The following is a 243,793-nucleotide window of genomic DNA, read 5'->3' on the forward strand; positions in this document are numbered from 1 at the left end:
TGTTACCAATTATTGGTGTTTTTCATATAAGTATATGAAAATCAAGTTATCCTAGATAACCAAACTAGGATAACTTACAAATTTGTATGAACACTAATACTTATATGAAAAACACCAATAATCGGTAACAATCTACAATTAAACGTATATATATACAGGGTGTTTCAGTTAAACGTTTCAGAACTTCTAAGAGGGGTAGGGTACATCCTGACAACTCGAAATCATATAGCAATGTGGGGTCGGAAATGCTTTCCTGAAGCGGTGTTGTACACAAAAGCACCATAAAGAAAAGAGACCGTAAGTGAGAAATCGTTTTAATAATACATGAAAAGAAGCAAAAGGTACATGGATTAAAGTAAGTGTTCGAAGTTTCTTCCACGGGCTACAATGCACGCCTCACATCTCCGACGCATGGACATCCGAACATTCTGGAATACTCCAGGCGAATTTCGAATTTCTTCGGCAGCTACTGCGATTCTTGCAACCAGCTCCTCAGCATTGTCAACAGGGGTGTCATAAACTAGCGATTTCATATGACCCCAGAAATAAAAATCAAGACATGATAGGTCGGGTGACAACTTTTGAGAGATGAACAGATTTCTGCATCGACGCAACAGACAATGTGGTCCCAACACGATGGAGCCCCTGCCCATTATAGCGGAGATGTTCGTAACTACCTGGATGTCACATTTGGTCAACAGTGAATCGGACGTGGTGGTCCCGTGCGTTGGCCTGCTCGGTCACCCGACCTATCATGTCTTGATTTTTATTTCTGGGGTCATATGAAATCGCTCGTTTATGACACCCCTGTTGACAATGCTGAGGAGCTGGTTGCAAGAATCGCAGTAGCTGCCGAAGAAATTCGAAATTCGCCTGGAGTATTCCAGAATGTTCGGATGTCCATGCGTCGGAGATGTGAGGCGTGCATTGTAGCCCGTGGAAGAAACTTCGAACACTTACTTTAATCCATGTACCTTTTGCTTCTTTTCATGTATTATTAAAACGATTTCTCACTTACGGTCTCTTTTCTTTATGGTGCTTTTGTGTACAACACCGCTTCAGGAAAGCATTTCCGACCCCACATTGCTATATGATTTCGAGTTGTCAGGATGTACCCTACCCCTCTTAGAAGTTCTGAAACGTTTAACTGAAACACCCTGTATATATATAACGCATTTTTGGTGGTGGTGTGTTTGTATGTGATCCAAGGCAAGATCAATTACATGCAGCTCAGCAGTGGTGTATATGCTGCATTCGTCGGGAATCTGCTCAGATATCATAGCGTCTGGGAAGACAACTGCAGATTCAACACAGTTGACTTCAAAACGTTTCTGAATACTGGCAAGAAGTCAGAATGCTTAGATTGTTGTGCTGAGAAGAGCTGCAGGTAGACAGCAGATGGAGTACCCTTTCCCCAATTGTTGTGAGAGAAGTTGCAGGCAGAAATACGAGCATGCCAGAGTTGAAGGGATTTCCTAGATGATAGGGCAACATTACCATGATGTCAAAAGTTTTAAATAGAAATTGGATACGAATACTGAATGGACAATTCGCAGCCTGATGAATGTTGTAGACTTTCCCAATGTGACTCAAAAAGGGGGTGTCCTGGCAGGGATTTCAACTTGACAGCATAATGCAGAGACAACTGTTTGTGGAAAAGGGATAACGATGGTTCTTTAACTTCAACATAAAGGCTTTGGACAGATGTTCTGAAAGTACCAGTAGAAATACGAATAGCCCGATGGTGAATGGGGTCAAGCCACCAAAGGATGCTATTTCTGGCAGATGCATACCCCTGAGATCCAAAATCTAATTTTGATCATACAAATGCATAATACAGACAGAGCAAAGTGCACCGGTCTTCCCCCAAGAATTATAAGAGAGCACGAAGAATGTTCAGCCCTCTTGTGCATTTGGTACATAGTTGACAAATATGTTGGAGAAATGTCAACTATTTATCAAATATGAGTCCGAAGAATTTTGTCTCTGCTACTACTGGAATGGCACTTTGTCTAAGTTGTAATTCAGGTTCGGGGTGAACGTTATGCTGGTGACAAAAATGGTGGCAAACAGTTTTCGCCAGTGAGAACCTGAAACCATTGGCCAAAGCCCAGGAGTTGAGGCGCTCAATGGCTTGTTCCAGTTGTCTCTCAATAACCCTCATGTTGCATTACTGGGAAAATATGCTGAAGTGATCAACACCGAGTGTACTATTTATGGTTGGAGGAAGTTGTTCAGTAATGAAGTTCACTTTAATGGCAAAACTTAAAACAGATCCTTGTGGTACTCCCTCCTCTTGGCCAAAGGACCAAGAGAAAGTGGATCCTACTTTAACTTGAAACAGGTGACAAGTTAAATGTTTTTAATAAAAATGGGAAGGTAACCCTTTAGACCGAGCTTATAAAGTTGTCTTAAAATATCAAATCTCCAAGTTGTCGCCATGTTAAAAAAGATAGACACCAGGTGTTCTCTTTCCAAGGAAAGCATCTCAAACAGATGTTTCCAGGCTGGTTAATTCGACCAAAGTGGATTTCAAAAGCAGCATATCATTCGATTCCAAGTTCCATTCCAAGACGAGCATTGGCCATGTCTATAAAATTTTGCAGTTAGTCAGAGCAACTGGTCGGTAATTTTTTGTAAATTTAGGATCATTTCCTGGCTCAGCAAAAGCAAGAATAGTTGCCTTGCGCCAGGTGTCCAGAAACAGTTCTTCAAGGAAGATTCTATTGTAAAGGAAAAGCAGGTGGTCCATACATTTTGGTGAAAGAAGTTTAAGCATTGCATAATATATGTCTGGTCCAACGACACTAGCCTTCGTAAGGGCGAGAGCTGTTTTTCGCTTGTCAATGGTAAATTGCCCATTGTATGGGTAGACACACTTGGCTGAAAAATTGAAGGCTTCTTTTTTCAGTTTTACATTTAAGGAGCAGGATCTCTGGGGAGTAAGATGGTACTGCTGAGTTGTTAGAAAAAGTGTCCCAAAGAACATTGTCTATTGCAGTTGGGTCTGCTATATTACATCCATGACATTCCAGGACCAAAGAAGAGTGCTGGAATGCCATGGATGTAGTAGAGCAGACCCAACTTTTCATTTCTTGATTTTGTCTCAGACTACCTTAGAGCTGGTCGACTGAGTAACAGAAGATGTAAAACGGATCCAGGATTCTCTTAGACTGTGACATTGGAACAAACATGCATTGACGCATGTGCGTTTAAAAAAACCATAAGATTAGCTGTAGTGGGATATCATAGGAGTATCCTCCAGGCTGTTTTGCACATTTTTTGCTGCTGTGAATTCTGAATTCCACCATGGTTCGGGAAATGGTGGAAACCGGGTAGATGTTTTTAGAATGGAGATTGCAGCTATATGGACGATACTTTCTGTGATGCATGTAACTGCATCATTGATCAGCTCCTTACTGACTCTAGTGATGTCAAGAAATTTTTTTAGCATTAGTAGAGATGCAAGAAAGCAAGCTTATACAGCATCAGCCAAAAAATAAAAAAAAATCCCCTTGCCATTTCACTGATCCATTCATTCCAAATGTTTGTCTAGTTCTGCCTTGAATTTATTTAAGTTATCAACTTCCATCTGGAACGCTGGCTAAAGTCAAACTTCCGCACATCTATTCTACAACTGTCTTTCCTCAGTTTGAATCTATGCCCCCTCAGGTTTGTAATCTGAGCAAGAGGAAGAATCCCATTAGTATTAAGCCTGCTAAATTCATTCAAGGCCTTATACACCTCAATCAGATTGCCTTGCAGGTGCATAGTCTCCAGAAGCTGCAATTTGCAGACTTAAGCCTTTCTTCATAACAAGAGCACCCCTTTGTTCCCTTCACCAGTCTTGTGCCCTTCTTTGTACAAAATAAGTGGATTTGAACTGAGGAAGGAGAAAACAGCTGTTTACAATGTTACCACACAACTATCATAACCATTAAATTGCTAGATAACCATTAATTTGCTAGATGCTGAAATGCATTCCAGTCAGTCTGATCAATTTTCCATCACAGTAACCAAAAACGAAGACAAGGTCTTTCAATAGGTAAGCAGGTTATCACTTGCTGTTGTTGTTGTTTTGGTTTTTAGGAGCATTAGCAACTAAGGCCATATTGCTCCGGTGTGGTGGTCATTCCCTGACCTTTCCGCATCCTCCGTATTTGGTGGTGATGGGCTCGAACCCCGGTCTAATCAAGAAGCGTGTGCTACGCACTGCTGCTCGTTATCACTTGCATACGGGTTTTCCTCCCAGATATGTTAAGGGAGAAGGGGAGCAGATAGAAAGATCGTTGGCAGAAGACTTATGGGTAGGCATATGGAAGGAGTTAGTTCCCACATTAGGACGAGAGAGTCCATTGTCAGTGATCGAATGTTCTATTCAATCACTGACGGAGGACACATCCTCTTCAATTAATTTCAGCACTATCCCACGGTGTGTTATATCCATTAAAATCCCCAGGAAGGACAGGATAAGGAAAATTACCCCACAAGATAGGCAACTCCTCCAAGGGCAGGTCCATCTCCAATTCTGTCCTTACATATGAATGTAATATTATGAAATGATGGTTTTCATTTGCCTTTAAATATGTCTCCTGCAAGCAAAAGCAAAATGGCTCATGCTTTTTCACGAGGGTCTTGATGTTGTCAGCATTTCACCAGAATCCATGATAATCCATGAATCCACTGTAGGAATTTAGCCATTATTTTGGCTTGGTGGTTCCATCAGGCAGCTTCCGAAGTGCCGTGGGCTTACTTTTCTCAATCTTGGATTTCTCTCTCTTTTAGGGAAATATGCTGTCATGTGTAATGGGTTCCAAATGTAAAGTACTACATATGGGAAACAGCAACCCCAGAGCAAAGTATCAACTCTGTGGTACTACACTGACAGTGGTAGAGAATGAAAAGGACCTGGGGGTGGTTGTGCAGGCAGATATGAAGTTCTCTGAGCAGTGCAGACGGGCTGCAAGAGTAGCTCATGGTGTATTGTCAATGATATATAGGAATTTTTCTAGCAGGGATAAGGAGGTGATTATTCCCTTGTATAAGGCAATGGTCAGACCACACCTACAGTACTGTATACAGGCCTGGAGGCCTCATTTCAAGAAGGATGTAGAGCTGCTGGAACGAGTACAGAGAAGAGCAACAAGATTAGTGAATGGAACAAAGGATTGCTCTTACGAAGAAAGGCTTAAGTTTTGCAAATTACAGTGTCTGGAGACTAGGCACCAGCGAGGTGATCTGATAGAGGTGTATAAAGCCTTGAATGGTTTGAGCATGCTCAATGCTGACGGGATTCTCCCTCTTGCTCAGAATAATCACCTGAGAGGGAGAGGGCATAAATTCAAATTGAGGAAAGACAGATGTAGGATAGATGTGTGGATATTTGCCTTTAGCCAGAGGGTGGTTGGTTGGTGGAACAGACTTCCATCCCTTGTCGTGGAAGTTGATAGCCTAAATAAGTTTAAGGCTCAGCTGGACAGCTATTTCGAATGAACAGAGGGGTGAAGTGGAAGTGGTTATTTTTTTTTATTTTATTTATTTATTTTATTTTATTTTATTTTTTTTTGGCTGATGCTACATAAGCTTGCTTTCTTGCATCAAATGCCTCTACTAATGCTAATGCTAATAATTCCACTGTAGGAATTTAACCATTATTTTGGCTTGGTAGTTCCATCAGGCAGCTTCCGAAGTGCCGAGGGCTTACTTTTCTCAATCTTGGATTTATCTCTCTTTTAGGGAAATATGCTGTCATGTGTAATGGGTTCCAAGACTGAATAATTTGCCACCTCCTCCTCGACATCTATATTTTCTTGGGATCTAGAAGATAGATTTCTTCTAACCATGCTACCCTCACCCTAGACTTCCTAACTTAAACACCCTGTGAAAAGGTCATACAAAATTCATCCTGTCATTGACAGAATTTGAACTCAGGTCTTTTCCTCCCAGTGTGGGGGGGAGCATGGTGATTTTATCAACTGTGCTACCAATGAGGGCAGTCTCAAGTGGTTTAAGCATTAAGAGGGCAGAGTTGATGATACTTTAAGTGAAAAGAAAGAAACTGAAAATGGCTTATTGCCTGTAACTGGTGAACAAAGGGGACAATTTACTAGCAGGTGAAGGATAAAATGTAAACACTCAGATTTTAGCAAACCAGTTAAATGTGAATAAGGAATCAAATTTGTTCCACACTGTTTGAGTAATAAAAACACACACGATTGGATGCTCGCAAGGATTTTGTTCAAAGTGCTGATAATGAATCTAGTTTTCTAACTGGCATTATTAATGAGAAAAAAATTGCCAAAAAGAAAAAGTGCATGATGGGATCACAAAAAGTTCAAGACCAAAAACAGGTTCATTTCCTGAAATAATGTATCAAACACAGACTAATCATATTCTTCAATTACAAGAATATAATAAATGTTACCTAAAATCTCATCCTCGGAAAGAACACTGTCAATATCAAAGGCTGCAATTTTTTGTGGGGTTTCATGTGTTGTACTGATGTCGGTAAGAAACTTAGAAGTTAGAATTAATTTTCTCTGAGGTGCTGATTTCAAGAACTCTATGACTTCGAGATAATTTTTGGCAGCACACTGTGATGATTCTGATACTAACTAAGTGCTCATGTTATTTTTTTTGAGAAACATATGTTTTTGGTAGAGGCTGGAATTGGTTCAAAACAATTTCAATGAGGAAAAATGGAAAAACAACTTCAGATTTGCAAGTTTTCTTGAGCAGAAGCACACATATACTTTTTGAGTGCAGTTAGTTTTAACCCCAGGGGCTCACATTTGATGAATATGGGCTTGGCACACCCAGGGTCTTGAGCTGGATATCATCATTTTTCTCTTTCTTGGTGATTCCCTTCTATTTCTGATGCTCTCTCTCTCTCAGGGTAACTCAGAAATTTTTTTTTTGGTTGGTGTAGCATAAGCCTCAGGCTTCCTTGCACCATATGGCTAATAATAAGTCTTGAGACTGTCTGTCTATTCTGCACTCTTGTAGCTCAACTTGCATTTTTAATTTTTCATCTTCTGTTAACCTGAATGATTGTGTTATAGGCCTAGTGAATCTGATGGGTATAATAAGCAATTGTGCAGAGAAATTGAATGGGCCAGTAAATCAGAATGTCTTATAATGGGGTATTTTAACTTTCCAGATACTGACTGGAACTTGTGAGTTTGTCACTCGCAAACTAGCAAGACTTTTTTGGATTTATTGGATGACTATTTTCTACAGCAACATGTTCGAGAGGCAACCAGAGGGAGTAATACTCTTGATCTGATTATCAGCAGTGATTATTCATGCATTAAGAATTTGCAGATAAAGGAACCACTGGGTGACAGTGATCACAATGTACTGATATGGGAATTACTTAAAGATATAACTACGATCAAGGGTAAAGGGAAGGGCTTTTGCTTTCGTAAAGGTGACTACAGGGGTCTCAGACAGTTTTTAAATTCTGTACAGTGGGATCAATTGATGATGTTACCAACATTGAATTCTAAATGGGAAGCCTTCAGGGACTTAATCTTGGAGGCTACTAGGCTTTTCAATCCAACTAAGAAATGTTCAAGGTTCAGGTCTAAATGGATGTCAGATGAATTAATAAGGCTCGGGGCAGAGAAGAAAAATGTATGGGATGCATATAAATTATCAGGTGACACAGAAGACTATAGCTTATATCTGCTATATCTGCTGTAATCTTATACATTTATCTTATACATATATCTTATATCTGCTGTAATCAAGTCACAAAGGAGGTTAGGCAGGCAAAGGCAGATAACAAAAAAAATTTGCAAAGGATGCAAAGAAAAGCAGCAAAGAGTTCTTTACTTATGTAAACTCTAGAAGGAAAGGGATGAATCAGACTGGACCACTTAACATAGATGGGATGACTACTGATGATCATGACAAGGTAGCTGATCAACTGAATGAATATTTTGCATCTACATTCACACATGAGGAGTTATTCAATGAGGGGGATGCCAGAAGTTTATCAAAATCTAACAGGGAGCTAAGTGATTCTCATCGTAGACTAATGTCATTAGTGGAGTCCCTCAGGGCTCAGTGTTGGGTCGATTATTGTTTTCTGTATTTATAATTAATATTGATGATGGTATATCAAGCTTAATGTCCAAGTTTGCAGACGATACAAAGGTTGGCAGGGTTGTCAAGGACACTACTGACACTATGCTGCTGCAACAGGATCTGGAAAGGTTGAGCAGATGGGCTGAGAGGTGGCAAATGAAGTTTAACATTGACAAATGTAAAGTACTACACATGGGAAACAGCAACTCCAGAGCAACGTATCAACTCTGTGGTACTACACTGACAGTGGTAGAGAATGAAAGGGACTTGGGGGTGGTTGTGCAGGCAGATATGAAGTTCTCTGAGCAGTGCAGACGGGATGCAAGAGTAGCTCATGGAGTATTGTCAATGATATACAGGAATTTTTCCAGCAGGGACAAGGAGGTGATTATTCCATTGTATAAGGCAATGGTCAGGCCACACCTAGAGTACTGTATACAGGTCTGGAGGCCTTATTTCAAGAAGGATGTAGAGCTGCTGGAACGGGTACAGAGAAGGGCAACAAGATTAGTGAATGGAACAAAGGGGTGCTCTTACGAAGAAAGGCTTAAGTTTTGCAAATTACAGTGTCTGGAGACTAGGCACCAGAGAGGAGAGGTGATGTGATAGAGGTGTATAAAGCCTTGAATGGTTTGAGCATGTTCAATGCTGATGGGATTCTTCCTCTTGCTCAGAATAATCACCTGAGAGGGCATAAATTCAAATTGAGGAAAGACAGATGTAGGATAGACGTGCGGAAATTTGCCTTTAGCCAGCGGGTGGTTGGTTGGTGGAACAGACTTCCATCCCTTGTGGTGGAGGTTGATAGCTTAAATAAGTTTAAGGCTCAGCTGGACAGGTATTTTGAACGAACAGAGGGGTGAAGTGGAAGTGGGTTTTTTTTTTTTTTTTTTGGCTGATGCTGCATAAGCTTGCTTTCTTGCATCAAATGCCTCTACTAATGCTAATACTAATGCTAAAATGCTAATAACAGAGAACAAAGTGGATGAGAAATTGTTGAACTTAAACATAAGGAAGGCACCTCGGGTGGACGGAATCTATCCAGTTATATTAAAGGAGGCAGCAAAGGAAGTAAGCAAACCCTTAGCCATAATTATGAGTGATCTTCTACTAATGCTTCCTTGGATTCAGGGGAGGTCCCCATGGACTGGAAGTGTGCAAATGTATCACCAATTCACAAAGTGGGTTCAAAAGGTGACACAAGTAACTACAGACCTGTTAGTTTAACCTGTGTTCCGGGGAAAATAATGGAGTCACTGGTTAAAGAAGCATTGCAGGATCATCTAGACAAGACTGCAGTAATGGTTAAGACACAGCATGGGTTTGTTAGAGGGAGGTCTTGTCTGACCAATTTGATTGGATACTATGATATGATCAAAAAGGAACTGAATGTCAAAAATAATTTTGATATCATATACTTGGATTTCAGAAAAGCTTTTGATACTGCAGCACATGGAAGAGTGATGTACAAATTGGAGAGTTATGGCATTAAGCGTAAGTTGCTACAATGGATAAATGGATGGTTGAGTGGGAGATGACAGAGAGTGGTAATCAATGGACACTGCTCTTCGTGAACAAATGTTATTAGACAAGTTCCCCAGGGTTCGGTGCTGGGCCCATTGTTGTTTCAGGTATTCATCAATGATATTGATGAAGGTAGAACTCCAGCCATTATCAATCCACTGCAGGATGGAAGCCTCCTCAACAATTCATGCTGAGGGAAATGGACCATAATCTGCCACGCTGGTCCAGTGCGGGTTGGCAGATTGATCGTATTTAGCAGTTAGGGGCTTGAACCCCGGTTTACTCAAAGAGCATGTGCTACTGTGCTTCCGCTCCTGACCACTCTGCTATGGAACCCGTTATTGATGAAGGTATATATCAGAATTAATGTACAAGTTTTGCAGATGATACAAAGGTTGGCAGGGTTAGTAAAGACAGTATGCTACTCCAACTGGATCTATATAAGTTGGGCAAATGGGCTGAGAAGTGGTAACTGAAATTGAACATTAAAAAATGCAAAGTACTGCATATGGGTAGCAATAACCCAATAGAAATGTACCAACTGTGTGGTACTACACTCAGGGAAGTGGAAAGTGAAAAAAACCTGGGGGTAATCGAGGCTCCATGACCTGCCAGGACAGGTCATGGAGTATTGTCAATGATATTTAGGAATTTTGCTAGCAGGGACAGGGAGGTGAATATCCCATTGTACAAGGCAATGGTCAGGCCACACTCAGAGTACTGTGTACAGGTTTGGAGGCCTTATTTTTGGAAGGATGTAGTGTTGCTAGAATGAGTACAAAGAAGGGCAACAAGATTGGTAAGGGGAACAAAGGGGTGCTCTTACCAAGAAAGGCTTAAGGTCTGCAAATTGCAGTGCCTGGAGAATAGGCACCTGCGAGGTGATCTGATTGAGGTGTATAAGGCCTTGAATCGGTTCAGCAAGCTGAATGCTGATGGGATTCTTCCTCTTGCTCAGATTAAGAACCTGTGGGGGCATAGATTCAAATTGAGGAAAGACAGTTGTAGGATAGATGTGCAGAAATTTGCCTTAGCCAGCGGGTGGTTGATTGGTGGAACAGTTGTTGTTGTTGTTGTTGTTATTTGGTTTTTAGGAGCATTAGCAACCAAGGCCATATTGCTCCGGGTATATGTGGTAATTTCCTGACCTTTCCGCATCCTCCGTATTTGGTGGTCACGGGCTCGAACCCCGGTCTGATTAAGAAGCGTGTGCTACGCACTGCTGCTCCTACCCACCTGGCTATGAAGGCACCTGGTGGTGGAACAGACTTCCATCTTTTGTTGTGGATGTTGATAGCCTAAATAAATTTATGCCTGAGCTGCTGGACAGTCATTTGGAACAAATGGCAGGGTTTTTTTCTTTTTTGGCTAATGCTGCACAAGCTTGCTTTCTTGCATCGTATGCCTCTACTAATGCTAATGCTAACTGTAACCATATGCTTTTAGTCTAGCAGAACATATATACACAATACTGTGCAGATTACATTCAAAAGTAAACAGTGCCAAAATTAGAATCTTGAATTGCTCACACTGGAATAGAATATCTGACATATGTGATAAGGAAAGGTGACAAATATCATGCCCCATTACTACCTTTCATTTCCACTGAGCATGGTCCTGTGTTGTGTCTTATGAAGGGAGGCACTGAACATTAGTTAAACTCTGCCATGGTACACTGTGATGTATAACTGTAAAATTTCCAAAAATGATATACTGCTCTGTTCGTGCAGTGCGTGTAGTGGCAGATTAAGGCCCATTTGGGTTCTAGATGCCAAGATTTACTTTTCCAGAAGGGATAAGGTGATTATCCCATTGTATAAGGCAATGGCTGGACCACATCTTGAGCACTGCACACAGGCTTGGAAATCTCATTTTAGGAAGGATGTGGATCTGGTGGAATGGGTGCAGAGAGGTGCAATGAGATTGAGGGGAACAAAAGGGTGCTCTTAACAGGAAAGTTTTCAATCATGCAAAATTCAGCATCTAGTGTAATGCCTTGAAAGGAGATCTGATTGAGATCTATATTTAAGACTTTGAATGGATTGAGTAAATCCACTGCTGTTGTATCACTTCTCTTGCTCGGACTACACACACATAAGGGTGAATAAATTCAAATTGAGGAAGGACAGTTGCAAGATACATGTGCAGAAATTTTCCTTCAGCTACAAGCAGCTGAATGTTGAAACAAAAACAACCTTCCACCTTATGTTACATAAGGGTGTTATGTTACATATGTTATAGTATGGATTGTTCGAATAAATTCCAGGAAGAACTAAAACTTAGAAGGGATGGGCAAGTGATACAAGAAGTGCTGTCCTTTTCTGTGTGATGCTGTATAAGCTTACTTTCTTGCATCAATTGATTTTCATTTCTTTAGAATAAGAAAAAAACAACAGTATTTTTATTTATTATATTTGCTTTTAGTATAGAAAAATAAAATACTGCCTCTACAAGTCAACCTACAGCAGTGAGGGCCCATATGCACATGTCTACTTTTGAGGGCACAAAAGGTGATATAGTTGTACACGTTGGCACTAATGATATCAAGAGTAGGAGACCGGCAGAATTTCTTAACAAGTACAGGTCACTGTTGAAAAAAAGCCGTGAAATAGGGTTGAATTTGAAAGAGTCTGCAATTCTGCCCAGACACGATAGGAGGGAGTATATGATGAGAGCCTTGTCGATCAATTTGGCCCTGGAAAGATTGTGCAAGGCTCAAGGGGTAGAATTTTTTTCAGCCTGGACTGTACTTGTTAACAGGAGAGATTGCTTCTACAGGGATGGGATACACTTAAATAGAAAGGGTGCAAGAATATTTGCTGATGCTATTGAGGCAGTGTTAGGTGGGTCGGAAAACTGCTAGCTTGGGGGGAGACAAAGATGTTATTGTTATTTGGTTTTTAGGAGCATTAGCAACTAAGGCCATATTGCTCCGGGATATGCGGTGGTCATTCCTTGACCTTTCCGCATCCTCCGTATTTGGTGGTGACGGACTCGAACCCCGGTCTAATCAAGAAGCGTGTGCTACGCACTGCTGCTCCTTCCCACCTGGCTACGGAGGGGCCTAAAAAGAGACAAAGATGAATAGATTAACAGTAGCCACTGGCAGAGGTGAAAGAGATTCTTGCACTGCTTCTATTGGAATGAGCAGAAGCCTGAAAAACAAGATGCAGGATATTTCAGAGACTGCTGGGAGTGTCATTGCGGTACAAGTAAACACATGGGTTGTGTTAGGGTAGCTAAGAATAGAAATAGGTGCATGTATAGTTGCGTGTACACCAATGCTAGGAGTTTAGAAAATAAATTTGATGAATTTGAGGTATTGCTCAAAACATCAAAGGCAGATATTGTTGGGATATCAGAGACGTGGTGTCACACAGATATAAGGAATGCAGAACTGGAATTTGGGGAGTACAACGTCTACAGAAAGGATAGACTGGATAGGAAGGGAGGAGGGGTTATGCTATTAGTTAAGAAATACATAAAATCCAAAGAAGTGAAGCCAGTGGACATCGCTGGACAGTGCAGTGTCGAGTCAGTTTGGTGTGACATAAGCATTGGGAGATCAAAATTGAGAGTAGGAATGTGCTACAGGCCTAATGACTCTGATGAGTATAATAAAAAACTGTACAGGGAAATAGAGTGGGCCAGTAAATCAGAGAGTCTTATAATGGGAGATTTTAATTTCCCAGATATTGACTGGAATTTGGGGGCTGGCCACTCACGCACTAGCAAGGCTTTTGTGGATTTATTGGATGATTGTTTTCTACATCAGCATGTTCGGGAGGCAACTAGAGGGAGGAACACTCTTGATTTGATTATCAGCAGTGATTCTTCATGCATTAAGAATCTGCAGATAAATGAACCACTAGGTGGCAGTGATCACAGTGTGCTGAAGTGGGATTTACTCAAAGACGTAACTACCATTAGGGGTAAAGGGAAGGGTTATTGCTTTCGTAAAGGCGACTACGATGGACTGAGACAGTATTTAAATTCTATACAGTGGGACCAACTGATGATGTTACCAACAGCAAATGCAAAATGGGAAGCATTCAAAGAACTTATCTTGGAAGCTACTAGGCTTTACATACCAACTAAGAAATATTGTTCAAGGTTTAGGCCTAAATGGATGTCAGATGAACTAATGAGGCATATGGCAGAGAAGAAACATGCATGGGATACATACAAATTAACACATGACACAGAAGCCTATGATAGATACAAGTTGATCTATAACCAAGTTACCAAGGAGGTTAGGCAGGTGAAGGCAGATTACGAGAAATCTTTGGCAAGGGATGCAAAGAAAAACAGCAAAGAGTTCTTTACTTATGTAAACTCTAGAAGGAAGGGGATGAATCAGATCGGTCCACTTGATATCAATGGGTCAACTGTTGATGATCCTGCTCAGGTAGCTAACAAACTAAATGAATATTTTGCATCGACATTCACACATGAGGAGTTATTTAGCGAGGGGAAAGCCAGAGGTGTATTCAACTCTAGCAGTAAACTAGAGAATCTTGTAATAATTGAGAGTAAAGTGGAGGAGAAATTGCTAAAGATAAACACAAGAAAGGCACCCGGGGTGGATGGGATCTATCCAGTTATATTAAAGGAGGCAGCAGAGGAAGTAAGAAAACCCTTAGCCATAATTATGAGACCTTCCTTGGACTCAGGGGAGGTACCCACAGACTGGAGATGTGCAAATGTGACCCCAATTCACAAAGGAGGATCAAAGGCTGACACAAGTAATTATAGACCTGTGAGTTTAACTTCTGTTCCAGGAAAATTAATGGAAGCACTAGTTAAAGAAGCACTGCAGGATCATTTCGACAAGACTTCAGTTACAGCTCGGACACAGCATGGTTTTGTTAAGGGGAAGTCTTGCCTGACCAATTTGATTGGACACTATGATGCAGTCACAAAGGAACTGGATGCAGGGAATAACTTTGATATTATATACTTGTATCTTAGAAAGGCTTTTGATACTGTTGCACATGGAAGACTGCTGCACAAATTGGAGCAGTGTGGCATTGGAGGTAAATTGCTGCTGTGGATAAAGGGGTGGCTGAGGGGGGAGAAGACAGAGAGTGGTAATCAATGGACACTGCTCGTCGTGGACTAATGTTATTAGTGGAGTCCCTCAGGGCTCAGTGTTGGGTCCATTATTGTTTTCTGTATTTATAAATGATATTGATGATGGTATATCAAGCTTAATGTCGAAGTTTGCAGACGATACAAAGGTAGGCAGGGTTGTCAAGGACACTACTGACACTATGCTGCTGCAACAAGCTCTGGAAAGGTTGAGCAGATGGGCTGAGAGGTGGCAAATGAAGTTTAACATTGACAAATGTAAAGTACACATGGGAAACAGCAACCCCAGAGCAACGTATCAACTCTGTGGTACTACACTGACAGTGGTAGAGAATGAAAGGGACCTGGGGGTGGTTGTGCAGGCAGATATGAAGTTCTCTGAGCAGTACAGACGGGCTGCAAGAGTAGCTCATGGTGTATTTTCAATGATATATAGGAATTTTTCTAGCAGGGATAAGGAGGTGATTATTCCCTTGTATAAGGCAATGGTCAGGCCACACCTACAGTACTGTATACAGGTCTGGAAGCCTCATTTCAAGAAGGATGTAGAGCTGCTGGAACGAGTAGAGAGAAGGGCAACAAGATTAGTGAATGGAACAAAGGGGTGCTCTTACGAAGAAAGGCTTAAGTTTTGCAAATTACAGTGTCTGGAGACTAGGCACCAGAGAGGAGAGGTGATGTGATAGAGGTGTATAAAGCCTTGAATGGTTTGAGCATGTTCATTGCTGATGGGATTCTTCCTCTTGCTCAGAATAATCACCTGAAAGGGCATAAATTCAAATTGAGGAAAGACAGATGTAGGATAGACGTGCGGAAATTTGCCTTTAGCCAGCGGGTGGTTGGTTGGTGGAACAGATTTCCATCCCTTGTCGTGGAAGTTGATAGCCTAAATAAGTTTAAGGCTCAGCTGGACAGGTATTTTGAACGAACAGAGGGGTGAAGTGGAAGTGGTTTTTTTTTTTTTTTTTTGGCTGATGCTGCATAAGCTTGTTTTCTTGCATCAAATGCCTCTACTAATGCTAATGCTAATGCTACAGTGGCTATTAGATCATATAGCACTGTTGCTATCTATTTGTTTAAGTTCCATCAAAACTACACAATCTTCTTTGAATGAATCTTGCATTTTGATAGGAAACAAGAATGTTTATTTTGGAAAATGAGAATCTGTCTTTTTATGCCACCCAAATGTTCAAATTGTGTTTTGATAAATAGTAAACAAAAAAATTCATTTGGGTTTTGGTCAGATGATCAAAAATGAATGCTGAAGTTACAAAAAACTTGAACTGACCTTAACCACAGTGAACATCTTTGGGATGCACTGGATTGTTTATATCTGACCAGAAAAACGTGATCACATCAGCAGCTGAAATGAACTAACCACTGAAGGAGGAATGGACTAAAATGCAATTTTCCTGAGATCATATTCTAAAATAATCAAAATCAAATCGTAAACAAAATATTGGCTGTGTAATTAAGGCAAAAAGGGCAGGCAGGGTATTAAACATTGTATCAAAAAAAGTATCTTTGAAACATACGTGTCCAGTTACTTTTGACAATGTTAATGATATATATAACGCCATCTGCCATGGTGGATTCATCACTGCTTCATGGAAGGACGATTAAAGGATGTGTTTGACTCATTCCACTGACTGAAGTGTACTCAGGGCACTTCATCTGGTCAAGGAGCAGGTTAAAAATTCTTGTCTATATAGCAACATCATGCATCGATCCACACTTTCTAAAAGTGTGGATTGATGATGGTTGCCATAAGTAATTTTGGTACGTGGATTGTTTCCTTAAATTAGATATAGATATAACTACTATCAAGGGTAAAGGGAAGGGATTTTGCTTTTGTAAATGTAATAACCTTTTTATACTTACTAACAGATATTGTTTAAAGTTTAAGCTTAAAAATTAAGACCATGATAGTCACCTTTACAAAAGCAAAATCCCTTCCCTCTACCCTTGTCAGTAGTTACATCTCTAAGTAAATCCCACATCAATACACTGTGATCATTGCCACCTAGTGATTCGTTTATCTGCAGATTCTTAATGCATGAAGAGTCACTGTTGATAATCAGATCAAGAGTATTGCTCTCTCTCGTTGCATCTCTAGCATGCTGGTGCAGAAAACAGTCATCCAATACATTCAGAAAGGCACTGCTACTTTGTGAGTAACCAAACAAGTTCCCGTCATTATCTGCAAACTTAAAATCCTGGGTGCAGTAGCTTAAATTCTATGTGCTTCTTAACCAGCAATACACGAGAGTGTATAACTCTTCCAATCCCCATACCCTTTCTATACATATTGTACTTGCCATATTCAAATTCTGTATTCCTGTGTCCAAGTGGCAACATGTTCCTGATACTGGTCTTAGTCATATAATGCAAGGAAGTCACATACTTTTGCTGCACCATGCAAAAAAAAAAAAAAAAAGGAAGAAAATATAAAATATAAAATGATAATAAAATAGAAAATTTATGTGTTTTCCTCCTCACATTGGAATGTCTTCAAAATTTCAGCCTCAACTACCTGCAAAGGCAACTTGTTCCGGTAACCAACACCTCGCTGGCTAAAAGAAAATTTCGTACAATCTAGTCTAAATTTCTTCCCCTGTAATTTCAATTTATGGCCCCCCCTATTACTGAAATTATTTATAACAGAGTATAATATATTGTCTGATGAATGGTGGCACCTGGAATGTCAGTTCAACTCTGCTGTGTTTCTCTGTGGTGATACAGACTCTATAGAGCCAATGTGTGAGTATAGTGTTGTTTGTGTGATTATGAAGTGTTTTGTTGTTTGGATTGCCAGCCACCAGAAAACAACTATCACCAAGAAAGCTGCTTCCCACGAGGAACCATGTCTCTACAATCACTGTCCACCTAGGAAAGGCAAAATATCCTGCACCTGCTGGAGGTAGTGCTATACCTGTGGGTGCCAGCAATATCCCACATCCTGAGTTGCCCGGACAAGGGAAACTAACAGGAAAAAAATGAGGGGTTAAGGGAGTTAAGTGGACAACAAGAAAGGTAGGCCTAAACAAGACAATCCTGAAGGTAGAAATACAAAAGAAAACGTTTCAGTTTAAATTAGGATTACAATATGAAGGAAATTTTGATTAGATTATAATTTTCTTTAATTTAATAATAGAGGAACAATTTAGAGATAGATAACCTGAAATAGTTAAGCAAAAGCATCACTCAAATGTCTTCAACAAAAGGAAATATACAGAAAATTACACAACCTTCTACAAATAGTAATACAAACTGTTTTGATTCTGTTTGCAACAAAGGAAATAATATATATATAGAAAATTATACAAAAGAAATTATTACATATTCAAAAAAAGAGAGAGAGAAAAAAAAAAAAGGAAATTTCATTTTAATTATTAAAGTAATAAATGTCTAGTCCAATTAATGTCCAATCAGTCCAAGACATAAACAGGTGTTCAACAAAATGAATTTTTCAATATAATGATACAAGTTATGTCTTTGTCCATGAGAGTTCAAGTTTTGATTAGAATCAAATAAACATTGAGGGTGGTAAAGAGCATACTTTACCACAGAATCTAAAGAGAACAAAGGCATTATTTAAATATAAACTTAATCACTATTTACAAAACACGAACATATTTATGAAATGTCAAATATCACAGTAAAAAGAATATGGAGCAAACAGTTGAGATGAACGATGAAGTTTATACAATTTGTACTACCAGGCTGATAGCAACAAGTAAATTTTTGTATGAATTCCTTAAAATTAAGAATTTAACAAATTTAGGGGGAAAGCTTGGTGAGTCCATGGTTCTGAAAGAATTTGGGAATTATACATGATTTAAGTATAGGTATTGATTGATAAACACAACATAGGTTTATAATTTAGACAATAGCTGTTGTCTTTTAAGAAAAACAGAGCGTGAGAAATTCTGAAAGAACTGAAAGAAAGTAGAGAAGGAAATAAAGATATTATTATTATTATTATTATTATTATTATTATTATTAGCCTTATGGTGCAAGGAAGCCTGAGGCTTATGCTGCACCAGGCAAAAAAAAAAAAAAAAAAAAAAAATCTAAATTACCCTGAGAGAGAGAGAGAGAGAGAGAGAGAAGTAGAAATGAATCAACAAGAAAGAGAAGAATGATGATATCCAGCTCAGGACCCTGGGTGTGCCATGCCCATACTCACCAGATGTGAGCCCCTGAGGGTATATTCCTGACCAGGAGTAATAGGACCAGTGAGACAATAACTGTGAATGAAATTCAATGTAATTAAGGAAAAAGAAAATAACTGAGTAGAATCCTCCTCGACAGAACCGCAAAGACAAATTTCAGAGTTGGAAAGATGGAAAAAGGCAAGTTTAAAATTTAAGGAATTATGTCCTATTAAAAGAAAGATAGAAAACATGCTGAGAGAAAACCATTTATGAGTGTTTTTATAAACAAATGCAACTTCTGGAATAAATAATTTTGTAATTAAATGTTTTTGGTAATCAGATGAGCAAAGTTTCAAAAGATCGTGAAGAATTTGTAAAATTTTTTGTTGTTTTTTTTGTTTAGGACTGGAGAACAAGTGAATTCTGCTGGAAGGTCTTTACGAATAAAATAAGAAAGTCCATGGTAAATTAATTAAGTCTATAGTTAGTGAACCAGAAAGAACTTGTAGGGCAGAATTTATTATAACAGTGAAAATTTCACCTTTATTCATTTTATTAACCCCTCACACAGCCTTATAAACCTCAATCAGGTCCGTTCTAAGCAGTGCCGGATTAACACATAAGCTAAACAAGCTACAGCTTAGGACCTCGTATTACAAGGGCCTCGCTCCACCTTAAAAATTCTTTTTTAATATTGTCACATTGTCATATAGTGCCGGATTAACACATAAGCTAAACAAGCTACAGCTTAGGACCTCATATTACAAGGGGCCTCGCTCCACCTTAAAAATTCTTTTTTAATATTGTCACAGTGAACTGGTGAAGGGCCTCATACATGTTATAGCTCAAGGTCACAACAAGTTTAAATCTAGCTCGGCGCTGCTCTGCTTCTAATGTGCTTATTTGCCAAGCTCTCTAGCCCACTAGCCCCAAGCTCTCTAGCTCTCTCTTAATCAAAGTCTTTCTTCGTATGGTCACCTTTGCAAATCTCACCCTATGAGTTGCCTGTCTTTGGACTCTTTCAAGAAGCTCAATATCAGATGATATTGACAGATGAGGTCTCCATACTTGTCTCTGCGGGCTAGTGTTTGTTTATGATCTCCCTGTTTCTACAGGCTATTGTTCGATTATGACATCCAAATCTCTACAAGCTACTTTACTAAATTACTTTACTTCAATAAATCATCAATAGCACACATGAGCTTTCTTGGTCACCTGTTTACACTGCTCAGAGAACTTCATATCACCCTTATAATTCCCAGATCCCTTTCTTCCTCTACTGATTTTAATTCAACCTCACCAAGTGTATAAGTTATTTTGGAGTTGTTATTCTCTGAAAGACCAAGTATTTTGTTGCATTAAAACATAGCTGCAACTTTTTCTGGCCATTCTTGAAGCATGTTTAAGTTATCCTGAAGAAGTACTGATTATTAATTACTCTCCCCATTTTTTTTTACCATCTACAAATTATTAAATCACACCCTCATCAATTAGTCAATGTCATTTATGAAAATCAGTGGTCCAAGAACCGATCCTTGGGGGACCTCACTTCTGATGTTACACCAATCTGAAGAATATCCATTAATCACAAGCCACTGCCCTTCTACCCTACAGCCATCTTAAAATCTTGCCAGTAATGCCAACATGTTACAGCTTATACAGTAATCCTTCATGAGGGACTGAGTCGAATGCCTTGCTAAAATCCACTATGTCGAAATTGTTCCCTACATCCAGGTCATCAGTAACTGTGTCAGAATAGATTTCCAGGTTAGTTAAACATGATTTTCCCTTAACAAAACCATGTGTGTGTCCTTCAGGATGTCATTTCTGTCTAAATGTTCCCAAATTACACTCTCAACCTAATCATTGTCTCCAATATTTTGCCTACCACTGAAGTCAGACTAACCAGTTTGTGGTTACCAACTTCACTCTTTGAATTGCCTTTATGTATTGATGATACACTGGTACTTCATCCAAAGGAATCTCTCCCAAGTCCAATGATGCCTTCATAATATAATCTCAATGGTTCAATGCACTCTCTAGCTGCCTCCCTAAAAATTACTGGGTTTGATTTTGATTTTGTAGTTGTTGGCGCATCGGCTTCTGTGGCCATATTGCACCTCCCAAGGTTTTTGCAGTACTTTGATCCAAGCCCGAGGCGGGAATCGAACCCGCGACCTTTGGGTTGCCGAAAAATTACTGGGTATATGCCATCAACTCCAGGAGCCATATCTGCCTTTAGGCTTGAAAGATTTTCTAATAAAGTCATCTGTAATTTCAAAATCACTAATTTCATATTCTGAGCTTCACTCACATAGCCTGTCTTCATGTCAGTAAAAATCTATGTGAAGCAGCTATTGAATTCATCAGTAACATCAGCCAGGAATTATCTAAGACTTTCCCACACCCATTACACAAGGGTTCAATCTGATTTGTTTTCTTCTTCTTTTTTATTCACATACATGAAAAATTCCTTTCCCCCATTCTTTGCTCTCTCTTAGTTAGTGCTTTCTCATACTCAGCATTGGCCACCCTAACCTTTTCTGTGGTACTATTAGAGATCATCTTGTAGCTGTTGTAGGCTTCAGTACTTTTCATCACTGTAATTTTCCCATGGTGTCCTTTTCTGTGTTGTTAGACTGACTAGCTTTGCATTCATCCATCTTGGCATCCTCCTCGTGCTATATTTCCTTAATAGTATATATGCATTTGTGGCTTCTTGCTTTAAAGATATTCCATAAGTCTATATATTTGCCCTCCCTCTGCAATTTTCTCATTTGATTGCTGCCATGTAGCATCTCAAACTGTCAGTTCCCTTTCCTGAAATTAAAACTCATGCCTTTACTGCGACATCTTTCTTCGTTTTCCAACTAAAGACTGCATAATCACTACCTGATATTGGTTCTTTGACTGAAAGCCCCGTGATGTCATCTGATTAGTGAGTAATAATGAGGTCTATAATATTCCTACCCAGGGCCAGACCAAGATATTTTTGCGAACTGGGCAGAAAGATTTTTTGGTGCCCCTTTACTAAGGATATACAGGGTGGCCATAATTAAAGTATCCCTATTCAGAGCTCTCTGTAGCTCTAAGTAATAAGCAGAATACCACCAAAATTAGTAAGTAGACTATTCAAGGCATAGGGAGATGGATCCCATGAAAAAAAATTTAGTAAGTAGACTATTCAAGGCATAGGGAGATGGATCCCGTGAAAAAAAATTAGTTCCAAAATCTGCTGATAGGGGATAATATGACACTGTACAAGAGGAAAGACATAACAAAGTACCAACAAATAAATAACTAAGACAAACCTTAATGAAATTACAAATTTTTATTTGTGCTCTGCAAAAAACAAAAAGAAACAACTAAACTTCCAGAGGAAATGGTTTCACAGCTCCAAACTCACTCACAAAGTTTACTCCCGATGGTGGTATTGGTTTTTGATGTAATTACCATTGTTCTGGACCAGAAATTGTATTTGATGAACAGTGTGCTTGACTGCAGAATGCAACATCTCTGAAGTAACGTTCCGCACATGCTGTGTTATGTTGTCCTTTAAGACAGCCAGGTTAAGGACACTTCCTCGATAGACATTGGCCTTGAGGTGACCCCACAGTCAAAAATCACATGGTGTAAGGTCAGGCAAACATGGTGGCAATGCAATGGGAAATAAATGACTAATGACTCTCTCTGCAGTAAAGTGATGCCAGAGAAGCTGCTGTACTGGTCATGCGATACGAGGAGTCCCATCTTGCATAAAAATTGTCTCATCCAGGCATCCTCTTTGCTGCAGCTGAGGAATAATGAAACTGCTCAGCATGTGATGATATCTTTGTGCTGTAATGGAACAGATGGCTGCAATTCCTCGAAAAAGTAAAGAGGAGGAGTCCCATCTTGCATAAAAATTGTCTCATCCAGGCATCCTCTTTGCTGCAGCTGAGGAATAATGAAACTGCTCAGCATATGATGATATCTTTGTGCTGTAATGGAACAGATGGCTGCTCCTGCTGGGTGCAATTCCTCGAAAAAGTATGGCCCTAGGATGAAATTTGAAGTCACACCACACCAGATGGAGATTTTCGGCGAGTGCAATGGGATTTGCTGAATAGCATGCAATGCTTCTGAAGCCTATTTGACAATTTTGAGTGTTGACAGTCCCATCGAGATAAAAATGGGCCTCATTTTCCCAAAGAATGTTCTATGGCCAGGCATTATCCACTTCCATTCTGACCAATAATGTTAGAACAAATCCCATTCATTTTTCAGGATCATCTCTTTGCAGCTGCTGCTGGTGACTGATCTTGTATGGATAATAGTGGACTAGTTTCTGAAGAATTTTCCACACAGTGGAATATGGCACATTCAATTGCCTCGCTACTCCACTTGCACTGCTACTAGTTCCAGCAGCTGTATCCATGGATCGGTCGATGATAGCCATTGCAGCTTCCTCTGCTACCTGAAGTGAAACAGGCTTCCTTCCTCCTTCAGAATTAACAACAAAGGACCCAGTTTCCTCAAAAATTTGTTAATCATCCTTCTAACTGCCGCAGCTGATAAAAGATCTTGACGTAAGTTCTTACTGCATTACATCCATTAATGTAGAAGAACTTTGCAATTAAAGCACGATCAGGCAGAGTGAGACACATTATTAATAGCAAACTTACAGAATATGCTTGAGATGTTTGCGCCATGCCTTTATAGCTCTCTGCTGCTGGGAAAATTAAATGAACTCATATTTTTGCAAATTTTTTGTTCTCTTAGGTGTCTTATTTTTTAGTTTGGATTTAAAACTTTAATGCAATTCAGTTTCTTTGTTTTTTCGCAAAGAGCACAAATAAAAATTTGTAATATCATTAAGGTTTGTCTTAGTTATTTATTTGTTGGCACTTTATTATATCTGTACTTTGTTGTCTGTTATGTTGTTTGCCATGTACTTTGTTGGCACTTTGTCAACACCTGGGCCCAACACCGAAACTTGAGGAGTTTGGTGTTGAGAACATTGTTGTTTTGTATATTTATCAATGATATTGATGAAGTTATATCAAGCTCAATGTCAAAGTTTGTAGATGATATAAAGGGTTGGCAGGGTTGTTAATACGCTGCTGCAAAAGGATCTGGAAAAGTTGAGTAGATGGGCTGAGAAGTGACAACTGAAGTTTAATGCAAAGTACTGCATATGGGTAGCAGTAACCCCACAGAAATGTACCAATTGGGTGGTGTTGCACTCAGGGTAGTGGAGAATGAAACACACATGAGGGGGTAATTGTGCAGTCAGATATGAAGTTTTCTGAGCAATGCAGACAGGCTGCAAGAGTAACTCATGGTATCTTGTCAATGATATACAGGAATTTTGTGAGCAGGGATTATTATTATTATTATTATTATTAGCTACATGGTGCAAGGAAGCCTGAGGCTTATGCTGCACCAGCCACAAAAAAATTCCCAAGTTACCCTAAGAGAGAGAGAGAGAGACGGAAATCACCAAGAAAGAGAAGAATGATGATATCCAGCTCAGGACCCTGGGTGTGCCAAGCCCATACTCACCAGATGTGAGCCCCTGGAGCAAGGAGGTGATTATCCCCTTGTATAAGGCAATGATCAGGCCACACCTTGAGTACTGTGTACAGGTCTGGAAGCCTCATTTTAGGAAGGATGTACAGTTGCTAGTACGAGTACAGAGAAAGGCAACAAGACTGGTGAAGGAAACAAAGGGGGTGCTCCTATGAAGAAAGGCTTAAGTTCTGCAAATTGTAGCTTCTGGAGACTAGGCATATAAGGCCTTGAATGGATTGAGCAGGCTCAATGCTGATGGGATTCTTCCTCTTGCTCAGATTACAAACCTGAGGGGGCATAGATTCAAACTGAGGAAAGACAGTTGTAGAATAGATGTGTGGAAGTTTGGCTTTAGCCAGCGGATAGTTGATTGCTGGAATAAACTTCCATCTGTTGTTGTGGAAGTTGACAGCTTAAATAAATTCAAGGCAGAACCAGACAAACATTTGGAATGAATGGATCAGTGAAATAGGAATAGGTGTTTTTTTTTTTTTTTTTCCGCTGATGCTGTATAAGCTTGCTTTCTTGCATCATGTGCCTCTACTAATGCTAAATGTCTTTCCTCTTGTACAGCACCATATTATCCCCTATTGGCAGATTTTTGAAAAATTTTTTTTTCATGGGATCCTTCTTCCCATGCCTTGAATAGTTTACTAATTTTGGTGGCATTCTGCTTATTACTCAGAGCTACAGAGAGCTCTGAATAGGGTTACTTTAATTATGCCACCTTATATATATATATATTTTTTTTCATGATTTGTAAAATTTGACACCCCTTAAAAAACAGTGCACAGGGCGAGAGCCCTGCTAGCCCATGCCTCAATCTTGCACTGTTCTTACCCCTAGTATTTTCTGTATAATGCTGGTACATATAATAATCATCTAGTTTATTTATACATTTTGTTCCCAATGGTATTTTCCCTCCCAACTGTTCCAATTAATTAGTGGCAAATTGAAGCCACCCATAATAAGATATGCACACTTGCTTGCCCACTCCATCTGCATGGAGTGGGCAAGCAAGTTTGAATGTCTTAATAGCCTTGCACGTAAAGACTCTCATCGTATCTTCCCAATTTTTTGGTCTGTAGATTGCTATCACTCTTATTATACCTTTACTTCCAACTATCTCACACCACACAGGTTCTATGGTGGCAGAAAAATTAACAAGTAAAATCTTTTCGTGGTTTAGGCCACTTTTGATAAGAAGTACGACCCCCACCACCCCATCTATCATAAATACATTGTACATACGATAGAGGAACTCATTATCCCCAATTTTTGGGTGACACCATGTTTCCATTAGCCTTATTATGTCAGCATGAGTTATCCTAACCAGGAGTTTGAATTCATCCTTTTTATTTTTAACACTTCTGACTTTACTTTAGATTGACACATTTATGACTAAGTATGCTTGTATAGTTTACAACCCCAATACAAAACCAGTGCAGTTATTTACGTTTGTTTCCATATCTTTATCTTCTTGCTCATTTTTGAAATATTGCCACTCTTAGAAAATCTTGCCAACATTGGCTATTGCAGCAATAAACAAGAATTCTTGAGATGTGCACAAGTATTACTTTGACCCATATCATCAAATAAATGTATGTCTAAATTGCCCCACCACCCATCTCGCCGTTTTCCTGAACCTTTAAGGTATCCTCAATGATACTGGCAAAAACCTTTCTGCCTCCTTTGTTCAAATGAATCCTGTCAAATGAAATAATAAAAAAATTCCCCCCTACTAGAGTCTTGCAGAATCATTCAAGTCTTGAGGTCAAGTCATAAGGCTTTCAGCTTATAATTCCTCCTAACATATCTTCACAGAATTGTTCTGACCTACATGTTCTGACCTAACTCGTGGCACTTTTTCAGCATGGTTTTATATTTATCCAACAAATTATTAACTCGTGTTCATTTAATATTAGTTCCTGACACAAATAACAATGCTCTTTATCCATCCCTTAAAATCTGACAATCTTGGTAATATCATCAAATGTTGTTCCTGGAAAACACCCTATTTCTGGTCCACCTATTTTTATTGCAAACAAATGTTATCCATTTCTCTGACAATAGTCTCCCAATAAAAGTAAATCTTCTTGAACTAAAGCTGCACTTGATTATTCTGTTCTCAGATCGAAATCAAGGGTGCATCACTTGGCAGGTCAGTCAAGATATTTGAGTCCCTGACAAGCTCCCAGTTACATTTGTTTTTAGGGCAAGCACCCATTTCTTCAATGAAACATACCTACAATGTCTGAATTTGATGACTTAACCAATATCCATCAAATTTACTTACTATAGTCCAAGCATTAGTGTACAAGCAGATATATGTGTTTATATATGTAGGTATATGTGTTTTTGCTCTTATTAATCAGCACTGTCCATTTTAACTTTCGTAAGCGGTCTTCCAGTAGTCCCACTGCTTATTTTTTAGGCCACTTTAAAAAATGTCTCAATAGAAGCAATGCAAGAATCAATTACCACTACTTGCACAGGTAAAATATGCAGAATGAAAACTATTATCTGTGTATCCTCCCAACTAGCAGTTTTTATACCCACTTAACATGGCATTGATTGCATCAGCAAATATTCTATCAAGAACTGTTAGGGGGGTTGGAAAACTGCTAGTTTTGGGGGGAGGAAGAACACAGACTAATTTTTTAATGGCAGCTGCAAGCAGAGGCAAAACTGATTCTTGCACTGCAATTATTGGGACTTCATTCTCAGCAGCCTGGCAAACAAGGAATGGGAGACTACTGAGTCTATGGGGGAGGAATTGTCATGGGAAAAGGAAATATATGGGCTGTGTTAGAGTTACCAAGAGCAAAATCAGGCATGCATATGTTTGTATACTAATTCTAGAAGTATTGCACTAGGGAGACAAGAATGAGGGTAGGAATATTAATAGGTAAATGATGCAAAGAGGAAAGCTTATATAGAATATCAGCAAACAAAAGACTACCTACCTCGTCTCTCCATCCCCTCTAATAATGTATAATTCTTCCTTAAACTAATACACACTATCCACGTCCACAACACCATATGGAAGTTTGTTTCAATAGTCAGTTACCCTCTGGATGAATTTAAATTTATACCCTCTTATGTGCTTAGCTTTCTGAGTAAAGATGGCATCAACATTTGGCTTATGCAATCCATTCAAAGCCTTAAATTTCTCAATCGGATCTCTTCGCAAGTGAGATGCTCAAATAGTCCAGATGCTCCAATTTTCAGAAATAAAGTCTTTCACAGTAAAAATACCATTTTTTGCTACTTACTAATCTTGTTGCACTTCTTTGCAGCAATTCCAACAGATCTACATCCTTCCCAAATTGAGGCTTCCAGATCTGTCTGCAGTAGTCAAAATGTGATGTAACCATTGCCTTATACAGCAGGATAATTACCTCCCTTCAAAGCATTGACAAAACTCTGTGAGTTGTGATAGTGGTCTGCCTTGGTACATCATTTTGGGTCCGCATTACCCAAAATAATGCAGTACCTTTCATTTTTTTTTTTTTTTTTTTTTGGACACCACAGGCTTTCTTGGCCGCCTGTTTACAATGCTCAGAAAATTTCATATTTGCCCATATCAAAACTCCCAGATCCCTTTCTTCCTTGACTGTTTTTAATTCAACCCAATAAAGTATATGTTATTTTAGGGTTGCTATTTCTCAAATGCAAAACCTTGTATTTCATTGAATCAAAACATAGCTGCCACTTTTGTAACCATTCTTGAAGCCTATTCAAATCATCCTGAAGGAGTCCTGCTTGGCACTGATCATTAACCACTGTTCCAGTCTTTATGTCACGTGAAAACTTTGACATCACACCTTTTATCCCTTTGTTGATATCATTTATGAAAAATCAGAAACAACAGTCACCCAAGAACTGATCCTTTTTGGGGAGGACCCCACTTCTGATTTTGCACCAATCTGAAGAATATCCATTAATCACAACCCTCTGCCTTCTAATCTGCAGCCACCCTGCAATCCCTCTTAGAATCTTTCCAGTAATGCCAACATGTTCCAGCTTATATAGTAACTCTTATGAGGAACTGAGTCCAATTCCTTGCTAAAATCCAAATAAACTATGTCAAAATTGTTCCTAGTTCCAGCTCATCAGTAACTGTGTCAAAATAACTTACCAGGTTAGTTAAACATGGTTTACCCTTAACAAAAGTATGTCTTTCAGCATGCCATTTATATTTAAATGTCCATGGATTACGCTCTTAATCATTGCCTCTAAAATTTTCCCTACCACTAAAGTCAGACTAACTGGTCTAATTACCGACTTCACTCTTAGAACCACCTTTATGTATTGGCCATACATTAGTATTTCTTCAATCCAAAAGAATCTCTCCCAAGTCAAATGATGCCCTCATAATTAACCTCACTGGTTAAAGACTCCCTGCCTCCCAAAAAATTACTGGGTAAATACCATCAACTCCTGGAGTCGTACTTGCCTTTAGGCTCAAAAGTTTTATTAATAAACAGTCATTAATAATTTCAAAATCACTAACTTCATATGGCTTAGCCTCACTCGCACAGCCTCTCCTCAACATGAAAGATCCTATGTCAGTAAAAACTGATGCAAAATACATATTCAATTCATCAGCATCATCAGCTGGGTTATCTAAGACTTTCCCACATCCATTATACAAGGAACTTATCTGATTTGTTTTCTTCTTCTTTGTATTCACATACATGAAAAATTCCTTGTCCCCCATTCCTTGCTCTCTTAGCCAGAGCTTTCTCATACACAGCCTTGGCCTTCCTAACCTATTACAGATCAATTTGTAGCTGTTGTAGGCTTCAGTAGTTTTCATCATTTTGCAACTTTCCCATGCTATCTTTTTCTGCTGGCCAGCAACACATTCATCCATCTCAGCATTCCCTTCATGCTATATTTCCTTTTTTTTTTTTTTTTTTTAGGAGCATTATCAACTAAGGCCATATTGCTCCAGGAATATGCGGTGGTCATTCCCTGACCTTTCCGCATCCTCCGTATTTGGTGGTGACGGGCTCGAACCCCAGTCTAATCAAGAAGCATGTGTTACGCACTACTGCTCCTTCCCACCTGGCTAGCTAAGGAGGCGCCTCTATATTTCCTTAATGGTATATATGTGCTTTAAAGGTACCATAATTCTAATGTATTCGCCCTCCCTCAGTAATCGGCCCAATTAATTGGGCCCATTTGTTATTGTTAAACTTCAATTGTTACTTCTCTAGCCTATCTGCCAAATTTGTCTAGATCTTTTTGCAATAGCATACCATAATTACTGCCATTAACCACTCTGCTAACCTTAGTATCATCTGCAAACTTAGACATTAAGTCTGATATGCCTTCATCAGTATCATTAATAAATATTGAAAACAACAATTTACAAAGCAGTGGAGGATTCAACCATTCCTTCATCAATAGCAGTAACTTGCAACTAAATGGCAACTACTCCAATCTGCACAGCAATCTTCCACATGGAATCAAAAGCTTTTCTGAAATCTAAATATATGGTTCTTAATTATTTTCTGTATGCATTTCCTTTGTTACTGTCATAATATCCAATCAGATTGAACAGATAAGATTATACCTTCACAAATCCATGCTTTGATTGCCATATAACTATATTCCTGTCTAGACAGTCCTACATTACTTTTATACCCAGGGACCACATTATTTTCTATTTAACTGGAGTGAAGCTTACAGGTCTGTAATTACTCACTTCATTCTTTGCCCTCTTTGTGAGTTTCAGGGGGCATTTGCAGATCAACTATCTATAGGAATTCAAAAACCTTTAGCTGTAATTATGAGAGAATTCTCTCATAATTACAGCTAAAGGTTTTGCTTGCCTCGTTTAATATAATTGGATAGAGCCAATATGCCCCAATTCCCTTATTTACTTTTCTCTTTCATTTTGCACTCTGCTGTCACAAAATCATTTTGTCCCAGTTAAAATTTGATATGTTTGGCATTCCCATTCCTAAAAAATTCTTCGTATATGAATGTAAATACAAAATATCAAAATATCTATTTAGTTTGTTAATAACCTGAACAGGATCATCAACAGTTGCACCATTCAAGACCAATGTGAGCCATCCTTTTCCTTCTACTGTTAACTTAAGAAAAGAAATCTTTTCCATGTTTCTTTACTTAGCAACCTCTTACAATCTGCCTTAATTTTCTTAACCCACTTTGTGATCTGATTGCAGACTAGTTTATACTTACTATCAGTTTCTGTAGCCCCTGATAATTTATATTTAAGCCATGCATTTTTCTTCTCTGTCACTAGTCTCATCAGTTTGACATCCATTTGGGTATAAGTCTCAAACAATATTTGTTAGTATAAGAAGCCTAGTAGATTCTAAAATTACTTCCCTGAATGTACTAAGAAGTGTTTGTAACTGGAATAGGCAGTACCTTTAGTTTATATCAGTTGGAAGAGACTCCACAAACTTTAATTTGTTGGCATATTGATCACAATGACAGCACAGATAAAGCCAATGGGCTTGGACTATCTGCAAGATTTTCTTCCTCTGTGCTTTTTTCACAATTTTTTAATACTTTAAAAAGGATATTGGGTCAAGTCAAGTCCCCACCGGACGGGAATACGGTTAAAGAATATTGGGTCAAGCCTGAATTTTGCTTTGACTTTGTTATACGAATGCAAAGCACCTCACTTCGTTGCACTGAAGGTGGTTGGCTGTTTTAGAGAAGGCATTTCATTCAATGACTACGGTCATAGTGCACCAGTTCATATTTACTTTATCATATGTCTGTAAGTGTGTGTGTTCATGGACTGATCTGCATGTTATGCAAGCTAAAAATATTGGCCTGATTCATGTAGATTTTACTGTGGGAAGAATGCCTAAGCCTATTCACAAAAAGTCCAGGATGTCATCTAGTACTATATCTACCACCCAGTGGTGGTATCATCCTTACCATGGCTGTCTACAATCATAGAATTTGAGGAAGTTTATTGCTAATGATCTATCCTTCAAATATTCTTGAAAGATAGCACATCACGATTTACTTTTTTTTTATTTCCTATAGCACTATCAGCATAAGTACACAATTCTTAGTTCGTAATAGCAAACTACAGTAGTAGTGTGAACGGCACTGATTTAATTGTATCTCATATTGTGACTACCTTCACGAGTTACCATGTATTGCACTACCGCATTTTTTTTTATTTAACAACTACAGTACAAACTCAACATACTGCACCTCTTTATACTATACTTTTGGATATACTTTGTTTGTTATTTGGATTTTAGGAGCATTAGCAACTAAGGCCATATTGCTCCGGGATATGCGGTGGTCATTCCCTGATCTTTCCGCATCCTCCGTATTTGGTGGTGATGGGCTCGAACCCCGGTCTAATCAAGAAGCATGTGCTATGCACTGCTGCTCCTTCCCACCTGGCTACGGAGGCGCCCGATATACTTGGGCACGAACATGTTCTCCAAGAACATGTTCATGTAGCTTTTTTCCTATCTACGTCAGAAAAAAAGCTACTCTATTTGCTTCTGTGGTATATATTCATTATAGAGAAAATTATTATATGAAGTCCTGATCAGTATACAGAAAAAAAAGACAGTTATCAAAATCAGCACTTCAGTTTACTTTATTGCTTTTTTCCTTATCGTGGTTTATGCACATGGAGTGGAAGTGATTATGTTACATTAGCATTAGTAGCGGTATATGATGCAAGAAAGCAAGCTTATGCAGCATCAGCCAAAAAAAAAAAAAAAAAAAAACCGCTCCCCATTTCACCCCTCGTTCGTTCCAAATACCTGTCCAGCGCAGCTTTAAATTTATTTAGGCTATCAACTTCCACAACAAAAGATGGAAGTCTGTTCCACCAACCAACTACCCACTGGCTAAAGGCAAACTTCTGCAAATCTATCCTACAACTGTCTTTCCTCAATTTGAATTTATGCTCTCTCTCAGGTGATTATTCTGGGCAAGAGGAAGATTCCCATAAACATTGAGCATGCTCAAACCATTCAAGGCTTTATACACCTCAATCAGATCACTTCGCAGGTGCCTAGTCTCCAGACACTGTAATCTGCAAAACTTAAGCCTTTCTTCATAAGAACAAACCTTTTATTCCATTCACTAGTCTTGTTGCCTTTCTCTGTACTCGTTCCAACAGCTCTACATCCTTCTTAAAATGACCTGTATCCTTCTCCAGACCTGTATACAGAACTCAAGGTGTGGCCTGACCATTGCATTATACAAGAGGATAATCACCTCCTTATCCCTGCTAGAAAAATTCCCGTATATTATTGACAAGACACCATGAGCTACTCTTGCAGACTGTCTGCGCTGCTCAGAAAACTTCATATCTGCCTGCACAAAATAATTTAAATTTAATAAAAAATAATTCCTCTCCACCTTGAAAATAAAATGTTATTTTTAATCCCATGTCATCAGTTAACTTCATATCTTTATCTAATAAAACACCATTATGCTTTTCAAAGTTAATTACTTGGAAAGCTTTTTTGTAAAACAATATGTTCTTTAGCAGATACATAGAATGGGATAGAATATGCTTTCAGGTATTGTAGATTTATTGCATTTTTATCAAAATTAGGATCAGATATTTTAATTATGCATTTCCCCATTGCATCATAAAATCCACTGGAAATAGATTTTGTATAAAAATCTATTTATTTCAATATAGATTTCAATATTAAAATAAATAGATATAACTATTTATATCTATTTATTTTATTTCAAATCAACATAAGCATTATTGACAGCATTAGAATCCTCTTTAGGATAGCCTACTTTAATTATTCTTTGCATTAAAAATTTTGATATAGGTATAAAAGAAACTGATGCAAATAGAAAAAAAAAAATCATAATTCTATATCATTAGGATCTTCAGGAGGATCCTAATGATGCAGAATTATGATTTTTTTTTTTTCTATTTGCATCATAGACATTATTTTTAACATTAACACATTCTCCATTTTAAAATTAATAGCCTTGTTTAAAGTTTCTTGATCAATTTTATTAGTGTCTAATGATTTTATGTCCCTCTCAAGATTAGTACTTTTATCTTGCAGTTCACTGTTCAATGTTTGTAATTTTTTATTAGTTTCTCTGTTATTATTATCTGTTGACTGTACTTTTTTACTATTTGATTCAATATAAGTTTTAAGGTTTAAATTCACATTATTAATTTCTTGTTTAAAAGGATCTTTCTGATTTTTCATTTCATTATTCAGTGAATGCAATTTCTGATCATCCTCTTATGTACAATTCAATATTCAACTTAATGCTATCAGTGCTCTTATTTGTGTTTGTTTTATACTTCTGAAATTCCCTATCTGATTTCTGGTTGTCTTCTGCAAGTTATTTTGTAATTTACAAAAAAGAAAAAGTAACTTTTTTCTCTTTGTATTCTTTCTCTAATATAACTAATGTTCATCTATATATTTTTCAGTGGTTGAATCCAAATCATGCTCAGCATTTTTTTATATTCTTTAATTGCTTATTATCAATATTAAAACTACCATTTTCATTCTAACTTAAAACCTATACCAGGATAGTAATATGTTTTATAAGTTTCACATTTTATGAATTGTGAAAAACATTTTCTTTCTTTGAGGAAATAATTCATTATCATCAAGTATACCAAATTTTCTAGAAAATATCTGCCTTTCTCTTTTATCTCTAATTCTTTCTTCTCTTTCATTCATTATAAATTCAATTAAAGCTTTTCTTTTTCTTGTTCTTGTATAGCATTCATATCGATTTTCCTTACAATAATTTTTCAATTCACTGATACTTTTATTTTCAAGAATATATTGAAGTTTATTTCTTAGTAAGTCTATCTATTATGCAACATAAATTAATTAAATTTTTTTTAAAATTTGTATATCCTATAAATTTACAATGTTTACAAATATATTTTAATTCCTTAACAGATGACTTAATATAAAGTAGTTTCTCACTTTATATTAAGTGAGAAAAAAAATTTTTTCAATAAAAATAAGTTAAATTAATTAATTTAATGTGATTTTTCTCACATTTTTAATGGTTTAAACGATCAAAAATTTCATCATTAATTACTTGGTTTTCTTAAATTTTCATTAATTTCTCAGATTTTTGATGAAGATTGATTCTATGCTATTCTGATTTTCTTTGATTATATATGCTTAATTACAAACTTTCTTCCCACAGTCACAATCTACATCATACTTGTTAATGAGATAATTTTTTTGCACATTCTTTAGATACTGTTCGATAAATATCACACTTTGGATATTTTGGAAACTCTAAAATAGTTTTTATTTTTCACTTTTTTGCATACCTTTCTTCCTTTTAGTTCCATAGACTTCTTATATGCAAATCTGATTTTCTATGCCTACTAAAATAAGTTGTTTGTACTTTTCTTTCACATTGACATTTAATGATTTTTCGATGTTCATCTAACTTTCTACAATTATAATTTGTGAAAAACATTTTTTTTTCTTTTAGGAAATAATTCATTAGCATCAAGTATGCCAAATTTTCTAGGAAATATTCTTTTTTATATATTTTATTACAATCTTTACAATGAGGATGAGGGATGTTAAATTCAGTTTCATCTTTTTCTAATATACATTACAAAAAAACACATTTTTTAAAAAAATTAATTTACTTTTAATACTTTACATTTTAATTTACTTTAAAAATAAAATTAATTTACTTGAAACTTTCGAGTTAAATAAGGCAAAAAAATTTATAAAAAAAGTTAAAAACAATGTTTATTTATAAATGAAAAAAAGACAAAGCAATTGGTCAATTTTAGCTAACTCCAATTAAAATAGTTAGATATTGATACTCCTTATTCAATAAAAGAATTTAGTAAAATAATAAGAGGAGTGCATAGAACACTTCCGTATGATACCCTCCTTTCTGGAGGGTATCATATGGAAGTGTTCTATGCACTATATTGAGGTATACTCCTCTTATTATTTTACTAATATTATTATCAACGTAGAACATATTGAGTAGTACAGCTCTGATTCATACTATCTGATAAAAGAATTTAAAAAAGAAAAAACACAATATGGAGACTGTTACCTTATCTGATGACAATAAAAATACTTTAACTCCAGGGGCTCACATCTGGTGAGTATGGGCTTGGCACACCCAGGGTCCTGAGCTGGATATCATCATTCTTCTCTTTCTTGGTGATTCCTTTCTACTTCTCTCTCTCTCTCTCTCTCTCTCTCAAGGTAACTCTGGAATTTTTTTTTTTTTTTTTTTTTTGGCTGGTGCAGCATAAGCCTCAGGCTTCCTTGCACCATATAGCTATAATAATAATAATAATAATAATAATAGTATTTCTTTCAGTAGATTCACAACAGAAATAACCAAGGAAGGAAAATATTTCATTACTTAATAATAAATTAATTAATTTATAAAAGTATGAAAGATGTTGGAAAAAATAAATCAGTTTATATGATTGATTTCAATTCTGAAAATAGTTAATTTATAAATATACTATTTTTATTTTTAATTATAATGATGATTTTATAATCACTTGAGCTGAAATCTACCTTATTTTGATAAAAATGTAAATTTTAATTTTGTTTTCAGTAGTTTATTTTAGGAAAAATGAACAATTTTAAGGGAAAAGGAGACATTTTTAGATCATTTGTTAATTGTGTTTGTAAATGTGTAAAAACTTTCCTAGAACCTATATTTTCTATAATACTCACAAATGTGATACTTGCTCACCTTCTGCCCAAATCTTCAGTTTAACTGAAGATTTGCGCAGAAGGTGAGTAAAGTTAAACTGTCTGAACAAACCAAATGAAAAAGATGTCACTTCAGCAATATGATGGTGTAGGACTTCACTGATGTTTTGATCATTTCACAACACTGATAGGAAACTGCTTTTTTTTTTTTAAAGTAAAAGATTCATGAAACCTATGAAACCAACTGAAAACTTTTTTTCTTTTTCATTACAGCACATCATCTCTATGAAATGAAACAAGTATTTCATACGTGTCAGTGGCTGACTTTCCATATTTGTAACAAAATTTAATGTTTGCACATTGTTCAAATCCCATCATTGTTCAGTACAAGCAAGAAATGAGAAAAACAAATTTTCACTCAAAGCAGCTTTCCACTAGTGTGTGTAACAACAATAAGTTAAAATTTGGTGTTTGCATGCTCAAAAGATATTGTTGGAAGCCGACTTAAAATCTTTTAACTGCTGTTATGAGTTCAAGAATAATATGATCATTTACTAAACTTTTTGATCCAACCTTGTAAAATGGATCATGTATCAACAGAATAAATAAAATTGTTGTTATTTGTTATTTGGTTTTTAGGAGCATTAGCAACTAAGGCCATATTGCTCCGGGATATGCGGTGGTCATTCCCTGACCTTTCCGCATCCTCCGTATTTGGTGGTGACGGGCTTGAACCCCAGTCTAATCAAGAAGCTTGTGCTACGCACTAGCTGCTCCTTCCCACCTGGCTACGGAGGCGCCTAATAATAATAATAATAATAAATAAAATGTACATTGAATATTCACCTTTAACTGTTCATATGTTTCATTCACAGTGTACTCATATAATAGTACTCACATTAGTTTATACTTTTTTATTCAAGTTAAAAGTTACCAGCCAAAATCCATAATTTATATCATGGTTGTACTACATTTTAATATGTTTACAATGTTTTAGATTGCATAATGTTGGAGCCTCTGGACAGTTTCTTATGCTTAAATCTTAATGGTATTGCATTAAGTAACTTATCCAGAAAATGCAATAATGGTTAAACTAACTCACCTTTAAGAAAAAAGGCAAGACACACCCTAGCTTAACTGTATCCCTTCTCTATGTAATAGAATTCACAGGGCTTGGGCAAGTAACTATGGAAGCCAGTATTTAAAATGTTGCAATAATTTTCAATAATGAAAAATGTAACAGACTTAGTTAGCAGTCTGTCACAATATCAAATTGTTTTCTGATTATTGAGAATTACTGCAAATTAGAAGTGAAGTTGTAGTTATTTGTACATACACATATATACACCCACACACAAATACAAAATGTAATCATATATTTATGCAGGACTTTATTAATTGGTATTCATTGACACAAACTTCACAGATGCACCTCAACAAAAAATAATTAATGCAAATTATAATTTATGGTATTGTACAGTCATTTCTCAATTTATATAGCAGATATATTCCTGAAATGCATCACAAATTAAAAGAGTATAAATTAAGAGCTAATTTCCCCATTAGAAATAATGGAAAAATTAGGTTCTACATGCAAAGGCAAAGCCAACACATGGCTGAGCTCCCACATAACAGATAATTATAGATATTTATTCATGTAAACACATGAATTTTTTAAACACATATTGTTCACTAGGAGATTAAAGTTATATTTATTATATTACATATAACATAAATTATAATGTTCATAACACAGGACTGGTATCTATTTTGTTGTTGGATTTTATAATTTAAGTGTTTACTTGATACTATTCCTTCATTGGGTTTTATATGGTTTATTTTAAACTTCTTTTGACATGTTAACTCTAAGGCAAGACAAAGTGTAGAATACAACAAGCATGTGAGTTTTCACCTCTCAAAGCAACATGTATATTAATAATCAAATCCATGTTTCATATGGCTGTACAGCTTATCGATAATCAGTGGTCCTTGCTAATTAAACAACTTAGAAATCAAATGTCCTTGCTGGCACTCAAATCTTACTTTGATAGAAGAATGCCATTACTAAAGTTTTTACAAGCATTTAGAAGCAACAGACTGCTGTCCAACAAGTGTTCTGTTGTTGTAAATATCTTATTTACACACAACACAACATTTCATTATTATTAAAATAAACTTTTTTGTTAACTGTGCTTTAATATGATTAGCAAGAAAGCAACAATAAACCAAGCACTAAGGCATCCTAAATTGGAAGTGGTATATAATGTTTAGCCACATTAAACTGAAAACATATACAGTAGAACTTCAATTGTCTGGCACCCTATTTACCGTAAGTCTCTATTAACCATCACTTAACCTCACTATGCCGTAATGCATTGTGATATTGGCGCCTTGTGTAACTCAGTCTTTGTTTACAACTCACTGTACTTTAAGCTCTTGTTTCATATTTTAATAATTTTTATTTAGTAAACCCATTGAAATGAGAGAGAAATGTAAGCAAGTAGTATTGAGATTATCACAAAAAATTTAAATAATCAATCGTCTAAGAAAAGGTGAAAGTGCTACAAGTATAGCATCGGTTTATGGAAGAACAATAGTAAATGATATAAAGTGTGATGCAGACAAAATTGAAAACGCGTCGAAAAGTGAAACCACTGACGGTAATGTTAAAAGTCGTAAAACAATGAAGCTTGCTAAAAATGAACAATTGGATACTGCAATGTTTCAATGGTTTGTTCAAAAATGTAGCCAAGGAATTCCATTGTCGGGACCTATAATAATCGAAAAAGCCATTGAAATCAATAAAAAACTAGGCAGATCCTTCATTTAAGGCCAGCATCAGATGGTTGGACAAATTTAAGTTTTGCCACGGTATCCAACAGTTACCAAATATACAACTGCGATGAGACTGGCCTTAATTGGAAGGTGCTACCTCAAAAGACACTGGCCTCAATGACTGAACATATGGTACCGGGATATAAGATCAAAAAGATCGCATCGCTATAATGGTATGTGCTAATGCCAGCAGTAAGTCATAAATTGTCTTTGGTTGTTATAAGAAAACCAAAAAAGCCTAGATCATTTAGAAATATTAATTTAAATGCTTTGCCAGTTAAATATTTCTCACAAAACAATGCGTGGATGAGCCAAGGTATATTTCATGATTGGGTTCATAAAATATTTGTACCATGTGTAAGTTCACATTTAGCTTCAAAACGTTTACCACAATATGCAATCCTACTGATGGACAATGTATCTACTTATCCCATACATGTATGTGATTTAAAAAGCGATGATGGCAAAATATCATGCCACTTTCTGCCAGCAAACACAACATCTCTCATTCAACCGATGGACCAAGGCATGAACTGAGAGTATGAAACATCGTTATCGCAAAATGTTCATTCAAAAACTTGTTTTGGCAGAAAATAAATTAGATGTGATAGAGTTTTGGAAAAGCTACACTATAAAAGATGCAATTTTCAATGTCACGAATGCCTGGAATGATGTTCCAGTTCAAACAATACAAAGAAGCTGGAATAAGTTGTCGCCGGAAATATATTCAACTGATACAGAAACCATGAGGTTATCACAGACATTCTCTTAGAAATGCCAGACAAGCTGTCTTGCTACCTGGGAGTCTAAAACGCTGATGGAACTGATATTTGAGTGACATTCAAGTCAAGTAGACCCAATTTCGGCAAACGGTCTGTGACAGCCAAATCCTCTGCTTGCACCTTCACGATGGTGGGACTTGTGCATGGAGGTTATACCCAGTAATCCTGGGTATAACCTCCATGCACAAGCACAATGTGGGTGACCATCCAGGTATGAACCAATGTAAGCAGGGGTTGAGGTGTAGTGCCCACACCACATGGAGGAATGCCACCCCCTCTGTATTACCAGGCAATACTAGGTGGTAGATAACTCTCATCAACCGGTGCAATACCACCACTTTGCTTATTGAAGGCTTGAAGTGGTGGAACCCATGTTTAGTCTCCAGAGTAGGTTCCGGTCAACCCTTCCTCATCTCTTCCATCATGCAGTATGACTGATGACTTTTGAGGTTATGATGAACATCATGGCGAGATCTAATCTTCCTTACATTTCGAGGGTACAGCTCTAAAACAGTGTTTGCAGGCTGGCCGCTAGTTAGTACATCGGACCGAACCTATTGGTAACTCTCTAGGAGGCTTCCGGATCAGCTAGTGTATAATCTTGCTACCTCTACTCTGCCAGATGACGGGAGGGAGACTGAGTAGTGTGTATGGGGGGGGGGGGCATTGTCGAGGCCACGTTATGTCAAGGATCTGGGTATATTCTTACCATGTGTACGTCATATCCAAAAATTTCATTACTTCATACATGTCCCCCCAACTTTTTCTTACTATTGAATACACTATGAATTGTCAAACTAATAGAGTAAGCTTACCTGCGAAAAGATCTAAACCTTCCAAACACTTCCTAGTTCATTTCACAAATTAACATGGTCTCAATTCCAATCACAACGATGTCCATTTCCACTTGCAGTCTGCCAAACCCCATGTACTTTTTTCTGACAGAATCTCAGTTATCAGTTGATTCAACTACTGCTCATCTCAGTTGCCCAAATTATTCGCTGTATGATTTCTTTCGCCTCAAATGTAGTACTTGTGAATATGTCCATTCTGATATTCCCTGTCAGAGACATAGTAATTTGGAATCTCCTCTTTTCGATCTTCTCTGGCTTAAAATCTCTCTACCTCATTGTGTCAAATTCATCTGTTGTCTCTACCGTTCTACCAACTGCACTAATCACTTGGAGCTCTTTAAGTGCCTCTCTTTGCAACTTTTCTAACAGCGGGGTAATTTTCCTTGGTGATTTTAATGTTCACAATTCCAGCTGGCTTCCATTTTCTAGTCACACTGACCCAGCTGGCCAAGATGCTAAGGCTTTTGTAATTTCTAATGACCTTGCAAAGATTGTTCATTTACCTACCAGAATACCGGACAATCCTAATCATACAGCCAACACACTTGATCTTTTTCTCACAAACCCTTCTAAGTACACGGTCGAAGTGAGTGGTCCTTTAGGTACCTCAGATCACAACTTGGTGATTGCCTCTTCTCCAATGGAGCTTTTATCTCATGGCTATTCCCAACCTCGTATTGTTTGGCATTACAAGAATGCAAAATGGGATGACCTGTGAGATTTCTTTTCTTCTTTTCCTTGGCCGGATTACTGTTTCAAAACTTCTGATGTCAATGTTTGCTCAGATCGTGTCAATGAAATTATTCTTGTAGGAATGGAATCCTTTATTCCACACTTCACTTTAAAATGTCATCCTTTATCTAAACCTTGGTTTTCCAACAAATGTGCTAAGACTGTTCAAGAGAAGAACGTTGCATATCGTAATTGGCTTGTTTCCAATTCTTCAGTTTCATTTTCTGCCTACACCAAAGTTCACAACAATTGCAAAGTAGCCATTAATCATTCCAAACTAGAGTTTGAACAGGCTAAGAGTAGAAAACTTGTTTCTTGCCCTAATAGCAGCCAAGCATTCTGGTCTCTTGCCAAAGCTATTGGCCGCAACTTTTGCCCATCTCTGCTCCAACATCTGTCAAAACCAGATGGTTCTGTAGTCACTTCAGCCAAGGATAAAGCTGACCTGCTTGCATCCCATTTTTCTTCCAACTCATGATCTTGGTAAAACACCTCCCACCATTCCCAACATGCTGCATTCAGTGCCTCCTGTGGTCTTCTGTCAAAAGGATGTCAGAAGCATTTTGACGAATCTTGATGCTAAGAAAGTTCCAGGTCCCGATGGTATTTCTCCACTTGTTCTCAAAACCTGTGCTCCTGAACTCACTCCTGTTCTTTGCCGCCTTTTTTCACTTTCTTATTCCAAAGGTGTTTTTCCTTCTGCTTGGAAATTTGCTCATATCCAGCCAGTTCCTAAAAATGGTGACAAATCCCTCCCATCCAATTATTGTCCCATTGCAATTACTTCTACTTTTCTAAAGTAATGGAGAAATCAATTAACTGCCAACTCTTAAACTACCTAGAAACCTTCCATCTGATCAACGATCGCCAGTATGGATTCTGTCAGTGTCGATCCACTGGCGATATTCCTGCTTATGTTACCCATTTATGGACTAATTCAATGGAAAAGTTCGGTGAAACACAAGTAGTTGCTCTAGACATCTCAAAGGCTTTCGATCACGTTAGCATAAAGGTTTTCTAAACAAGCTTCCATCTTATGGTTTGCCAACTGTTTTTTGTAATTGGTTATCCAGTTTTCTCTGTGGCTGCTCACTGAGGGTGATGGTAGATGGCTCTGTCTTCTAAAATTTTATTGTTCAAGGTTTTGGCCTAAATGGATGTCAGATGAACTAATGAGACATATGGCAGAGAAGAAAAATGCATGGGATACATACAAATTAACTAATGAGATATATGGCAGAGAAGAAAAATGCATGGGATACATACAAATTAACACGTGACACAGAAGCCTATGATAGATACAAGTTGATCTGTAACCAAGTTACAAAGGAGGTTAGGCAGGCGAAGGCAGATTACGAGAAATCTTTGGCACGGGATGCAAAGAAAAACAGCAAAGAGTTCTTTACTTATGTAAACTCTAGAAGGAAGGGGATGAATCAGATTGGTCCACTTGATATCCATGGGTCAACTGTTGATGATCCTGCTCAGGTAGCTAACAAACTAAATGAATATTTTGCATCGACATTCACACATGAGGAGTTATTCAGCGAGGGGAATGCCAGAGGTGTATTCAACTCTGGCAGTAAGCTAGAGAATCTTGTAATAACTGAGAGTAAAGTGGAGGAGAAATTGTTGAAGATAAATACAAGAAAGGCACCTGGGGTGGATGGGATCTATCCAGTTATATTAAAGGAGGCAGCAAAGGAAGTAAGCAAACCCTTAGCCATAATTATGAGAGCTTCCTTGGACTCAGGGGAGGTACCCATGGACTGGAGATGTGCAAATGTGACCCCAATTCACAAAGGAGGATCAAAGGCTGACACAAGTAATTATAGACCTGCGAGTTTAACTTCTGTTCCCGGAAAATTAATGGAGGCACTGGTTAAAGAAGCACTGCAGGATCATCTAGACAAGACTTCAGTTATAGCTCGGACACAGCATGGTTTTGTTAAGGGGAAGTCTTGCCTGACCAATTTGATTGGATACTATGATGCAGTCACAAAAGAACTGGATGCAGGGATTAACTTTGATATTATATACTTGGATCTTAGAAAGGCTTTTGATACTGTTGCACATGGAAGACTGCTGCACAAATTGGAGCAGTGTGGCATTGGAGGGAAATTGCTGCTATGGATAAAGGGATGGTTGAGGGGGAGAAGACAGAGAGTGGTAATCAATGGACACTGCTCATCGTGGACTAATGTTATTAGTGGAGTCCCTCAGGGTTCAGTGTTGGGTCCATTATTGTTTTCTGTATTTATAAATGATATTGATGATGGTATATCAAGCTTAATGTCCAACTTTGCAGACGATACGAAGGTTGGCAGGGTTGTCAAGGACACTACTGACACTATGCTGCTGCAACAGGATCTGGAAAGGTTGAGCAGATGAGCTGAGAGGTGGCAAATGAAGTTTAACATTGACAAATGTAAAGTACTACATATGGGAAACAGCAACCCCAGAGCAACATATCAACTCTGTGGTACTACATTGACAGTGGTAGAGAATGAAAGGGACATTAATGACCTTCTTCCATTGACTGGAAATCCTATCCATAGTTTTGCCGATGATAGCACATTGCATTCCCCTCTGCATTTTGAAAAACCTTGCCCTGCTCAATCAACTTAAACTTCTCGAATATCTGCTACCAATTCCTTAAATGTCAATCTCCAGGTAATTCTCCAGTGGGGCAAAGACAACTTAGTTGATTTCAATCCTTCTAAAGCTCAGTCTTGTCTTATATGTTGTTGTTAGGTTTGTTGGTGCATCAGCAACTGTGGCTATAATGCACTTTGTCTTATATATCTCGCAAAAAGGATTCTTCTGCTCCTATGCTTATCTTTGGTGACACTCCGATTTCTAGGCAAAATGATATATATTTCTTTTGGGGATTACCCTGACTTCTAATCTCTCTTGGCACAAGCATATTACAAATATTTCTTCCTCTGCATCTAAAAACCTTGATTTTCTCTTTCGCTCTCGGCGTTACTTTTCTTACAAACAGCTGTTCATTCTGTACAAATCGCAAATCCGCCCTACTATAGAATATTGTTCTCACATCTGGGACGGTGCCCCCAAAACCTCTCTCAGGCTTCTAGATTCCATTCAGAAGAGGGCAGTTAGGTTAATTAATGACTCCTCTCTAATAGAGTCTCTCCACTCTCTGTCTCATAGATGTACTGTTTCTGCTGCATGCCTTTTCTACAGATACTTCCATGGGCAATATTCTTCTGAACTGGCTTCTATAATTCCCACTTTCTCTTTCAAAACAGTCCGAACACATGTGCCGCCACCAGCCAACATCCATTTACTGTCCAACTTCAAACTCACAGAACTAACTTTTCATCTTCCACGTTTATTCATTCAACTGCTGCTTTCTGGAACAACCTTCCTTCGTATGTATTTCCTGAAAATTACAGTCTACAGAAGTTCAAGTTTAATATCAACAAATATCTTCTTTCGTCTTCTCAACCTCAACCTCAAACTCATGCACAGTACTAAGTACTATAGGTTCTAATACCTCTCGTGTCTGGGGTTTTCATTAAAAAAAAAAAAAAAAAATGGAAGTCAAAATATTAAAAATAGTTAAGTGTGTAGATATCTGTACTATGATATTTTGATGACCTGGTAAAAAATAAATAATAATTAAAATTTTATTAAATTTCATTAGGTTATGTATTATGTAATAAAATAAACAAGTTAGATGACCCGGTCTATTGTATGTATAATGTTTTTAATGTACATATTTCATTATCAGTCTATTCGATTATCTGTCATGGTCTCGGTCCCATACCCTGACGGATAATTGAAGTTCTACTGCAAATGAAAGGCAAGTAAATTGAGAAATGACTAATTAAAGATAACCAGAACGTACACAACTGTTATACAGAATTAAGTGTGGAGAATTATATCTTTAAATAAAGAATATTAACATGTTATAAAATATTAGTTTTTCTATCCTGCAACTTTGAAAATTTAAATTAATGCCATCAATTACATAATGAACAATTACAACTGCCTTGGTGAAATGAATTTACATGCAAAATGTCTGATCTGCTATTTATGAAATCCGAACCCTTCCTTGGATGATAAGGTTACTTTGATAGTTTTGTTGTTTTTTATTTAAAATACAACAAACTATAAGTAAAAACATGGATTACAAGTATGAAAATAGATTATTTTTTGATAAATAAAATGTTTAAATTCTTTAAAGTTAGATATTATACTGTATTTCAGAGAGTATCATATAAAAATATATAGGTTCTATAAACTTATAGTGCAATTATAAGTTCCCAAAGATGTTTTCTAAAGCAGAACTTCCATAAATGAGTATTTTTTTTATTTACACTAATCAAATTAATAATGCTCTTAGAACTATAGCAAAAACCGTAACTATTTACAATTTATAAACTACAAATATGAATTAGCACTTGTATATGAGAGTATTATGCAAGTTTATAGTACTTAGAAAAATACAAAAATATTCCTTTGAAAGTGAAAAGGTTCATAAAATACACTGGATAGTTTGTAAAATATATTAACATTTAATCAGAGTAATTAAATATGTGACTAGTTGTACTTCAGATTGTGTAATATAGTACACAAAATTTGTGCATTAAATACAGTATTTGACTTCAAATAATTGTTAAATTTATATCTTAAAAACAGCACTCAACAAAATATCAACAAAAAAAAAAAATGCTAAAATTATATATCAGTTTTCATTGGTTCTGACATCCAGACACTGATCACCTTAACATTCTGGAAAACTTTTCTGGGTAGTTTAAGAACAAGAATGCTTTGGGCTTAATTTTAAAAAGTAAATTTATCAGCCCGAATAGTGTTCTGATCCAATTTGAGCACTCTTTAAGAAAGCCAAAAAACAGAAAATAAAATAACACTGAGAAGGTAACCAGTCCATGTTTCTATTTATTCTAAGTGACAACAATTATAAAAATATATCAATGGTATGGGATTACAAATTTCTGAAGAGGTGTAGTAAAAAGGCACAGGTGACAAGTGGATATACTTTGGGAGAATGTATCAGCTATCTATCTTCATTGGATAGCTGATAGGTAACAAAATAAAGGGGAGGGGGAATACAAAATACTGATTTTCAACTTAACATTAACCCTCCACTTCACATACACCAAAGTCACACAAGTAGCAGCATTTTTGGAGGTGAAAAAAAAAAAAGTGCAATAAATAGTTGAAAATAGTGCCCTCTGTAATTCTTTTCTAACAACACAATGGATAATAAGAAGAGATAATATATTTAGTAACAGTTTTGTACAACAAGAGTCCTTATAGAATTTTTAAAGCTGTATTTTTCCAATCAAAAAAATCAGTGCTGCAGATCAAAATTGAAGACACATTGGAGGTATATCAAAATTCATTCTGATATAATTCCAATTGATATTTTAATTTTTAAATCAAATATGTTGTGCTGAAATGGGTTCAAAAGTGCACCCACTGCTGGATTAAACTAACTGTGGTTTGAAGCTCTTATCTCACACGTGCCATCTGCTACAAATACTCTTGGCTCTTATTTATTGACATAATTCTAACAGATACATATATAAAATTTAAAACAATTATCTATCAGAAATATTCAAATACAATTTATAAATAACCACAGTGGCAATGTGTGATATATGTTAATGACTCTGTTAGATAAAAACAGGGACATACTTCTATAATTTGAACCTTACAAAAATTGAAAAAATTATGATTATAAAAGGAAAATGACAAAGAATTACCATATAAAAACTTAAACAATAAGCCAATTCCACTAGAAAATGGTAATCTATTTAGATAATTAATAGGTAACTTAATTAATGCATAACTGAAAATTTTAAATTTTTTCTAGCTTAAACAACAAAACTTTACTTATTTACTTATAAAATTAACATTTTATTACATTTGTTTTTTAGGGTTTATCTGAAGTAGTGTAATAGTAAGGCAATGCATTACAATAGTGGGGTGTGCACTCCTAGCTATTAGTAAAAAAAAAAAAAAAAAGCAGGAAATTCTCAACTCACAAAGAGGATGTTCTGAAAGTTCACTTATAAGTCAGTTGCTTGGAACTCATAATGCACTTTCCCACAGAAACAATATTCTAAGTGATAATTAGGTTCCAAACTAGTCTAAAAAAGGCTATTTAACCCAAATATGGCCAGAATAATAAACATTTTCAATGAAAAATAGTTGAAAATACTGCTAAGCTGATTAGTAATTAACCCAACTGTAGTGCAGTTCTTTTCAAACTGTGCGATGTGTATTAGGTAATATGTGGGCAAACTTCACTTTCTATCCTTGAAATGCAAACAATAAATTAGAGTTTAAATTAAAGTTTCTATGACTTGTTTTAATCAACATATGTCAATTCTTAAAATTTAAGTTGTGTCACATCCATGTGCAGAATAAAGCTGTCTTTCACTTTCAATGTTTTTATGTTTGTCACCCACATGACCTGCCTCACTGCATTGTAATAACTGAACAACTTAAACTATTGCAATGTAACATTCTTCTGTAATTCTTCTAATATTCCCCACAAGCCTAGCAGGGATTATTAGAAGGATTACAGCAGACTGCCTTGCTATGACTACAGACATTATTGTCTTGTTCACATTGCAAAGGTTTTGTGAAACTGCAAACTTTCTTCCTCCAATGTCTTAGTCTCTTCAGGCACTTGCAGATATAAACAAGCCTAGGCACAGGGTAGCAATATTATGTCGGTTTGCTACTTGCAAGACCCAGACAGCACAGTACTCATGAAGCCATTCTTTAAAAAGAAGAGGTTGGGTTTAAATTAATGAAACACAAAAAACCAAGCTTAATTATGAACCTGTCTTATTTCATGGGGCATGTTTCTTAATTTCAAATCCTCTCACTACAAATATATTCTGTTCTAGTGGCTAATCTTCAGTTAGTCCAACTACCTACAACGAAGTTGTGGGTAGTTGTTACCAGTACCATAATAACATGAATAGTGTTTTACACCAATCTGCTTACTACGCACTGTTGAGGGGTATATAAGAAATGAAACTTATGTGACATTTTTGTTTCAAATAGGAAAAAACAACAAAATTTACAATAAAAACCATGAAAGATGATGAAAATACATACAACTGTATTGATAGCTAGACCAAAGCTATCACAAGTCAGCCTCTGAGTAAAATAGAATCAATTTCAACCCCTGTTGAGAATATTATTCCTACATCTTCCATGGTATTCCAGCGGATCTGTGATTCGTACAGGTTGAACAGCTGTTCGGAAGAAAAGTAACACACAGAGCAAAAGAGAAAACTCAGTTTTTTAGATGAAGAGGAAGCAATATTTGTAGTGCGCTTATGCCAAGAGAGAGATAAGAAGTCAGGGTAATCCTCAATAGAGATATATGATCTTGCCTAGAAATCTGCGTGTTATTGAAGATAAGCATAGGAGCAGAAGAATCCTATTTGCGAGATATAAGACAGGTATGAGTTTTAGAAGGATTGAAATCAACTAAGTTATCTTTGTCTCACTGGAGAATTACCCGGAGATCATCATTTAAGGAAGTAGTGGCAGGGCTGGCTTAAGACACGGTCAAGCAGTTCCCCTAAACAGGGCGCCAAAATTTAGGGGGTGCAAAATGCATCAAAAATTCACTGATTTGCTGTAAATTTCAAGTTGGAGAGGGTACACCAAAAAATCTTGCACAGGGCACTGACAGACCTGGGGCTGCTTCTGGGTAGTGGATATTTGGGAAGTTGAAGCTGTTTGTGCAGGGCAAAGTTTCTCAAACTGGAAGGTGGAATGCAATATGCTATCATCAGCAAAGCTATGGATAGGATTTCTGGTCAATGGAAGAAGGTCATTAATATAGAAGAGGAAAAGAGTGAGAGAAAGAACTGAACCTTGGGAAACACCAGCATTAGTGGAGAAGTTAGAAGACAGGGAGCCATCTACTACCACCCGCAGTGTACAATAAAAGAGAAAACTGGACACCCAATTACAAAAAACAGTTGGCAAACCATAAAACAGAAGCTTATTTAGAAGACTTTTATGGCAAACATGATCAAAAGTCTTTGAAATGTTAAGAGCAACTGCTTGAGTTTCACTAAACTTTTTCCACTGAACCTGTCCATAGATGGGTAACACAAGCCAATATATCACCAGTGAATCATCAACACTGGCGGTCATTGATTAGATGAAAATTTAATTTAATTTTCTAGTTAGTTTAGGGGTGGCAGTTGATAGATTTGTCCATTACTTTAGAAAGAGTAGAAGTAAGTGCAATGGGATGATAATTGGATGAAAGGGGATTTGTCACTCTTTTTAGGAACTGGCTGGATATGAACAAATTTCTAAGCAGAATGGTAAACACCTGTGGAATAAGTAAGTGTAAAAAAAGGTGACATAAGACTGCTCAAAAATTTTGAGCAGCCTTAATGCCATGAAAGCACCGGTTCCTAATGCATGTTCTGAGTACAAGTGGAGAAATATCATTAGGAACTGGTGCTTTCATGGCATTAAGGCTGCTCAAAATTTTTCTGACATCCTTTTGACAAAAGACCACAGGAGGCACTGATAGGAGTGGGACTGGACTGGGAATGGTACACTCCATTCAATGCATGAGTTAGAAGAAATGCTGAATGCTAGCAGGTCAGCCTTATCTTTAGTTGAGGTGGCAATGGAACTGTCCAGTTTTGACAGAGGTGGGAACAGCGATGGGAAAAAGCTGTGGCCAATAGCTTTGGCAAGAGACCAGAATGCTCAACTACTATTTGGACAAGAAGCAAGTTTTCCATTCTTAGCCTGTTCAAAATCTAGTTTGGTCTGATTAATAACTGCTTTACAATTGTTGTGAGCTTTTATGTAGGCAGAAAATGAACCTTGAGATTTTGATGTAAGCCAATTGCTATATGCAACATTCTTATCTTGAACAGTCTTAGCACATTTATTGGAGTAGTAACCTCCTGAAAAACAAAAATTGTAGTGAAGAAAATGCGATACCAATTATTAAATGGGAATTTGCATCTATAGAAGATGAATTGTAACCACTTTTTTACAATGAAACACTTTCTAAGCAATCAATGAAGCCCTTTCCTTAAGATTTAAAACTAAGGATGTGGCAAATACATCTACTGATTTCTTTTCCTAGAAAAGAAAAGGGAACTAATGAAAGAACAAACCCAGAAGATCAGCAAAAAAACTCACAATATTGCTGATGAATTCCACATGCAGTGGAAATAACTTCAAAAGATTCATAAAGCAATTCCATCTTCTAACAACACTATAACAGAGGAGAATCAGGATATGGCAGTGACGTTGTTGATTAGGTTGTACAAAAAAATAACCAAGTAGTTTTCTATCCAATTGGAAGAGAGTATAGCTATCGTGAGTGAGATACACCTGTTGACTTTTTTTGGGTTCCCAATTCAGATGACATAACAGAAAAAGCCATTTTCTTTCCATTTTCGACTCCATATCAACCTCTATGATGTCATATTTCCTAATATGGAATCCAACCTTGAGCCAGCAAATATCATTCCAACAAAATTGCTCACTATTTAAAATCTCTACTACCAGCTCTGTCATCTCAATCCACCCAAACAATTGTCTCATTTTATTGGTAAATACTATCCTCAAATAATTAATTAAAACTTTGCCTTATCCATTATTTTAGAAATCTTGTATTGATTTTGTTTTAAATATAATAAAATAAAAGTAACAGTTTAAATATAATCATTTTGGATTGAATAATTAATGAGTTGTGGTACATACCTTAATTATTTAAAATTTAACCAATTATTCACTATATGAGATTTTTGTTTTAGAGAGGGTTATCAGGAATGCAACTGTTGTATATGATGAGGAACTCCCCCCCCCTTGTATATATAAACAGACAACAGTTAAACAGAAGGAAATTACTAAAAATAGTTTTCAAAATTAATTTAAATGTCATCATAGTTAATGTCATTTGTAAATATAATATTAATATTTTTAAAAGTATGCATGTATATACACATTTTTTATGTAAGGGAATAAAGGAATATGAAAATATATATATATATATATATATATATATGTTTAATGTTCTTCCTATGTAGTACGAACAAATTACATATGTATATGAACTGATTCTCTTGAAACTCTAAAAGACATGCTACTCTCTATCCACATGTCTCACCTCTTTTGTTTATAAGTAACAGTAAAGTAGCCATTCTCATATTTACAATAGTTTCAAAAATCAACACAGGATGCTGTACCCCCAGTAGATCTCAAAGTGGGTGCCACTTACTCTTTATAGGGGTGCCGCGACATCAAATTTAGCATCGGCTTACATCATGGCCATCACTACAAAAGGTCGTTGATTTTCATGCAACTGTGTAAATTAGAAGTCATCATGAAATAATTGCTGACTACATCACAGTGTTTATGTACATACACCTCCATATACGGAACAGCCAAGCCAAGTCATCCATCGCGTACACTGTATTTGAAACAGCACAGCACCGCTGCGAACGCTCATACTCGCTTAGCGGATCTTAGCACTTACTTGCATTCCTCCTTTGGGGTATCAGTGTGCCTAGTTGTGCATGTTTTGCACATTAAAGTTTTAGTTAATACAGTAGAACCTCACTAATTAGTCACCTTCGGGACCAGAGGGGTGACCAATTACTGAAATAGACCATTTAGTGAGGGAGTAAATAAAACGTCAATTTGTAACTGTAAAAAACTAGGAATTATTGATTTAGATTAAATTTTAATACATATACAGTAATTTAAAAAAATTACATACATGTATATTTAAGAACACTTTTAACTTAATAAAAAAAAAAGAAAACATTTACATTACAGTAATTTGAAGTTGTACATACATAATTTATTTGCTTAAACAAAAATCTGTTATTTTTGTTTGTTTTTGGTATTGTCGATGTTTTTCAGTAGCCAAGTTATAAATTTGCCGTAGTAAAATTATTTTTGGCATTTCTGCTTTTTCTTGGCATTCATACCAATTGATTATATCTGTCAGGGATTGACTGGCTTCCTTATGGGAAATGGTAGATTTTGTGGGCTTGTCATCTTCTTCATCTACTACTTCAGTAGATCCCGCAGAAACATAGGAGACAATTTCATCATCCGTAAAAATTTCGTAACCTATATCCGTTGCATCTATTATTATTATTACTAGCCATATAGTGCAAGGAAGCCTGAGGCTTATACTGCACCAGCTAAAAAAAAATTTCCAAGTTACCCTGAGAGAGAGAGAAGTACAAGGGAATCACCAAGAAAGAGAAGAATGATGATATCCAGCTCAGGACCCTGGGTGTACCAAGCCCATACTCACCAGATGTCAGCCCCTGGGGTTAATATATCGCACCAATTTTTGACATCATCTTCATTTAAGTTTTTGAATATTGGCAAGGATCTACAAATTTCTATTAAAACTGGTGGTGGTGGTGTGAGACCAGAATCTTCTTGTTCTGCAGAGTCAGGTTGTACTGTTTGAGATGGCTAGAGCTTATTCAAGGCAGGTTTTAGCATCTTTTCAGGAAGAACACTTTGCCATGCATCAGCTGCGTTATAGATAGCATCCCTTATAGTATATTCCTTCCAGAACTGTTCTACCTCTAAATCGTTTTCACACAGTGCCAAGTTCTGTAAAAATAATTTTCTATACTGCCTTTTAAAACTCTTTATAATGCCCTGGTCCATTGGCTGTAATAAGCTAGTTGTATTAGCTGGAAGAAATATGCAATGAATGTTGTTATGGGATGAAAATTCTTCTAAATCGTCAAGGGGATGGATGGGCAGGAGCATTGTCCATTATCAAAAGGGCTTTTTCTGGGAGTTTTTTTTGTTTTAAGGTAAGAAAGAACTTGGGGACAAAATTCTTCTGTAAACCATTGCTAAAAAATTTCTTTGTTCATCCAGGCATTATTTTGGGCATAATATTTTACAGGCAGTAAATTGTAATTCATGTTCTTAAAAGCACATGGTTTTTTTGCCTTGCAGATTACTGCTAATGTCATTTTGTGGCCCCCACAAGAATTGGAACAAACGAATTGTTAAACCCTCTTTCCTTATCTTAAATCCTGGAGCTGAAGATTCTGACCCAGATGCCGATGTTTTTTGCGGAAGTGCTTTCCAGTATAATCCTGACACGTCATAATTATACACCTGCTCTGCACACAACCAAGATCACTAATATGGGCACTTAGTTTTTTGCGATAACACACTAGGATTTCAATTGTTAGCATTCATCTTCTCTCCTTCAATCCATAGTTGCCGAATACCATGCCACTCCTTAAACCTATGGAGCCAACCTTGACTTGCTTTAAAATTTGGGTCACCATTCAGTTTTTGATTCATTTGGAGCACCTTTTCAATGATAATTGGTCCACTTAATGGAATCCCTTGGGAGCGCTGCTGTGCGAACCACATAAACATGGCTTCATCCAATTTGTCGAGTGTCACTGTAGTCAGCCTTTTTCTTTTCGAAACGTTTCCATCAGCAGCCTCTGTTTTGCACATAAATTCTTCAATTTTGTCCTCATTCTTTTTTATATTATTAATCATGGTACGTGAGACACCGTACATTTCCGAAAGTTTGATGCACTTTCACCTTTACGAAGACGTAAAATTTCATATTTTTTTGGCAAATCCAGACTTTTATGAGTACGTTTAACAGACATGACTTAAGTCACTCAAACACACTTAGAAACTTGAAATTAAGAAGGACTATGTGACCGCGAACAGTTCTAATGGAATACATACTGACTAATTACTAAGTCACAGTGGAAGGGGAGGAAGAACTTCTACGAATTAGCTCTAAACAGCCAGCTAGGAAACGATCACCCTTGTTTTCTGTTTACTATTCGAGGAAGGATGGTTTTACTGAGATATGTGTTTGAATCACTATTTTTCAATTGAGTTCTGAGGAACACGGTAATGACTTTGTTCCCTGTTATTTTATTTCCTGCCCACTTCCTACTCTATCACAAATATGCATTAGATTTGGGAATCAAAAAGATATCAAGACAATTCCAGAAAAAAAAAAAAAAACTGGTCCTCCAAATGTGACCAATTACAGAGGGAGACCATTTAGCGGGTGACCATTTAGTGAGATTCTACTGTATTTCTATTTCAAATACTTTAAAACAGTGGCCATGGAAAACTTTATTATTAAAAAAAGAAAAAATCAAGATAGTAATGAACATTTGAATCAAGAAATAGTGGCATACAACAAAGATACTTCACAGAGCATCAGAAAAACTGAAGTAAGCACAAGTTCGACTACAAAAAAGAAAAAACTCGTATGTATAAGACAGTTACTTAGAAATGGGATTTACATGGTGTGGTGATAGTTTTTCACCTAATTCTATATGTAATGTTTGTGGAGTAATATTAGCAAATGACACTATGAATCCAAGCAAATTATCATGATGTTTCACTACAAAACATAGTAACCTTTCTAATCAGACACCAAATTACTTAAAAAAATTATTAAAATTGCAAGGAAAATAAAGTGCTAGTTTTATAAAAAAAATTTAAAGTTGATGAGCGAGCACAAGAAGCCAGTTATTTAGTGTCAGAAATAATAGCCAAAGAAATGAAACCGCATACTATTGCAGAGAAACTAATTCTCCCCGCATGTGCAGTAATTTGTAAAGCAATGTTTGAGATAGAAAAAGAAGAATTAAAGAAAATTCTTTTGTCTGATGATACAATTTGCAGACATATTTGTGATATGTCAGATAATATTGAAAAAATTGTTCCTTCTAAAATTAAAGAATCTCCTATATTTGCATTACAAGTAGACGAATCTACAGATATTGGAGGTAAAGCCCAACTACTGGAATTTGTTTGTATTACTGAAAATGATAAAATAATAGGACAATTTTTATGTTGCAAAGAATTAGAACAAACCACGACAGGTAAAGATGTTTTTAACGTTTCGAATGAATATTTAAAATCTATAAATGTATCATGGGAATCGTGTGTGGGAATATGCACAGATGGGGCACCGTCCATGGTTGGGTCATTAAAGGATTTTCTATCACTAGCCAAAAGAAAATAAGAATATCATACTACTCATTATTTTTTTATATCGACAAGCTTTAATCGCAAAAACACTAGGTTTGTTTTGTTTTGTTTTATTGGCGCATTAGCAAAAACACTAGGAGAGGAATTACTAACTGTCCTGAATGAAATAATTAAGGTGGTTAATTATATTAAGAGCAGGCCTCTCAAATCATGGTTGTTTGCAAAACCATATGAAGAACTTGGATCTGTGCATTCGAACCTTCTTCTTCATACTGATGTCAGATGGCTGTCCAAAGGATGAGTATTGAATCATGTTTAAGAATGAAAAGTAGAACTACTCACTTTTTTTGAACAAGAAAACAAGCATGAATTTTGTCAATTGTTGAAAAATGATTTTTGGTGTGCAAAATTCGCTTATATAACAGATAAATTTGAACAATTGAATAATGTAAATTCCAGTATGCAAGGAAGAGATGAAAATTTTAAAAATCTTCTGATAAAATTGCCACTTTTAAGGAAAGGGTAAAATTTTAGAAAATTAAAGTTAACGAAGCCAACATGAAAATGTTTTCAAAGGCAGCTGCAACAAAAAATAAAAATATAAAGAAGTTAATTTCTGAACGCTTAACATCACTAGAAGAACAGATTTGTCATTATTTTCCTGATATATATCTATCGACAGTTTTGATTGGATATGAAATCCGTTTGTTGAATTGACATCTAATAAAATGGAGTTAAGCCTTAAAGAAGAAGAGGGATTAATACAAATTTGCAATGACCGTACATTGCAATTAAAATACTCTGAAATTTCACTCGAATCTTTTTTGGATATTAATTAAGAAGGAATATCCCAACATACGAGCCAGAGCATTTCAAGTTTTGGTACAATTTTCTACCTCGTACTTGTGTGAACTCTGGGTTTTCTACATTAATATCAAAACTAAAAAGAGGGAAAGACTGAAGTCGGTTGAAAATGAAATGCAAGTATGTTCATCTAAAATATGCCCAAATATAAACGAACTATGTAAATTGCATCAAGCACATGATTCACATTAATTGTTTTATGTTTTGTTCTCTTTTTAAGAATATATTTTTATTGTAATAAGCATTTTTTTCTAAAATTAATAAAATTTCAATATAATTTTGTATTGTTAGTTTTTGGATATAAATTAGAAAATGTGCTTGTTGTTCTAAAAACATTAAAATAAGTTTGAAAAAACAATCGAATATTATTTCTTTACTTTAGATTTTTTCATACAATTTATTATTCTTAGAGATATAGAAATTGTGCATAAAATGCAGTATGGGGCCAATTTTTAAATAAAAAAAATTTTGTGTAACAATCCTGCACCAAAAGCCAAACTTTTTTTTTTTCATGCATTTTTCAAAAAAAAATTCCCTCATTGCCCTTCCACATGTACCACCTTACAAAATATTCTGCCAGCACCCATGCATCTGGTGCTGGGGGTGCCAGGAATTTTTCATAATGGATTTAGGGTGTCTTCATATTAAAAAGTTTGAGAACCACTGCTGTACCCTTTCAACAAGATTTGAGACGATGAGGGCTTACATACAAAATCTTGAATTACCCTCTAGAATTTAGCAAAGCACTTGACTCAGTCCTGTAAAAGAAGTTACTGTACAAGCTGTAACATGTTGGAATCACAGAGAAAATCCTTAGATGGATCACAGGGTAAGAAGAAGATGATTGTGATTAATGATTACTCTTCAGATTAGGCTAATATAAGAAGTGGGATTCCCCATGGACTGGTACTGCTGTTATTTCCAATTTTCTTAAATGACATCAATTAAGGGATACAAGGGGATGATGCCAAGATTGGTAGACTAGTTAATGATCAGCATCAAACAGAATTTTTTCAGGATGACTTATATAAAGTTCAGGGATGGTCAGAAAAGTGGCAGCTATGTTTTAATGCAGGTAAGGTCTTTCTTTCTAAGCTAAGGTCTTTTCTTTCTTGGGAAACAGTACCCCCAAAGTAACTTATATGTTTGGCAGGGTTGAATTAAAAACAGTGAAGAAAGAATGGGATTTGAGAATAATAATAAGTTGGGACAAATAATGTTTTCCAAGAAATGCAGGCTGGCAGCAAAAGCCCATGGTATCCCATTGATGATTTATCAAATCTAACTGGTACAGATAGGGTGGTCATAATCCCATTGTATAAGGCAATTTTAAGGCACTGAAAGGAAAAAGTAAAACGAAAGGTGAAATTTTCACTGTTATAAATTATTCCAAAACTAAAGGATATAAATTCAAATTATGGGGGAGGAGATTTAGATAGGATTACTGGAATAAATACCTTCGTGGATAATTTATTTAAATAATCCTATTGTTTGGGGAAAGTCAAAGGTCAGTTGGATAGGCACCTACATGAAAAGCCTAGGCTTTGTTTTTTCTTTTCTTTCTTTTTTTTGGCAAAAGTATGGGGCACCATATAGCTAATACTAATATGCTGTATAAGCACATCATATGCCTCTACTAATGCTAATGGATCCAGAATTGGTTTAAACTGAATAAAGTAAAACATATATAAATGAAGTGAATATTGTTACAAAGAAAAAACATAAATAATGACAGGTTTTTATTTTTTTATAATTTTAATATTTTTTGATTATTAACCTGTTTTTTTTTTTTAATTTCTTGAAAACATATAGCTCACCTTTGTGTGTGTGTAAAGGTGTGGGTCTAAATCTATTATTTACTGGCTTATAACTTTGGCTGTATTTGCCCCATACTTAATATTTTTAAAAATTTTTAGATACTTACTCCTTCCACTTTCTTTCCATTTCTACTTCTGTCTTCATTATTTATTTCCTCACTCATTTTCCGCTTTTTTTTTCTGTATTACTTCTATATATTATGCGACGTGTTGTTGGATATTGGTCATGCATCCACTTACATTCACGGTTATCTTTCTTTATTTTTACTATTAAACATATTAATTTTACAGTTGTATTTCTAATGGTTGTAGTGAGTGCTAGATGCTTTGCACTGCTCATATTTCCCTCTATAATCTGGTTATTTTATTTGTTATTTGGTTTTTAGGAGCATTAGCAACTAAGGCCATATTGTTCTGGGAATATGTGGTGGTCATTCCCTGACCTTTCCGCATCCTCCGTATTTGGTGGCGACATGCTCGAACCCCGGTTTAATCAAGAAGCGTGTGCTATGCACTGCTGCTCTTTCCCACCTGGCTATAGAGGCAGCCCAGGTTATTTTATGTTTCAACTTCATTTCTTTCATTTTTGCACCAGTATAGTCTAGCGGTGAGTGCTTAAGCTTTTGTATTTTTACAGTTGGTGCAGCAGGGCCTCTGTGATGTGATTTTATTGCTTCGGCAGGCTGGCATTTCAGTGAATGTCTAACTCTATCTGTTGCATTAAGTTCAAAATGTAGTAACGTTCACAGCTGTTGTATCCAGGGTCCTCCAACAAGACTAGATGCAATGGTCATCTATTTTTTGTTCCTTGCTTTGTTTGTCCTATATCTATTTTTCTTTTTTGTTTGGTTTATTGTATCATTTTAGTGACATTTCACTCAGCATGGTCACGTGGTGCCATTCTAAATTTATTATTTATTGGCTTATAACTTTGCCTGTTTGTCCCATATTTAATATTTTTCAAAATTTTTTTATGTACACTGGACTCCCGCTAGTCCGAACTAATTGGGACCGAGTCCTGTTCGGATTAGCAGAATTTCGGATTAGCCGAATAACGTACCCCAGATTTTAAAATGAATAAGGAGTGAGTGACGTTGATAGCTTGAAGTAATGCTTCAGGAAATCACAAGCTACCTTTGATGATCATCATTAAATCAGCGAAGCCAAGAGCGCTTTTAAAAATATGAACATTAACAATCTTCCAGTTCATTACAAAAGTCAAAAAAAAGCTTGGATGAACGGACAGCTTTTCATTGACTGGTTTCATAATCAATTTGTCTCAGCAGTGAAACGTTTCAGCAATGAAAATGATTTGCCACCTCGCGCCATTCTCCTCATAGACAATGCGCCATCCCACCCAGACGTTTCCGAGTTTACATCAGGGGATATAAAGACAGCTTTCTTACCGCCTAATGTAACACCGTTATTACAGCCCATGGACCAGGGGGTGTTACAGTCTATCAAGCTTGCATACAGAAAGAAATATCTTAGGTCCTTGATAGAAGATAACACCAATTCACTTTCTTTACATGAGAAAATGAAACAAGTGAACTTAAAAGATGTTGTATATTGGGTTGCTGAGCTGTGGGAGAGTGTAACCGGTGGCAAAACATAGCATCTTCTAATCGATTTTCATCGTTATGTCAAAAGAAATTAACAGAGTTTTTTCAGAAGTAAAAATTAACATTTTTACTTCTGAAAAATGGCTTTTGTTCCTGTTTTGGTGTATAAGTATTGATCTGTAGTTTTAATAGGCCATGTCAAACACTGATTTATTAATTTTGTATTAGTACAGTACTACAATAAAATACAATTTTTTTGTGGAATTCTAAATGTCTTTGTACCATTAATACCATTTAAATTTAACGTATTTAACATATATTTTGCGAACTAAAAAATTTCCTCTCCACTGACCGAAACGTGTTCGGATTAGGCGGACGTTCGGATTATCGGGGTTCGGATTAGCGGGAGTGCACTGTATATTCTTTCCACTTTCCTTCCATTTCTACTTCATTCATTATTTATTCCTTCATTCACTTTCCACTTTTTTTTTTTTTCCATATTAGTTCTATATGTTATGCGATATGTTGTCGGATATTGCTTCTGCAGCCATTTACATTAACAGTTATCTCATTTTTTTCTTTTCTTTTCTTTATTTATTTTTACTATTAAACATTATTTTTACAGTTTTATATATGTGTAATATATATACATGCATGCGCAGACAAATAAAAGGAGCTACAGAAACAGACACAAAGATGAGAGAGCATTCTGCTGATGTGTGCACTGCATCTAAGAAAGAGTCAAAAGCCAATAACATGAGATGACACAACAGTCTGTGAAATTGAGCAATATACTGTGGAAGCTATCATAGTTGAAAATACACAAAATGAGTAATAGCAAAGAATAAAAAAGAACTTTCCTTACACTCATGTAATCAAAGCAAAGTAAAGAGCTCAAAGTACTGGGAAATGCTCTGGCTTGGGGACGAACTGCCGAGGACAGTTCTCATATGAATCAGGTCTTTACAACGTGCCCTAATTGCACATTTAAAGGCTTTCTATAGTGGGAATGATATAGCCAAAGAGGATATCTTTAGGTGTTTTCATTGTAAAGAGTGTGAGGATATTAAGCAAAAATTCAGTGTTCTGATGGGTGAATGAGTGCTTGAAGAACAAGGTCTGAAGCCCTCAAAGGAATTACATCAGGGGCCCATCAAGCACTCAGCTGCCCAGCTCTATGCTTGTGCAACAGACAATACACTGGCATCCACAAAGGCAGAATGCACTAGCCCCACAGGAAGCAGTTATTTTCGATAATTGTATTTAAAAGTTACAGCTGACAGTTACAGGCTCCGCAAAAACGATAAGTGTTTGCCTTTTATTTACATGATTGTTGTTTTATATTGTACTTAATACGTAGTCATATAGTTATAGTTACGCTGGTTATTTTTTATTTTAATTTAGATAGAGAGTTTTTGTGGATTTTACTTACGATAGGTAAAACCGTTATTTTTGTTCGATTTTTGTAGCCATTGTTTTTTGTATATAGGGAATTCAAAGTTTTTGTAGGGAATTCAAATTTTTAATTGAGGTAGCTCTAACGCATAATTATATAGTAATACGCTTCACTGTTTCTATTTCATAGTTTCTATTCAAATACTACTGACATTTAATTTATTGATTTTATTAATTTAAACTACCATGCCCCGAACTAGAGCAGCAAAGCAACGGGCACAAAGTGGCAGGAGTGTTGTGACTTGGGGGAGAACTGAGGGGGGCGATTCTCCAACGCGTCACAGCCTAAAAAAATGTGCAGCTTGTGAAATGTTTGCCGAACTCTCTGGAACGGAACATGATATTGCCATGGGGGATGTCTTTGTGTGTGCGCGATGTAAGGAGTGTAAGGAAATCAGGCGACAACTCAGCGTTGTTATGGGCCTATATGAGAGTTTGAAGGACAGGGTGGATGCCCTCGAAGGAAATAAATTGAGGGGCCCATCAAGCTCTCAGCTGCCCACATCAACGCCAGAGCTTGCACTTGGTCATCACGCAACACAGCGGCAACCCCCAAGGCAGAATGCGCTGGTCCCACAGGAACTATTAGTTGTTGGTGACTCTATTGTCAGGGAAACGGGGAACATGCTATGTAACAAGGATAGGTGGAACAGGACCAGGGTATGTCTGCCAGGGGCAAAGGTTGATGACGTTGTAGAGCGGATATCATCTTTCAAGGGCACAAAAGGTGATATAGTTGTACACGTTGGCACTAATGATATTAAGAGTAGGAGACCGGCAGAATTACTCAACAAGTACAGGTCACTGTTGAAAAAAAGCCGAGAATTAGGGTTGAACTTGAAAGTGTCTGCAATTCTGCCCAGACACGATAGGAGGGAGTATATGATGAGAGCCTTGTCGATCAATTCGGCCCTGGAAAGATTGTGCAAGGCTCAAGGGGTAGAATTTTTTTCAGCCTGGACTGTACTTGTTAACAGGAGAGATTGCTTCTACAGGGATGGGATACACTTAAATAGAAAGGGTGCAAGAATATTTGCTGATGCTATCGAGGCAGTGTTAGGTGGGTCGGAAAACTGCTAGCTTGGGGGGATACAAAGACTAATAGTTTAACAGTAACCGCAGGCAGAGGTGAAGGTGATTCTTGCACAACTTCTATTAGAATAAGAAGCGACCTGGAGCGAGGGGTGTTGGGGGTTTCAGGGACGGATGGCAGTCATCATGGAATAGTTGGGTATATGGGATGTGTTAGGGTAACAAGGAATAGGCATAGGAGCATGTATGCTTGCATGTATACCAATGCTAGAAGTATAGTAAATAAATTTGATGAATTTGAAGTGTTGGTCAAGACATCAAAGGCGGATATTGTTGGGATAGCAGAGACGTGGTGTCACAAAGATATAAGGAATGCAGAACTGGAATTTGGGGAGTACAATGTGTACCGAAAGGATAGACAGGACAGAAAGGGAGGAGGTGTTATGCTGTTAATTAAGAAAAACATAAAATCAAAAGAAGTGCATCCAGTTGATATAGATGGACAGTGCACTGTTGAGTCAGTTTGGTGTGACATAAGCACTGCAAAAGCAAAAATAAGAGTAGGAGTGTGTTATAGGCCTAATGACTCGAATGAGTACAATGAACAATTGTACAGAGAAATAGAGTGGGCCAGTAAATCAGAATGTCTTATAATGGGGGATTTTAACTTCCCAGATATTGACTGGAACTTGTGGGTTGGTCACTCACACACTAGTCAGACTTTTGCGGATTTATTGGATGATTGTTTTCTGCAGCAGCATGTTCGAGAGGCAACCAGAGAAAGTAATACTCTTGATCTGGTTATCAGCAGTGATCATTCGTGTATTAAGAATTTGCAGATAAAGGAACCACTAGGTGGCAGTGATCACAGTGTGCTGAAGTGGGATTTACTCAAAGAGGTAACTACTGTCAGGGGTAAAGGAAAGGGTTTTTGCTTCCGTAAAGGGGAGTACAGTGGTCTCAGACAGTTTTTAAATTCTGTACAGTGGGATCAACTGACGATGTTACAAACAGTAAATTCTAAGTGGGAAGCATTCAAGGAATTAATCGTGGAAGCTACTAGACTTTTCATACCGATGAAGAAATATTGTTCAAGGTTTAGGCCTAAATGGTTATCAAATGAACTAATGAGACTCGTGACAGAGAAGAAAAATGCATGGGATGCATATAAATTATCAGGCGATGCAGAAGCCTGTAGCAGATATAAGCTAGTCTGTAATCAGGTCACAAAGGAGGTTCGGCAGGCAAAGGCGGATTACGAGAAATCTTTGGCAAAAGATGCTAAGAAAAACAGCAAGGATTTCTTTACTTATATAAACTCTAAAAGGAAGGGGCTGAATATGATTGGTCCACTTGACATCGATGGTTCGACTGTTGATGATCCTGCTCAGATAGCAAACAAACTGAATGAGTATTTTGCATCTACATTCACACGTGAGGAATCATTACAGTTTGAAAATGGAAGAAGGTTATCAAATTGTAGCAGTGTGCTTAATGATTTTGTAATAACTGAGGGCAAAGTGGAGGAGAAATTGTTGAAGTTAAACATAAGAAAGGCACCTGGGGCGGATGGGATCTATCCAGTTATATTAAAGGAGGTGGCAAAGCAACTAAGCAAACCCTTAGCCATAATTATGAGAGCATCCTTGGATTCAGGGGAGGTTCCCACGGCCCGGAGATGTGCAAATGTATCCCCAATTCACAAAGGAGGTTCGAAGGGTGACACGAATAATTACAGACCAGTTAGTTTAACTTCTGTTCCGGGTAAAATAATGGAGTCACTGGTTAAAGATGCATTGCAGGATCATCTAGACAAGACTGCAGCAATAATTCAGACACAGCATGGGTTTGTTAAGGGAAAGTCTTGTCTGACAAATTTGATTGGTTATTATGATGTGGTCACAAAGGAACTGGATGCAAAAAATAATTTTGATATCATATACTTGGATTTCAGGAAAGCTTTTGACACTGTTGCGCATGGAAGACTACTGTACAAATTGGAGCAGAATGGTATTAAGGGTAAGTTGCTACAATGGATAAAAGGATGGTTAAGTGGGAGAAGACAGAGGGTGGTAATCAATGGGTGCTGCTCTTCGTGGACTAATGTTATTAGTGGAGTCCCACAGGGTTCGGTGTTGGGTCCACTGTTGTTTTGTATATTTATCAATGATATTGATGAAGGTATATCAGGCTTAATGTCGAAGTTTGCAGATGACACGAAGGTTGGCAGGGTTGTTAATGACAGTAATGGCAGTGTGCTACTGCAACAGGATCTAGATAATTTGGGCAGATGGGCTAAGAAGTGGCAACTGAAGTTTAATCTTGACAAATGCAAAGTACTGTATATGGGTAGAAGTAACCCCAGAGAAACGTACCAACTGTGTGGTACTACACTTAAGGTGGTAGAAAATGAAAAAGACCTGGGTGTAATTGTGCAGTCAGATATGAAGTTTTCTGAGCAATGTAGACAGGCTGCTAGGGCAGGTCATGGGGTTTTGTCAATGATATATAGGAATTTTGCTAGCAGGGAAAAGGAGGTGATTGTCCCTCTGTATAAGGCAATGGTCAGGCCACGCCTTGAGTACTGCGTACAGGTCTGGAGGCCTCATTTTAGGAAGGATGTAGATTTGCTTGAGCGTGTACAGAGAAGAGCAACACGATTGGTGAGGGGAATGAAGGGATCCTCTTACCAAGAGAGGCTTAAGTTCTGCAAATTGCAGTGGCTGGAGACTAGGCACCTGCGCAGTGATCTGATTGAGGTCTATAAGGCCTTGAATGGGTTGAGCACGCTGAATTCTGATGGGATCCTCCCACTTGTTCAGAATACGAACCTACGGGGACATAAGTTCAAATTAAGAAAGGATAGATGTAGAATAGATGTGCGGAAATTTGCCTTTAGCCAGCGGGTGGTTAATTGCTGGAACAAACTTCCATCTGTCGTTGTGGAAGTTGATAGGTTAAATAAATTTAAGGAGGAACTGGACAGGCATTTGGAGGGTATGGTGTGATTTTTTTTTTTTTTTTTTGGCTGATGCTGCATAAGCTCCTACACTTGCTTTCTTGCATCAAGTGCCACTACTACTACTACTACTAATTCTATTGTCAGAGAAATGGGAAATATTTTGCACAAAAAGGACAGGTGGAATAGAACTTTTGCAAAGGGCAAAAGTTAATGATGTTGTGGAACAGCTATTATCTTTTAAGGGAAAATAAGGTTATACTGTTGCACGCGTCTCAGTACTAATGATATTAAGAATAGATGATCTGAGAATTTACTTAACAGAGCAATGTTGAGAAAAAATTATGAATTAGGATTGCAATTGAAAACGTCTTTAATTTGGCCCAGACATTAGTGGTGAAAGTATACAATGAGGGAGCATTGTTAATCAATTTAGCTCTGGAGAGACTGTGCAATGGGGTAGAGTTTTTCTCGGCATGGTCTATGCTGATTAATGGGAGAGACTGTTTTACAGGGATGGGATATACTTAAACAGAAGATGCACAATGATTTTTGCTATGCTGTTGAGGCACTGTTAGGTGGGTAGGAAAACTGCTACTTTTGGGGATAAACAGGTTAATAGCATAACAGCAGCCACAAGCAGAGGTAAAAAGGATTCTTGCACTGTTTCTATTAATACATGCAGCAGCCAGGAAACCAGATGTGTGTGCATGAGTGTTGTGGGGGGGATTACAATGCTTGCTGGGGATCCTCCTGAGACAAGCAAATATATGGGCTTTGCTAATAAGAGAAAATACAGATGCAATTATATACATGCTTGAATACTAATTCTAAGATAAATTTGATGAATTTGAAATACTGGTTAAGTCATCTAATGAAGACATTGCAGGAATATTGGAAGAATGGGATGGTCATTCATAGAGTAACAGAATTTTTCTGGATTTACAGGATGACTGTTTTCTACACCAGTGTGTTTATTGGGTTAAAAAGGTAATCTAATAAACATGCTGGTTAGAAATGCAACAAAAAGTAATCTCCAGATAAAGGAACCACTGGGTTCCTTTATCTGAAGATTCACTGGTGTACTGGTGATCCCTGTTAACTGATGTGGGATTTACTTAAAGATCTACATTCAGACAGAAATGTAGAATTTGAATATGGTGAGTACAGAAAACACATCCTGTCTCTGTATTTTTTTGACCTTTGAATCTCTCTAAGCAGTCATCCTCCACCACCCTTGGAGGCAACCTATTCCAAAATCTAGTCTAAACCTCTTGTAAAACTGTAATTTGAATTTATGGTCCCTAGTTCTGGACTCATTTATAACAGTGAAAATTTCATCCTCATTAATTTTACTTTCTTCCCTTAAAGCCTTGTGCACCCCAAATCAGGTCTTTTCTAAGGTGCCAAGTTACTTAACTCTGCAGCTCACACATACAAAGTCATTTGTCAAATGGACATCCATTTGCGCTCACTAGGCATGTTACCTGTCTTTGGATTCTTTCGAGAAACTCAATGTCTTTCTTTAGGAGCAGGCTCCATATTCAAACATAGTAATCTCCAGATAAAGGAACCACTGCGTTCCTTTATCTGAAGATTCGCTGGTGTACTGGTGATCACTGTTAACTGATGTGGGATTTACTTAAAGATCTACATTCAGACAGAAATGTAGAATTTGAATATGGTGAGTACAGAAAACACATCCTGTCTCTATATTTTTTTTACTTTGAATCTCTCTAAGCAGTATTCCAAGCGTAGTCTTACAATTTCCTTATACAGGGGGATTATAACATCCCTAACTCTACAAGCAAAGGTATGATAAATTGATAGGACACCACAGCCTTCCTTGCTGAATGTCTACAGTGTCTGAACTTCATGACTGATTGTAACATAACTCTCAAATCGCTTTCTTTCTCTATTGATTTTAGTTTAAGGTGGTAGATGACTCTCATCAACCGGTGCAATACCACCACTTTGCTTATTGGAGGCTTGAAGTGGTGAAACCCATGTTTAGTCTCTAGAGCAAGTTTCCGCCATCCCCCCCCCCATACTTCTCCTTCAACCCATGCACGGTACTAAGTACTATAGGTTTTGATACCTTTCGTGCTTGGGGTTTTCATAAAAAAAAAAAAAAATTCAATCACAACAAATCTATAATTTATTTTTGGGTTAATATTCCCCAAGTGTAATGTCTAATAATGAGGAATTTTAACTTATACTACATATACTAAATATGAGTACATATCATTATATTTGAGAAATTGTTATTAATTTATTTACATGTATAGTTTAATATATTAACCCCAGGGGCTCATATCTTGTGAGTGTGGGCTTGGCACACCCAGGGTCCTGAGCTGGATATCATCATTCTTCTCTTTCTTGGTGATTCCCCTTCTTCCTCTCTCTCTCTCACTCATTCACTAACACACTCACAGGGTAATTCAGAATTTTGGCTGGTGCAGCGTAAGCCTCAGGCTTCCTTGAACCATATAGCTAATAATAATAATAATATTTTTTTAAGCCCATAGTTTCCACCTGAAATATAGAAGTGGTCCATATCTGAAAAAAGGTTAGGAAATGCTGATCTAAGGTAATACAATCAGTTAATATGTGTGGCCAGTGTGACATTGAGTCAGTGTGGCATGACATGAACAGTGGGAAAACATGAGAGGAGGAGGAGTCTGTTATAGACCAAATGACTGTGATGAGTATAACAAAAAAACTACACAGACAAATAGAATGGATGGTCATTCATAGAGTAGCAGAATTTTTCTGGGTTTACTGGATGACTATTTTCTACACCAGTGTGTTTATTGGGTTAAAAAGGTTAACTTAATAAGCATTCTGGTTAGAAAGGCAACAAAAAAGTAATCTCCAGATAAAGGAACCACTGGGTTCCTTTATCTGAAGATTCACTGGCGATCACTGTTACTGATGTGGTATTTACTTAAAGATCTAACTACTGTCAAGGATAAAGGGAAGGGAAGGGAAGGGATATTGATTTTGTAAAGGTGATTACAATGGTCTTAGACAGTTTTTAAATTCTTTTTAGAGTGAGAACAACTGATAATATTAATAACTGCAAATTCTAAACGGGAAGCTTTTATACCAAATAAGGATATATGCAGTTCAAGGTTTAAACCTAAATGGATTCTAGATGTACTGATGAGACTAAACTTTGATGTTAGCCAAAAGGATGAGACTTATGGCAGAGAAGAAAAATGTGTGGTATAATTATCGAAGGACACATCAACAAGCAAGGACAAACAAGTCTGCAATCAAGCCACTAAAGAAGTAAGGCAAGCAAACCGGATTATGAAAAGCCTTTGGCTAATAATGCAAACATTTCTTTGGTTATGTTAACACAAGAAGGAAAGAAATGAACAATATTAGCCTACTGGATGGCAAACTGAATAAATATTTTGCATCTATATTCACATATGAAGAAGTTTTTAGAGATGGAACACAAGAAATATACCAAGTTATAACCAGGAGCTAAATGATTTTGTGATAACTGAAAATAAAATGAAAGAGTAATTGCTGAAATTAAAAGTAAATAAGGCACCTGGGAGCTGATAAAATCTATCCAATTACAATAAAAGCAGCAGCAAAAGAGGTAAGAAGGCCTTTGGCCATAATTATGAGAACATCCTTGGCTCTAGGGAAGCCCTCCCACCCCATGGACTATAGATGTGCAAATGTCTCTTCTATTTACAAAGGGCAAAGTGAATAATTACAGATCTGTGAGCTTCATTGTTCCAGGAAAAATAATAGTCAGTGTTTAAAGAAGCAATCTGGAATCATCTCAAAAGGAATGCAGTTACATGACAATTGCAGCATGAATTTTTAAGGAAAGACCTTGTCTGACCAATCTGATTGGGTATTATGATATAGTAATGAAGGAACTGGATGCAAAAAATAATTTTGATATCATATACTTGGATTTCAGGAAAGCTTCTTACACTGTTCCATATGAAAAACTGCTGTTCAAATTGAAGCATTGTGGCATCAGGGGCAAGGACAGAGGGATGATTAAATGGTAGAAGACATATTCGTAGGCATTGCACTTCTTGGACTAATGTTATTAGTGGAGATCCTCAGTTTAATTCAGTGCTGGGCCACTTAAAGTTTTCAATATTTAATGATGAATACTTATCAAACTTATTGTCTAAATTTGCAGATGATGCAAAGGATGGCAGGGTTTTTAATGACCGCCATCAAGACATATTACTGCAACAACAAAATTAGGCAGGTGGGCTGAGCAATTGAAGCTTAACACTGATAAATGCAAATTACTACATATAGGGGTAGCAATAACTAGCAGTAATCCCAGAATAACATACCTTTTTGCTGGTATCACCCTCAAAGATGGTGAATGACAAAAACAACCTATGGATAATTGTATAATTCGGGTGCTCTTACCAAGAAAGGCTTAAGTTCTGCAAATTGCAGCACCTGGAGAGTAGCCACCTGCGAGGTGATCTGATTGAGGTGTATAAGGCCTTGAATGGGTTGAGCAAGCTGAATGCTGATGGGATTCTTCATCTTGCTCAGATTAAGTACCTGAGGGGGCACAGTTTCAAATTGAGGAAAGATAGTTGTAGAATAGATGTGCGGAAATTTGCCTTCAGCCAGCAGGTAGTTGACTGGTGGAACAGTCTTCCATCTTTTGTCGTGGAAGCTAATAGCCTAAATAATTTTAAGGCTGAGCAGGACAGGCATTTGGAATGAATGGGGGGATGAAATGGGAGGGTTTTTTTTTTTTTTTTTTTTTTTGGCTGATGCTGCATAAGCTTGCTTTCTTGCATTAGCATCAGCATTAATTATTAATGCTAATGCTAATAATTTGACATGAAGTTCTCTGAGAAGTGTGCATAAGTTGCTAGGACAGCTCATGGGGTTCTGTCAATGATGTACAAGAATTTTGCCACCAGGGACAAGGATGTGATTATTCCACTGTATAAGACAGTGATCAGGGGTTTAAAGAGATCTTTAAAAGTTGAAGAACTGAGATCTTTCCAAGAAAGATCTCAGTTCTGCAACTTTCAATGTCTGGAAACTAACCATTTGCAAGGAGACTTTATTGAAATGTTTCAAGCTTTAAATATACTGAGTAAACTAAATGTTGACGACACCCTTACTCTTTCTCAGACAACATAAGGGGTAATAAATATAAATTGAAAAAGGATGGTTGCAGGACAGATGTGTCATAATTTGCTCAGTCAGAGAGTAATTAATTATTAAAACAAAGTTCCATATGGAAGTGGATAGTCTGAATAAATTTAAGGGAGGATGGGGCAAAATTGTGAGGGGGGTTGCACAGGTGATTTTTTTTTTTTTTTTTGGTTGAAGCTGTATAAGCTTGCTTCTTTGCATAATTTGCCAACACTAATATTACTACTAAGTAATATTTCAGTAAGTTGAAAACTAACAATTAAAAGTTGAACTAAGGTAGGCTGGGTCACTGGGAAATTTCCCAGTGGGTACCTAACCCATGGCTCCCCCAAGCAATTGAAAGTATTAAATATACATAATCACTCAAATTTTAAACTTTGCATATTACACTGATCTGAAATTTTTTATATTACTAAATTTATTACAAATTTAAAAAAGATAACTTCTGAAATATGATTTTTCTGAAAATTTTTTAAGTAAATTATTAATAATTTTATTTTCAAGATACCCTCCCTCAATCTTTGCTACTTTTACCTCCTTACTTTTTTTTCTTATGTTTGGCTCTTTCTTTCCAGGGCCCAGCTAAAGGGATGAGAGTTACAAGCCTGTTTTATCTAAATAGCAACTGCCTATAGAGAGAGTATTAAAAACAGAGTATTAAAGTTGCTCTGCCACTTTAATACTCTGTTTTTCTGTTCCTGTGGGCAGTCCTGCAGTGCCATGCACTTTAAAATATTTTATGGTATAGTTTGTTTACATTGTAGAAATCATTTCCAGTGCTCATGATGTTTGATCATTTTATATTTAATCTGAAGCTTTGATGGTAGTAGGACTACTCTTTACAACTCAATGTCTAGCCATTTATTGTTGCACTTGCAAAGTCTCCTGAGCTTTTTTAAAACTGAATTTCCTCATTGCTTTCCTTGCTGGCATAGAAATCGGTGTCTTTTTTATTTGTGTGTGTGTGTGTGTGTACGATCAACACAGTATCAATAGATTTAATTAATTATAGCATTATTATTATTATATTAATAGATTTATTAATATATTTATCATGTTTGTAATACTCAAAATGCTTAGTATAATTTATAAGATTTTTTTATAGCATGCAAAAAAAAAAACCTTAAAGATGCATTAAGTGTGCAGGTTTTCAAATCACATAAAAACTACCTTCATAAAGACTACAAAAAAAATCAATGTTATCCACTAAAATACTGACAAAATGTGAAAAACAGCCTATAAATAGTGGTTTTACTTATGCTTTCCCGCTTAAAGTGCTCTTTTAGGCTAATTTTCTAAAGAAGCTTAGCCGCCTAAAAGGCTAAGCTTCTTTAGAAGATTAAAGCTTAGTCTTTTAGGAAAAGGAGATTAAAGAAGATTAGCCTTTTAGGAAACTTCCATTATAAGCTTAGCCTTTTAGGCTAAGCTTATAATGGAACTTTACCACATATACATTTTTTTGTCTGATCACCTCATTTCTGCTTTCTAATTCTTATTTTTGCTATTTTTCAAAGCTATTAATTTATTCAAGGGTAAGGAAGTATTCTTCTCTTACTTATTTCCCCTATTTTAGCTACCATAGCTACCACAGTATGCCCCTTTGATTTGAATGTAAATTGGAACATACAGGTGTGTCGTCTGTCTTTGTGACAACTTTCATATTAGTGTATTGTTGGGATTAATTAAATTTAACTGATGCTGTAAGTTAGTCTCTGGTGACAGCATCTTATCTTATGTTACATCTTATGTTACAAAATGCTATGGCACTTTCCTTGAAATTTACTTTCAACTATTCTATTATCAATTAACCAAATTGATGCATTCTCTGCTAATTGCTCTGTTAATATGTAAATTTTTTTGTTGCTACTGTTGTTGGCATTAACACAATTGAAAACTTTCAGAGTAAAGTCAGGTTTGATGATTACTGAACATTAAAAAAACAAACTGAATTCCTGCTTTAAATCCATCTAGGTAATAAAGAAAAAAATTATTTCATATCTGACTTATAGATAACAATTGTGATTAACTTAAGTCTTATAAAATGGATGGTGTTGGGAATTTGATACAGTCTTAATTAACAACTTAAGATGATATAACTTACTCCCATCCAAATTTCATCACTATTTTCAAGTATTCATTGTACTATAAGATTGACATCACATAAATCATATCTTACTCAGAAAAATATTCCAATTAAACTTTTTTTAAAAATAAATGAATTTTATAAATAAATAACTAAGTAATTCATCAGTTTTTAAATGTTTCACAAAATGATATTTTATCTTTCTTCTGTTTACTTATTAGAAGCAGCAGAGAAACTAACATTCTACAATAACTTTTTCATAAGTTATTGTAGAGTGTTAGTTCTGCTTTTTTTTTTTTTTTTTTGTTATATTTTTGATAGTTTTGTAAATGAAAAAAGTGTGTAATAAATATCAATTACAAAATTATCAAAAATATAACAAAGCAGCAGATATACACAAAAAACTACTACAAATTAATACAAATATGGCAAATTAATTTGTCTCTACAAGGCCTAATCATGCCAAGAAGCAGAAATATGGCACATTACTTGGTTTCTGTAAGATATAACCTTGCCAAGAAGCAGAAATATGGCACATTAATTTGTTTCTGTAAGGCCTAATCTTGACAATATCATCATCTTTCTCTTCTGGAGGATCTGCCAATATACCTTATGGACTATAGAAAAAAAAAAAAAAAAACATCACCAATAAGTGTGTGTGCAAGCAAGAACATGCTTGCAAATATGCACACACACACACACACACACACACACACACACACACACACACACACACACACACACACACACACACACACACACACACACACACACACACACACACTCCATGACAATATAATGAGCTTGCACTGCTTTAGAGAAGTCTTCATGGAAATTCTATCAGAATTAAAGGACTTAGCATTAGCATAGGCATTTGATGCAAGAAAGCAAGCTTATGCAGCATCAGCCAAAAAAAAAAAAAAAAAACCCACTTCCACTTCACCCCTCTGTTCATTCAAAATACCTGTCCAGCTGAGCCTTAAACTTATTTAGGCTATCAACCTCCACTACAAGGGATGGAAGTCTGTTCCACCAACCAACCACCCGCTGGCTAAAGGCAAATTTCCGCACATCTATCCTACATCTGTCTTTCCTCAATTTGAATTTATGCCCTCTCAGGTGATTATTCTGAGCTAGAGGAAGAATCCCATCAGCATTGAGCATGCTCAAACCATTCAAGGCTTTATACACCTCTCAGATCACCTCGCTGGTGCCTAGTCTCCAGACACTGTAATTTGCAAAACTTAAGCCTTTCTTCGTAAGAGCACCCCTTTGTTCCATTCACTAATCTTGTTGCCCTTCTCTGTACTCGTTCCAGCATCTCTACATCCTTCTTGAAATGAGGCCTCCAGACCTGTATACAGTACTCTAGGTGTGGCCTGACCATTGCCTTATACAAGGGAATAATCACCTCCTTATCCCTGCTGGAAAAATTCCTGTATATCATTGACAATACTCCATGAGCTACTCTTGCAGCCCGTCTGCACTGCTCAGAGAACTTCATATCTGCCTGCACAACCACCCCCAAGTCCCTTTCATTCTCTACCACTGTCAGTGTAGTACCACAGAGTTGATACGTTGCTCTGGGGTTACTGTTTCCCATATGTAGTACTTTACATTTGTCAATGTTAAACTTCATTTGCCACCTCTCAGCCCATCTGCTCAACCTTTCCAGATCCTGTTGCAGCAGCATAGTGTCAGTAGTGTCCTTGACAACCCTGCCAACCTTTGTATCGTCTGCAAACTTGGACATTAAGCTTGATATACCATCATCAATATCATTTATAAATACAGAAAACAATAATGGACCCAACACTGAGCCCTGAGGGACTCCACTAATAACATTAGTCCACGATGAGCAGTGTCCATTGATTACCACTCTCTGTCTTCTCCCCCTCAACCACCCCTTTATCCATAGCAGCAATTTGCCTCCAATGTCACACTGCTCCATTTTGTGTAGCAGTCTTCCATGTGCAACAGTATCAAAAGCCTTTCTAAGATCCAAGTATATAATATCAAAGCTATTCCCTGCATCCAGTTCTTTTGTGACTGCATCATAGTATCCAATCAAATTGGTCAGGCAAGACTTCCCCTTAACAAAACCATGCTGTGTCTGAGCTATAACTGAAGTTTTGTCTAAATGATCCTGCAGTGCTTCTTTAACCAGTGCCTCCATTAATTTTCCAGGAACAGAAGTTAAGCTCACAGGTCTATAATTACTTGTGTCAGCCTTTGATCCTCCTTTGTGAATTGGGGTCACATTTGCACATTTCCAGTCTATGGGTACCTCCCCTGAGTCCAAGGAAGCTCTCATAATTATGGCTAAGGGTTTGCTTACTTCCTTTGCTGCCTCCTTTAATATAACTGGATAGATCCCATCCACCCCGGGTGCCTTTCTTGTGTTTATCTTCAACAGTTTCTCCTCCACTTTACTCCCAGTTATTTCCAGATTCTGTAGCTTACTGCTAGAGTTGAATACACCTCTGGCATTCCCCTCGCTGAATAACTCCTCATGTGTGAATGTCGATGCAAAATATTCATTTAGTTTGTTAGCTACCTGAGCAGGATCATCAACAGTTGACCCATCAATATCAAGTGGACCAATCTGATTCATCCCCTTCCTTCTAGAGTTTACATAAGTAAAGAACTCTTTGCTGTTTTTCTTTGCATCCCTTGCCAAGGATTTCTCGTAATCTGCCTTCGCCTGCCTAACCTCCTTTGTAACTTGGTTGCATATCAACTTGTATCTATCATAGGCTTCTGTGTCATGTGTTAATTTGTAAGTATCCCATGCATTTTTCTTCTCTGCCATATGCCTCATTAGTTCATCTGACATCCATTTTGGCCTAAACCTCGAACAATATTTCTTAGTTGGTATGAAAAGCCTAGTAGCTTCCAAGATAAGTTCTTTGAATGCTTCCCATTTTGAATTTGCTGTTGGTAACATCATCAGTTGGTCCCACTGTATAGAATTTAAATACTGTCTCAGTCCATCGTAGTCACCTTTACGGAAGCAATAACCCTTCCCTTTACCCCTAATGGTAGTTACCTCTGAGTAAATCCCACTTCAGCACACTGTGATCACTGCCACCTAGTGGTTCATTTATCTGCAGATTCTGAATGCATGAAGAATCACTGCTGATAATCAAATCAAGAGTATTACTCCCTCTAGTTGCCTCCCAAACATGCTGATGTAGAAAACAATCATCCAATAAATCCACAAAAGCCCTGCTAGTGTGTGAGTGACCAGCCCCCAAATTCCAGTCAATATCTGGGAAATTAAAATCTCCCATTATAAGACTCTCTGATTTACTGGCCCACTCTATTTCCCTGTACAGTTTCTTATTATACTCATCAGAGTCATTAGGCCTATAGCACACTCCTACTCTCAATTTTGATCTCCCAATGCTTATGTCACACCAAACTGACTCAACACTGCACTGTCCAGCGATGTCGACTGGCTTCACTTCCTTGGTTTTTATGTGTTTCTTACCTAATAGCATAACCCCTCTCCCCTTCCTATCCTGTCTATCCTTTCTGTAGACGTTGTACTCCCCAAATTCCAGTTCTGCGTCCCTTATATCTGTGTGACACCACGTCTCTGATATCCCAACAATATCTGCCTTTGATGTTTTGAGCAATACCTCAATTCATCAAATTTATTTACTAAACTCCTAGCATTGGTGTACACGCAAGTATACCTGCACCTGTTTCTATTCTTAGCTACCCTAACACAACCCATGTGTTTACTTGTACCGCAATGGCTCCCAGCAGTCTCTGAAATATCATGCATCTTGTTTTTCAGGCTTCTGCTCATTCTAATAGAAGCAGTGCACGAATCTCTTTCACCTCTGCCAGTGGCTACTGTCAATCTATTGACTTAAATAGGAACTATGGAAAACCCTCTTTAATCAAGGTTTCAGTCATTTTATCTCAGGAATAAGAAATAAGGAGGGTTTTCTCTGTGAAATAAGGTTCTTCTCTGTGCATTGTAAGATTCTCAGTTTGCTAAATGTATAAATTAGCATTTGAACACATATATATATATACAGGCATAAATAAATTTCTGCTTTTTCTTGAGATGGTAAAGGCAAGAAGAGTACGAAACACAATAATCCAAGTGAACTAGCATAGTATATAAACAAATGCCAACATGGTAAAATTTCCCAAACAGAACAGTATATATATATATATATACTGTTCTGTTTGGGAAATTTTACCATGTTGGCATACACGTGTGTGTGTGTGTGTGTGTGTGTGTGTGTGTGTGTGTGTGTGTGTGTGTGTGTGTGTGTGTGTGTGTGTGTGTGTGTGTGTGTGTGTGTGTGTGTGTGTGTGTTTACCCGAGAAGCGTTCAATAAATTATCTACCTAAGGTATTTCCCATAGTTGTATTTCAATGATTCCACTATGCATCAAATTATGGATTTGCTGAAATTGGAGCATCGTTCAGTCATCAAGTTTCTTGCCAGAGAAGGAAATGGGCCAAAGGCCATTCATGAAAGGATGGCTGTGTATGGCAACAGTGCATCTTCACAGTACCAGGTGAAATTCTGGCCAAAACAATTCAAGTGGGGTAGAGAGTCCATCAAAGATGATCCACATCCAGGAAGGGCTGTGACAGCGACCACTCCAGAAATGTGCCAAGCTGTGGAAATGCTTGTGCTGAATGACATGTTTAAAGGTGTCCTAAACCTCTAGGAAATGAGATATATCTAAGGTAACAGTCATAACCATCCTCAATGATCATTTGGGGATGACTAAAGTCAGTGCAAAGTGGGTCCCCAGATTTTTGACCCCTGTGCAGAAGAAATTCAGAGTACTGTGTTGTGAGGAACAGTTAGAGCTTTATGGAAGTGATCCTAAAACTTTCATCTACAGAATTGTTACAGGTGATGAAACATGGGTTCATCACTGGGATCCTGAGACAAAGAATCAATGCAATGGAAGCACAAGAGTTCTCCCCGTCCCAAAAAATTTTGGACATAACCTTCAGCTGGCAAGATTATGGCCACCATTTTTTGGGATGCTGAGGGAATTTTGCACATTCACTACTTGGAACACAAGCAGGCAGACACTGGGGAGTCATATGCATCTCTATTGTACAACCTAAGGGATGTCACAGAGGAAAAAAGCCGTGGAAAACTTTCAAGAGGTGTGCTGCTGCTTCTTCACGACAATGCACGAGTGCACAGGTCACATGCTGTTGCTGCTACTTTGAGAGACTGACTTTACAGAACTTACCCATCCACCTTACAGCGTGGATCTGGCCCCCAGTGACTATTTCCTGTTTCAACACCTCAAGAAAAACATATATGGATGTCGCTTTGCTGATGATAATGAACTGAAGTGTGCTGTTCCTGCATTCTTTGATTGACAGGACAAAGAATTTTATTTGTCTGGTATTTCCTCATTGCCAACAAAATGGAACAAGCATACTAAAGTTCAGGGGAGTTACATTTAAAAATAGAAACAGATTTTTGCCTCTATCTCTCATTTCCTTCATAGATAGATAGATAATTTATTGAACACCCCTTGTATATATGTATTACATATATTAATATCGCTTCTCATTACTTTCTTCTCATTACATTTCTCTTTCATAAAAATTTCACCCTCCATCTGATGCATGCTATTTTATTGTAATCATTTATTAATCATTTATTTTTACTTTTCCTTTGTAACTTCATTCCATTTAATTGGCTTTCTAATTCAGCCTTTCATTTCTTATAATTTAATGCTTCACTTAGGTTTTTCACCTTTCCCTGTCATCCACCCCTAATACTTCTCTTTCTATCTTTTTCCTACTAGTTTGGTACCTTGTGCCCTTTACATTTCCATCTGTCAGTTCTTTCTTTTGCTTAATTATTATAACTTTGCTTATATACTTTTGCATCCTTTGTTGCTGCCTCGTACACTTAGGTACATTTGCTATATACCTATAATTAAATACTTATATCCCCACTATTTCCATATTATATTGTGTTAATTTTAAACTTAAAAATCTAAACTTTATATATATACACACACACACACAGTGTCAGTCAAAAAAAAATTGCCTCACTTGCAGAATTCACCGAATTTCTGCAAAATTCGGCAATATATCATATATGTTTTGTAATAGCATTACCCTTCGGCAATATATCATATATGTTTTGTAATAGCATTACCCTTTTGCATCATTCATCTCTATAAAGCTCTCTTAGATGATGTCATGTGCTGAACATGATTGCATCATCTTAGCTGCAGTATAAATACAGTGCGTATGCCACGAGCTCAGTATTCTATACTATTGCAATGACTAAGTTTGCACAATTAACACCATGTAAGAAAAGTGTTGCTGCTGCGTTGAAAGCAGAGAGACATTCTACACATGAAATAGCTAAAAGGATCCACTGTAATCAATCAACAGTGGCACATTTATTACAAAAATTATCAGAAACTAGCAGTCTAAACAGAAAGAAAGGAGGTGGATGTCCACGAATATCTTTTGCAGCAGACAGATTTCTGGTCCATCCGTGTGCCGAAATAGAAGATCCTCATTGACAGTTCTCAAAACAGCATGGGTTTTGAGAGCATACAGGGGTAAAGGCAAGTACAGGAACTCCTCGACTTATGTAAGGGTTGTGTTCTGCAGAATGCTACATAAGTCAGAATTTCTCCCATGCTTGTGCAGCACTCGCAACTATGCTAGCTGAATTGATTGAATCAAAAAAGAAATGTTTGATGTTCATGTAAATGGAATTATTTATTGTATTTATTCAATTTTTTATCTCATGTGCAGGAAAAATTACAAAAGCATGCAATTTGAAAAAAATTCAAAATTAAAAAAAAAAGAGAGGAGACATGCATGTCAGTAAGTTTTACCTCTCAAGCATCGTTGCCAGAATCAATGTCTTCAGCTGATAAGTACGCTGCTGCAGAGGTTGAGGGCTGTGGAGATTTAGAAGGGGTTGGCCGCTCAACTTTTACAAAAGAACATATTAATGGAATTTTTTCTTTTCATTGTAGATTTCTTTGTAGCAAGCAAGCATATCATTCACCCCTTTGTTAACTTTTAAGAATCGTTCACTGTCAGGATCCATCTTCTGAATCCTCACCATTGCCGATGCAATTTCACGAAATGCCATTGCCATCTCTCTGGTGATGAAGCATCTCGGCTCCTCAATTGGTTCACCTTGAGCTTCATCAGCATTTTCTTCTTTCACTATTGCTGCCTGCAAGTCAATAAGTTCTTCATTAGATAATTCCTTCTCTTCTTCCTCTATTAACTCCTCTGCATCTTTGGCATCAACCTCCAACTGAAGTGGCTTTGCAACCTTTACAATCTTATCTGTAACCTCTTCGTATGATTCATCTTTTTCAAATCCTTCGAAGCCTTTTACGTGTGCCATGGGCATATATTCTTCTACGCGCCATTTAAACAACTTTTAGTAATTTCCGCCCAGGTCTTATTAATGTTTAAGATGGCGTGGTAAATATTGTAAGATTTCTCCAAAAGTCTCTTAATGTAAAATTTTTCTCATCGTCTACTGCAGACAATGCCTGAGTAAATGTTGTGCATAAATAGTATGCTTTTAAATTCGAAATAACACCCTGATCCATACGTGTTTGACGGTAGAAATATGACTCTGACATTCAAATTGAAATCATCTAGATGTGTAGGATGTCCAGGAGCATTATCTAGTAGAAGCAAAATCTTTAAAGGAACGTGGTTGTCTTTACAATATTTTTCAACCTCGGGAATGAAGCAGCATTTAAACCAATCCTCAAAGTGAGATATTGTTATCCATGCTCTCTGGTTTGATCGGAAATGCATGGGTAGAGTGGCTTTATTGATGCCTTTAAATGCACGAGGATTTCCAGAATGGTACACAAGCAGTGGTTTTAATCTGCAATCTCCCGCTGCATTAGCCCCAACAAAAGCGTGGCCCTATCTTTTGATGCCTTGAAACCTGGCATTGTATTTTCCTTTTTGGCAATGTACGTTCGATCCAGCATTTTTTTCCAATACAGAGCAATCTCGTCAACATTAAAAATTTGCTGCGTTTAACAGACGCCTTCATCAATAATTTTTCTCAACACATCATAAAATTTCTCTACAGCTGCAGAATCGGCACTGGCAACTTCACAGCAATACTTGAATGTTGTGGAAACCAGCGCGATGCTTGAACCTGTTAAACCATCCGTTGCTTGCCACGAACTTTGGTTGGGGATTGCCGTACTTATCCTTAATATCTTTATAAATACTTGTTACTTTTGCTTGAACGGTCATTAGAATCAGGGGCACTCGCTTCTGAATCTGATTTTCCATCCATATTATTAACAGTTGTTCCATCTTCAATATAGTCCATGAATGCTATTTTGTGATCACTATTGATCTTGAGTGCATTGATCCTTTGACATGTTCTTTTATACACACACTGTCCTATAAAATAGTATTCACTGTTGAAGCAGCAAGACCTAATTCCTTTGCAATAGATGAGAAACTTTTTCCTGATTCGTACTCCTTAATTATTTTCATCTTCATTTCTAAATCAATTTTGTTTTGTTTCCTGGCACTACCACCACTTGCACTTTTCGTTGGTCGCTTTCCCTTCATCATTGTAATATGTAAATAGGAATGTAGAGAAGTTTCTGAAAACTTGCTCTTTATATGATTGAAGATTTCAGTGAAGGGGAACACATTCACCATAATAGCATAAAAACCCACACAATTGCAGTTTATCAAGTTTACTACCCGTTTATAATTAGATGCACTAACAGAAAAGCTAAATAAACCGGAAAGTGCAAATTGTTTTTATTATTTTTTGGTTGTGGCCTCCAGAAACATGCTTTAGAAAAATATCACAAAAGGCATTGATTCTTATAACTGAAACATATGATAACGATGAAATGGTAGTGCAATTTCCATTATAAATATGACCTTTTAGAGAAATAATTAACTTAGTAATATAGCGAAATTTTCAACTTCCAAGGACTTGGAATGAATTACAAAAAAAAAAAAAAAAAAAGAAAGAAAGAAAAACCATGTGTTATTGGGTTCACATTACGATATTTTCACGATACCTCCATTTATTCTTACGGGATGTAAAATATGTTTCCATGATTTTTTAAGTTTGCGCTGGCCAGCAAAAACATGTAAAGTCGAATTTTCGTAAGTAGAGTATTACGTAAGTCGGGGAGTTCTGTACTGCTATGCTATGCAGACGCCTTTTCTCATTGGGATTAGTAGCACATTGCTCAAGAGAAAAGCAACTTTTGACACAAAAAATGAAAGCCCAGCACTTAAAGTGGGCAAAAGAGCACACTAGTTAGTCTGAGGATCAATGGAAATGTGTTATGTTCTCTGATGAATCAAAATTCAACTTGCATGGATCGGATGGACAGCAGACTGTTAAAGGAAGAAGAATTTCATATTGACTGTATTGTCTCTACAGCGAAACATTCTGTATCTCAAATGATATGGGGCTGTATTTCACAGTTGGTTATCTTTAAATTGTGAAGGGTACACTGAATTCTGAGGAGTAAAAGGACATTTTTGAGACAAAATTAGTTCCTACAATTAGAGATCACTATGGAGATGTTACCAATTGCATTTTTCAGGACAACTCTGCTCTGTGTCATAGAGCTAAAACTGTAAGTACTACTTCATAAAATTAGAAAAATATTTAAATTTTTGAAAGATTTAAAATGTAAGCATTCTTGCTTAAATAAATGTAATTTTTTTTTGCTGTCTTTACTGTCCACAGGTGCAAAAATGGTTGAAAAATAAATCACTTCACACAATAACATGGCCTGGGAATACTCCAGACCTCAATCCAAATGAAAATTGTTGGAATAAAATGGGTGTTTCACTAATGCAAAAGAAAACAGAGAGCAGCATTAATCTGTTTGGTAACATGACATTTCCCAGGCACTAACCTGGGAAACATTCAGAACCTTATCCAGTCATTTCCATGATGATGTGCAGCAGTCATAAAAGCAAAGGGCAGGCCAATGAAATATTAATGTGCATTTTGTTGTGTTTTTTGGTTATATAGACTGAGCAAAGTAATGAAAAAAAACCACTCCTTCAGAGAATTTTTGTTATTATATGAACCATAAGTAACATGCTGTTATTGTGGAGAAAAGTATTTATTTCACTGTATATTTGCCTATAAGGCATAAAACATAAAAGTAAATTTTTCTGCAATTAATAGTTGTTTCATATGTGCATTGTGCATTGCTATTACTTATTTATGTTCTTTCAGCTATTTCTAAAGTATTAGCTGCCAATGTAAGGTCATAACCTAAAAAACAACCTAAAAATTTAAATTTTTTTAAAAAATAATAAGTTAGGAGAAAGAAGGAAAGAGAAAAAGAAAAAGATGACCATGAATGTAAGGGGTTTCCAACAACACATCATGTAACATTATATATATATATATATATATATATATATATATATATATATATATATATATATATAAAGGGGGAATGAGCAAGGAAACAAATAAATAAATAAATAATGAAGCGAGAAGTGGAAATGAAAGATATGTAGTAGGAATATGCGCTGAAAAAAATTTATAAAAATAATAAATATAGGGCAAATATAGCCAAAATTATAAACCAATAAATAATAAATTAGACTGGCACAATGACTGCACCCAAGCCAAAAAGGTGTAAAATATCACTAAAATGACACAATAAACCAATCACAAAAGAAAATAGATATAAGAGAAACAAAACAAGGAACAAGAACAAATGACCGTTGGATACAACAGCTGTGAACAGTACTGCATTTCAAACGTAATGCAAATTATCGCAAGAGACAGAGACAGACCTTAAATAAAATGCCAGCCTGCCAAAGCAACCAAATCAAATCACACCACAAAAGCCCTAATGCAGTGATAGTAAGAAAAGAAAAGCTTAAGCACTAGACCAAACTACTGCCAAAAAAAAAAGAATGAAACTGATAACAGAAAATAAAAAGATTATAAAGGGCAGTATGAGCAGTGCAAAGCAACTAGCACTCACTACACCCATTAGAAATAAAACTGTAAATTAATAAGATGGGAGAAAGAAGGAAAGAGGGAAATGAAAGAAAGGAAAAGAAAAAGATGACCACGAACATAAGTAGCTGTGTAAGCATTATCCAACAAACACGTCAAGTGACATATTGAAGAAATATATATATACACAATATATATATATATAAATAGATTAGAGCAGAAATGGAAGAATGCTGACCACATCAGAGGTATTAACAATGGAAAAAATAAAAAGGTACCTGTAAAATAAAAAGTAAATTAAAATAAAAATACATATAGTATTTAATGCTATAGATCCAATGATTTTAACTTCGTCATCAAGGATCAGCAGCTAAAACCAATGGAGATATAACAAGAAGCAAGGCCTCTGTATCTGATATGATATAGCAAGAGGCAAAATAGTAGGCTGACATATATTTCATAGCTGACCTGACAGAGACCAACAAGGAAAGGAATGAAAACCAGATCAAATCTAAAGTAAAAAGAATAAAAATAAAATAAAAAATTAAGATAAGATTAAATAAAAAGAAGTAAAATTAAATAGCAAGCCACTAAAGAGGAATTTAAAAACAAAAGTAATGTAAAAAAGCAGATGAGATGATATTGACAAAGGCAGACAACTTACGGCGGTGCCAAGCAGGAGCTGGTGAAATGGACTGAAGGAAGCGAACATCAGCCAAGCTGTATAGGTGAACCAAAGGAGTTAGCAAATTATTTCTCAGCATATTTATAACATGCTAAAGTAACCCAATGGATGGGAAGGGGAGAAGGTGTAAACAGGTTCAAGTTACCCATGTAGTTGGGAAGTCGGCAATTAAACAAATGAAGCATAAAAAGGTATAGAGGAGAAATATCAAACTGACAAAGTAGAGAAAAAAAAGGCTCTAAACTTTGTTGGAGGTGAAAAAAAGTGAGAGATAGCAGAAGAATAGCATCTCGAGTATTGCTTTTGGTTAACCTAATCCTGCACGAGAAATAAGAAATAAAGAGTGTAAGAACAGCAAAAAGTAATTGCAAGGGGAATAACAGTGGTGTTTGGGTAGCCCGGGGGTAGCAAACCCGTACCTGTAGTAGGACCCTGGACATAGGTCTGGGATTATGCTTCATGTGTTTAAGTCAGTAACGTTATAATATTATCATAAAAATATGCCAAATAATATTTTTAAAAAAAAACATAAAAAAATATATTGAATTTATTATTTTATATATTTTTATGTCTCTATGTCTACATACTTTTTATGGATTGGCAACTTACAAGTAACATACTACACGGGCAGAGTAGTACAAATTTGACCATGGGGGCTTATGCTCTGTATAGCTCCTTGACACATTCCTCATATTTAGGAAATTCACATTTAACACACACACCACACAGAGCAAACCAGCATCTAATGCTTCCAGCCTGAATGATGTTCAGTTTACAACCTCATAATCTGATTATCCCCATTCCTACTTAAAATTTAGTAAATGCTCCAACAAACTTTGTCTTACATGCATCCTCAGCATGATACCAACAATTCAGATGAACCTATTTTCTGCAAATGCAGCAAGGTGGTTTACTCATTACATGCCTTACCTTTAACATGAAATATGTAGGCCAAATTCATTGTGTCAAATTCATCTGTTGTCTCTACCGTTCTCCCAACTCCACTAATCACTTGGAGCTCTTTGATTTCCTCTCTTTGCAACTTGACTTTCTCCAGTCCAACTTTCCTAACAGTGAGGTAATTTTCCTTGGTGATTTTAATGTTCACAACTCCAGCTGGCTTCCATTTTCTAGTCACACCGACCCAGCTGGGTGAGATGCTGAGGCTTTTGCAATTACTAATGACGTAGCACAGATTGTTCATTTACTTACAAGAATATCGGACAATCCTAATCATACAGCCAATGCGCTTGATCTTTTTCTCACAAACAACCCTTCTAAGTACACGGTTGAAGTGAGAGGTCATTCAGGCACTTCAGATCACAACTTGGTGATTGTCTCTTCTCCAATGGAACCTTTATCTCATGGCTATTCTCAACCTTGTGTTGTCTGGCATTACAAGAATGCAAAATGGGATGACCTGCGAGACTTCTTTTCTTTGGTCGGATTACTGTTTCAAAACTTCCGATGTCAACGTTTGCTCAGATCGTGTCAGTGAAATTATTCTTGCAGGAATGGAATCCTTTATCCCACACTCCAATTTAAAATCTCGTCCTTTATCTAAACCTTTGTTTTCCAATAAATGTGCTAAGGCTGTTCAAGAGAAGAATGTTGCATATCATAATTGGCTTGTTTCTAATTCTTCAGTTTCATTTTCTGCCTACACCAAAGCTCGCAACAATTGTAAAGCAGTTATTAATCAGTCGAAACTAGAGTTTGAACAGGCTAAGAGTAGAAAACTTGCTTCTTGCCCTAATGGTAGCCGAGCATTCTGGTCTCTTGCCAAAGCTATTGGCCGCAACTTTTGCCCATCTCTGCTCCCACCTCTGTCCAAACCAGATGGTTCTGTTGTCACTTCAGCCAAGGATAAAGCTGACCTGCTAGCATCCCATTTTTCTTCCAGCTCATGTATTAATGATCTTGGTAAAACACCTCCCACCATTCCCAACACGCTCCATTCAGTGCCTCCTGTGGTCTTTCGTCAAAAGGATATCAGAAGGATTTTGATGAATCTTGATGCTAAGAAAGCTCCAGGTCCTGATGGTATTTTTCCACTTGTTCTCAAAACCTGTGCTCCTGAACTTACTCCTATTCTTTGCCACCTTTTTTCACTTTCTTATTCCAAAGGTGTTTTTCCTTCTGCTTGGAAATTTGCTCATATCCAGCCAGTTCCTAAAAAGGGTGACAAATCCCACAAATCCAATTATCATCCCATTGTAATTACTTCTACTCTTATTATTATTATTATTATTATTATTAGCCATATGGTACAAGGAAGCCTGAGGCTTATGCTGCACCAGCCAAAAAAAAAAATTTCCCGAGTTACCCTGAGAGAGAGAAGTAGAAAGGAATCACCAAGAAAGTGAAGAATGATGATATCCAGCTCAGGACCCTGGGTTTGCCAAGCCCATACTCACCACATGTGAGCCCCTGGGGTCAATTTCTAAAGTAATGGAGAAATCAATTAACCGCCAACTCTTAAACTACCTAGAAACCTTCCGTCTGATCAACGATCGCCAGTATGGATTCCACCAGTGTTGATCCACTGGTGATATTCTGGCTTATGTTACTCATTTATGGACTAATTCAAAGGAAAGGTTCGGTGAAACACAAGTAGTTGCTCTTGACATCTCAAAGGCTTTTAATCGTGTTTGGCATAAAGGTCTTCTAAACAAGCTTCTATCTTATGGTTTGCCAACTGTTTTTAGTAATTGATTATCCAGTTTTCTCTCTGATCGCTCACTGAGGGTGATGGTAGATGGCTCTCTGTCTTCTAACTTCTCCACTAATGCTGGTGTCCCCCAAGGTTCAGTTCTTTCCCCCACTCTTTTCCTCTTGTATATTAATGACCTTCTTCCATTGACTGGAAATCCTATCCATAGTTTTGCCGATGATAGCACATTGCATTCCACTTTCCATTTTGAGAAACCTTGCCCTCCTCAATTAGCTTCAACTTCTCGAAAATCTGCTACCAATTCCTTAAATGCGGATCTCCAGGTAATTCTCCAGTGGGGCAAAGACAACTTAGTTGATTTCAACCCTTCTAAAACTCAGTCTTGTTTTATATCTCGCAAAAAGGGTTCTTCTGCTCCTATGCTTATCTTTAGTGACACTCCGATTTCTAGGCAAAATGATATCTCTTTTGGGGATTACCCTGACTTCTAATCTCTCTTGGCACAAGCACATTACAAATATTGCTTCCTCTGCATCTAAAAAACTTGGTTTTCTCTTTCACTCTCGGCGTTACTTTTCTTCCAAACAGCTGCTCACTCTGTATAAATCGCAAATCCACCCTGTCATGGAATATTGTTCCGAAATCTGGGGTGGTGCCCGCAAAACCTCTCTCAGGCTTCTTGATTCCATTCAGAATAGGGCAGTTAGGTTATTTAATGATTGACTGAATCATTAATTAACCTTATCTTGTGTTTCACATAACCTTTCCATTGAATTAGTCCATAAATGGGTAACATAAGCCAGAATATCATCAGTGGATCGACACTGACGGAATCCATACTGGCGATCGTTAATCAGACAGAAGGTTTCTAGGTAGTTTAAGAGTTGGTGGTTAATTGATTTCTCCATTACTTTAGAAAGAGTAGAAGTAACTGCAATGGGACGATAATTGGATGGGAGGGATTTGTCACTTTTTAGGAATTGGCTGGATATGAGCAAATTTCCAAGCAGAAGGAAAAACACCTTTGGAATAAGAAAGTGAAAAAAAGCAGCAAAGAATATGAGTAAGTTCAGGAGCGCAGGTTTTGAGAACAAGTGGAGAAATACCATCGGGACCTGGAGCTTTCTTAGCATCAAGATTCGACAATTTGCTTCTGACATCCTTTTGACGGAAGACCACAGGAGGCATTGAATGGAGTGTGTTGGGAGGTTCTTTACCAAGATCATTAATACTTGAGTTGGAAGGAAAATGGGATTCCAGCAGGTCAGCTTTATCCTTGGCTGAAGTGCCAAAAGAACCATCTGGTTTGGACAGAGGTGCGAGCAGAGATGGGCAAAAGTTGCGGCCAAAAGCTTTGGAAAGAGACCAGAATGCTCGGCTACCATTAGGGCAAGAAGCAAGTTTTCTTCTCTTAGCCTGTTCAAACTCTAGTTTGGACTGATTAATAACTGCTTTACAATTGTTGCAAGCTTTGGTGTAGGCAGAAAATGAAACTGAAGAATTAGAAACAAGCCAATTACGATATGCAATATTCTTCTCTTGAACAGTTTTAGCACATTTATTGGAAAACCAAGGTTTAGATAAAGGACGAGATTTTAAAGTAGAATGTGGAATAAAGGATTCCATTCCTGCAAGAATAATTTCACTGATCACGATCTGAGCAAATGTTGACATCAGATGTTTTGAAACAGTAATCCGACCAAGGAAAAGAAGAAAAGAAATCTCGCAGGTCATCCCATTTTGCATTCTTGTAATGCCATACAACACGAGGTTGGGAATAGCCATGAGATAAAGGCTCCATTGGAGAAGAGACAATCACCAAGTTGTGACCTGAGGTGCCTAAAGGACCTCTCACTTCGACAGTGCACTTAGAAGGGTTGTTTGTGAGAAAAAGATCAAGCGTGTTGGCTGTATGGTTAGGATTGTCTGGTATTTTTGTAGGTAAATGAACAATCTGTGCAAGTTCATTAGTAATTGCAAAAGCCTCAGCATCTCGACCAGCTGGATCAGTGTTACTAGAAAACAGATGCCAGCTGGAGTTGTAAACATTAAAATCACCAAGGAAAATTTCCTCCCTGTTAGGAAAGTTGAACTGGAGAAAGTCAAGTTGCAAAGAGAGGAAGTCATAGAGCTCCAAGTGATTAGTGGAATTGGGAGAACGGTAGAGACAACAGATGAATTTGACACAATGAGGTAGAGCGATTTTAAGCCAGAGAAGATCGAAAAGTGGAGTTTCCAAATTACCAAGTCTCTGACAGGGAATATCAGAATGGACATATGCACAAGTACCACCTTTGAGGTGAAAGGAATCATACAGCAAATAATTTGGGCAACTGAGATGAGCAGTAGTTGAATCAACTGATAACTGAGATTCTTTCAGAAAAAGTACATGGGGGTTTGGCAGACTGCAAGTGGAAATGGACATTGTTGAGATTAGAATTGTGAATTTCACGTATATTTGTGAAATGAATTAGGAAGTGCTTGGGAGGTTTAGATATTTTCGCAGATAAGCTTACTCTATTAGTTTGACAATTCATGATGTATTCAATATTAAGAAAAAGTGGGTGTGACATTCTGTATGAAGTAATGAAATTTTTGGATATGGTGTACACATGGTAAGAATATACCGAGGTCTTTGACTTAATGTGGCCTCAACAATGCCTCCCGCATACACACTACTTGGACTCCCTCCAGTCACTATTTGGTAGAGTAGAGGTAGCAAGATTATACACTAGCTGATCCAGAAGTCTCCTACAGAGTTACCAATAGGTTCGGTCCAGTGTACTAACTAGCAGCCAGCCGGCGAACACCATATTAGAGCTCTAACTGCAAAATGTAAGGAAGATTGGATCTCGCCACGATGTTCATCATAACCTCAAAGGTCATCAATCATACTGCATGATGGAAGAGATGGGGAAGGGTTGACCGGGTCTTAGCTCTGGAGACTAAACACGGGTTTCACCACTTCAAGCCTCCAATATGCAAAGTGGTGGTATTGCACCGGTTGAGGAGAGTCATCTACCACCTAGTACTGCCTGGTAACACAGAGTGGTGGCATTCCTCCATGTGGTGGGGCGCCACAACTCGATCCCTGCTTATTTTGGTTCACTCCTGGGTGGTCACTCACTGTATGCTTGTGCATGGAGGTTATACCCAGGAGTACTTACAGTCCCACCATCATGAAGGTGCAAGCAAAGGATTTGGCTGTCACAGACCGTCCAGACTTCGCCAAAATTGGGTCCACTTGATTTGAGTGTCACCCAAATATCAGTTCCATCAGCATTTTAGACTCCCAGGTAGAAAGTACAGCTTGTCTGGCCTATCTGAGAGAATGTCTGTGACAACCTCAAGGACCATACCTCAAGGGATGGATAGGTAAAATGGAAATTTTTTTTTGGCTGATGCTGTATAAGCCATTTTTGGATCATTTGACACTATTAATACAACACTAAAGTCAGGGTCTTCTCTCTATGTAGAAGTAACTTTCATTTATTCCAATTGATGCCTCCCTAGCCAGGTGGGCAGGAGCAGCACTGCGTAGCACACGCTTCTTGATTAGACCGGGGTTCGAGCCCATGAGCCACCATATATGGAGGATGCGGAAAGGTTAGGGAATGACCACCGCATATCCCCAGAGCAATATGGCCTTAGTTGCTAATGCTCCTAAAAACCACATAACGACAACAAAATTTATTCCAAATTTAAGAAATAACTTCAGAGGAGGAAATTTGCATAGGATTCTGCTGTGATGGACCCTGTGGCGGACGGATGGTTGAATAGCTGCAAACCACAAGAATTTTTTTTTGTTAGTAATTAAAATCTTGGAATGGCATACGGAAAATAGTTGACTGTGTTGAAAATTAAAATACTTTTGTTGTTGTCCAAGGAGTGATCAAGCTGCTCTACCTGAACAACTTGATCACCCCTCATCTATGTCCTTTATGAACAATGTAAAGGTACTCATGTCTACCTGTAAGGGTTTGGGTAAAATGTGTCCCTAGAAGATTTTGTCGGATCACAGGAAATAGAGTAAACTTCCATTATATACTTCTACTTGTAGTGCTGTCCTGCTTTTAACTCGTTTTTTTTTTTTTTTTTTGTTTCTAGTAACATGGTCAATTCTGTGAAGTGGTATGCATTTTTTAACTGCTATAGCACTCCCATTTATATGATCTCTCTCTTATATCCTCCTTTTTTTATAAGCTCAACTGTCCTTCCCTTTATTTCTGACTTTGGAAAAGGGATGATAGAAACTAATTCAAAGAATTTTTAATCATGCAGTTTGTTTACTTTGTAGAAATCATTTCAATGCAGGTGACATTTGTTTATTTCACATTTAACTCAAACCTTTGAAGGTAGATCCATTCTTTACAACTCAGTGTCTAACTACTACCTGTTGCATTTGCAAGCTCTCCCCCCCCCTTTTTTTAATTCAATATTATTTGTCCACTTTTCTTACTGGTGCAGTAATTAGTATCGTGTGTGTGTGTGTGTGTGTGTGTGTGTGTGTGTGTGTGTGTGTGTGTGTGTGTGTGTGTGTGTGTGTGTGTGTGTGTGTGTGTGTGTGTGCGTGCGTGCGTGCGCGCGTGTGCGCGCGTGTGTGTGCGTGTGTGTTCAACATGGCATGGCATCAACAAATTTCACTAATAACAATTATTATGTGAATACTAAATTTATCACATTTATATAGTAATACTCAAAAGATATTTAGTTTAATAAAAAAAATTTTAATTTTTTTATTCTTTTCAAGTAAACAAAAAGGTGAAGAGGCTAAAAAACAAGCAAGTGTTACAAGTAATTTTAAATGTACTACACTTGAACTTACATATACATAGTGGCATAGTGTTTGGTGAAAAGAGCCACCTGTGGTTTCCCACATCTGCACCATGGTACTTTATGAAAAAGTACAGAATCTCTGTAAAAGCCAGAAAAAGTGTAATGTCTGGTTTCTGTCAGAGTAGCGTTATGTTTTGTTGTTGTGTCTCTGGCTGCTTGGCTGCAGAGCCCCTAATGGGACCCCATGTTGCCCACCACCACCACTGGGAGGTGAGCCAGGCTGCCCATTATACTCTGGCTGGCCTTTGCCAGGGTTGCCTGAGCTTCCTGACAGATGCCAAGTTAAAAAAAAAAAAAAGGGAAACATAGAACAGGGTACAGGTTAGAAGGAACAGAAAGAGGGGAAAGGAGGGCGGACTGAAGTTGAGGAGCAGTCCGCTCTTTGTGAGGTGAAAATAGAGGTCAGGAAGTGGGAATTAAAGAAGCAGGGGACAGGTGCCCCTGTATGTTTACCAGAAGTCAGTGGACTGTGTATCCTGCAATTGTATAGTGCCAGGAGTATAAACCCTGGTGGGTTGGAGCTTAAATCCCGCACTCAAAAGTTATGCAGAGTGCCAGCAATCCCGCATCAGAACGATGCCGGCTGATCCTACTCTATAAGGGATTTGCAGCAGTATCCCGCACTCTATGAGTGCAGCAATCCAGCACCAGGATGGTACCAGCAGTGTTGCTACCCTTAAAGGATTAGCAAGTTGTCAGGGCAGTGTCCTCTAGCAGAGAAGGAGCTAACCCATGCCAGTCTGATTCAGGCCCTGGGCAGCATAATCCAATGTTGTTCTCATTTCAGTAATCTTGGCTCGCCTCAGTGCGAAGATTTCCTGCACATACACAGTTAGTGCCCTGTACGTGTTTTCATCGAGCAGCAGCAAGGACTCTTGATTACACGTATTCCTTTGAATTGGGCCTATTATGGGCGTTGTTATGGGCCTATATAAGAGTTTGAAGGACAGGGTGGATGCCCTCAAAAGATCTAAATTGAGGAGCCCATCAGGCTCTCAGCTGCCCACATCAACGCCACAGCTTGCACTTGGTCATCACGCAACACAGCGGCAACCCCCAAGGCAGAATGTGCTGTTCCCTCAGGAACTAGTAGTTGTTGGAGAGACTATTGTCAGGGAAACGGGAAACATGCTTTGTAAAAAGGATAGGTGGAACAGGACCAGGGAATGTCTGCCAGGGGCAAAGGTTGATGACGTTGTAGAGCGGATATCATCTTTTAAGGGCACAAAAGGTGATATAGTTGTACACGTTGGCACTAATGATATTAGGAGTAGGAGACCGGCAGAATTACTTAACAAGTACAAGTCACTGTTGAACAAAAGCCGAGAATTAGGGTTGAATTTGAAAGTGTCTGCAATTCTGCCCAGACACGATAGGAGGGAGTATATGATGAGAGCCTTGTCGATCAATTCGGCTCTGGAAAGAATGTGCAAGGCTCAAAGGGTAGAATTTTTTTCAGCCTGGACTGTACTTGTTAATAGGAGAGACTGCTTCTATAGAGATGGGATACACTTAAATAGAAAGGGTGCAAGAATATTTGCTGATGCTACCGAGGCGGTGTTAGGTGAGTCAGAAAACTGATAGCTTGGGGGGATACAAGCACTAATAGCTTAACAGTAGCTAGGTAGAGGTAAAGGTGATTCTTGCGCAACTTCTATTAGAATAAGTAGTGACCTGGAGTGTGGGGGGTTTCAGGGACGGATGGCAGTCATCCTGAAATAGGTGGGTATATGGGATGTGTTAGGGTAACTAGGAATAGGAGTAGGAGCATGAATGCTTGCATGTATACCAATGCTAGAAGTATAGTAAATAAATTTGATGAATTTGAAGTGTTGGTCAAGACATCAAAGGCAGATATTGTTGGGATATCAGAGACGTGGTGTCACACAGATATAAGGAATGCCGAATTGGAATTTGGGGAGTACAATGTTTACAGAAAGGATAGACAGGATAGAAAGGGAGGAGGTGTTATGCTGTTAATTAAGAAAAACATAAAATCAAAAGAAGTGCATCCAGTTGATATAGATGAACAGTGCACAGTTGAGTCAGTTTGGTGTGACACGAGCACTGCGAAAGCAAAAATAAGAGTAGGAGTGTGTTATAGGCCTAATGACTCGAATGAGTACAATGAACAATTGTACAGAGAAATAGAGTGGGCTAGTAAATCGGAATATCTTATAATGGGAGATTTTAACTTCCCAGATATTGACTGGAACTTGTGGGTTGGTCACTCACACACTAGTCAGACTTTTGTGGATTTATTGGATGATTGTTTTCTGCAGCAGCATGTTCGGGAGGCAACCAGAGAAAGTAATACTCTTGATCTGGTTATCAGCAGTGACCATTCGTGTATTAAGAATTTGCAGATAAAGGAATCACTAGGTGGCAGTGATCACAGTGTACTGATGTGGGATTTACTTAAAGATTTAATTACCATCAGGGGTAAATGAAAGGGTTTTTGCTTCCGTAAAGGTGAGTACAGTGGTCTCCGACAGTTTTTAAATTCTGTACAGTGGGATAAACTGACGATGTTACCAATAGTAAATTCTAAGTGGGAAGCATTCAAGGAATTAATCGTGGATGCTACTAAAAGTTTCATACCTATTAAGAAATATTGTTCAAGGTTTAGGCCTAACTGGTTATCTAATGAACTAATGAGACTCTTAACAGAGAAGAAAAATGCATGGGATGCATATAAATTATCAAGCGACTCATAAGCCTATGGCAGATATAAGTTAATCTGTAATCAGGTCACAAAGGAGGTTCGGCAGGCAAAGGCAGATTACGAGAAATCCTTGGCAAAAGATGCTAAGAAAAACAGCAAGGATTTATTTACTTATATAAACTCTAAAAGGAAGGGGATGAATCTGATTGGTCCACTTGACATCGATAGTTCGACTGTTGATGATCCTGCTCAGATAGCAAACAAACTGAATGAGTATTTTGCATCTGCATTCACACATGAGGAATTATTAAGGTTTGAAAATGGCAGAAGGTTATCAAATTGTAGCAGGATACTTAATGATTTTGTAATAACTGAAAGCAAAGTGGAGGAGAAATTGTCGAAGTTAAACATAAGAAAAGCACCTGGGGTGGATGGGATCTATCCAGTTATATTAAAGGAGGCAGCAAAGCAACTAAGCAAACCCTTAGCCATAATTATGAGAGCATCCTTGGACTCAGAGGAGGCTCCCACGGACTGGAGATGTGCAAATGTATCCCCAATTCACAAAGGGGGATCGAAGGGTGACACGAGTAATTACAGACCAGTTAGTTTAACTTCTGTTCCGGGTAAAATAATGGAGTCACTGGTTAAAGATGCATTGCAGGATCATCTAGACAAGACTGCAGCAATAATTCAGACACAGCATGGGTTTGTTAAGGGAAAGTCTTGTCTGACAAATTTTATAGGATATTATGATGTGGTTACAAAGGAACTGGATGCAAAAAATAATTTTGATATCATATATTTGGATTTCAGGAAAGCTTTTGACACTGTTGCGCATGGAAGACTATTGTACAAATTGGAGCAGAATGGTATTAAGGGTAAGTTGCTACAATGGATAAAAGGATGGTTAAGTGGGAGAAGACAGAGGGTGGTAATCAATGGGTGCTGCTCTTCGTGGACTAATGTTATTAGTGGTGTCCCACAGGGTTCGGTGTTAGGTCCACTGTTATTTTGTATATTTATCAATGATATTGATGAAGGTATATCAGGCTTAATGTCGAAGTTTGCAGATGATACAAAGGTTGGCAGGGTTGTTAATGACAGTAATGGCAGTGTGCTACTGCAACAGGATCTAGATAATTTGGGCAGATGGGCTAAGAAGTGGCAACTGACGTTTAACCTTGATAAATGCAAAGTACTTCATATTTGTAGAAGTAACCCCAGAGAAACGTACCAACTGTGTGGTACTACACTTAAGGTGGTAGAAAATGAAAAAGACCTGGGAGTAATTGTGCAGTCAGATATGAAGTTTTCTGAGCAATGCAGACAGGTTGCCAGGGCAGGTCATAGGGTTTTGTCAATAATATATAGGAATTTTGCTAGCAGGGAGAAGGAGGTGATTGTCCCTCTGTATAAGGCAATGGTCAGGCCACGCCTTGAGTACTGCGTACAGGTCTGGAGCGCTCATTTTAGGAAGGATGTAGATTTACTTCAGCGTGTACAGAGAAGGGCAACAAGATTGGTGAGGGGAATGAAGGGATCCTCTTACCAAGAGAGGCTTAAGTTCTGCAAATTGCAGTGGCTGGAGACTAGGCACCTGCGCGGTGATCTGATTGAGGTGTATAAGGCCTTGAATGGGTTGAGCACGCTGAATTCTGATGGGATCCTTCCACTTGTTCAGATTACAAACCTAAGGGGGCATAAATTCAAATTAAGAAAAGACAGATGTAGAATAGATGTGTGGAAATTTGCCTTTAGCCAGCCAACTGCTGGAACAAACTTCCATCTGTCGTTGTAGTTGATAGGTTGAATAAATTTAAGGACGAACTGGACAGGCATTTGGAGGCAATGGTGTGATTTTTTTTTTTTTTTTTTTTTTGGCTGATGCTGCATAAGCTCATACACTTGCTTTCTTGCATCACATGCCACTACTACTACTACTACTACTACTACAGTAACAAATTTGATTCCACTGTTGTCATAGGCAGGACACTCATACACGAGATGCCCCCAGGACTCTTCCTCTCCACAATGGCACTCTTTCAATCCGCATAGCTGTAAGTTTCTGATGGAAGGGGCCGTGTCCAGTGATAATAAATGTCATGTGCAGACCAGGCGAGAACCAGGGAGGGGGCTCTGGGTGAGTTTGGTTTATGGTTGGGAGGAATCGCCTCATGATGTCTCCTTTCTGCGTGGTTTCCCAGCTCTGTTGCCATATCGCTTGTAGGTGTTGGTTGATTCTCCTCTTCTCTATCTTGGGGTCATTTGCAAGATCCAGCTGGAGATTTACTATTTCAGCTGGTGTTCCTTTCCTAAGGTGGTAATATAGGCCTTGACTGACTACTTTTAGGTAGGGTGGCTGACATCCTGTTAGAAATTGCAAGGCAAGGGTGCTAACAGTGCGGCATGCCCTGCTAATTGATAGCAGCATGAACCTTCAAATTGTATCCAGCTTCTGTTTGTTTTTTGCTAGTGTAGCTTGTCTGTACCGGTTGGAGGCACCACAGTGAACTATACTGTTTTGTATATGAGTGTCAGAGCTTTGTGCTTCAGTCGGCTTTCCCCAGTCAGCTCTGCTCACCCTACTGATCATGGTGGCATACTTCCAGATGGTGGCTAGATATTTAGCATTAGCATTAGTAGAGGCATTTGATGCAAGAAAGCAAGCTTATGCAACATCAGCCAAAAAAATTAAAGTAAAATAAATAAATAAAAAATAACCACTTCCACTTCACCCCTCTGTTCGTTTGAAATACCTGTCCAGCTGAGCCTTAAACTTATTTAGGCTATCAACTTCCACGACACGGGATGGAAGTCTGTTCCACCAACCAACCACCCACTGGCTAAAGGCAAATTTCCGCACATCTATCCTACATCTGTCTTTCCTCAATTTGAATTTATGCCCTCTCAGGTGATTATTCTGAGCAAGGGGAAGAATCCCATCAGCATTGAGCATGCTCAAACCATTCAAGGCTTTGTAAACCTCTATCAGATCACCTCGCTGGTGCCTAGTCTCCAGACACTGTAATTCACAAAACTTAAGCCTTTCTTCGTAAGAGTACCCCTTTGTTCCATTCACTAATCTTGTTGCCCTTCTCTGTACTCGTTCCAGCAGCTCTACATCCTTCTTGAAATGAGGTCTCCAGGCCTGTATACAGTACTCTAGGTGTGGCCTGACCATTGCCTTATACAAGGGAATAATCACCTCCTTATCCCTGCTAGAAAAATTCATATATATCATTGACAATACACCATGAGCTACTCTTGCAGCCCGTCTGTACTGCTCAGAGAACTTCATATCTGCCTGCACAACCACCCCCAGGTCCCTTTTATTCTCTACCACTGTCAGTTTAGTACCACAGAGTTGATACGTTGCTCTGGGGTTGCTGTTTCCCATATGTAGTACTTTACATTTGTCAATGTTAAACTTCATTTGCCACCTCTCAGCCCATCTGCTCAACCTTTCCAGATCCTGTTGCAGCAGCATAGTGTCAGTAGTGTCCTTGACAACCCTGCCAACCTTTGTATCGTCTGCAAACTTGGACATTAAGCTTGATATACCATCATCAATATCATTTATAAATACAGAAAACAATAAAGGACCCAATACTGAACCCTGAGGGACTCCGCTAATAACATTAGTCCACGATGAGCAGTGTCCATTGATTACCACTCTCTGTCTTCTCCCCGTCAACCACCCCTTTATCCATAGCAGCAATTTGCCTCCAATGCCACACTGCTCCAATTTGTGCAGCAGTCTTCCATGTGCAACAGTATCAAAAGCCTTTCTAAGATCCAAGTATATAATATCAAAGTTATTCCCTGCATCCAGTTCTTTTGTGACTGCATCATAGTATCCAATCAAATTGGTCAGGCAAGACTTCCCTTTAACAAAACCATGCTGTGTCTGAGCTATAACTGAAGTCTTGTCTAGATGATCCTGCAGTGCTTCTTTAACCAGTGCCTCCATTAATTTTCCAGGAACAGAAGTTAAACTCACAGGTCTATAATTACTTGTGTCAGCCTTTGATCCTCCTTTGTGAATTGGGGTCACATTTGCACATCTCCAGTCCATGGGTACCTCCCCTGAGTCCAAGGAAACTCTCATAATTATGGCTAAGGGTTTGCTTACTTCCATTGCTGCCTTCTTTAATATAACTGGATAGATTCCATCCACCCCAGGTGCCTTTCTTGTGTTTATCTTCAACAATTTCTCCTCCACTTTACTCTCAGTTATTACAAGATTCTCTAGCTTACTGCCAGAGTTGAATACACCTCTGGCATTCCCCTCGCTGAATAACTTCTCATGTGTGAATGTCGATGCAAAATATTCATTTAGTTTGTTAGCTACCTGAGCAGGATCATCAACAGTTGACCCATCGATATCAAGTGGACCAATCTGATTCATCCCCTTCCTTCTAGAGTTTACATAAGTAAAGAACTCTTTGCTGTTTTTGTTCGCATCCTTTGTCAAGGATTTCTCGTAATCTGCCTTCGCCTGCCTAACCTCCTTTGTAACTTGGTTACAGATCAACTTGTATCTATCATAGGCTACTGTGTCACGTGTTAATTTGTATGTATCCCATGCATTTTTCTTCTCTGCCATATGCCTCATTAGTTCATCTGACATCCATTTAGGCCTAAACCTTGAACAATATTTCTTAGTTGGTATGTAAAGCCTAGTAGCTTCCAAGATAAGTTCTTTGAATGTTTCCCATTTTGAATTTGCTGTTGGTAACATCATCAGTTGATCCCACTGTATAGAATTTAAATACTGTCTCAGTCCATCATAGTCGCCTTTACGAAAGCAATACCCCTTCGCTTTAACCCCTAATGGTAGTTACCTCTTTGAGTAAATCCCACTTCACAACACTGTGATCACTGCCACCTAGTGGTTCATTTATCTGCAGATTCTTAATGCATGAAGAATCACTACTGATAATCAAATCAAGAGTATTACTCCCTCTAGTTGCCTCCCAAACATGCTGATGTAGAAAACAATCATCCAATAAATCCACAAAAGCCTTGCTAGTGTGTGAGTGACCAGCCCCCAAATTCCAGTCAATATCTGGGAAATTAAAATCCCCCATAATAAGACTCTCTGATTTACTGGCCCACTCTATTTCTCTGTACAGTTTCTTATTATAATCATCAGAGTCATTAGGCCTATAGCACACTCCTCCTCTCAATTTTGATCTCCCAATGCTTATGTCACACCAAACTGACTCGACACTGCACTGTCCAGCGATGTCGACTGGCTTCACTTCCTTGGATTTTATGTGTTTCTTAACTAATAGCATAACCCCTCCTCCGTTCCTATCCAGTCTATCCTTTCTGTAGACATTGTACTCCCCAAATTGCAGTTCTGCATTCCTTATATCTGTGTGACACCACGTCTCTGAAATCCCAACAATATCTGCCTTTGATGTTTTGAGCAATACCTCAAATTCATCAAATTTATTTACTAGACTCCTAGCATTGGTGTACACGCAAGTATACATGCACCTGCTCTTCCTCTTAGCCACCCTAACACAACCCATGTGTTTACTTGTACCCCAATGATTCCCAGCAGTCTCTGAAATATCCTGCATCTTATTTTCCAGGCTTCTGCTCATTCCAATAGAAGCAGTGCAAGAATCACTTTCTCCTCTGCCAGTGGCTACTGTTAATCTATTATTCCTTGTATACCCCCAATCTAGCAGTTTTCCGACCCTCCTAACACTGCCTCGATAGCATCAGCAAACATTCTTGTACCCTTTCTATTTAAGTGTATCCCATCCCTGTAGAAGCAGTCTCTCCTGTTAACAAGTACAGACCAGGCTGAAAAAAATTCTACCCCTTGAGCCCTGCACAATCTTTCCAGGGCCGAATTGATCGACAGGGCTCTCATCATATACTCCCTCCTATCGTGTCTGGGCAGAATTGCAGACACTTTCAAATTCAACCCTAATTCACGGCTTTTTTTCATCGGTGACCTGTACTTGTTAAGAAATTCCGCTGGTCTCCTACTCTTAATATCATTAGTGCCAACGTGTACAACTATATCACCTTTTGTGCCCTTAAAAGATGATATCCGCTCTACGTCATCAACCTTTGCCCCTGGCAGACATACCCTGGTCCTGTTCCACCTATCCTTTTTACAAAGCATGTTTCCCGTTTCCCTGACAATAGAGTCACCAACAACTACTAGTTCCTTTGGGACCAGCGCATTCTGCCTTGGGGGCTGCCGCTGTGTTGCGCGATGACCAAGTGCAAGCTCTGGCATTGGTGTGGGCAGCTGAGAGCTTGATGGGCCCCTCACTTGTAATCCTTCGAGGGCATCCACCCTGTTCTTCAAGCTCTCACATAGGCCCATAACAATGCTGAGTTGACGGCTGATTTCCTTACACTCCTTGCATCGCGCACATACAAAGACATCCCCCATGGCAGTATCATGTCCCATCAGTCCTGACTGCTCCGCAAACATCAAGCAAATAGTGCATCTTAAAAGGCTGTGATTCAGAGGGCAACTGCCCCCCTCAGTTCTCCTCTGAGCCACAGCATTCCCATTAGCTTGAGCCTTTTGCTTTGCTGCTCTAGTTTGAGTCATGATTTCGATTTACTTTCAATAAAAATTTCAATTTCAGTACAAAATTAAATCCTAAACTTGTATCTCAACACAGTTATAACGCTATATTTATGTTTCAGTAACGAGTGTTATCTACGAAATCTACGAGTGTTATCTACGATATATTTGTTTCAGTAACGAGTGTTATCTACGAAATATTTATGTTTCAGTAACGAGTGTTATCTACGAAATATTTGTTTCAGTAACGAGTGTTATCTACGAAATCCCTTTATATAACTTCCGTATCAAGTTATGTATTAATTATTTATTTTTACTAATTATTTATATTACGTAACCTAAGTGGTTATATGTATAGTTAAAAGTACAATTTAATTGCCAATGAAGTTCGACAAGATTAATAGATTTTACTGATTAATTTTCGCGTAGCAATGGCGGCTATTTACGATCGGTAAACACGTGGATTTGATACCCTTTCCGATACTAAGTAATACCTACAAAATCTCTATCTAAGTTACTTTAAACTTAAGTACCGTAATAGGAATATAAAGCTACTCTAGAAAATAAGTTAATATGTCAATTTAAACTAATAAAGCAGAAAATAAATCAGAAAAAACTTCTCTGTTCCAAGAGCGGCAGAAAGGCACGTCCGCACAGATTTCAGGTGATTTTGGAAAGTAAGACCTGAGTCAATGAAAATACTAAGTATTTAACCTCTGTGTACAGTCAGATGAGAGTGAAGTTTAATTTCATCGTAGGTGGTCTTCTAATTTGAAGTTTTTTTAAAAAATAGGAATGAAGAAATATCTTTTAGATCAAACCACGCACACCATCAGGCATCTCTCATATTGTGGAGTTATACTTCATAACTGGGTTATCACTATTGCAACAACAGGGTACCTGCCCACCCACTGATGAGAAGCTAATAAGCTTCGAAATGGTGCCATCTGGGTGGTGGTATCTGCCGAGAATAAGTAATATTAGTCTTCTCCATAGGTGAAGCATTACTTATTTAAGGTAGTGCAATACCACGGCTATACATTTAAACTACCTTGGTAGTAGAAATGATGTGTGTTCATTACCCATGCATAAATAAATTCCTTCATACTTTTAGGCATTTAGCCAAGAAATATCTTCTAAATGCAATTTAAGTTTGTTTTATCCAATAAAGGAAATTTTTAAAATAACCTATTACCTTTTACTTAAACACTTTTTACTGGAATTCAAGATATATACAAAAAGAATAATCATTAAAGAATAATCATTTATCCATTATTATAAACTTTGTTTAAAAAAAAAAAATCATTTAATGTTTTGCACTGTTTATTGCAAATAGAGTGTATGAAGATTTGACAGTGAATTTGGACATAGACATGCCCTCGTGGTCCTTTGTGAACAACGAATTAATGTTCACAATGAGCCAATGAAGGAAAAAATATCGGACAACAAATTAAAATATCAGGTACTTTTAAGAACATATGGACATCTTGATGACCCATTCATTCACAAAAGATACCTCTAGTTCAAAGTATCTTAGACCACAAGTGAGGCAATCCAGTGAAGTTATATCTAAAATCCTTACACATAAAAAGAAAAATTAAAATGAATTACAGGTAAGTAGAAACTTTCTATATAATCTTTGGATTCTCACAAACAAAGTTTTAAGTCACAAATTATCTGAAAATTACAACAAAATGTTAGCATACTTCATTGTAACTTGTATTAAAGTTAGTTTGTATAGGTGTATATATGTGCATATGGCTGCTAAATGAAACTATTAGAAAATATGACAAGGCAACTTAACATATAAATTAATTATAACTTATAATTAATTTAATTAACAAATTAATAAACAAATAAAGAGTTATCACTATACTATTACAGTAAGCACTTGATTTTATGGACTTCGTATTTAACAGGTGAGAAAAAAAAATTGTCCTGCAACAGAATCACAATAAATTATCTTATATTAATTATGTATGACCATTGCATCAACTAATAAATTAAGATAAATAAAAGCATGTTTTTTATTGTTTAATTTTATTTCAGTGTTTATGACACACAAAAACACACCTATCTTATATATAGTTGTTTACCACCCTTTTCCTCATATCTCTACAATGTAAGTTACTTTTTCCATTCTTAGGTTCACTTAACGTGTTTTTCTGTTAGAAATTTCTAGATTCTGGTTCAAAATTTATTTCCAGGTGCCATTTTTGTTTAGTTTTAAATCTATATTTCATTTTTTCTGCAAGATGTTGCTTGTGATTTTGCCTAATGGTTATCTCAAGTCAAATCTCTTTACCTTAACTTGAATCAGATTAATATGTTATATGTCCCTAGAAATTTCTGTTATCAATTCTAGTTTTAATTTCTCGTCTTTATAGTATCAACTGTAAAGTTAACAGGAGAGACTGCTTCTACAGGGATGGGATACACTTAAAGAGAAAGGGTGCAAGAATGTTTGCTGATGCTATCGAGGCAGTGTTAGGTGGGTCGGAAAACTGCTAGATTGGGAGGATACAAGGACTAATAGATTAACAGTAGCCACTGGCAGAGGTGAAAGTGATTCTTGCACTGCTTCTACTGGAATGAGCAGCAGCCTGGAAAATAAGATGCAATATATTTCAGAAACTGCTGGGAATCATTGGGGTACAAGTAAACACATGGGTTGTATTAGAGTAGCTAAGAAAAAGAACAGGTGCATGTATACTTGCATGTACACCAATGCTAGGAGTTTAATAAATAAATTTGATGAATTTGAGGTATTGCTCAAAACATCAAAGGCAGATATTGTTGGGATTTCAGAGACGTGGTGTCACACAGATATAAGGAATGCAGAACAGGAATTTGGGGAATACAATGTGTAAAAAAGGATAGACAGGATAGGAAGGGAGGAGGGGTTATGCTATTAGTTAAGAAATACATAAAATCCAAGGAAGTGAAGCCAGTCGACATCGCTGGACAGTGCAGTGTCGAGTCAGTTTGGTGTGACATAAGCATTGGGAGATCAAAATTGAGAGGAGGAGTGTGCTATAGGCCTAATGACTCTGATGAGTATAATAAGAAACTGTACAGGGAAATAGAGTGGGCCAGTAAATCAGAGAGTCTTATAATGGGGGATTTTAATTTCCCAGATATTGACTGGAATTTGGGGGCTGGTCACTCACACACTAGCAAGGCTTTTGTGGATTTATTGGATGATTGTTTTCTATATCAGCATGTTCGGGAGGCAACTAGAGGGAGTAATACTCTTGATTTGATTATCAGTAGTGATTCTTGATGCATTAAGAATCTGGAGATAAATGAACCACTAGGTGGCAGTGATCACAGTGTATTGAAGTGGGATTTACTCAAAGAGGTAACTACCATTAAGGGTAAAGGGAAGGGTTATTGCTTTCGTAAAGGTGACTACGATGGACTGAGACAGTATTTAAATTCTATACAGTGGGACCAACTGATGATGTTACCAATAGCAAATTCAAAATGGGAAGCATTCGAGAACTTATCTTGGAAGCTACTAGGCTTTACATACCAACTAAGAAATATTGTTCAAGGTTTCGGCCTAAATGGATGTCAGATGAACTAATGAGACATATGGCAGAGAAGAAAAATGCATGGGATACATACAAATTAACAAGTGACACAGAAGCCTATGATAGATACAAGTTGATCTGTAACCAAGTTACAAAGGAGGTTAGGCAGGCGAAGGCAGACTACGAGAAATCTTTGGCAAGGGATGCAAAGAAAAACAGCAAAGAGTTCTTTACTTATGTAAACTCTAGAAGGAAGGGGATGAATCAGATTGGTCCACTTGATATCGATGGGTCAACTGATGATGATCCTGCTCAAGTAGCTAACAAACTAAATGAATATTTTGCATCGACATTCACACATGAGAAGTTATTCAGCGAGGGGAATGCCAGAGGTGTGTTCAACTCTGGCAGTAAGCTAGAGAATCTTGTAATAACTGAGAGTAAAGTGGAGGAGAAATTGTTGAAGATAAACACAAGAAAGGCACCTGGGGTGGATGGGATCTATCCAGTTATATTAAAGGAGGCAGCAAAGGAAGTAAGCAAACCCTTAGCCATAATTAAGGGAGCTTCCTTGGACTCAAGGGAGGTACCCATGGACTGGAGATGTGCAAATGTGACCCCAATTCACAAAGGAGGATCAAAGGCTGACAAGTAATTATAGACCTGTGAGTTTAACGTCTGTTCCCGGAAAATTAATGTAGCCACTGGTTAAAGAAGCACTGCAGGATCATCTAGACAAGACTTCAGTTATAGCTTGGACACAGCATGGTTTTTTTTAAGGGGAAGTCTTGCCTGACCAATTTGATTGGATACTATGATGCAGTAACAAAAGAACTGGATGCAGGGAATAACTTTGATATTATATACTTGGATCTTAGAAAGGCTTTTGATACTGTTGCACATGGAAGACTGCTGCACAAATTGGAGCAGTGTGGCATTGGAGGCAAAATGCTGCTATGGATAAAGGGGTTTGTTGTTGTTTGTTATTTGGTTTTTAGGAGCATTAGTAACTAAGCCAAATTGCTCCGGGATATGCGGTGGTCATTCCCTGACCTTTCCGCATCCTCCGTATTTGGTGGTGACGGGCTCGAACCCCGGTCTAATCAAGAAGCGTGTGCTATGCACTGCTGCTCCTTCCCACCTGGCTATGGAGGCGCCTGGATAAAGGGGTGGTTGAGGGGGAGACGACAGAGAGTGGTAATCAATGGACACTGCTCATCGTGGACTAATGTTATTAGTGGAGTCCCTCAGGGTTCAGTATTGGGTCCATTATTGTTTTCTGTATTTATAAATGATATTGATGATGGTATATCAAGCTTAATGTCCAAGTTTGCAGACGATACGAAGGTTGGCAGGGTTGTCAAGGACACTACTGACACTATGCTGCTGCAACAGGATCTGGAAAGGTTGAGCAGATATGCTGAGAGGTCGCAAATGAAGTTTAACATTGACAAATGTAAAGTACTACTTATGGGAAACAGCAACCCCAGAGCAACGCATCAACTCTGTGGTACTACACTGACAGTGGTAGAGAATGAAAGGGACCTGGGGGTGGTTGTGCAGGCAGATATGAAGTTCTCTGAGCAGTGCAGACGGGCTGCAGGAGTAGCTCATGGTGTATTGTCAATGATATATAGGAATTTTTCTAGCAGGGATAAGGAGGTGATTATTCCCTTGTATAAGGGAATAATCACCTCCTTATCCCTGAGTACTGTATACAGGCTTAGAGTACTGTATACAGGCCTGGAGGCCTCATTTCAAGAAGGATGTAGGGCTGCTGGAATGAGTACAGAGAAGGGCAACAAGATTAGTGAATGGAACAAAGGGGTGCTCTTACGAAGAAAGGCTTAAGTTTTGCAAATTACAGTGTCTGGAGACTAGGCACCAGCGAGGTGATCTGATAGAGGTGTATAAAGCCTTGAATGGTTTGAGCATGCTCAATGCTGATGGGATTCTTCCTCTTGCTCAGAATAATCACCTGAGAGGGCATAAATTCAAATTGAGGAAAGACAGATGTAGGATAGACATGCGGAAATTTGCCTTTAGCCAGCGGGTGGTTGGTTGGTGGAACAGACTTCCATCCCTTGTCGTGGAAGTTGATAGCCTAAATAAGTTTAAGGCTCAGCTGGACAGGTATTTCAAACGAACAGAGGGGTGAAGTGGAAGTGGTTATTTTTTATTTATTTTTTTATTTATTTTTTTTTTGGCTGATGTGCATAAGCTTGCTTTCTTGCATCAAATGCCTTTACTAATGCTAATTTCATTTCAAAAGTTCACAAGCCATTTTCTAAAAAACTCCCCCTTTTAATTCTTGTAATTTTTATTTTGTTTATCAAATTTTATTTTCATTCTCATTTATTTTGGTAACAAAATTTTATTCTCATTTTTATTTATGTTTATGCTTTTTACACTTTGGCTTGTGATTTACATCAGAAATGAAGACACATGTTGCTATTTACAATCGTGGTCATTGACACCTGATGAGAGGTCAGTTTTGTAAGTTGTGGCAACATTCTTATTTTGTCATTTTTTAATTATTTTATTAATTTTGTAATTATGTATTTTTTATTATGCATATTTTATTTGTTCTCTTCACTCTCTATCTCCCTCACTTACTTCCTTATTACTTTATTTTTATTATCCATATTTTATTTGTTCTCTTCACTCTCTATCTCCCTCACTTACTTCCTTATTACTCCCTATTAGTCCATAAAATCAAGGGCTTACTTATTCTGTTAAAAGCAATTAAATATCAAGATTGACAAAAATTACAACTTCATACTTACTGCTCATTTTTACTAGGCCATGCTGGATGTAACGCAAATATAACAAGAAATCACATACTGCAATGATCTGTAATGATTAATTTATTTAGCTGTAAAATAAATTATAAAATCTGAAAGTTCCATTTAAAGTTAATAACAAATTAATGTTATTAGTATACAGAAACCTTTTCATTGAAAAAATATAGATATTGCAACATGTGAATACCAATTCACAAAATATTTAATTCCTGTTCTTGATTTAATACATTAATCACAGTCACAAATTTTGGATTTTTTTTATTTATTAAATATTTTTTGATTGAAAGAAATTATCTTTCAGTTCTTTCTTATTATTTTTTCACTTCAGTTAATTTTTTATTTGGGGATCTGCCTTCTCTTCTTGAGATGGATTACTTCAGTATTTTTGCACTTTTGTTGGGTGAAATTATAGGTTAAATCAGAACTGCTAATTTGTATAAGTTACCGAACTTCCATTCATAAATAAATCATGGCAATTTCCCTTCTCACTATGTCCTTTACTCTACTCGGTGGGGGGGGGGGTATTTCTACAGAAATTGACTTAAAGTTTGTGCGCACTAGAGTACCAACAGGTTCTATGAAATTTGGTGTCATAATAGATAACTATAATAATGTATATACTCTTTGACTCTCTAAAGGTTAAACTTTATATATTTTGATATTTACATAATTACACAGCAAACCAAATAAGAAAAATTGAGCATTTCACTGAGATGCTAAGCATTTTAAAGTAAGGTTTCATGTGGCTAATAGCTAAGCTTAAACAAAAGTAATTTCTAATACAAACATTTTTTAACTGAACTTACAAAGGTTCATTTTTCTTTATATCCATTGAAGAATAAATGCTCTGTGAACCAAACATTCCAATTTCAATAAACACAGGTTCCCTACTGCCCAAAGTCTTATAGAGATTTAAGTATACTATTGAATATAGGAAATTCTTTAGAACATTGGATTTCTTCAAATTAGATGATAAAACAAATTTTATTAAATTTTAAAATTAGCAAAAGCAATAGGTTGGACAATCTTACAACCTTTAAACATCTTGCTTGTTTCTCATAATCAGCCTTTCATCATAACAATAGTATCACCTTCCAAACATTACTGGAGAGATACACTTTAACTGTCCAGAAATTTGCCTTTAGCTAGCAGGTGGTTGATTGCTGGAACAAACATCCATCTGTCATTATGGAAGTTGATAGCTTAAATAAATTTAAGGAAGAACTGGACAAACTTTTGGAGCAAATGGATAGGTGAAATGGGAAGTTTTTGTGGCTGATGCTGTATAAGCTTACTTACTTGCATCATATGCCTCTACTAATGTTAACTAGCATCCTACAATATTATTCTGTTATTTTTCTCTTTTTTTTTTTTTTTTTACAGAACCTCTGATGGATACATGTATCTGCAAGTATTACATGCGTCAAATGCAAATGAACAGCTTATTTATAACATTTAAAATCGTAATATCAGATAAACTTGCAAAATATCATTATTTAAAGTGTATTAAATCAAAAACTAACTTTGACAAAATCTATATAAATGAAATAAATATTCTAAATACTGAATTACTGTATTTCCCCATGTATAAGATGCACCTTTTTTCTAAAAATTTGGGGTCTAAAAACTGGGTGCGTCTTATATAGTGGTTGTAGATTTTTTTTTTACTTGCATTTCCCGCTTTTTCGCGCTTGTTGTCTTTGCACTCATTGTTTCGCACTTGTTACCGGTATATTAGGTTACGTTTTGCCACGTTCTGCCCAGAAATGGCTCAGAAAAGATTTTCGTACAGTGCTGAATTCAAAGTGGTCCAATTTGCAAAAGTGAATGGAAATCGTGCTGCTGAACGTAAGTTTGGTCCTCCTCCAACTGAGAAAACAATCCGAGACTGGCTACGGGAAGAAGAAACCCTACTGAAAACACCACAGCAGAAGAAGGCCATTAGAGGCAAGTCAGCAAAATGGCCTAATTTAGAGAGGGAATTGAAGATATAGATTGAGGAGCAAAGGGCAATTCGAATTCCTGTGTCCACAAAGATGGTTCAGCATGAGGCAAGAAGAATTGCTGATGAAAAAGAAGTTACTGATTTCAAAGGAGGACACAATTGGTGCTTCAGATTCATGAAACAGAATGGACTAAGCATGTGTACACGCAGCAGACTTGCCCAAAAGATGCCTGAAAGCTATGAACAGAAGGTCCTTGAATTTCATCGTTTTGTCATTCAATGTCGGAAGACACATCAGTTTGAGTTGGGACAGATTGCAAATATGGACAAAGTCCCCCTTCAATTTGATGTCCCAAGTAACAGAACTGTTGATAAGAAGGGGGCAAAAACTGTAACTGTGAAGACAAGTGGACATGAAAAGAGCCATTATACAGTTGTTCTAGCTTGTTGTGCCGACGGAACCAAGCTGCCTCCTACGCTGATTTTCAAACACAAAACAATGCCAAAAGAAGACATTCCTCGAGGAGTGATTGTCCACGTTCATGACAAGGGTTGGATGGATCAGGATGGGATGAAGATCTGGTTTGAGAAAGTTTGGAGCAGGAGACCAGGTGGGCTCTTATGTAAACCTGCCCTATTGGTGCTTGATCAGTTCAGGGCACACATAACAAAAAATACAAAGAAGATTGCTGCAGAGCAAAAAACAAAACTTGCCGTCGTACCTTGATATCCCAGCTCCAACCACTTGATGTCAGCATTAACAAACCCTTCAAAGCTGACATGAGAGACAAATGGAACCAATGGATGAAGTCTTCTGGGGACAATTTGACGCCAGCAGGAAGAGTGAAGAAGCCAACTATAGGGAAAGTTTGTACCTGGGTGAAAAGATCCTGGGATAATATCAAGATTGAGATTGTTGTCAGGTCATTTAAGAAGTGTGGCATTTCGAATGCCATAGATGGAACTGAGGACGAGGCAATATATGAAGACAAGCTAATGGATGGGAGCTTTGACAGTGATGAGTCGTATGAATTTTATGACGAATAAAACTTTAGTTCAATAACTTTATGTAATACTTTTTTTTTTCAAATTTCGGGCCCCAAAATTAAGGTGCGTCTTATACATGGGGAAATACGGTATTTATACTTTTAAGAAATGCTAATTATAGACTACAATGCTGTATATTGGTATCTCAGTTTAAGATAAAATTAAGAAGACTTTAATAACTCAATGGATGGGAAAGTACAATACATTAATAAAGCATTCACATACAATATAGCACTGACCATATCATCATATCAATCTCATGAAAGACTGAGGGGCTCTTCTTGTGGTGAAAATAGGTTTTCGTACAATTGTATAATTTGGATCCTGGTCACTTTTTTTAAATTTTTTATTATTATTATTTTTTTATTATAATAAATGCTTTGGTTATTTGTAAACATCTGAGCACATTCTCCTAAGTCAACGATAATGCATTTACAGGATAGTCAATCTTTGCAATGGTTTCTACCTGTATTGAGAAACAGCCTTTTTTTGTTTGTAATGTATTCAAGTCTGTTCAAACTTCAACATCAGCACCTTCAAGGATTAAAATGGTTTAATGGTTTCCATAGCATAGGTTAATCACTGGCATGCCATATTAGGTAGTTATTGTAGGTCCTGTGGAGGCAACTGTAGCATTATTGCTGATTTAATAATCACAGCAGAGAAGAGAAATTGGCTGTTCCAAAGAAAGACCACCATTCTGATAACTATGAATTCTGCTGCTTTATGTTCAATATTATATGTGAATTTGATTTTGAACTTTAGACACTGGAATGCTTAACAATAAATCTATGAATATAGACTCTGCCTAGAATACTATTATAAGGCCTGAAAAACATTAATTGGGACATCATCGTTTTATGTGAGATTCAAAGAAAAGGTGAATATTTGGTCAAACTAGAGGATGGACACTGGCTGTACTACAAAGGAACAAATAATGGATGGTGTGGTGGAATTGGGTTCCTGATCAATAAAAGAGTAATGTATTTATATGTATTTATAAGTTATTTATATGTTTACTTTATTTCCATCACATTATACATTTATAAATATTACTTAGATAAATATAACATAAACATAAATATAAATATAACATAAATATAAATAAATAAGCAAATTCTAAATAGGAATCATTCAAGAAAGTAATCTTGGAAGCTACTAGGCTTTTTGTCCCAACTAAGAAATATTGCTCAAGGGTTAGGCCTAAATGAATGGCAGATGAACTAATGAGACTCATGGCAGAGAAGAAAAATGCATGGTATGCATACAAATTATCAGGTGACACAGCAGACCATAGTAGATATAAGCTAGTCTGTAATGGAGTCACAAAGGAAGTTAGGCAAGTGAAGGCAGATTATGAGAAATCTTTGGCAAAGGATGCAAAGAAAAACAGCAAAGACTTCTTTACTTATGATATCGGTCCACTTGATATTGACAGTTCGATCGTTGATGAACCTGTTGAGTTAGCTGACAAAATGAATGAGTATTTTGCATCTACATTCACACATGAGGAAGTCTGTAGAGAAGTGTAGGCCAGAAGCTTATCAAACTCTATATTTTGTTTAAATTTTATAACTCTATAACTGAGAGCAAAGTGGAGGAGAAATTGTTGAAACTGAACATAAAAAGGCACCTGGGGATCTATCCAGTTATAGATCCCCATCTCACCTGAGTCCCCCCCTTGGACTCAGATGAGGTCCAAGGAAGCTTTCATGGACTGGAGATGTGCAAATGTGTCCCCAATTCAATGGGTGACTGGAGTAATTACAGACCTGTTAGTTTAACTTCTGTTCTAGGGAAAATAATGGGGTCACTGGTTAAAGAAGCATTGCAGGATCATCTAGACCAGAGCTTCCCAACAGGTGTGCCGCAGAAAGATTACTGGTGTGCCTCGAGAGATTTAATTTTATAAAATTTTCGTATAGTTAGGGAAGGAATAGGAAACAGCAAATTCAATCTGTGATAAGAAAATAGAAGAAGGAATGAAAAAACCAGGAAAAGAAAATAGACCAGATACAATCCCTCCAGTCCATCAGAACCAGAAGCATGGTCTGATGATGGGTATCGATAAGATCCTGAACCAGTCTGCACACAACCTTGATGTCCAGAGTAGGCATCCACTACAGAAGAATCCCGGATCCACGATACAAACTTGGCACCAGTAGCATGGTCTCATGATAGGTATCGGTAAGATCCTGAACCAGCCTGCACACCAACCCTGATGTACAGAGTATGGGAGAAAAGGTCACCCCAGGCTTCCACTACACAAGAATGCCGGATCCAGGATAAAAACTTGACACTATCCTATTAGTCAATGGAGTTAATCCATCACCTATAAATTAACTGTTGGCACTGCCTCTTACCTGTATGCACATAAGGTTTCTGGTAGCATCGGCAAGAGGAGTCTGTCAGCAGGTAAGAATTTAATCTTTTTAATATACATATTTACCTTATGTTTCCTGTTTTATATTGTAAGGGCAATTCAAAACTTATTACTTTAGAATCGTAATTTGCAAACTGTAATTGTAATATTGATAATTATCATTGTAATTTAACTGTAATATTCTAAAATCAGTGGAACACTTTAAATATATATAATAATGTTTTTTCTCTTATCTTTGATAAAAGTCCATTTTTTATATGAAAATTGAGTTTGATATTATGCTTAAATGTGAAAAACTGAGATTTTACTCACATTAGTCGCGATTTGTTTTTTGTTTTGCCTATTGGTTTTTTCGAATTATTTTGGACCAGCGTTCACATTTTTCTACTGAAAAGATATACGTATAATAAGTTATTTCTTACTTTTAAAAATAAAAATCAATGTTTATATCTAAAAACAAATAATTACTCAAAATATATTTATTAAATTGCTTCATTAAGTAGTTTATATTCATCCAAATTTAATTTTTGTAGACATTTATTTTCCACCCATAATGGAAAACTTTTTGAAGAGAGCCAGAAAGTCATCAGATTCAGGGGACAAACAAAGTAGTCCACAGAAAACGTCAAAGACAGTATTTAGGCAATGTAATGAAGAATATATCGAATATGGATTTGTATGCTCTGACAATTTGTCTCTTTCTCGATCCATATGTCTTATTTGCCTAAAAGAGTTGTCAAATGAAGCAATGGTCTTAAATAAACTATGCCACCTTACCACGAAACATTCACCATGTGCAGAAAAAGATTTGAATTATTTTAAGCATCTTAAAATGCAAAGTAGGAAGCAAAGTTGTTTTATGAATTCGATTACATCGAGTTTAAGCTCAAATCGAGCTTAAGAGGCTAGTTATAAGGTCACCCAATTGGTGGCCAAATCCGAAATGGTTCTCACAATCGCAGAATTGCTTATTTTACCAGCCTGCATTGAAATTGTTAACACTATGCTTGGGGCAAAAGAAGCAAAGGAAATTGAAAGTGCTACTTTCGAATAACATTATTAGTAGATGCACTGAAGATATATCAGATGACATCGAAACAAAATTAATTCAGAAAATTATCGAATCTAAAAAATTTTCATTGCAAACTGATGAATCTACAGACATTAGTAACTGTGCTCAATTAATAGCACTAGTTAGAATCATTGAAGAGAAATGTTTGAAAGAACATTATTTGTTCAGCAAAGCACTGCCAAATCACACTACTGAGGATGAAAATATTCAAAGTGGTAAATGAATACTTTGAGACAAATAAGATATTATGGAAAGATTGCTTAAGCTTGTGTAGGTGCAGCTGCAATGACCGTAAGAGTTAAAGGTGATGGTGCAGCTGCAATGACCGTAAGAGTTAAAGGTTTTACATCAAAAGTTCATTCTGAAAACCCAGAAATTCAGGTCATACATTGTTTTATTCACAGAGAAGCTCTCATATCTAAAAGTTTGCCTATGGATCTGAATTCCACATTACTTGATGTTATCCAGATGATGAATTTAATAAAATCCAAGCTGTTAAAAGGCACATCTGTTTTCAGCTTTGTGGGAAGAAATGGGATCGGAATATCACTCTCTGCTATTTAACACTGAAGTAAGTTGGCTGTCCAAAGGAAGAATTTTATCAAGAGTTTACGAGCTAAGAGAAGAGGTGAAAATTTTTTTGTGAATAATTCTTACTTTTCTGATTTAACAAAGGATAGTTATTGGCTCCAAAAACTAGCTTACTTAACTGATATTTTTGAGCATCTGAATGAGCTAAATTGAACTTTGCAAGGATCGCATGAAAACATACTAATGTGTACAAAGTTTATGGATTCAAAGAAAAAATTCAACTTTGGAAAAATGAGATTAAAAATGGATTACTAATAATGTTTAAATGGTGTTATAATTTAAATCCTAAAGAAGAATTACTGGGATTAGTAGAGCAAAATTTGTGTTTGCTTGAGGAAAAACTTCATCACTATTTGGAAATACTTTATGTAAAAAAATTTAATTGGATTCGAAATCCATTCACATTATCCCTAGAAATTCCAGCATTACATTTATCAATGAACGAAAATTGTTGTTGTTATTTGGTTTTTAGGAGCATTAGCAACTAAGGCCATATTGCTCCAGGGATATGCGGTGGTCATTCCCTGACCTTTCCGCATCCTCCGTATTTGGTGGCTCACAGGCTCGAACCCCAGTCTAATCAAGAAGCACGTGCTACGCACTGCTGCTCCTGCCCACCTGGCTATGGAGGCACCCATGAAAGAAAAAGAAAAGCTGTTAAAGAAATGGAGTTATACAAATTCTGGTTAATGGTGAGAAAAGAGTTTAGTTCAATCAGAGAAAAAGCAATCGACACTCTTCTTCCATTTGATACCACCTATTTGTGCAAAGTTTCTCATCGATGGTGACTATCCAGACTTTTTAATGATCTCTTCGAATTCTTGATAGTCACCATCGATGATCTCTTCGAATTCTTGATAGTTATCGATGGTGATCATCATTAAAAAGTCTGGATCAGGAGTTACGCGTAGCCATTTCGAGAATAAAACCTGATATAAAAATGTTATGTTCACAAAAGCGAGATCAAGTTTCTCATTAAAAAATTTGAAAAGATTTCATTTTGAAGTTTTGTATGAATTTAGTATTAAATATTTAATATCTTCCATAGTACAGTAATATCTCAGTTAACAAATCCTCTGGTAATGAAGCTCCTTTATAACGAAGTCGGAAAAAATGCCCTAAGGTGCATGCGAAAGTTTGTAGTAGGGATTTTTGATGTACCTAGCTCACTTCATGATATACGGAGCAGTGGTTAATTGTCATTGATATTGTGCGTACTTACTGTAGTTGTTTTAATATATTTTATTAAATACGTAATTAAATAATAATTTCCCAGTATGTCACAAAAATGTAAAAAAATATCTTTAGAAACCAAAATGCAGATTATAAGGAGGATAGGAGCTGGAGAAAAGAAATGCCATGTAGCACAATCAACTTTAAAAACAATTTTAAATCTAGCTGATAAAGTTAAGCAGTCTGTGCTAAATTGTACTGCTATTACTGTGTCTAAATTAACACACACATGTAGTAGCATAATAGAAAACATGGAAAAAAAAAAATGTTTGGGTAGATGATATGGCACAGCGTCATATGCCAGTCACCCAGGCAATAATTCACCACAAAGCATTAAACTTATTTAACCATTTAAAGACCCAGGAAGCTGAGGAAACCACCGAGACTTTTGTGGCTTCTCGTGGTTGGTTTGAGAAATTCAAAAAACATGCAAAAATTCAGTGTTAAACTGACAGGCGAGGCCACAAGTGCCAACATCCAGGCAGCAGCAGAATTTCCTGCACAACTGCAAGCTGTAGTAGAATGAGGAAAATAACTGCAGAATTTGGTATTCAATGTGGATGAAAGCAGGCTATTCTGGAAATGCTTGCCTTTCAAAACTTTCATCTCCTGAGATGAGAAAAGAGCTTCCAGATTTAAAGCAGCCCAAGGACTGATTAACACTGTTGTTTGGTGCAATTGCATCTGGGGATATGAAGCTAAAACCAACTTATTTACCATTCCAAAACACCTCAAGCTATGAAAGGATTTTCCAAACCTAATTTGCCGGTAATATGGAAATCGAATAGAAAAGCCTGAGTGACAATGGACTTGTTTACTGACTGGTTTGTCAACTATTTTTGTCCAACATTACTGTGAACAAAATAATTTTGAACCCAAGGCACTTTTGCTACTGACAATCCACAAGGTCATCTTTCAAATCTTGGCTCACTTCAAACATGCATTCCTGTTGAAGCACTGTTTCTCCTGCATGCCAAACACAACTTCGCTGCTACAACCAATGGATCAGAGCATTATAGCAGCCTTTAAAGCCTACTATCTGAGATGCACTTTTAATCAACTGATTGAGGCTAATGATGAAACACAACAGTCGATCAATGATTTCTGAAAAATTACAACATTATGAAAGCAATCAGCAATATCAAAGATGCCTAGGATGAAGTGACAGATCAGTGTCTTAATGGTGTTTGATGACAAATATGGCCCAATGTTGTTAAAGAACGTGATGGAGTAGAATGAAAAAAAATTCTTGCAATTAGCATGGAAGTTATACAAACAACACACAAAATAGGCTTTACAGAAGTCAACGTAGCTGACATTCAGGATTTATTAAGTAGCCATGGTGAGACACTAACAAATGAGGAATTCCAAGAGTCAACGGAGCAACAAGTAAACAGTTCAGAAAATGAAAAAGAGGTTCCCTCAGAGAGGATATTAACAACACAGACCTTGTCTAATTGTTTAAATGAAGTGACTCATGTGTTAGATGTCTTATCAGAAAATGATCCTGATTTTCAATGAAGCTGCATTGTGAAGAGATCCATTTTGAATGCTTTAACTTGTTACAGCGAGATGCTACACAATCATAAGAAAAAAGCAGCCCTAGATGCATTTTTGAAAAGTCATAAAGTGAGCACTAGTGTTGTTTTGTGTTATTTTTCATAAACGTTTACTGTTTTACTTGACTCTTGTGTAGTTTTCTTGTATAATATGTATGTTCTCATTTCAAATAAATTTATTTTGAATAATTTGTACCTCTTTTTTTAAGTTGTTTGTTTGTTATTTTGGTTTTTAGGAGCATTAGCAACTAAGGCCATATTGCTCCGGGGATATGCTGTGGTCATTCCCTGACCTTTCCGCATCCGGTGGTCACGGGCTCGAACCCCGGTCTAATCAAGAAGCGTGTGCTACGCACTGCTGCTCCTGCCCACCTGGCTACCGAGGCACCAGCCTTTTTTAAGTGTAGGAACATATCTACATTCTTGCTATGGTATTTCTACCTCCAATAATGAAGTTTCTTATAACGAACTAAAGTACTGGGACACATCTACTTCGTTAAGTGAGGTATTACTGTATTTATATTTTACTTTTCTTATCATAATTACATATAATATAATACAAATGTAATACATTTTTTCACAAAGTCCTTATAGACACCTCAAAATCCTCTCCAGTTTATATCTGTGTGCTGTACAAAAATTATAATTTCGCAAATGTGCCATGGTGCGTAAAAGGTTGGGAAGCACTGATCTAGACAAGACTGCAGTTATAGTTCAGACAGTGTTTTGTTAAGGGAAAATCTTGTCTGACAAATTTGATTGGATACTATGATGTGGTCACAAAGGAACTGGATGCAAAAAATAATTTTGATATCATATACTTGGATTATAGGAAAGCTTTTGATAATGTTGTTGCACATGGAAGGCTACTGGATAAATTGGAGCAGTATGGCATTAAGGGCAAGTTGCTGCAATGGATAAAAGGATGGTTAAGTGGACGAAGACAGAGAGTGGTAATCAATGGGCACTGCTCTTCGTGGACTAATGGATGGATGGCTGAAATGGGAAGGGTTTTTTTTTTTTTTTTTTGGCTGATGCTATATAAGCTTGCTTTCTTTCATCATATGCCTCTACTAATGCTAATGCTAAAATTATTAGTGGAGTCACCCAGGATTCAGTGTTGGGCCCAGTGTCATTTTCTGTATTTATCAATTGATATTGATGAAGGTATATCAAGGTTAATGTCTAAGTTTGCAGATGATATGAAGGTTGGCAGGGTTGTTAATGATAGTATACTACTGCAACAGGATCTAGAAAAATTGAGCAGATGGGCTGAGAGGTGGAAATTGAAGTTTAACACTGACAAATGTAAAGTACTCCTATGTTCATTTGTGATGACACTCAGATTTCTAGACAAGAATCTCTATTAAACATTACCCTTACTTCTAATCTTTCTCGGCATAAGTACATCACAAATACTGATTCTCTGCATCAAAAAAAAAGTTCTCTTTATTGTTCTTGGCCTTACTTTCTACTAAACAACTACTCACTCTACAAATCTCAAATTTGCCCTACCATGGAATATTGAGGACAAAACAGACAGCTTTCTCAAGCTTCTGGCCTCCATTCAAAACAGGGCAGTCGGGTTAATTAATAACCCATCAAAAATCTCTCCATTCTGTCTTGTAGACATTCTGTTTCTTCTGCATAGATACTTCTTTGGGCTCTGTTCTCCTGAATTGGCAGCTATAATTCTCCCACTCTCTTTGAAATCAATTCAAATACATGCTATAAACAGTCAGCATCCATTCACCATCCAAATCAAAACTCACACAACAAACTTTTCCTTTTTGTGTATTTCCCAAAAATTATAATCAACAGAAATTCAAGTTTAATGTCAACACGTATATTCTGTTCTTAGCTTTCAACCCATACATGGTACTAAGTATGCAGGTTCTAATATCTTTTGTGTTTGGGATTTTCATTAAAAAAAAGTAATCACTTCTGAGTGGTGAAAATTACTATGGCAAATGGACATAGATGTTCTGTATTAATTAAGTTTCCCTTACATTACATTTTTATACCCATTAGCTTTGATGGCTGATTTATTTAGATGTAATCAATACAAAATACTGTGTTTATCTACTGAGACATAAAAATACCATTTGAACATAATAAACTAGTAGTATACATATATATATATATATATATATATATATATATATATCTATTAATCAATGGAATTTGAAACATTTTCTTAATATTAAGAAATACTTTCAGATTATTGACAAGCAATTTTGCATTCTTACCCTATTTCTGCAAAGTTCAGATATGTAATACCATTCTCCATTTCCTAAATTCATCCTATATTTACAATATCGTGGAACTTTTAAAAGGCTGCACATCCTACCAAAAAATAAATTAATTAAATAAATTAAGTAAATAAATACACAGAATGATTGGAATTTACAATATTGTGGAACTTTTTAAAGGCTGCACATCCTACCAAAAAATAAATTAATTAAATAATTAAGTAAATAAATACACAGAATGATTGGAATTAAAGTGTCATTTGGCTACCTATTGATGGCAAATCATAAATCACCCCAGAGATTAAATTTGGAATTAGACAGTCTCCAGATAGTGTAAAAACTAGGGGGGGAAGTCACTTGGCACTGTATGCAGGCAATAGGAAATCTCATGACATAATTAGTAATGCATGTGTAATAGGTGTAACAAAAGTAGTGCAACCCAGTAGCAAGCAAATGTAAACATGGCAATGAAAATGGAATGTACAAAAATTATAATTTCACTTTGCTAGTAAATGTTCTTTTACCAAAAACACAGTAATACCACCTACACTTTGCAAATACTACAGTTCAAAAAAACTTATGAACCCCAAAATGAATTGAGCAAGATGAAGAAATCCACATGATCCCAACAAAAGTAGTTACTCTGCTCTGCGGCTTCTGGATGTGATCTTTTGAGTAAGCAGTGGTGTGAATACTTGTAATTGTCAAGTATGGGGAACATCAACTCCATGTTATCAAAGAAGTTTCTCTCTAATGCCCATGAATTATTTTTAGTGTAGGTTCAAGCATACTTTCATAACTGGATCATTCTTCTTTGAGGAAGAATAAGGACATTAGCATTAGCAATTAGCATATGATGTAAGAAAGCAAGCTTATACAGCATCAGCCAAAAAAAAACCAAAACCCATTCCCATTTCACCCATCTGGTCACTCCAAATGTTTGTCTAGTTCAGCCTTAAATTTATTTAAGCTATCACCTTCCACGACAACAGATGGAACTGTGTTCCAGCAATCAACTAGCCCACTGGCTAAAGGCAAACTTCTGCACATCTATTCTACAACTGTCTTTCCTCAATTTGAATCTATGTCCCTTCAGGTTCATAATCTGAGCAAGCAGAAGAATTTCATCAGCATTGAGCCTGCTCAAACCATTCAAGGCCTTATACACCTCAATCAGATCACCTCGCAGGTGCCTAGTCTCCAGGTGCTGCAACTTGCAGAACTTAAGCCTTTCTTGGTAAGAGCACCCCTTTGTTGCTCTCACCAATCTTGTTGTCCTTCTTTGTACTCATTCTAGCACCTTGATATCCTTCCTAAAATGAGGCCTCCAGACCTGCACGCAGTACTTAAGGTGTGGTCTAACCATTACCTTATACAAGGGGATAATCATCTCCTTGTCTCTGCTAGCAAAATTGCTATATATCATTAACAAGACTCGATTACCTGCTCTGGCAGCCTGACTGCATAATTACCCCCAGGTCTTTTTCATTCTCCACTTCCCTGAGTGTACTACCACACAGTTGGTACGTTTCTCCTGAGTTACTGCTACCCATATGCAGTACTTTGCATTTGTCAATTTTAAACTTCAGTTGCCACTTCTCAGCCCATCTGCCTAACTTTTCTAGATCCTGTTGCAGTAGTGTACTGTCTGTACTAACAACCCTGCCAACCTTGTATCATCTGCAAACTTGGACATTAAGCCTGATATATACTTTCATTGATATCGTTGATAAATACAAAAAACAACAACGGGCCCAGAAACAAACCCTGGGTGACTCCACTAACAACATTAGTCCACGAAGAGCAGTGTCCATTTATTACCACTCTCTATCATTTCCTTGACATGTATCAGCATAAGTGAACGTTCTCTAATACGACATGATTCTTACCCTTCCTGTAAAAAATTAGGCATGCACACACCTAATTTTATGCAGGATGTAGCTCTACCACACATTGCTTGACCGAAAAAAATAGTTGCTTCAAGCTACAATGGCCACCACTACTTCCATGAATTTTGCCAATACTTGGCCATGTCATTTTCTGGATCTTAACCCTTATGATGGATATGTAGAAATATCTCAGGGCCAGGATTTATGTATCATAGCAATATTCAGTCTAGCTGAACTGAATGAAAGCATCACAAGGCAGACTGCCAACGATTTCCATGATACATTTTGCACTACAGCTGACTATGCCATACTGTTTTTCCCATATTTACAATAGAAATGACTATCATATTACAATTTTATCTTCAGAACCTGTAGTTTTCTGATGCTGTACTATAAACATTATCAAATAAATTGTATCAATGTTGGCCATGTGTCTCCATGCAGCACCAAATGCACCCCGATGCTAATTTTTTGGGGCAATTTTTGCTTTCTTCCATTCTACTCGTGGTTTGCTACCTACAGCCATTCAAAGTGCAAAACTTTAATTATAACCACCCTGTACATACCAAATACAAATAGTGCAACAAATTTCATTACAAACTAATTCATTTAAAACACAATCAATTCAAAACTGTTTTTAAGTGTGCAGGTAGTGTCCCTCCCAGTTCAGGACATACAAGAAGTATGTCCTAAACTGGGAGGAGGAGAGATTAAAAAATCTCAAAATGACTTATCAAAAGAGAACCAAACCCTGAATCTAATATTTATTAACGTGCTCAAATTTTAATATACTTTCATACAAAGATAGTAGAGTGAAATGCAATCTTTACTGCCATTACTTTTGCTTAGCAAAAGTAACAAACTAAGAAAAGAATTTTGTCTAAGATTCAATAAACACTTGAAATTCCAAAAAATTGGAAAAGCACATACTACTACTAAGATGACCAGTATTGTTATAACAGACTTCACTTCTTCAATCAAAGCATTTAGTAATTGCCATATGGTACAAGGACCACCCGCACTGGACCAGCGTGGCAGATTATGGTCCATTTCCCTCAGCATGAATTGTTGAGGAGGCTTCCATCCTGCAGTGGGTTAACAATGGCTGCACGTTACATTTACAAGGAAGCCCCAGGCTTTTGCTGCACCAGCCATAAAAATAATAGTAATAATAAAATAAAATAAAGAAATAAAATGCCTATGTGATTCCCTCAACACATAAGTACCTATCCAGCTGACTATTTGAACTTCCTCAAGCTGTCAATCTCCAGACCCAAGGAGAAATTTTTCCCAATAATTAACAACTTACTGACTAAAAGCAAACTACTTTTAATCTAGTCTAAACCTTATTCCCTGTAATTTCAATTTATGGATCCAGCTCTGGAATCATTTATAACAGTAAAAATTTCATTCTCATTCATTTTATGTTAGAGATTTTACATTATAGTCTTTTAGACCAAAAGTAGGTTCTCTCTAATCCCCCGCTCCCAAAAGTGCCTAATTACCAGGTTCTGTAAGTCCACATATTTAATATCTTTCCTCGTATGGATGCCCTCTTATCAATCTCATAAGGCATGCTCATCGCCAGATTCTTTTAGGAAACAAGGTCTTATTTTTAGGTGCAATTAGCATTAGTAGAGGCATATGGTGCAAGAAAGCAACCTTATATAGTATCAGGCAAAAAAAAAAAAAACAACACCCTTCCCATTTCACCCATCCATTCACTCCAAATGCCTTGAACTTGCCTTGCCCTGAACAGATGGAAGTTTGTTGCAACTATCAACCACCCACTGGCTAAAAGCAAATTTCTGTACATTTATTCTACAACTGCCTTTCCTTAATTTGAATTTATGTCCCCTCAGGTGAGTAATCTGAGTAAGAGGAAGAATCCCATCAGCATTGAGCTTGCTCAATCCAGTCAAGGCCTTACACACCTCAATTAGATTACCTCGCAGGTGCCTAGTCTCCAGACACTGCAATTTGCAGAACTTGAGAGCCTTTCTTGGTAACAGCAAGCCAATGTTCTACTCACTAATCCCGCTGCCATTCTCTGTACTCGTTCCAGCAGCTCTACATCCTTTCTAAAATGAGGCCTCCAGACCTGTATGCAGTACTCAAGGTGTGGCCTGACCACTGCCTTATACAAGGGGACAATCACCTTCTTATCCTTGCTAGCAAAATTCCTGTATATCATTGACAAGACACCATGAGCTATGCTTGCAGCCTGTCCGCACTGCTCAGAAAACTTCATATGTGACTGCACAATTACGCCCAGGTCCTTTTCATTCTCCACTACCCTGAGCGTAGTACCACTCAGTTGGTACTCTGGGGTTACTGCTACCCATATGCAGTACTTTACATTCGTCAATGTTAAACTTTAGTTGCCACCTTCCAGCCCATCTGTTCAAATTTTCTAGATCCTGTTGCAGTAGTGTACTATCATTACTGTCATTAAAAACTCTGCCAAGCTTCGTATCGTCTGAAAACTTAGACATTATTCTTGATATACCTTTATCAATATCATTGATAAATACAGAAAACAACCATGGGCCCAAAACCGATCCCTAGGGATCTCCATTAATAAAAAAAAAAAAAAAAAGAAAGAAAGAGGCCTCCAGAATGCATGCAGTACTCAAGGTGTGGCCTGACGAATCTTCCATACTTGAACATAGCACAGTCTCGCAATTGTTTTACACAGCGGGATTATAACCTCCTCTCTCTACAAGCAATGTTCAATAAATCATTGACAGGACACCGTGGACCTTTCCTCCTATCTATAATGTTTGGAGAACTTCGTATCCAACTATAACACAACTCTCAAATTCCTTTCTTCCTCTACTGATTTTAGTTCAATTCCACCAAAAGTATAAGTTATTTTATGGTTGCTATTCCCCACATGTAAGACCTTGCATTTTGCTGCATTAAAACATAGCTGACACTTTTCTGATTGCCTCCAAAGCTTATCTAAGTCATCCTTAAGAAGGTAATGATCAGTGCCTAGCACTGATCATTACCTAATTTTCAGATCTTGACATCATCTGTCAATTTTGACATCTTGCCATGTATCCTTTCATCAATCATTTAAGAAAATCAGAAACAGTAGTTCCAGTACTGATCCTGGGAGGGGCACATTTTACACAAGTTCAATATCAAGATTAACAATTAATCACAAAACTCTGCCTCCTTGAACTGTGAAATCCCAACACGTTCTAGCTTATATAGTAACTCTCATGTAAGACAGTCAAATGTTCTGCTAAATTCAAAATAAAACAATGTTGATATTTCCTAATCTATCTCACAAGTGACTGTCAAAATAGCTAGCCAGGTAGGCTAAACATGATTTTCCCTTTACAAAACTGGGCCGAGATTCCTTTGGAATTCTATTTCTGTCTAGATCACCCTAATTGCACTCTTGATCACTGCTTCCACGATTTTTATTCCCTGACCATTTATAATCATCTCATGAATTTTTCTTTCCTCCACTAAGCTCATTAGTTCATCTGACATTCAGTTATGTCTAAATCTTGAACAATATCTTTCAGTTCATATAAAATGTTTAGTAGCCACTATAATAAGGAGATTTAACACAAGAAAAATAGAACAAGCATTAAGGGAAAACAAAGGACTTAAATCAGCAGCCATGAGCAGAAATACAGAAAGACAAATGATACTGAAACTGAAGAACAGTGATGGTGTACTCATAAATAGCAAAGAAGGTATAATTCAAATAGAAGAAGACTACTATAGAGAATTATACAAGGAGAGAGGGAATGATGCTTCATTTTCTTCAACGCATGTTCTACTTCATCAGGAAGGATATCAGGTGTCATATGTGTTACTAATTTGCAGTGGGGAAGATGGACTGCAAATTAGTAACACATATGACATACCTGATATCCTTCCCGATGAGGTAGAACATGCGTTGAAGAAAATGAAGAATCAGAAAGCCCCAGGGAAGATGAAGTTACTGTAGAGTTGTTAAAATTGGGAGGAAGAGACATGGCACAAAAACTGGCAAGACTCTTCACAAAATGCATTAGAAAAGGTGTGAAGACTAAAGAGTGGAATAATGCAATCATAGTTTTGCTGCATAACAAAGGAGATAAATCAGAAATTGGAAATTATAGACCAATTAGCTTGTTATCCCACATCTACAAGTTGTTCACAAGGGTCATTACTAACAGATCAGAAAAAATGAGAATCAACCAAAAGAGCACGCTGGCTTTAGGACAGGAATCTCAACTATGGATCACCTTCACGTAATATCACAGCCAATGGAGAAAGCAAATGAAATAAAACACCATTATGCCTGGCATTTGTGGATTATGAAAAGGTGTTTGACTCCATACAGCATAAGGCAATGTTTCAGGCACTGGAAAGACAAGGCATAGATACCCCATATATTATGATTTTGAAGAAAATATATGAGAATGCCACCCCTTTATTAGAATAGACAAAGACAGTAGCAAATTTAAAATTGAGAAAGGAGTTCGACAAGGAGACACAATATCTCCGAAGTTGTTTACTGCTGCCCTTGAGGAAGCTTTCAGAAGATTAGATTAGTCGTAGAAAGGAGTCAATGTGAATGGAGAGTATCTAAACCATTTATGTTTTGAAGATGACATTGTGGTCATAAGCCACAATCCCAAAGATTTAGAGGAAAATCTTAATCAGTTATGCAGAGTTTTAAGGATTTTGGACTAAAGATGAATATGGCTAAAACAAAAGTAATGATGAACAAGTATGCCATAGAAAGGGATATAATGATTGAAGGAGCAGTAATTGAAAAGGTGGAGTCATATAGTTATCTGGGACAAGTCATCAGCTGTAATAATGATAAATGGCTGGAAGTCAAGAGACAAATAAATTTTGGATGGATAGCATTCAGGAAATATAGTCACATACTGAGGAGCAATATGCCAATTTGTCTGAAATGTAAAATAATGAACCAATGTATACTACCCACCATGACTTATGGAAGTGAAACTTGGGCACTCACCAAAAGAATGGAAGAGAAGCTGAAAACTACACAGCGAAGAATGGAACGAATTATACTGGGAATCAGACTGTTAGATAAGAATAGAAACACATGGATTAGGCAGCAAACTCAAGTAAAGGACATTCTTATCAAAACTAAAGAACTAAAATGGTCTTGGGCAAGACACATAGCTCGAAGACATGATGACAGATGGACTAAGAGAATAACAGAATGGTACCCAAGAGGATCTAGAAGAAAGCCTGGAAGACAAGGACGGAGATGGACAGATGAAATTCACAAGTTTGTGGGTAGTAAATGGATGGCCTTTGCACAAAACAGAAGGAACTGGAAAGCTGCTGGAGAGGCCTTCATCCTGCAATGGATTGAAAATGGCTGCTGATGATGATGATAATAATTTATGTGAACACTTTTAACATTTGACATTTAAATTGTTCAACATGATTAGGTTTGTTTGTTGTTTGTTATTTGGTTTTTAGGAGCATTAGCAACTAAGGCCATATTGCTCAGCATGATTAGGTGTTCCAATTGAAAAGAATTTTAAAAAATGTCTAGCCTGTTATATCACCATTTCAAAAATAAAAACCTTTTCCCTTTATCCCTGACAGTAGTTATTTCTTTGACTAAATCCCACACTGATAAGCCTCCCCACATACCCCTTCATGATTTTTCAGGTTAGTGTATATCAAATTAGAATCAAGCATGAATAAATTTCACCTCTGCTTGCAGCTTCTGTTAAATTATTAGCCCCAAGGACATTCCTAGTGTATGTGGCCACAGGGTGCCAATCACAATTTGGTGCCTGGGTTCCAATAGAAATCTGGTGCCTTGTTTAAAATTTTCTTTATATATGTATGTAAGTTTCAGGTTTTCATGCGCTCCTTGAATGTTGGTGCCCGGGTGCACTGCACCCCTCGCACCCTCGGGATGGCTCACCCCGATATCCCCTCTCCACCACAAACTACCATTTCGATGCCCATGTGCAGTGCACCCTCTGCACCCTCAAGATGGCCTTGCCCTTGATTAGCCCATATATCCACTCCCCACCACAAACTACCAGTTTTCTGACAACCTCACACTGCTTTGATAGCATCAGCAAATATTGTTGCACCCCTTCTATTTAAGTGTATGCCATTCCTGTAAAAACAGTTCCATCTGTTAACAAGCACTGGCTGTGACAAGAAAATTCTACCCTGTGAACGTTGCACAATCTATATACAGCCAAATTGATTGACAAAGCTGTCATCATTAACTCCTTTCTATTATATCATGGCAAAATTCCAGACACTTTCAAATTCAGCCCTATATCATGGGTTTTTCTTAACATTAGTTCATACTTCTTAAGTAAAGTCTCAGTATTCTGAGATTTACTTAAGACTACTTTACTTACACTTTTTAAGAACACTGGGCTTAAGACAATGATTTCCCTAAAATAGAAAGGTCTGTGGCACTGGGTTCCATGGATAAGAAATAATAATTCAGTACATCCAGTATAAGAAGTAACTAAATATTTAATAAATTGTTAACGGAAACTTTTGAGATAACAAACTTATTAATTTAAAATATCATGCCCTAGACCAGAGCAGTAAAGCAACGGGCACAAAGTGGCAGGAGTGCTGTGACTCGAGGGAGAACTGAGGGGGGCAATTCTCCAATGCATCACAGCCTAAAAAAAATGTGCAACTTGTGAAATGTTTGCCGAACTCTCTGGAACAGAACATGATCTAGCCAAGGAGGATGTCTTTGTGTGTGTCAGGTGCAGAGAGTGTCTAGAAATTAGGCATCAACTCAGTGTTCTACTGGCGCCTATGAGAGCTTGAGGTGTAGGGTAGATGCATTTGAAGAAATTAATATGAAGGGCCCGTCAAGCTCTCAGCTGCCCAACTCACCGCCAGAGCTCACTCCTAGGCATCAGGCAACACAGCAGCAATCTCCAAGGCAGAATGCGCTGGTCCCAAAGGAACCAGTTATTGTTGGTGACTCTATTGTCAGGGAGACGGGGAATATATTGTGTAAAAAGGATAGATGGAACAGGACCAGGGTATGTCTGCCAGGGGCAAAAGTTGATGATGTTGTAAAGCATATATCATCTTTTAAGTTTGTTTGTTTGTTATTTGGTTTTTTCGGAGCATTAGCAACTAAGGCCATATTGCTCCGGGATATGCGGTGGTCATTCCCTGACCTTTCCGCATCCTCCGTATTTGGTGGTGATGGGCTCGAACCCTGGTCTCATCAAGAAGCGTGTGCTACGCACTGCTGCTCCTTCCCACCTGGCTATGGAGGCACCTCATCTTTCAAGGGCACAAAAGGTGATATTTTTGTACACATTGGCACCAATGACATTAAGAGCAGGAGATCTGTAGATTTACTTAACAAGTACAGGTCAATGTTGCAAAAAAGTCGTGAAATAGGGTTAAATTTGAAAGTGTCTGCAATTCTGCCCAGACACGATAGGAGGGAGTACATGATGAGAGCCTTGTCAATCAATTAGGCCCTGGAGGAAATGTGCAAGGCTCAAGGAATAAAATTTTTTTCAGTGTGGTCTGTGCTTGTTAACAGGAGAGACTGCTTCTACAGGGATGGGATACACTTAAATAGAAAGGGTGCAAGAATATTTGCTGATGCTATCGAGGCAGTGTTAGGTGGGTCGAAAAACTGCTAGCTTGGGGGGATTCACAAACTAAAAGGTTAAAAGTAGCCGCAGGCAGAAGTGAAAGTGATTCTTACACAACTTCTATTAGAATAAGTAGCAACCTGGAGCGAGGGGTGCTGGGGGTTTCAGGGACTGATGGCAGTCATCGTGAAACAGGTGGGTATATGGGATACGTTAGGTGGAATAGGAATAGGTGCATGTATACTAATGTTAGAAGTAACGTAAATAAATTTGATGAATTTGAAGTGTTGGTCAAGACATCAAAGGCGGATATTGTTGGGATATCAGAGATGTTGTGTCACACTGATATTAGGAATGCAGAATTGGAATTTGGGGAGTACAATGCGTACAGAAAGGATAGACAGGATAGGAAGGGAAGAGGTGTTATGCTGTTAATTAAGAAAAATATAAAATCAAAAGAAGTGCATCAAAAGAAGTTGATATAGATGAACAGTGCACTGTTGAGTCAGTTTGGTGTGACACGAGCACTGCGAAAGCAAAAATAAGAGTAGGAGTGTGTTATAGGCCTAATGACTCGAATGAGTACAATGAACAATTGTACAGAGAAATAGAGTGGGCTAGTAAATCAGAATTCTTATAATGAGGGATTTTAACTTCCCAGATATTGACTGCAACTTGTGAGTTGGTCACTCACACACTAGTAAGACTTTTGTGGATTTATTGGATGATTGTTTTCTACAGCAGCATGTTCGAGAGGCAACCAGAGAGGGTGATACTCTTGATCTGGTTATCAACAGTGATCATTCGTGTATTAAGAATTTGCAGATAAAGGTACCACTAGGTGGCAGTGAGCACAGTGTACTGATGTGGGATTTACTTAAAGATATAATTACCATTAGGGGTAAATGAAAGGGTTTTTGCTTCCGTAAAGGTGAGTACAGTGGTCTCCGACAGTTTTTAAATTCTGTACAGTGGGATCAACTGACGATGTTACCAAAAGTAAATTCAAAGTGAGAAGCATTCAAGGAATTAATCATGGAAGCTACTAAAAGTTTCATGCTTATTAAGAAATATTGTTCAAGGTTTAGGCCTAAATGGTTATCAAATGAACTAATGAGACTCATGACAGAGAAGAAAAATGCATGGGATGCATATAAATTACAAGCGAATCAGAAGCCTATGGCAGATAGAAGCAAGTCTGTAATCAGGTCACAAAGGAGGTTAGGCAGGCGAAGGCAGATTACGAGAAATTTTTGGCAAAAGATACTAAGAAAAACAGCAAGGATTTCTTTACTTATATAAACTCTAAAAGGAAGGGAATGAATCTGATTGGTCCACTTGATATCGATGGTTCGACTGTTGATGATCCTGCTCAGATAGCAAACAAACTGAATCAGTATTTTGCATCTACATTCACACATGAGGAGTTATTAAGGTTTGAAAATGCCAGAAGGTTATCAAATTGTAGCAGGGTGCTTAATGATTTTGTAATAACTGAGAGCAAAGTGGAGGAGAAATTGTTGAAGTTAAACATAAGAAAGGCAACTGGGATGGATGGGATCTATCCAGTTATATTAAAGGAGGCGGCAAAGCAACTGAGCAAACCCTTAGCCATAATTATGAGAGCATCCTTGGACTCAGGGGAGGTCCCCACGGACTGGAGATGTGCAAATGTATCCCCAATTTTACAAAGGAGGATCGAAGGGTGACAGGAGTAATTACAGACCAGTTAGTTTAACTTCTGTTTCGGGTAAAATAATAGAGTCACTGGTTAAAGATGCATTGCAGGATCATCTAGACAAGACTGCAGCAATAATTCAGACACAGCATGGGTTTGTCAAGGGAAAGTCTTGTCTGAAAAATTTGATAGGATATTATGATGTAGTTACAAAGGAACTCGATGCAAAAAATAATTTTGATATCATATATTTGGATTTTAATTTGTTACAATGTAAGTTGCTACAATGGATAAAAGGATGGTTGAGTGGGAGAAGATAGAGGGTGGTAATTAATGGGTGCTGCTCTTCGTGGACTAATGTTATTAGTGGAGTCCCACAGTGTTCGGTGTTGGGTCCTCTGTTGTTTTGTATATTTATCAATGATATTGATGAAGGTTTATCAGGCTTAGTGTCGAAGTTTGCAGATGATGCAAAGGTTGGTAGGGTTGTTAATGACAGTAATGGCAGTGTGCTACTGCAAGAGGATCTAGGTAATTTGGGCAGATGGGCTAGGAAGTGGCAACTGAGGTTTAACCTTGACAAATGCAAAGTACTGCATATGGGTAGAAGTAACCCCAGAGAAATGTACTAACTGTGTGGTACTACACTTAAGGTGGTAGAAAATGAAAAAGACCTGGGAGTAATTGTGCAGTCAGATATGAAGTTTTCTGAGCAATGCAGACAGTCGGCCAGGGCAGGTCATGGGGTTTTGTCAATGATATATAGGAATTTTGCTAGCAGGGAAAAGGAGGTGATTGTCCCTCTGTATAAGGCAATAGTCAGGCCACGCCTTGAGTACTGCGTACAGGTCTAGAGGCCTCATTTTAGGAAGGATGTAGATTTGCTTGAGCGTGTACAGAGAAGGGCAACAAGATTGGTGAGGGGAATGAAGGGATCCTCTTACCAAGATCTGCAAATTGCAGTGGCTGGAGACTAGGCACCTGCACGGTGATCTGATTGAGGTGTATAAGGCCTTGAATGGGTTGAGCATGCTGAATTCTGATGGGATTCTTCCACTTGTTCAGATTACGAACCTAAGGGGACATAAATTCAAATTAAGAAAAGATAGATGTGCGGAAATTTGCCTTTAGCCAGCGGGTGGTTAATTGCTGGAACAAACTTCCATCTGTCGTTGTGGAAGTTGATAGGTTAAATAAATTTAAGGAGGAACTGGACAGGCAATTTGGAGGGAATGGTGTGATTTTTTTTTTTTTTTTTTTTTTGGCTGATGCTGCATAAGCTCATACACTTTCTTTCTTGTATCACATGCCACTACTACTACTACTTCCTCAGCCATAGGAGTGTGTTGTGTTGTGTTGTGTTGTTTGGTTTTTTGGAGCATTAGCAACTAAGGCCATATTGCTCCGGGAATATGCGGTGGTCATTCCCTGACCTACCGCATCCTCCGTATTCGGTGGGTACGGGCTCGAACCTCGGTCTAATCAAGAAACGTGTGCTATGCACTGCTGCTCCTTCCCACCTGGCTACGGAGTCGCCAGCCATAGGAGTACATACATACATAAATATAAAATATAAATATAAAACATTATGAATGGAATGCGCAGAGTGTGGTAATGTTAAGTAAAAAGTGTGCACGAGTATGCATGAATGCTGAATCATTTAGATTTAGGTGATTGTTGCTGGTACAGGATGCGTATATGGGCTGACTGCTGGCGTTTGTCATGTTGTAACACTACAGACTCTAAGACTGGGTAGGTGCCTCCGTAGCCAGGTGGGAAGGAGCAGCAGTGCGTAGCACATGCTTCTTGATTAGACTGGGGTTCGAGCCCGTCACCACCAAATACGGAGGATGCGGAAAGGTCAGAGAATGACCACCGCATATTCCCGGAGCAATATGGCCTTAGTTGCTAATGCTCCTAAAAACCAAATAACAAACAAACAACAAACTAAGACTGGGTGTAGTTGTAAACCTCTCTATTGTGGTTTAAAACATTACAACTAGATATGTATAGTGACTCTAGCCACAGATGGTGAACATAGCGGCAGGATTGGTCAACCACCTCGGTATTGCAACTGGGATTGAGGTTGTGTTGCATCAACCAAAAATGTTGTGCAACTGCTGAGTGTAGTCACCTAGCCGAATGGCTCTTTCATGTTCCATGAGGCGGTCCTGGAGCCTTCTCGCAGTCTTCCCCCCCCCCACATAGCAGCTGCCACAATTGTGGCAGCTGCTATGTGTGTGTGGGGGGGGGAACTGCCAGATTATAATATAGTGTGATTATAACCTCCCTAACTCTGCAGGATATTGTTTGATAAATCATTGATAGGACACCATGGGCTTTCCTGGTCACCTGTTTGCTCAGAAAATTTCATATTTCCCATATTGTAACTCCCAGATCACTTTTATCTTCTACTGTTTTTATTTCGACCCACCAAGTATAAGACTGCATTTTGCTGCATAAAAACATAGTTGCCAATTTCTGCTATCCTTGAAACCTGCTGGAGTAATCTCGAAGGAGCACTTCTTGGCACTGATAAAATAAAATAAAATAAATTGTTAACAACTTTCCCAATCTGTATGCCACTGCAAATTATTTTAACACCATGCCCTTTATCCTTTCATCGATGTTGTTTATGAAAATGAAAAACAACAGTGGTCCAAAAACCAATCTGACATGACATCAATCTGAAAAATATTCATTAATTACAACCCACTGCCTTCTGCCTTGCAGCCACTCTGCAATCCATATTACAATCTTTTCAGTAATCCCAATATAATTCCAGCTTATACAGTAACCTCTCATATGGCACTGTGTCAAATGTCTTGCTAAAATACAAATAAGCTATGTAAATTTTTCCCTACATCCAGGTCATGAGTAACTGTGTCAAAATAGATTACTACATAATTTAAACATGATTTTCCCTTAACAAAACCATGTTTCATCTAGAAGTAGCATTCAATCTAATTCTACCTAAATGTTCCTGGATTTCACTCATGATCACTGCCTCTAAGACTTCCCCTCTCCACCACTTCAGTGGTGGGGGGGTGAAGGGTCCAAGACAAGGGTCTATAGTTACTGACTTCACTCTAAGAACCACCTTTGTTCATTGGCAATATACTGGCACTTCTCCAATCCTAAGAAATCTCTCCTGAGTCCAGTGATGCCTTCATAATTAACCTCAGTGGTTCAATACACTCTCTGGCTGCCTGCCTCAAAAATTACTGCATACAAGCCATGAACTCCAGGAGCTTACTTACCTTTATGTTCAAATGTTTTTATAATAAACAGTCATCTGCAATTTTGAAATCACTAATTTCATAATAAGGGGTGTTTTGTCAGTAGAGATTGATGCAAAATACCACTCAATTCATTAGCAACATCTGCTAAGTTATCTAAGACTTTTTCCCAACAAATAGACAAGGGTCCAATCTGATTTGTTTTCTTCCTATTTGTGTTCGCATACATGAAAAACTCCTTGTCCCCCATTTTTTGCTCTCTTAGTCAGTGCTTTCTGATGCTCAGCTCTGGCCTCCCTAACCTTAACTGTGATACTATTCACATCAAATTGTAGCTGTTGTAGGCTTCAGTACTTTTTATCCCTCTGTAACTTTCTCATGCTATTTTGCTCTTCTCTATTAGAATGCCCAGCTCCATATTCATCCACCTCGGCATCCTCCTCGTGACATATTTTCTTAATGGGACATATGCATTCATGGCTTCTGTGATTATTGCTGTACAGGTATTCCATGATTCTAATGTATTAACAACTTTCCCAAACTTTATGTTGCTGCAAATTATTTTAACACTATGCCCTTTATCCTTTCATCGATTTCGTTTATAAAAATGAGAAACAACAGTGGTCCAAAAACCAAATTAATAGATGCCATGTAGCACCATTTCAGAAATTAAATCCAGTTCCTTCAACTGCTGCAACATCTTTCTTCATCTACCAACTAATGACTGTGTGATTGCTACCTGCCAATAGTTCCTGTACTTTAAGCCCTGTGATGTCATATGATTCGTGAGTAATGATGAGGTCACGAATACGCTTACCCCTAGTATTTTCCCTAACATGCTGGTACAAATAATAATCATTTAATTTATTTAAAAACTTTGTTCTCCATAGCGAGTTTGTCTCCCACTTATTCCACTCAATTATGGGCAGATTGAAGACATCCATAATAAGACATTAACACTTTCTTGACAATTCCATCTGTGTGTAAAAACTCTCATCATACTCTGAAAAATCTTCTGGTCTATAGATTACTCCCACTCTCATTACTTCTCTTTGCTTTCCACTAACTCGTACCACACAGATTCTATGTTGGCAGAAGTAATTTCAGACTCAGCAAAATATCTTCTCATGCTCAGGCTGCTTTTGATAAGAAGCATGACTTCTTATCAAAATCATCCTTCTATCATCCCTGTCTTTCCTAAATACATTATACATACCAAAACGGAACCCATCATCTCCAATTTCTGGGTAGCACATCTCTGTTAGCTCTATTATGTTAGAGCTAGTTGTCCTAACCAGAAGTTCTAATTCAGCCATTTTGCACTGTCCATCAATGTCAACTGGATGCACTTCCTTTGATTTTAGGTTTTTCTTAATTAACAGCATAACCCCTCCTCCCTTCTTATCCTTTCTGTACACATTGTACTCCCCAAATTCCAATTCTGCATTCCTAATATCTGTGTGACCCCACGTCTCTGATATCTCAACAATATCCGCCTTTGATGTCTTGACCAACACTTCAAATTCATAAAATTTATTTACTATACTTCTTTCATTGGTATACATGCAAGTATACATGCACCTATTCTTATTTTTAGTTACCCTAACACATCTGATATATTTATTTGTTTCATGATGACTGCCATCAGTTCCTGAAACCCCCAGCACCCCTTGCTCCAGGCCGCTGCTTATTATTCTAATGGAAATAGTGCAAGAATCACCTTCACCTCTGCCTGAGGCTACTTTTAGCCTTTTAGTCTGTGAATCCCCCCCAAGCTAGCAGTTTTCTAACCCACCTAACACTGCCTCAATAGCATCAGCAAATATTCTTGCACCCTTTCTATTTAAGTGTATCCCATTCCTGTAGAAGCTTGTTGTTGTTGTTGTTGTTTGTTATTTGGTTTTTAAGAGCATTAACAACTAAGGCCATATTGCTCCGGGGATATGCGGTGGTCATTCCCTGACCTTTCTGCATCCTCCATATTTGGTGGTCACAGACTCGAACCCCGGTCTAATCAAGAAGCGTGTGCTACGCACTGCTGCTCCTGCCCACCTGGCTACGGAAGCAACCCCTGTAGAAGCAGTTTCTCCTGTTAACAAGGTGTGCCTGCCTAAGAAATAAAGGTAATGGGTTTAAATCCTGCCTGCAGTATGGGTGTTGTTGATTGTCCAATATTTTTTAATTTCAGTATAAAGAGTATAATATGATTTCCACAATTGAATTGCCTTAAAAATTAAACACATACTACGGTACTGCTAAGTACTATGCTGTGAACTAGTACTGAATGTCTTGCAAAATGAATAATTTTACATATTGCAAAAACATAAAAAGAATGATGTGCAGTGTGGGAAATAAGTAAAACAGAAAGAAACTGTGACATGCAAATTATTAATGAAACAATGCATAAATCTAGTAACTGCAGTGTTTTTTTAAGGCAGCTTGTTTCCCCTCTGCTCTTGGAAAGTTGACTACCTCAGAGAAATATTCAAAAAGTGTTAGATTCTTAAATGTTCAATTTATAAGGTTCTACTGTATATTAATTCTTTTTTACTTTTACTGTATATTAAAAGAAGTTGAAAAAAAAAATGAAGTGGTATTTAAAACTTCAGCCACAATAAGGAGGGCACCTTTGGATTCAGAAGTACCTGAAGACCAAAGATGTGCAAATGTATCTCCTATTCATAAGAGTGGATCAAATGGTGAAGTGAGTAATTACAGTCCTTTAAATTTGACCTCTGTGCCAGGGGAAAATAAAATAACCAAGAATTAAAAAAGTAATGCAAGATGATCTCAACTGGAGTAGAGCCATAAGGCGATCATAGCACGGATTTGTTTTGTTAAAGGTAGATCATGCCTGAGTAATCTGATTAGCCACTTTGATAAAGTAACAAATGATCTGGATGCAAATAATAATTCTGATGTCCCATACTTGGATTTGGGTAAATTCTTTGATAGTGTATCATATACATAACTTGCTATTATGAATAAAGGGAAGGTAATTTGGTAGGAGACAAAGAGTGGTTATAAATGTTGAATGCTCTTCATGGTATTATGTGACAGTGTTTCTTACTGCTTTTAATATTTATTAATGATACTAATTTAGTTATTTCAAGTTTGGTGCCTACGTTTGTTGATAACATAAAGATTGCCACTAGTTAATGACAGCAATTAGTATATATTACATCAAGAAGATATAGATAAACTAAACAAATGTGCTGAAAAATGGCAACTGAGATTTAACAGTGATATAGGGAAGATAGTGTATTTCAGTAGCAGTAATTCTAGAATAACTTACCAATTGGGTGGTACCAAAATTTCCAGCAGGGACAAAGAGTTGATTATTCCATTGTATAAAGTAATGGTTAAGTCATATCTGAAATACAGAATACAGGTTTGGAAATCTCATTTTAAGAAAGATGTAGATCTGTTGGAAAGGATGCAGAGAAAGCAAAAGAATATCCTATTTTTGGCACAATAGGATATTCTTACCAAGAAAGAGTGGACTTCTGTCAATAGCAAATTCTAAAAAGTAAGGAAATGCATGGTGTCCTTATTAAAAGGTATCAAAGATAATTGGTTATTCAACATTTTGGCATTTAGCTAAAGAGTAATTGGTGGTTCCCCAACACTAGATGGAAATATTTCCATATAGTGTTGCAGAAGTGGGGAGTTTGAATAAATTTATAGAGTTTGGCCAAATTACTGGAAGGATGGAGCAAATTATTATTTTTTTTTTTTATTATTTTTTTTTTTAATTTTTTATATGGCTGGTGCTGTATACGTTTTGTTTCCTTGCATTATGCTGCCAATAATGGCATCATTCTGTTCTGTCTTCAGTAACAATGCCACCAAATTTTCATAGCATACAGTTTTGCCTTAACATTCAGGATGATAAGCAACATAAGGCAACACAGTCCATTTCATATAATAATCTGAAAGTAATAATTATAACCAATGGTTTTTCTTTGTATGGTATGTAATCATAATTTTTTTTTTTTCATGTTTATATTGTACTTACTTGGAAAACTTGGACTTGTCACCAAGCAATTCAATTAGTATGTTGTTATTCTCAACAGCATGAAGAACTCTTTCTGAAAGCTGAAAAAAAAAAAAAAAAAACAATGTTCAGAATATCATTAACAATTTTTTTAAGAACATCGTGAAACTGCATGTAATTACTAAGTGAGAAAAATCAAGCCAAAGAACATTTGCAAAGGGCTTTTTCTCCCCATGAAAAGTACTATGCAGTAGAACACAAATCAAAAGTTAGTCAACTATTATTTCAGGTCTCATTCTAATAAGAATAATTACACTGACTACAAAAAAAAAAAAAAGTATCTCGGGAGCAAAGGTTGCAGATTCTAAAGGAAACTGATCTGCTGATTCCAAAAATTGTGTAAAAAGGATAGGTGGAACAGGACTAGGGTATGTCTGCCAGGGGCAAAGGTTGATGACGTTGTAGAGCAGATATCATCTTTTAAGGGCACAAAAGGTGATATAGTTGTACACGTTGGCACTAATGATATTAAGAGTAGGAGACCGGCAGAATTACTTAACAAGTACAGGTCACTGCTGAAAAAAAGCCGTGAAGTAGGGTTGAATTTGAAAGTGTCTGCAATTCTGCCCAGACACGATAGGAGGGAGTATACGATGAGAGCCTTGTCGATCCATTCGGCCCTGGAAAGATTGTGCAAGGCTCAAGGGGTAGAATTTTTTTCAGCCTGGACTGTACTTGTTAACAGGAAAGATTGCTTCTACAGGGACGGGATAAACTTAAATAGAAAGGGTGCAAGAATATTTGCTGATGCTATCGAGGCAGTGTTAGGTGGGTCGGAAAACTGATAGCTTGGGGGGATACAAGGACTAATAGTTTAACAGTACCCGTAGGCAGAGGTGAAGGTGATTCTTGCACAACTTCTATTAGAATAAGTAGCGACCTGGAGCGAGGGGTGTTGGGGGTTTCAGGGACGGATGTCAGTCATCGTGAAACAGGTGGGTATATGGGATGTGTTAGAGTGGCTGGGAATAGGAATAGGTGCATGTATACTTGCATGTATACCAATGCTAGAAGTATAGTAAATAAATTTGATGAATTTGAAGTGTTGGTCAAGACATCAAAGGCGGATATTGTTGGGATATCAGAGACGTGGTGTCACACAGATATAAGGAATGCCGAACTGGAATTTGGGGAGTACAATGTGTACAGAAAGGATAGGAAGGGAGGAGGTGTTATGCTGTTAATAAAGAAAAACATAAAATCAAAAGAAGTGCATCCAGTTGATATAGATGAACAGTGCACTGTTGAGTCAGTTTGGTGTGACATAAGCACTGCGAAAGCAAAAATTAGAGTAGGAGTGTGTTATAGGCCTAATGACTCGAATGAGTACAATGAACAATTGTACAGAGAAATAGAGTGGGGCTAGTAAATCGGAATGTCTTATAATGGGGGATTTTAACTTCCCAGATATTGACTGGAACTTGTGGGTTAGGCACACTCACACACTAGTCAGACTTTTGTGGATTTATTGGATGATTGCTTTCTGCAGCAGCATGTTCGAGAGGCAACCAGAGAAAGTAATACTCTTGATCTGGTTATCAGCAGTGATCATTCATGTATTAGGAATTTGCAGATAAAAGAACCACTAGGTGGCAGTGATCACAGTGTACTGACGTGGGATTTACTTAAAGATTTAATTACCATCAGGGGTAAAGGAAAGGGTTTTTGCTTCCGTAAAGGCGAGTACAGTGGTCTCCGACAGTTTTTAAATTCTGTACAGTGGGATCAACTGACGATGTTACCAACAGTAAATTCTAAGTGGGAAGCATTCAAGGAATTAATCGTGGAAGCTACTAAAAGTTTCATACCTATTAAGAAATATTGTTCAAGGTTTAGGCCTAAATGGTTGTCAAATGAACTAATGAGACTCGTAACAGAGAAGAAAAATGCATGGGATGCATATAAATTATCAAGCGACTCAGAAGCCTATGGCAGATATAAGTTAATCTGTAATCAGGTCACAAAGGAGGTTCGGCAGGCGAAGGCAGATTACGAGAAATCCTTGGCAAAAGATGCTAAGAAAAACAGCAAGGATTTCTTTACTTATATAAACTCTAAAAGGAAGGGGATGAATCTGATTGGTCCACTTGACATCGATGGTTCGACTGTTGATGATCCTGCTCAGATAGCAAACAAACTGAATGAGTATTTTGCATCTACATTCACATGTGAGGAATTATTAAGGTTTGAAAATGGCAGAAGGTTATCAAATTGTAGCAGGGTGCTTAATGATCTTGTAATAACTGAGAGCAAAGTGGAAGAGAAATTGTTGAAGTTAAACGTACGAAAAGCACCTGGGGTGGATGGGATCTATTCAGTTATATTAAAGGAGGCAGCAAAGCAACTAAGCAAACCCTTAGCCATAATTATGAGAGCATCCTTGGACTCAGGGGAGGTTCCCACGGACTGGAGATGTGCAAATGTATCCCCAATTCACAAAGGGGGATCGAAGGGTGACACGAGTAATTACAGACCAGTTAGTTTAACTTCTGTTCCGGGTAAAATAATGGAGTCGCTGGTTAAAGATGCATTGCAGGATCATCTAGACAAGACTGCAGCAATAATTCAGACACAGCATGGGTTTGTTAAGGGAAAGTCTTGTCTGACAAATTTGATAGGATATTATGATGTGGTTACAAAGGAACTGGATGCAAAAAACAATTTTGATATCATATATTTGGATTTCAGGAAAGCTTTTGACACTGTTGCGCATGGAAGACTATTGTACAAATTGGAGCAGAATGGTATTAAGGGTAAGTTGCTACAATGGATAAAAGGATGGTTAAGTGCGAGAAGACAGAGGGTGGTAATCAATGGGTGCTGCTCTTCTTGGACTAATGTTATTAGTGGAGTCCCACAGGGTTCAGTGTTAGGTCCACTGCTGTTTTGTATATTTATCAATGATATTGATGAAGGTATATCAGGCTTAATGTCGAAGTTTGCAGTTGATACAAAGGTTGGCAGGGTTGTTAATGACAGTAATGGCAGTCTGCTACTGCAACAGGATCTAGATAATTTGGGCAGATGGGCTAAGAAGTGGCAACTGAAGTTTAACCTTGACAAATGCAAAGTACTGCATATGGGTAGAAATAACCCCAGAGAAACGTACCAACTGTGTGGTACTACACTTAAGGTGGTAGAAAATGAAAAAGACCTGGGAGTAATTGTGAAGTCAGATATGAAGTTCTCTGAGCAATGCAGACAGGCTGCCAGGGCAGGTCATAGGGTTTTATCAATGATATATAGGAATTTTGCTAGCAGGGAAAAGGAGGTGATTATCCCTCTGTATAAGGCAATGGTCACGCAACGCCTTGAGTACTGCATACAGGTCTAGAGACCTCATTTTAGGAAGGATGTAGATTTACTTGAGCGGGTACAGAGAAGGGCAACAAGATTGGTGAGGGGAATGAAGGGATCCTCTTACCAAGAGAGGCTTAAGTTCTGCAAATTGCAGTGGCTGGAGACTAGGCACCTGCGCGGTGATCTGATTGAGGTATATAAGGCCTTGAATGGATTGAGCACGCTGAATTCTGATGGGATCCTTCCACTTGTTCAGATTACGAACCTAAGGGGGCATAAATTCAAATTAAGAAAAGACAGATGTAGAACAGATGTGCGGAAATTTGCCTTTAGCCAGCGGGTTTTTAATTGCTGGAACAAACTTCCATCTGTCGTTGTGGAAGTTGATAGGTTGAATAAATTTAAGGAGGAACTGGACAGGCATTTGGAGGGAATGGTGTGATTTTTTTTTTTTTTTTTTGGCTGATGCTGCATAAGCTCATACATTTGCTTTCTTGCATCACATGCCACTACTACTACCACTACCATAATTATGACAGATTCTATCACGTTTCCACTGAATTAATGAATTTCAGTAAAAATACTAAAATTTTAATAACATGTGGACAATTAATTTCTAATATCATGATAATACATTTTAAAAATGAGTCATATTCAAACATTTAATGTACTACACACATTCCACTTCCGTAGAAATGGTTGCCACTTTGAGTTTTTTATCGTCCATTTTGCTTTCCCTTTCACAAAACAGCTAACCTTGCATTATGACAGTATTACAGCGACCTTTACTGCTTTTCCATAGCAGATAGCTCCTGATGATGCCATTCCCCTTGTTCAGTGCTTATATCTCCCAAATTTTGAGTGAAAAAAAACTGAGATGGGAACAAAAAATATGAATTTTCAAAGAAATTTGGCAGCACCTATCTTTATCACATCGTAAAAAAGTTGATACCAGAAATTCATAATTATCTTCTTTTATTTTTCAAGAAATCTGCTCACAACTGTTTTAAATAATCACCAAGCTACTACATCAGTATCCTGTAGCTTTCTCTCAAATGTATTATCTTTGAGGAGTTTCTTTAATGGAAGCCAAAGAAAATTCCTTCCTTTGGTTTGTATCTGATAAATTGGGAAGCACTTCCCTCAGGTAGCAGAATCCACTTCCTTCTTTATCCAGAACCTTAATAAAATTCTAAATTAATCTACGCTTTATATACAAAGTTGGAAAATGAACCTTTTTTTTTAGTTCAACCACTGGGCCATATTAGCATTAGCATTAGCATTAGTAGAGGCATTTGATGCAAGAAAGCAAGCTTATGCAGCATCAGTCAAAAAAAAAAAAAAGCCCACTTCCACTTCACCCCTCTGTTCGTTCAAAATACCTGTCCAGCTGAGCCTTAAACTTATTTAGGCTATCAACCTCCACCACAAGGGATGGCAGTCTGTTCCACCAACCAACCACCCGCTGGCTAAAGGCAAATTTCCGCACGTCTATCCTACATCTGTCTTTTCTCAATTTGAATTTATGCCCCCTCAGGTGATTTTTCTGAGCTAGAGGAAGAATCCCACCAGCATTGAGCATGCTTAAACCATTCAAGGCTTTATACACCTCTATCAGATCACCTCGCTGGTGCCTAGTCTCCAGACACTATAATTTGCAAAACTTAAGCCTTTCTTCGTAAGAGCACCCCTTTGTTCCATTCACTAATCTTGTTGCCCTTCTCTGTACTCGTTCCAGCAGCTCTACATCCTTCTTGAAATGAGGCCTCCAGACCAGTATACAGTACTCTAGGTGTGGCCTGACCATTGCCTTATACAATGGAATAATCACCTCCTTATCCCTGCTGGAAAAATTCCTGTATATCATTGACAATACTCCATGAGCTACTCTTGCAGCCCGTCTGCACTGCTCAGAGAACTTCATATCTGCCTGCACAATCACCCCCAAGTCCCTTTCATTCTCTACCACTGTCAGTGTAGTACCACAGAGTTGATATGTTGCTCTGGGGTTGCTGTTTCCCATGTGTAGTACTTTACATTTGTCAATGTTAAACTTCATTTGCCACCTCTCAGCCCATCTGCTCAACCTTTCCAGATCCTGTTGCAGCAGCATAGTGTCAGTAGTGTCCTTGACAACCCTGCCAACCTTTGTATCATCTGCAAACTTGGACATTAAGCTTGATATACCATCATCAATATCATTTATAAATACAGAAAACAATAATGGACCCAACACTGAGCCCTGAGGGACTCCACTAATAACATTAGTCCACGATGAGCAGTGTCCATTGATTACCACTCTCTGTCTTCTCCCCCTCAACCACCCCTTTATCCATAGCAGCAATTTGCCTCCAATGTCACACTGCTCCAATTTGTGTAGCAGTCTTCCATGTGCAACAGTATCAAAAGCCTTTCTAAGATCCAAGTATATAATATCAAAGTTATTCCCTGCATCCAGTTCTTTTGTGACTGCATCATAGTATCCAATCAAGTTGGTCAGGCAAGACTTCCCCTTAACAAAACCATGCTGTGTCTGAGCTATAACTGAAGTCTTGTCTAAATGATCCTGCAGTGCTTCTTTAACCAGTGGCTACATTAATTTTCCTGGAACAGAAGTTAAGCTCACAGGTCTATAATTACTTGTATCAGCCTTTGATCCTCCTTTGTGAATTGGGGTCACATTTGCACATTTCCAGTCTATGGGTACCTCCCCTGAGTCCAAGGAAGCTCTCATAATTATGGCTAAGGGTTTGCTTACTTCCTTTGCTGCCTCCTTTAATATAACTGGATAGATCCCATCCACCCCGGGTGCCTTTCTTGTGTTTATCTTCAACAGTTTCTCCTTCACTTTACTCCCAGTTATTTCAAGATTCTGTAGCTTACTGCTAGAGTTGAATACACCTCTGGCATTCCCCTTGCTGAATAACTCCTCATGTGTGAATGTCGATGCAAAATATTCATTTAGTTTGTTAGCTACCTGAGCAGGATCATCAACAGTTGACCCATCAATATCAAGTGGACCAATCTGATTCATCCCCATCCTTCTAGAGTTTACATAAGTAAAGAACTCTTTGCTGTTTTTCTTTGCATCCCTTGCCAAGGATTTCTCGTAATCTGCCTTCGCCTGCCTAACCTCCTTTGTAACTTGGTTGCATATCAACTTGTATCTATCATAGGCTTCTGTGTCATGTGTTAATTTGTAAGTATCCCATGCATTTTTCTTCTCTGCCATATGCCTCATTATTTTATATTACTTCTCCCATATAAAAAATTCCTTCCTCTTTTCCCACTCTTGAACAATATGTTTTATTGTTGCACGACTGTTCCATAAGAATAGAAAACTATTTTGTGAACACACCTTGTAGAACACTGAATAATCCAATTAGCTTAAGATTATCACAGCTAATTCAAGCAAAGCCATGAAATTAGTATTTTGTATTAGTAGTGGCAAATTATGAAAGACAGCAAGCTTATACAGGTCCACAAATATGGAAACAAAGTAATTTGTGAATGCTTTCTGTACAACACTGAGTAATCCAATTAGCTTAAGATGATCATCAGAGACAATCCAAGCAAAGCCATAAAATTAGTATGTAGTATTAGTGGTGGCAAATGATAGAAGACAGCAAGTTTATACAGCATCGGCCAGGGGAGGAAGCCCATCTGACATCATTTATCCATCCTCTCTTACACCTATTTGAATTTATGCCCCCTCAGGTTCGTAATCTGAGTTAAGCAGAATAATCCCATCAGAATTCAGGTTACTCAACCTATTCAAGGCCTTATTATACTTCAATCAGATCACCTCGCAGGCACCTAGTCTCCAGCCATTGTTACGAAGGCCTCCTTCGTTCCCCTCATCAATCTTGCTGCCTTTCTCTCTATAAGCTCAAGCAACTCTACATTCTTCCTAAAATGAGGCCTCCAGATCTGTATGCAGTACTCAAGGTGTAGCCTCACTATTGCCTTATAAAAAAAGGGATAATCACCTCCTTTTTCCCTACCAGCAAAATTCCTATACAGAGTGATTCACTACCAGTGCGACAAATTTGCAGGAGGTGTAGGGGGCACAAAGATGAATCAGAATCACATAGCATTGCAGGGTCCGAAATGCCTTCGTCATGCGGTAGAGGATGTTGAACGGGAGGTCGCGTGAACAGCGATCCCGCTGGAAGTCAGCATTTGCAAACCAGTTCCCGAAGCAGTAGGATGGACGAGTATTCAAACATTGAACTGGCCAACATGCACCTCGTGTATGGAGCTGCGGACTGTAACAGATGCACCGCTCTGCGCTTGTACCAGGAACGTTTCCCGCACAGGCGTGCTCCTCATCATACGATTTTCGCACGTGTGCACAGAAGGTTACGTGAGACTGGTTGTTTCATGAGAGGTACCATGAATCGAGAGCGAATGACGAGGATGCCAGACAATGAGGAGAATGTCCTATGTCTTGCAGAAGGCAATCCGAGTACAAGTACTCGAACGATAGGCCAACGATTGGGTATTTCCCAATCCACTGTATGGAGGACACTGTCAACAAACCAAATGAGTTCATACCATCTGCAACGCGTCCAATCATTGGAGCCTGCAGACTATCCACTCCGGAGGACTTTTGCTACTTGGTTTCTTCAACAGAAACAGTTCGCAGATGCTGACTTCCAGCAGGATCGCTGTTCATGCGACCTCCCATTCAACGTCCTTTACCGCATGATGAAAGCATTTCGGACCATGCAATGCTATGTGATTCCGATTCATCTTTGTGCCCCCTACACCTCCTGTAAGTTTGTCACACTGGTAGTGAATCACCCTGTATATCATTGACAATACCCCATGACCTGCTCTGGCAGCCTATCTGCATTACACAGAAAACTTCATATCTGACTGCACAATTATTCCCAGGTCTTTTTTCATTTTCTACCACCCTAAATGTAGTACCACACAGTTCGTACATTTCCCTGGGGGTTACTTCTACTCATATGCATTACTTTGCATTTGTCAATGTTAAACTTCAGTTCCCACTTCTCAGCACATATTCCCAAATTTTCTAGACCTTGTTGCAGTAGCACACTGCCATTACTGTCATTAACACCCTTGCTAAACGTGGTATAATTTGCAAACTTCAACATTAAGACTGATATACCTTCAACAATATCATTGATAAATTAAAAAACAACAGTGGACCCAACATCGAACCCGGGGGGACTCCACTAATAACATTAGTCCATGAAAAGCAGCATCCATTGAATCACACTCTGTCTTTCTCCCACTCAACCGCCCTTTTATCCATTGTAGTAACTTACCTTTAATGCCATACTGCTCCAATTTGTACAGTAGTCTTCCACGCACAACAGTGTCAAAAGCTTTCCTGAAATCCAAGTATATGATATGAAAATTATTTTGTGCATCCAATTCCTTTTTACATCCTTTTTGCATCCAGTTCCATCACAGTATCCAATCAAATTTGTCAGACAAGACTTTCCCATAACAAACCCATGCCATGTCTCAATTATTACTGCAGTCTTATCTAGATGATCCTGCAATGCATCTTTAACCAGTGATTCCATTATTTTCCCTGGAACAGAAATTAAACTAACTGGTCTGTAATTCCTCGTGTCACCCTTAGATCCCCTTTGTGAATTGGAGATAAATTTGCACATCTCCAGTCTGTGGCGACTTCCCAAGTCCAAGGATGATCTCATAATTAGGGCTAAGGGTTTGCTTACTTCCTTTGCTGCCTCCTTTAATATAACATGATAGATCCCATCCACCCCAGATGCCTTTCTTATGTTTAACTTCAACAATTTCTCCTCCACTTTGCTCTCAGTTATTGCAAAATCATTAAGCACCCTGTTACAGTTTGATAAACATCTGACAATTTCCTCTCTTAACTCCTTATGTGTGAATGTAGATGCAAAATACTCATTCAGATTATCAGTGATCCGAGCAGGATTATCAAGAGTCGAACCATCGATATCAAGCGGACCAATCTGATTCATTCCCTTCCTTCTAGAGTTTATATAAGTTAAGAAGTCTTTGATGTTTTTCTTAGCAACCTTTGCCAAAGATTTCTCATAATATCAGGGGCTCACATCTGGTTAGTATGGGCTTGGCACACCCTAGGTCTTGAGCTTTCTACTTTTTCTTGGTGATTCCCTTCTATTTCTATTTCTCTCTCTCTTTCTCTCTCTCTCAGGGTAATTTAAAAAAAAAATTTTTTTGGCTGGTGTAGCATAAGCCTCAGACTTCCTTGCACCATATGGCTAATAATAATAATAATCTGTCTTTGCTTACCTAATCTCCTTTGTGACTTGAATACAGACTAGCTTATATCTGCCATAGGTTTTTGTGTTGCCTGATAATTTATATGCATCCCATGCATTTTTCTTCTCTGTCACAAGTCTCATTAGTTCATCTGTCATCATTTAGGCCTAAACCTTGAACAACATTTCTTAATTAATCAGTATGAAAAGCCTAGTATCTTTTACGATTAGTTCCTTGAATGCTTCCCACTTATAATTTCCCATTGGTAACATCATCAGTTGGTCCCACTGTACAGAATTTAAAAACTGTCTTAGACCACTGTAGCCACCTTTAAGGAAGCAAAACCCTTCCCTTTAACCCTGATGGCAATTATAATTTTAAGTAAATCCCACATCAGTACATTGTGATCACTGCCATCTAGTGGTTCCTTTATCTGCAAATTTTTAATGCACGAATAATCTCTGCTGATAACCAGATCAAGATTATCACACTCATTGGTTGTCTCTCGAACATGCTGCTGCAGCAAGAGGAAGAATACTGTTAGTAATGGACTTGTTCAATCCATTTAAAGCCTGAAACACATTAATCAGATCACCCCATAGATACCTAGTCTCCAGATGAGCAATTTTCAGAAATGAAGCCTTTCTTGGAAAGAGTACCCATTTGTTCCCCTCAGAAATCCCATTGCCCTTCTCTACACCCATTTCAACTGAGCTACATTCTCCCTAAGATGAAGCCTCACTCCAGACCTGTATTTATTAGTCAAGATGAAGCATAACCATTGCCTTGCAATAGTATAATCATCTCCTTACCTCTGCTAGCAAAATTTCTTAATATCATTGACAAAACCCCCAGAGATCACGTAACAGCCTGTCTTGAATGCTTGGAGAATTACATATCTAAGTGCACATTTACCTCAAGTCTTTTTTCATTTGACACTATCCTGAGTGAGCTACCCAGATGCGGTACTTGGAATTTGTCAATGTTAAACTTCAATTGTTATTTCTTAGCCCATTTGTTTAATTTTTCTATATCTCATTGCAGTAGCATACCTAGATTACTCATTAACTACACTGCCAACCTTTGTATAAACTTCAAGCTTAGACATTAAGCCTGATATACAGTCGATTCCGGTTATTTGGGACACATCGGGACTAGTGCATTTTGGCCCCATTAAGCGGATACCCCAATTATCCGAAGTTTCATGTAAAAAAAAGTTAAAAATACAATGGACCCCCGCTTTACAATTGGTTCACTGTACAATCAAATCATGTTCCGATGGAGTCATCATAGTAAAGTACCGTTCACTATACGATGTGTAGTAAGCGCCGGTCATTGTGATCACGTTTGTGAATTGAATTTTAATTTTATTAAACAGTGATTCTAATTAGCGAAAATAGGAGGAATATTATCCACAGGCTATAAAAGTAAAGATATATTAAGCACAAATTTACCCTTTGTTATCTTACCAATTTAAAAATTAAATGATACGTGAAAATCGGAAGAATATACGGGATAATTAATATGTACTGTAATATGTACATACTAACTAGTTGACATTTCTGTTCATTGACAATTGTGGGTGGGGGTTAAAATTTAAAACAGTAAAAAGATAAGCAATCAATAACAAAGAACACAAATTGCAAGTAACAAGATACGAGCAAGTGAGAACGGAGTAACAAGTTATGAAGCTTTAAAAACAGGTATGAAGAGAAGATTCTGAAAATTAATTTTTTTATATGATTGAATATTTTATGGAAGTGTAAACGCATTTCACCAAAATAACCCACAGAATTCCAGCTGTCGGTATTATTGCAAATTCAATAAGATTGAGTTTACTATCCGTTTATGATAGATTGCACTAACAGAAAAGTCCAATAAACAGGTAACTGCTAATTGTTTTATGGTTGTGACCTCCAGAAATCCAACCGAACCATGTGGTACGGTCGGAGAAAATCGTAGGGTAGTCTCCAGTGCTGCGGTCTCCTGCCCCGATTAAACAGCATGTTGTCCCAATTAAGTGAAGTAAACCTTGGCTATTTTCTCGATTGGGTTCTGTGTTTTAAGATTTGCCTCAAATAAACGGCTGCCCCGATTAACCGGTGGCCCAAATAACCGGAATTCACTCTACCTTCATCAATATCATTAATAAATATCAAAAACAACAATGGATGCTGCTCTTCATGGACTAATGTTATTGGTGGAGTCACACAGGGTTCGGTGTAGGGCCCACTGTTGTTTTGTATATTTATCAATGATATAGATGTTTGTTGTTGTTATTTGGTTTTAGGAGCATTAGCAACTAAGGCCATATTGCTCCGGTATATGCGGTGGTCATTCCCTGACCTTTCCGCATCCTCCGTATTTGGTGATGACGGGCTTGAACCCCGGTCTAATCAAGAAGCATGTGCTACGCACTGCTGCTCCTTCCCACCTGGCTACGGAGGCACCAATGATATAGATGAAGGTATATCAGGCTCAGTGTCGAAGTTTGCAGATGATACAAAGGTTGGCAGGGTTGTTAATGACAGTAATGGCAATGTGCTACTGCAACAGAATCTAGATAATTTGGGCAGATGGGCTAAGAAGCGGCAACTGAAGTTTAACATTGACAAATACAAAGTACTGCATATGGGTAGAAATAACCCCAGAGGAATGTACCAACTGTGTGGTACTACACTCAGTGTGGTAGAAAATGAAAGAGATCTGGGAGTAATTGTGCAGTCAGATATGAAATTTTCTGAGCAATGCAGACAGGCTGCAAGAGCAGGTCATGGGATTTTGTCAATGATATACAGGAATTTTGTTAGCAGGGAAAAAGGAGGTGATTATCGCTTTATATAAGGCTATGGTCAGGCCACGCCTTGAGTACTGTGTACAGGTCTGGAGGCCTCATTTTAGGAAGGATATAGATTTGCTTGAGCGTGTACAGAGAAGGGCAACAAGATTGGTAAGGGGAATGAAGGGGTCCTCTTACCAAGAGAGGCTTAAGTTCTGCAAATTGCAGCAGCTGGAGACTAGGCACCTGCGAGGCGATCTGATTGAGGTGTGTAAGGCCTTGAATGGGTTGAGCACGATGAATTCTGATGGGATTTTTCCGCTTGCACAGATTACAAACCTAAGGGGGCATAAATTAAAATTGAGGAAAGACAGTTGGAGAATATAAATTCAAGGAGGAACTGGACAAAATTTCAGAGGAAATGGTTGTATGAATTTTTTTTTGTTTTTTTTTGTTTTTGGCTGATGCTATATAAGCTCATACGCTTGCTTTCTTGCATCACATGCCTCTATTACTATTACTAACTACTCCGTCTACTTCCAATCAGCAGTCCCTTTAACCATAGCAGTAACTTGCTTTTAATGCCATTGCCCCAATTTCTATAGCAATCTTTTTTTGTGCAACAGTGTCAAAAGCTTTTCTGAAATCCAAATCTATGAAATCAACATGACTTTTTTTTTGCATCCAGTTCCTTTGTTATTGCATCTTAATATCCAATCAGATTGGGCAGACAAAATCACCTCTTCACAAACCAATTCAGTGACTGTAAATAACTGCACTCCTGTCTAAATGGTCCGACATGACCTGTTTAACCAGCGACTCCATTATTTTCCCTGGAAAAGAAGTTAAGCTAAGATGCTAAGAAAGCTTCAGATACTGATGGTATTTCTCCATTTTTTTCTCAAAATTTGTACTCCTATTCAGTGTCAACTTTTTTCACTTTCTTGTTCCACAGGTGTTTCCCCTTATGCTTGAAATTTTCCTCACATCCAGCCAGTTCCTAAAAATGTGACCAATTCCTCATGGAGGTCCTTCTGTTCTGGGGAAAAAAATAGAGTCACTGGTTAAAGAGGTGATACAGGATCACCTAGATAAGACAGCAGCAATAGTTCAGACACAGCACGTGTCTAAACTATTGCTGCTGTTTTGGGTTGCTGTTGTTTGTTTTTTTTTTTTTTTTTTTTTTTTTTTTTTACGAGCATTAGCAACTAAGGCCATATTGCTCCGGGGTAATGTGGTGGTCATTCCCTAACCTTTCCGCATTTTCCATATTTGGTGGTCACAGGCTCGAACCCCAGTCTAATCAAGAAGCATGTGCTATGCACTGCTGCTCCTACCCACCTGGCTACGGAGGCACCATTTTGGGTTGCAGCTGTTAAGAGGAAGTCTTGTCTGCCCAATTTGATTGGATACTACGATGCGGTCACAAAGGAACTGGATGCTAAAAATAATTTTGATATCATATATTTTGATTTCAGGAAAGCTTTTGATATTGTTGCACAGGGAAGACTGCTGTACAAATTGGAGTGCTATGGCATTAAGGGAAGGTTACTGCAATGGATAAAGGGATGGTTGAGTGGGAGATGGCAGAGAGTGGTAATAAATGGACGCTGCTCTACATGGACTAATGTTATTAGCAGAGTCCCCCAGGGTTCAGTGCTGGGCCCATTGTTGTTATGTGTATTTATCAATGATATCAATGAAGGTATATCAGGCTTAATGTCTAAGTTTGCAGATGATACAAAAGTTGGCAGGGTTGTTAATGACACTAAACACAGTATGCCACTGCAATAGGATCTAGAAAATTAGGCAGATGGGGGTGAGAAGTGGCAACTGAAGTTTAACATTGACAAATGGAAAGTACTGCATATGGATAGCAGTAATCCATGAGAAACATACCAACTCTGTAGTACTACACTCAGGGAAAAAGATCTGGGGGTAATTGCACAGTCAGATATGAAGTTCTCTGAGCAGTGCAGACGGGCTGCCAGAGCAGGTTGCAGAGTTTTGTCAATGATATATAGGAATTTTGCTAGCAGAGACAAGGTGATTATCCCTTTGTATAAGGCAATGGTCAGGCCACACCTTGAGTACTGTATACAGGTCTGGAGGCCTCATTTTAGGAAGGATGTAGAGTTACTAGAACGAGTACAGAGAAGGGCAACAAGATTGGTGAGAGGAACAAAGGGGTGCTCTTACCAAGAAAGGTTTAAGTTCTGCAAGTTGCAGCATCTGGAGACTAGGCACCTGCGAGGCGATCTGATTGAAGTGTATAAGGCCTTGAATGGTTTGAGTAGGCTCAATGCTGATGGGATACTTCCACTTGCTCAGACTAAGAACCTAAGGGGGCACAGATTCAAACTGAGGAAAGACAGTTGTAGAACAGATGTGCGGAAGTTAGCCTTAACCAGCAGATAGATGATTGCTAGAACAGACTTCCATCTGTTGTTGTGGAAGCTGACAGCTTAAATAAATTTAAGGCTGAACTAGACAAATATTTGGCGTGCCGGATGGGTGAAATGGGAAGGTTTATTTTATTTTTTTTTTTTTGGCTGATGCTGTATAAGCTTGCTTTCTTGCATCATAGGCCTCGACTAATGCTAATGCTAATTTTCTGGCTTGCACAAGGTGGGGCAGCCTTTGCTCACCATGACTATTGATAAGGCATGGGCACCCACCATTGGCCCAGTGACTGCTGCTCTGTCCACTTACCTATCCACTCTTGGAACACCTTAATTACAGCATTCCACGAATAGCCCACAAGATTTTCAGTTTCTATAACAGTCACCCTTCAACTGATTATTATTATTGTTGTTCATATTATTTCTCCTTGATTGGGGGATTCCACTCTGTGACGGGTATTGCTACCAAGTACACAGGGTGGTTGTTATGTCTGGTGTTACTGTTGTTTGAGGAACTCTCAGACTATCCTACAGGTGTTCAGAACTATGACTTTCAGGAGTTCCTTGCAGGTGTTCTCTGGGATATCTATTGCTGCTAGGCTGCTATATAGTGTCTTTGGCACCATACTGGTGGTTGACACGATGATTGGGATGGTCATTACTTCTTGCATATGCCACATCTCCTTGACCTCATGTCTCAGGTTCATTGACTTTATAATTTTTTCCTAATGAGTTTTCTGGACATTGGTAGTGTTGGGAACCACTATGTCAATCATGTAGGTAACCTTTTCCATCTTGTACACAAGGGTTATGTCCGGTCTGTTGTGCAGGATGGTCTTATCCGTTATTATGGAGCAGTCCCAGTACAGCTTGTGGGTTGGGGTCTCTAGTACTGCCTGCAGTTCGTACTTGTAGTATGGTACACTTTCTTTGGTCAACAGGTATTTCCTCGCTAGCTTCTGATGTATTATCCTGGCTACCTGGTCATGTCTATGAGTGTACTCAGTCTGGGTGATCACCGGGCATCCCCCTGTCATGTGCTGGATCGTTTCTGAGGCCAGGTGGCATCGTCGTCATCTGACATTTCGGGCTCCTTTGCAATGTATTTTCTATAGTTTCTGATGTTTATTACCTGGTCTTGGATGGCCAGCATGAATCCTTCAGTCTCGGGGAAGAGCGTCCCTCTTGTGAGCCATGCATTGGAAGCAGTGTTATCGATGTGATCTTGATGGAGGTCATTGTAGTGTCTGCCATGGAGTGTCTTCTTTGCCCATCTTTCTAGCTTCGTTTCTTGTGCCATCTGGGGAGGGAGAGGGATCCTCGCTTAGGTTGAGTTGGGTATACCACTAATCTATGTTTCTTATGGCCTGGTGGAGTGGTGTTGCATTGTTCTTGAAGTAATCCTTCAGGTTAACTATCGCTGTTTTCTGTTGCTCTATTAGGTCCCTTCCCCCCTCTTTCCGAGCTACTGTTAGTCTCTCCACTGCTGACTTTGGGTAGTGTTGGTGGCTCTTGGTCATCATTGTCCTTGTCTTTCGAATGATATCCTCTAGCTCGGCGTTAGTCCAACATATGAGCCCAAAGGAGTATGTTAGTAATGGAGCTGCATAGGTGTTTATGGCTTTATCTGTGTTCCCTCCATTCAATTTTGCTTTCAGCAAGGCTTCTGAGTTTCTCATGATATTTTTCGGTCAGGCACTTCTTCATTTCCTTGTGCTCTAACTGCTGACCCTGCATCATCTCTAGGTATTTGTAGGTCTCTTCTTCTGTCATAGCTTCTATCTCTTTACCAGTCAGCAGCTGGTAGTTTTGTCTGGCTAATTTTTCCTGGTACAGTGCATGGGTCTTGCGTTTGTCTAGACCAAATTCCATCCTGATATCCTTGCTGAATTCTTCGGTGATCTGGAGGAGTTGCTGGAGTTGCTTCTTGGTTGCCGCGTAGAGCTTGATATCATCAGGTACATCAGGTGGGTGAGGGTGTACTGGTTCTTTCTTCCTTCTTTGAGGTTATATCCTTACTTGCTGTCATTAAGCATGGTGGATAGTGGGTTGAGTGCCAAACAGAACCACAGTGGGCTCAGAGCATCTCCCTGAAAGATTCCTCTTCTGATGGGGATTGGTCTGTTGTGATGTTCTCGACCTTAATGGTGTAATGGTGGTACTCTATTTCACCACTGTTGCTCCTAGGAAGTTTGCCACTATCAGATTGACCTTGTAGATCTTCAGGGTCTCTATTAGCCGGCTATGAGGTACAGAGTCGAAAGCCTTGCGGTAATCGAAGTAAGCCGTGTATAGGTTGTGGTGCTTCTTGTAGGCTTGCTCCATAACTGGGGCATCTATGGTTAATTGCTCCTTGCATTATTTCTGCTGTTCGGCCATTACACTGACACTCTAAGTAGTCTCATATCTTCTTGGTTATGCAAATGGTCAGGATCTTGTACATTGTTGGGAGGCAGGTAATTGGCCTGTATTTTGTCAAGTTTCTTGTATCTTCGTCTTTAGGCTTCAGATATGTGACTCCTTCAGTGAGAAATTTCGGGATTGTCTCTGGGTGCCTTATCATTTGAGTGAACTGCTCTGCTAGGTGCTTGTGTCTGCAAGTGAGCTTCTTGTACCAGTAGTTGTGGATGTTATCAATTCCTGGGGTTCGCCAGTTGTGGGTGTTCCTGATTGACTGTTTTACTTCTTCTCGAATCTCCCACTCTCTCATCTGTTGTACGTCCTTGGTTTTCTTTTGTTCTACTTCTATCTAGGGGGCTCGGCTGTTACGTCTTACTTCACTGCTCCAGATATTTCCCCCAGAATGCCTCAATCGTCTTCTTCTCGGGTGGGCCGTTTCCTGCTTTCTCATCTTCTCCTAGTTTCCTGTACAGGGCTCTTTGGTCCTTATCGAAGATTCGGTTGTTTATTTTCCTCTGGGAGCTCTCTTTGTTTTGCCGTAGTCTCTTGCTGAGTGCAAGGAGGTTCTGCATCAGTGTGCCCAAGTATTCTCCAATTCTCTGATTTCCGGTCTCATGCTTGTTGTGGATGCTGATCTGGAGATCTCTCTTGAGGATGCTCTTCACTTTTCCAAAAGGTCAGGGAATGACCACTGCATATTCACAGAGCAATATGGCCTTAGTTGCTAATGCCCCTAAAAACCAAATAACAAACAAACACTTTTCCAATCAATTTCTTACTTCTATTACCCTGTTGGTACTGGGTCAACTGACCTATATTGACTCTTAATTCTTCTATCTTCTGCAGAAGTCTTCTTTCCCAAGCTGGTGGTTCCTTCTGTTTTCGGTTCTTCTGCTGCTGGTCTCTCGTTTCTTTTCTATTAATCCTAGTGGCTGCTATGGCAGCTCAGTATACAGCTATGTAGATCGCCTCCAGTGTTGCACCATTGTTTTCAACGTAATGTGGTATTATTTGCCGATTGAGGTGGTCTGTTACTCTCCACAGGTTTTATTTGGCATCTGCTCGGGTATCTTAGCATTAGCATTAGCATTAGTAGAGGCATTTGATGCAAGAAAGCAAGCTTATGCAGCATCAGCCAAAAAAAAAAAAAAAAAAAAAAAAAACCCACTTCCACTTCACCCCTCTGTTCGTTCAAAATACCTGTCCAGCTGAGCCTTAAACTTATTTAGGCTATCAAACTCCACTACAAGGGATGGAAGTCTGTTCCACCAACCAACCACCCGCTGGCTAAAGGCAAATTTCCGCACGTCTATCCTACATCTGTCTTTCCTCAATTTGAATTTATGCCCTCTCAGGTGATTATTCTGAGCTAGAGGGGTCCATTCCTTGGAATTCTGTTAGGGCCTTCTTCCACTCATCTCCTATTCTGGATATCATGACCATCTCTTTCCACTTCAGCTACTCTGGGTTGTATTTCTTCTTCCTCCTGTGGTTCGGTGGTATGCTGTTCCTCCTCTGGTTGTTCCTCCTCTGGTTCCATATTGACCATATTCTTTGTTCTTTGTAGTTGATCACTCACAACATCCTGCTCAATGTTTTCCAAGATTGCAGGAGCTATTAGGTTCTTCATGACGATGGTCCTTCTTTGGTCTGCTAATCGCTGTTTGGTGACCTGGATATGCAGAAATTGTTCCAACCACTTGATATGTATTCACAACCTGTATATTGTCATATCGGTCTCTAGCCTGGTTATTTCATAGTATGCTCGCATGATGTACATATTCATTTCGAAGCTCCACTTCATACGTTGGCGTCTTCTTCCTTCCTAGGTGGTCACTAGTGCAGTTGTGCAGGAAGCACTTCCAGTTGGTGGGGCTGGATGGTCTTGCCCTTCTCTTACGGTAGCCATAAGGGGGAACAGTGCCATTTGCTCCACTGTCTTGCTCAGGAGACTGTCTCCAACTTTTCGAGCCGACCCCTCTGCCTAAGGCCCAAATGTGAGTGACTTTATCCTGCATCACACTCGATGCAGTATGATTAATATTTCTCTGAAACATCGTCCATCTATGGAGGTAGACTTGTTTTAGCCTTGGCTTATGTCCATGACATTTAATTCTCGTGAGTGATACCAGATGGCGCCACTATCTGCCTCAGCCGTCGCTCCGACATTGGGGAAGGCAAGTCCAATGGAGCAACTTTCGCAATGTTTTTTTTTTTTTTTTTATTATATTGATCTTCAAGCATAATAGGGCCACATTCGCTTCTGCCAAAGCGGGATTCGAGCCTGGATCCATCAGGCTGGTAGTCCAGTGTCTTAACCACTGGGACATCGTGCCCCCTATTATGATTATTACTAGTATTAGCCATATGGTGCAAGGAAGTCTGAGGCTTATGCTGCACCAGCCAAAAAAAAAATTTCTGAATTATCCCGAGAACCAAGAATAGAAGAATGATGATATCCAGCTCAGGACCCTGAGTGTGCCAAGCCCATACTCACCAGATGTGAGCCCCTGATACCTGACAATCATCCCTTTTTCAAAATCCATCAGATCTCATCCCTTCCCCTTGTTAATAAAGTACTTCATATGGACTGCATGCCATGACCCTACATCTGCTCAGTATCACATTTACCAGTTCTCACTGCAACAAGGGTGCTACTAGGCAGGGAGGAACAGCCGAATGCTAAAGCACAGGATAGTCATGTTTTGACTGGACAGTTATATACATATGCAATCTCAAATGGATTAATAAGGCTTTCTGTAAATTATTTGAAAAAAAAAGCATGACTAAGGGTATTTTCATAGAAATTATAGTTATTTTAGCCACAGGATTGCAATTTAAGAATGAACACAAAACCAGAAACTAATAATGATAGGGCTGGCTGTGGTAATATGTGAATAACATACATGAATGCAAGTGTGAAAATTGGCCGGTTGAGTATGCACTAACACAACAAGAAAAAAAAAAATGCATGGACTACTTAATAATTGTACTATTTCATCAGCTGCAATAAAACAGTTGTTGTTGTTATTTGGTTTTTAGGAGCATTAGCAACTAAGGCTATATTGCTCCAGGATATGCGGTGGTCATTCCCTGACCTTTCCGCATCCTCCGTATTTGGTGGTGACGGGCTCGAACCCCGGTCTAATCAAGAAGTGTGTGCTACAAACTGCTGCTCCTTCCCACCTGGCTATGGAGACGCCTATAATAAAACAGTTACAATGATGATGTAAATTCCTCTAGCAATGGTAACCATAATGAGAGTAAACAGAAATTATATTAAATTCACTTGCTCGTAGCTTATCTCAACTTAAATTTTTAAGAATGCTGATATTAATTCAAATTTTAAGGAGCTAAAGTTTGTCCATATGGTTATGAAACATATTATAACTGTAAAATAAAATATACCTTTTCATTTGGGAAAGTCAAACATGGTAATATATCTTCTTCATAAATACGTAGCAGAAAGGGATGGATTTTGTCAAGTTTGGGTTTCTGTTTCCATTCAACAAATTCAACATATGAAACTGGATCAACCTAAAAATAAAGTGATCACTTTTAAAGTTACATTAAAATTCAAACAAACAGCTAAAACAGACTTAGAAATTCTGAAATTGCTCTTAAATAGACTACTGGATGGCTGTGGAAGATGTGGAAGTTGACCATCTGAATCCTCCTCTTTCAATTCCATTTGCTGCTGCCATCAAATCAAATCCATGCATCTTTTCCTTGTCCAAAAAACTCCAAATATCTGCTGAAAAGGCCTCAACAGTTTTGTTGTAACGTAGGGTAATATCCACACCCACCCACCCACTCACCTTCTCATTTGTTTATCTTTATATATTTCATTGTATTGTTTATTTAATTAATTATTCTTATTTAGTCATCCCCATGCAATGCCCCTCCATCTTAACAGAATTGTATTTTGCTTGGTGCTGCAATAAACTAACCACTATTCAACCTGTTATACTTTAAGGAGTAGTGTCTGACATTCTGTAAATTTCCCTCCCAAATCACACAGATTATGTTCCTTTGTTCAAACCTTCCAAAGTTATGTTATGTTTAGCATTAGCATTAGTAGAGGCATTTGATGCAAGAAAGCAAGCTTATGCAGCATCAGCCAAAAAAAAAAAAAACCCACTTCACCCCTCTGTTCGTTCAAAATACCTGTCCAGCTGAGCCTTAAACTTATTTAGGCTATCAACCTCCACCACAAGGGATGGCAGTCTGTTCCACCAACCAACCACCCGCTGGCTAAAGGCAAATTTCCGCACGTCTATCCTACATCTGTCTTTCCTAAATTTGAATTTATGCCCCCTCAGGTGATTTTTCTGAGCTAGAGGAAGAATCCCATCAGCATTGAGCATGCTTAAACCATTCAAGGCTTTATACACCTCCATCAGATCACCTCGCTGGTGCCTAGTCTCCAGACACTGTAATTTGCAAAACTTAAGCCTTTCTTCGTAAGAGCACCCCTTTGTTCCATTCACTAATCTTGTTGCCCTTCTCTGTACTCGTTCCAGCAGCTCTACATCCTTCTTGAAATGAGGCCTCCAGACCTGTATACAGTACTCTAGGTGTGGCCTGACCATTGCCTTATACAATGGAATAATCACCTCCTTATCCCTGCTGGAAAAATTCCTGTATATCATTGACAATACTCCATGAGCTACTCTTGCAGCCTGTCTGCACTGCTCAGAGAACTTCATATCTGCCTGCACAATCACCCCCAAGTCCCTTTCATTCTCTACCACTGTCAGTGTAGTACCACAGAGTTGATATGTTGCTCTGGGGTTGCTGTTTCCCATGTGTAGTACTTTACATTTGTCAATGTTAAACTTCATTTTGCCACCTCTCAGCCCATCTGCTCAACCTTTCCAGATCCTGTTGCAGCAGCATAGTGTCAGTAGTGTCCTTGACAACCCTGCCAACCTTTGTATCATCTGCAAACTTGGACATTAAGCTTGATATACCATCATCAATATCATTTATAAATACAGAAAACAATAATGGACCCAACACTGAGCCCTGAGGGACTCCACTAATAACATTAGTCCACGATGAGCAGTGTCCATTGATTACCACTCTCTGTCTTCTCCCCCTCAACCACCCCTTTATCCATAGCAGCAATTTGCCTCCAATGTCACACTGCTCCAATTTGTGCAGCAGTCTTCCATGTGCAACAGTATCAAAAGCCTTTCTAAGATCCAAGTATATAATATCAAAGTTATTCCCTGCATCCAGTTCTTTTGTGACTGCATCATAGTATCCAATCAAGTTGGTCAGGCAAGACTTCCCCTTAACAAAACCATGCTGTGTCTGAGCTATAACTGAAGTCTTGTCTAAATGATCCTGCAGTGCTTCTTTAACCAGTGCCTCCATTAATTTTCCTGGAACAGAAGTTAAGCTCACAGGTCTATAATTACTTGTGTCAGCCTTTGATCCTCCTTTGTGAATTGGGGTCACATTTGCACATTTCTATGTGCAATTTTGTCTATGGGTACCTCCCCTGAGTCCAAGGAAGCTCTCATAATTATGGCTAAGGGTTTGCTTACTTCCTTTGCTGCCTCCTTTAATATAACTGGATAGATCCCTTCCATCCCGGGTGCCTTTCTTGTGTTTATCTTCAACAGTTTCTCCTCCACTTTACTCCCAGTTATTTCAAGATTCTGTAGCTGACTGCTAGAGTTGAATACACCTCTGGCATTCCCCTTGCTGAATAACTCCTCATGTGTGAATGTCGATGCAAAATATTCATTTAGTTTGTTAGCTACCTGAGCAGGATCATCAACAGTTGACCCATCAATATCAAGTGGACCAATCTGATTCATCCCCTTCCTTCTAGAGTTTACATAAGTAAAGAACTCTTTGCTGTTTTTCTTTGCATCCCTTGCCAAGGATTTCTCGTAATCTGCCTTCGCCTGCCTAACCTCCTTTGTAACTTGGTTGCATATCAACTTGTATCTATCATAGGCTTCTGTGTCATGTGTTAATTTGTAAGTATCCCATGCATTTTTCTTCTCTGCCATATGCCTCATTAGTTCATCTGACATCCATTTTGGCCTAAACCTTGAACAATATTTCTTAGTTGGTATGAAAAGCCTAGTAGCTTCCAAGATAAGTTCTTTGAATGCTTCCCATTTTGAATTTGCTGTTGGTAACATCATCAGTTGGTCCCACTGTATAGAATTTAAATACTGTCTCAGTCCATCATAGTCGCCTTTACGGAAGCAATAACCCTTCCCTTTACCCCTAATGGTAGTTACCTCTTTCAGTAACTCCCACTTCAGCACACTGTGATCACTGCCACCTAGTGGTTCATTTATCTGCAGATTCTTAATGCATGAAGAATCACTGCTGATAATCAAATCAAGAGTATTACTCCCTCTAGTTGCCTCCCGAACATGCTGATGTAGAAAACAATCATCCAATAAATCCACAAAAGCCCTGCTAGTGTGTGAGTAACCAGCCCCCAAATTCCAGTCAATATCTGGGAAATTAAAATCTCCCATTATAAGACTCTCTGATTTACTGGCCCACTCTATTTCCCTGTACAGTTCCTTATTATACTCATCAGAGTCATTAGGCCTATAGCACACTCCTACTCTCAATTTTGATCTCCCAATGCTTATGTCACACCAAACTGACTCAACACTGCACTGTCCAGCGATGTCGACTGGCTTCACTTCCTTGGTTTTCATGTGTTTCTTAACTAATAGCATAACCCTTCCCCCCTTCCTATCCTGTCTATCCTTTCTGTAGACGTTGTACTCCCCAAATTGCAGTTCTTCATCCCTTATATCTGTGTGACACCACGTCTCTGCTATCCCAACAATATCTGCCTTTGATGTTTTGAGCAATACCTCAAATTCATCAAATTTATTTACTAAACTCCTAGCATTGGTGTACACGCAAGTATACCTGCACCTGTTTCTATTCTTAGCTACCCTAACACAACCCATGTGTTTACTTGTACCGCAATGGCTCCCAGCAGTCTCTGAAATACCATGCATCTTGTTTTTCAGGCTTCTGCTCATTCTAATAGAAGCAGTGCAAGAATCTCTTTCACCTCTGCCAGTGGCTACTGTCAATCTATTGGTCTTTGTCTCCCCCCAAGCTAGCAGTTTTCCGACCCACCTAACACTGCCTCGATAGCATCAGCAAATATTCTTGCACCCTTTCTATTTAAGTGTATCCCATCCCTGTAGAAGCAATCTCTCCTGTTAACAAGTACAGTCCAGGCTGAAAAAAATTCTACCCCTTGAGCCTTGCACAATCTTTCCAGGGCCGAATTGATCGACAAGGCTCTCATCATATACTCCCTCCTATCGTGTCTGGGCAGAATTGCAGACACTTTCAAATTCAACCCTAATTCTCGCCTTTTGTTCAACAGTGACCTGTACTTGTTAAGTAATTCTGCCGGTCTCCTACTCTTAATATTATTAGTGCCCACGTGTACAACTATATCACCTTTTGTGCCCTTAAAAGATGATATTCGCTCTACAACGTCATCAACCTTTGCCCCTGGCAGACATACCCTGGTCCTGTTCCACCTATCTTTTTTACAAAGCATGTTCCCCGTTTCCCTGACAATAGAGTCACCAACAACTACTAGTTCCTTCGGGACCAGCGCATTCTGCCTTGGGGGTTGTCTCTTTGTCATGCGATGCCCAAGTGCAAGCTCTGGCGTTGATGTGGGCAGCTGAGAGCTTGATGGGCCCCTCAATTTAGTTCCTTCGAGGGCATCCACCCTGTCCTTCAAGCTCTCATATAGGCCCACAAGAACGCCGAGTTGTTGCCTGATATCGATACACTCCTTGCATCGCGCACACACAAAGACATCCCCCTTGGCAGTATCATGTCCCGTACCCGATTGCTCTGCAAACATCAAGCAAACAGTGCATTTTATAAGGCTGTGAGTCAGAGGACAACTGCCCCCCTCAGTTCTGCTCTGAGCCACAGCGCTTCCATTAGCTTGAGCCTTTTGCTTTGCTGCTCTGGTCTGAGTCATGATTCTATTAATTTATTAAATAATTATAATTAATTATGTTATGTTATTAATTATGTTAAATATAATTAATTATATTACGTTTGTAATCTAAGTCGTTATATGTATTTATTTAAACGTACAATTTAACTGCTAACGAAGTTCAACTAACGCTATCTAGTACGGCATACAACTATGTATCACAATGGCGGGAAATTTACGAACGGTATCGGAGTTGAAACACGTGGAAACCTTTACCGATACTTTTATGCAATTACAAGGCCGAGTAAAGAATAAATACACCAAGTTAATCAGAAAATCACAAAATAATGTTATACTACTAAATTTAAATCAAAAGTTTTAGAAAAACAATAATTTCAAATCAATAAATAAGAAAAATCCACTTAGCGGCTTGGAACATGACCGTCTCTAGTAGCCTCGTCAGCAGATCTTCAAGAAGTTTGAAGGATGAAAGATCATCCTTCAAACTATATATCATGTCTGAAGTAATGTGATATATGAATTTTGGGAAAAAATGAGGAGGATCAAGAAATAATTTAAAATGGGAAACTTTAAAATTTTATTCTTAATTTTGTCACTACTGTATAATAAGATCAAAATCATCATATAAACAAGTCTTTGTCTTCTATCCAAAAAATATATATACATATTTCCTAACTACTGTACAGCCAAATCTCAGGTGAGCAAAGTGGATGATAAACAAAGTGGAAACTTTGTTTATCATCCACTGTGTTGTGGTCCTTTACACAGTTTATAACTCTATGTAAAGGACCACAACAAACAGGTGTGTTTTGTTGAACATGGTGGCATAAAGAATTTTTTTAAGGCTAATATATACTATACTAGAAGAATATTAAAATACACAATGATATAATTCTAATAGATATAATTGTTTTATATTTATTTACCATTGTATTATAAAAATAACATGGCAAATTTTCATTATTGTAGGATTATAGATTACACGAGCATGCACTTTGCTCACAATGGGATGCTGTGCTCCACTTCTTGAAGGAAAAAATAGTAAGTTTATGATTTACATCTGTACTTTTTTTGCTAACCCTGCATTTACTTCTAAAATAAACTTTGTTGGGCTGAACTTTGTTTGGTAGCAACCTTAAGTTTAATCTTGCAACTCTAAGATGACATGAAAGCAGTGTGCTTTGCTCACAATGGGTAATTCAGCTGCAAATGCAAAAACCTGATTTTTGAGTGGTATGCAGTGTATTTTAGACATCAACACATGGAGAATGATAGTTTAACACTGTTCTTATCTAATTATAATGAAATCAATGATTCAGATTGAAAATCAAACCAATAAAGAAGCAATATTAAAATTCGTATCATATCACTTTACTAGATATTTTAATTTTTAAATTAAAATTTTTTTGGTGTATGAAATACAACAGCATATCAAGTTAGGAGTAAATACTTGAAAATTAACAGTAAATTATACCAAACCTATAATAGTCCTTTTTTTGAGAGGTCAGGAGTAAAATACAATAAGTATTTTTATCACTGCCAGACAGGATATGTAACTGAAAATTTTTAAAATAATATAATAAAGTTTGACCACATAGTATTGTATCAGTAGCAGCAAACACAGGCTTTCAATTTTTTTCCCCTTAAATTTATTGAATTTTTTCTTTGTTTGTGATTATTAGAAGTGAAAAGTAAATATAGCGGCGAAAGTAAAGAAAGCCAACACGAGAAAGACGAGAAACGTTGGATAACTTATGCAAAAAATTAGTTTCCCGATACGCCACTCTAGCGCTGCTCGCTTGGTAAACAGACGGTAGGTGTTACAATCTGCAGCAAAGTTGAGAACAATATACTGATTGACAGGTAGGCTTTGCAAACTATGTGCTGATTGGTGCGCGAACACACAACATTTGTTTAGTATCATTTTAGTAGCTAATGTTGTTGTTATTTGGTTTTTAGGAGCATTAGCAACTAAGGCCATATTGTTCTGGGGATATGCGGTGGTCATTCCCTGACCTTTCCGCATTCTTTGTATTTGGTGGTCACAGGCTCGAACCTCCGTCTAATCAAGAAGCGTGTGCTACGCACTGCTGCTCCTGCCCACCTGGCTACGGAGGCGCCCACTTTAGTAGCACTCAGAAGCACTAATGGTAACTTGCCCTAATGAACACTTTTCATAATGGTGAAAAAAAAAAAAAGGTCAGGTTACCTCCACTTGAATCCCAGGGAGCTTGAACCCCTCCTGAAATGGAGGGGATAACATAACCTTTTTTCTTTAGAATCATGAATGGACTAGTGCATAAATTGTTTATTAACAAAATATTAATTTTTTATTACTGTACTTTTATTTTTAAAGACACTCGTGCGGATACACATGTATCATAACGTCAATCAACACCTCAATAGCTATTCACTATATATATAAAGAATCTTTCTTTCTTTTCCTCTTTTCCTATTATTTCCTAACCTACCATTTAAGGTCAGGTTACAAAATATAACGAAACCTTTTTCTTTTTTCGTAACCAAACCTAAATCAACAATATAGTAAAAACACTCATGAACTCCAAAAATCTGATTTTAATAATGAGAAAAAAACATAATGAAGAACATAAAAATGAATGGAACGAAACTTTTATTAATTTAGTTTTCATCAAAAAATCAACCAAAGTTTTATTTTCCTTACAAATTTCTTCCATCTTTAAAAGATTCATTGCTGCTATTATCTGTTTACTGTTCATCACAAAACTATTATGCACCATTTTTTACTCATAAATATACATTATAATGCCAACCAATGACTACACAGTAGCTTGTCATCTGTCGTGCCCACCACCAATCATTATATCCTTCTCGATTTCAGCTCCAGACCGATAACACCTACTGTCTGTTTAACAAGCGAGCAGTGCTACTAGAGTCCGGTGTCGGGAAACTAATTTTCCACATAAGTTATCCGACTTTTCTCGTCGTTCTCGTGTTGGCTTTCTTTACCTTAGCCCTCTAAACTTTAGTTGTTCAGTTTAATTACAACTGTAAATATTTATTTCTCTTCTCCCATATAATCTTTTATTTAATTCTTTTTTCTCCCCATATCTATGTACTCCTCAAAAGTGACACCACATTCACGAGTCTTGCATAACAATACATGCGAAGTGTGCACAGAGTGTCTAAAAGCTAACAATGTATTACTCCTCTGACCGTTTGGTCGTCCCGGAGTATAAACAGAAAATTTATTTATTTATTTATTTATTTATTAAAACTACATTTAATCTATGATTTTTTTTTTTTTTTACAATTTGTATGCAAAGAAATAATAACTACTGTAATTCTATTTGTTCCATTTTAATTAAATATAGGATAGCTCAACAAATCTTCCTATATGATTCAAATATAAAATTTCATGAAAATCCATCCAAAATGTACTTTTTCTTTTTTCTAAGTCCAGCCAGCCTATTTTCCCTCCCTTGTATACATTGACTTCTTATATTCTGCCTATTTGTCTTATGATTTTTTTTTCACTAACTTTAAAGAAATCAATATTTTTGATAAAGTTACAGTTGTTCTGTTTTTAATAAAACAGAAGGACAACTTTTAACAACTTTTGTAAATTCCAAATAACTATTTCTTTCATTAATTATGTTTCTGCCTCTGCAGTATTTTGCTTTTACTATCAACATTTTATCTCTCTCTACCACTTCTCTGAAGGCTCCTAACCATATCAGTTTCTTTAGCAATTTCAGGGAAGAACGGATATCTCTTAAATGCTTATAATATTTAATACGAGTCTTGCAATATTCTGATATGATATGCCGTTGTAGTCGAGTAAATCAGAAAAAAAAATTATGTAATTTACTTGTGGTCAATCAAGACTTGATTGACCACAAGTATATATTAACCACAAAACATATAAAATAGAAAAACTAAAACATTTTTATGAAATTGGTTTTGTTAGAAAGTCTATATATAATACACTACATAAATTATGCTATTTTTTAAATAATTGCTAAAAGAAAAGGCAATATCCAGGATCATGGTGTCAGTTATCTGTGAGTTTGGATAGCTCACAAATAACTGTCATTTTTTTTTTTTAAACTAAGTTCTGTACTTTCAAAAAAAAAACTCTTAATACAGAGAAATCTTCATGTCATTTTTTACATCTCCAAACATAACAGGATTTATTTTTTGGAATGCTGTGTAACTGAAAATAGTATTCAGACTGAAAACAAAAATAACTAATTACTTACTAGATTTTCATACACGGTAACACAGTTCTTTTATCAAAGCATACCTTCTGAAATTTAAATACATTTATTCTTTTCACTCTTATAAAAATAAGCAAATTCTGTAACAAATTTTATAACTATTCTAGAAATGATGTTCTTGTCAACAGATGTAGACTTTGTTTAACAGAAGTATCAGTAATGACTAGGAGCAACCAATGATAAAACATGCTTTACATAAATTAATTACCAAGGAACAATCCAATAACATCATACCATCATTAGCATTAGCATTAGTAGAGGCATATCATGTAAGAAAGCAAGCTTATGCATCAGCAAAAAAAAAAAAAAAACTCCCATTTCACCCCTCCGTTCGTTCAAAATACCTGTTCAAAATAGCTGAGCCTTAAATTTATTTAGGCTATCAATTTCCACAACAAGGGATGGAAGTCTGTTCCATCAACCAACTACCCGCTGGCTAAAGGAAAATTTCCACACATCTGTCCTACATCTGTCTTTCCTCAATTTGAATTTATGCCCTCTCAGGTGATTATTCTGAGCAAGAGGAAGAATCCCATCAGCACTAAGCCTACTCAAACCATTCAAGGCTTTATACACCTCTATCAGATCAAATCACCGGTGGCTAGTCTTCTCCAGACACTGTAATTTGCAAAACTTAAGCCTTTCTTCGTAAGAGTAATCCTTACGTTCCTGTATATCATTGACAAGACATCATGAGCTACTCTTGCAGCCCATCTGCACTGCTCAGAAAACTTCATATCTGCCTGCACAATTACCCCTAGGTCCTTTTCATTCTCTAACACTGTCAGTGTAGTACCACAGAATTGATATGTTACTCTGGGGTTACTGTTCCCCATATGTAGTACTTTACATTTGTCAATGTTAAACTTCATTTGCCACCTCTCAGCCCATCTGCTCAACCTTTCCAGATCCTGTTGCAGCAGCAGCATACTGTCAGTAGTGTCCTTAACAACCCTGCCAACCTTTGTATCGTCTGCAAACTTGGACATTAAGCTTGATATACCATCATCAATATCATTTATAAATACAGAAAACAACAATGGACCCAACACTGAACCCTGAGGGATTCCACTAATAACATTAGTCCACGATGAGCAGTGTCCATTGATTACCACTCTGTCTTCTCCCCTCAACCATCCCTTTATCCATAGCAGCAATTTGCCTCCAATGCCACACTGCTCCAATTTGTGCAGCAGTCTTCCATGTGCAACAGTATCAAAAGCCTTTCTAAGATCCAATTATATAATATCTAAGTTATTCTCTGCATCCAGTATCCAATCAAATTGGTTAGGCAAGACTTTCCTTTAACAAAACCATGCTGTGTCTGAGCTATAACTAAAGTCTTGTCTAGATGATCTTGCCGTGCTTCTTTAACCAGTGCCTCCATTAATTTCCCTGGAAGAGAAGTTAAACTAACAGGTCTATAATTACTTGTGTCACCCTTTGATCCTCCTTTGTGAATTGGGGTCACATTTGCACATCTCCAGTCTATGGGTACCTCCCCTGAGTCCAAAGAAGCTCTCGTAATTATGGCTAAGGGTTTGCTTACTTCCTTTGCTGCCTCCTTTAATATAACTGGATAGATCCCATCCACCTCAGGTGCCTTTTTTATGTTTATTCTCAACAATTTCTCTTCCACTTTCCTCTCAGTTATTACAAAATAATCTAGCTCACTGCCAGAGTTTACTTCACCTCTGGCATTCCCCTTCCTGAATAACTCCTCATGTGTGAATGTAGATGCAAAATACTCATTTAGTTTGTTAGCCACCTGAGCAGGATTATCAACAGTTGAACCATCAATATCCAGTGGACCAATCTGATTCATCCCTTTCCTTCTAGAGTTTATATAGTAAGGGTAATTATAGGTAATTATTTTTATCGTAATTTTCAATTGCGATAAAAATAATTTTAATGTTAATACTGTGCAAGATTAATCACAATGCAAACTGCAATGCAAGGATCAAAGAGAGGAAATTCTGGAAACTGGCAACTGCTGCACCTTATGATTTCCAGATAACAGGTCATATGCCTGTGTGCAAACATGCAAGTATGTGTTATAGTGCATAACCATGAATACTTTATTTTGACCTACGAATCAGTTTTATCACATGCATATTATTCATTAAACCTAAAATAATTAAACCAAAGAAGGGCCAATGTGTACTAAGGGAACATCTTAGTTTCCTCAAAACAAAATGATTATATTGCTTTTGGTTGAATCCAAATCTTTTTCTTGTCCTACACTATTTCTGTCTCCCTCCAACCAACCCATCCACCCACATACACACACACACACCACTCTCTTTGATTCCATGGCTCAAATGAGCAAGGAGAATTATTCCTTTGTATACATTCAGTTAATTCAAAAGGGCTCTCCCCCCCGCCCCAAAAAAAACAGTTTCTCTCTCTCTCTCTCTCTCTCTCTCTCTCTCTCTCTCTCTCTCTCTCTCTCTCTCCCTCCCTCCCTCCCTCCCTCCCTCCCATGCAATTAATTATGGATTCTGAGACACAGTCTGTATTTGAAAAACAATGTTAGATAGATATAAGCAGGCTTTACTTTGTTAAAAACACAAAGTACTCAAAATCATTACAAACAAAATTAACATACCTCATAATTAATTTTATAGCTATTAGTGGTGTAAGGCACTTTATTACAATTATTCTTACACACTGTATGCAGTTGGCACTTTTGAGTATTTTCTGCAGTCTGATGATTTTCTGGGGAACAAATGTAATCACCTGATAAGCAAGAACTTTGCAGCATATTCTTCAACATTAAAACATCAGCTTCAAGAGCTGCTACCTATAATAAAAAAAAAAAAAAAACTTTTTTTTTTTTTGAAAAAATAAAATGACACTGAAACAAAACAAAACAAAAAAAAAATTAAGTTGAATGAAAAATCTGAATGTTGAAAGAGGCTACATGAAGTCTAAAAATACCGAACCTAAGAAATGGAAGGCTAACACAGTAATAAGAGAAAAATATGATGAGCAGAAATAATGAATCCACAGCTAACTAGTCTCGATTTGAATTTTTTATTTTTTTCAATATGAAAAATTATAATTTGAAAATAATGTGCATTACAATTAGAAACGACAACAAGAATAACCAAATGATTCAGTCTAATGGACTGTTGCTAATGCACCAATAAAACCCAACAACCATCTAATGGACTGTCTTGTTCCTTTATACATTTGTCAAATAGTAGAATTTCAATTGCTTTAAATGAGCAGCAGTATCTTAATACTTACTGAAAAAAAGTAACATTGTATAACAAAGAGCTGGCCATAAAATGTATTGAAGGGCAAAACAGTTCTCAAATTACTGAATTTATTTCTAAGACCATACAACCTTAGTGGCAAATGATGCAAGAAAGTAAGCTAAAACAACATCAGGAAAAAATAAAAAACACTTCTCACACTACCTTTCCATTACTGCTAATAATCTGTCTAGTTCTTTCTCAAATTCATTCAGACTTCGAAAACATCAGATAGAAGTTTGTTCCAACAATCAACTACCTGTTGGCTGAAAGCAAATTTCCATACATCTATCCTACAATTGCTCTTCCATGATTTAAATTTATGAACTCCCCCCCATGTGTGCTATCTGAGTAGGAGTAAGGATGCCATTAGCATTCAGCTTAATCCATTGAGTAACTTAAAATCCATTAAGTAAAGTTGTTAAATCCACTGATATATTAAATATCTGAAGATAACATACCCCCAGGGGCTCACATCTGGTGAGTATGGGCTTGACACACCCAGGGTCCTGAGCTGGATAGCATCACTCTTCTCTTTCTTGGTGATTCTTTTCTACTTCTCTCTCTCTCCCTCCCTCTCTCTCTCTCTCTCAGGGTAATAGGGAAATTTTTTTTTTTGGCTGGTACAGCATAAGCCTCAGGCGTTCCTTGCACCATATGGCTAATAATAATAATATTGCAGTGAATTAGTCCTCGAAGCGCAGTGCCAATTGATTACCACCCTCTGTCTTCTCCCACTCAACCATCCTTTTATCCATTGTAGCAACTTACCCTTAATACCATTCTGCTCCAATTTGTGAACGGCGCCTCCGTAGCCAGGTGGGAAGGAGCAGCAATGCGTAGCACACGCTTCTTGGTTAGACCGGAGTTTCGAGCCCGTCACCACCAAATACGGAGGATGCGGAAAGGTCAAGGAATGACCACCGCATATCCCGGAGCAATATGGCCTTAGTTGCTAATGCTCCTAAAAAAAAAAAAAAAAAAAAAACCCATCCAATTTGTACAATAGTCTTCCATGCACAACAGTGTCAAAAGCTTTCCTGAAATCCAAGTATATGATATCAAAATTATATTTTCCATCGAGATATAATCAGATGCATGCATACTACCTGAGTAGTAGAAATGATGGAAGTGTATTACTCATGCATAAACAACCTTTTTCATACTCTTGGATGTTTAGTCACGAAATAGTTTAAGATTAAACCATGCACACCATCAAGCATCTCTCATATTGTGGAGTTATACATAATAACCGGGTTGTCGCTATTACAACAACAGAGTACCTGCCCACCCACCAATGAGTAAGCCAACAAACTTTGAATTGGTGCCATCTGGGTGGTGGTATCTGCCGAGAATAAGTAACATTAGTCTGGTGAAGTTACTTATTCAAAACAGTGCAATATCTTGGCCACTCGTTCTGAAGGTTCATTCACAATATGAGATATGAATAAACGATGCATTCATACTACCTGGGTAGTAGAAATGATGGAAGTGCATTACCCATGCTTAAACAATCTTTTTTAATTAAATGTTTTCCATAATTTTTTTTTTTTTTTCATTCTCAAGAATCATTATTATGTATAGGTAATTTTTTATTTTTTTATTTTTAGAACTTATAGTACTTAGTACCGTGCATGGGTTGAAGATTGAAAAGATGAAAGAAGATACTTGTGGACATTAGACTTGAACTTATGTAGATTGTAATCTTCAGGAAATAAGCATGAAGGAAGGTTGTTCCAGAAAACAGAAGTTGAATGAATAAATGAGGAAGAAGAAACGTTGGTTCTGTGAGTTTGAAGTTGGACAGTAAAAGGATGTTGGCTAGTTGCATCATGGGTTCGGACTGCTTTAAAAGAGAGAGAGTGGGAATTATAGAGGCCAATTCAGAATAACAGTGCCCATGGAAGGAGCCATCGATAGAAAAAACATGCAGCAGAAACAGAACGTGTATGAGACAGAGAGTGGACAGACTCTGTTAGAGATGAGTCATTAATAATTAGGTTAATTATTAACCTAATTGCCCATTTCTGAATGGAATCTAGAAGCCTGAGAGAGAGATTTTGGGGGCACTGCCCAAGATGTGGAAACAATATTCCACGGTAGGGTGGATCTGCAATTTGTACAGAGTAAACAGCTGTTTGGAAGAAAAGTAACACCGAGAGCGAAAGAGAAAACCCAAGTTTTTTAGATGCAGAGGAAGCAATATTTGCAATGTGTTTATGCCAAGAGAGATTAGAAGTCAGGGTAATCCCCAAGATCTTGCCTAGAAATCGGAGTGTCATCAATGATAAGCATAAGAGCAGAAGAATCCGTTTTGCGAGATATAAGACAGGACTGAGTTTTAGAAGGATTGAAATTAAGTTTTCTTTGCCCCACTGGAGAATTGCCTAGAGATCAGCATTTAAGGATTTGGCAGTGGATACTCGAGAAGCTGAAGCTGTTTGAGCAGGGCAGGGTCTCTCAAACTGGAAGATGGAAAGTAATGTGCTATCACCAGCAAAACTATGGATAGGATTTCCGGTCAATGGAAAAAGGCCATTAATATGCAAGAGGAAAAGAGTGGGAGAAAGAACTGAACCGTGGGGAACACCAGCATTAGTGGAGAAGTTAGAAGACAGAGAGCTGTCTACCATCACCTGCAGTGAGCGGTCAGAGAGAGAGAGAAAACTGGATAACCAATCACAAAGAAGAGCTGGCAAACCATAGGATGGAAGCTTACTTAGAAGATCTTTATGCCAAACATGATCAAAATCCTTTGAAATATCAACAGCAATGGCTTGAGTTTCACCAAAAACTTTTCCATTGAATTTGTCCATAGATGCACATCTTGTTCAGGAGGAGTGTTTCCATTTACAATGAATTTCCTCAGCCTACAAGTTATTTTTTGGTAGGAATTTTTTCCCACCATAAAGTGCAGTTCAAGGTGTGTTGGTCAGTTAAATCTCGGGCTGTCATGCATTTTTTTTTTTTTTTTTTTTTTTTGATTTGGTAGTTATTGGCGCATCGGCTTCTGTGGCCATATTGCACCTCCCAAGGTTTTTGCAGTACTTTGATCCAAGCCCGAGGCGGGAATCGAACCCGCGACCTTTGGGTTGCCGGGCAGGTACTTTACCCACTCGGCTAGCCCAGTCGGCTCTGTCATGCATTACCATGCTCCATCCATCCATGTCCTTCTAGGTCTTACTCTTCTCCTTCTTCCAGGAGGTATCCATTCCAGGATAGCCTTTGAATATCTGGTTTCTTGCATCGGTTTTACATGTCCATACCACGTTAAACACTTTCTTTTGATAGTGTCAATAATATTCTTTTTCACTTCCATTTTCTCTCTTATGTCTTCATTCCATTTTCTGTCTCTTCTAGAAGTTCTTGCATAGATGTACATAAGCCATAAGCCAGAATATCACCAGTGGAACGACACTGACGGAATGCCGACCGGGCTAGCCAGGTGGGTAAAGTGCCTGCCTGGCAACCCAAAGGTCACAGGTTCGAATCCCGCCTCGGGCTTGGATCAGAGTAAAATGCAAAAACTGCCATAATGCACCTTCTTTTGGAGGTGCATTATGGCCACAGAAGCCAATGCGCCAACAACTAACAAAAAAAACCTGACGGAATCCATACTGGCGATTGTTGACCAGATAGTTTTGAGTTAGCAGTTAATTGATTTCTCCATTACTTTGGAAAGAGTAGAAGTAATCGCAATGGGACGATAATTGGATGGGAAGAATTTGTCACCCTTTTTAGGAACTGCCTGGTTATGAGCAAATTTCCAAGCAGAAGGAAAAATATCTTTGGAATAAGAAAGTGAAACAAGACGACACAAAACAGGAGTAAGTTCACGGGCATAGGTTTTGAGAACAAGTGGAGAAATAACATCAGGACCTGGCGCTTTCATAGCATCAAATTCATCAAAATCCTTCTGACATTCTTTTGACGGAAAACCACAGGATTCATTAAATGGTGTGTACTGGGAACGATTTGAGGTGATTTACCAAGATCATCAATACACGAGTTGGAAAAAAAAATAGGTTGCTAACAGGTCAGCTTTATCTTTGACTGATGTGGCAACAGAACCATCTGGTTTTGACAGAGGCGTGAACAGAGATGGGCAAAAATTGGGGCCAAGCTTTGGAAATACCAGAATGCTTGGCTACCATTAGGGCAAGAAGCAAATTTTCTACTCTTAGCCTGTTAAATCTAGTTTGGACTAATCAATAACTGCTTTAAAAAGTATAAATAATACTTAATAATAATTTTTATTATGCAATGTCACTTATAAAAACATAGTACTGGAAATATTTTATAATGAAAATTCAGTACTTTTATACAATTTCAGAGAATATAGACTTAGGGGTTCGCGATAAAAATATTATGTTGAAAGGGGTTTGCGAGTCAAAAAAGGTTGGGAACCGCTGACTTACACTAATATGATACTACCTCATCTTCAGATTCATTTAGTGACACCTCTGCTTCCTCTGTTCTTCATGTATTGATTTTGAATTATCTCACCTTTGAACTCTCAGATTCATCTAAAACAATCTTTTTGTACGTATTTTTCTAACACCCCATTACACTACCAGTATAATGGGGTGTTAGAAACTCCATTTGGGTTCTCTCTCTTCTCACTAATAAGTTCAAACTAAAAAAAAAAAATAATACCAGTTTAACATCACCCTCTGGAAAGACTAATTTGAATGTAGACTTAAGTTGTAATGTTCTTCTGAATACCAACTGTTACAGCTAGATGAAATATTCACTTGAGATCTGTAAAACCCCATGACATCACTGCCATGTTAAAGAATAAAGTTGTATTTTGTATCAGTGAACACCACATGAAAATAAAATTGTCTTCCAAAACTGATGGGCCGGGGCTGCAGAATATTCATTGTGACTTTAAAGTTTTATCATTATATTTTCCACACACACACGCACACACACACACACAAAAGAAAAAAATAAATAAATAATAATAATAATAAATAAAAATATTATGTATATATTTACTTGTATTTATACATTTGGTCTAAATGTAATGTGAGGTGGTCACAAATGGCAGTTCTGCCAACAGAAGGAGAAATTCATAAAATAATCAGGATAGAATAGATACACTGCCTTCAAGTTGTGGCCTTATACAACTGTATAATCATGTCCTTATCCCTTCTAGCAAAATTCCTGTATATCAATGACAAAATTCCTATATAGCACTGACATGAACTGTACTGACAGCCTGTCTGCACACTCAGAGAACTTCATATCTGACTGCACAATTATTACCCCTGAGTCTTTTTCATTTTCTACTACCATGAGTGGAGTACTTCACAGTTGGTACATTACTCTGGGATTGCTGTTACCCATACACAGTACTCTGCATTTGTCAATGTTAAACTCCAGTTGCCGTTTCTCAGCCAATCTGCCTAATTTTTCAAGATCCTGTTGCAGTAGCATACCATCATTATTGTCAATAACAAAGGCACCAACCTTTGTATCATCTGTAAACTTGGACATTTAACCTGATATGCCTTCATCAATACCACTGATAAACGTAGAAAACAACAATCGGCCAACACTGAACCCTGGGGGCCTATACTAATAGCATTAGTCAATGAAGAGTAGTGTCCATTGATTACGACTTGTCTTCCTCCACTCAACCATCCCTTTATCCATAGCAGCAACTTGCCCTTGCCACACTGCAACATATCAGTTAGTGTAGCAGTCTTGCTATGTCTGAAGTATAACTGCAGTCTTGTCTAGATGCTGCTGCATTAGTTCTTTAACCAGTGACTCCATTATTTTTCCTGGAGCAGAAGTTAAACTAACAGGTCTGTAACTACTCATGTCACCCTTTTATCCCCCTTCATGAATTGGGGATACATTTACACATCTCCAGTCTGTGGGCTCCTCACCTGAAAAATCCAAGGATGCTCTCGTAATTATGGCTAAGGGTTTGCTTACTTTCTTTGCTCCTCCCTTAACATAAGTGGATAGAACCCATCCTCCCCAGGTGCTTTTCTTAAGTTTAACTTCAACAATTTCTCTTCCACTTTCCTCTCAGTCATTACAATATAATTTACCTTCCTGTTAGAGTTTGAAAAGCTTCTTGCCTCCACTTCCCTAAGAATTCGTCATGTGTGAATGTAGATGCAAAATACTCATTCAGTTTGTCAGCAACCTTGCTCAGGTTGCTGACAAACCATCGATATTAAGTGGGCCAATTTGATTTCTCTCCTTCCTTCCTTCTAGTGTTTCATAAGTAAAGAATCCTTTGCCAAAGGATGCAAAGAAAGTCACAAAGGAGGTTAGATTTCTCATAATCTGCCTTCACTTGCCTTACCTCCTTTGTGACTTGATTACAGACTAGTTTATATCTACCATAGGCTTCTGTGTCATCTGATAATTTATATGAATCTCATGCATTTTTCTTCTCTTCCACGAGTCTCATTAGTTCATCTGACATCCATTTAGGCCTAAACTTTGAATAGTATTTCTTAGTTGGTATAAAGAGCCTAATAGCTTCTTTGATTAATTCCTTGAATGCTTCCCTTTTAGAATCGGCTGATGGTAACATCATCAGTTGATTCCATTGTATAGAATTTTAAAAAAATGTCTGAGACCACTGTAGTCATCTTTATGAAAGTAAAACCATTCCCTTTACTCTTGATCGTAGTTACAACTTTAAGCAAATCCCACATCAATACACTGATCGCTGTCACCTAATGGTTATTTCACCTGCAGATTTTAGATTAGAGCATAACTCCTCGTTCAGTTTGTCCCCTCCTATCCTATACTTCCCATATTCAAAATTCTACGCCCTATAACACACACACACACACACACACACACACACACACACACACACACACACACACACACACACACACACACACATATACAACCTATAATGTTTCAGTAGTTGCCTGAACATATACACTGATACCGAATATATATTCAAATTTACTTATCCTATGTATAAGCAACTGTGGCATCCATATTATGATACTGTTAATTTCAATCTATTCAGTTTAATTTATGCTAAATATCACACTGCTCATTAGTTATTTCATTCATTTAGTATTATTAACCCAAATATGTATATATAACAGTAACTATTTGCCTAGCATTAATCTTCATTATATTATCATTAATTTCAATCTAATCAATTTAATTTACATTAAATGTTACTTGGTAATATTAACAAAAATACATTTTGTTAAATCCTTATATATAATAGAATCTATTCGGCTGGTTTTAATTTAAGCTTAATCAATTTAGTTTAAAAAGAATACAGAGAACACTTATAATGGCTCACATGGTGAAATAAAACTAAGAACTAAACTGAAATGCTATGCTGTGTGACTATATACATCTTATTACCTAACTAGCAGCCTACATTAAGTTGTCTTTTACATTCTACAGAAGTTCAAGTCTAACTCGACAAATATATTCTTTCATCTTCTCAGCCTCCATGCACGGTACTAAGTACTATACGTTCTAATACCCCTCATGTTTGAGGTTTTCTTAAAAGAAAAAAGTTATTGAAAAATCAACAAAATAACTTTATCTAAAGAAACATATATATCTTTTGAGAAAGTTACATTGCTGATGTTTTAAACTTTTTGGAAATTAAGTTCTTTGAGTACCTCAGGTTGTATCAACACAAAAAGTCCACTTCTTTATGTATTAATTTAAGCAGATTTAATTTCAGACTTTGCCAAAATGAAATCTGCTGAAAGTGATGAGAAAATTATAAGAAAAATATACTATTCCTTAAGAGAGAGACATAAGGAATAGCATATTTAACTAACAGACATCCAATTACTAATCTAGTCAAGAAGTTATCACTAAAGACAAAGTGACTATTCAAAATAGAGATTATAATAAACAATTTTTATATAATAATAATAAATTTTTTTATTAAATAATAAAGCCAACAAAAGTTCACTTTTGTTAGCTTTATTTAGCAAACGTGTGTGTGTGTGTGTGTGTGTATTTTTTGTGTTTTTGCGGCTTCATAAAAATATTCTTTATTTGTTTTTTTCATTAAAAGGTTAATTCACTCAGAAAATATAACAATCATTAATATAATTTTTTCAATACCTGTAAATTAGCTTCCTTCAGCTGTTTCTCTGCTACAGCTCTTTTCTTATTAGCATCTCTTACCATATCATTGGCAGACTACAACCAAAATGTTAAATGTTAAATAATTCTGAGTTAACTACAAATAACAATCTAAAAATATACATTTACTTGGCACAGATTTATATACAAAGTTATTCTTATAAGTCACTGAAAATTCATAATACATTTCAGGGGTCTATGATGTTCCTGTGAATTGTAGTTCCCAACATTATTTACTTTATCTTTGTTCAATGCCTGACTGGCAGAAGATTGTGGATAGGAGGAATTTGAAGTGTCAGAACATTATTTTTTATTATTTTGTTTTTGAAAATAGAGAGCCTGTCTAAGCAGATGGACTTGCCCACATTATAAATGAAGAAACTAAAATACATCTCCTTTCACAGGTTAAAAGTCACCCTTTATTTCTCAAAGGACAGTTGAAAAGATTATTGTACTTAGACATTTTGTGATGCATTCCTCTATCACTTTGTCAGTACTGCAAAGACAGCAAAAGACAAATTCTACCATGATATTGCATTGGGAAATTGATTACATAATACTTATAAACATTTTAATTTTAGTGTAATAATGCCACATACAAGAGGTATTTGAAAAATTTCTCTCCTACCATAAAAAGAAAGAAGCAACATAGCCAACAGTATGTGCCTCATATTGGAACCAACATTCCCTGGTATTTTCTACACATTTTATATAGAACCCACTGTTTTTGTTATTTAAATACTTCACTACCAACCAACACAGATAACATTTGTCCCACAGCACTAACTTTCCAATTTTTTTTTTTTTCTGGTGCAGGAAACAAGTAGTAATCTGAATGGGCCATATCTATCAAACAATATGGATTTTAAAACAATTCATAAACTAAATCACTGAGAGTCTTCATGGTTATCCAAGCCTGGTGATAGATCATTGCCACACACAGAGCTGCTTAAAGTATGGACCTGCACCAAGTTGTGAACCAGGTCTGACTTCATCAAGTCAAACCTGGTCCACAACTTGGTGTAGGTCCATGACTTGATGAAGGAACTGTGAAAATTATCACTAGTCAAATTAGACATCCAAAGGGCAATACAGAATTATTGCTTTGCATGGCATTGGTCAATTTCAAGGTTATGCAGATATAAGCATGCATCCCAATGTTTTAATATAAATGTGACGGGGCAGCTACAATGCTTTGAGATCATTTGTACAAGTTTAAACAGTAAAAGCTCTCTTTTTCATAATTATTTATTTTTCTTTTCATTTTTGTAATTATTTAATTTTATTCATTATTAAATATAAACTTCAAAAATTTTTCTTAAGCTTAAATACTGCAGTTTAGTTAAGTCATTTTTCCAGGTTGTTGTTGTTATTTGGTTTTTTAGGAGCATTAGCAACTAAGGCCATATTGCTCCGGGGATATGAGGTGGTCATTCCCTGACCTTTCCGCATCTTCCGTATTTGGTGGTCGTGGGCTCGAACCCCGGTCTAATCAAGAAGCGTGTGCTATGCACTGCTGCTCCTGCCCACCTGGTTACGGAGGCACCCATTTTTCCAGGAAGACACCATGCATCTTCATTAGCTCTTATGGAGAAAAATGGTATTATGCTAAGCAAACCCTTTCCTAATCCAATTCTGCGGTTCACAGAAAATTTCCATCATAGCTCTTCAACATAAAAGCCTGAGCACCATTATCATGAAGGAAAAAGGATCCCTATAGAGATTTTTCCTGCAATTCGCCTTTAACTGCTAATGAAATTTCAATAGTAGGGAAGAATAATATTCACCTATAAAAGATTTAATCTTTTGAAGATAATCAATGAATTCTGTCCTTTCTTTGTCCAAAAAAAAAAAAAAAAAACTCCTCTGAATGTCTTGCAGGAGATACATTATGATGCTATTCCATGGACTGTTGTTTGGTCTCTGGATCATGGTAAGCAATCCAAACTTTATCCACAGCTTCTCAGTGGGTGATAAACTTGTTTCAAATGTGGGAAAATTTCACAATAATTCCCTTTCCATAATTCACTCACTTCTTGTTCCCTATTCAAACATTTTTGTACCCATATTGTGAATGAATATGGGCTTTTTCCAGGATACATTTAGGGTCATGATACACAATCATTCAAAATGCTGCATGTAACATGCAGCATCTACCACATTAGAACGTAAACATTGTATTTCTATACAGAAGTCTGGATGAGTGCTGGAAAACGTCATGTTGGATGGTATTAATTTTGACATGTGCAGGTAGAACACTGCATGAGACATTCTGCCTGCACATGCTGATACTTTTTTGAAACTAGAAGAGTAGCCAATGCACTTTCTCAACTGAATAGTAGAGCTTGTCAGCTAGTTATGATGACTGATACTGAAAAATTTATTAAGTAACCCAAAAAATCCCAAATTAAAACTGGTATTTGCTGTTCTATAGGCTATTTTATCTGGATATTATTTTATGCAATAAAATAAAAATTTGTAAAACTATTAATGTATAGAGTAACTACTTTTTAAATTAAATGTACAAAGTTAGAGCTTCAAAATTAGAAAACTTTTTTCTTATTTGGCCATACTGAAATTATAAGAGGCTGGGAGGGATGTCTTGCCTTTTCATGCAGCCAGAAGTATTTATACTTCCTACTTAATGCAACAGTTTTATTGCTCACAGTAGCCACATCCCAAATTAAAACAGTCAACTAATACCAGTACATGGGCAATCTCAGGGCATTCATTTTTATAACTAATACTTGATCATAAACTGACCCTGCCTCAAACACATTAAACAGTTGAGGTCCTATAAAGTTCCTTCACAATGACCACAAAGCAGTTTAATATGTATTTGCATAAGTGGAAGTATGAAATTACTCATTTGTTTAAAGGGGTTTAAATCATATCAAATATGATATGATTTCAACCCAGATTCTGGTTCAACCCAGTTTTTGACACTTTCTAAAAGCCTCTTCAATTGGGAATGTGGTTGGCCAATTTCAGCCAGAGGGGATGGAGTTTTTTCCCATGAGATGTTGTGTGTTTTTGACCTACAACAACAACATGCACATTAGTCACTGAAAACGCACATACACACTTGCACAGACATAATACATAATGGAAAAATTTGGCCAAAGCTGCTAAGGCACCTCAGTAGTCAGGTGGACAGGAGCAGCAGTGCGTAGCACACGCTTCTTGATTAGACCGGGGTTCGAGCCCGTGCCCACCAAATACGGAGGATGCAGAAAGGTGAGGGAATGACCACCGCATATCCCCGGAGCAATATGGCCTTAGTTGCTAATGCTCCTAAAACCAAAACAATAATTCTGTAATGAGCTGCTCTAATACTGCATCACTTTTAAGCAAATAGCTGATATGCCATTTATTAAAAGGTACATTATTTATTAATACCTCTCTTTCATGATTTGCTGATCCAGTGTCAAACAGCATGTGGTCTCTTAAATGACAGCTCAAAAAAAAATTGGCAATGCTATTTGTTTTAAGGTTGTGCAATAACAGGGCAACTTGTTTCAAAAGCAAAGTTTCTTCTGCTGTGAGTGATGTATTAACTAGGCAGTTTAAATTCCATTAACATAGTTAAAATGAATTATGCTTACAGGAGATAGCAAACAAAACAGTGATGTATTTGTTTTCATAATTTTCTCACTCAGAAATGCCAAGAACTTAAAGTACTATGATATAAGGTAATAAGAAGAATTTTTCTGGATACTTTTTGTTCAATGAAATTTACATGGGGGAAAAATGAAGCTGCTAAGCATTGGATGAACCTAGCAACAATGATTTCTCTTTCATGATTTTACTTTTAAATAGATGTACAATTAATCAAAAATCCATTTTGAGACTGACAAAAATATCCATGTAGTTAGCATGTTGTGTTACATGCAGCATTTCTGACAGGCTCATCTAGTTTCACACGATGTTCATACAGAACGTATGTGCTACATACAGCATTTTGAATGCTCATGTAACACACCCCTTAGTGTCCTTGCTATTGTAACCTGATCCAGTGAGCTTTCAAAATCAGGTCTTAAACAACATCAATGTTTTATGTGGTTGCCATGGTCATGGGTCATCCAGAATTTGATTCATCTCTGGTGATTCTACAACCCCTTTTGAACTAAGCAACTCAATTCTTCATGGTAATTACATCCTCATAGTGAGCACAATCATAGTGTAATGACTCCAACATATCCTCATGGATTTGCTTCCTAGACATCCTTACATAAAAAAGAAAGAAAAATTGCTGCACGGTTCTCTTTCATGATATTACAGGTTTCGATGGACACGACTTTTTAAAACTTCTTTAAAAAAAATGAACACACACACACACACACACACACACACACACACACACACACACACACACACACACACACACACACACACACACACACACACACACACACACACACTCTGTAAATGATGTTTCCAATTTTAATATTTTTTTTATTCAGAATTACTTCAAGCTATATCATGAAACACATACCAACTGAAAGATCAATAAGTTTTATGAAGGTATATCAAGTCATTGGTAAAGTTCAATGTGGGCACTTGAGTTACTTATGGTGCCCATAAGTAACTCAAATGATATCATAGCAATATTCAATCTCCTGCCACATGCTACGCTTCATTTTGCAATCAATTTTACCAAAGGCCTCTGTGATCCGCACCTTCAGCTCCTGCAGTGTCGTTGGTAGTGGAGTGAGGTACACACTATCCTTCACATAACCCACTAAAAGAAATCCATTGGGATCATATCAGGTGACCTCAGGTGATCTATATTCACACATTAGCATTAGTAGATGCATACGATGCAAGAAAGCAAGCTTATGCAGTCAGCCAAAAAAAACAAAAAAATGCTCCCATTTCACTCCTCCGTTCATTCCAAATACCTGTCCAGTCCAGCTACAACTGTTTTTCCTCAATTTGAATTTATACCCTCTCAGGTGATTATTCTGAGCAAGAGAAAAATCCCATCAGCATTGAGCATGCTCAAACCATTCAAAGCTTTATACATCTCAATCAGATCACCTCACAGGTGTCTAGTCTCGAGACACTGTAATCTGCAAAACTTAAACCTTTCTTCGAAAGAGCAACCCTTCGTTCCATTCACTAATCTTGTTGCCCTTCTCTTTACTCGTTCCAACAGCTATACATGCTTCTTAAAATGAGGCCTCCAGACCTGTATACAGTACTTAAGATATGGCCTGACGATTGCCTTATACAAGGGGATAATTACCTCCTTATCCCTGCTAGAAAAATTCCTGTATATCATTGACAAGACAACATAAGCTACTCTTGCAGACTGTCTGCACTGCTCAGAAAACTTCATATCTGCCTGCACAATTACCCCCAGGATCTTTTCATTCTCTACCACGATCAGTGTAGTACCACACAGTTGATACATTACTTTGGGGTTATACCCTCTGCTTCCCATATGTAGTACTTTATATTTGTTGATGGTAAAGTTCATTTGCCACCTCTCAGCCCATCTGCCCAACTTTTCTATATCCTGTTGCAGCAGCATACTGTCATTAGTGTCCTTAATAACCCTGCCAACCTTCGTATTGTCTGCAAACTTGAACATTAAGCCTGATATACCATCATCAATATCATTTATAAATACAGAAAACAACAATGGACCCAACACTGAACCCTGAGGCACTCCACTAATACCATTAATCCACGAAGAGCAGTGTCCATTGATTACCACTCTCTGTCTTCTCCCACTCAACCATCCCTTTATCCACAGCAGTAATTTGCCTCCAATGCCACACTGCTCTGATTTGTGCAGCAGTCTTCCATGTGCAACAGTATCAAAAGCCTTTCTAAGATCCAAATATATGATATCAAAGTTATTCCGTGCATCCAGTTCCAAAATCATCATAATATCCAATCAAATTGGTCAGATAACACTTCCCCTTAACAAAACCAAGCTGTGTCTGAGCTATAACTGAAGTCTTGTCTAGATGATCTTGCAGTGCTTCTTTAACCAGTGCCTCCATTAATTTCCCTGGAACAGAAGATAAACTAAAAGGTCTATAATTACTTGTGTCACCCTTTGATCCTCCTTTGTGAATTGGAGTCACATTTGCATATCTCCATTCCATGGGCACCTCCCCTGAGTCCAAGGAAGCTCTTATGATTAAGGCTATGGGTTTGCTTACTTCGTTTGCCAACTCCTTTAATATAACTGGATAAATTCCATCCACCCCATGTGCCTTTCTTGTGTTTATCTTCAACAATTTCTCCTCCACTTCTCAGACGCAGCATGGCTTTGTTAAGGGATAGTCTTGTCTGACAAATTTGATTGGATACTATGATGTGGTTACAAAGGAACTGGATGCAAAGAATAATTTTGATATTGTATACTTGAATTTTCAGAAAACGTGCGATACTGTGGCACATGGAAGACTATTGTACAAATTGGAGCAGTATGGCATTAAGGGCAAGTTGCTACAATGGATAAAAGGATGATTGAATGGAAGAAGAATGAGAGTGGTTATAAATGGACACTGCTCTTCATAGACTAATGTTATTAGTGGAGTCCCCTAAGGTTCGGTGTTGGGCCCATTATTGTTTTCAGTATTTATCAGTGATATTGATGAAGATATATCAGGATTAATATCTAAGTTTGCAGACAATATGAAGGTTGGCAGGGTTGCTAATGACAGTAATGATAGTACACTACTGCAACAGGATTTGGAAGAGTTGAGTAGATAGTCTGAGAAGTGGCAACTGAAGTTTAACACTAACAAATGTAATTACTGTATATGGGCAGCAGCAACCCTTGAGTAACGTATCAACTTGGTGGTACTACACTCAGAGTAGTGGAGAATGAAAAGGACCTGGTGGTAATTGTGCAGTCAGATATGAAGTTTTCTGAGCAGTTAAAAAGGTTTCAAGAGAAGGGCAATGAGATTGGTGAGTAGAACAAAGGGTTGCTGTTTTCAAGAAAGACTTAAGTTCCGCAAGTTGCAGCTTCTGGAGACTAGGCACTTGTGAGGTGATCTGATTGAGGTATATAAGGCCTTGAATGGATTGAGCAAGCTTAATGCTAATGGGATTCTTTCTCTTGCTGTGATTATCCACCTGAGGGGACATAAATCCAAACTGAGGAAAGACAATTGTAGAATAGATGTGCAGAAATTTGCCTTTAGCCAGTGGGTGGTTAATAGTTGGAACAAACATCCATAAGTTCAAGGCAGAACTAGACAAACATTTGGTATGAATGGATGGGTGAAATGGGAAGGTTTTTTTTTTTCTTTTTGACTGAGGCTATATAAGCTTGCTTTCTTGCATCATATGCCTCTAATGTTAATGCTAAAAATTAAATTTAAATTTCAATAAATTTACTATTTTACTCGAATTTACTGTTCAAACCCATTTTCTGTGAAAAAATTTGTTTTTTTCTAGTTCTGTCAGGAACACAATCTCCCATTTTAACTGTACGCTTATGGTAAAAAATTTACTATTTAAAATTCAACATAAGCAAGCTTTTTCAAGAAATGTATTCCATGCACTGACAGAAGCAGGGATGCATGTAATTCTTCCAGAAGTTATAATTACAGATAGAAAGTTATTTTTTATATTTCTGAGAAAAAATACTAACAATTCTTTCCCACACCCTAACCCTGTAACTTGTTTGCAAAAAACGACAACTGTTTGCTTGGATCAGTACAATGACAGTAATCTGATAATGCTGCTCCCTTAGCCTACCATATTTGGAATTGTATTTTGACAGCAAAAATTAGAGTAGGAATGTGTTATAGGCCAAATGACTCGAATGAGTACAATGAACAATTGTACAGAGAAATAGAGTGGGCTAGTAAATCGGAATGTCTTATAATGGGGGATTTTAACTTCCCAGATATTGACTGGAACTTGTGGGTTGGGCACTCACACACTAGTCAGACTTTTGTGGATTTATTGGATGATTGTTTTCTGCAGCAGCATGTTCGAGAGGCAACCAGAGAAAGTAATACTCTTGATCTGGTTATCAGCAGTGATCATTCATGTATTAGGAATTTGCAGATAAAAGAACCACTAGGTGGCAGTGATCACAGTGTACTGACGTGGGATTTACTTAAAGATTTAATTACCATCAGGGGTAAAGGAAAGGGTTTTTGCTTCCGTAAAGGCGAGTACAGTGGTCTCCGACAGTTTTTAAATTCTGTACAGTGGGATCAACTGACGATGTTACCAACAGTAAATTCTAAGTGGGAAGCATTCAAGGAATTAATCGTGGAAGCTACTAAAAGTTTCATACCTATTAAGAAATATTGTTCAAGGTTTAGGCCTAAATGGTTGTCAAATGAACTAATGAGACTGGTAACAGAGAAAAAAAATGCATGGGATGCATATAAATTATCAAGCGACTCAGAAGCCTATGGCAGATATAAGTTAATCTGTAATCAGGTCACAAAGGAGGTTCGGCAGGCAAAGGCAGATTACGAGAAATCCTTGGCAAAAGATGCTAAGAAAAACAGCAAGGATTTCTTTACTTATATAAACTCTAAAAGGAAGGGGATGAATCTGATTGGTCCACTTGACATCGATGGTTCGACTGTTGATGATCCTGCTCAGATAGCAAACAAACTGAATGAGTATTTTGCATCTACATTCACACGTGAGGAATTATTAAGGTTTGAAAATGGCAGAAGGTTATCAAATTGTAGCAGGGTGCTTAATGACCTTGTAATAACAGAGAGCAAAGTGGAAGAGAAATTGTTGAAGTTAAACGTAAGAAAAGCACCTGGGGTGGATGGGATCTATCCAGTTATATTAAAGGAGGCGGCAAAGCAACTAAGCAAACCCTTAGCCATAATTATGAGAGCATCCTTGGACTCAGGGGAGGTTCCCACGGACTGGAGATGTGCAAATGTATCCCCAATTCACAAAGGGGGATCGAAGGGTGACACGAGTAATTACAGACCAGTTAGTTTAACTTCTGTTCCGGGTAAAATAATGGAGTCGCTGGTTAAAGATGCATTGCAGGATCATCTAGACACGACTGCAGCAATAATTCAGACACAGCATGGGTTTGTTAAGGGAAAGTCTTGTCTGACAAATTTGATAGGATATTATGATGTGGTTACAAAGGAACTGGATGCAAAAAATAATTTTGATATATATTTGGATTTCAGGAAAGCTTTTGACACTGTTGCGCATGGAAGACTATTGTACAAATTGGAGCAGAATGGTATTAAGGGTAAGTTGCTACAATGGATAAAAGGATGGTTAAGTGCGAGAAGACAGAGGGTGGTAATCAATGGATGCTGCTCTTCTTGGACTAATGTTATTAGTGGAGTCCGACAGGGTTCGGTGTTAGGTCCACTGTTGTTTTGTATATTTATCAATGATATTGATGAAGGTATATCAGGCTTAATGTCGAAGTTTGCAGATGATACAAAGGTTGGCAGGGTTGTTAATGACAGTAATGGCAGTCTGCTACTGCAACAGGATCTAGATAATTTGGGCAGATGGGCTAAGAAGTGGCAACTGAAGTTTAACCTTGACAAATGCAAAGTACTGCATATGGGTAGAAGTAACCCCAGAGAAACGTACCAACTGTGTGGTACTACACTTAAGGTGGTAGAAAATGAAAAAGACCTGGGAGTAATTGTGCAGTCAGATATGAAGTTCTCTGAGCAATGCAGACAGGCTGCCAGGGCAGGTCATGGGGTTTTGTCAATGATATATAGGAATTTTGCTAGCAGGGAAAAGGAGGTGATTTTCCCTCTGTATAAGGCAATGGTCAGGCCACGCCTTGAGTACTGCGTACAGGTCTGGAGGCCTCATTTTAGGAAGGATGTAGATTTACTTGAGCGTGTACAGAGAAGGGCAACAAGATTGGTGAGGGGAATGAAGGGATCCTCTTACCAAGAGAGGCTTAAGTTCTGCAAATTGCAGTGGCTGGAGACTAGGCACCTGCGCGGTGATCTGATTGAGGTATATAAGGCCTTGAATGGGTTGAGCACACTGAATTCTGATGGGATCCTTCCACTTGTTCAGATTATGAACCTAAGGGGGCATAAATTCAAATTAAGAAAAGACAGATGTAGAATAGATGTGCAGAAATTTGCCTTTAGCCAGCGGGTGGTTAATTGCTGGAACAAACTTCCATCTGTTGTTGTGGAAGTTGATAGGTTGAATAAATTTAAGGAGGAACTGGACAGGCATTTGGAGGGAATGGTGTGATTTTTTATTTTTTTTGGCTGATGCTGCATAAGCTCATACATTTGCTTTCTTGCATCACATGCCACTACTACTACTACTAATTCCCTATGCTGATATTAGTTTTTAGGAGCATCACCAATTTCGATCATAGTGCTCCGTTGTGTATCTGTATAAATGTGTTTGCAGGCCAATTTGCAAGATGTGCGGAGGAAAACCTATTCCCGCTAACTGAGATCAGCAAACTACAGCCATATTTGAAGAAATCTTTAGAAATCCCTCCAGTCACTGAGAGGAGAGATTTCTAAAGGTCTCTTCAAACTGCCATCCTCCATGACAGAACTTGAACCCACACCTCTCCAAACAAGATGTGTAGCAAAACCATTATACTGTCATAGAGGATGACAATTCCTTAACATCATCATTAGAGATGAATCATCATGTCACAATTCTTGTCCCTAAACTCTCATGCAGCAAATTAATAAATGCTGTAAAATAAATTGGTATTTTGTGCTGGGTATTTGTGGTGTCTCAAGTATTAAGACTATAACTATGTATTTGTCTGTCACACATAGGTGTGACAGACAATGTAATGATTCGTTTTTTTCTCATTATTAAAAGCAGATTATTGGAGTTCCTGGGTGTTTTCACTATTAAAAAAACCATATTGCAGATTTTTTTGTATGTTTTTAAGGTTAGGTTAGGTTAGGAAAAAAGAAAAAGGTTTCTTTATTTTTCGTTATATTTCATAACCTGACCTTGAGCGTTAGGTTAGGAAATAATAGGAAAAGCTTTCCTTACCTAACTTTAAAGATTATGTTATGAAATAATAGGAAAAGTAAAGAAAGATTCTTTATACAGGGTGATTCGGGAGGAATAGTAAATACATTGGGAGGCTATAGTATTGATTATTCTGAGTAAAAAAGTTCATATAAACATGTGCCCAATTCCAATGTCTTTAATACCTCTCAATGGATACAGATATACAGAGATACAGCTGTTTGAAATTGGCGTGCACAAAGCCATTATGAGAGGTATTAAAGAACAATAAATTACTTATTGTTCGTGTTTATTGACTTTTTGAATGATACAAAACACAAATAATTGACAAATATTTTACAGTTCATAATAAATGTTTGAAAATCCCACTGCCAACCTCAATGCACTTTGCAACTCTGGTAATATGACGTGTTGTTCTTCTGAGGTCATCTTGGCATTCCTTTATGAGGGCAGCAATATCGAAAATGCAAGTGAGCAATTCATCTCTTGTATTCACCTTTTCTTTGTATACTGTGCTTTTCATCCATCCTCACAAACAAAAATCTAACAGAATGAGGTCTGGAGACCTTCGTGGGCAATGAACAGGACCATCGTGGCTGATCCATCGTTGAGAGAAAGTTCGATTTAGATACTGTATCACCAGATGGGTATAATGTACAGGAGCTTCATCATGCTGAAAGTACATATCAATCCTTGTATCCAAGGGAACATCCTCAAATAGTTGTTGAAGTTCATTTTGCAGAAATTCTAGGTAAATGGGCCCTGTAAGACGATTTTGTAACACAACAGGCCCAACCAACTGATTGTCGATGATACCACACCACACATTTACAGAGAAGCGATGTAGAATGTTTGTTTCTACAGTGTTATGTGGATTTTCGTCTGACCCCCCCTATGAGAGTTACAGGTGTTGTTGATACCGTCACAGGTGAAAGTAGCTTCATCGCTGAACAGTATTAATGGAATTAATCGGGCAATTAGCATTTACCCGCCAACAAAATTCCAATTGCTCGGCATCGTCTCCTGGTTGAAGGTCTTGCACCTGCTGTATGTGAAATGGATACAAACCGTGCTCACGTAATGTTTGCCATACTCTTTTCTTCGTGTGCTAATAGTAGGACTACGTTCTACCACTGAAGAATGTGTTCTATTTCATCAACATTTTGTTCATTTGCACGTTCAGAAGAAATATAGCGCTGGAAACTGAACCAGTCTCACGTAGTTTGGTGTAAACACCAGTAAATGCTCTTGAATCCAGTATTCTGCAGTTCGTCAACGGTATTCTCTACAAGAAGCAGTAGCACTTCCACCACAAGAAGCAGTAGCACTTCCACCACAAGAAGCAGTAGCACTTCCACCACAAGAACCGTAGACAAACACCATATTGGTATATTCAGCATGTATGAAGATGTGTGGCACTCTTAACAACACTTCTAACACCAAACAGCATATGGGTTATAACTGCTTCTTGGTCACATCTGATTCAAGGAGCTGTACGTGCCAGTTTCAAACAGCTGCATCTCCATATCCACTGAGAATTGGACATGTTTATATGAACTTTTTTACTCAGAATAATCGATACTATAATCTCCCAAAATATTTACTATTCCTCCTGAATCATCCTATATATACATATCATAACGTCAATGAATCACTTAACACTATGATGTTATCATTTGTCACACCTATGTGTCAATCAATATATCATTCTTGACTTCTACTGCCGATACCTACACCATCTGTTTACCAAGAATGCAGGCAGAAACTGCGGTAGCGGCAAACCAGCTTGTCCGGTAAGTTTCCCAGGGTTCTCATGTTGGCTTTCTTTACCTTCGCAAGGACAACTTGTGAATAAGGAAGTTTGTTTTGTTATATGAAGTTTGTTTTGTGACTACTCCTAAACAAATATCATCAGCTATGATATTTATTTAAACGGTTATTCTGTTATTTGTTTAAAATATGAAATATATTACTATTCCATCCTGTTTCATGAGTTACTCAATTAACAAATCTGTAATTACTTGTGAATACTGATGTGCTAATTGAGACCACCAGCTATCTGATAGTACATCGATAATGACTTATGAATAATGAAATACTTCATTATTTATACTTCATAATTTGTTTAAATTTTGATATCATAATTTAAACAAATAACAGAACAGTCTTTTGGTGATGTTATTTGAATAACAATTTGAAATTGTTATTCAAATAACAATTTCAATTTGTTATTCAGTGTCAAAAATAGTATCAATTATTTCCTAACATTTAAAAGAAAGAAATTTTTATTAAGAGTAATAAAGATAATGATTATCTGATTCAGAGATTGTAAAAGGAAATTAACAAGTTTCATATCGGCAACACAAGTTATCCATCATACACTTTGTGACTCAGGTGTTGCTTTTTATTTTGGTATTTTGATATCTGATCCAAATTCGTGTTAAAGATTCATAATATTAAGCATAAACCACAAAATTTACTGACTGGCATTTCAGAGTAAGTAATTTTTTTAATATAATATCAATGGGAAGAGGAATAGAATTTACCTCAAATAAACTAGCAGTCAACTCCTCTAATTCAGTACCCACTTCATCTCTAATTTTATTTAATCTGGAAACTTCTTCATCTTTCAGTTCTAATTCCTGTGGTTCAGAAAAGACAAGAACAGTACTACATTGGAATTAATTTTACTAACTCAAAGCTTCTACTTTTTTTTTAATGTGTCCACACATTTAAAATTACTTTCAATAAATATACAAGAATGTGAGTGCGTGCATGTGTGTGTTGGGGCACAATTTTATTTAATTTTTGGTTTTGCATTTGTGGGCGATTTTTATTAGGGTTGGGAGGCATTTCAGGCCAGACAGTCTGTCTGGCCTGGTTGTGCTAGCAGTCGTTGGTTCGCCTATTGATATATGTTGAAAAATTAAAGAGAAATAAAGCTAAAGGAAAATTTTAAATTATTATAAAAGATTAGAGGAAAAAGTAAATTATTAATAAAATAAAGTTAGGAAAAATTTTAGAAAAAATTAAGGAAAAAATTATATTCATTCACATGGCCATCTCTCCGTTACTTCCTCAGGGGCTTTGAGCAGACAGAACAACCACATTACAACTGAATGTTTATTCATTACAGAGTATAAATCTTAAAATTAGCAATTAAGTGTATATATATATATATATTAAGTATATATATATATATATATATATATATATATATATACTTAATTGCTACACACACACTCTTGTGTGTAGCAATTAAGTAGGCGCACACACACGCACACTCTTGCCTAAAAGTTTGGAATTACATTTCAATTTTCTTAATTTTGGAAGTTTTTATTAAAATAAGAACTTGTTTACCAATTTTTATTAAAATATTTTTTATTATATATAAAAATCAAAAAAAAATTAAATAATATTTAAGAAATGTCTAGAATATTCCAGTCCTAAATGTGGTAGAACATTGTAGAAGATTCCTGAAAGTTGTAGAACAGGGGTCGGCAACCTGCAGCTCACAAGCAGCACGCAACTCTTTGAATATATAACTGCAGCTTTTTACTTTTAGCCCACATGAAGCACAATTTCAAATGTAGTTAGAGGACTTAAAAATCAAGGGCATGTGGAGTGCAAACACTAAAATGCCTTAAAACTGAAATTGAGGATTTGAAGAGGCAAAAGGCTGCCCCTGCAATGCAATTCTACACAAATGGACGGCAATAGATGAGTTGAAAAAGCAAGGCTAAATTGTGTTCGATGCGTGGGTTCGATGCTTACCGGACAAGTATATAAATTTGAAAATATTTGCGTTTGGACTTCTCTCTGTTTTTGGTTTGACGAATTTCTGCAAGAAACCATCTGAACAATGTGAGTCTCTCAGCATGTTTAAAGATGAAAATTACTTGCCTGAAGTTGAGAGTCTCGCTCAAGAAGTTCAGCAGCAAAAGTCACATTAATTCATACCTAATTGGATGTTTGTTTTGTTTTTTCTCAATATTAATAAATAATATTTCGAAATATTTTTTTTAATAAAACACCTTCCCACTCTATTCCATTTCTTAAACCCCCCCCACACTCCTCCCAGGTTGAGCTGAGGTGCGGCTCTTCGAATTCTCTCTTTTTTTTTTTTTTTTTAATTAGATCAAAAAACGGTTGCCGACCTCTGTTGTAGAACAATGTAGATGATTCTAGAATATTCTAGAAAGTTGGAGTATTGTTTCAATATTATAGAAGATTGTAGATGATTCTGGAGTGTTTTGTAATAATAGAAATTTAGGAGTAAGAGCTACAACTTATAAAATCGAACACACAGCATTCAGAAAAGAGTGTTTTGTGTGTTTCGTGATAAATATACAAGAAATAAGGAACTGGGTGTTGAAAACAGAAGTGCTATTATAACTCTGTATAAAAAAGTTATTCCATGAGAAGTATTGGCAAAAAACTAGGTGTTTCATTTAAAATACAACTATCATTTGATGATTCAAGGAGGCTATAAGTTTAAAGGGCAAACCACGATCTGGAAAACTATGCATAACAACAGAAGCATAAGCTAGGACCATAACACTGATTTCTAAATGCAATTGACAATTTACTGCACCTTAAATCTGAGATGAGTTCAATAGAAACAGAGAAACTCCTGTGTCTACATCCACTGTAAAACTTTGTCTTAAACAAGCAGGACTTCATGGTCATGCAGCAATACAAAAACCCTTATTAAAACTTTAAAATTGAAAGAAACAACTGGCTGGGGGGTAAGAGTCATCAACATTGGAAAATTAAATATTGTAAAAATGTACTATGGATGGATGAATCCAAATTCGAAATTTACGGATCCAAGCATAGAGTTTATGCGAGGCGATCAACTGAAAAAAAATATTATGTTACTGTGTTTAGTGCCTACAGTCAAACATGGTGGGGGTTCTGCCATGATCTAGAGTTGCTTCTGTTTTTTTGGAGTGAACATCTTCAGAATTGAAGGAATTTTAAGAAAAGAAGGCTACAGAAACATTCTTGAAATAATGCAATATCCTCTGGATTTTGAATTTGTGGAAGAAATTTTAAATTACAACAAGACAATGACCCAAAGCACAGCTCTAGCTGTGCAGGAACTTTCCATCAACTAAACAACAGAAGGTGTATTGCAAATTATGGTGTGGCCACCCCAACTGCCTGACTTAATCTGATAGACCTTTTATGAGATCATCTACAATGTTCTAAGAATTTAAGGGAAACCTTGCAGATCATTTGGAATAATATTGTTCAAGACTATTAAAAAATTTATCTTCAGAATGCCACATCTATGTGAGGCAATGATAAAATCTCATGGAGGATATTTTGAACGAAAATATCTGTATAGTTGTTAATATATTAATCATTTTTTTGAATATGTTTTTGCTGTAAATTTTTCAGTGCTTAATAAAAAAACATCCTAAAATACTTTGCAGTGTGTTGCTTTTTATATTAAACCTTGCACTGTCATAGAAATTTCAAAAAAATTAATGAAAACTGTTATCGTACGCTGTGATTCCAAACTTTTAGATAGGATGTTTGTGTAGATATATTATATATAAAACTATACACACACATATACAGTAGAATCCTACTTATCTGCAATAATTGGAACTGAGGGTATTTTAAATAATTGATTTTTCAGATAAACAATTTTGAATGCACTATATTCACCATATAAAGGGTGTGCTGAATCAGCAGGAGGAAAACTACATTATTTTGCATTTATTAGTTACATTTTATGTAACTGTATTATGCTTAAAAACCTTAAAATAATTGCCAATGTTCTGGAAATTATTTTCAATTACATAGCTTTTTCACACTTCAAGATTCAACAATTTCTTCAAACATACTAATTGGTTCTCATTCAATTCAGGCCATCTAGTGATCATCTTAAAGGGCTATAAATGATTTAGTGGCTGTTGGCTTCTGTGATATTCATATTATTCATCGAAATGTCCATCTATTTTCAATTTGTGCCCAATTCAGATTAATATTTAGTATTAAGCCATATAGGGCAAGGAACCCACATGCTTTAGCTAACTAGCCAAAAAAAATAAAAATAATAAAAAATAGAAATATTTTTTATTTTTTAAAATAATCTGTGTTCAGGAGAGAAAACTATTCAACTAGGTTCAAACATTCAGCTGCTCTTTCAATTTTCCCAAGCTCTCAGTCTCACTTGAGAAAACTAAAAGAAAACTTCCTACAAACCAGTATAAATCTCTTAACCCATAATTTGAATTTATCACCCCTAGTACTGAAATCATTTATAAAAGCGAAAATTTCATCTTCATTCTTTTTATTCTCAGAGCCTTATTAATTTCAATCAGGTCTCCCCCTCTAAGATGTCTGTCTGGCTGTTAAGTTCTGTAGCCCACATATTCAAAATTTTTCCTCATGAGTGCCCTTTTACAGATTTCACCACGCAGGTTGCCTGTCTCTGGACTCTTTTGCTTGATGTCATGTTTTAGGTGCAGTCTCCATACTTGGAAACAGTATTCCAAGTTTAGTTTTATAATTGCCTTATACAGTGGAATTATGGCTTCCCTATTTCTGCAAATGATCGATAAATTGTGGCTAGGACACTATGGATGTGCTTACTACTTGTCTACACTGCTCAGAGAACTTCATGTCTGACCATATAGTATCTCCCAAATCCCTTTCTTTCTCTATTGTTTTTAATTCAACCCCAACTTATCTTAGGACTGTTATTACTCAAGTGTAAAACTATTGCAATGAAACATAGTTGCTACTTTTCTGACCAAACTTGAAGTCTATCCAAGTTATTCTGAACAAGTGCTGCTCAGAGCTAAGCTTTAACCACTCTTGCTATTTTCATATCTGCAAATTTTGATGTCATGTCTTCTATTCCTTTGTTGTTATCATTCATGAAAAAATCAGAAACAACAATAATCCCAGACTGACCACTGGGGGAGCACTTTTAAATCTGAAGAATAATTATTAATTAAATCCCTCTGCCTGCAGTCACTCTGAAATCCATCTTAGAATCTTATCTGTGATCCCAACATGTAACTTCTCATGGGGGAACTGCATCAGTGCTTTGCTAAATCCAAATAAACAATGTTATTTATTTGAATTTTAGGAAATAATTGTTGAAATTATTTCCTAAAAAGGTTGCAACTCTTTCACTTATCATACATCTGTCAGGAATTTCTACACGTTTGATAAAATCATAGATATATAACACTATGGGCCTTTCATACCACCTGTCTACACTGCTCAGAGAATTTCATGTCTGACCATATTGTATCTCCCAAATTATCTCTGACTATAGCAGTCCTCCTCTTCCCACAAATCGCACAATGTTAATTTTGCTTTTTGTTAAATCTCTAACCTAATTTTGTTTGCTTCAGCTGGAGAGAATAACTGTAATCCATTGCACCTAGGGCCAAAGTACAGCAATACTATCGCCTCTGGTGCAATAGAGATTTATTTAATTAACGATATTCAGAAATGTGAACTGTACGATGAAAGCATATTTTAAATATAGAATTTCACTAAAAGTGCAATGAAAGTGTTAAACGTTATGAGAAGGCACTAAACAAATTAAAACTAATGAAAATTATGAAGTGGGTTTAAAAAAAAGTAGGTTAAAAAAGTGGGTTAAAGTTATTTTCAATATAAATTCCTTTCCATCATTTTAGTGGACATACAGTCACATGATGTCAAATGCATATTCAAACTACATGCATTAAACTATTTGTTTTAATCGACAAGATCTTAGTACTATAATTGAATAAATAATTACAAATATATAAAATTAACATGCACATAATTATATACATACAGATGAATTTCCTGCAACTGATCATACTTAACATCAATAATACAGAATAACATGAAAGAACAGAAATTAATAGCAGTACAAAAGCATAAAACATGTATTTGAATAAAGAACACGTATCTGAGTAAATATATGGGTTAATTCCAATTAAAATTAAGAAAGGAAATTGATGGTTTAAAGAATTTAAAACCATTTTATAAAATCTGTCATATAACAACAGTGCAGCAATATTTCTCACTAAAAATTAAACCGTGGTAAGCACAGACAATAAATCTATACAGAGAGAGATAGTAATCTCTCTGTATCTTTACGATAATCAGTAAATCTATATAAAGGGATAGTAATCCCTCAGTATGAATAGAGTAACAAAAAGCTGCCTTATTAACATTTTACTTTTCATCTAAAATGTGAACTCTAGCAGTGATGGATCCTCTTGTAATCTTGGTAAATCTCCACTTATGCCACTGACCACATCTCAATCAACATTTCACTTGGTTTTCCAACAGAAAATGATTAGAAGAATCCCAAAATAACAAAAGGTGCTTGGTATTTCCTGATGGTATTTCTCCACCTGTTTTTAAAACTTGTGCTCCAGAATTAACTCCTCTTTGGTGTCATATTTTTACACTCTTATTTCATTGGTGTTTTTTCTTCACAGAAAATTTGCTCATATCACCAAAACTTCCCTGCCTTTCCATTAATGCCCTATAGCACTTACCAAAACCCATTTCAAAATACAGTAATGGAGAAATTTATCAACAAATGCTTACATTACCTTGAAATCTTCCACATGATTAAAATTTTACAATATAAATTCCACCAGAAAAAAACACACTAATTCCACATAAATTTTTGATAAAAGTCAATCAATTTCTCTTGACATTTCTAAGATTCTTGAGTACATTTGGCTTCTGTACATAAGCAAGCTTCTGTCTCATAGTTGCCAACTAATTTTTGAAATTAGGTTGCAAAATTCCTCCTGACCTCTTGCTATGTGTGACTGTTGTTGTTGGGTTTTAGGAACTTCAGCAACCTAGACTATATTGTTCTATTCTGTATTTTGTCTGTACAAGTGTGTGTTCACCGGCCAATCTGCATATTGTATAGGCTGAAAAACCTGAAATAACTCATGGGAGAAACACCACTCCCTCTTCATAGATTGGCTAACTAAGCCCCGAATGAAGAGACTTTTAACAATTCCTCTAATTGCCAACAAAATTTAAACCCAGACCCTCCCCTCAAAACAAGTGACAAAATTACTATACTGCATAGAGGTCTAACCCCAGGGGCTCACATCTGGTGAGTCCTGGGGTTAGACTTCTATGAGTATGGGCTTGGCACACCCAAGGTCCTGGGCTGGATATCATCTTTTTTGGTGGTTTCCTCTTACTTTCTTTCTCTCTCTCTCTCTCTGTGTAGCATAAGCCTCAGGCTTCCTTGTACCATATGGCTAATGCTAATAATAATAATAAATGTGATGGCTTTCTGTCTTGTGACTGTTCATTGAGTCTATCAGAAAGAGCACACACAGTCAGATCAATTAATGACCCTTCTCTTATCAACTTACTTCATAACATATTCTGCAAATGACAGTTAGTTTTCTGTTATTTAAAGCAACTTTTTTCTTTAATATTACCTAAAAATTTACAAAAATTCAAACTCAACGATTAACAAGTTTTTACTTCTCACCCGAAAATACACAATACCAGAGTACTAAAATTTCATTAACTTTTTGTATATTTGGAGAAACCATAAAAAACATAATAAATATATAAAAATACTAACTGCTACATATTATAGCCAAATTCATATTCATACTGTATGTCACACAAGTATTATAAATTTAGATAAAGAAGTTATGAAATTTAGGGAGAATAACTGCCATATATTACAATTTCTCTGCTTTAATAAATCATATATTGATTCCTGTTATGATTTTGAAATCTTCATTGGAGATTTAATTTTTAAAAAATTATACAAATTTAATATAAATTTTTTATATAAATTAATAAATCATAACTAAAGTGCAATGCATTATAGATCTATCTATAATTAAGCTACCTGAATGAACACTATTCTTTTAACTCCCATAGTGGCTCTATATATTAATAGTGTCAAATGATGCAAGAAAGCAAGCTTATGTAGCATCGGAGGAGGACCCAATATTTCCCATATCACCTGTCCACACCACTCCCAAAAAATTTATTCTTCTTTGAATTTATTTACCCACCTCTGGCTAGTTTAAATACATTTTTTTTTTTTTTTTTTTTAAAGAAAATTAGTAATTTAGTAAACTGCAAACAATCTGCAGTTTACTAAATTACTAATGTAGTTTCACTTGCCATTCTGGAATAGCTTAGAATTACAGTGTCAATGTAGAAGTAATCTTTTGTTTACAGTGCCTTGTGTTTTGTAAACTTTGCACACTGCAATGAATAGAAGAATAAAAAGGTTTTATCCTACCTTAGAATATCCTTTTGGACTTTAGATTCCATTCCACAAGAAAACAAAACATAAAAACCCCTTCACCCCTGTCCTGTTCAATATTAGCATTAGCATTAGCATTAGTAGAGGCATATGATGCAAGAAAGCAAGCTTATTCAGCATCAGCCAAAAAAAAAAAAAAACCCCTCTCCCATTTCACCCCTCCGTTCGTTCGAAATACCTGTCCAGTTGAGCTTTAAATTTGTTTAGGCTATCAACTTCAACAACAAGTGATGGAAGTCGGTTCCACCAACCAACCACCCGCTGGCCAAAGGCAAATTTCCGCACATCTATCCGACATCCGTCCTTCCTCAATTTGAATTTATGCCCTCTGAGGTGATTATTCTGAGAAAGATGAAGAATCCCATTGGCATTGAGCATGCTCAAACCATTCAAAGCCTTATACACCTCTATCAGATCACCTCGCCGGTGCCTAGTCTCCAGACTCTGTAATTTGCAAAACTTAAGCCTTTCTTCGTAAGAGCAACCCTTTGTTCCATTTACTAATCTTGTTGCCCTTCTCTGTACCCGTTCCAGCAGCTCTACATCCTTCTTGAAATGAGGCCTCCAGACCTGTATACAGTACTCAAGATGTGGCCTAACCATTGCCTTATACAAGGGAATAATCACCTCCTTATCCCTGCTAGAAAAATTCCTGTATATCATTGACAAGACACCATGAGCTACTCTTGCAGCTCGTCTGCACTGCTCAGAGAACTTCATATCTGCCTGCACAATTACCCCCAGGTCCTTTTCATTCTCCACCACTGTCAGTGTAGTACCGCAGAGTTGATACATTGCTCTGGGGTTACTGTTACCCATATGTAGTACTTTACATTTGTCAATGTTAAACTTCATTTGCCACCTCTCAGCCCATCTGTTCAACCTTTCCAGATCCTGTTGCAGCAGCATAGCGTCAGTAGTGTCCTTAACGACCCTGCCAACCTTTGTATCATCTGCAAACTTAGACATTAAACTTGATATCCCATCATCAATATCATTCATAAACACCGAAAACAACAATGGACCCAACAATGAACCTTGAGGAACTCCACTAATAACATTAGTCCACGTTGAGCAGTGTCCATTGATTACCACTCTCTGTCTTCTGCCACTCAACCATCCCCTTATCCATAGCAGCAATTTGCCTCCAATGCCACACTGCTCCAATTTGTGCAGCAGTCTTCCATGTGCAATAGTATCAAAAGCCTTTCTAAGATCCAAATATATAATATCAAAGTTATTCCCTGCATCCAGTTCTTTTGTGACTACATCATAGTATCCAATCAAATTGGTCAGGCAAGACCTGCCCTTAACAAAACCATGCTGCGTCTGAGCTATAACTGAATTCTTGTCTAGATGATCCTGCAGTGCTTCTTTAACCAGTGCCTCCATTAATTTACCTGGAACAGAAGTTAAACTAACAGGTCTATAATTACTTGTGTCAGCCTTTGATCCTCCTTTGTGAATTGGGGTTACATTTGCACATCTCCAGTCTATGGGTACCTCCCCTGAGTCCAAAGAAGCTCTCATAATTATGGCTAGGGGTTTGCATACTTCCTTTGCTGCCTCCTTTAATATAACTGGATAGATCCCATCCACCCCAGGTGCCTTTTTTATGTTTATCCTCAACAATCTCTCCTCCACTTTCCTCTCAGTTATTACAAAATCATCCAGCTCACTGCCAATGTTTACTTTACCTACATCATTCTCCTTCCTGAACAACTCCTCATGCATGAATGTAGATGCAAAATACTCGTTTAGATTGTTAGCCACCTGAGCAGGATCCTCAACTGTTGAACCATCAATATCCAGTGGACCAATCTGATTCATCCCTTTCCTTCTCGAGTTAAAGTATGTAAAGAACTCCTTTCTGTTTTTCTTTGCATCCTTTGCCAAGGATTTTTCGTAGTCTGCCTTTGCCTGCCTAATCTCCTTTGTGACTTGGTTACAGACCAACTTATATCTATCATAGGCTTCCATGTCACCCATTAATTTGTATGTATCCCATGCATTTTTCTTCTCTGCCACATGTCTCATTAGTCCATCTGACAACCATTTAGGCCTAAACCTTGAACAATATTTCTTAGTTGGTATGTAAAGCCTGGTAGCCACCAAGATTAGTTCCTTGAATGCTTCCCATTTTGAGTTTGCAGTTGGTAACATCATCAGTTGGTCCCACTGTATAGAATTTAAATACTGTCTCAGACCATCATAGTCACCTTTACGAAAACAAAAACCCTTCCCTTTACCTCTGATGGTAGTTACCTCCTTGAGTAAATCCCACTTCAACACACTGTGATCACTGCCACCTAGTGGTTCATTTATCTGCAGGTTCTTAATGCATGAAGAATCACTACTGATAATCAGATCAAGAGTATTGCTCCCTCTTGTTGCCTCACAAACATGCTGATGTAGAAAACAATCATCCAATAAATCCACAAAAGCCTTGCTAGTGTGCGAGTGACCAACCCACAAATTCCAGTCAATATCTGGGAAATTAAAATCCCCCATTATAAGACTCTCTGATTTACTGGCCCACTCTATTTCCCTGTACAATATATTATTATACTAATCAGAGTCATTAGGCCTATAGCACACTCCTACTCTCAATTTTGATTTCCCTATGCTTATGTCACACCAAACTGACTCGACACTGCCCTGTCCATCGATGTCAACTGGCTTCACTTCCTTTGACTTTATGTGTTTCTTAATTAATAGCATAACCCCTCCTCCCCTCCTGTCCTGTCTATCCTTTCTATATACATTGTATTCCCCAAATTCCAGTTCCGCATTACTTATATCTGTGTGACACCACGTTTCTGATATCCCAACAATATCTGCCTTTGATGTTTTGAGCAATACCTCAAATTCATCAAATTTATTTACCAAACTCCTAGCATTGGTGTACACGCAGGTATACATGCACCTGTTTCTATTCTTAGCTACCCTAACACAACCCATGTGTTTACTTGTAACGCAATGACTACCAGCAGTCTCTGAAATATCCTGCATCTTGTTTTTCAGACTTCTGCTCATTTGAATAGAATAGAATTGAATAGAAGCAGTGCAAGAATCACTTCCACCTCTGCCAGTGGCTACTGTTAATCTATTAGTCCTTGTATCCCCCCCAACTAGCAGTTTTCCGACCCACCTAACACTGCCTCGACAGCATCAGCAAAAATTCTTGCACCCTTTCTATTTAAGTGTATCCCATCCCTGTAGAAGCAATCTCTCCTGTTAACAAGTACATTCCAGGCTGAAAAAAATTCTACCCCTTGAGCCTTGCACAATCCCTCCAGGGCCGAATTGATCGATAAGGCTCTCATCATATACTCCCTCCTATCGTGTCTGGGCAGAATTGCAGACACTTTCAAGTTCAACCCTAATTCACGGCTTTTTTTCAACAGTGACCTGTACTTGCTAAGTAATTCCGCCGGTCTCCTACTCTTAATATCATTAGTGCCAACGTGTACAACTATATCACCTTTTGTGCCCTTAAAAGATGATATCCGCTCTACAACGTCATCAACCTTTGCCCCTGGCAGACATACCCTGGTCCTATTCCACCTATCCTTTTTACAAAGCATGTTCCCCGTTTCCCTGACAATAGAGTCACCAACAACTACTAGTTCCTGTGGGACCAGCGCATTCTGCCTAGGGGGCTGCCCCTGTGTTGCCTGATGACCAAGTGCAAGCTCTGGCGTTGATGTGGGCAGCTGAGAGCTTGATGGGCCCCTCAATTTATTTCCTTCGAGGGCATCCACCCTGTCCTTCAAGGTCTCATAAAGGCCCATAACAACGCTGAGTTGTCGCCTGATTTCCTTGCACTCCTTACATCGTGCACACACAAAGACATCCCCCTTGGCAGTATCATGTCCCGTACCCGACTGCTCCGCAAACATCAAGCAAACAGTGCATTTTAATAGACTGTGATTCAGAGGGCAACTGCCCCCCTCAGTTCTCCCCTGAACCACAGCACTCCCATTAGCTTGAGCCTTTTGCTTTGCTGCTCTGGTCAGAGTCATGATTCCAATTTAATTCAATAAAATTTAAAACAAAAATTAAATCCTTAAGTTATATCCCAAAACAGTTATGTTATATATATATATATATATATATATATTTTTTTTTTTTTTTCGGTATCTAGTGTTCCCTTTATACAACTTCCGTATCACGTGTACCACTATAGTTATGTATTAATTATTTGTTACGATTAAGTCGTTATATATATTTATGGAGTTAAAAATACAATTCAATTGACAACAAAGTTTATCAAGATTAATAGATTTACTGAATAATTGACAATATTATATTATGCAGTATACTACACTAAGCTTATGCTATCATGTAAAAATGGCGGGAATTCACGAACGGTATTTCTACGGACTCGTAAGTATTGATTAGCTTCGAAATCTCACTATCCCAATTTAGAATAAACTAAGGATCCTGACTAGGTCTATAATCTACTTACAGAAGATAATTCGATATAACAATTGGTTAATAAATCGACTAAATTTGGTTAAAAGACCTCTCGTTCAATTTGTGACACGTGGATTTGATACCGTTACCGATACTAAGTAATATCTACGAAATATCTGTCTAAGTTAAACTTTAAACTAAGTATCGTAACCAGGAATATAAAGCCACTCCAGAAAATAAGTTAATATGACAATTTAAACTAATAAAGCAGAAAATAAATCAGGAAAAACTTCTCTGTTTGAAGAGCTTTAAGGAGCAATGTCTGCACAGGCTAACCTCGCACCCAGTCTGCTTAATAAATAATTGTCAATTGTGAATATTTTTAAAAATGGATCCATAATGCACAGTTAGATTCAATTAATTCCACATCTTTAGAGCTACTGAGCTTGACAAAAATTGCATTATCATGAGTTTTTAATATCCTAAAGTTTTAATAAAGTTTTATATCTTAATACCAAACTCAGCCAATATAATAGCTGCTCCCAACAGAGAAAATTCAAGAAACCAACAATTAAAATCCAACCTTTTCAGGTTCAAACAAATGGACAGAATGTTCCCCAATGCATTCCTTCACCTCCTAAATCATCACGACATTGATTGCAAAAGGTTACTCAACTCTGAAGGCTAAAGGAGTCAGATATCCGACAAAATGAAAAGAAATAAAAACAACAGCCTGCCTTCAACCCAGTAACTGCAACTGAAAGCCAAATGTGCTGTTCTGCAAAATTTTTATTAATTCATAAGTATAATTCTTATTCATTGTTAATGTTTATGTGAAATCTGCTTTTTATTCGATTATTTTATTTTATTTCCTTTGTATTATATTATCTACCCCTAGCTATGTGCTGTGATGGGCTTGCTCTATTTGTAATAAATGAATATTTATTTATTTATTTTAATATCTTAAAGTCTTGTTGACTTTAAGATAATTAAAATTTGATTTAACCTTAGAGAGAAGTAATTTTTTAATATCCCCCAATGAAAGAAATGTGGGAATTTGACAGGCTCTTATAACAAGCATGGGTGTATAGTTATTACACACCCAGGATGTGAAACAGCATCCTTCATAACATAGGTAAAAAGTGGAGCTGGTGTATACCCATTCCTGAAGTATTCCTGTTAATATCAGACTTATCCAAATCACTTTGACAGCAAAAGAACGTCTTATTAATTTCATTATTGGAATGCTTGACAGAATCTAGAGGTGAAAATCCATTTCACAGAATTCATAATTACGCTAGATATCTCTGTCTCCAAATGCCTATCATCAATACACACACTTAAGCAACTTATAGATTGATTCTAAGGCTGATTCTATTCTTCTTGCACAAATTGCAGAAATAGATGTTGGAGTGAGTTTTTAACTTCCTTATCTTCCACTTCCTTTGCTTGTGCAGTCAAACTTCGGTCATCCCATAAACTGAAAGAGTTTTCTTCTAATTTTCTTAAATTTATCAAAGCCGAACAACTTTTGAATACCCTTATACAAAGAGAACTCAAGTTCAGGCTGAGAATCCTCAATATAGTCCCACATATGATCAGTCATTTTATTTAACATGTGTAAACATCACCCCCCCCCCCCCCGAGATCTTTAGATCCAGTACAATCAAACCTTCCCATCATATAAAACATAACCAAATTCTCTATTTTGCACTCCTTTTCTTTATCTAATAAAGGTCCGCATTCCCTTCTTAGATAGCTATTTAACCTTAATATAAATCCTTACAAACCAAATCTGACTTAACTATAAATTCATTATCTGTCTTCATATAAATGAGAACCTAACTAATAGTAGTAATGGCAAATGATGCAAGAAAGCAAGCTGATATACCATCAGCCAAAAAATTTAAAAAAAAGTTCACCCATCTGTATCCTCAAAGAATTTGTCTAGTTCTCCTAGAATTTATTCACACCATACGCTTCCACAACAAATGATGGAAGCCTGTTCCAACAATCAACCACCCAAGCAAGTGGAAGAATACCACTAACGTTAAGTTTACTCAATCCAGAAGTAAGAGCAGCCTTTTGTTCCCTTCACCAGTCTGACTGCCCTTGTCTACACCCATTCCAGCAGATCTACATCCTTGCTAAAGTGAGGCCTCCACACCTGTATGCAGAACAATGGCGTGGCGTGACCATGGTCTTATACGAAGTGATAATCACCTCCTTATCCCCGCTATAAAAGTTTCTGTATATCATTAACAAAACCCCATGAGCTGACCTGACAGCATGTCTGCAATGCTCAGAGAATTTCATGTCTGACTGCACAATTACCACAGGTCTTTTTCATTGCGCTTCCATAGCCAGGTGGGAAGGAGCAGCAGTTCGTAGCACACGCTTCTTGATTAGACCGGGGTTCGAGCCCGTCACCACAAAATACGGAGGATGCGGAAAGGTTCAGAGAATGACCACCGCATATCCCGGAGCAATATGGCCTTAGTTGCTAATGCTCCTAAAAAAAAACCTAAAACAAACCAATACTTTGTCTCTTTTTCATTCTCCACTAACCTGAGTGTAGTACCACACAGTTGATAAGTTACTCTGGAGTTACTGCTACCCATGTGCAGTACCTTGCATTTGTCAATATTAAACTTCAACTGCCATTACTCAGCCCATTGACCCACTTTTCCTAGATCTTGTTGCAGTGTCTCGCCCTGATGGCTGTCGTTAATCACAGAGCCAACCTTTGTATCATCTGCAAACTTAGACATTAAGCCTGATATATACATTCATCAGTATCACTGATAAATATAAAAAAACAACAGTGGACCCAGCACTGAACCCTGGGGAACTCCACTGATAACCACCCCTGTCTTCTTCCACTTAACCATCACCATATATAGCAGTAACGTTCCCTTAATGCCATATTGCTCCAGTTTGTACCGAAGTCTTTTATGTGCAACACTATCAAAAGCCTACTTGAAATCCAAGTATATGATGTTAAAATTATTTTTTGCATCCAGTTCCTTGGTCACTGCATCATAGTAACCTATCAGATTGGTTAGACAAGACCACCCCTTAACAAATCCATGCTGTGACTGCAGTACAATTGCATGTTTGTCAAATGGACCTGAATTACTTCTTTAACCAGTGATTCCATTATTTTCCCTGGAACAGACGTTAAGCTAACAGGTCTGTAATTACTTATGTCACCTTTCGATCCTTTATGAATTGAATATATTCACACCTCTCTAGTCCACAGGTTCCCCCCTGGAATCCAAAGATGCTCTCATCATCATCATCAGCCATTTTCAATCCACTGCAGGATGAAGGCCTCTCCAGCAACTTTCCAGTTCCTACTGTTTTGAGCACTGGCCATCCATTTACTACCCAGAAACTCATGAATTTCATCTATCCATCTCCGCCTTTGTCTTCCAGGTTTTCTTCTAGCTCCTCTTGGGTACCATTCTGTTATTTTCTTAGTCTATCTGTCATCATGTCTTCGAGCTATGTGTCCTGCCCAAGACCATTTTAGTTCTTTAGTTTTGATAAGAATGTCCTTTACTTGAATTTGCTGCCTAATCCATGTGTTTCTCTTCTTATCTAACAGTCTGATTCCCAATATAATTAGTTCCATTCTTCGCTGTGTAGTTCTCAGCTTCTCTTCCATTCTTTTGGTGAGTGCCCAAGTTTCACTCCCATAAGTCATGGTGAGGAGTATACATTGGTTCATTATTTTACGTTTCAGAAAAACTGGGATATTGCTCTTCAGTATGTGACTATATTTCCTGAATGCTATCCATCCAAAATTTATTCTTCTCTTGTCTTTCAGCCATTTATCAGCTAATAACTACATTTTACAGCTAATAACTTGTCCCAGATAAGTATATGACTCCACCTTTTCAATTACTGCTCCTTCAATCATTATTTCTCTTTCTGTGGCATACTTGTTCATCATTACTTTTGTTTTAGCCATATTCATCTTTAGTCCAAAATCCTTACTAACTGTGCATAACTGATTAAGATTTTCCTCTAATTCTTTCGGATTTTGGCTTATGACCACAACGTCATCTGCAAATCATAAATGGTTTAGGTACTCTCCGTTCACATTGACTCTTTTCTGCGACCAGTCTAATCTTCTGAAAGCTTCCTCAAGGGCAGCGGTAAACGCCTTCGGAGATATTGTGTCTCCTTGTCGAACTCCTTTCTCGATTTTAAATTTCCTACTGTCTTTATCTAGTCTAATAAAGGAGGTAGCACTCTCATATATTTTCTTCAAAATCATAATATGTGGGGTATTTATGCCTTGTCTTTCCAGTGCTCGAAACATTGCCTTATGCTGTATGGAGTCAAATGCCTTTTCATAATCCACAAATGCCAAGCATAATGGTGTTTTATATTCATTTGCTTTCTCCATTAGCTGTGATATTACGTGAAGGTGATCCATAGTTGAGAATCCTGTCCTAAAGCCAGCTTGCTCTTTCGGTTGATTCTCATCAAGTATTCTTTCTAATCTGTTAGTAATGACCCTTGTGAACAACTTGTAGACGTGGGATAACAAGCTAATTGGTCTATAATTTCCAATTTCTGATTTATCTCCTTTCTTATGCAGCAAAACTATGATTGCATTATTCCACTGCTTAGGTGTCACACCTTTTCTAATGCACTTTGTGAAGAGTCTTGCCAGTTTTTGCGCTATGTCTCTTCCTCCCAATTTTAACAACTCTACAGTAACTTCATCTTCCCCCGGGGCTTTCTGATTCTTCATTTTCTTCAATGCATGTTCTACCTCATCAGGAAGAATATCGGGTATGTCGTATGTGTTGCTACTTTACAATCCATCTTCCCCACTGCTGGCATCATTCCCTCGCTCCTTGTATAATTCTCTATAGTAGTCTTCTGCTATTTGAATTATGCCTTCTCTGCTGTTTATAAGTACACCATCGCTATTCTTCAGTTTCAGTATCATTTGTCTTTCTGTATACCTGCTCATCAGGAAGAATATCGGGTATGTCGTATGTGTTGCTACTTTGCAATCCATCTTCCCCACTGCTGGCATCATTCCCTCGCTCCTTGTATAATTCTCTATAGTAGTCTTCTGCTATTTGAATTATGTTTTTTTTTTTTTTTTTGGTAGTTGTTGGCGCATAGGCTTCTGTGGCCATAATGCACCTCCCATGGTTTTTGCAGTACTTTGATCCAAGCCCGAGGCGGGAATCGAACCCGCGACCTTTGGGTTGCCAGGCAGGCACTTTACCCACCCGACTAGCCAGGTCGGCTTTTTTTTGAATTATGTCTTCTCTGCTGTTTATAAGTACACCATCGCTATTCTTCAGTTTCAGTATCATTTGTCTTTCTGTATACCTGCTCATGGCTGCTGATTTAAATCCTTTGTTTTCCTTTAATGCTTGTTCTACTTTTCTTGTGTTAAATTTTCTTATGTCCTCTCTGAGTCTCTTTCTAATGGCTTTGCCTAACTCAGTATACTCAATTTTTTCCTTGTTAGTGTTTATCTTGCTCTTCATTTTTCGCCTTTGGTTCATCATATCAAGTTTTTCTTGACTAATTTTTTCTTCTTTGGATTTCTTTTTCTCTATAGGTTTCAGAAAGTTGTAATATTCCTCATCGATATCTTGGTCCTGAGCAGTCTGCAGAAGCTCAAACTTGTTCTTAAGTTCCAGTGTATACTGCTTTTTCTTCTCTTCTGTTATCTCATAGACCTTTGTATTATTTACTTGAGTCAGTTTTTTCCTTTCCTTTCCTACATCTATATCAAGTGTACATCTTACCATTCTGTGATCACTTCCAACATTTACCTTATTCAGGAAGGTAACATCATTCACAATCATTCAGGACAGTAACATCATGTACATCATTCAGGACGGTAACATCATGCTCTCATAATTATGACTAAGGGTTTGCTTACCTCCTTTGCTACCTCCCTTAATATAATTGGATAAATTCCATCTGCCCCCAGGTGTATTTTTTTATGCCCACCTCAACAATTTCCCCTCTACATTAATTTCAGTTATCACAATGTCATTTGGCTCCCGGTTAGAGTTTGATAAACTTCTACCATCCCCTTCCCTAAAGAATTCCTCGTATGTGAATGTAGATGCAAAATATTTATTCAATTCAGCATTAGTAGAGGCATATGATGCAAGAAAGCAAGCTTATATAGCATCAGCCAAGAAAAAAAAAAACCTTCCCATTTCACCCATCCATTCACTCCAAATGTTTGTCTAGTTCTGCCTTGAATTTTCCCCTTCCTAAAATGAAGTTCCAAGTCTGGAACCTCATTTTAGGAAGGGGATGGTAGAAGTTTATCAGAATACTTGATAAACTTTAAGAATACTAAAATGAAAATACTAAATTTCCTAAAATGAAGTTCCAAGTCTGGAACCTCATTTTAGGAAGGATGTGGATATGTTGGAACAAGTTCAGAGAAGGTTAATGAGGGGAACAAAAGAGTACTTTCTGAGAAAGACCACTTCTGAAAATTGATGCATCTGGAAACTAGGCACCTGCAAAGAGAACTGATTGAGTTTAAGGCTCAACTGAGTAAGCTAAATACGAAGTAAGCTTATACAAAGTGATAATCACCTCCTTATCCCAGCTAGAAAAGTTTCTGAATATCATTGACAAAACCCCATGAGCTGACCTGGCAGCATGTCTGCACTGCACTGCACTGCTCTTACTCAAGCTGAGACAACACATATGGGGGATACAAATTTAAATTGATGAAGAAAGGTTGCTGGATATACAGGCAGTTCCCGCTTTACGAGTTCCCAGGTTTATGATTTTTTTTTTTTTTTTTTCAAGTATCAACTAAATTGAAAATATGAACATTAATTGCGAAAAAATGAATGTTAAACATTCATAAATACTGCATTTCAAACCATGCACGTAGCTATACAATACAATGCACCCCGCTTTACAATATTAATACGTTCCAGAGACACCATCATATCGTGAAAATATCGTAATGTGAACCCAATAACATGTTATAGTTATTCATTCCAAGACCTCGGAAGTTTAAATTTTTGCTATATAACTAAGCTATTTATCTCTCTAAAAGATCATTTTTATAATGTAAATTGTATTAGTTACCAATTAAAATCATTAAAACACACTACACTTTCATCATTATCATATCTTTTGTTATAAGAATCAATTTTGAACACCTTTGTGATATTTTTCTAAAACACATTTCTGGAGGTCACTACCATAAAGCAATAAAAACAATTTGCACTTTCTGGTTTATTGGACTTTTCTGTTAGTGAATCAATTATAAACGAGTAATAAACTCGATGTTATTGCATTTGGAAAAAAATACCGATAGCTGGAATTGTGTGGGTTTTTACGTTATTATGGTAATATGTGTTTCCCCTTCACTGCAATATTCAATCATATAAAAAACATAAATAAATTTTCAGAATCTTCTCTTCATTCTTTTTTTTAAGCATTGTAACCTTGTTACTCTGCACGAATCATGTTAGTTGCAATTTGTGCATGCAATTAAAAAATGCTTATGCATGCTATTGTGAAATTTATAAAGAAAAGAGAAGAGATTATCTTGGAAACAAATGCTTCTTGAAGCATTTCTGAAGAAGACAACTCCTTGTGCAACAAACCAACAATGAGTGCCGACCCATGAGTGTGCATTTAGTCGATGACTATGAATAAACATTCTTTAACATTTGTAAGTCATAAATAATTTCTTTAAATTATAATTTGCTTGATTTTACAGGCTATGTTTTCATTATTTGGATAAATCAATTATTATTTAAACATAAACTAATTAGCTAACTAATTTCATTGTTGAGAATGCAACCCCTGTTTTTAACATTATGTCTATGGGAAATAAATTCTAGGAACTAATTAACTTGTAAAGTTGGGAACTATCTGCAAGTGCAAAGCTTTGCTTTCAGCCAGAGTGTAGTTGACTATTGGAAAAACTTCAATCTGGTGTAATGGAAGTAGATAATTTGAATAAATTTAAAGAATTAGACAAATTACTAGAAGGACTGGACAGGTGATGTGGGAAGTTTATTTATTTTTTTGTTAATTGATGCTATATAAGTTTGCTTCCTTGCACCATTTGATAATACTATTACTATATATAAGTTTTGAAACCTATGCAATGAAATATACCATTTGATTTCTTATTAATGCTTCATTTACTTAAATACATATTTATATATACAGGCTCATTTAGTCTAAAAATGTCAAAGCAACCATTGTATGCAATACTCACTCTTGGATACATGTTTGGCAGCTTGTGTCACATCTCTGCATGATAAAACTATTGCATTATTATTATTTTTTAATTCTTTGAATAAAATGGTTTACACCGATGATGTTTTTTGATTAAACAGAGGACGAGGAACAACTTTCCCATTGAGGAAACAGTAGCTGATTAGGCAAAATTTTAATTTAGAAATTTTAAAAATCTGAAAGGCCAAATTCAAAAATTTCAACCCAAACTTGACAAACAAAAAAGGTCCAGAAAACAAACTGCCCAACCCTAAAAATAAGCAAAGCTAATCGACGTGTTTTAATCCAAACATGCATGCGTGCGTGTGTGTTTTAAAAAATGGCTATAGAGTTTTCAAAGGTAAAAAATAATAAAAATAAATAAAAATAATGAAACATGCACCCGGTATGAATAATTGTTTCACTAGGTATGTATGTGTCTACTACTTACTAATTTTTTAATTGGTTGTTTCTGGTCAAGTTTTATGTATAGAATTTAAAATCAATCATAAAAATTTCCTATCACATTTCAGTTTTAAGATATAGATAGATAACTGGATTCTGTACAAAGATATCGTTATTGTTTGAAATACAATTTTTAAACTTATTAACTTTTGGTTGGTTTTGTTTATTGGGCTAAAAGTTAAGCAAGTACATCATTACTGTTCTTGCAATATAGTATATTTTGATTTTGATGCACTTTTCCAGACAAGTCAGTATTTTTATTAATTTTATTACACCATTCAACTGTTCAATATATAGTGTATGATAAACTATGCTACAAGAACTCACCTTCTGTTCAAATTTACCAATTGCATTTACTGTTTTTAGGTTAATGCATTGTTAAATTGGAGAAGACAAAGCACAGAACTTGCATCAATCACCCAGACAACTTCTGCTATGTTTGTGGCCACTTAACCCCAAAAACTCAGAGGAAGAAAATATACAATATCGCAAAAGTTGCACATTCATTGTAGTTAGGCTGCAAGATCAGTGACCAAGAAAAAACAATTGGGATCCACATATCTGTTGTATTACTTGTACAATGAACTTAAGGCTGTGGTTATATGGAAAGCTGAGAGCATTACCTTTCGCCATCCCTATGGTGTAGCACTAGCCCAAGAATAATTTCGGCAACTGCTATTTCTGCATGACAAAAATAAAAAGGTATTTACAAAAAGAGCAAGCACTGCATCAAATATCCAAATATCCCATCAGCAATTAGGCCAGTGCCACACGGTAAAGAACTGCCAGTACCTGTGCCACCAAAATCTTGGGGTATTGGAAGTAGTGATGAAGGTACAGAAGAAATCATTTTACAAGATGTCACGGAACCATGTACTTCACATGATTTGGACTAAGAGCCAGAAAAAGAAAAGGCCCCACACTACATTGAACAAGAAGAATTAAGCGACTTGATCAGAGACTTGGGCTTACCCAAAGAGAAGGCTGAATTACTCGGATCCAGACTACAACAGTGGAACTTACTCGCCAAAGGTACAAACATTAAAATATACCATAAGCGAAATGAAGAGTTTCAAGATATTTTGCGATGGAAAACAACATGTGTGTCTGCAAAGACGTCCATTGGTCTTATGCATGAACTGAACACTGAGCACAATACCTCTGAATGGCGTTTGTTCATTGATGTGTCAAAGCTAAGCTAAGTTTGAAAGCAGTATTGCTTCATAATGGAAATACTTTACCATTGATTCCTCTTGTTCATGCTGTGGCCTGAAAGAAACTTACATTAGTATGTCCCAGATTCTTTCTGCTATACGTTACAATGACTATGGTTGGAATATTTGTAGTGATCTCAAAGTGATTGGACTGCTTATTGGGTTGCAAGGTGGTTTCACTAAATACTGTTGTTTCCTGTGTTTGTGGGATAGTCATGCAACAGCCAAACACTACGTCGTACAACACCGGGACAAGAGAGAGATGAATATATTCCCGGCAAAAGCAATGTAAAGTATGTTCCATTGGTTGATCCACAAAAGGTTTTTCTTCCCCCTTTACACTTCAAGCTTGGACTGATTAAGAATTTCACTACGGCATTGGATAAAGAAAGCAGAGGATTCATACATTTACTGAAAGTGTTTCCAAATTTATCTCATGCAAAGCTGAAGGAAGGAATTTTCATAGGTCCTCAAATAAGAAAGCTCCTAAAAGATGAAGAATTTCAAAGACACCTGAATGATGTTGAACTGGCTGCACAGAGATCTTTCAAGGCTGTGGTATATGGATTCCTCGGAAAGAGAAAAGAAGAGAATTATGAGCAACTGGTGTCAAACTTGATGAAATGTTACAAGAACATGAGGTGCCAAATGTCATTGAAAAAGTATTTCCTTCATTCCCATCTGGATTTCTTTGATGTCAGTGATGAACAAGGAGAGCACTTCCACCAGGATGTATCTGCAATGGAAAATCGATACCAAGGTCGCTGGGACTCTGCCATGATGGGAGATCACTGTTGGTTTCTTAAATGGGAAAGCAATCTGGAGTATAAAAGGAAATCATTGAGTGGGAAACATGTCTATGTAGCATATATTGTGTGTAATAATTACAACCATGTATGTTGATATAGTATAAAAACAAGGAATTTAAAAAATTCATATATCTTTTGATGTAGACATGACAGAAGTAAAAAATTGATATTTTCATAATCAGGACATTAATTTTGTTCAGAATAACCAACTTTCATTTCAAAGGTATGATGGAAAAAAAATTTTGTCGGATAGTGTAATCAGTTTATCATATGTAGTCAATGCTTTCTCTAATAATCAGTTTATCATAAGTGATTTCATTTAAAGATCACATTCAAACCTTGGAAAATCCCTATATACTGCCTGAGACTGCAAATCTAACCATATTAAAAAAGTCTTGATAATTTCCTTCTCATCAACAGCATTCAAAACTGGACTTTCCTTGAATCAGACTTGATTCCTGTTGTAAGCAACAAATCCACCCAGTCAAGAAGATTTCATTTCCATGACACTATTTAAAATTCAATTTCATGGGTTGGCAACCTGCAGCTTGCGAGCCGCATGCGGCTCTTTAACTTTTAGCCCACATGAAACACAATTTTGAAATGGAGTTAGAGAACTTAAAAATCAAGGACATGTGGAGTGCAAGACTAAAATGCCTTAAAACTGAAATTGGAGATTTGGAAAGGCAAAAGGCAGCCCTTGTAATTCTACACAAATGGACGGCAATAGATGAGTTGAAAAAGCAAGACCAAATTGTGTTCGATGAGTGGACTAGCTTACCAGACACGTATATAAATTTGAAAATACAATATTTGTGTTTGGACTTCCCTCAGTTTTTGGTTTGACGTATTTCTGACGGCAAATATTTTCAAACAAACTATATTAAAAATAAATCAATAAACCGTCTGAACAATGTGAGTCTCTCAGCATGTTTAAAGATGAAAATTACGGCATACTCGCCTGATGTTGAGAGACTCACTCAAGAAGTTCAGCAGCAAAAGTCACATTAATTCGTACCTAATTGGATGTTTGTTACATTTTTTTCAGTATTAATAAATAATATTTCAAAATATATATTTTTTTAATAAAACATCTTCTCACTCCATTCCATTTTTTAAACCCACCCCCCCAGCTTGGCTGAGGTGCAGCTCTTCAGATTTTCTCTTTTTTAAAATTGATCAAAAATGGCTCTTCACTCAAAAAAAGTTGCCGACTCCTGGCATACAGGCTATTATTACTTCTTTCATTGCTCTACTATCATTTTTAATTATTATTACTATTTTTAAGAAAGGAAGAAACAATTTGTCCAGAGAAGTGACCTATATTAATTAGTTACTTTGGACATAAAAAATTGTTTATAATGCTTCACTCTAATTTATATAAGATAATTTTATATATTTTTTTTATAATGCCATTCAATTTCAAGTAAAAATATAATTATATATGTAAGTTGCCACTTCCTTTCTAACACAGCAATAATAACAATAAAAGAACTGTAATGGTAATAAATAATAGTAAAAACAATTATTTAAGAATAAACAATTATTCAAATTTAAGAAAAGATATTTGCACATATTATATTATTAAAGATATAGTTCATTATATTACATTATATTATTAAAGATATAGTTCATTATATTACATTATATTATTAAAGATATAGTTCATTATATTACATTATATTATTAAAGATATAGTTCATTATATTACATTATATTACATTATATTATTAAAGATATAATTCATATTATAAGTAAAAGAGGAGAAAAGATATTTGTACCTTTTGTGCTTTGCACAATTCCAACTGCAATCGTGAAAAAGCAATATCTTTCACTTCTGCCAGACTGTGCTGCCGATAAGAATGTACTGTTTTAAGAGTTAATTCTTCTGCCCTAGGAATTTTTGAAACCCCAATGAATTTTTCAAAATGTTTTCAATGTAATTAAATTTAATCTTTAGTTAATTAGATAAAAAAACAAAGGGGGAGGAAACACAAACCACTTCAGATATCTGGATTCAATTGCGAAGATTTTAACTCATGCAAATCAATGTCAACAATGTTAAAGGAGAAACTCCTCTATTTGTAGTCCTAATGTTACCTTGTAAATGCAACATGCTCATGGAAATTAAGACCAAAATATCCAATACTGTCAAGAAAATAAAAACACAACATTTATCTTAAACTTCAGCATTACTATCCACAAAACTCCTCACAAATGTAATCCTATTAACACTCATTACAGCTGCGCAACAAAGAAAATATGATGATAAACCTATATTTCTGATGTGTACAGCAGGATTTCTTGAAGAAGAAACTAATTTAAGCCTATCAAAAAATATATAATAATAATAAATAAAAGAAAAATGTCCATGCTTTCCTCAAGTTGCACAAGTTTTGAGTTACACATTTCTTCACATATGCAAACTGCTTCTTAGAGATATTTTTTTAATTATACCAGGAATTTTGCTTAACATATCAACCACATATTCAAATAAAAATGTTTAGAATTACACAAATATTTTTATAACTGCACATCTGTACAGAACTCCACATTAAGAATAACACAGAATAACAGAAGACAATGTTAATTTAGTGACAACATGTTTATGCATGCACACAGTAACTTTATCCTTTGTTTTATGTGTTCTTAAATTGTATTGTACCCTTTGTATTAATCACTAGTTTAAAGCATTAGCAGTTCTAAGTGTTACAGCTCTTGTTAAAAGTAAAACTATTTTTGATTCCTCAGTTATTACTATGTTTAATACAGTATTTACAATTAGTATATAATACATTAAATGATTTTGTATGTAATTAAAAATGCTTATTAAGCATGAATATGAAAAAGTATACCTGTGAATAAGGAAACATTAAATAATATATTAATTACTAAATGATTAATGCACATTACTCAAGTGATGCCAGTAAATTAAAGCTACAATTGTCTTGCATCTTATTAAAATATAGGGTGTGCCATCAATTACACTCAAGTTTGATTTTAAAATAAACATTACTTGTGTAAGATTCAAATGATACACAAAAGTAAATTGCATTTTGAAAATTTATTTAGCTTCACTTACTGGTAAAAATTGTGGAATTAGCATTAGTAGAGGCATATGATGCAAGAAAGCAAGCTTATGCAGCATCAGCCAGAAAAAAAAAAAAAAAAAATTTTTTTCCACTTCACCCCTCCGTTTGTTCGAAATACCTGTCCACCTCAGCCTTAAATTTATTTAGGCTATCAACTTCCACAACAAGGGATGGAAGTCTGTTCCACCAACCAACTACCCGCTGGTTAAAGACAATTTCCGGACATCTATCCTACATCTGTCTTTCCTCAATTTGAATTTATGCCCTCTCAGGTGATTATTCTGAGCAAGAGGCAGAATCCCATCAGCATTGAGCATGCTCAAACCATTCAAGGCTTTATACACCTCTATCAGATCACCTTGCCGGTGCCTAGTCTCCAGACACTGTAATTTGCAAAACTTAAGCCTTTCTTCATAAGAGCAACCCTTTGTTCCATTCACTAAGTTATCTCAGATCTGTATCGGTATCTGAATAACATCATGCATTTTTTGTGATAACATACAGATTCAATCAAACAATATGTATAAAAAAACTGCAGCCATTATCAACCCACTGCAGGATGGAAGCCTCCTCAACAATTTATGCCGAGGGGAAATGGGCCATAATCTGCCATGCTGGTCCAGTGCGGGTTAGCAGATCGACCGTATTTAGCAGTGAGGGGCTTGAACCCCGGTCTACTCAAAGAACTTGAGCTACTGCACTCCCGCTCCTGATCACTCAGCTACAGTGGTCAAATACATAACTCTAGGGAAATAGCTGGTCAATGTTTTTGCTATCTATTGATCACATGTCATACTCTTTTTTTCAGCAGTTCAAATTTGCTCTGTATATATGGGTAAAACCAGGATTTCACCAAAATTTAGGTACAATAAATGAAGCACTAATATATATTAGCATGTTTTTATTTGAAGCAGCAGTACTTTTTAAAGTTGATTAGTCAAGTCTTGTGCTATCAGTAGTGGTGAATAGAGGCACTATCTATTATTATTAGTATTATTAGTAAATGAAGCAAGCTTAGACAGCATCAGCCAAAAAAAAAAAAAGAAAACAGAACACTGCCAACCTCATGTGTCCAACCCTTCTAATAATATGTCAAATTCTTCCTTAAATTCCCATTTATGTCCCATTGTATGCATTGTGTGAAAGAGTCAGAATATCACCATCATTTACTCAATCCATAAGAGGCTTTAAATACTTCAATCAGGTGTCCTCCCAAGTATTGCAATTTGCGAACTGAGACCTTTTTTCTCTTGACTAATCTGGCTGCACAGTTTAAAGAGATCATCTTTCTTAAATTGAAGAATTCAAACGTATGTAGTATTCAAGATGTTGCCTAACCATTGCTTTACACAACGGAATAATAATCTTGTCACTTCTGGCAAAGTTTCTGAATATCACTGACAGAACCCCATGAGCATTCTAGTAGCCTGTCTGCACTGCTCAGAGAACTTCATAGTGGTTGTTGTTATTTGGTTTTTAGGAGCATTAGCAACTAAGGCCATATTGCTCCAGGATATGCGGTGGTCATTCCCTGACCTTTCTGCATCCTCTGTATTTGGTGGTGACGGGCTCGAACCCCGGTCTAATCAAGAAGCGTGTGCTACGCACTACTGCTCCTTCCCACCTGGTTACGGAGGCACATACTTCACAGTGGATTGTACAATTACTGCAAGATAATTGTACAATCCAATTTCATTTTTCATCTTGGCATGTTACCACCTAATTATTATGTTATTCTGGGATTAATTTGCCCATATACAGCTTTTGCATTTACCAATGTTAAACCTCAATTGCCACTTCTTAATCCCCACCAGCCTAAGTTTTCTAGGTCTTACTGCAATAGCATATCCTGATTCCTCTCATTAAGCACCTTACCAACAGCTTTGTATTATATGCAAACTTAGACAATAAGCTCAATAAGGCTTCATCAATATCACTAATCAATAATGCAAAAAGTATCATCCCAGGGGCTCACATCTAGTGAGTATGGGCTTGGCACACCCAGGGTCCTGAGCTGGATATCATCATTCTTCTCTTTCTTGGTGATTCCTTTCTATTTCTCTCTCTCTCTCTCTCAGTGTAACTCAGAATTTTTTTTTTTTGGTCGGTGTAGCATAAGCCTCAGGCTTCCTTGCAACATATGGCTAATAATAATAATAATAAGTATAGGCAGGGCCCAGCACTGAACCCCTAGGGATGTGACTAATCACATTAGTCCAAGAAGAGCAATAAAAGAGCAACCATTAATAACCATCCTCTGGCTTGCGCAACTCAACCATCCCTTTATCTATAGCAGTAATTTGCCGCCAATACCACACTGCTCCAATCCGTACAGCAGTCTCGCATGGAATGGTGTCAAAAAGCTTTACTGATGTATAGGTCAAAATTATTTTTTGCTACAATAAATGCAGTAAAAAATAATTTTGACACCACTTATTTTTTACTCCAGTTCCTTTGTTACTGCATCACAGTAGCTAATCAGCTTAATCAGACAAGATATACTTAACAAATTGATGAGACAAAAATAAAATACAAAGCTATTTTATTTTTGGCTCCTTGCAAATAAAGAAAAGACATCATTATTTTTGTATATATACTAACTTCTTTAACACACTACCTCTTATTGCTTAGTCACTGGTGCCACAGCTCCTGCCTCCATGTGGAAGGGCTGGAATCATCACAACCAAAAAAAGATCAAAAAGAGATAATATTTCACCAGTCCTACCTGCTTACCGAATCATTCATTCATTGTCAATGAAACCTCTTAGTAGCTTATCTCCATTTCTTGTGCAGGAGAGCATAGTGACTGTAGCAGGTACTCCTAAAACAGTCAAATGACTCTGCTCAGGAGATCTATTTGTGGAAACATCTCATTCCAGCCATTCAAGCCAGCTACTGAAACAAACAAATTCAATAACAAAAATATAATAACCAAACAGGATGGTGTTCCTAGCCCCCACAAGGAACATTATTCTTAACTTCAGCACTGCAAATCTCCCTATGTCGGTGAAAGCTGGCTACCTTTCTTGTAAAGATCCATCCATACATTCCAAATCCACTTTGATATTTCAAATACCAGAAGTATTGGTATTCCAAACAGCATGTCAAGGTAAGGCGGCTATATGTCCCTTGTGTGGCTCAAATGATCATTCTCAATCTGAATGCACTGCTGTAACACCACTACGTTCAAATTGTCAGGGTGTTCATCCTGCATATTTCAAAGCTTGTGAGGTGTTGCTTGGTGAAAACAGAATTCTGTAGCTGTAGGAGGCCGTGTTTTTACAAATATTACTTTGTGTTTTACAAATAAATTAAATAGGCTTAGTGGCATTCAATAGCTTATTTTTTAAATTTAGCTAGTGATTTTGTAAGTCACTGCTCCTACCACTATTGTAGCGGTGTTTTAGGGAGGAATATTGTAGTGTAAACAGTAGCTCAGAAGGATAGTAAGGCTTGAATTGTAATAATTAAGTATTTTGAAGGATTTAATCACCTCTTGGGCATATATCCAGTGGTGGGATTCAGCCGGTTCGCACCAGTTCGGCAGAACCGATACCTAATTTTTTGTTGAGTTCGGCGAACTGGTTGTTAAAATGGTTGTTATAAACAGTTGTTATTAATTCAGCAAGAAATTTTCGTTTAGTATTGATAAAATGAATGTTCTGACTGATGTTTATCAATGGTATAAGCACAGTGTTTTGTTTATAAAAGTTTATGATATGACCACACATGGACAGAACCAGTAAAAATATTCAAATATATAGGCACATATCCGCTCCTGCTCTATAATATATTAAAATAAAACATTTTTAAAATTTTTTGCAGTAGCCCTTAAAAGGATGAAAAGGCAACAGAGTTTGACAGATCTTTTCAATAAGAAACCATAATCAGAATTAACCTTGGATGGTACAAAACAGTCACAAGCACAACCACTCCAACTTGAAGAAAGCAGGACATCAATTATTGAAATAAAAAACGACAACAACTCCAAAATTGAAAATAATCTTCCTGAATGCTGGACAGTGCAACAATATAACAATTTTAATACAGTTTACAGCCTGGCAAAAAGATGTAAACCGTTTTTAGACATAGAAGATGAGATAGAAGTGCAAATTAAAAATGGATTAGATATGGGAATAGGATTACATTCTCGTAAAACAACTGCTGTGAAAGTAGTTGATTTCATTGCAAAGGAAATTAAAAAAGAAACATTTAATAAAATTATTGAAAATAATCTGAAAATATGTTTGATTATTGACGAAGCTTCAACGATATCCTGCAAACCAGTTATTATACTTTTCTTAAAAGTTGAGGATTCAATTACATCACCAACAATTTTCATTGAACTAGTTGAATTGGAAAAACAAGATGCAGAGACAATATGTTCTTCAGTTATGGAAAGTTTAAATAATGTTGGGCTTACTAAGAATTACCTAGAAAAAAATTTAATAGGATTTTTCTCCGATGGTGCCAGCGCTATGCTTGGGAGAAAATCTGGAGTGAGCACTAGGATTGCAAAAGAGTTTCCAAACATAATAATATGGCACTGTTTAAATCATCGCCTCCATCTTATTTTAGATAATTCGATAAAGGAAATAAAGCAAGTAAATCATTTTAAAATATTTATTGATAAGATATATACTATTTTTCATCAATCCAATAAAAACCAAATTGAACTTTCCAAAATATCCGAACAATTTGGAATTGAAATTATAAAGATTGGAAGAGTTTTGGGACCAAGATGGGCTGCCTGTAGTTAAGGTCAACCCTAGCTGTGTGGCGCGCTTATCCAGCGCTACATCACTATTTTTATTCAAATAAAAAGTACTTAGGTATGGCTGCCTGTCTTGAAAATATATATTTTATAACTGATTTGGCAGTGATGATTGATATTTTAAACGAAATTTCTCTTCTTTCAGATGCACTGCAAGCAAGAAATATAGACATAATAAAGGCCGAAAAACTCGTGATAAGATCTATTAAGGCATTTCAAACGCTTGGAAAGGAAAAGGGTACATACGAAAAAAAAGTTGACGAATTAATTTCTTCAGAAACCTTCAAAAATATAAAATTTGTAGAAAATCATCGATTTGTCGGGCTTCCTCAGGAAAGACTTTTAGAAAACATCGTAACGAATTTGAAAAAAAAGACTAATGGATTGTGAACATTTAAAAGCAAGTTATAGCCAATTTCAAGATAGGAATAAATTACAATTTCTCAATTTTTTGGAGCCAGGTTACTGGAATATTGAAGAAGTACTAGTTCCATGGAAAGCAGCTGAAGAACAATTGCTCGTATTTAATGACATTTTTAATTACCAAATTGATATTAATGATTATCGAGATTTCGTGGAAAACGTTTTAAAAAATTCCCAGAATTATGCAATTCCTGAAAGTGTTCAAAGACCTAAAAATATTGTCAGAACAATTGTTGTAAGTTCAGCAGAAGCAGAAAGGGGTTTTTCAAAGATGAACATAATATTCAGAGAAGAGAAGTCACCTAACTCTTTTTAATATATCAAACACAATGACTATTAGTCTAATCGGCCTACCTCTAAGGGAATGGGATCCTACTCCTTCAGTGAAAAGATGGTTAAGGATAAATCACTCAGCCGATGATACTCGGATAAAAGCGAAGAAAATTGCAAGTGAGGACGCCAATCAAGAAGCAATATGGAAATATCTTAAATAACAGTTTTATTGTTTTTGTTAGGTATTATTTAATATTGTTTTTGTTAGGTATTATTTAATATTTTTTCATTAATATTTTAAAACTCTTTCTTATAACATAATCTAGTTTTGTGGACCTCTTTTATTGTTCTTATTTAAGTATTAACTGCATGAAATAATAAACTACTTTTCGGTATATATTTTTTTTATACTTAGAACGGTCATTAGGGCAGCGAACCGGTTGTTAAATTATTTGAATCCCACCACTGCATATATCTGTTGTATTTTTTGGTTAGTTAACATATTAATTTGTGTTTTACAAATAGGTTAAATAGTCTCAGTAGCATTTGTTAGCATATTTTTTAAAATTTAGCTAGTGGGAAAAAAATTTAGCTAGTGACTTTGTAAGGTACAACTCGCTACTCTTACTGTTATCGTATTGGTGTTTTGGCTGGAATACCATAGCATAAAAGAATAGTAGGGTTTTACTTGTAATAAATAAGTATTTTGAAGGTTTTAATAACTTTTTGGGCATATATCTCTTGTATTTATCTAAGAATATAACTAATTTAACATTGTGATCGTTACGGTATAGTGTAACTTGATAACGCATATCTCAAATTTGATAACTAACGTATAACGTAAAACTATATAACAGAATACGCAATATTGCATTAGCTTAGTATAGTATTGTATATTCAAGTATAGTATAATAAATTAAATCAATTAAATTTATTAACTTTATTAAGTTTCATTGTTAATTAATTAAATCGTATTTAAATGGAAACATGCCCCAGACTAAAGCAGCAAAGCAATGTGCACCAAGTAGCGGAAGTGCTGTGGCTCATGGAAGAACCGAAGGGAGCAATTCTCCAATGCATCACAGCCTAAAGAAATGTGCAACTTGTGATATATTTACAGACCTTTCTGGGATGGGACACGATGTTGCCTTTGTGTGTGCTCGATGAAGCAGTGTGAACAAGTTAGGCATCAACTCAGCGTTGTTATGGGCCTTTATGAGAGCTTGAAGGATAGGGTAGATGCCGTCGAAGTACTTACACTGGGGGACCCATCAAACTCTCAGCTGCACACATCAATGCCAGAGCTTGCACTTGATCATCCAGCAACACAGCAGCAACCTTCAGGGCAGAATGCGCTGGTCCCACAGGAGCTAGTTATTGTTGGTGACTCTATTGTCAGGGAGAAAGGATAGGTGGAATAGGACCAAGGTATGTCTGCTAGGTGCAAAATTTGCAACTTTGTAAAGCAAATATCATCTTTTAAGGGCACAAAGAGTAATACTGTTGTACACATTGGCACTAATGACATTAAGAGTAGGAGATCTGCGGAATTAACAAGTACAGGTCAATGTTGAAAAAAAGTCACGAGTTAGGGTTAAATTTGAAAGTGTCTGCAATTCTGCTCAGACACAATAGGAGGGAGTATATGATGAGAGCCTTGACAATCAATTCGGCCCTGGAGAGATTGTGCAAGGCTCATGAGGTAGAATTTTTCTCAACATGGTCTGTGCTTGTTAACAGGAGAGGCTGTTTCTACAGGGATGGGATACACTTAAATAGAAAGGATGCATGAATATTTTCTGATGCTATCGAGACAGTGTTAGGTGGGTCAGAAAACTGCTAGTTTGGGGGGGGGATTCACAGACTAATAGATTAACGGTAGCCACAGGCAGAGGTGAAAGTAATTCTTGCACTGCATCTATTGGAATGAGCAGCAGCCTCCAAAGCAAGGGACTGGGGTTTCAAAGGCTGCTGGGAGTCATCGTTGAACAAGTAAATACATGGGTTGTGTTAGGGTAACTAAGAGTAAGAATAGGTGTATGTATACTTGCATGTACACCAATGCTAGGAGTATATAAAATAAATTTTATGAATTTGAAGTGCTGGCCAAGACATCAAAAGCGGATATTGTTGGGATATCAGAGACATGATGCCACACAAATATAAGCAGTGCAAAATTGGAATTTGGGGAGTACAATGTGTACAGAAAGGGTAGACAGGACAGGAAAGGAGGAGGGGTTATGCTGTTAGTTTAAGAAACACAAAATATAAGGAAGTGCATCCAATTGACATTAGTGGACAATGCAATGCTGAGTCAGTGTGGTGTGACATAAGCACTGGGAAAGGAAAAATGAGAGCAGGTGTGTGTTATCGGTCTAATGAATCTGAGAAGTATAATGAGCAATTGTGCAGAAAAATATAGTGGGCCAGTAAATCAGATTGTGTTATAATGGGGGATTTTAACTTCCCAGATATTCACTGGAACTTGTGAATTGGTCACTCAAACACACTAGCCAGACTTTTGTCGATATATTAGATAACTGTTTTCTTTAGCAACATCGAGAGGAAAACAGAGGGAGTAATACTCTTATCACCAGTGATTCTCATGCGTTAAGAATCTGCAGATAAAGGAACCACTGGGTGACAGTGATCACAGTTTGCTGATGTGGGATTTACTTAAAGATGTAACTACCATCAGGGGTAAAGGGGAAGGGTTTTTGCTTTTGTAAACGTGACTACAGTGGTCTCAGAAAGTTTTTAAATTCTATAGTGGGATCAACTGATGACCTTACCAATGGCGAATTCTAAATGGGAGGCCTTCAGGGAATTAATCTCAGAGGGTACTAGACTTTTCATACCAACTAACAAATACTGCCAAGGTTTAGGCCTAAATGGATATCAGATGAATTAATGTGGCTCGTGGCAGAAAAGAAAAATGCATGGGATGCACATAAATTATCAGGTGACACAGAAGGCTATGGAAGATATAACCTAGTCTGTGATCAAGTCACAAAGTATTTTAAGCAAGTGGAGGCAGATTATTAGAAATCTTTGGCAAAGGATGCAAATAAAAACAGTAAAGAGTTCTTTACTTAAGTAAACTCTAGAAGGAAAGGGATGAATCAGATTGGTCCACTTAACATATATGGCTTGACTATTGATGATCATGCTCAGGTAGCTGATAAACTGAATGAGTATTTTGCATCTACATTCATTTATGTGAATTTATTCAAAGAGAGTAATGCCAGAAGTTTATCAAATTCTAACAGGAAGCTACATGATTTTGTAATAACTGAGAGCAAAGCGGAAGAAAAATTGTTGAAGTTAAACATAAGGAAGGCACCTGGGGTGGATGGAATCTATTCAGTGATATTACAGGAGGCAGCAAAGGAAGTAAGCAAACCGTGAGCCATAATTATGAAAGCTTCCTTGGACTCTGGGGATGTTCCCATGGACTGGAGTAATGCAAATGTATCAAGAAGTCACAAAGGGGGATCAAAGGGTGACACGAGTAATTACAGACCTGTTAGTTTGACTTCTGTTCCAGGGAAAATAATGGAGTCACTGGTTAAGGAAGCAATGCAGGATCATCAGACACAGCATGGATTTGTTAAGGAGAAGTCTTATCTAACAAATTTGATTGGATACTATGATGTGGTGACAAAGTAATTGGATGCAAAGAATAATTTTGATATCATATACTTGGATTTCAGGAAAGCTTTTGGAACTGTAGTACATGGAAGTACAAATTGGAGTAGCATGGCATTAAGGGCAAGTTCCTACAAAGGATAAAAGGATGGTTGAGTGGAAGAACACAGAGAGTGGTTATCAATGGACACTACTCATGGACTAATGTTATTAGTGGAGTTCCCCAGGGTTCGGTATTGGGCCCATTGTTGTTTTCGGTATTTATCAATGATATTGATGAAGGTATATCAGGGTTAATGCCTAAGTTTGCAGAAGATACAAAGTTGGCAGAGTTGTTAATGAGGGTTATGATAGTACGCTACTGCAAAAGGATCTGGAAAAGTTGAGCAGATGGGCTGAGAGGTAGCAACTGAAGTTTAACATCGACAAACGTAAAATACTCTATATGGATGGCAGTAACTCCAGAGTAACATACCAACTTGGTCCTACTACACTCAGGGTTGTGGAGAATGAAAAGGATCTGGGGGTAATTGTGCAGTCAGATATGAAGTTTTCTGAGGAGTGCAAAAAGGCTAAAAGAGTAGCTCATGGTGTCTTGTCAATGATATACAGGAATTTTGCTAGCAGGGATAAAGGGGTGATTGTCCCCTTGTATAAGGCAATGGTTAGGCCACACCTTGAATACTGTATACAGGTCTAGAGGCCTCATTTTAGGAAAGATGTAGAGCTGCTGGAACGAGTATAGAGAAGAGCAACGAGATTGGTGAATGGAACAAAGGGTTGGTTTTACCAAGAAAGGCTTAAGTTAAACAAATTACAGCTTCTGGAGACTAGGCACCTGCGAGGTGATCTGATTGAAGTGTATAAGGCCTTGAATGGATTGAGCAAGCTGAATGCTAATGGGATTTTTCTTCTTGCTCAGATTACCTACCTAATGGGGCATAAATTCAAATTGGGGAAAGACAATTGTAGAATAGATGTGTGGAAATTCACCTTTAGCCAGCAGGTGGTTGATAGCTGAAACAAACTTCAGTCTGTCATAGTGGAGGTCAGCAACTTAAATAAGTTCAAACCAGAAGTAGATAAACATTTGGAGCGAATGGATGAGTGAAATGGGAAGTGTGGTTTTTTTTTTTTTTTTTTGGCTGATGCTACATAAGGTTGCTTTCTTGCCCTACTAATGCTAATCGTGGAAAACCAATAAGAAAATCTAAAGTACAAAGGTAGAGAAAAATGTCTTACATCAAGAAGCATGCAAACAGATATTAAACCTGATGCCTTCCAAATCATATGTCAATGCAATCAAAAACACTAAAGAGTTTAACACAGACTAATATTACAATGCCTCCTAAAATCTCTCTTTCGCAATGGGCCCAATCTTTCCTCATGGATAAGACACTGATAGCAACAAAAACAAAGAGAACATCAAATTCAACTAATACCAAGCTGCCTGATGATACCCTAAGTCAGAATCATTGACAAGGGAGAAAAATCCAAATCCTCAACGGAATAAATAATTATATCAAAATATAGACACACATAAGAAAAGGAAATAAGCAAACCCACAAAAGGAAGTAAGCAAACCCTTAGCCATAATTATGAGAGCTTCCTTGGACTCAGGGGAGGTACCCATAGACTGGAAATGTGCAAATGTGACCCCAATTCACAAAGGAGGATCAAAGGCTGACACAAGTAATTATAGACCTGTGAGCTTATCTTCTGTTCCAGGAAAATTAATGGAGGCACTGGTTAAAGAAGCACTGCAGGATCATTTAGACAAGACTTCAGTTATAGCTCAGACACAGCATGGTTTTGTTAAGGGGAAGTCTTGCCTGACCAACTTGATTGGATACTATGATGCAGTCACAAAAAGAACTGGATGCAGGGAATAACTTTGATATTATATACTTGGATCTTAGAAAGGCTTTTGATACTGTTGCACATGGAAGACTGCTACACAAATTGGAGCAGTGTGACATTGGAGGCAAATTGCTGCTATGGATAAAGGGGTGGTTGAGGGGGAGAAGACAGAGAGTGGTAATCAATGGACACTGCTCATTGTGGACTAATGTTATTAGTGGAGTCCCTCAGGGCTCAGTGTTGGGTCCATTATTGTTTTCTGTATTTATAAATGATATTGATGATGGTATATCAAGCTTAATGTCCAAGTTTGCAGATGATACAAAGGTTGGCAGGGTTGTCAAGGACACTACTGACACTATGCTGCTGCAACAGGATCTGTAAAGATTGAGCAGATGGGCTGAGAGGTGGCAAATGAAGTTTAACATTGACAAATGTAAAGTACTACACATGGGAAACAGCAACCCCAGAGCAATGTATCAACTCTGTGGTACTACACTGACAGTGGTAGAGAATGAAAGGGACTTGGGGGTGATTGTGCAGGCAGATATGAAGTTCTCTGAGCAGTGCAGACGGGCTGCAAGAGTAGCTCATGGAGTATTGTCAATGATATACAGGAATTTTTCCAGCAGGGATAAGGAGGTGATTATTCCATTGTATAAGGCAATGGTCAGGCCACACCTAGAGTACTGTATACAGGTCTGGAGGCCTCATTTCAAGAAGGATGTAGAGCTGCTGGAACGAGTACAGAGAAGGGCAACAAGATTAGTGAATGGAACAAAGGGGTGCTCTTACGAAGAAAGGCTTAAGTTTTGCAAATTACAGTGTCTGGAGACTAGGCACCAGCGAGGTGATCTGATAGAGGTGTATAAAGCCTTGAATGGTTTAAGCATGCTCAATGCTGATGGGATTCTTCCTCTAGCTCAGAAAAATCACCTGAGAGGGCATAAATTCAAATTGAGGAAAGACAGATGTAGGATAGACGTGCGGAAATTTGCCTTTAGCCAGCGGGTGGTTGGTTGGTGGAACAGACTGCCATCCCTTGTGGTGGAGGTTGATAGCCTAAATAAGTTTAAGGCTCAGTTGGACAGGTATTTTGAACGAACAGAGGGGTCAAGTGGAAGTGGTTTTTTTTTTTTTTTTTTTTTTTTTTTGGCTGATGCTGCATAAGCTTGCTTTCTTGCATCAAATGCCTCTACTAATGCTAATGCTAAGAAATACGAAAATGAAGATACAGTTCTCCTATATGCTGATAACGAAATGGATGTTGATCTTGTAGTATTTCAGAAACAAGAAAAATCAATACAGGAAGGAAAATAAAGCAGTCAGACCAATCCATTAAACCTAAACCCAAATAATGCAGAAAACTTTCAGTGAAATTGTAGAGACCTAAAAAATAACTTACATGATATAAAATATTTAATACACCAGCATGATCCAGTCTACAGGAACCATATTTATCTTCAAATTATACTCCCCAGTTCTCAGGATACGTGCTATACAGACATAATAGATATCTTTAATTCTGAGCAAGAGGAGGAGTAACAATTTTAGTTCACAGAAACATACCATCCAAACCTAAACAACTTTGCACATCTCCTGAAGCAGTAGCTGTGTGCATTGATCTTGGCATTCCTCTCATGCTTGTCTCCACTTATATCCCACCAAACATGTCATGCCTCACTGCAGATCTTAGCAATTTACTAAATCAACTCCCCCCCCATATGCCTTCTAGGTGATCTAAATTCTCATCACCCTTTCTGGAGTTCTCTGAACATGGACTGTAGAAGGTGGATGACTGAAACAGTATTTGACAGTTATCAGCTAACATTACTGAACACAGATGTACACATGCACATGTATGTTCACCTCCCCACAGGATCCAGCTCTGCTCTGGACTTGTCCACATTTTCCTTGCTCATTTATCCCAGCATTGAGTGGACAGCATTAACCAACTTCACAGCAGTGATCACTATCCTATAGTTTAAAAAAATACAGACAGATACAGACTATGCCTGCAATCAACAAATTAACTGGAATTTCCACCAAGCCAACTGGGAACAACTTTCCAATATAATCCAATTTGACAGTCACTTGATCCTTACTAGTTCTATTAATAATGCCACTATGCATATAGTAAAACAGCTACTTGGAGCTGCTGCCAGAGCAACACCAAAATCAAATACTACCAAACAATGATATAATGGTTGATGAACAAGGGATTTCTTTCTTGCCAAAAAGGAAGCAAAATAAAGCAGGAAACATTTTTTGCTGAAATTCTACAATGGAGAATCTTATAAACTATAAACAATTCAAAGCTGTAGCTCACTGAATTCACAGAAAAGCAAAACAGGATGCGTAGATTACGTTTACTTCTATCATCTGCAGAAACATTGATGCCAGAATAATTTGGAGAAAGTTCTGTACCCTTATTGGAAAATATCAGCAAACTTCTTCCCCGATATTAAGTCTTGGAAAGGAAAAGATATTTCTTCTCCAATCGACATTGCAGAGGCATTAGCTGAAACATTCACTTCCTCAGCCTCTGCTTCTTATGAAGACTCATTTGGTTTCACAAAAAATCTGTGGAACAATATAAAATTATTTCTGCAAATCAATCATATTTCTATAACCTACTGTTCACTGTTACTGAAATCAATGAAGCTATCCAAGATTCTCAAAACAGTTCAGCTAGACCAGATAGCATTTATTACATAATGCTTTGTCACCTTAACTCCAACTCCATATCCACACATACTACTGCAATTTTACCACAGAATCTTTGAAGAGAATGTTTACCCTGATATATGTCATCAGTCAATAGTGGCAGCAATAGCAAAATCTGGAAAAGATGCTTCCTCCCCCAGGAACAATAAAATAAAAATTTATTTTTATTTTATTTTAAAAGGTATAATTCAGAAAATTAGTTCTGTATATGGTTTTTTTCCCTTATGATCATTACATTGTTATGAAAAGCCATTCATGTGTTCACCAAATTTACCAATATATGTCTGAATAATTATAGCAAAGTTTTGTTTTGTCACTGCTGTTTCTGGTGCTGCATGTCTGAGGTTGGGGAAATCTCCATGTATCTTTGCAACAAAAAATTATGATTTAAAAGTGGTGAACAACTGAATAATTTTGAATGGCCAAATAATAATTTCAAACCAGTTATTTCTAGCAATAATCTCACTCTAACTGTGACTCTCAAGTCAAAATAAGAACAAATAATATTTAAAAGCATTTATGTAACTACTTTTCATTTTTCATAAAACTTTGATATCCTACAGGGCCTACATAATATCAAGAAACTTGCTCATGGAAGGGTTAAAATATCAGACAATTATATCAAGTCACTAGTCATACTACACTGCACACTAAATTTGAGGTCTCCTCCAAAACAAGTGCGATAGAGTGACATTATCCCAATAGTGAGGAAAAGTTATTTAGAATATATCTAGCAGATGGACTTCACTATTATGTGATACTGCAGTACTTCAATCTTTGGAAAAAATGTCAGCTCTTATTAAAGTACAATTAAGGCCAGAAGGACCCCCAACTGTACATTTCCCTTTTGTTTCACCCCTATGAACCAACAATGGCACAACTGCCAATGCAATTATTGATTTGTTTATTCTGATTGATAAGTGTTTAGATGTTTTTTAAACAAAAATATATTTAAAAAATAATAACAACATTCACTTTTACATTGTACTCAAAAAAAAAAAAAAAAATACTTACAATTGTAAATCGGGACAGTTTCCAATTTCAGAACCATGCTTATTTTTCACCTGACATTTTGTTTCTTTTGCCTTAGCTTTCATATCTTTATGCAGTTCTTTGAATCTCTCTTCAAGTTTTGCCTGTAACACTGCAGCTCTTACATCATATTCAGACCAACTCTGTGACTTTTGAAATGAAATATCTTCAAAGAAATTATTTGTTGCCACAGTTTTTCTGCAAGCATCACTTGAACTCTGCCTCTGCGAATGAGCTCCAAAAGACTTTGGAATTGTACCAGTAGAGTTTCCTAAATGATATGAAGAAAGAATCTGTGCTTTGATATTTACAGGATTTTCTGGTTTAGGACTATTTTCTCTAAAATCTTCAGAAGGGGCTATAACTTCTGTTTTCAGGACTGGAGATGTGCTTAAATATCTTAAATCATCTGCAATTTGTTTAGGATACTCAGAAATCAAACTCTGACTGAGGTGTACTTCTGCAAATTCCATTGATGCTTTCTCTTCCATTTTTATCTATAAGTCAGATCATTTCATCTTTATTATACTAAAAACAGAGCACGAAATAAAACTGAAAAAATTACTAATCCTCTACTTGCTAATCCTACTAAAATCAAAAGACAACCTGGGAGAGGTGGCATTCCCCAATCACGATGGTGGTGATGTGGGAGAAAATGCACCCCACATATATAATTTTATAACTGTGAAGCATGAAGTGATAAAAAAATATATTATAAATGATGGATATACAGTCAAAGCTCTTTACAGCACCTTTATTTCTTAATGTTCCAGTACATTAAAATGACTTACGTGGTAGGTCCCAGACGATTTCTGATAAACATAAAACTATTTTAAAACCTTTAAAAACAAAAATTCTCTATAGTGACCAAAAATTTCCCACTCTACCTTGTTATTTCACTTTCTTTTATTAGAATATTTGCATTTCAAAATGAAAATATGCTAATTTATTGACGTTAATGAAGAGTTTGCTGGCTGACCGTGAGAAATCACTCAGTGATTTCCTATAAAGTAAAAGTAAAGTAAACTGCAGCCATTATCAACCCATTGTAGGATGGAAGCCTCCTCAACAATTCATGCTGAGGGAAATGGGCCATTATCTGCCACGCTGGTCCAGTGTGGGTTGGCAGATCAACCGTATTTAGCAGTCAGGGGCTTGACCCCTGGTCTACTCAAAGAGCGTGCGCTACTGCACTCCCGCTCCTGACCACTCAGCTACGGAGGCCGTTTTTCCTGTGCTCACTGGCAATTTTCATACCCATTGGCATAATGAAATTACCTGACTAGAAGTTCATTTCATTATACATTACATACACACTTATGTCTATCATTGTTGAAAAACAAGAAGGATGACATCAGCACTAAGCTGCATGCCTCTCCACCTCAAAGTCATCAAGAACAGATTACACCATAAACTAAAAAAATGTATTCCTTGTACAGTCACTGGCATTCAACTTGACACAGCAAATGATCCAAAACAAGAAAAGAGAGGGATAGAAGACAAGTTGCATGAAATATGACAAGGTCACTGGGATTTGACAACAAAAGATGCTGTAACCAAGAAATTTATTCTAATTGTAACACTGACATACCCAAAGCCTCTTCCCAGGTATGCTCCACAACTCCAGGTCACCTTCCTGCTTACAGGGCATGGCTCATTTAGACAGATTAAGCAAAAAAAGCACACTCAGGACTGAAGAAAACTCATTCTGTGTCTGTGGAGTGTGTCATGTCCCTCTGTCCCCAGTAGGTAAGGAAAATCCATCAGTGCAAAATAACAGCACAGTGCTGAAGATTTCTTGTGTCATAATACAATCAATTGATTATTACAACTTATGTGTTAGAAAGGCAATTTGTTAAATTTAAAAATTTTTATAAATCAAGTTCTCTCAATGATTAACATTAAACATAATGACATAGCAATGTAATATAGTTAAGTATAGTAACCTTAACAAACTTGTAATGAGAGTTAAATATTATTGAAATCTTCAGTGGCAATCAAGATGTTGTAAATATTAACTTTGTCACACAGAGTGATTCCAACTCAAACAGTAAAATTTTTATTGTCAAATTAACTTTTTTTTTTATGAAGATGGGCCTATGGTCCGATCTAGCAAATTAAAAATATATTAGTTTTCAGACTTTGACTCAAATTCTATTTGTGACTTTGACGCAAGTTCCACAGATTACATGGGTTGTTAAACATGACAGAACTGTTACTGTCAGAAAAATGCGAGGCAACACAAATGTCAGTAGCTTGAAAAGTGTGATATGGGTGTGGGAGAAGATGAAAAAGAACAACAGGGGTTATCACAGTTCTTGAAAGACCTAGAGACCAGTTGGTTATTTTTTTCGAAACTTGAAATCGCTCGGTGGATAACTCTGCTTTACAGTGTACTATATGAAATATGGTCAAATGTTTAAGGAAGTTACCTACTATTTGAAAAATGAAACGTCAAAGTTATCTCCTTGATACTATATATTTTCTGTTTCTGCAACTTCTAGAAGCATTCCCAATAGGCTTCTTTTGGAACTGCTAATAGTTCCTATGTCACGTTCTGAATAATTTCAAGCTTGGGAAAGAGGGAGCTTCAAGCTCGGAAAGCAAAAAAAAAAAATCATATAAAGCTAAATCCAGTAATGATGGTGGGGGGGGGGAGAATGATGGAATGCCATGCAAGAAATTCTCGAATGGAAAGTGGTAAGTGTGCAGGGATGCTGTCATGATGCAAGTGCAAATTTCTTGAAGCTCACTATTAGGATTTCAGCTTTGTGAACATAGTATGAATTGTTAAAATATTGTCTGGAGTCTCAACCGTCCACACACACACACACCTCTCAAGACCAGCCCCCAATTCATATTCTCTTTCCGTTCTGGAATAGTGTAAAAAGTCAACAAATTGGCAAAGAAACATAATATTAACATTCAACTGAAAGGGAATAGAAACCTAAAACAAATAGTTAACTCCTCCCCACCTCCAATAGATATGACTGTAGTTTCAGGAAATATTATACAAGAAAAATGCTTTATAAGCTCCAAATCTAGAATGAGGAACAAGAAAGACTGCAAATTTCAGTGGCTGGAAACTAGGCTTGGTTTGGTTTGGAGTGGATTTTATTGGTGCAAAAGCGACTAAGACTATGGTGCACCACAACCATGGAAACTAGGCAACCTGCAAGGAGACTTGATTGGAATGCGAGGCTTTAAATAGATTCAGGAAACTAAATGTTAATAGCAGCTTTACTGTTTCTCTCAAAACACAAATTTAAACTGAAAAAGGATGGTTGCAGAATAGAGTCAGTATTAACATTCAACAACACACAAAACAGGGGAACGTGGTCCAAAGTGATATCACACACCACGGCATCTCTGAGGGCCATGCTTCAATATCAAAGTGGTGAACATAGCATAGCAGCGAGGAGGAGGGGAGGACTTTCTCGAAACGTTCCATATACAAAAGAATTACTGGAAAGCAGTTATCAGAAACATCAGCAAGATAACCATGCACTTGTACCTGGATAATTCTCTTCCATAGTGATCATGCTATCCATCAAGTACCACAAGTTAAATCTAAACATCACAGTATTCAAGAAAACCATTAGCCTACCAGTAGTTTTATGTGACAGCTAGAATGAAACAACAGCCTATAACCTTAACATCACAGCCAGAGAGATGAATGAGTCACATGATCTATTTCTCAGCACAGGTTACAGCAAAGAGGAGCCAGCTGATCAATGCATCCAATCAAAAATATGATCTCTGTGTCTTGGGGTTGATTGATCCTTACCTTCTCATCAGTTTCTTTGTGTCTGACAAGGTGTAACCATGTAAGATTCTGTAGATAGTTCTTGGCATCTAGATATCTAAACAAGTTATTATTATTTTAACACAGAAATAGTAATAAATACAGTATTTCTATTTATCCTTAAAAGGAACCTCAATTTGAATAAGTACTTAATCAATTAAATTGCCAAAATTATGTTCAAACAACCAACCCGGTGTAGTGCATTTCATTATTAGTCATTCTTGCATTTAAATAAATAAATAAATTTTCTGTTTATACTCCGGCACGACAACCAAGTCAGTAGAGTTCACAATAAATCGTCAATACAAATATTTATCGTATTTAGTAGTCAAAGGCTTGAACGCCGGTCCACTCGAGGAATGCGTGCTATGCATGCTCGCTCCTGACCACTCGGCTATGTGAGACCTACTTATATTGTTCCTCATAATGCCCTTCAACTCTATAATTCTGAAGAGCAAGAAAGATGCATAGTTCCTGACATAATTCCAGGCAGCATACTCAAATGGAATTTTCAAAGAATTCACACTATACTCTCACATGATTCGTGACCACTGTGCTTCCTAGATGAGTGCAGGCTGTTGCTTTTCAACTTTAGTATTTTTATTTTCAGTAGATAGTTCTCACTTGTGTTTTTTTTTTCTTGTGTGCAAGTAGCAGTTAGCACCACTTTAGCATTATTTATGGCTATTTGTGGCAAATCCTTATAGATGGTATGGAGGTTTAATTTTGCATGTAACTATACAGTGGTGATATCTATAAGAACTGCAAGCCTCTGTTAGGTTGTCTAGGTGAGCATGAATCTCAAAATTCACCCAAAACCTATAATGGTAATTATTGTCTATAATGTCAAAAATGGACAAAATCTCACAATACAAATCCTATTAATGCTGGATATTGTCTATATTTCACAGTTAAACTACAGTTGGAAATTAAGCACCATTTATATAAAAATTCATGATGGGGCACTTTAATTTCACACATACTACTTATATTTTAGTATTAGTAGAGCCAAACTAGTGCTTCCTTAAATTTATTCAACCTACCCAATTCCACACCAGATATAAGTTTGTTCCAACAATCCATTACTTCTAGTTGAAAGCAAATTCCTGCATATCAATCCAGCAGCCATCCTTTTTCAATTAATGGTGTTGTCTGTAAAAGGAAAAAGATGCCATCAGCCTTTAGTTTACTCAATCAATTTAAAGCCTTAAAAAGTTCAATAAGGTCCCTTTGCATGTGCCTATTTTCCAAGCATTGCAATTTGCAGAAGATCTTTTAGGATAAATTCCCAGGTCTTTTAAGATAAAGGAATATCCTTCTAGCTGTTCTTCTCTGCACCTATCCTCTTTATTTTTGAATGTTGTTTGATATTTTCATTCTGTTAAAATGTAATTGTACAAGAAATATATATCTATCCTTTATAATACAATAGTTGTTTTACCATTCTTTCATTTGTGCTCACAGAAATAAAGTGTGGAGTAGGCACTTTTCTCCTAAAAAACCACCAAAGTTGATGGGGCAAGCAGGGGAACAAATCCCAGGTTAAAAATAATATTCCATTAATAAAACTTAACTTTTAAAAAATTTAACAACTATAAACATTAAAGCCAGACAGGAGAGCATCTGATTAATAATAAAATTTTAGAAAATAAAAAAAATAATAATTTCTAAAAGAATACTCAGACAACACAAGCAGAGGCAATGAGAGAGAATTAACCCAAAACACTGTTTTATGTGCAATACAACGTTTTATTATAGGTCAATAAAACAATCCAATTCAAGTTCATTAATCAAGTTCAGAATTTTAACCAATGAACTAAAATATAATATTACTGTAAAATCTTGTTAAAGCAGACACTATTCAGTTTGAAGAAAATGTCCACAATATAGAGTCAGCTTTGTAGATATCAGTGTAGCCAGTTTCAATAATTTGGAAAAATTAAATTCACCGTAACTGGTTGCTTATTATTCCGAGGTTTGTTTTTTTTTTTTTTTTTCTGTTTTTTTTTCTGAATATCATTGTACATATATTCTAAACTTTTAGTAAATGTGTGTGTGTGTGTGTGTGTGTGTGTGTGGTGTGTGTGTTATGAAGGTTTAATGGCGCATAAGCTTCTGGGGCTATAGTGCACCTCAGTAAACACATAATTAATTACCTTTTATGTAAGAATAAATATAAACTCCTTTGTTTAGGGAATTTCATTTTGGGTAATATCATTTTCATTATACATTATTAGATCAATTACTAGTTTAGTTCATATTCTTCATTTCTGTTAAAATAGAATTTTTTGAATGTAACTGGATACAACCAAAGTTTCCTCTAATTTTTTGACACAGTGCATGGAATGAATATTGCTTTGCACCTTAACTTACACTATTGCATGGCTAGTCACCACACAAAAATAATTAACAATTATAATCATTAATAATAATTACATATTATTTTTATAAGTGAATTAGAAATAATTTAATAACAGATAACTATAACTATTAGGTTAAATAGATTTTACAAATATAAAATTAGCATTATGAAAACTATTCTTCACAGTTCTAACAAATTTTAGAAATTACAGAATGAACATTTGGAAAATAATCCTTAATGCCTCCAATATATCCTTTATTGACAGTAAAACAGTGCAAAATATTATCAGTGAGAGTTAGGAGGTACAATTTCCTTGAAAAATACTTTATTTGAATCATTTGTGTTGTGGTCCTTCTGAATTTTTCTGCATATATGGTTCCTAAATATAAAGCATAATTTTTATTCCAGAAATTAAAATATACAAATGTGTGTTGCTTCACAAGGAATCCCTAGCAGGCTGGGACCTGGGTGCAACCCTGTTCAGCTGCATTGCACAATTAGTGATGGGTAATGGAATGATACTAATTGACAGATTTCAATAATCAAATGATTAGTAGTTACTAACTACCAATCATTTGATTATATCATTCAAATGATATAATCGAATGATTTTCCATAAATGAATGAACTGTCATAATTGAATTACATTACATAATCAAATAATCATTCAAATTATTATTATTATTAGCCATATGGTGTAAGGAAGCCTGAGGGTTATGCTGCAACCGCCAAAAAAAAATGTCTGAGTTACCCTGAGAGAGAGAGAGAGAGAGAGAGAGAGAGAAAGTAGAAGGGAATCACCAAGAAAGAGAAGAATAATGATATCCAGCTCAGGAACCTGGGTGTGTCAAGCCCTCCTAAATGTCAATTACTTTTGAAAGTATACAATCCAAAGAGGCTGAAAATACAGAAAGGACACTTGTTAAAATGGCTGTGTCCATATTAGACAGTTAGTCCATTATAAAGAAGTAATTTAACATGTAATTTCTAATATTTCAGGGCAGCATCCAAGCCTGAGTGTCCAAAACACAAAGTGTCCCTGTTAGAGAGCTTTCCTTTAAGGGAGGTTTCACTGTATTATTATATCAATATATTAGCTCTCCTTTCTGCTGTTTGCTATAAATTTTTCCGGCATTTATAACACTTCATGTCTATCAATAAAATATGTTTCCTGACTGCTAGTTTATTGTGCAAAAATTACCCTACATAAGATCATTGGTTTAATAAGTTTATCAAATATAATGAAATAAAAACATCCACATACATTAGTATTAGTAGAGCCAAATGATGCAAGGAAGCAAATTTATACAGCATCAGTCAAAAAAAAATTCCAGCATGAATTTGAAGTACTGATAAAGTCATCAAATGTGGACTTTGTGAGGATATCAGGGATGTGGTGTATCAGAGACTCGGGTTGCAGAATTTGAATATAGGGAGTACAATGTGTAAAGAAGGACACACAGGACAGGAGGGAAGGGTCATGCTCTTAGTTAAGAAGCATATTAAAAAGGCAGTGTATCCAATCAACAAGTGCAGCCAGTGGAATGCTGAGTCAGTTTGGAGTGGCATAAGTACTGGTAAAACAGAAATGAGAGTAGGGGTGTATCACATGCAAAATTATGGTGATGAGCGGAACAAACTATACAAAGAAATACAGTGGGCCAGTAAATCAGAATGTCTTATAATGGGGGATTTTAACTTTCTAGATATAGACTGGAATTTGTGGGTTGGTCTATCACACACTAGCAAGACTTGTGGATTTAATGGATGATTGTTTCCTACAGCACCAAAATAAAAAAAAAAAACAAAAAATAGGAATCAATACTATTGATGTGATTATTAGCAGTTCATTAAAAACCTGCAGGTAAAAGACCCTCTGAATGGTAGTAACCATAGTGAGCTAATGTGGGACTTTCTTAAAGACCTAACTACTGTCTAGAATAAAGGAAATGGATAGGCTTTTGCTTCCATAAGAGTGACTACAATGGTCTCAGACAGTTTTAAATTCTACACAATGGGACTGTCTGATGATGTTTTCATAATCAGATAATAAACAGCACTCTGAGAAGTAATAGTAGAAGCTACTAGAATTTTCATACCAACCAAGAAATACCATTTCCAAGCACAAATTATCTGGTGATACAGAAACCTATGGTAGGCAAAAACTGGTCAGTAATCAAGTCTCAAAGGAGGTTAGGCAAACTAAGGCAGATTACAAGAAGTCTCAGGCAAAGAATGTCAAGAACTGCAGCAAAGCCTTCTTTAGTTATATTAATAGTAGAAGTAAGGGGTTGAATCACATTGGTCCACTTGACTGCTGCCCAGATTGCTGACAAACTGAATAGGTCTTTAGTATCTACATTCCACATGAGGAGTTCTTTACTGAGAGGAATTCCAGAAGTTCAACAGAGACCTAAATGGTTTTTTTTATAACTGAGAGGAAAGTGGAAGATGATTGTTGAAGCTCAACATAAAAAAAGACAGCTGGGACGGATGGAATCTATCCAATTATAATAAAGGGGAGCAGCAAAGGAGGTAAGCAACCCTTATTCATAATTACAGGAGCATCTTTCAATTCAGGAGAGGTTCCTATGCAATGGAGATGTGTAACTGTATTCCCAATTCACAAAGGAGGATCAAAGGGTAGATAAGCAATTACAGACCTGTCGGCATAACTTCTGTTCCGGGGAAAATAATGCAGAGTCTGGTTAAAAGAAGTAATACAGGATCATCTAGATAGGAATGTACTTTTACTGCAGTCACAGTATGGATTTGTTAAGGTGCAATCTTGTCTCACCAATCTGATTGACTGTTATAATGCAGTAACAAAGGAACTGGGTGAAAAACAATTTTGATATCACACACAGTAATTATATCAGGAGAGCTTTCAGTACTGTTGTACAGAAAAGACTACTGTACAAATTGGAGCAGTGTGGCATTAAGGGAATTACTGCTCTGGATAAAGGGATGATTCAGTAGGAAAACACGGAGTGGTTATTAAAGGACACTGCTCTTTATGGACTAATGTTATTAGTGAAGTCTCCCAGGGTTCAATGCTAGGTCCATTGTTTTCTGTATTTATTAATGATATTGATGAATGTATATACAGGCTTCATGTCTGCATTTACAGATAATACAAAGGCTGGCAGGGTAGTTAATGACAGTAATCAGTGTAAGCTGCTGCAACAAGATCTAAACAAATGAAGCCAACAGGCTGAGAAATGGCAGTTGAATTGTGGCAGTGACAATAGCAAGGTACTGAATATGGGCTGGGTAATCCCAGAATAACATACCAACTGTGTGGTACCACACTCAGAACAGAGGAAAATTTTTAAAAAAAGACCTGGATATAATTGTGCAGTCAGATATGAAGTTTTCTGAGCAATACAGACAGGCTGCCAGGATAGCTCATGGAGTTTTATCTATGATATACAGCAACTTTAGTAGCAGGGACAAGGAAGGATTTTCCCCATTTAAAAGGCAGTGGTTAGGCTGCATCCTGAGTACTGCATACAGATCTGGAAGAATCATTTTAGAAAGAATACAGAGCTGCTGGAATGGTTGCAGAGAAGGGCAATGAGATTGGTGAAAGGGTGATCTCACCAAGACAGCCTTGCTTCAATTCTGCAAATTGCAGCATCTTCAGACTAGACACCTGTGAGTTGATCTGACTGAGGTGTTTAAGGTTTTGAATGGACTGAGCAAGCTCAATGTTGATGGCATTCTTCCACTTGCTCACACTACACACACATGAGGGGCATAAATTCAAATTGAGGAAAGATGGCTGCAGAAGACATGTGAGGAGATTTGCCTTCAACCAGTGGGTAGTTTACTGTTGGAACAAACATCCATCTGGTGTTGTGTAAGTGGCCAGCTTGAATAAATTCAAGAAAGTAGACAAATTATTGAAGGGGTGGACAACTGATGTGAGACGGGTTTTTTTAGCTGATGCTTTATAAGCTTGCTTCCTTGCAAATCATATGCCAGTAGTAATAATAATAATAATCAGCTGTAATCATATGCCTAATTCTCCATTAAATTTAATCAAACCACTTACTAACTAAACACCAGATGGAAGTTACTTCCAATAATCAACTACCCAATCCAAATTTCTGCATATCTATAGTGCAACTAACCTTCCTCAATTTAACTTTTATGTCCCATTCTGTACACTGTCAGAGAAAAGTAAAGATACCATTAACATTTACAAGCTAAATGTTAATGGCATCCTTACCCTTCTTTCTGACTGCAAAATTATATCCAGATCTTTTTTTCTTATTATTACTTGGAGTGTTATTCTGTGATTGCTGCTACCCACATGTAGCAGCATACATTTGTCGATGTTAAACTCTAATTGCAACATCTTAGCCATATCCCGACTACTATCATTAACCACCCTGAAACCTTGCACTTCAGGCTGATATGCCTTTATCAATATCATTAATAAATATTGAAAACAACAATGGGCCCAGCACAGAACACTGGGAGACTCTAACAATAACATTCGTCCAAGATGAACAATGCCCACTGATAACCACTCTGTCTCTTCCCACTCAGCCATCCCTTTATCTACAACAGTAACCTGCAACTAATGAAATCTGCTCCAACTTGTACAGCAGTCTTTAATGTGGAATAGTATATATAAAAAATTGTTTCTTGCCATCCAATAAAGTAAGGTCAATACCCCAGTACAGCCAAGCTAGATGGGTTTACATAACTCAGATGATTATAATAATAACGTATCATGGGTAAGTGTGGCTTTAAGAAAGAAATAAAATAAAATAAAAGGTATCAAAAACTTCTTTGAAATGTAAGTATATGATATCAAAATTATTTTTTGCATCCAGTTCCTTTATTACTGCTTTATAGTATCCAATCAAATTGTTCAGACAAGATCATCCCTTAACAAATCTATTCTGCAATTGCCTTAATAGCTGCATTCATGCCTAGATGGTCCAGCATTACATCTTTAAACATTTACTGCATTATTTTTCCTG

At 37.1% G+C, this 243,793-nt stretch overlaps 2 protein-coding genes across 2 annotated transcripts; one reads left to right on the top strand and one right to left on the bottom strand.

Annotated features, from left to right (window-relative positions):
- The first annotated feature begins 54,975 nt into the window (after window positions 1-54,975).
- Window positions 54,976-55,380, top strand: LOC150084554 (zinc finger BED domain-containing protein 5-like). The gene has a single exon (XM_090376283.1). It carries the CDS (start codon window positions 54,976-54,978, stop codon window positions 55,378-55,380), a length of 405 nt encoding a protein of 134 aa, XP_090232409.1.
- A 17,428-nt stretch (window positions 55,381-72,808) lies between these two features.
- LOC150084555 (guanine nucleotide exchange factor for Rab-3A-like) lies at window positions 72,809-233,120 on the bottom strand. Its single transcript, XM_090376284.1, has 11 exons — window positions 232,612-233,120; window positions 216,582-216,693; window positions 198,718-198,786; window positions 191,884-191,979; window positions 178,352-178,429; window positions 169,609-169,803; window positions 158,160-158,288; window positions 137,571-137,650; window positions 119,134-119,230; window positions 107,037-107,103; window positions 72,809-72,910 (listed from the first exon to the last, which is right to left on the bottom strand). Exons 1-11 carry the CDS (start codon window positions 233,118-233,120, stop codon window positions 72,831-72,833), a joined length of 1,512 nt encoding a protein of 503 aa, XP_090232410.1. The 3' UTR covers window positions 72,809-72,830.
- Window positions 233,121-243,793: the final 10,673 nt, after the last annotated feature.

The sequence above is a fragment of the Mastigoproctus giganteus genome, chromosome 6 (assembly GCF_048544385.1).
Source record: "Mastigoproctus giganteus isolate SK-2022 chromosome 6, ASM4854438v1, whole genome shotgun sequence".
In the NCBI taxonomy this organism is placed as follows: Eukaryota; Metazoa; Arthropoda; class Arachnida; order Uropygi; family Thelyphonidae; genus Mastigoproctus; species Mastigoproctus giganteus.

Excerpts from the sequence above, each read along its gene's own strand:
- LOC150084554 (XM_090376283.1), top strand. The coding sequence starts at position 54,976 with ATGTTTGAGATAGAAAAAGAAGAATTAAAGAAAATTCTTTTGTCTGAT.
- LOC150084555 (XM_090376284.1), bottom strand. The coding sequence starts at position 233,120 with ATGGAAGAGAAAGCATCAATGGAATTTGCAGAAGTACACCTCAGTCAG. Across the intron at positions 158,289-169,608 it reads GCTATAAAATTAATTATGAG|GTTGATCCAGTTTCATATGT; the intron begins GTATGTTAATTT and ends CTTTATTTTTAG. Across the intron at positions 72,911-107,036 it reads TGGCCTAGTAAAAATGAGCA|TCCATAAGGTATATTGGCAG; the intron begins GTAAGTATGAAG and ends TTTTTTCTATAG.